The sequence below is a fragment of the Dermacentor andersoni genome, chromosome 10 (assembly GCF_023375885.2).
Source record: "Dermacentor andersoni chromosome 10, qqDerAnde1_hic_scaffold, whole genome shotgun sequence".
Lineage (NCBI taxonomy): Eukaryota > Metazoa > Arthropoda > Arachnida > Ixodida > Ixodidae > Dermacentor > Dermacentor andersoni.
In genome coordinates this window covers 85100510-85316909 of record NC_092823.1, presented here as the reverse complement: position 1 = coordinate 85316909, position 216400 = coordinate 85100510, and the positions used below count along the sequence as shown (strand labels likewise).

The 216400-nt window shown below is 47.9% G+C and overlaps 3 protein-coding genes, 2 long non-coding RNA genes and 2 other non-coding genes across 9 annotated transcripts; 3 read left to right on the top strand and 4 right to left on the bottom strand.

The window, feature by feature from the left end:
• Positions 1-6941: 6941 nt before the first annotated feature.
• On the bottom strand, positions 6942-12404 carry LOC129388347 (uncharacterized). Its single transcript, XR_008615317.2, has 3 exons — positions 12198-12404; positions 8639-8795; positions 6942-7756 (listed from the first exon to the last, which is right to left on the bottom strand). It is a non-coding gene; the product is annotated as an uncharacterized lncRNA (long non-coding RNA).
• Positions 12405-28008: 15604 nt separating this feature from the next.
• LOC140213540 (uncharacterized) lies at positions 28009-29406 on the bottom strand. Its single transcript, XM_072284782.1, has one exon. The coding sequence runs from the start codon at positions 29321-29323 to the stop codon at positions 28223-28225; it is 1101 nt and encodes a 366-aa protein (XP_072140883.1). The 5' UTR covers positions 29324-29406; the 3' UTR covers positions 28009-28222.
• Positions 29407-58796: 29390 nt separating this feature from the next.
• On the top strand, positions 58797-142885 carry LOC126544196 (uncharacterized). The gene is made up of 5 exons (XM_050191436.3): positions 58797-59082; positions 103015-103251; positions 107732-107890; positions 135122-135229; positions 137833-142885. The coding sequence occupies exons 2-5, from the start codon at positions 103117-103119 to the stop codon at positions 138001-138003; spliced, it is 573 nt and encodes a 190-aa protein (XP_050047393.1). The 5' UTR covers positions 58797-59082; positions 103015-103116; the 3' UTR covers positions 138004-142885.
• Positions 142886-153258: 10373 nt separating this feature from the next.
• Positions 153259-153330, top strand: TRNAG-UCC (transfer RNA glycine (anticodon UCC)). The gene has a single exon. It is a non-coding gene; the product is annotated as a tRNA-Gly (tRNA).
• A 7433-nt stretch (positions 153331-160763) lies between these two features.
• Positions 160764-160835, bottom strand: TRNAG-UCC (transfer RNA glycine (anticodon UCC)). Its single transcript has one exon. It is a non-coding gene; the product is annotated as a tRNA-Gly (tRNA).
• A 2177-nt stretch (positions 160836-163012) lies between these two features.
• LOC129380713 (uncharacterized) lies at positions 163013-171794 on the top strand. Of its 2 annotated transcripts, none has more exons than XR_008608900.2 (4): positions 163013-163951; positions 165372-165489; positions 165600-165697; positions 171674-171794. It is a non-coding gene; the product is annotated as an uncharacterized lncRNA (long non-coding RNA). The 2 variants fall into 2 exon arrangements; XR_011890399.1 differs by lacking the exon at positions 171674-171794 and adding an exon at positions 170651-170707.
• A 4827-nt stretch (positions 171795-176621) lies between these two features.
• On the bottom strand, positions 176622-195427 carry LOC126544195 (uncharacterized). 2 transcript variants are annotated; one of them, XM_050191433.3, is made up of 5 exons: positions 195181-195427; positions 188550-188714; positions 186952-187054; positions 179217-179343; positions 176622-176753 (listed from the first exon to the last, which is right to left on the bottom strand). In XM_050191433.3, the coding sequence occupies exons 1-5, from the start codon at positions 195323-195325 to the stop codon at positions 176661-176663; spliced, it is 633 nt and encodes a 210-aa protein (XP_050047390.1). In that variant the 5' UTR covers positions 195326-195427; the 3' UTR covers positions 176622-176660. The 2 variants fall into 2 exon arrangements, with proteins under 2 accessions (XP_050047390.1, XP_050047391.1); XM_050191434.3 differs by having other exon boundaries at positions 176622-176750; positions 195181-195424.
• Between the last annotated feature and the right edge of the window lie 20973 nt (positions 195428-216400).

Sequence of the window (216400 nt, the reverse complement as noted above, 5' to 3'; positions counted from 1 at the left end):
CTTCTGTATGGGCCGGAACCCAAATAAAAATTATATCCCTCCTAGGAGGGTCTTTGAGTAGAATTTGGGCGGCCTCTTCCGAGATTGCATATCATATTGACCGCAAATAAAGACGGGGACAGCGAAAGAGAACACATAAACAACACGGGGCCCATGTTGTTTATGTGTTCTCTTCCGCTGTCCCCGTATTTATTTGCGGTCAATATGATATGCAGTAAACACCAACTATAGGCCAAACTGACGTTCTTGTTCCGAGATTCTCCCTTTGCTAAAATTTTGGATAGCTAATTTGCTATCTCATAATATGACTCCGGCTTTTGTACCCTCACAAGCGAGCGCTACTTCAACCTCCTCGGCTGTACAGGCGTCTCTCGTGCACGTGGAGCACGATTCTTAACGCACCCGTCGCCATCCACCACCGTCGATACCGCAGCCCCGTTTCTGCCGCAAGCGGCGTCCACGTACGCTACTTTATGCGCCGGTGTGTTTTTAAGTTTATTTACTAGAGCCTTAGCCGTGTGAACTCTCTTCTCTTTGTTGTAGATATGATGCATATTTTTAGGAAGAGAGGCAATTGTGAAGCGTTTTCGCACGTCCAACGGACTGTCCTTCTTGTCAGTCGGGGCACACATGTCGCATTGTATTCCTACCCATTCCGCGATTTTTCTCCCTGTTTTGGACTGGCCTAATCTTTCCAACTGAAACACTCGTACTGCCTCAGTGAGCTCAACTAGCGTGTTGACGAAGGGACTACTTCGGTTTATGAAGGATACGGGCTTGGACAAGCGACTGTGACAGTGATGTCACGTACCACACAAGAGTGACAGACTGTAACCAACGATGTGTGTGCCGTGTTATGTGCCCTCTATCTCTTCTCCCCATCTTTCATCCCCCCCATCCCCCTCCCATGTGTAGGGTAGCAAACCGGTTAGGCAAAACTGGTTAACCTCCCTGCCTTCCTTCTCCACTTTTTCCTTCCTTCCTTCCCATTTTGAGAAGGAGGTCTGCTGAGGTCAAATCTGGAAGCCCTATAGGGCTCTCTTAACGCTCTTCCTAATGATCGCATCTATTTTCTCTTTTTATTCTTGTTTAAACTCAAGATACGATGCGGCATACGCTATTCGGCTGGTAATAAAGGCTTGCATATGAGTCTAAGGAGGCTGTTCTCTTTGAGGCCCCTGCTTTTCAGTGCAACTCTCCTAAAGATCCCCGTGACCTGCGCCGCGTATCCTTCTAACTTCTTGATTGTTGTGAGGCTGTATCCATTTCTTGGATATACATGCCCAGAATTCTGATTTCCTCCACCTTGGGAACCTCATTTCCGTTTACGAAAACATTGATGATGGGTCTGCTGCTCCAGCGTGTCCCCTTACGTGTGGTCTGCATATGACGTCAGTAGGGTGAGCTATCCGATTGGCTGCCCGTGACGCGTCATCGATATTTTTCACAAGATTGTAATAAACAAATGTTCGTAATAGTCGGAATGTTAGTTACTTGGTTTCTATGAAAAAGGAGGAGAGGTCGCATGAAAAAGAAAACAGAAAGAGAATGTACAAGGATAATTTCTCACTGCACTCAAGCACTCCCAACCCACAGCAAGTGTCGTCAGCTTGTGTTCCAACGTGCCCCGTGTTGACGCAAGCTGCGCGGTCTGTGTTGGTCTCGATCTGATCTTTTCGCGAGCACCATGGTTCGCCCTTGCGGTGTGGGCTGCGAACGTAGTGATCGGCGACATGTCAAGCGGCGACATCGCGTCCCTCTGCAATTGAGGCAACATGCCAGTTAAGGGTTACTAGCACCATAGAGTTTAGCATGTCCGGTATTCGGGTAAACGCAAGCGCAAGCGGACTGGGCCTGGGCGTTTTACGGGATGAGCGGACGTGCAAACGTGGATGATGATGATGATGATGATGATGATTTAACTGCGTACCCTTTGAAACGGGGCGGTGACAAATAGTCACCTAGCCTGCTTGATTTAATCAGGTATGTCATACATGTTTTTATCTAGCATTCTTGTATACATCTCCTTAATCTTTTTTTCCTTTCAAAATCTATCTCGTACCGCTAGCTATGACTGTAAGAGATCCGGTCGTATCAATCTCTTACCTGCTTTTGTTCTACCGATATTCTAAACGTCGCTTGCTTATCTCGACTGCCTACCAGTTATCGCTTCCGTTCACTTTAAACCCAAGCGCTTCTGGAAGGTGTACATTCCATATATACTGTTCTCACTGGGTCAATTCCTTCGCATGCCATTAGGATGTACAGAATGGTCTCCGGATTTTTGCTGCAGCAAACGCATTCCTCAACCTGTTGCGAATAATTCCTGCGGTATTTTATTTCATTGGGAATGTTTGCTCCAGTAGCTTCAAAGTGACACACACAGCAGTCCCTTGCGGACATCGCACCGTAATGTTCAGTCACAGAAACGGAAGAAAATGGCCAGTGGCGGTATGATGTCGCTGGGTTTGCACCTTCTCATGGGGTTAATTAACCATGGTCCATGGTTAATTGCCACAACTAGTACAGCTGTAACATATCCCCTATCATTATGTAACTTTTTGTGAAAACTACGAGCATGAACGACGGTGACGTCGGATTCAGGCAGGCGTCATCACGCGCCGTTTCAACTATTATTTCTGCAGCTTCTAAGACAAAAATATCCGTGTGCATTTTTTGTCGACGAACCTCACAGGCTCCAGCAGGAGTATTGTGTGATGGGAGGGGGGGGGGGGGCTATACAATATACTTCTTCATAAGTGGAAACATAGAAAGAATAGGTAACGAGTACATGAGACGTTACTAAGGTAAATAAAACGAGGGGATGTTACATTATAGTGGAACTCGATATACACTATCGGAATGAATGGCAACACACACAATGTAAGCGTGCATCTTTTAACACCGTCAAACTTTACAAAAGTAACGTAAGGGTATATCTATTGACATTGCCAAATACAGAAGTTAGCGAGAAGCGTGTACATAATTAATAGAAAAGTACTGAAACCAACTGGTCACGAAAAAATAGCGGTTACTTCATGACTAAACTTAACAGGGTCATGAATGTAGACAACGTTATCGTGGAATCTAGTCCATAGTTCAATTACTAGTGGTAACGCTGATGAATTGAAGGCGTTTGTGTACCCAAAGATGCGTTTTAAGGAGCGGTTGTTGTGCAAACGGTGATACATGCGTAACGATTGCGAGAGAGGGAGGGCGGTTTAGTGCTGACGGTTTGTTATTTTATGAAATAAGCAGATTAGAGTAATCGTTCTGCGTGATTCAGGATAAGGACAGAGAAGATTTAATATTAGTAACACTGGAATGACGGCTGTGGTCTTTGGCGATGAAACACGCGGCACGATTTTCTACACGTTCAAGAACGTTGATTAGATAGGTTTGATGAGGTGACCAAATTTATGGCGCGTATTCAAGTTGAGGACGGACGAACGTTAGATATGCTAGTGATTTGGTCGAAGTAGGAGCGTCGTGAAGGTCTCGTTTAAGGTAGCCGAGGGTGCGTGATGCCTATGCTGTGATTTTATCTATGTGAGTCGTCCAAGAAAGTTTGAGCGAAAGATGTCCGCCAAGGTCGTTACTTGTAAGACGTTATGCATGCAACGTCGCAGTTATTAAGAATGTAGTTAGATGCTGAAGCTGATTTCTTGCGGGTGAAGGTCATTAGTTTACATTTATTGGTATTAAGAGACGTTTGCCAGCGTGAGCGCCAATTAGTTACGAGATTCAGGTCCTGTTGGAGAGCAAGATGATCAGCTGAAGAAGAGATTTTACGGTAGATTACGCAGTCGTCTGCGAACAGTCTCATGTTAGAGGAAATACCCGCTGGCAGATCATTAACGCAAATTAAAAATAACAATGGGTCCAACACACTACCCTGGGGGACACCGGAAGTGACATCACTAAGAGGAGATAAGAAGGAATTAGTAACGATGTATTCTTTACGGAAGGAAAGAAAATTTCTCACTCAGAATAAAGTTAAGGAACATAAATTAAGGGACGAAAGTTTAGATATTAGACGGCAATGCGGAACGCGATCGAAAGCTTTATGAAAGTCGATGAATATGCAGTCGATGTCTAGGTTATTATCCATGTGCATGAGTAAATCCTTGGTAAATTCTAAGAGTTGTGTGTCACATGAGAAACCTTTTCTAAAACCGTATTGGTTCGGGTAAAAAAAAATTATTAGCTTGTATAGGTGCTGAGCGATGTTAGAAGCGATGACATGCTCAAGTAATTTGCATGGGACACTCGTTAAAGATATCGAATGATAATCACTAACATTAGATTTCTGGCGTGATTTGAATATTAGTATGATTTTCCCGATTTTTCATTTGTGCGGCATTTCACTCGTTGATAATTATTGTTGAAAGATGTGGGCAAATATGATACTAGATACTGCGACTGTGTATTTAAGGATTTTAGTATTAAGATCAAGTTGATACTTTGAGGTTCTTAATCAAGGCTGCAATTCCAGCAGTAGTTATGACTAAGGGATCCATGTACTTATAATGGACTTCTTCCGTAGATAGCATGCTGGAATAGTCTTCCTTTGTAAAAACACTCGTAAAGTAATTATTGAATAAAGCAACGTAATCCCCCAGTTTAAGGTTTGTCCCGTCACTATATCCACCAGTGAAATGATATCAATGGCAGTGTTGGTAGGAGAAATTGATTCCCAAAACGTTATAGGGTTATTTTTAACAATAGATTGAAGGTCACATGACATATATTTGTGTTTGGCGACAGCGCTCTTTTTATACAGCCTGGTGTTTCATCCAAGACTCGGGCGTGCTCTTAAGCTTCACCGTCTTAAAGAGCCGTTTCTTTTCATTTTTCACTGAGCGAAGCAATGTGTGGAACCACGGTTTAGATAAGTTCGTTCTAAACGAGATACGTGGTATGTGCGCCTCAACCGAGATTTTGTTGGAAAAGAGATCAGTTTTCCGTGACGGAGCGAGAGGAGAAAGATTGAAGGAAGGATTTGCAGAAGATTTCAAGGCCCTGGTTAATAGCATCGAAGTTTGCTTTGTTGTAGTTGAGAACATGTTTTTGCACAACGTTGCGTGAACAGGCAGGTATCTCGAATGCAGCAGACAGAAGCAAATGGTCACTAAACCCAGTGCTATACTGTAAAGAGGTTACGTCATTGGGCGCAGATGGTAAAATAAGATCTAAAGTGTTCGCTGAACGTGTGGCTTCGTAAACGAGTTGGGTAAGGGAGAACTCAAGGGTTCACTGAATGAAATCGCGAGTGGTACTTGAGCGTGACGTTCGGTCGATCCAATTCGCGTCAGGGTAATTGAAGTCGCCAAAAAAAAGTTGGTTGTAGTTTTGGGAAATTTATGTCGGATAGAGGCAAGGTTATTGTAAAGATCGGAAAGAAAGGAAACAGAATTATCTGGCGGTCGATAGCACACATCGAAGAGAGATTGAGAAGCTGATGATGCAATGCAGATCCATATAGAAAGAGAGAGAGAGAGAGAGAAGGAAGGAAGGAAAGACAGGGAGGTTAACCAGACTGAGTCCAGTTTGCTACCCTACCCGTGGGGAGGGGGAGTGAAAGAGAGATTGAGAGCAAACATGAGTCTATATCGCACTTTCGTATGCACTATGTTAGGTGCAGGATATCTATAGCCGGGCACTCAAGTCTGTTGCCTTCAGGTAGTGAAGAAGCGCTCGAATTGCTTTCTGGGCTAATGAACTGTGAGATCAAACTCCCAAGACCTTTGCTCCTAGCTGTGAATGGCCTATCATCCATAGAATTTCCAATAGGCTGCTGACATCAACAAGGAAACTAGAAAAGTGTTCTTTTTTTTTTTTACAGCGATGAGCAAGCCTCCACCTCTCCTATCTTGGTCTTTCCGATATATGATATATTCATCTGTGTACCCTAGTACTTCAGAGTTCGCAATATCTTTACGAAGCCAGGTTTCTGTTAGCAGCAGAATGTCGCAGTCACTATTATCTAAATAGGAACATAGTTCGATCCGCTTTGGAATTAGGCTTTGTACTTTAGTAAATGATACGGATAACTTTGTTACTGCGGCTTCGCGTGAGGTTAAGGGTTCAATAGGTGGACGTGGTTTAGAGGGCCGCGCTAGCTATCGGGGCAATTGCCTTACTGTATCGGTTGCAGCACCGCACATATACACCGAATTGTCCTTTCGCATTCAGTCAACAGTGAGCTTGTATGTGTCGTTTTTTGGTCTTGCAAACTCCAGTAGCTTCTTTCGAGCTACACGTGTTTCCAGAGCGAAATCCTCGTCTACGGCGTATGGGCTATCTTGTAGCTTGAAACCCTTTCCTATCATGTGCTGTTTATCTTTGAAAAATGCGAACCTGACGATGACAGGTCTGCATTTTTGGTCGTGGTATCGACCCACGCAGGCGGCGCGCTCCGTCGATTTCGGGTAACGCTAACGAGATGTCATTATATTTCGCGCATAAATCGATTACATGGCCCTCAGACGTGGACCAAGATTCCGACGGGCTATCGGGAATTCCAAAGAATGACAAATGTGAACGACGTAGTCTGTTTTCGGCATCGTCACAACATTGTACGGTAGATTTCAGTTTGCCAAAAAAGTTATTCGTATACTATCTGCTGATTCGACCGATGTAGTCACGGCGTTCGTGTTTAAGGCAACGACGTCGGCTTCGATGGCGCGTGCTGTCGCCGGTAGCTGTTGAAGTTCCACGTCAACGGAAGCTTGCAAGTGCTTAAGCGCTCCTAAGCCTTTTGAAATGGCGTTTTTACCGGCTTCAATCCATTGAACAGCGTCTAAAACTTCAGAAAGTGTTGAACTCGTGTCGGGTCCGGGGTTAGTTTCAACATCGCCTGAGAGGATTAGGAGTAGGTCACATAAATAAGACGTAAGGCGATATTTGGATCGATCGAAAACACAGCGCCAATCTTTGAAATCACCATTTATTGAAAGACAAAATAGGAATGACCGAGAACATATTTCTAGCACAGGAATATATGCAGCCGCCATTTTCATCAGGAGCGCCAAGAGTAGGCACAAATGCAGAAACGCCCGTGTCCCGTGCGTTGGCCGCACGTTAACGATCCCCTGGCGGCCAGAATTAATCCGGAGTTCCCCCACTATAGGGCGCGCATTCCTCATAAATAAATATCAGCATGTTTTCTTGTTCATGTGAAATTATTGCGAGGAGAAAGGTAAAGCAACAACACCGGTAACTAAACATTGCGGCTTTGGGAGCGTCGGCGGTTCTCTCTGAAGCACCGTCAGCTACAGGTTCGAAGCGAACCGAAAAGGCCTATAGCCACGGTTTCGGCGGCGAGCGATCAGCGGTAGCGAGGCTGCCGGCGACGCCATTCGTTAGCCGCACTACTCCTCCGTCGCTGAATGGCCGCGTCGCTGTGCCACAGGGGGATATCGCCTGATCCACGAACCGCAAACGGCATGCGGAGAGCAGCCGTGCTGCCAACGTGGACGCACCTTTAATTCCGGCGCCGTGGACCACCGTCGGAGTCGCCGTGATGTTCTGCATAAAGTCAAACTGCGATAACGTCATGGCGGCGCGCTGTGCTCGTACTCACATGTACGCTGCCATCTATCCGCAACGATGTCGCTCCGGGCGGCAAAGCCGAGCTATGCGCATGGTCGCGTCGCTAGATGCCTGTCCTTCTGACGGGGCATGACTGCGTCCGACGTCATCCGCTCCAGCCGGCTCGCCCCGAGGTCTCTCCCCAGCTTGCCGGATGCTGTCGCTGCCATCGAAATCAAAAGGGCCACTGTCGGTCACTGTTTGCAAGTCTAGACGGCGAAACAAGAACATGTCCGCGCTCGTCACTTAGCGTGTGCAGCAACGGCATTGTCGCTTTTCCTCCTGAGCTATAGTACAGCCATCTCAATAGGCGCTCTGTACTCGACAGGCTCGGTATTGTCGCTATCATCTCGGCATTCGCAGTCGTCCTGACTTCAAGCATCAAAGTGCCTCAACGAAGTCCTGTTTGCCTCATCATAGTCCCAATTCTGCTCATCAAGCAGGTGTTCTAAAACACACGCGACATTGCAAGGAAGCAACGGGATCAACCGCTGAGACCAGAGGTCCCGGTTGACACTTTCTTATTCGCATAATTTTTCAAAGCCCGCAAGAAAAGAAACAATATTCTCGCCTGCCTTGAAAATGGGGAGATGATATCGCGCTGTTTGCCACATCCATGCATGAATTTGTCGACCGAGCTCTCGTCTTGCCTTTTGCTCGGGGCTTTCGTGCTCCTTTGCTTCTAGCTCGCGGCTCTCACGTTTCGCGCGTTCATTTGCCTCCAGCTTTCGCTCAACAATCGTGTCCTCGAGCTTCCTCGACCACCACGTCATCTCCAGCATCACGTCGAGAATCGCTCTTCTTGCTTTTTCGGAGCCGGTGGAAATGCCAACATCCTCAAAAATGTGAAAGATATGTCTCCATCCCGATCTCGTACCTCGTCTTGTTTGTCCGCTAAATTTACGCTCACTTCAAACTAAAATCCACTGTTTAAAGGAGGTAAATTCTCAAGTCATAGTCTACAACAACAAAAAAAAATGACTCTCCTAACATCTGCTCGTGCTATAGAGAGGTCCCGTAAGATGAAAAGCAAACAGGCACTCACCCAGCCAAAGTGGTTGACGCCGGTCGGTCTCGTAGCGGCCGTCGAGAGGTATAGCAGGCGTCTTCGGGCCTCGTATTTCGCAGTCTGCCGTCTGCTGTTGAGATACTAGTTCGCCATCCACTGTTACGACTTCGAGGTGAAGGGCGAGAGACGGACTCTTGGAGCAGTCGAAGAGGACACGAAAAGCTTTATACAATATGTACACATATAGAAGAAAATAGCGTACAAGTAGCGGCCAGAGCGCACCAGACCGACCAGGCGGCTAATGGTGACTCGGTTTCCTAACAATGGGCCGGTTATGCCAAATCTCTTTGGCGACCCATCGTCGGCAGGAACGAGGCGGGGCGCTGGTGACGTCACCGGCGTCGCGTTCCTCTTTCGTCGCGGTAGGAGTCTTGGTGCGGCGCGACGTCGGACTCCTCAGCTGGACCCACGGAAAGGGGTCGGAAGCTTCGTGGAACTTTGAAGGTTGTCAGTGGATATTTGAAGCCCAGCACAAGGGCAAACACTTCAGAGGAACGAGGGGGAGGGGGGGTTAGCGCCCATTGCCTCGATGATAGGCACGCAGTGTGGCACGAGTCGTATCAGGTTGACTATCGTAGATGTGTGTGTGCAGTTGATAAACACCATTCTTCTCATCAAAAGCCACAAGAAAGGCACACGAAAAAGTGAAAAAAGAAATCGTTTTTTTTAACTCGCGGTGAGGTATTTTCGGCTAAATGCTAGGAACAATCACTCGGGACAGAAGCCACAGCTACAGACACCATACTAGCAAACGCAGTGGACGTACCGAGATATCGATGGCACGACGACAGCTCTAATTTAGTCTGCTGAAGTTCCTTCGAGACGAGTCACACACGCCAGTTTCGGAAGTAAGATACAGCTGTCACTTGGCGTAGGTGAGGGACGTTGGGGCAAAAGCCTTGCAAGCTAACGTGATTCACCAACCGGCATCGTGCGCTCGTGTAATGGGCACCTAACTCGCATCACCGCCGGTGGTTAGGTTTGCTTCAGCAAGATGAGGATGGCCTTCGCGGAGCATCCGGGAGCAACCGGCTCGCAACGGCGATGCTCGAAAAGCGAGACCATAAATGGAATCGCCTCCTCGCCAGGTTTGCGACGTCACCAGCTACGTCACGGATGCCTCTCCTCGGCTACGTCACCGAACAGCCGCTTCGCGACCGGTTCTCGGGCAGCCGCCATCCCCTGGGGGCACCACGAAGCGCGCGCGCTACCGCTACGTCGTGGCGCGTGGGAAGCTACGGAACGTCACGCGGCGGGTGCGGCGGGCAACGTCACGCGTTACGTCACTGGGCTGCCGCGCCGGCGGTGGTGTGGAGGAATGCGGAACGCCGCTGGTGATTCAGTCGAAGCAAACGTGTGCTGCTCTGAGTGTGTAGCAATGCGCAGATGGCGCGAAATGTTGCCGGGTCGGGTGTTGCAGAAAAGCCCCAGGGGCCTCTCCTACATGCGGCGAAGGGCAGGGCCTACACTAAGAATGATATGCGTGCGTTTGCTGTTAAGTTATTTAATACATACACTCGCATTGCGCGGCCTAGGCGTATAGCGCTGCAGCAGAGTAATTCATTCGAGGCACGGCCGGAAAGTCCGCATCCTGCATTAGGCTGTGGCGACGAATCGAAGGTCGACGGTCTGAAAACACTGCGTGCGATCCGAAGTCGACAGCGTTTGTGTGTTGTGAATAGAGTGCCTCCGCTGCACGCGAGGTTAGGCGTTCGCAGCTAACACGAGCAATTCATTAGCCATACTTGGCGCATCTCAACTTCTCACTGACATATTCTGGTGCGCAGTCACCGTAGTTGAGAACGTAGTGAACTGAACCGCGAACAGAACATCACAGCACAGTTCAACAGCCCAACATCATAGCCACTGAAACAACCGCTAGCTCCGTGTCTATGGTGACCTTGTAGACATGCATTTTAGAACAAAATTCGTGCAAGCGTAGGCTGCACAGAACGCCGGCATGATCGGCCTACAAGTTCAATTGATGATGTGCACGTCAACTACCACTCCTATATTAACACAAACAAAGGAATGTAGGGTCGAGCGAAGCAGATTAGGACGGCACGCACGTAGAAATAAGCCCGGTCAGGCACGGTCGCGGAGACTGCGAAGTAACGGAACACCAGTGCTAACGTCACTACGCCGTGGTTTCCGGTCTCCGCTCGCATCGTCAGCGTCAGCAGCAGCGCGCGGCACTCGTAGGGGGGGGGGCGGAGCTACAGCGCAATTTTAACGGACGATTGCGTCGCTCCTAAGCGAAAAATCCCCCCCAAAATTTTACCTGCATGGTTTATAAGGTTCCCGCATCCGTATATGAGCGTCTTATTGAATTCGACAGACTCTTCAGCTTCCCTTTAATGTATGTAGATTGGATTTCATACGCGAATGCGTCTTTATCAGAAAAAGACCCGTATGCCCCCTGCCGTAATCCTATATGGTCATATGCGTGTGGATTTCATACGCGAATGCGTCTTTATCAGAAAAAGACCCGTATGCCCCCTGCCGTAATCTTATATGGCCATATGCGTTTACAGAGTGCATTTGTCTTCATACAGGATCCTATATAACCAAATTGGATTATGGATATATAGGGCATATGAGGCATACAGCACATTTCAATAATTTTTTACATACTTATAGTCAGCCCGATATGAAACTTTCCCCATTCGAGCATCCCTACTTCACAATGTTCCGAGCGTTTGCCTGAAGGGTACAACAGCCTTCGTGCTGGAGGTTCCGATGTCCTTGTCGAATGGGTAAATAGGCTCTGGACTGACGTGAAGTGTACTTGCCCGAGTGCATGGAACAATGTAATACATTTGGTATAGCATATATGAAATGTGGGCCTATCAGGAATTAAAATGCTCGCTCAAGTCAATATCCTTTCTAAAGGACACCACGTAGGCGTGTTGCTTCCTTTTGCTTCCACTGTTTGCACGCAAGGTTAGAAAACCGGCGAATCCCCAAACGTACCAGGTCTATTATTGGAGTATGGTGGTATTCTCTCAAACATATGCGTGATAAAAAAAAGAAAAAAAAATCTGAAAAGGTTCAGAATAGAACAGCCAGATTCGTCATGGGCAGGTGTGGAAGGCAGCACAGTTGTACTACGATGAAAATAGAGTTGATTTGGAAACCACTTTCGTTTCGTCGAGAAAAAGAATAGGAATCAAAATTAATGTACGTAATATTTATTTTAAAGAAACGCAATTGACAGAGACAGTTGCCTAAAGTATACAAAAGTGTACAAAATCAGGGAATACGAGGCCAGAAGGAACTTGCATGCGAGTGCTTTTTTTTTTCGTAACAAAGCTACCGCTAAGTAGAACCAACTGCGCAAATGTGCAGTGCAAACGAGGATAAGATTTTTTTCCCCCTAGCTTGTAACTCCCCTGCCTCCTGACAGCCAGTGACTTCACCCTTCCGAAGTTGTCGGTCTCAGCCAGCGGATTTCCTGGCAAAGCCCCGATCCACTCGCGCCGGTACACCTCGCCGAACAAGCCAAAAGCTGCGTGCGTTACGTTAACTGACTCACCTCGCCGGCGCCGTTCCGGATTCCCGCCACGTCTTCGCAGCTGGCAGCTCGTGACGTAGCCGCGCTACGTAGCAGACGGCGCGCCAGACGTGACGTCAAGCTAGACTACACGCGGCGCCCACGCGTACGGGGCGCGGTCGACGCTAACGCGACGCGTCCTCAGCTGATGGTGACCTAAGCGAGCGTGCTCGGACGCGTACCACGTACTATGCGTGTAGCTGTTGTGGCACAGTCGTACGCACAAACCCGGATGTTGCCGGAACTTGGCCTTGCGATGCTCGTCGCGCCGGATACGAGACAAACGCCCGACGCAGACGTGGACCTAGCTCGCGTGTCGCGTCGACATGAAAATATTGCAGTGTCAACACGACGTAGAAGAAGAAAGGAGGCAAGCTAGCAGACGGACTTACAAATGTCACAGAAGAACTTGTTTTGCTTGTTTGCTTGCTTGTTTGTTTGCGGGCGACTAGCGCGTGCTGCCTTTTTATTTACCAATCTTAGCAGAGCAGTTGAGAACGATGAGCGAACTGTTGGGCAGCTTTCTCTTTTCGGAAATCACAACAGTCTCGATCAATTTCGTCTGCACTGTATAGGTTAAATCTTTCTGTCATCTCTGTATTCACCTAACATCATCTTATTCTTTGTCCATACAGCCCTCTACGCCGTTGGTTGCGTGGCTGACGCCGGCGATCTCTTTATTTCTTTGACGACACAGTAGTATCTGCATGGTGGAGTCAACGGTGCGTTGAGCAACTGTACTGGTGAACTCCAGGACTGAAGACCCCTGCTGGCTCCGTCATTGATTTAAACAACTGTTTATATCTGCCATCCCCCCCCCCCCCCCCACATACACTAACAGTACGTAGCAGTAACATTAGGTTCAGCTTACACCCCTGCATTTCCTTTTCTATTCTCTCTCTCTCTCTCTCCTTCTCCACAGCTCTAACGTCGTAAAACGCCATGGTTGGGCTTACTCACCTGCTACCTTTCTGTGCGTGAATGAAGTGACCTTACCGCTATGCTAAATGTATCCCTCGAAGCACTTGCATGAACCCGGAAAAAGCGGGTCGAGCGACTTGCCGGCACTCATGCGAGCGCTATCAGGCCGGATCTGAGTCAGCCCGCCTGCGCAGCGTAGGCTGACAGAAGACGACCACGCTCAATGAGGTGCCATGTAAACACGGACGTGTAAGGTCGGTGGCTCGATGCCAGCAACAAAGAACCAGACGATGCGCCCGCACAATTTGTAGCCACGCCTTGACGCGCACTTTGACTGAGGTCTCGTACGAGTAGTAGTATTTCTTTCGCGTAAACGCTGTCTGGTGGGGCTGTGTGAACCCTAACGTCATCGGCTAATGGCTCCACTCGCTCACGTCATAAACCTCTAAGATGCTCTAGCAGCACCATGGTGAGAGTAGAAGTCTCGGAGCTTTTTTCTCTTCACTTGGCTTCAAGGTAACATTGAAGGGAACGCCGAGGACAATGTTATTCTGAATTTTTCCAGTGAGTGTTAAAAGACTACCGATAGAAAAACTTCCGTCTTTCGCATGACCGATGCCTGAAATTTGTGACAGATGGTGGGATCCAACCGGTATCTTCCGGCAGAGCAGCGCAATGCTCAAAATCATTAGCCCATGATCTGGCGCATGCTTTTCTCGTGACAGCTAGCAGTTTGAGACGATGCCTTCGACAGCGCTGCCTTCGAGATCGACTTGCATTTTCCATTAGATACTGGATGCCTCCAAAGCGTGTGATGTCCGCCTGCATAGTGCTATCGCATTAGAAGTGAAGCCTACTTTCCCGGTGTGGTCTGTACGTGACGAAACATACGGTGGCTCACTAAGCAGTCCTGCTATCAGTCCTGCATTATTGAACATTTTATGAAGTAACAACGAATACATTCCTGCGTAAGGTACGGTTAGGAAACTGCGATGACACGTTCATGGATGACACACTTGAAAGCCGAGAATAATTGCACAAAATAAAGCGCCCACTGTTCGGTTCTGCACAGATTCAGTTTGATTAACAAGGTATTCATTACTTTTATCCCACACCACGAATGCATATCGTAACTCATGACGGTGTGTCGGTGTTGCAGCTCACATCCACGATTTCCTGCATCAACTGCCCTCGGGGGCTTCCTCGACTCGCACTTTATCCGGTGTTTGTTTCCACTACGTCCGGAACCAGCCAATTGTTATGAACCGGCGGGGATGACAATAGTACGCCGATCGCCGTGATTACTTTACTTTCGTTACTTTCGCTACATTAATTTTGTTATGACCCATGTATTCTGCAAGACAGTGAGCAGCAGCAACAACAGCAGGGTAGGTGCCACTGCGATCACTGGGTATGTGGCGCTGCCTACGTGCAGTGGATATATGTACTGGGGCTGCTGGGTACCTGCCACTGGTTATTGTCACTGGATGTGTGCTATTGTGTATATGCAAATGGGTGTGTACCACTACGTATGTGCAACTGGGGCCACTGGACATGTGCCCCTGGTAATATGCTTCTGGGAATACTGGGTACGTGCCATTGGGTATGTGACACTAGGTATGTGCCACTCTTCGTTTAACTCCTGACGCCATTGTTCGTGTGTGCAACTGGGTGTGTGCCACTGGTTACGTTCCACTGGGTCGACTGGGTATGTACCACTGGATATGTGCCTTTTTTCAATCAACCTCTTTGACGCCAATTAGAATGAGTAGGTATCACAACAACAAATAACACCTACGTAGGGACACCTAGATTACGTAGGTGTTATTTATGCAGGAAACTCATATTTGTACCTATTTAGTGACACCCACGTAATGCGAAGTATTACGTAGGTGTCACTAAACAGGTGACGTAGAAGCTTGCTCTAATGTCTCGTCGCGGAGTACAGCGATGGGAAGACCTTAGTCGTCGTCGTGGTCGACTCCAGCGGCAAGATTTCCAATAGCGCATCCATTCGCACTTCAGACCCCGGAGTCTCCGAGCAAGCCGCCCTCACACTGCTAGACGGTTGTGGGTCCGAGATCTATAGCGATTCCAAAACGGCAGTTAGGGCTTTTCAGAAGGGTTGCATCGCCAAGCAAGCTGCTCGTCTTCTTAGCAGCTCGAGTCCATATGTTCTCGCGCATCAGTCAATCCACTGGTTTCCAGCTCACGTAGGGTCGGTCGAGGGTGCTCCCCCGAACATCAATGGGTCTGCTCACGAGGCTGCGCGTGACCTCACTGACCGCGCTTCCTCTGTAAGGAGCGCCGACTCCCCTCTTCCCTACGGCCACAGGGACGCTCCCGCTACTCACAACGAGGTTATTAAATTCTTCTACATGTCTTGTAGAAGGGTCTTTCCACCCCCTCACCCCAAGTTGAATAGGGCGCAAGCCGTTATGCTTAAACTTCTACAGACCAGCATACATATCCGTTCTCCACGAGGCTTACCCCGACGTGTATCGTGACGACGCCTGACTGTCCTGCGGACATACCTACACTCTTGCGCAAGTGCTCTGGGAGTCGACATACCCCAAGTTCATCAAGGAGGGGTGGGACTCGTTTCTGCGTAGCCCCGCTCTAGAAAAGCAAATCCTGGCTGTCCGGCGTGCCCGCGACCTTGGCCGGTGGGCTGGTCTGCTGGTCCCGACGTGGGAATAGCCGGGTGCGCGACGGACCACGTTCGCGTCCACGCCGGACCTGTAATAATGTTTCTTCACTCACTCACTAAACAGGTGACAACTTGGGTCTCCTTGGCTTTTTATTACATTAGCAACAGAAGTGGCAAAGCAGAGAAAAGTGCCGGTGTGGGAAGTGTGAGAACCTAGTCACATGGTAGAGGAAGAGAGGGGAGAGCTTAGAATGACGTGTATGCAAATATATATATATATATATATATATATATATATATATATATATATAGTGCAACTGACGGTGGTCTGCTCCGGACTACCGTTAGTAGCACTTCGCTCCTCGAATAGGCAGGGCGTGTGTCGAGTGAGCTCCAGAAGAACACTCTGCAATGTGGTGAAAAAAATTAAAATTAATTATGGGGTTTTACGTGCCAAAACCACTTTCTGATTATGAGGCACGCCGTTGTGAAGGACTCCGGAAATTTCGACCACCTCGGGTTCTTTAACGTGCACCTAAATCTAAGTACCACGGGTGTTTTCGCATTTCGCCCCCATCGAAATGCGGCAGCCGTGGCCGGGATTCTATCCCGCGACCTCATGCTGAGCAGCCTAACACCATAGCCACTGAGCAACCACGGCGGGTTATGAGGTGAAGAAGTTGCGTTACTCTGGCATTTACCGCTGAATCGCCACTGAATTTCTTAATGTGTTGCCGTTCTTAGGGTACTTCTCGCACTTCGCGGGGTCTGTCTGTCTGTCTGTCTGTCTGTCTGTCTGTCTGTCTGTCTGTCTGTCTGTCTGTCTGTCTGTCTGTCTGTCTGTCTGTCTGTCTGTCTGTCTGTCCGTCCGTCCGTCCGTCCGTCCGTCCGTCCGTCCGTCCGTCCGTCCGTCCGTCCGTCTGTCTGTCTGTCTGTCTGTCTGTCTGTCTGTCTGTCTGTCTGTCTGTCTGTCTGTCTGTCTGTCTGTCTGTCTGTCTGTCTGTCTGTCTGTCTGTCTGTCTGTGTAACTATGTTTGCATCGAACCGTCTTTCCGCCTACGTGGATCACCGGGTAGTCAGTGGTCGAATGGGTAGCGTATAGGGCTGCTGTGTTGAGGTAACTGGGTTCGAAACCAACCATCGGACCAACTTGGGTCACTCAGCATGTGGCAATGTGTACATACGAGCCACTGTTGACGTAGTAGTTCTGCGGAAACCCGCAAGGTGGAGAGAAGTAAAGAATAAAGGGAAAATCAGACATCCACCCGTTCGTAGCAAATGCTACAAAGGAAACCCATACGGGTTCCTCGAAAGAAAAGCCTCATAGTTGAAGAACTGTTGAACTGTTGAAAGCCACTGTTGAACTAACTTCTTTCACACCGACATGGGCCACTGTAGAAGCAGGACTTGGTAGGAGATACCGCTGTTCGAAAAAAAAAACTATTTGACGCCGACTTGGAGTACTGGGTATGGGTCAACTATGTATGTGTTGGTCTCCAATTAACCTCTTTGATATCAACTTGAGTCACTGGGTATGTGCAGGCAGGTGTTTGGCAGTCTTCAATGAAAGTCTTTGACGCCAGCTTGGGTAACTAGCCACTGGGAATGTGTCGCTCTACAAAGACGATAATGACCCCTTAAATTTATCCGATGCTGAGCGGAATCAAATTCACGTCACAAGGGTTCCCCAAGGACAGCAACCCCATTCATTCGCAGGCTGTGCCACAAATGCACTGGGCATGTGCCGCTTTTCAGTGAATGACTTTCGCGCCAGCGCTTTAGCGAGCTGTGCCATTTATTTCACCGAGTATGTGCAGGTCTTCAACGACCCTCTCTCCAACTCAGCTTACTGAATATGTGCCACTAATTGTGCGGCCAAGCGAGGGAACAATTCTCAGCCTTCGCAGGCATCCGGCGCACCACTTTTCTCGTCTCGGAGGCCACGCACGGACACCCTGGCAGGATCACATGCAGCGTGTCCAGAAAGAATCGGGAGAGAGGAGCCCGATTGACGCATGGACGCGTTTCTCAACGTTCGTACGTACCGGCGCGCCCTACATCTCGGAGGCCAGGCGCAGACTTCGTGGTGACGGCACTAGATGGCGCCATGTGTTTATAGGGAAGCGCGAAAGAGGAGTCTCGCTTCATGCAGTACACGCCTCACACATCTATCTATCTATCTATCTATCTATCTATCTATCTATCTATCTATCTATCTATCTATCTATCTATCTATCTATCTATCTATCTATCTATCTATCTATCTATCTATCTATCTATCTATCTATCTATCTATCTATCTATCTATCTATCTATCTATCTATCTATCTATCTATCTATCTATCTATCTATCTTATTTACACCGCTATTCTCAGTGACCCAAGTTGTATAACAGCTGGTACAACATGGGCCACTCACTCCGCACGTGCTCTGCTTGCTGCTGGATGCAATTTCACCTAGTACACAACTTGGGTCATGAACCGCTGAATGGTGCCGAGCAGACAATGTACACTCCCAAATTACAAAACGTAAACATAATCATCAAAATATTTGCCAATAATGATCTTCCCATCATCTAATTACCTGTACGCAACCACTCGAATGCTGATTGCATTAACGTATGTATCATTCCCAATGGATGCGTTTTGCATCATTTTTCTATCGACGTTTGATGCCGACCACACCGTCACACACCGTCGCACGTCGGCGGTGTTACGTTTCGCCTACGACGCGCGGTATAGCCGGCGCGGATGCAACGGACGCCGGGGCTTCGTTCAAAGCGGCGGAAATTTTGGCCCGTTCAGCGCTGCCGCAACGCCTCCCCGCCCAGCGCGTCCAGGCATGTTTCAATGCCACGTGTCTTCGTGTGCGCGCGTGTGTGTGTGTGCATGTTGGTGCCCACGCTTGTCAAAGCGCGGCAGCCGTGGAGAGGAGCTTCTCCAACTCTGAAGCGAGGAGGTCTGACCGGCGCCGGCCCGGCGGATGCGTCACCTACTCGTCTCAACGTGCCCGAGCGGCGCCGTCACGTGCGCCTCTATCGAGGCGTTCCTTCTTGCCCTCAACTCTGAGAGTATAAAAGCAGCTGCCCCCGGACGCCAAGAGAGGCTCCGATTTCTTCCGTCAAATAAGGTGCTCTCCCGTCTCTCCACTTCGGTCGACCTAACCGGCCGCTCTCTTGCGATGCTAGAATAAACAAGTTGTTCTGTTAGCAGTCGACTCATGCTTTGCCAGGACCTTCGAATGCTTCCAGTTGTGCCCCAGTCCGCCAGGCCAACGCTACCCTTGGGGCTTGCGACCCATTTGCAACAGCGGCCTTGGCAGCCGTGCTCCATGAGAACTTTCCCAGAATTCTCCTCGAGGCTTCGCTGTGAAAGGATGACAGAGCGCGATCAGTAAGACAGCCCGCGATACAAACACAGGATGTACGCTGTTGTGTCACATGGACTATACACTGTGGCGCCTGTTTTTACGAGAACCCACGGCGGCTGACGCCCTCCCATCCACGCCTAAGTTGACAGGCATCAGAGATTTTACTGCCGTTCGAATTCTCACGAAGAGATTGCCTTTAACAGAAGCAACGTAACGCGAGGTCCTGGCACACGTGTTCTTGAGTCCATAGAACTTCCTATAAAGATTACTAGAGGGAACTCTAGCGCTGCCACCGTTCATTGATATCATTGATAGCTAGTAAATCGACTTGTCTAATCTTCGTGCTTGCGTCTTTAGATGTTCGCGAATGCCTTATTTATTACGTTTTACGCCTCTTAATTTCCAGGTTTATATATAGCTTTCTGAATACAGTGATGCCATAAATCTTTGCGCGCATGCTATACAACTGTGATTCTTTTTCATCTATAACGCAATATTTTGCTGCTGAAAATGATCGTTTTGGTAAGCACGAAATCCGCTTCAAGCCGGAAGGACAAAGTCTAGGCAAATACACGTCATTTCCGAACTGGTTGTAGCGCCATGTTTGCGGCTCCGGCAGAATCTAGAGCCAGAGATTGCTTTAATCATATCTGTAGAGAACTGAATGCTTAAATCTATCAACTTCTCATGCTGCTGCGATTTCGGGTTACAGTTATAAATCCATATTCGTAGTAGCAGCTTCCTTTTTTTTGTTCTTAGTTAGAGCATAGAAAAACCGCTATTTATTGGTTGTGGATTCAGGTCATGTAGAACGATTTGCAACTGGCTTTGTGAAGCTGGTCGGCGCCAGCGAAGTGCGAAATCCGGCAGTGACAAAGTGGTTCTGGCGCTCTGCTATTGCACACGAGGTCCCGGGTGCGATGCCCAGTTTGGAAAGTCGCGCTCCAAACTGAAGGCGCATTGCAAGAATGTCCGCGCGTGTCATTTCATTGCATGTTTTATTACCCAATGTGGCACGGTTATTAAACCGCAAAACCCCTGCTAAATAGCCCCTCTCATAGAATAGTGTGTTAGTCTATTCTGTGATAAAACCGTATTAGTCAATTCTGTTTCCATATACGTATGATGTAAACATTTTTATAGAGCAGTATAGTGAAGAAACCTTTGCGTCCGACTGTTACGACACGTTTGCACCTATAAGGGTTGCCGGCAACTTTAGCTTTTTCCTAGTAATGCGAATACGCAAAAAAAATAAGGTTCGATACTGGTCACCTGTTGAAGTTCACTTATCACTTGTGGGCATAATATTTATGGGGAGCGACGATTACGCCTCACCGAAAAAAAAAAGAGAGAGGTCACACACAAACATAACATTCAATTAGTGGGAAGTCACGAATGTGAACCAAGGTGCAGCGCGCAGCGATTCACACGCAGTATTCGAACCGCGTGGCAGCCCGCGCTTTTCGCGCCACCGGTGAGCGCGGGTTGATTGGTGGGGTAACAAATGCACTCACCGCGTGCGGCACAAGGACTCTCGCCCTCATTGCACGCAATTATGCAACAGCTCGGTGTCCCCAGCGCACAACGGCAGCGCAAAAAGCGACTGCAGGCATGCGCTCCGAGTTGTCGCGTTTGAATCGCCGAGCACTGCACACAATTAGACGAGGCGCCATGTCACCTAAAGGCACACATTAGTTAGCAGCTGTAGATGGGAAGGTAGCTTCGTTACAATGCCTGACGTACATAGATCTCAAACCGTAGTTGCGTATGCTTGGTGCTGTCAGCAGCCGATCGAAGGGAAATGTGAGATTCGTCGAACGTGCGCCGATCACTCGCGCAGCCTTCCACGCTGCTGTCATTGCACAGGAGGAAGAGCTTGCACTCGGTACGAAGTGCCGCCAGCAGTGGATCGGTCGTCCTCGCGTTTGACGGCTGTCGGCGACGTCACGGAAGATTGGCCGGCAGGGTCGCCCGGGTCACGTGCGTGTCTCGGCCGAGACGTGGCCTAGACTGCACCGCGAGACGTCTCCTAGACGTACTTTCTGAGAAGGTCGGCCGAGACCTTGTCTGCATTTCGGGCCTGTGCTCGGAGACTTCGGAACTAGAAGTATCGAAAAACAAAGGCGGTTGTGCTAATGAAAAACAAAGAAAAAATCAAATCGAATAACTAAATGATAACTACGCTGCACGGGCAAGGCCAATTGCGGTATGGGAAAATTAGGGGAACGTATGAAGTGATGAAGCTGGATTTGGAAATATTGCACATTTGGAACTGCAAACGATTCTCACTTGGGAACAACAGTTCTTCCGTGTTGCAGAAAGCGGCGGAAATGCGTGACGAGTGGCGACGTCACCTATATCTTTGTGCATCAGCTTCCTAGACAATTTGCATGCAGAGCCGTTCAATGCTTGTTCATTAGGAAGGGGCCGCCTCACCTTTCCAAAAGATAGCATTTCCTATGACATTTTTTCCTGTGATTATACGAATTCTTTGTTTCTCGTATGAACGCCAAATAACGAAGAGTTGGGCGCAGAGGAAGATGGAGGCGAAGTGATCAACAACAGTCCCGTAGTCATGTAGCCAGGAAAAGTGTTTCATCTTGAGGATACCTCCCCCTTTTCCAGAATAATATGAGCCTATTAATATCGTTGAAGAAATAATGATGGCGTTTTCTTATAATGACTTTCTTTATCGCAGAGAAGAACATCACGCGAAATCCATACTATGCGGTCAATTACTTTTGAAATGAAGTCCAGCGCGAGTTTCCAAGCGCTCCTCTCCCAGCTATCCGTGCTGGGCGTACTACCGCGTCGTCGCTTTCTATTTTACCCCTTTTTTGGGGACTTTGTTTTGTTTTCCATTGCATTGATTGCCTAACGTTTCCTGCCCGCTTTGCTATTCTTTTTGCGTTTTATTCTGCTTTTTATGCCTATTTCTTATGTATTATGTATGACCTTCTTACTCCGATGTCTCCCCCGCCCTTATGTAATGTTTCTGTTGGGATCTTTAAGGGGACAGTAAATGATGATGGTGATGATGATGATTATACGAATTCTTGAGTAAATGGTGATGATGATGATGATGATTTCTGTTGCGCGCTGATCAGAGCACTAAGGAATCGAAGCATGTGTGCGTCTGAGTGAAATTTGATTCCATTTTTTTTATGAGCTCGTGGGATTTCGCGACGATGAATATTACTCTGGGTGTAAGCACGTCGTGTGAGGCTAGTCATTTTGCTCCGTGGTTAGCCGCATGTCCACCTCAAAGTTGAATTTTACTAAGGCGAAATTCTTAAGTGGCTCGTTGCAAGGGTTCAAACCCAAAAAAACGCGGCGTCTAGTCGAGTGGTACAAAAAAGATCATCAGCAGCAATGGCTCATACCCCTGTAAGCAAGAAAAGATGCAATGGCTCATACGCCCGTAAGCAAGCAAAAGATGCAATGGCTCATACCTCCTCAAGGCAGCGGCTACAAGCGCTCAGCAAATAAAGCGAACAGTGCGTACACTAATTGAAATCACCCGCACAACACGAAGAGCAGCATACGTTTCAATAAAGAACAAGCTCAAAACAAGCATGCGAAGCATCAGTAAAGCATCGCATAAACCCCTCGGAAGTACGCTATGGCCGAGGGTGCTCGCCATGCGAGAAACGGGGTGAGACGCGGTAGGAGCAAGGCGTTCGACCACGAGTGCTGCTTTCCTCTGCTGGAAGGACGCAACGTAAAGTCTCGAAGAGAAACGTCGTTGGCAGAGTATGACCCCGCTTTATACGAACTTGCGAAGACGCAGCTAAACGTCGAAAACGAGCCGAAGAAGCTGAACTGCGAAGGCAGCAACGCGACAATGCGAGGCGGCAAGAGAGAGAGAGAATAAACATTTATTTCGTAAAGCAAGTAGAAAATTTCCTCCATGAGTGGGGCCCCCTCAGTCCAGGGCTCCATTGCCATGCGCGACTTCGCGAGCCCGCTGGATCAGCCGTTGCTGTTCCTGCTGGCTTGTGCTGAGCAGCGCAGACTCCCAAGAGGAAAGGGTAGAGTTGGGTATAGGAGGAACACCTGAAGGGTTAGGGCATTCCCATATGGAGTGATACACCGTGGGTTTGGCCCCACAGTGGGGACAATAGGAAGGGTACAGGGTGGGATGAAAGATATGTAGCATGTGGAGACAAGGAAATGAATTGGTCTGCAGTTGCCGCCAGACAGCGGCATCTGCCCTATTAAGCGAAGGATGAGGAGGGGGATAGTTATGGCGACTTTGTCGGTAGTACTGGAGCGTCTCGGAGTACTGTAGGGGCTCTGGCGGTGCGTCGTCTGGGTTGGACAGCTCTTCCGATGGTGCCCGGCCAGTCAGACCTCGGGCTACCGCATTAACGCGTTGATTACCATGGAGAGAGGAGTGTTCAGGAGTCCAGACGATACGCACCCTGTGTAACGTGGGAGGGGGAACAGAGGAGAGAATTCGATGTGTGTGTGCAGTCACGAGTCCTTGCGCTAAGGCCCGGCAGGGAGCCTGCGAGTCTGTCACTATGGTGATGGGGGTGTCTTGTGCGGAGAGGGTCGAGGCATGGACAATGGTCAGGGCTATTGCCCCTTCCTCTGCTGAGCAGCTGTGCGTTATTAGAACTGTGGCACACACCCTAAGCGCGTCTGTATTGTCAGTTACAGCTAAACACATGGCCCGCCTCTCTGGGTAGCGGGCCGCGTCAGTGTACAAAACCGGTGTAATTGTGGTGCGGTCTCCAAAAATACGTGCCAGGGCCTGAGTTCGGGCACGTCTACGGCCGGCGTGTGGCTCGGGATGCATATTGCGGGGAATCGGAGCTACTTGTATGCTAGCACGTAGAGGAGGAGCGAGGCGATATTGTGGGACGTGTGTGGGTGTCTCAGGGACAGGGTAGCCAAGGCGAGATGGTATAGCGCAGCCCTGACGGCTGCGTCTGAGACGTTGGAGCTGACCATTGCGATGAGCCTCCACAAGCTCGCCTACGGTGTTGTGGATACCAAGCTGAAGAATCCATTTTGTGGAAGCATGTGGAGGCAGCCCAAGAGCCGCTTTCACTGCCTTCCGCAGAAGGGCGTCCATCTTCTGAGTTTGAGTGAGGGTGAGATTGTGATAGGGGAGGTGATATTAGAGCCGGCTGATTATCAGAGCCTGTACTATGTGGAGGACGTCTTTCTTGCGAAGGCCTCTTCTACGATTAGTAATGCGGTTTATCAAATATGTGACTTGTGCTATCTGCTGACCGAAAAGGCGCGTATATAGTGTGCGAGGCTTTGCCATCCGACTGAATGTGGAGGCCCAAGATACGGAGTCTAGCTACCTGAGGGATGGGGCTGCCGTGTAAGAACAGGGAGATATTAGGGGATTCGTCGGTTCTGCGCCGCGCCCTGTGCATGAGGAGCAATTCAGACTTTTCGGCTGCACAGGAAAAGCCTCCCGTGGCTGCATAGTTCTGCACGACACGTACAGCTTCCTGGAGAGCATCCTGGATGGCCCCGTCGGATCCCTCGGTTGCCCAGATCGTAACGTCGTCGGCATAGAGAGCGTGCCGGATGGTGGGTATCTGGTCTAGTAAAGGGGGCAGCTTAGCCATAGCCACGTTGAAGAGGGTGGGCGATAAGATCGAGCCCTGTGGTGTTCCTCTACCTGTGAGTGCGATGACGTCCGACCGGAGCTCTCCTATGCTAATAGTGACTGTGCGGTCCGACCGGAAAGCTCTGACGTAGTTATAGGTACGTGTGCCGCATTGGGAAGAAGCCAATTCGTCAAGTCTGATCCCTCCGACCTTAAAGCTTAATGCATTGCCTAGTGTGCAGCAGGGTTTCGTCTTCACGTGTTACAGGAATGTAACATGCTGCCGAACTTTTATTTTACAGTCAATATGATGTCGGTGTGTTGAAGGCAGACAGCGCAGAAACTTAGAATCGCGTAAAAGTGTAACTATAGTGATGGTATTACTACATATCAGACCGACTGCAAACTTTATTACGCCATATTCGAGCAGATGCACAAAAAATAACGCAGAAGAGGAAACATGGTTTCTATGCCAAAGCAGGGAAAATCGTGGTGCTGTATCAGCCCGATTCAGGATGGCGCCCACTTACCCTATTTTCCCTGCATTTATTTATTTATTTATTTATTTATTTATTTATTTATTTATTTATTTATTTATTTATTTATTTATTTATTTTCTATTGTGTCAAGCATACTCCAACCAAGTACTGCGGTCTTGTTCGTTTCGCAAAGGCCTCCGAGGAAAGCGGATGGAAATATTTCACAGCATACCTTGGGGAGAGCTATATCTCGAACCAGAGAGGGATCTCGGAAATTTTTCTCAATGGGTTCAACATCAGTATCTCTTATAAGGCATGATTGTCTGCGCGAAAAAAAGAGAAAAAAAGACGACCACACAAGGATACATTGACAGCACACGCGCAAAATACAATACGAGTTTAATAGGGAGCTTTTTTAGCCTACTCAAGCGTCTTTGCGTATACCCATATGCCCCTGCTATAGTGTTCTCTCGAACTCATTTTGTGTTCACTTGTGTACGTTGTTATTTCTTGCATTCTTTCTTGCCCGCCCGGCGGTTTGCGTCCGTTCACTTTGGGTGCGCAAAACCTAGAACTCCCTATTGTCTTTTCGGGGTGCACATACATCGGATCACTTGGCAGTGCCCTTGCGCAGACAGAGGGCGAATGAACCGCGGGAAGAATTCCTCGGAGCTGCATACACAGCGTTATATTGGACCATGCCATTCTTTGTGTAAAGCAAGTACTCGGATTTTTCTTTTCTTTTTTTCTTTTTTTGTGACGTGAGAAGCAGGATGACGGCAACGATGATGTAGTATATGACGGCATGAGGACAGTATTTTCTTCTTTTTTTTTTCCAGGCATTCACAAGCTGTTATATATATATATATATACATATATACACATACCCACACATTTGTGAACCTCCTTGATAAGCTACCACGAGTTACCACACGCGCACCCGCTCTCGTCACTCGGGAAAGCCAGTCTGTGGCCGAATGGGAATTAGCGCGTTTCGGGAGTTCTATGTGGCTTCGCGGCGTTGGCACGACGGAAACATGCGTGCGACGGTGGCCCCCTCTACTCCGTGTCATACGTCAGGTGCAACACTGTGGAAGCTACGCAATAAGTGCGGTGCCCAAATTTCGTCACTCCGCGCGTTCCGTCTATGCTTCGCTGGGAGCCAGCGGCGTTTGCTCGCACGAGCATGCACGTGAGGCCCCTCGCGACGGGATGCACACACAAAAAAAAAAAACAATGAAAAGGAAATTGACGTAGAACAACGTGTTAACAACCCGAATGAGCGCATGGTTTGTCTGCTTCTTTGAATTTATTGAAATTTAGACAATACACATTTGTCCAGGCGGAGAGGGCTAAAGGTGACACACGTGCTCACCTTTAGCCACGTCTGAAGCCACGCTTAGAAGGGTATAAATTCTTGTTTTCGTTCAGAAGTGACCGTATAGATATATAGAAAATTTCCACAAAAATTCGTCAAAGGCACCGAACTGTTTCTAAGTGCGAACGCAGCCACCGCAAAAAGTATATCTAGCATCCACAGCGTTGCACCTGATGTTTGAAATGGAGTATAGATATGTTCAGGTTGTTGGGCTTGCGCAGCCTGTGGCGAACACATATGCGGCTGTCAGACACACAGACGTAGACGTACGCTACACTGGGGACAACGTTACAGGAAGTATCTCCTACAATAAAATAGTGTACAGTGAATATTCCGAGAAGCCAGAGTGGTTCACTTTGTCGAACGAGCTCTGCCGAATCTCAAGCGATGTTAATGGGACTGTGCAGGCCAAGTAGGGGCACGAATTTTTAGCATTAGTAAAGTGTCGTGTTTCTGTGTGCGATAAAAAACTATACAGGCAATGAGGAAAAGAGAAGTGATCTCGGCCTTAAAGGCTAGAGTATCGAGCGGCTGCACAGCTGGGAGGCTTGATCCCCCCTTCGCCCTCTCGAACTTTCTTTATATATCATGATCATGATCAGCCTGGTTACGCCCACTGCAGGGCAAAGGCCTCTCCCATACTTCTCCAACTATCCCGGTCATGTACCCTTTTGCCAACTGATGCAGCGGTGGCGTAGAGGTAGAGTACCCGCCTCGCGTGCAATAGGACCGTGGTTCGGATCCCGGTGCCGCGCAATTTTCCACCGGACTAAGAAACAAAATCCACGTGTTGATAAAATTGCACACACAGGCCTGGAGTGCCGACTTATCCCACTGACCAGAACCGGTAACGCACTCCCTCACCCGATCAGGATTGGCCACCCTGGTGCAGCACTTGGCCACAACCTCCTATATGAATACAACAATCTTTATATATTTACACAATGCTGTGGGGCTCCCGCACCGCGGGACGGCGCGCGCAACGGCTGGCGCCATGGAATACGACGAAGCGCGTACGCTTCACGCTCTTCTTCTGGCCCGCCATTAAAGAGAAGCGTATATTTTGTAAGACTCGTCTTCAATATACGTTACATTTTCCTGGTGGAGGTGCTGGGTACATGCTACCACGCCCAGATCGAACGCCGTCTACAATCGCAGTACGAAGTCCGGTCGAGCTGACTCCTGTTCACGTACGGACAAGCCGTCGACTTCAGGGACTGCCACCTGAGCACGAGCCTATACCCAATCGAGTCGGAAAGATGAGTACATCAGTTCCGTCTTCCTCACCCGCACCGGCCGAGGTCGTCCTTAACCAGCCGCTAATCTCCACATCCTTCCATGGGGACACTTTCGAGGATATTGAGGACTGGCTCGATCACTTTGAGCGTGTCGCAGATTTCAATGGATGGATGGATGAAAAACGTTTATTCAACGGATTGAGAGTTTGCAGGCCGAACATGGCCCTTTACATAGGTGGAGTCCTTAGTCTGGGACCCCACTGGACGAAGCTGCTACCCGCGCCCGTTGGACTAGAGCCCTTTGGGACTCCAGCGCCGAGCAATTGAGTAGGGCTGCCTCCCATGCCTCTCTAGTGGGGGAAGGGTTGGGGGGAAGGGACGGATTCATCTGACATGCTCACACCATGTGAAAGTTATCGGAGACTTCCCCACAGTGAGGGCATCGCCCATCAACTTTTGGGTCAAAATGTTTTGCTATTGCAGGACACAACAGGGTGTTTGTCTGCAGGCGCCGCAGTGTTCGTTCATCGGCCTTACTCAGGCCCTTAGCAGGGACCGGGAAAAGCCGATGACGTTCGCAATAGTCTGCCAGAATTTCCCTGAACCGCAGAAGCGGTTGTCTAATCTCTGAGCCGGAAGAGTCTGGTTGAGGTGCCCGGTGGGTAAGCGCTCGGGCGGCCGCGTCTGCAGCCTCGTTACCTCTAAGGCCCTGGTGGCCCGGAGTCCAAATAATGCGTTTGGGTGAGGGGTCCGATTCCCTCACGGCTCGCTGTAAAATGCGGTAGGCTAAAGGTGATACCTCGCCCGCCAGGTAGTGCTCACAGGCTCTGCGCGAATCTGTGATGATTACCTTCGAATTTGGGTCCGAGGCGGCAAGTGCTATAGCAACCTCCTCGGCCTGCGCGGAGTTGAAAGCGCGGTAGGAAAGTCCGTTAACTCGTTGGTCCTGGTGAACTACGGCAGCCGTGTAGAATCCAGTGGGCGACGGCCCTGCCACATCAACGTAGTATACACCCTGCTTTAATCCATATTGGTGTTCGAGAGCCCGAGCGCGCGCCTTTCGTGTGCCTTCTTGTGTCTGCGTGTCCATGTTGCGCGGGAGTGGAGGGACCCAGAGCTTGTGACGCCAGAGCTCCGGAAGCCTGCATGTCTCCTCTGGAATGCACTCGTGTTGTATGTGCAAGCGGTCTAGCAAGTGACGCCCGGACACCGTCTGCGAGAGTCGCGTGTATTGGTTCACAAGGTGGGCCTCCTTTAACTCCTGGTAGGAGTTAAGCACACCTAGAGCCAACAACTTAGCGTTGCAGGTAGCCACCGGGAGGTCCAAAGCTCGCTTTGTAACCTTCCTTATGATGGCGTCGATGCGTTCATCGTGTTTCTTTGTAGTTCGAAGGTAGGGTACGGAGTATAGGATCCTGCTGGTTACGAAGGCATGGGCGAGCCGAAGCGCGTCCCTGCCCCGCAACCCGCCGCGTTTGTTGGAAACGCGGTGGATCATACGTCCGACCTGTTCGCCTATGCGTTTGAGTTTGTCGATAGTGGATTCCGGGCTGAGTCTGTGATGGATGAACAGACCCAGGATCCGGATCTCCTCGACCGCTCTAATAGGACCTCCCATCAGAAAGAGACGCAAACTCGTGTTGTCTTTGGGATTGGTTTTAATGTGAAGAAGTTCCGATTTCGCAGGAGCGCATTGGAGACCACAGTGGATAGCATAGCTATCGACGATGGAGGCGGCCCGCTGGAGGCGGTCCTCCATTTCCCCAACGCTCCCTTCGGTAGTCCAAATTGTTATGTCATCCGCGTAAAGTGCGTGTTGGATGCCTTCCACCCGGGCCAATTGTTGTGGAAGCTGCATCATGGCAATGTTGAAAAGGAGTGGCGACAAGACCGCTCATTGGGGAGTGCCCCGTGTGCCCATGGTGTATGGGCCATATTCCTCGTCCTCGATCTTAAGGAGGGCCTGACGCTTCGAGAGGAAATCTCTGACGTAGGCGAATGCCTTGTGCCCGCAATCCGTGGTGCTCAGGTTTGCCAGGATGCTGCCGTGACGAACGTTGTCAAAGGCCCCCCTAAGATCGAGGGCAAGGATGGCCTTGTCGTTGTGTCGCATGGCTGTGGGTCGTATTATGTCGCGATGTAATTGGAGGAGGACGTCCTGTGCAGACATATGCGGGCGGAAACCAAACATAGTGTCTGCAAAGAGGCCCTTAGCCTCCATGTACGGAGAGAGGCGATCGCGAACCATCTTCTCCATAAGTTTGCCCACACACGAAGTCAGTGAGATGGGCCTTAAGTTGTCGGTATTTACGGTCTTGCCTGGCTTAGGGATGAAAGTGACCAAGGAGGTCTTCCAATCAGGAGGGAGTGGACGCCCGTCCCAGATCTGATTAATGTACTCTAGCAAGTGAAGGCAGGCCGAGTCCGGAAGATTCGCCAATAGTTTCACTGTTATGCGATCACGGCCCGGAGCCGTACCTCTGCGCATCTTAGCTAAAGCCGCCCTAAGGTCGTGGAATGTAAAAGGGGCATCAAGATCTGGATTAGGCTTGCCCGCGTACTCGTACTCGGGCCCAATCGGGTCCTCTATGCGACAGAGATACCTGTCGCATAGCGTGTCCGCGAGTTGAGCTGTCGTGCCTTGGTACCCGCGCAAAGCTCTCAGAAGTTGTCGTTGCGTCTCCCCTCTCGTCTGAGTGGGGTCAATGAGGCTGCGAAAGAGACGCCACGTCCCTCTCGAGCTCATTTGACGCGCTGCCAAATTGCACTTTTCGATCCAATTTGAGTCCGTGAGCTGGGCAGCATACGCTGCGGCTTGCTCCGTGAGTTCGGTAATGCGAGCCTTAAGCTTCCGATTCAGCTTTTGCTTCTTCCACCGTTTGGTAAGGCTTCGGCGCGCCTCCCACAGGTGCATTAGGTGATTGTCCACTGCGGGGATGTCTTCGGAAGTCTGAACTGTCGTAACGTGTTGTTGCTGTATTGTGTGTAATTGCTTTGCCCACTCAGCGTAACCGCTGGAAAAGAGCAAGGGAGGTACCTCCTGCATTCTGAACTTATTCCAATCGGTCAATTTGGCCTTGCTCCACTTTTTGCGAGCCGCCTTCGCCAGAAGAGTGATCCGGAGAAGGCAGTGATCGCTACCAAGACAGTCCCCCAGGTTCTCCGAGGCGGCATCTTTAGCGTTCTTAGCGAGAGATAGGTCAGGGCATGTGTCACGCGTTACCGAATTGCCCACGCGCGTGGGCCATGCCGGATCCGTGAGCAGCGTGAGACAAAGTGTGGATATTAACTCCGCCAGTTTGCGTCCTATGGCCTTCTCAAAGTGGTATCCCCAATGAAGGCTGGGAGCGTTGAAGTCCCCAACAATCACGAGAGGTTCCTTGTCAGCCAATTTGAGCGCGCGGTAGAAGATTTCGTTGAAAGTTACGCGCTGCTTGTGCGGGGGGCAGTAAATATTAAGAATATGTATTGACGGGTAATGGCGCTTAAGTGGCAGGACCTTGACCATGGTGTATTCCTGTTCAATCTCCAAGTCGAGATCGACCGGGACTGCGGTGTACGCCTTGTTCAGCAGGATGCACGTTGTAGGACATCCTTGAAACGAGCTATACCCAGTGAATTTAGCTTCCGCGCCGGGTTCCTGTAGAGCCAGGACCGCCGGCACGGAACCGAGGGACTGCAGGTAGAGCTGGAGGTGCGACCGTTTCTTCCAGCTCCGAAAACCCCTGCAGTTCCACTGTATGATCTCGAATTTCTCTTCTACGGCTTTATTATGGGCTTTCCGCTGGGGTCGGATAGCCATAGTGAAGGTTGTTTTTAATTGGGAAGGGCATGCCCACTCCCCGAAGGCGATGGCACCTCAGACAGAGGCACCACGATCTCCGGGGAGGCGGCAGCCGGACTGTGTTCCTGGGAGCCTATGGTCTGGCGAGTGACCACCTTTCGCCTACGCGAATCCGGTCGCGGGGAACGAGAGCGAGAGCGGCTGTTCCTAAATTGGACGCTAGCCCGTTCCTGTACTGTGGACAGGACAGTGTCACTCACGGCTGGAGTTATGCTCTGCACAATGTGCGGGAGCTGTTGTTCCCAGAGTTCCCGGAAGGAAGCCCTGATGTCTGCTAAAATTTTACCTGGCATGTCCGCAATTGTGCGTTCTAAATTTTCCAAACGGTGCTCTACAATGGGCATGCGCTCGACAGTTGTGCTGCCCGAGCACTGCGAGACGCTAGATAGTCCTGACGTGACCGAGGCCCTGTCATCTTGTTCACCTCAGCTTGCTGCATGGGCTCCGAAGGCCCGTCCTGTGCCCGAGGCTCCGTGAGCCTGGCCAATTTTTCCTCTAGCTCTTGTATTTTGTTAGCTAGAATTTCGGTCTGGCGCCTGAGTTCAGCATTTTGCCGCTGTAGGGCGGCTTCGGTTGGGAAGGGGGAGGGAGGCCCGGAGACAGCCCTTACCCAACCGCTCACCTTGGTTTGGGCGTTTTCCAGGGACGGGAAATCCCCAGCGTTGAAAGTCGGCGCCTTCGTCCTGGTCCCGTACTTCGCGTTCGTCTTGACTTGTCCGGACTTGCCCGTCGTAGTGGTAGACTTCCTGTTGTTGACATTGGAGGGCGGAGCCTGCTTGGGAGCCGACTTCCGCCTGGCGTTGGTCGGTGGAGTCCTCGGTTTGATAGGCTTCCGGTACTTTCCGATACAGCCGGCAGCACCGGTGAGGTGGTTGCCCCCGCAGATGAGGCAACGAGGGGTGCAATCATGTTCAGCAGGGCCCTCGGAAGTGGTAGCCACTTGAGAGCCACAGCGGCCGCAGCGTCCTGACTGTGGATTCGGGCAGACGTCAGCCCGGTGCCCCACCGTGCCACAGCAGTCACAGGCGGGGATCGCCTTCTTATAAAGTCTTACAGGGATGCCCTGGTCGCTGCAGTAGATTTGACGGGGCACCCTCTTCCCTTCGAAGGTGACCACTGCGACGTTAGAGTCGCCCAGTTTCCTCACGGAGAGAATCTCGCCGTGCCTCCACCTCAGCTTTTGCTTAAGGGAGACCGATGTATCGTTGGGGTCATTGTTGATGACCCCCTTGCAGACGTCACCCGAGGCTTTGGCGTGTCCACGGAATGGGAGCTGGCGGTCCCCTACCACCAGCATAACGTCCCCGAGGAGCCTCTCGGCGGCGGGCACTGAGTTCAGTCCACACACTAACACATTTTGATCCCACACAGGCCATACAGAGAGGTCCACCTCTCCACAGTCACGTATGAGGTTGCGCACCGCAACTCCGGCTTGGCCTGGAACGAAGGTCGCCTTCAGATCCAATGTTGTGCATGGCTTGAGCACCACGATGAGTTCGTCGCACCCAAAGCGCGGTGTTTGCTGCGGCCGCCATTGGGGCTTGCGGGCTCCGCCTTTCAAGGTCGCGCTAGCCGCGTCCCCGTGCGCAGCATGCGCGGAGCGAGCCGGCGTCTGTTGCTGCTTGGCGGCACCGGCGACTTTGGGAACGTGAGGCTTCTGCTTGCGCCGCCATATGCGGACCATGTCGTCCAAATATTCTTCTTCGGATGGTGGAAGGTCCTCGAGTTGAGCAGTATCCATGCGTACGACTTGCATAGAAGCAGGATCGTAGCCAGTCACAGTCTTCGGAGCCGCCATTGCCGGGCAGAGTCCGGCCGGGGCTGGCGGACGCCGCACCAGAAAGACGCCGCACCGCCGTTAGGCCTAGCGGTGCGGCGGTCGGCGAAATCTTCGAGCACTCGGGAATTCGTCAAGAATGGGCCCACCTTGATGAAAGTGGTGTCCACTTGTGCCGCTGATCTTCACGGAGACGATGGTACCAAAATTTGCGAGATCCGGGTTGAATGACCGCAATTAGAGACGATCATTGGCGGAGCCGAGGTTAAGCGCGTTCGTCGCCGCCGACGCGCCAACAGCTTTCCCCTTTCAATGGCGGGACTCCAGAGCGCAAGCGACGCAACGCCTACTTTGCCCTCGAGGACTACACGCGGACATGGTTTGAGAACCGTGAGGCGGCCTTATCGACATGGGATGAATTCCGACGCCAGCTAATCAGCGCATACGCCAGCCTTAGTCGCAAGGAGCGAGCTGAAGCTGCAATTCAGGCGAGAGTACAGCGGCCGGACGAAAGCGTCGCAATGTTTGTCGAAGATATGCGCCGACTTTTCCGACGCGCGGATCCATCCATGCCGGAAGAAAAGAAGGTCAGGAACCTGATGCGTGGTGTCAAGCAAGAGTTATTCGGTGGCTTAATACGCAACCCACCAAAGACCGTCGCATAGTTTCTCGCGGAAGCCATATCAATGGAAAAGGCACTGCAGCAACGAACAGGGCAGTACAACCGCGATGTGTCTTCCCTATCGCGTGAGCCTCTCGCTATACCCTTGGACAATACCGACGCCTTGCGGGAGCTCATTAGGCTTGTTGTCCGAGAGGAGCTCCAAAAGCTTCAGGTGGCTCCGGTATTGGTACCGCGATTCGCTCTGGCTGAGGTCGTCCGGGAAGAAATCAGGCAGGTAGTACAAGTCCCGGAGCGAAGCGAGGCACCACAGCACGAGGTACAGCAGCCACGGCCTCGCATGTTGTATGCGGAAGTTGCGCGAAGTTCGTTGTCTCCGGCTTTTCACGATGCGCGCGATGTCCCGGACTTTCATGGTGTGCGCGACGTTGAACAAGCAACTGCCGACTTCAGGACTCGCCGCACGCCATTCATGGCTGAAACACGACCACCCCGCAAGAGCGACGTATGGCGCACTGCAGACCGGAGACTCTTGTGTTTTCATTGCGATGAAGCCGATCACCTCTACAGGGCCTGTCCTTACCGCCGAGCTAGGCTCCGTGGACTTTCACTGAATGCGCCTTGCCCACGCAATGGTGAACGCCCCCTCGAGATTGAAGCCTACCTCGCGGACGCCAGGAGCTCGTTTGGCCCATGATTCCGTGACCCCCGGTCACCGTCACCTGCCCGATACAGGTCTTCCAGCCCCGTCTTCACGCCGAGCACAAAAAGGCGTCGCTCACCCAGCCCTGCCTCCCGGGAAAACTGAGTCCAGCGACCTGCGGAGGGGAGGTCGCTGACGTTGCGAACGCTGAAGATCCTCCATTACGACGACCGCGAAATGACGTAATTGAGACGCAGAGAAAGCAGTGCAGTTTGGTATCAGTATCTTGCGACGTACCAGTTACCATAGATGACCACGAAGTCACGGCGCTAATCGACACGGGTGCGGACACGTCTGTTATGAGCCAGAATCTTGGGCGCACACTGAACAAAGTTTCGACGCAATGGACCGGAACACAAATTCGTACTGCAGGAGGGCACCTCATAACTCCAATGGGCCGGTGCATGGCACGAGTCAACATTCGGGGCTTCACGTACATCGGCGACTTCGTCATTCTTCCTGAATGTTCAAAGGACCTTATACTTGGCATGGATTTCCTTCAGGCGAACTGTGCCATCATCGACCTGCAACAGTCCAGAGTTAGCTTCGCTACTACGCAAGCCATAGCGAACAGTAATGACAACGACAGTGACATCGCGCTTGGCGTAGCTGACGATCACGTCACGTTGCCACCCAAGAGCAGCGTGCTTACCTTTGTCCGATGCGACATGGAAGACGACGCCGAAGGAATTGCTGAGGCCAACATCCCCCTGCTTCTTGAGCGCCACATTTGCATAGCCAGAGGCCTTCTTCATGTGCGGAACAAATGTTCAGTCGTTTTGCTAACAAACTTTAGCAACGAGTATCGGCATGTACCGCGAGGAACGACAATCGCATTTCTTCGCGAAATCATTGATGTCACTGGCATTGCCACATTGGAAATCGCATCGTCTCAGCAATCTGAGTTACCCAGCCTAAAAGAACGGATTCACGTTAACGCTGCTCTGCCAGACCATCAGAAAGACCATCTACTGCGTCTCGTGAATGAATTTGCGGACTGTTTTTCAATGTCGTCCAAAGTACGGCGCACGTCCGTCACAAAGCACCGCATTATTACGGACGAGTCCGCACGTCCTGTTCGTCAGCATTCTTACAGAGTGTCTCCAGTGAAAAGGGAAGCGATCAAGCATCAGGTGAAAGAGATGCTCCAAGACGACATGATCCAGCTGTCCACAAGCCCGTGGGCCTCCCCTGCATGTAGTGTTAGAAAGAAAGATAACACACTACGGTTCTGTGTAGATCACAGGAAATTGAACAGTGTCACCAAGCGCGATGTTTTTCCATTGCCCCGCATCGACGACGCATTAAATCGTCTACAACATGCCAAGTTTTTTTCTTCGTTGGACCATAAATCAGGGTATTGGCAAATCGAAGTTGATGAACAGGATCGTGAAAAAACAGCGTTTGTGACACCTGACGGGCTTTATGAGTTCAAAGTTCTCCCCTTCGGTCTCTGTTCCGCACCTGCCACATTTCAGCGGATGATGGATACCGTGCTTGCTGAACTCAAATGGCAAACCTGCCTCGTATACTTAAAGAACGTCGTCGTGTTCTCGAGCACGTTTGACGAACATCTCGCACGACTCGAGAGTGTCCTCGCTGCGATCCGTACTGCCGTTCTCACCATCAAGCCTGAAAAGTGCTACTTCGGGTTCCAAGAGCTCAAATTTCTTGGCCATGTCGTTGGTCCTAAAGCCGTCCGACCAGACCCAGACAAGTTAGCTGCCATCGCCGAGTTTTCGCCACCCACAGACAAGAAGGCTGTCCAACGCTTCCTTGGTTTGTGCGCATATTATAGGCGCTTTGTCGAGGGATTCTCGAGAATCGCTGAGCCTCTGACACGGCTTACACGCGACGATGTGCCTTTCATTTGGGCGGACGAGCAGCAGCAGTCGTTCAATGAATTGCGCCAGCGTTTGCAGGCGGCCCCGATACTTGCTCATTTCGACGAAGACGCTGACACTGACATCCATACTGACGCCAGTAATACGGGTCTCGGTGCAGTTCTTGTGCAGTGGCAAGCTGCTGCGGAACGCCCCATTGCTTATGCAAGCCGCAGTCTCACCAAGGCTGAGAAGAACTACTCAACCACTGAAAAAGAATGCTTAGCGGTTGTGTGGGCAATTGGTAAATTCCGACCCTACTTGTACGGTAGACCCTTTAAGGCTGTCAGCGATCACCACGCCCTGTGCTGGCTTGCCAACCTCAAGGATCCTTCAGGGAGACTAGCCCGTCGGAGCCTGCGCTTACAAGAGTACGACATAACAGTTGTCTACCGATCATGGGAGGAAGCACAGCGACGCTGACTGTTTGTCACGTGCACCACTCCCTACGACGTCATCGGACCCTGACCATGACTTGCCATTTGTCGGCGTTATTGACGCCATAAAGATGGCTGAGCACCAGTGCGCTGACCCTGAGCTGCTGCCGCTGATCGGGCACGTTCAAGGAGTTGAAGGTGTTTTACCCCGCTCGCTCGTGCGCGGCTTATCATCGTACCGCTTGCACAACAACGTCCTTTACAGGAAAAACTGCGGAAGCGGTCCCAATACGTCCCTCCTTGTCGTGCCGTCGGCGCTGCGCTATATTGCAAGCATTTTGCAAAATTGCCATAATAGACATTTTGCAAGCCTGCCATGATGAGCCATGCGCGGGACACCTGGGATTCGCTAAAACATTAGCAAGGATACGACAGAGGTATTACTGGCCCCGGCTTTATTCTTCTGTGAAACGGTACGTGAAGATCTGCCGCGATTGTCAGCGCCGCAAGAAACCACCAGTTAAACCGGCTGGCTTTCTCCACCCTGTGGACCCTCCTCAAGCACCGTTCTAACAAATAGGAATGGATCTATTTGGGCCATTCCCAGTGACCTCTTCGCGCAACAAATGGATAGTCGTCGCTACCAACTACTTAACTCGGTACGCCAAAACCGAAGCTATTCCGCAAGCAAACTCGTATGAAATGGCCAAGTTCTTTGTACGCCACATCGTCCAACGACATGGTGCACCGTCTGTTGTCATCACCAACCGCGGTACAGCATTTACAGCCGACCTAATGCAGGACGTTCTACAGCTGACGCATTGCTCTCAGCGCAACAGCACTGCGTATCACCCTCAAACCAATGGATTAACTGAACGTCTGAACAGAACGCTGGCTGATATGCTCTCCATGTATATCGACGTAGAGCACAAGACATGGGACGAGATTTTACCCTACGTGACCTTCGCGTATAACACTGCTGTACAGGAGACTACGCAGTATACGCCGTTCGAGCTTGTATACGGCCGTCACGTCACGTCAACACTTGACGCCATGCTACCTCTGGCTGATAATAGCCCGACCAGCGAACACGTAGAAGAGTTCGTACAAAGAGCTGAAGAAGCCCGCCAGCTTGCTCGGCATCGTATCCGGAGCCAACAGCATGCCGACACCCTTCGGTACAATCAGGGTCGACGCGACGTCCATTACAATACCGGCGCCTTCGTGTGGGTCTGGACGCCCATCCGTCGCCGTGGACTCTCGGAAAAGTTGCTCCGCCGGTATTTTGGTGCCTACAAGGTTACACGCCGCCTCAGTGACGTGACCTACGAAGTCGTCCCCTGCAGTTCTGACCCCGGTTCGCCCCGTCGTCGTCCTCGCGCTGAAGTTGTTCATGTAGTGCGCATGAAACCCTACTATGCACATACGTGAACACCGAGCTGCACCTGAGGAGCCCCATTTGTTGTCGTCGCTGAAAGAACTTTTTCACGCGACCGAGGCGGTCGCTTTTCGCGTGGGGGGCAATTGACACAATGCTGTGGGGCTCCCGCACCGCGGGACGGCGCGCGCAACGGCCGGCGCCATAGAAGACGACGAAGCGCGTACGCTTCACGCTCTTCTTCTGGCCCGCCATTAAAGAGGAGCGTATATATTGTAAGACTCGTCTTCAGTCTACGTTACAATATAGAAATCCTGAAATGATGTCGATACCTGCCTGCCTATCCTACTGCAACGTGTCTTAGATCAGCCAAATAATGACACGCAGTAAGATAGAAAATAAAGGAAAGTTGTTACGTAACTAAACGAAGTGAACCGCCGTGTACATTAAGCCTGCCCTTTCGACAGCGACAGCACCAAAAGGTGGACCTGGCTCCTCACCACGGTTTCGCCGTCGTTGCGTGCTTCGAGACGCGCATTGCACGTTTTACTGCGCTTAGTCATCGCGTCTATGCGTTTTATTGACACGTTCTTGTCTGAACGCTGCGCTTTCCAGCTTCCATATTGGCTTACGTGGAACTTAAGAGCGCACAACTCAGCCCACACGTGACGTGTTACCTGCTCTGATTAGATTACTGCGATTACCGGATGATGAATAATTTCTGGTATTCACACAGAACTCATGACTAAGCTCTTTGTTCCTTTATCGCATTGATATGTTTCGCACTTCGGTGGACATCGCAACGCACGTGAATCGTCAATATGAGACCATATACAAAAAAAAAAAACGCTGCGCGTCTTCATTTCTATTCTGAGCTGCTGTTGGGTATCATACCCAACGTGGCGTCCTTTCTCCAAACACGCTAGACGAGTGTGGAGCGCGTTGCAGTTGTTCGTCGCGCATAGCTTTTGTTCAGGCGTCAATTCGAACGGACAAGCCATTTCTCACGGTCACGTATGGTAGGCAAGAGATAAAACGGTGGTGAACGTTATATATCAAGAAGCGATTTTTTTTTACTTTTGTAGCACTATTACCGCGAGGGTAATTAGACAACGCAAATCAAACGGATAATTTTTACAAGGATTCGGCAGCCCGCGCTGCTCGCAAGACCTTCCCTGCCACGTATCTTTGCGCTTATTGCAATTACGAAACGATCCCTTTTGCCACAACACGAGGATTGTCCTGACATCTAAAAAAATTAATCCGGTGGCAACGCCATCCTTAAGTTCGCACACCAACTCTCTGTGACGTCATAGTTTCTGTACCCGAATGAGGGTATCTGATTGTTTATAGGTAGTGGCTAAATTGCGCTTTAAAGGAAGCAACGACTGAGGCAAACAACTTTCTAGAACTTTTGCACAACAGCCCCAAGCACAATTTTAACTACTTGGAAATCTGTGGCGTCGCTGTGGCTCGGCGGAAATATTTAGGCGCGAAATTCACAATGAAGTTTTCCCTTCATTCTGACTAACAATAATGGATTAGGTGATTGAGTGATTGATTAAATAATTAATTAATTGAGCGATTGACCAATTTGTGGGGTTTAACTTCGCGTAGCAACAGTGCGGCTTTGTGATACGCTGTAGTGGACGGTTCCGGATTAATTTTGACCACTTGGTTTTTTTTTCTGTATATGTACATGGGCATTTTTTCCCATTTCGTCCCCCGTCAAGATGCGGTTGCAGCGGCCGTCAATCGAACCCACGACTTCAATCAATCAATCAATCAATCAATCAATCAATCAATCAATCAATCAATCAATCAATCAATCAATCAATCAATCAATCAATCAATCAATCAATCAATCAATCAATCAATCAAAGTACGCTCAATAGCCGAACACAATAACCACTGAGCTATGGATGGAAACAACTTTATTTTGAATCCGGCAAATTTGACGACCCGGGCTCAGGTCTCCCATGAGGGGACTTCGAGGCCTTGCCTGAACTACCGAACTGAGCTACCGCAGTGGGTATATCTTGTATAATCAAAGTTTAACCGCGAGAGAATTACAGTTTCGACTGAATATACTTAAACGTGAACTGTCTTAATGGCAAAAGGGTGCTAATTGGGGCGAGTTCAACTCTTAAATTTTCAGTACCGACTTTTAGGACTACACTGATACACACAGAACGACGTGTGCTGACGCTAGCTTCGGGCTAAATTTTAATGCCAGGCACGTGCAACAACTGTGCAGAAAAGCACAAAAAAAAAGAAAAAGAAAGAGGAATAGAAACAGAGCACCCAGTCGCAAGGTAGAGCTGACACGTGCGCATTGTCCACATATACTGAGATGTCACCTAGGGCGCAGGGCATTCCCCCTGCCACATTCTAAATTAAATAGGCCACAGGCGGTTACATTAAGGCTTCTGCAGACACGTACGTACCCTAACCCGGTCATCATGAACAAAATTAATCCGGACTGCGGGGTTTCACTCTATTTAGAACACATGCTTTGGCGCTGCTTGGCGTTGGCCGGTGATGGTTCTCGAGGTGAACAGTGGTGGCAGCGGATGCTGCACAGTGAAGTGCTGGCGGACCAACTCAGGGCTGTCCAGAGGGCCCGTGTGACGGCAGAGGGGCTCGGCCTCTCTGTACCGACGTGGGAGTGGCCCGCATCAGTCCCAGACTGATCCCTCAGGACCTAAATAAAGTTATTCATACCATACCATACCGGCTGCCATCGAGAAACCCGATTCCATTTTTTAGACAAGGACACTGATGGCGAGCTACCGCACTCATCATAGTCCCTCATCATTGCATTATGCCTCGGCCCTCTTGCATGTGCAGCGGCCTCGGTCCCCGAAGTGAAACACGGAATTGTCAAAATAAGGGGCACATCCACGATCGCGGCAATGAGTCGAAAGGTGACCTTCGCTTAGTGTAATTTTGTGCAACAGGCAAATTATAATTAGAATTTTTGTGTAATTCGCAATGAATGTTGTAAACTTGCCTAATGAAATTATTAGGTGATGTTGTTATCTCCGGAATGACGAATGCTCGCGTCTATGATCAACAAGTAATATTTGCTCTGCTTATTTCTACAGATGTGCCGTGAACAATTACGCGTATTATTGTTTTTCTTGTTTATTTTTTTCGCCAGCACGTGTTGTCGTTTGTCCGTGTGCAAGTACATATTTCGAATTTGCATAAAGCTGTACCTGCTCTAAATGTGTATGCATCTCCTGCCATATCACGAAGCCTGTGCCCTCGCCAAGCTACTATGCCAACTTTCTTTTGGCAAGTGTCCGGCCAATTTGCACGTAAAAAATTAATTAAATTGAAATTCTACGCATCACTCTTGCTCTCTTGGGCGTTCACTTAGACATCGGTCGATCTTCCCGACACACACTCTGCCACAGGATAGTGTAAATCTGTACACTACGCCTTCGACGCAGGTAACAAACCCGTTCCTCTGTTTGGCATTGCACTCTCTCTTCTACTTCGCTGTCAGTGACGTCATCTTGCAGAATTTGGCCCGCGTGGATTACCGGCTAGCCCGAACCAACGCTTCGCTATGTCGGTCTAGTTGGTCGATCGTCTATATCGCAAAGCGCAGACGGCAGGGGGGTATTCTGTTAGAGTCCACCTAGTGAACTGTCCATTTCGGCCGCTGCTGATTGGCTTGGGCCGCTCATCTCCTCCTCTCTCGTACAGCTGCATCCAATCAGCAGCGGCGGAAATGGACAGTCCACTAGGTGGACTCTAGGACTAGGCGAAGGAGCCCACGGTCTTATACCGCAGTCCTGTTGCATGCGCTGCTGTTCAGATTGTCTAAACGTTGCAATTTTGCTGTGTCTTTACTCGCGAGGAAGTATCCCTACGTTGCATTCAACGGCAGGCTGTGTGTTTGTGTGTGTGTTTTTTAAATAAAGTTCCTCGTGCCGATTTTTCCGCTCGAAGCGCGCGAAGGTGGCAGACGTACACAGCCGCACACCGAGTTGGCGGAGGAAGCGCGGCTCGAGGAGACGCGTCCAATTAGGCGTTCCTTATCGGCGCGCGCCGCATTACAAGATCGCTGGCCGCTGTCCCAGCGCCTTTTTTTTTTTTTCAACGTCGTTCTTGATTTACGGCCGTCGCCCCTCCCCCCGACTGTCCGGCTGTGCCGTCCGCGGCTTGGCTCGGCGACGCTGACGCGCCGGAAATCGACGCCATCGCGCCTCTTCGACGCGCGTGTGTGTACCCACATTTTGCTACTGCCGCACGATCAAGAGACCATTTGTCATCGAGGGGAAGGAGGGGGGCCCCCCTCCCGGTTAACTGCGCGGGTATACGGAGACAGCTTGGCGAGGCGGTGTGGGGCTTCCTGCCGTCGAAACGACGAGGTAACGAAGGTGGTCGTGGAGGCTTCGTGCGGGCACGCGACGAGGTGTCTATACGTGGGGAGAGTGTGATCTTGCCGATTCTTTTACTGCGACGACTGTTACGTGCTCACTTTTTTTCTAGTCGCTTTGATGTCCGCCGGCATCCATCGGCTCTAATACCAAAACGCATTAGGTTAGGAAGAAAGTCGCAGTGGCCCGCGAGGATTCCGACTCCAAAGAAAGAAATTGCGAATCGGAGAGGCTAAACTCTCAGCCGCTCCGCCGATGCCTCGGCAAATAATACCGCTCCCGACTTCTTGAGAGCTCGCTGAAAAGATTGGCGCAGTTCGTAAACCAGCGCTGATGTGAAACAATATAAACGTAGCCAGTGTCGAGAAGCGAAAGGCACGGAACAGACGCAAAAGAGAGTCGTGTCTGTTTTCTTCTCTAGAACCATGGAGAGTCACCTATACAAACCGGCATGGCTCCAATTATAGAGGCATGAACGTTTTCCTCCCAAAAAATAGATTGCTCGCCCGCACCTCCTAATGCTTACTCCAACCGCGAGAAGCACTGCGAGACTTCGCGTAATGTCGCGCCAGATATGACGTCGTGGCTTGGAATTGTGGCTTAAAGTGCAATTATACATCACCACATTGGATCTACTTAACACAGACGGGGGACTATAACGACGCCCTCTGCAAAATTTGTAAGCAAAAAGGTACGCTAGACCATATAATAACGGAGTGTGCTGGTTCCCCAGGGGCCAAGGAAAACATTGACAGTAGAAGCCTGGGAGGCCTTGCTCCAGAGCGAGGCTGAAGACAACCAGGGTTGAGCAATCCCCCTGGCCGTTGAGGCCATGAAGACTCACCGTCCTCAACGCGCGGGGACTGCTTCGTCCTCCTCCCTTACCTACGTGTAGGTTAAGAGGCGGGCACCCTAGCTCAGTAGAATCATAAAGTTTTCAATCAATCAATCAATCAATCAATCAATCAATCAATCAATCAATCAATCAATCAATCAATCAATCAATCAATCAATCAATCAATCAATCAATCAATCAATCAATCAATCATTATTTAATCGATTGTTAATTAATTAATTAATTGCTCGATCAATCAATCAAAGTGCAATTTATATTTCTTTCCACGTGTGCAAATGGTTCAAGTTTAGCGCGTGAAAAATTACTCCCAGAGTCCGCACTCGTACCTTACAACTGCCACCTAAGTTGGTGTATGACGACTATTGCGGCTCTAGGCCAGCCATACTGCTACGCAGCATAGGCGCGCGACCGCTCAGGAATTTACTGCGTCCGCAGTGTAGAAACACCGATAAATGCTTACACGAGGCGGCATAGGAGAGAGAACAGAATATTTCCTGCATGAGTGCGCAGTCTCCATTTCAAATGCACAAAGTGTGCTGAAGCACGGGACCGACGCAACGCTGGAGTCTTTTAATGGCCTCACGCTGAGAGTCCTCATATACATTCGACTTCGTTGCGCAATAAATTTTGATTTCTCATTTCCGAATAACAAACAAAGGAATACCGCAGGGGTCTCTACATGGCCCGCTACTATTCCTGCTCCACATAAACGACACACCATATAGTTGTCTTTCAGAAATTGAAGCCTTCCGTTACGCTGAAGACGCGACTGTATTTGCAACGCAACGATGGTTTACTTACCTCCTTACAAAGTTAAACATTGATTTGAAGAATATTTTATCCTTATGTCTAAATTCCTTTAAATTAAATCCTTCCAAATATTCACTTGTACATTTTCATTCCAGTCACAGGATACCAAATTCCTTCCGCTGTCAACTTGAACTCTTCATGTCATCCATGCAGTACGTGCATGCTCATGTGGTAGTGTAACTCTAGACTCAAACTTAAAATTCACAAGGCATATTGCCTATCTGAGGCGTTAAGTGGCTACTGGTATTAGAATTCTGCTTAAAGCTAGGTTTTGTTTCAACAAAGCAACGTTTTACCCATGTGTTATTATTTCATCCACAACCACATCAATTACTGCATTACAACATGGTGTAATACCTATCTGTCACATGTAACAGTGCTACATCATTTGCAGACCAAAGCCATCCGTATATTGTCGTTCAGCCTACTCTGCTGTAGTGCCTGCGCTGTACTTCACGAACACAAAATACTCTGAGTGCGTAGCCTCGCTAAATATTAACTAGCAGTTATGCTAGTCAATATAATCGATTCCCCCCCCCCTCATTAAGCATATTTTCTGGGCTCACTCTCATTAATTTAAATAGGACAAGATTCGATGCTCACAACGATTCGCCATTACCGCTAGTGCGTACCAATTATATAAAACAAACTGGTTACTTCGCAGTATTCTCTGTTTGGAACAGCCTTCCTCCATACGTCATCTTCATCATTAGGCCTCTTCAGAAAAGCACTGTTCACTGTTGTATTACATGCTCCGGGACCTCCGTTTGTATATCCATGTATGCATGCATATTTATGCAGAACAACTAAACTGCAACTGAACCCGCATTTCGCATATTTAAGGTGGATTGACATGTCGAGAGGGATTGCCAGTTCAGTCGGCAGACGACCGTGTTGTCGATGGGCTGCAACGAATCTCGCCACGAGTAGATCGCGCCCGCGGCGATATAAAAGGCGTCATTCGGTGGCACTGAGCTACGTCATGTTCACACTCTGGCTGAGCAGGCCATCCGTTCTGTCGTGTGAATACCGCTTAACCGTCTGGCCCTGCCTGTATAAGCTGCTGTTAGCGGTGCGTATACAAACAGTATTTAATATGTATGTATGTATGTATGTATGTATGTATGTATGTATGTATGTATGTATGTATGTATGTATGTATGTATGTATGTATGTATGTATGTATGTATGTAACCACATATGTAGACGCATGCAATATGGCATGCCCATCTCAACCGTTGAATAGTTATAGAACGTTTTATCATATAAAATACTGTTTTATTCGCGAATAAATTAAAGCGAAGCTTTACTTGCCACCCTCCTTGCGGTTTGAGGAGAGAAACCGACTTCTAGGCGGATATATCTGTGGATTTAAGTAAACGTGCTGCGAGTGCTAGTACCAGCTAAGGGCTTATATAAATCCCCTGCCCTTGACACCGAAATATTGCAAGTAAGCCCATCTTTCCGCTGCGTATGAAGGGATCAATTCCTACAAAAACAACAAAAACAAATCGGAACACATAAAGTCGGCTCATAGGCATCTCTCTAATGTGCGCCTACATCTTAATGAAACGGCGCTTTATATTAAGCGCCTTCTTTTAGGTACTCAATTTTTTAGGATTTATCCATTCGATATGTGCCGCACGGTGGGTTGCATATTTCAGGCTAATTATTCCTTCACAATGGTTATGTACCACTCCAGAATGGGCATGTTTCACAGTGAAACAACAAGCGGTATACATAAATATTCTCTCTGACAAATATACGCTTTCAACTGCATAATTCCGTTATTAAGGCGGAGATATTACGTCTTCTCTGCCGGGTTTTTTACAGCGTCTGCTCGTTTCATTTTTTCTCGAGTAACTTGGGCCGGTCCTGGAGATTGTGCAATTGTAAACTGGGCTTATCGAATTCAGATAACGGGATTAAAAGATGCATGGGCCGATCCCAGAGAAGGCGTGTTACGCGGTCGCCTCGGTCACGTGGGTCGCGTGGTGAGGGGTGTTTCCGCCTGTTGCTGATTTGCCCGGCAGGCAGTTAATCGCGATGCTGCCCTACCCGTTGCAGAAGATGAACAGTTTGGAGCTCAATTAACCAGTTCACTAAGGCGGCGCTTCAGATAAATGCTACCAAAAGTCGCAGTTTCGCCCGAAAGGCGAAGCATCGATTGCGATTGCAATGAGTGTACGGCTATACGAAGTAAAGATTTATCGGTTGTATAGACTTGAAAACATAGGCATGCTAAATAAATTAGCAAGCATGGTGTCACGCGCGGACACTCGCTGTCAAAACGCCGGAGTGAGTGAGGAAGCGCAGCAGCAGCAGCGAGCGAATTTACCTTCGTGTTGCATCTCGCATCGACGCGAACTGAGCCGTGAAAACACAGCGCGTGGGGGATTCTGTCCCCTTCACAAATGGCTTTCCAGATATAACGCCCCTTGCCCTCCCTCCGCCCGCCCGGGCCACCCGTAGCATAAAGCCCCCTGCCCCCCCCCCCCCCCCCCCCGGAGCTTTGAGCCCCCCGGAACATGGCACGCTTCCTCCCAACTTTCTTCCCTTGCGTGTGCGCGATTGAACCGTGGTCGCCGGCTCACCCTCGCACACTTTCACTCGTGCATACGGCATACAGAGCGTGCGACGACGATTTTATCGCCCTTAGACTTTACACAGAACCTCACGGCGACGGCGACGGTAACGGTGACGTCGACGGCAGAAATGAGCCTGGAGTGTCCACATAATTGCCATTGCAATAAAATGTGCGTTGAATGTGAAAATTTTTTTTTCTTATGTGCATCGTATACTGTGTTTCGGAGGCCACGGATAGGGTGATTTCTTTAGCTTTGTGGATGACGCTCGGGAATGCCGTTTTTCAGTTCGCGTCAAGCGAACGCGCCAAAGAAAGCTGCAGTGCGGTGAACGAAACAGCACACCATGCGTCAGTACTGTTCATAGAGCTTGCAACCTGTCCGAATAAATTGGTTCCAGAAACGCACACATGGGACGGTACGCCACTCAAACAATAAAAGTATGATTAAAACTTATTGACAGATATTGTCATCGGGAGGTGCGGATCGCAGTTATCGCTTTCGTCCGCCGCTCGCGCACTCAGTATAAGTGATAGCATCGCAAGCCTCACGCACTAGCAAATAAATACAGTATTGTGGCCGTTTGTTCCAGACTTTCACCCTTCTATACCACTGCACTGTGCCAACCACTGAAAAAGACAGCTTTCTAATGTTAAAGCCACGAATTTCCTTCATTTTCTCACCACAAGCGGATGTATACTAACAGCAATCAGCGACAGCTACTGCCGTACCTGGCTAAAAAAATTCGTGCGGCTAAACTATTCTTTGACACCGACCACTATACAGTGTCCCACACCCGCCGTGGTTCCTTAGTGGGAATGGTGTTGGGCTGCTAAGCACGTGGTCGCGGGATCGAATCCCGGCCACGGCGGCCGCATTTCGATGGGGGCGAAATGCGAAAACGCCCGTGTGCTTAAATTTAGGTTCACGTTAAAGAACCTCAAGCGGTCCAACTTTCTGGGGTCTCACACTAAGGCGCGCCTCGTAACCAGAAAGTGGTTTTGGCGCATAAAACACCGCAATTTAATTTTTTTTATGCAGTGTCCGTGCTCGACGACACCTGCTAATGTATGCAGCTTGCACGCGCAGGCGTACATGCCCGAGCAGGCGCTCATAAACACGCGAAAAGATTATCGCGCGCTCTCACTTCTGCGGCGCAAATTGCGGGCTACGAAACGCTCCGTCTTAATAACTTGAGAGCCTCGCGTAATACCATTTACCTGCCGCCTTCGCGGCATGCCAAGGACGCAAGTCCCATGGCGCCCGCGTGCTATACGGGCATGGCGCAGCACGCGCACAGCTCGTTTCGTTGAACGGAAGCAGCTGATTTTTTCTTTAGTCTCAAGCAGTGCTAAAGCGACGAAAATGGTCCGAGGAGCAACGTCCACGTCTATGTTCACTCGCTACGAAAAAAAGAAAGGAACAGTCAAATTCACGGGGTTTACGTGCCAAAATTAGCATGCATGCCTGTTGCGAGGGGCTCCGTAATATTTTTTGATCGCCTGCGCTTTCCTCACGCGTACCTAAATCTAAGTAAGATATTTTTTTTGTATTTAGTCCCCATCGAAATGCAGCCGCAGCGGCCGGGATTGATCCAGCGACTTCTGGCTCGGCAGCGCTACGCGTGGCCATTGGGTTACCGAGCCGAGTCCTCTTGTTACGCGCATCGTTGAGGTCAGGACTTTACACTTGGGTTTGTAACAGCGTCCTGGGCGGGCGGAGCGGACGCCGGGAAAGGAAACGCAGTGCTGATGTTCGCAATTCTTTTTTTTTATTATTATTAGCGAAGTGCAGCTCACGAAATATAGGGGTTGCTTTTTAGCTAAATTGTGCACCATGTGCGTTTCAAGAATATTCCGAACTTAATTATTATTGTTCGCTGTCCTCTCGAGGCAACTCAACGTATTTTCTCACTCCGAGCTTCATTGAATAACAACAATTAAATTGACTATTCTTACTGTAGCGCCTTATTAGGGCAAAACATTCGACGGAGAAGTTATTGAGCCTATTGAGAAATGTCAAAATAATTTATTTCCCTGATGATGTCGGCCGTAGTTTTACATTTTGTTTGGCTACTGAGAAACTGAGATTTGAAAAAAACGCAAGGTGACTAGGCACGTGCGCGTACACACGCACGCACACACACGAACACACATACACGCACAGTAGTTTGGTAGTTAGTACAATATCGTTTATTGCATTCTTAACTGCACGTGCAATACGTACGTTTGCTCTTAAGTCTGCATGCACTCGCAATACACTTGCACCCGTTACCCAGTATTTGTTTACCATAAATATATATTTCAACAGCACAAAACATGCAAATACTTCTTCCTTCTTTCTTGTTCCTTCTTTTTCCTTGTTCCTTGCCTGTTTTCTGGCACTGTTTAAGGCACAGCAATTTGCGCCTATAACGTCGAACGAAGTCTTAAAACCCTGAATTGAGATAAGAAACTTTATATTTTAGAGAAATTCATTTCTCTGCGCACACGACGTTCCAAAAGAAGAAAAAGAAAAGGAGACAGTGCGATGATTATCACGTATGAAAGTTCTGCGGGGAGCCTTGAGTAGAGACGCAAACATGCCTAATTATTCACTGCCAACTTGGCTCTAACGAGTCAGACGGTACTCAACGTGCTTAATTTACCGGACCTCACACGCGTAAGCAACTATCAGGCAAACAAGGATGGTTCAGCGGAGGACGAGGCTAGACTGCAAATCGGCGTTGCAAAAAAAAAAAAGAAAAAAAAAGAAAAAGGTCTAGCGGTGATGATCTGGCGCTTTGCCGGCAGTCGATGAGACAGCGCCTCTTGCCCACCAGAAAGTGCTGACCGTTGAAAGTGGAGGTCATGATTACTCGAGTAATTGCATCGCAGCAGACGTGTTGTTTCTTAAGCGGTTAGCTCCGATGGTCCTATAGCTTGATGAGAGCTGTTCGGGCGCCATCCCAAGCACCGCTGGAATTTTTTTCAAAATTAGCACTTCCATTTCGCGCCGACGCAAAGAACTGGGCGATTCGCACCTCGAGTCGTTCTTCTTGGCAACCACGGCGGACTGCCATTGTTGCTTGACCTGTTAGGGCCGGTCTTTGCGCTGCGCTTGAAGAGTCGCGAGTAGCGCGCTCTGTGTGCGGCCATCTCTCACCTGTTTGCACCGTTTGCATCTCCAAGCCAGCGTTGCCCATAGGTCCGTGTGTACTCGGTCAGGAAGCTTTATCCCGAACCTTCCGATCCGTGTCTGCTGGCTGGTTGGTTGCTGCTTTGTCGACTGACTCACACTTGACCAAAAAAAAGAAAAAGGCGCAGTTTTGTCCGAAAGACGAAGCATCAGTTTCGATAGCAAATTCGTGGATACCTTTAAGAAGTAAGGATAGTAGCTTTACCTGCCGTATAATCTTGTCAGCATAGACATACTAACTAAATTCACAAGCATGCTGTCAGGTGCGCAGAAGCAAACATGAACACATCTCACTCGATGACCGCGGAAGCTCGCTGTCAGAAAGCTCGAGCGAGGAAGAGCGGCAGCAGCAGCGAGCGAAGCGGCCTTCGTGCTGCGGCTCGCGTCAACGCGAACTAATCCGCGAAAACACAGCGCGCGGTGAGTTGTGTGCACGGTGTAAGAGTAGTTGTGTGCCCGTCGCAGGTGGCTTTCAAGATACAGCAGCACGGAATAGAACACGCCGCCCCCTCCGGAGCCTTGCGCGCGATGAAAGTCGGCGCGCTTCCTCCTCGCTTTCGTGCGCGATAGTGAGCCGCGATCGCCGGCTTCGCGCGCTTTCACTCGCACATAAAGCATACGGCGCACGGTGAAGATTTTGTCACCCTTGGACTTTATACGGAACCTCACGGCGACGCCGACGGAAGAAGTGCGCTGAGTGTCCATATAATTGTTACCGCAATAAAGGAACTCCATGCCTGATTATGGGATCGAACCTCGGCACGCAGCACAGCTAGCAGCCAGGTGCTCTAACCATTAGGCCGATATCTGTTTTCTTTATTTGCCGCATTTCAAACCAGAATACAAAAGCAAATGTTCTTCAAAATACAAGGCATGCAAGTCAAAATTTCTAATATAGCAGCTCTAAATCTTCAAGCAAAGAAGGCGCTCGAGCAACTTTACCCCCTCGCAGGGTTCGGGCCGGGCACTGTATGCATCAGGTAAGTACGCTATACTTTCAGTGAAATTTTGTCGCAAATAGATGTGTTAGTACTGGCGTGGTGCCCTTGCATTATTGTCTTCCATATACTGTGAATGATTAGAACTATGAAGAGATCATGCGGAATTCCTTGATGTGCAGCGTGTTTTTGATCGGCCAAAGTATGGTACGTTCTTCAGTGCTTGAGTACGTCGTCACCAAATGTACACAAAGTTTATGGAGTCTTCAGCGCATTCAATTGTAATTCCTGATGTGCCTGTACCAGTCGCGCTACTAAGCCACGCCAACGTCTGTTTTTTTCTTTTTTGCACATGGTATTTGTTACAATGAGTGAAATTGTAAATATTTCCTGTACATACATCATCTCAGTCATTGAGCCACGCAAACGCTTGCTAGATTGTCGTGGAAAAATGCCCTATAATACATAGATACATGCATACATACATACATACATACATACATACATACATACATACATACATACATACATACATACATACATACATGCATGCATGCATGCATGCATACATACATACATACATACATACATACATACATACATACATACATACATACATACATACATACATACATACATACATACATACATACACACACACATTTTATTCGATGAAAATACAAAGTAGTATTCGTTCCATGACCATATACTATAAAGGCCAGGGTCAATACCTTTTAAGAAAATTGAAAGAATGCGAGAAGGACTCTGATGCGAGTAAAGCCTACAGTCGAGTCTTTTTTTCATTGCAAGCCTGCATATTGCTACGGCACAATATGCGCGATCACGAAAGGCCAGCAGTGTGAAGACGACGACGACGATTAGAAGCTAGCGCGGGCTGTTGCCTCTTGGCCAAGCGCAGCGTATTTTCCTTGTAACTATATTTGTACATAGCTTTTCGTCTGCGTCTTCCTACGTAACATATCTGGTGGAGGTGGACGTTCCCTGTACCTCGTCACGGAGCTTCGCAGTGGACGGTACGTCGAGCCTTCCTTCATGGCTCCCGGCGACGACAACCCGACTCCGCCGGCTCCGACACCTGCTGCCACTTCGACGACCTACATCACTCTCCCCGCTCCCCGTGATCCTGGCGTATTCTCGGGCCAAGATGGGGAAGACGTCGATGACTGGATCAGCCTGTATGAACACGTCAGCCGCAATAACCGGTGGGACCCTACTATTATGCTCGCCAACGTAGTCTTTTACCTCGGTGGCACACCTCGAGTTTGGTATCGCACGCACGAAGATGAGCTCACCAGTTGGGATTCACTTAAGACACAGCTTCGAGACTTGTTCGGCAACCCCTACGGTCAACAACTTGCCGCGCAGAAGGCGCTTTCCGGCCGTGTGCAGACGTCAACAGAGTCCTATGTCACGTACATTCAGGACGTCTTGGCTCTGTGCCGCAAAGTTGACACCCACATGACTGAGTCAGACAAGGTTTCCCACATCCTCAAAGGCATTGCCGATGACGCCTTCAACTTGCTCGTTTGCAACAACGTAGCGACGGTGGATGCTGTTATAAGAGAGTGCCGCCGCCTGGAACTCGCCAAAAGCCGACGTATTGACCAGCAGTTTGCCCGTCTGCCCAACACCCCAGCGACATCTTCCTGTGCCGACGCTCCTCGTCCCAACAACACTGCCGATGTTACCAGGATCGTCCGGCGTGAGATCGAGGCCGCCTATCCGGCTGCCTTCGACTCCAGTCCCACCAACACATCTGCAGTCACGGTCTCACTGATCCAGGCAGTTGTCCGCCAGGAGTTTGAAAACATGGGTCTTCACACCATCTGCTCGGCCCATCGCCCTAATACCCGCCCGGCTTCTTCGATTTCGCCCCGTCCCGCATCTTCTTACCCACCACGTTTCCGCAACCCATCTGAATGGCGCACTGCTGACGACAAGCCTATTTGTTTCCACTGCCATCGAATCGGGCACATTTCTCGGCACTGTCGTAGTCGCTGGAGTTCCCCGAGCCGGCCTACTTATACTGCCTACTCTCGCCCCTCAGGTGGCCCTTCTCGTCCCTATGCCGCACGCTCCGATAATGCCGCCACTGATTCTCCTGCAACGAACCGCCCCTATTCTCGTTCGCCTTCGCCCCAACGACGACAATCTCGCTCTCCCCAGCCCCGTCGCTCCTATTCGCCGACTCCCTTCGGACGCCGCTCTATGCCGGAAAACTAGACGATGCAGCGCCTCGAGGTGACGCTGCATTGCTCCCTACGCCGCCAAATCCTCTACTGACTTTGCCCACTCATCTGAACCTTCTTGACGTGCAAGTCGACGGTGTTTCTGTGTCTGCTCTCATAGACACTGGGGCGCATTTGTCCGTAATGAGCGCTGACCTTCGTAACCGGCTCAAGAAAATTATCACGCCCGCCACGACGCCTGTTGTCCGTGTCGCCGATGGCGGAACAGCCCCCGTAATTGGTATGTGTACCGCCCGCGTCTCCTTCGCCGATCGCTCAACAATCGTGCTATTCACAGTCATCGCCCACTGTCCCCACGACATCATCCTCGGCTTAGACTTCCTTTCCGCACATTCTGCTCTCATCGATTGTTCCGCCAGTACTCTCCGCCTTGACCTGCCTGTTCTGGATCCTGCTGAACCACACCCCAGTCGCCTCAGTTCCGCCGACTTCGTTCGCTTGCCACCTTCGGCACTGACCTACGTTGACCTAGTGTCATCCCCACCAGTCCCCGACGGTCACTACATCGCGGCTCCTATGCAAGACGTCCTCCTTACACATGGGATCACAGTACCCCATACAGTTTTATCTATTACGGCGAATTGCGTCTGCCTGCCAGTGGTCAACTTTGGCTTGACGACACAAGTGCTGCCACGTGGGATGTCTTTGGCCCAGCTTTGTTCATTCGAGGATCACTCAGTAGCATCCATTGCAGTAGACGACACTTCATCCGATACTCCTCTACCATCGCAGTCGGCAAATTGTACCATCGCTGACTTACGGAAAATGATTGCCCCCGACTTGCCCTCCGAGCACGCTCGTGAACTCTACCGCGTTCTGCTTTCCTACCACGATATTTTTGACTTTAACGATCGTCCTTTAGCCCAAACTACAGCTGTCAAACATCGCATTAATACCGGCGATGCCCCTCCTATTCATCGCCGCCCGTATCGAGTGTCACCAGCTGAGCGTCAAGTTATTCACGCAGAAGTTCGCAAAATGCTTGCCAAGAACATTATTGAACCATCATATAGTCCATGGGCGTCACCTGTAGTACTGGTCAAAAAGAAGGATGGCTCATGGCGCTTTTGCGTGGATTATCGGCACCTTAACAGGGTTACCAAAAAGGACGTGTATCCCCTACCTCGGATTGATGACGCCCTTGACTGCCTCCACGGTGCTCGCTATTTCTCTTCTATTGACCTTCGCTCTGGCTACTGGCAGATTGCCGTGGACGATCTCGACCGCGAGAAGACTGCTTTTGTCACACCCGACGGTCTTTATCAATTCAAAGTGATGCCGTTCGGTCTATGTAACGCCCCTGCCACTTTTGAACGCATGATGGACTCCCTTCTTCACGGTTTCAAATGGTCCACGTGCCTGTGCTACTTGGACGACGTTATCGTATTCTCCCCAACGTTCGCTACGCACCTCGAGCGCCTCTCAGCAGTCCTGGACGTTTTTCGGCGAGCCGGTCTGCAACTCAACGCATCGAAGTGCCAATTCGGCCGTCGCCAGATTACCGTCCTTGGACATCTCGTTGACGCGAACGGAGTGCAACCGGACCCAGGCAAGATCCATGCTGTTACGCACTTCCCTGTTCCGAAGTGTGTCAAGGATGTGCGCAGCTTCATCGGCCTTTGTTCGTACTTCCGCCGTTTCGTGAGAAATTTCGCCGCCATAGCACGACCACTAACCGACCTTTTGAAAAAAGACGCTCCTTTCCAGTGGGGCGATAACGAGGCCTCTGCATTCTCTCATCTAATCGACATTCTCACAACGCCTCCCGTTTTGGCCCATTTCGATCCTTCTGCGCCTACCGAAGTCCGTACTGATGCCAGCGGTCACGGAATTGGAGCAGTACTGGCACAACGCCAGCGTGGCCACGACCGTGTTATCGCTTACGCCAGCAGGCTCCTCTCACCCGCGGAGCGCAACTATTCCATCACTGAGCGTGAGTGCCTGGCCCTAGTTTGGGCGGTTGCGAAATTCCGCCCATACTTATATGGCCGATCCTTTTCCGTTGTCACAGACCATCACGCGCTTTGCTGGTTATGCTCACTGAAAGATCCTACAGGAAGACTTGGTCGCTGGGCCTTACGCCTCCAAGAATATTCGTATACTGTCACCTATAAATCTGGCCGACTACACAAGGACGCTGACTGCCTGTCTCGCTACCCGGTCGACGAGCCTGACGACGCCGACAGTAGTAGCGCCAACGGCATTTTCTCCGTCTCTGCCTTCGGTAACATCGCCGATGAGCAGTACCGAGACCTATCGCTGCGAGCACTTATCGAGCGTCTGCGCTCTACACCTACCGACGCATCCGTTCGCCGATATGTCCTCCAGGGTGGCATTCTGTATCGAAGGAACTTCCTCCCTGACGGCTCTGACCTTCTTCTTGTCGTGCCAAAACAGCTACGACAGACTGTGCTCTTTGAGATGCATGACGCACCCACTTCAGGACATCTTGGGGTAACCCGCACGTACGACCGCGTCCGCCGCCGCTTCTATTGGCCTGGTCTCGCTCGCTCCGTTCGACGCTATGTTGCTGCCTGTGATCCCTGCCAGCGTCGGAAGACACCTCAGGTGCTACCTGCCGGTCATCTCCAGCCGATCACCGTCCCTGTGGAACCGTTCTTTCGTGTTGGATTAGACCTGCTCGGTCCCTTTCCCACGTCATCTTCTGGGAACAAATGGGTAGCCGTCGCGACTGATTACGCCACCCGATACGCTATCACTCGGGCTCTCCCTACCAGCTGCGCCACTGACGTCGCGGACTTTCTCTTGCGTGACATTATCTTGCTTCATGGCGCCCCGCGACAGCTGCTGACTGACCGTGGTCGAAACTTCCTCTCGAAAGTTATCGCTGACATTGTGCGTTCCTGCTCCATTCAACACAAACTGACTACTTCATACCATCCTCAAACCAATGGCCTGACAGAGCGGTTAAACCGTACTCTTACCGATATGCTGGCCAAGTACGTTTCCAAGGACCACCACGACTGGGACATTGCCCTTCCTTACGTAACATTTGCGTACAATTCTTCCCGGCACGACACCGCCGGATTTTCTCCCTTTTATCTACTGTACGGTCGCGAACCTACCTTGCCCCTAGACACGGCACTTCCTCCTGCTGCGGTCTCAACAAGCGAGTATGCGCGCGACGCCATCGCCCTCGCTGACCATGCACGCCAGCTTGCCCGTGCTCGACTGACGGCCTCACAGACCACTCAGCAGTGTCATTACAACGCCCGCCATCGTGACGTACAGTTTTCACCTGGTGCGCTCGTGCTCCTGTGGTCGCCCTCTCGTCACGTCGGACTTTCAGAGAAGCTCCTTTCGCGATACACAGGGCCCTACCGCGTACTGCGCCAGGTGACGCCTGTGACTTACGAAATTGCTCCTGTGGCCTCAACCTCGTCCTCTCCTGTGGCATCTAGTGATGTCGTACACGTCAGTAGGCTCAAGGCCTACTACACTGCTTCCGAGTCCGATCTTTAGTCGCTCCGGGACGGCGCTTTTGCAGCCGGGGGTAGTGCTACGGCACAATATGCGCGATCACGAAAGGCCAGCAGTGTGAAGACGACGACGACGATTAGAAGCTAGCGCGGGCTGTTGCCTCTTGGCCAAGCGCAGCGTATTTTCCTTGTAAATATATTTGTACATAGCTTTTCGTCTGCGTCTTCCTACGTAACAATATTACCAGTCAAAACATGGCTACAGGCAAAAGGTTTCTTTGTCCCGTGCGCGAGAAAACTGCATTCTCTACGAAAAAGCTCGACACAATAGAACACGTATTTCTAGATTTTTGGGTCTCAGCGTTCTACTGCGACATGCTACAAGGAACACTAAACAAAGAACCTACCGATAACGGCATATCGAATTCGCGTTTTAACTCTGGAGCCACTAGGCCACAATCGCACGTATACTTCTGTCTTGCCAACGTCAACTACCTCAATGAGATGATCGCGGCTTGCTGGTTATGACGATGATTTCCATACTGTGGCACATGCGGACAACGGCGGACTGGCCAAGAAGCGGGCGGGAGGTACACCTAAAATAAATAACAAGAAATGAAGACGTACAAGCCACTACGAGAATTGTCACATCCCGTAGCACGGGTGTGCGTGAGCACAAGCGAGCGCCAGCTTACTTTGAACCAAAGAGGTAGGAATGCATTGGGCAAATTTATAGCATTTCATTAGCCACATCACGAAAGTCTCACTTCACGTAGTTTCCAGCGTGTGCTTTGGCTCTAAATAACTATTTATGCTGGTATAAGCGAAGTATTTTAACTGTGGTTTTAGTCGGCACCCATCTACTGCTTATTGTTGGTTGTTCCATCTGGGAGACAGTAACAGAATGTGAAGTGGACCTCCGAAATTGTTGGCGCGTGGCGGGTAGCTATATACGGTGTTGCCCGCCGCTTCGATCCCGGCCGCGGCGGCCGTATTTCGATGGAGGCGAAATGAAACAACGCTCGCGTACTTTTATTTGGGTGCAGGTTATACAAAGAACCCCAGGTGGTAGAAATTCCGGAGGTCCCCCACTCCGGCGTGCCTCATAATCGTGTCCTGCTTTATGACACGCAAAAACTCGACCTTTACGGCGCGGTGCGTGGTGTGAAAAAAAAAAAAAACATACGCCGTCAAGGGAATCTCAAATATCACATAGCTATTAAAAAGAAGTCACAAACAGGCATACGCACGGCGCGCGTAGGGAGGGGATAAAGAAACGCGGATGTACGAACCAGAAATGAAAATCTCCATCTCCGTGGGGCGGTGTATTTTGACGTCCTCTTGTAGCCGGTGTAGCTCGCGCATCGTTCGTCACGTGCGACCCAAGGTTAGCTCTGTTAGTACAAGTCGAAATGAAGTGCGTCTCTTGCGACTATTCGACTAGCGCAGACAAGGCGAGGTGCTGTAACCAGCAGCGCTCTTTTACATAACGCCAAGCGTAACGCGGCGGTCGGCGATGGGGCGCAGTATCACGTCGTGCGTCCCGTCATACGGGCAACGCACGAAACATGCCAAATCACTTTTCCCTCGTTCCACGCGGCAGGGGGGGCGACCCGCGGAGTCGACGTCTCGTCTGCACTTGACTGACTATTCGCCTTTCACAGCTGCGAGTGATGCCGGCAGCCTGCGCCGCGCAAGCTCTTCGCAACCTGTCCTTAATTTCGTTTATGCTCACTGCGATGCGCCCCCGACCGAGAGAAAGCGAAAGCGCGCGCCGGCGTGTATGACGCGCGACTGCCGGTGGGCGGGGCGTCCCCGTCCGTCCGTCCGTCCGTCGCGATGACCGGAAGGACGCGTCGACCACGTGACCCCTCCTGCCCACGCGCGCGCCGCTGTGGTGAGGACGCGGCCCGACAGCGGCGGCGTGGTCTCGCGCGCCCGTGCGCGCGCTCGCGCGAGGGGATCGCATAATACATCGCGTGCACTCGGCGCGTGCCAGCAGTCGAGACAGCGTGGTGTGGCGCCCGGCTTCTCATTGTGCGCGGTGCCGCTGTGGTGTCGATACTCGCCGTTGCGTGTTGGGAGACAGTGCTGCCCTGCTACGACACTGCCAACGGTTCACTTCGCAGTCACTCTTGTCTCGCCGATTCCTGTGGGCTACCTACCGCAAGCCGGGCAGACTTCTACTATCACCGCCACCGAGGTAGGTCTCCCGATGGCCTTTCTTTCAACTTTTGTCTTATCCGGGGCTGAGGACGGCAGTTTACGAGTCCAACGGATCGGGGTCACAACACGGAAATCACTGAGGTGTAGTGCCATAGTGTGACGCTCCTCTGCTGCTAGCCTGTTTGGAACGACACTGCGTTGTCTTTGCGGCGGACTGACGCCGGTTTCAGTTGTCAACTCGACTCCCAACACTCTGCGGAGCTAGTTCGTACGTTGCAGCAACGGAAAACGTGAGAAGACATCAGGGTTTTCACCCCGTCACTCTCTGTGTGTCTCGATGGTGTGTACCTTTGCGCGGTCATTTCTGTAAGCGTTCATGTGTAATTTCAGCCACCACAGTGCTGAAGTGCGCGAATGATGAACTATTTCTCCGTTGTCGCTGCCACATTCCCATTCAGGCTGAATAGGAAGGTTCTGTACGCTACACGTTGATGCGTTCGCATAGCAACCCGAGTGATAAACGTTCACCTAGAAGTTTCCCGACAAATTTTTTATAATTTTCTGACCTCCTCTGTATTAAACTTCTTTTTTTTTTAGACACCGCGGTGAAGAAATCTGACAGAAACGTGTGCGACATATTGTTCTTGTTGTGTCGAGGTGCCGCATTCAAGCCAGCATTTAAATCGGTTTGTAGTTAGCCGGTAAGGAGACTACAGAACATTGATCAGAACAGGAAAGAGCAGTTGTAATGTTCGAATAATCACTAATATGTCAGTTCTGCGGTCGCCATACATATATCAGAGTGCGCCAGCGAGTGCGGGTTACTGAATGCTCCGCAAGTAAATATTGGCGCGTGCAGTGGCGCGCGACCTGAAAGATTCGTTATCGCTCGTCGCTTATCGTCGCGTACCTTGTGCCGGACGTTATCACATCAGCCGCGAACCGCGTTGGGCAACGCGGAAAAGAAATGTCACTGCGATTCGATGTCGTCCATACGCATCGCCGACTGTTCGGCTGATGAGGTGGGACCGGCGATGAGGTGCCACCGCTATAATGTAACGGTTCTTCTCGTTCGATTCCCAGTCCCTTTCTTACCATTAATCGCTCATGGCTGGCCGACCCGGGTGCTACCGGTAAATAAGTGGGCAGAGTGCCCTTGGCCATTCGATAGAATGGCAGTGAAAGGAATATCATCGAAATAAAATCGTTACAAGTATATCAACCTGCACTTTCGCCCTGAAGTTTCGCGCGTCATCGTACCAATTGAAATAGGGGATGATAAGGACGGGGCTCTTATACGAATGTCCCGAAATTCTCTTATTTAGTGCGCCGAAGAAATAGCCAAGTAATACCACTGTGCTGTTTATGTGGATACTCTCCGTTCATATTGTTTTGCGGCATAGTATAGTCAGACATTATAGGTTGAGCTCCGATAAGGCAAAGACCGCGAGAAGCTTGCTTCTTCTTCGCTTAGCTGGCACAGCCGTGAAAGAAAAAGTGACTTCTGTCTCGTTACTAAGTGATACCCATGAAGTGCGCTGTCCCGGTATTTTGTGAGCGAGAACTGCGTTTTCTTAAAATTTGAGGGAACGACTCCTGAGAAGCTGACTTCTGCCTCAGAAAAATGTGTGGTTCCAGTGATTGCGTTACAGTACCGTATGTTGGCGAGCAATATTTACGTGATGTCACTAATAAAACTTATATACAAAGGAGCTCGTTTTCATGCGAAAGGGACGGGGCGGGAGGTGGTCTGGGGTGGGGGGTTAAGAGGAGGGAGAGCGAGAGCGATGTATGTGGCTGGGACGGCCGGGTGTAAGTAGAATGCCTGCTGCGGGATACGGATAAGACAGGAGGAGGAACACGTAGAAAGTTCAAGTGTGGTCAAGGTTCCAGCGCGGTGTTTCCCCTTTTGTCTTGCACGCCCATTTTCCGTGTCGCACAACTAAGCAGTGCTAAAAAATGAAACGCCTAAAGCTTCCCGAAATTAGCCGCTGCCTGCGCTGAAACTTTTTTTTCTTCGTCACTGTCAATGGGCCGCTTTGGATTGCAAAGTTCGCACTATCAACACTAATAATAAAAAATCCTGAATTGTTTGAAGCTTGGCATTCGACAAAAAGACTATATGGCACTGACGTCTTACTTTGCACTTTGCCATCGCTTCTTAACTCACTGAAACACTGACATGCAACCCTGATTCCTTCATAATCACTTCCCGATATCTGCGATAGAGGCGTGTTTTCGCAAGCTTCCTACTGAAAACGTATATTTATACGTTTTCACTTGGAAGCTTGCGAAAACGCGCCTCTATGGCAGATAGTGAGCAGTAATTAAAGGAATCAGGATTAAATATTGGGCAATATTATGATTACAAAAAGGCGTTCCGTTGGGCTAGTTGGTTACAATCAGAAATAAACACCGAGTTGTTGTCCGTCTTCTTTGTGGTGTCCATTCTGGGCCCAACATGATTATTTATATTATGCTTGCGTTTCCTAAATATATTATTTCGAATTGATTGCCGAATCGCTTGTCTACTGTATGATATATATTTTTTGCACCGTTAAAGCTATGTAACGCTACCACTCTACAAAGACGATCGATTTGTGCTTATTACCCGTGTAACTGCGAATACCTTTTCTTGAGTAGCGCAGCTAGGAACCATTCAAAACAAGCGGTATTTGTCTTTGTTTCTGACATCATGTGCCCTGTGTGCTTGCGATGTCAAATGAAACCCGCCGTGGTTCCTCAGTGGCTATGGTGTTGGGCTGCTGAGCAACGGGGTCGCGGGATCGAATCCCGGCCGTGGTGGCCGCATTCGGATAAGGGCGAAATGCGAAAACACCCGTGGTGCTTAGATTTAGGTGCACGTTAAAGAACGCCAGGTGGTCGAAATTTCCGGATTCCTCCGCTACGGCGTGCCTCATAATCAGAAAGTAGTTTTCGCACGTGAAACCCCATAATTTCTATGTCAAATGAACTGCAACTTGCGCAACAATGTAGTGGGTAGGCACTTTTTATTTTCATTGCACATCTCGTACTGTCGTGGTGAGGCGGCTAGGACAGTGAACCGTTTGGACAATAAACTTAATCAGTCTCTCTCTCTCTCTCTCTCTCCCATGCGGCGAAACTGATCCAACGCTTTGCCGAATACCTGCATGAGTTGACTAAAGACTAACGAGCGGTCACGTGCGACCAGTTTTCGTAGCCTGATCACTGCAGTTCCCAGTCAAAGAAAAAGAAAACCTGCTTCCTGCTGTTGGCGGGACTAGCCGCGCTAGCCCAGTGGCTATGACTTTGCGCTGCTGGCCTCGAGGTCTCGGGTTCGATCCCTGCTGCGGCTGCCGCATTCCAATGGTGGTGACGTGTGAAAACGCTAATGTGCCGCGCATTGGGCCGCCACAATTAATCCAGAGTCCCACCCTACGGCGTGCCTTATAATCATATCGTGGTTTTGGCATGTAAAAATGCAGAATTTAATATTTTAGCAGTTAGGGGGCACTAACATTGTCTTTCCAATCTAATAAACCCTATAAAAATCCATAGGACGGATACCCAAAAAGATTAATTACGTTACATACACATATTTCTTTCATAAACAAAACGCCCTGTTGGGACACTCTGTCACGGCTTCATCAGAAAAGTATCTGCATTGAATCTGTTATTTCAGTTCTCTTGTTAACCTTGCACCGTGTCATTCGTAAAAATGTCATGTTATTATTGTTTTCTTTTTACCGTTCTGGCCTGTGTTGCTTCGTTGCCGTCAATTCCAAGGGGACCAAGATTTATTTCAAGCCGTAATGGAGCTGCTTTTATTCTTGGCCTCTTTCAGAATGTGTACGTCGTGTTGTGAACAACAAATAAAACGAATGAATGAATGAATGAATGAATGAATGAATGAATGAATGAATGAATGAATGAATGAATGAAATCGCACGAGGTAAAGCATTTTCTTAAGAATTTTGGTGATCTTATCAGCGTCAATCGTGCGCATGTTCTTCACAATGAAAGTTTATGGACACCAAGTGTCTATAAGGATTGAAGATGCCAAGTTTGATTCATAATAATACTCGTATGTTTGTGTTCCCGCTGTGGGTAATTTATGATTAAAGAGTAAGTAGATGAACAAGGAATAAAAGATGGCGAACAAACAAATCAACAAGGCAGCATCCCTAAGCAACACTGCAAGTAATGTTTTGCGTGACATAGAGCTCACTTTATGCGTGTTTTAAAATATTCGTCGACGTATACACATCGTCTGTTTACATTCTCTACACTCTAATGAGCAGTTTATTGAAATATCGCATCTAAGCGTGCATAGTTCCACGCGCGAACATTGCACCGTTCGGTGAGGAATCATCTTCATGTAAAACAAATGCACGAAGCTCGTGCTAATTGCATTAGCTTATTTCATCAGGATGGTGCTTAAGAAGCTGGTAATGAAATAAACTACTGTCTTTTTTACGTAGTAAACATGTGTCTAAGAGGCGTAGCCACCGTCGTGCTTGTGAGTAATGCGCGTTGATGTGCTTCGGCCCTAGCTTCCGGTTCTGTTTATGTTTATTGAATACTGCAAGCAAGGTCTATGTATAGGAGAAACAAGAAATACAGAACATGGCACAATAGCGCGCGCACAATAACAGTTAAATAATATAAAGGTACAATGATTCAATATACAAGAACAGTTCTAAATGTAAAGTAATGTGTAATGAAACAGTTTTGATACTTATGGGACATCGTTTTATTTCAGGAAAAAGAAAAAGGTCTAGCCAGTACCAAATAGCGGATTGTAAGCTTCCTAGAGAGTGAAGAATTGCACCAGGAAGCTCGCTTCATTATGCAACTGCTCTGAGCAACAAGGAAAGGTTTTACAGGTTAGTTATGGCAACGTATACTGAGTTAAGGCCAAAGGATGACCGTGGCGGCTTTGTGGGGTCAAGAACGAGTGTGCAATTGAACAGTACGTATAAGAATTCAGGCATATTTCGTCTTTGAATGTATTGTTTTGATACCGTTAGACTGTATTAATTCCGAGACAGAATCATCGAGGCTGTACATCGCTAATGAACACGATGAGAATGGAAATGATGGCTTCCTCGTCAGTTTAGGATCTTCCGTAACAGCACTATCAGCTCGAAACATGGCGCATTTGCTATGTGGCTGCGCACAGTTGTCTGCGCACAGTTGTCTGCGCGGCAGAGCCACCTCGCCCTATCTTGGACGTAATCCCCTGCGGGATTCAAACGCTGGGCCACTTAAGATGGCTGGCGGCTACATGTGCGCTGTCTTACGCACGCCTAGTGCCGAAAGTTGCGTAATCTCAAGTTTCGGAGTCGCGGTGAAGTGAGAGGCAGCGCGAAGCGGTCCCTGCTTTCTGTTTGCACTCTTCATCGTAGCAGCATTGCGACAGCGAATGTTCAAAGTCAATGTGTGGGATCTGCTCATGCTTGCCCGTGCGCGCGGGACACCATGCTCGGTAATTTATTTAGTGAGCGGATGGTTGCTGCAATTTATACGACCGATAAAACTACGAGCCCTACTTGGTGCGATTGCCTAATGGATTGCTATCGCTATCAATGTTTCGCCGAAATTGCGTCTTTCTTTTTCTTACAGAAATTGCAGAAACATACCGTACCGTACCACTTTGTCTGCAATTGTTGCAATGTATAGCAGAAGCGTTTCCTTTATTGAATAGACCCCAGAGGAGGCGGGCTTTCTGACGGCGCCTTTCCCCCTGTTCCGCGCTTCTCCCATATGCGCGAGCTACCACGAGCGAAGTGTGGCAGGGCAGTTAGTACATAGGTAAGGCATTAGGCAATATAGTAACAGGAGCTTGGTGGCGCAACCCACCGCCCCGTTCCAAAGGGGACGCTCATAGCATCCATCCATCCATCCATCCATCCACCCACTCATCCACCCATCCATCCACCCATCCATCCACCCATCCATCCATCCATCCATCCATCCATCCGTCCATCCATCCATCCATCCATCCATCCATCCATCCATCCATCCATCCATCCATCCATCCACCCACCCATCCATCCATCCATCCATCCATCCATCCATCCATCCATCCATCCATCCATCCATCCATCCACCCACCCACTCATCCACCCACCCATCCATCCATCCATCCATCCATCCATCCATCCATCCATCCATCCATCCATCCATCCATCCATCCATCCATCCATCCACCCACCCACTCATCCACCCACCCATCCATCCACCCATCCATCCATCCATCCATCCATCCATCCACCCACCCACTCATCCACCCACTCATCCACCCACCCATCCACCCATCCATCCACCCACCCATCCATCCATCCATCCATTCATCCATCCACCCACCCACTCATCCACCCATCCATCCATCCATCCATCCATCCATCCATCCATCCATCCATCCATCCATCCATCCATCCATCCATCCATCCACCTGGGGCAGCGGCGGCGGCAGCCGGGCAGGGGAGAGAAAGACTCGCAGCAAAACGTGCAGCCAAAGGTACCGGACGGTTGGCGCAGGACGCCGATCAGCGCGAGGCCAGACTTGCAGCAAAACGTGAGGCACAGCGTACCAGAACATTGGCGCAAGGACGCGCACACCGAAAGAACGAACCAGAGAAACACAAACTCGTGTTTCGACTCTTTATGCATTCACACACAGCCTCGCTGTATGTAGATCGCAACTCGTTGAATCTGCTGCCTTTTTTTCTCACTTATACTCAAACGTCTGTTGCTTATCTAGACTGCTGGGCGGTTAATGATTCCATCGCCTTCCCAGCGCTTACGAAATATGGACGCTCCCTACGGGTTTGACTGGGTGGATATCTTCGCAGTGCATAACATGCTGAGTTGTTTCCTGGCATTTGTTGCAGCACACGAATGCCTCATACTGTGGCGCACATTGGATGCCGTATGTTTTTGCCCTCAAGGAGCCAACTCGGGCCTGAAATAGCAAGGCATGGCCATCTGTGTTATCATACAGATTTTCGTTTCAAATTTAATTATTTCCATTCTTATTAATCTCCATGGCCTGTATTTTTTTTCATTCTTTGGATCCAATTTCCCGCCTCTATTTCTAACACTTTCAGTTACCCTGTACTTGGAAGTTGGCTGCCAACTTTCTTGACCTCTTCCTCCATTCTGTGTCGACGCTTTTCAGGCACAGATACTTGTGCACTTTAGCCGCCCATATATTTTCGCTATTGTTCCCGAGTGTTTCTTCAGCAGTACGCTTGCTCTGCCCTTCCCTTACTTTAAAGCTCTTCGAAAGTTATGGCCATGTCCCGTTTCATTGCGTCATTTGTGGTCTTACCATGGGCCCCCAAGGCGAACAGGCCTAGTAACTTTTAGCTAACTTAAAACCCCGACACAATGCCTGATTTATAGCACAGAAGGACATTTGCGATTGTTAACACTGGCACCATTATTGCTTTCAAGATTCCTGGAAAAGAGCAATGTATTCTAGGCCCAGAAAGCTGCACTACACTACTGACAATAATTGTACTGTAGCCCGAAAGTGCTCTATGTCTCATTACTGCTGCATTCAGCTTGCCTTTCGTTTTTGGATATCTTGGGGGACGCTTAAGTATGTCTTTGTTTCATTTATGCATACGCTCAGGTATTTATGCTGCTTGACTACAGGTATGGCTTCATCTTGAGTTGATATCACCATTACTCGGCTCTTAAAGATCATAATTTTCAATTTCTGTGTGCTAAAATTAAGGCCTATTTTCGTCGATTCATTGCCACTTATAATGGAAAGTCTCTGTAAATCTCTCGCATTGTCCGCTAGTAGCACTATGTCGTCCGCATACATCAGCTCATAGGCCTTCTGTGGTTCCTTTTGCCCAGTGTGGCTGTAAGATAAACTAGATCCTAATTCACTGTGTTCAATTCGTCTTTCTGTGCCCTTAAAATAAAGAGGAAATCCTTGTTTCCGTCCTCAGTGAATTTCTGCCAATTCATCGCATTTCTGGCCTTGCCATACAATTTGTACTGGCTTGTCCTTGTCCTCAGGAGCTCCACGAAATCGTGATCTATGTGTTCCTGCTTGAGAGTGTCCTATAGTGATCCCCTGTCCACATTGTCCTAAGTTCCCTTAATGCCTAGAAATGCTCTCCATAAAAGTCTATTCTGAGCTACTGAAATTTGTAACCTCTAAGCGTTTGCTAAGCCTGAATCCGCTTTGTATAGTTCCCCGATATATTATTTTCTCCACCCACATTGACAGTTCTAATTTTATAGCTTGCATTGCCATTGTGTATATCACCGACGTTACTGTATCTGGCCTATAGGAGCTGGTCTTATACTCATCACCTTTGCCTTTGTAAATGAGGTGCCAATTCTGATTGCAACGATGCAATCAGAATTTTCTTTGTTTTGATCACATGCCCTACGGCACTAGGCAGCTGCGCTTTGCTCTTGGGAACTAGGCACTTTATTAGGTCTATTGGCATTTCATCTGGTACTGCTGCCGTGTTATTAGGGACATTTTCTTCTGCTTTTTTTCTAATAAATGTTATCAATCTTAAATTTCTATTTCACAGGCTTCTCTGTTGTTGCTGGATCTACTGGAATCTTGACTAGGCTTTCTTTCTTGCCGAAGCTATTGCTTATGATGTCTCCCACGCACCGCATCGCGTCGTCTCCTTCGAATATGTTACCGTCTTCATCTCTTATAGCAGTTTGCGAATATTTAGTTGGTTCTCGTAGTGCTCTTATGTGCTCCCAGAATTCTTTTGGTGCGCCTTTGTCTCTTTTGCGAATGTCATGCACCTAACTTACGTTTTGTTGCACTTGTTCGCTCGCCACCGTTTTCTTTTGCCGGTGCTTGTTCCGTCTAAGCAGCATCTCTTTTTCGTGCAATCCCACCTTTATGGCTGCTCGATGAGCCCTAGACGCCTGCTAACTCTCTTCTAAGCTTGCTTTATTTCTTTGTTCCACCACTTACGTGTTTTTCTCTCTCCCCTCAAACGACGTTTTAGCCGTGCTTGTCTTATCTCCTGCTGCACAACGTCTACGAGTTCCCTGTAATCCCTGACTGCTGTAGGATAGGCCTCCATTTTCTTCTCTACGCATTTTACTACCTTGTCTATTACCTTTAATTTAGATGCTGCTGCTGTTGCTTCCTGTCTTGCGTCGGTGTCTCTCTCAAAAGTGAAGGTTACACATTGATGCCGCTGCCCAGGCTATTCGTTCCATGTTCATCCATCTCATTTGGTTTAGTCATTCGTAGACCGTTTCCGAGACTAAGGTGCAGTCGATACTTGACTGTATTTCCGCATCGCCACGGCACCTACCCCTGAGATTTGTTCTCCATGTTAACTACTATAAGGTTTTGTTTGTCGCACAGATCCAGCGCTATAGAAAACGCTTGTAATCACCGTGCTCCAGAGGGCATCGTGCCGACGGCCAGTGAGATCGCGTTGGAACGGTAAGCTTTAGCGAAAATTTGGCATACTGAACTGTAGTTGACGCCTACGTAATGCGAACAGTTATGTAGAGATTGTACACTGTAGTCCTTATAGTTATATTAAGTAAAACGAAATGTTTCTAATGGTCAGATATAATATTGAAATCAAACTAGAGTCTGTGGCACCCAGTTCCACCAAATGTGAGCTCGTTGTGACGCTCAGTACTCTCGGGAGAGTATAAAGTATAGCGCATAACGACTGCAACGTTTTCAAATACTTGCGTAAGTTTTTTTTAAGGACATCGTAACTGCAAAACGCCCGTGCATTGGATGCACGGTGAAGAACCTCCGGTGTTCAAAATTAATCCTGAGTCCCCCCCCCCCCCCCGAGTACGGCATGTCTAATAATCAGATTGTGTTTCTAACGGCGCACGCACACACACACACACACACACACACACACACACACACACACACACACACACACACACACACACACACGCACACGCACACGCATACACACGCACACACACGCACACGCACACACACGCACGCACGCACCCGCACGCACACGCACACACACGCACGCACACGCACACACACACACACGCGCGCGCACGCACTTCTGACGCGTGACGCCAGATCTGAACAGTGATCATCAGTGTCATTCTACTGGTCTAAATGAATACCAAGATACTCCGTAGACAGGGCTTACCAACACAAGCGATGAAAGTGCTCAGGCTTTGTGACGCATTTGGCATGATGTCAGGAACCAGAGCTCTTCCAATTTACGAAGAAACCCAAAGTTCAGGGCGTAGTTTCTTGTGGTTAAAGTCATTTGAATGCTGAATAGGACAAGTCCCTGAAACAACCAGCTTGCTGGCTGTGGGACGCGTTCGTCTCTGAAATCTGCAGCGCGTTTCTTGTCGTAATGCGCCATTTTGCCTTGCCGGCGCATGAAAACTTCGCCTATACACCGTTGCCACATTACGTGAGCTCTCCATAATCTCTTTATACTGATTTCTTCTTCCTAACAGCTTCGCGCTGTGAAAGCTCATAATGATGCTTATTGCAGCGGGCGTTAAACAGATAGCTGTAAAATATAATTTATTAAGCAGGCAATGAATATTACGCATCCCGCTATCTCACATCATACTAAGCAATACACACGCAGTGATTGGTCGCGACTGTTTGACAAGCACCGAATGAACCTTTCGCCAACCTTCAGCCATAATTTTAATAAAAGCAAGTATTTCGTCAGCTGTAAACCTCTCAACTGAGCGTTGCCTTGAAGGAGAAAAGCAATGTACAAAGCTGGATTTTGTACGTTGCCCCACGTGGTGCTATACGATGAGGCGGCAACTGCGGCGTTTTTTACAGCGGAGTTATGAGTGAGACCAGTGCTCGTACGCGTTATGCTATGCGTTTTCTCACGCGTCGTTCTGTGATAACTATGCCCCGTCTCGCGATCTCTTCGCAGCGCATCGAAAGCTGCGGGGCGCGTGAGTTCGCGAATATCGATACGCGCCTGTGCCACGCCGCTGTCGCTTCTTCACAAAAAAAAAAAAAAAATAGAGGAACGCACTGCGAGTAGTTAATAATGGCGATTAGTCTGCTTTGGCAACTTCACCCAGTTTGCTGTATGTCTGTCTGTACGCCCGTTTCTCGTCGGCTAACCTCTTTCACGCCAGCTCGGGTAAATGGGCAAGTCCATGGTTTTGATGGGTCGAGCGTCGGGCTCCATGTGCTTAGGGAACATGGTTCGAAAGCAGTCGCTGGACAATAGTGAGTCACTGGGAATGCGGCCCTGGCTATATGTGTCGTTCTTTAAGAGACTTCCTTGACTCCCAATTTGGGCCACTGGGCATGTCCCGCTGGGTATGTCGTTCTTCAATGAATCTCTTTCACGCCAACTTGCGTCGCTGGTTAAGCGGGTATGACCGTAGGGAAGCGCGAGAGCGGAGCCCAGCTGCAGTACGTGCCTCATTGTCTTGTTCACGGCGACGTAATCACGCTGACGGTATGGAATAGTTTATTGCATAATTTGTTAAAACAGAAGTAAACTCGGTTGCTTGCGCAAAGCGTTTTATTCATAGCTACGTTATAGGAGAGGGTGAGGGCGACAAGGGAGCGGGAGAGTGTGAGAGCCCGGCGAGTGCCGTGATAAAGCGCCCTATGCAGCAATCGCACGTAGGTGACGCACTTCGGCGTGGCAATAAGGTGTCGCCGCATATTGCCTCAATGCCGCCATCCTGAGATGCTTGCTGCCGTAATTTTTTTAAGGTGCTAGAATATAGACACACATTTACGTCGCGCTTCACCGTAAACTTATGTATTTGCAATTTAATCGGCGCCGAAGCATGGAGCCAATTCTATTGCGTACTATGCGCAGTGCTCGCGGTGCACGTGGTGGTGTCTTAGCACGATTGGTAGCTTTTGCTGCACTAGAAGTTGATTTGGAGGCAAAGTATAGATACAGTAGAGAAGAAAAAATGAGTGACATTTTGCATTTGAGTCATGTGAGCTGAACTGTGAGCCAAATTTCGATGCTACATTATGCCAGACCGCTAGCGTAAAGCAATAATGTCTTGAACATGCACTGCCTGTTTACTATATTCACACCTCATAGGCCACCCACTGTATACACAATCTGCGTATTCCAGAAAATCTATCACCAGAAAACCGTAATGTCAACCAGTGGTAAAAACACGCGTGCCCGGTTTAGATAAATATTAAATACAGGGGGGGGGGGGGGGGCAGCCGAGCAGGAGGTTTGGACTGCTACTACAAATTTAATATGTAACAAGGTATGAAATGGCGAGAGAAAAGAAAAGAGAACAAAAAAAACAAGATCACAAGCGTCCACTAGCACAAAAACGCATAAAGGGGCAGCAGGGAGCACGATGAAATGAACAATGTGGAAAGTGGAGCTTTATGGCACCGTCTATAACGAAATGGTATCCATCTCTGGTGATGCAGTCAAAATGACAGTAATGGATAACATTTTGTTATGACGTTCTTGAAGAGCAGGCAGGTAAAGCTCTTAATTGTTTAAAAAACATCCAGTACGTATTAGGTATAGTTTAAATGGTGCCGCCGTTTCTTTTGTAAATACTGTTTGTATGCAGATGAGAGAGGGAATTCTCGACTTCTCAGCGCGGTTAAGAAACGTTCAATACTGTCGAACACGAAATCGAGTAAAGAAAAAAAAACGCTATTAAGAGCGCACACAATAAACATATTCAATCATCATGTCCTTCGCTCGGTGCACAATATGGCGTTTCCTTGGCAAAAAGCAGGGTTGCTTGGAGTTAGAGACGCTGCACATCCTTTCTTTGAATTTCGTGCCAAATTTCAGTTACCTATGACGTCAGGCCAGCGTCAGCATTCCATACTATTTTCAGACACCTTGACCCTTTCTGAAAAAGAAAGTTTCAACAAATTATCAGCCTGATTGTTTGATTAATTCTGTATGCTGGCCGACAATGATCGAACTAGAGGCTAACGCCTACAAAATGCATGAGGTCGCTTAAGTGTCATGCGGGGCTTTGTATGGTATGTAACTCTTTTGCATTTGCGTCTTTCCCGGCTCACCAAGCGGTCTCTCAGTGAGCACGGTCTATTTGCAATGTCAGAGCCAATCGATCATTCGGAAGCAAGTTAATATCCGTATTTAGTGTCCCTTTAATGATGCTGAACGATGAACGATCGTCACTGCCAAGGTAAGCGCGTTGCATAGAGCTTGATATTATGATAGCTGGAGGGAATTATGGCTGTCCATTTATCCAGCCGCATTGGAAATCAAGGATAGTACGTGTTCTTTTTCTACGGTTTGTCACGGATTCGCCGTGAAGGTGCACTGTTGCTTCTCTAATAGCTCTTGTTGAATTGTTTACGTACAGAGTTTATGTGAAATGTGTACGGTCGAGCAATTATGTACGATTCCATCTACACTTGTACTTGTAGTACGTGAAGTAGTTATTTCGTAGAAATTGTCGCAAATCAAAAGCAGTTAACTGCACTTCTAAACGCGCTGATTGCGATTTCTATGGCCGCATTACTCGCGTACACTCTTAAAACAGTTGCACCCTTTGGACTGTATATTTGTCCCACGACAATAATTGTTCTCTGTCTTGCTTGCGTTTCTTTTCTTGAAGACCCTGCGCTCGCTACTTTCCTGTCGAGAATGCTACGTCACGCTGATAACGCGCATGCCGTTCGCGACTTGGACGTGCCTGGCTCGCAGCGTTAAAGAAAGGAAATGCGGACAAGACAGATGATGATTATCATTATGGGCGAAATATGGGCCCCAAAGGGTGGAAACGTTTTTAAAAGTGCAGCTTCTGCAGTGCTGCCTACATAGTATGTATGAGGTGGTGTATAGGGGGTTGTAAATTCACTATTCGCTTATTTCATTCCGTTATTTTCGCTGCATAAATAAATCACGTCTCTTTCGTGTATGCTTGTCGCTTAATCAAGACGATGACTCGAAAGGAAGAGTCGCTATGCGTAATTATTTATAAAGTTATTTTTTCTTTGCTGGGTATGTGTGTTCAACTTTCGAGAAGCCATGGTATTGTCGAAATTAGCGGCTAAATTAAACTAATTGCTGCGATACAACAAATTCCAGGCAAAAAGTGAGTTTCGTGACCAAATTATGTATGAATCCGTAAGCTTCTGCGCCAGCATAGTCTACCATGACGTACGAAATTTTTAATCGCATTATTATACCTGATCACTTGTCCCCGAATCTCTTTTTACTTTCCTAGCACCCGTTCTGTACGTCTTAGCACTATAATAGACCGTCTGTTGTCTGTTCTACGAGTTGTATACAACCTGTCCGACTCGACTTCATCATAATATACATTTCATAATTGTCGACACGTGCTTGATCTTTTATTCATAGAGATATCGTTCAACCTGTCACCTTGACTTTTATCGTTTTCCGTTACGTCGCTCGTTGCTGAGTGCTTATCTTGCTTCATCACTACCACGAAACAAAACTTTAGGTAGCAGCGTAATCCAACACCAGGAATGCATTTCATCTCAATTTGCCTTTAGATTTATGTCGTACTAACTATGGAAACATGGCTGCCTCTTTTCCTGCTTTAAAACTATAGTATTATTCCTTGTGCGTAATAGTGTACCTTGTTCGCTGAAGTCATTCTCATCTTTATATTAATTTAAATGCAATCTCAGGTATTATTTTCTACAAAACAGAATTAACCATTTTGGAGAGATCGTATTTCACTACTTTGTATGCAATCTTGTTATTGTTTGTTGTGTTTCGTACAGTATATTTTATACAGTACCTCATTCCACACAATATTCCCGTATGTTTATTTGTATTCATCTGTTTGTTTAGTTAACGGCTTTAGTATTATCTTATTTCTTTGTAACTGCTAACGAAGGGTCCTGGCGAACCTTGACTTTGGGACCGTTTTCTGTGTACTTGTATTTAACGAGTTGCAGCATGAATTAACAATTAACTTATATTAAAACACCAAAGGAGGCCTAGTTTCACATAGTTCAGATATATATCAGCATTCATGCAAGATCTTGCCCTTTGACCGCCGAGTGATTGCGTAACCAAAAGAAATCGCAAAAAAAAAAACAGAACACAGCAGATTCTAACGATCCCTTCAAATTTGAACACAGTTACTTAGACAGCAGCATTCTCCTACAGTGAAGAGTATCATGTTATTATTATTATTATTATTATTATTATTATTATTATTATTATTATTATTATTATTATTATTATTATTATTATTATTATTATTATTATTCAGGAAAGATAAGTTTGAAAACTATAGACCAATCTCCATATCGCCGGTACTTTCTCAGACACTATAAAAATTCCTGTACGAATGCATAACGGCTTTCTTAATGAAGTTTTCGATTTTATCGCCCAGGCAGTTCGGTTTCGTTGCGAATCGAGGTACCACAGTCCTATTAGAAGAATTCTCAGATGAAGTTTATTCTGCATTTGAAAACAACTTATTCACCTGTGCGCTATTTCTAGACATAGCAAAAGCTTTTGACACAGTAAATCATAACATTCTACTAGAGAAACCAACTTTAATGGGATTCGGCGGACCATTCCACAACGTACTGCGAAACTACATGTGTGGTAGGTCACAGATAGTTATGGCCGACAAGGAAACCGTCAGCAGCAAGCAATGGCTTACAGCCGGTGTTCCCCACGGTTCGATTTTATTACCTCGTTTATTTAACATATTCGTAAGTGATCTTCCTCTAGTAATTTCTAAAGGCACTATCTGTCAGTATGCTGACGATACGGGAATATTAACATAGCACATAAATTATGAAAATGCTGTGGGCGCCCTGCAAAATACAATACACAGTGTAATGCACTGGTTTGCGAAAAATTGTATTAATGTATATATCAGGAAGACACAGTTAATATTTTATACGTTGGTGTGTTTGTCGTGTAGTTTTAGAAACTTTTTGCAATGTAATGGCGAAAGAATATGTCTTGTCTAAGTTGGAGCTTCAGGACGGTCGAGTGAAATAATTACAATTAATAAATCTATAGTAGCTTTGGTAGTGACAAATGGTCATTCTGGCAGTCTTTTGTCAATATTTGGGACTGCCAAGAACATTTTTGCGCCCGAAGTGACAATAAGCGCCAGGAGAAGTCGTGCAAAGCAAAAACCCTAAAACAACCTTTTTTCAGTTCATTTTTCCCGCCGGATGACATTTCCCGTATTTGAGCGAACCCCGAAATCAGTTCACTTGGCAGAAACTTCTTTTGAGTAAAAACATACGAGAAAATTACTCTAAGCAAAGTAGCAAATAGCCAATTTTTTTTTTTTTGCTAGAAAGTCTGAGACGGTGGAACGACGCCCCCGGAATGCTTTGCGTGAAGTGACCCTTGACCAATTATTTCTCACTTGTCCAGTGCCAAGAAAACCTTCGCCAGCTTGCCTAACACTCAACCGCGAGCGTCAGCTGCATCGATCGGAAGGCCTAACGAATGCGCTATCTCGAGCAGCGAATCTCGGCGTGCTTCGTATTAAGAGGGGTTCCCCTATTCGCATTTCATCGCCTCCGTCGCGCATGCGCACTGGGTCGGTCCTTGTCGGCGCGCTAGGCGCGCGCTCATCGACGCGGAACAGATTCGCCGTGACGGGCCCAGCCTCCCTATCGACTCACGCATCAGTCAACGCTCGCCTGTGCTGCCCGGCATGAATCGGGCGCCCTTGAAACGCCACCGTCCCCGCGGATGTCTCTGTTTATTCGCACTGTCGCAATCTTTTTTTCGCTCAAATGCTTTCGAAAGGTGGCTGGACGTTGTGTAACTTTTTGTTTGTTTGTTTTGTTTCTCTCAATGCGCACGTTGTCGCGGGAATTGTGTGCACCACCGGAGGTACAAGGTATATGCGAAAGCCGATGCCGTGGTCGTGCGCGTCACGTTCTCTTTAGTTGCGTGCGCGGCGATGGACGAGTGCCTGCTGCAAAATGAGTGGCCGGAGAATTGCACTTTTCAGTGTACTAACAAGTACTCTGGCACCGAATTCGTTCAACGGCCATGGGCATAGGCGTGCGCACAGGCAGCGGGGCAGGAGGGCCATGCCTCCCCTTGGCCTGAATAGGGGGGCATTCGGTGACACCGTGTCCTGTGGGGCCTCCGATGGTTTGATTTTGCTGCCTGTTGAGCAGGACATTGCGCTATCGGGTGTACTTTGGCCATTCAGCAGTGGCCCAAAGTACGCAGGCTCAAATAGGTGAAGACGACAGGGTGTGTATGGTCTGTAAAATCATTGCTCGGATTGCAAAACGCACCTGATTGCAGCAAGTACTACTAAAATTAGGCTTGCCAGTACGTTTTCTTTCTTTTTTTTTTTGTTCTGGCGTTTAGAGATCCAAGAACTTCATTTAACTAGAAAGACAAGGATTCCAAATATCAGATCAGTGTGCCTTCAAAAAGATCGCTTTCTTTGTGCGTGTTCGGGATTGGCACGTAATGCCTCGAAGCTTATATAACGATTGAAAGTCGAGTATACTGACAAATATTGATGGTACTCGAAATCAAGCGGCCAAACACGTGCAGACAAGCATAAATACAAATACAGAAAGACGGACTCGTGTCCGTATACCATACGCCAACCCTTCAGTACCGTGAGCCTAACACAAGGTGTCTTTTTTTTTTTAGCTGTTCCGAAAATTTAAAAGTTGTCTATGGCAGATAGCACAACTCAAACAATCGAGCTAAATTACTCGATGAGGTGGCCATTTCTTTTAAGAGAAATCTAAATGCCTAATTGAATAAAAAACATAATTACACTAATTGACGTCTTAGTTATTTACCTTACGGCACATATTTAATGTCATCAGTTGTAGCCGGCGAGTTCCCACGGCGTATCCGCTTGGAACGAATTCGCAGAACTACACCAGTTTCGAGATATTAACTTTTAAAGGGTCCGACAAAATTTATTCACGTTCCAGTTACGTTCGCGCTTCAATGCATGACAGAGCATTTTCTTAAAAATGCAAGTGGAACAACAGTGCGAGTTTTTCTTCTTTTTTTTTTCTTTTTTACCGCAAGTCTGACGGCGCATATCTCGAAACCGGTACCATACTCCGAATTCTTTCCAAGTCGAGATCCCTTGCATACTAGCTGCAATTAGTAGATTGCGATAAGTACCGTAAAGTAATTTAATAAAACGTTAACTAGTGTACTTATGTCAATTGTTCAATTAAGCAATTTGATTTCTCGTAGAAATAACGTCGCCTCATCGAGTAATTTAGGGCAAGGGTCAGAATTGTTCTCTCTGCTACATGCAATTTTTAAACAGTTGGCGTAGCCCAAAAAAAAAAAAGAAAAAACACCCTATGCAGAAGGTTCACTGGAAAGAGCGCATAGTAGGCAGGTGGGAGGCTCTGACTTATGTGAGCCCACGTATTTTATTATTGTAATTGCCGTGCACTTTCGATTCACATAGTTTCCGAATCTGAGACTCTTTATATTGAAGCCTGACACTTGGCCGCTGTTATGACATGTACAGTCAACCGCAAAAGTTTACGGGACGCAGGATCTGCCAAGAAGCTGAATCCTCGCGAAGCGTGGTCACACAGCCTCGAATTAAATATTGCAGCATGTAGTAGCCTTCGCCCCCTACACAGTGATTCCGTAAATACGAAGTGTCATTCCTTAACAGTGCAGGAATTCACATATGAAGGGGAAACGGCATCCCGTAAACTTTTGCTGTTGACTGTACATATAACAAGTTTACCCTCTTCAGCAAATGTTCTATTAGAGTACGTTACAAAGGTTCTGGAATGACTCACTTATCGGCATTACTATTGCGCCTCTTAATTTCAATATAACACTGTTATTTCCTATTTATATTTGTTACAGGCTTTTTGTCATTTTTCTTATCTTGATATTACTGGTACTACAATTTTGATTACCGCATCATCGAATTTTTATACATGGGTACCAAAGTAATGTCAATCATGGTTCTGTACAGTATGTGCGGCGCCGAGCTTGTGTTATCACGGCTCTCGGGGCCTGTTCCGAGTCTTCGCATAGCACGTGTATACAGCACTGTGACAGTCATCACAGGTGCGCCTTATCATGGCCTTCTTTTGAAATGGTCACTGTCGCCGAGCGTAAAAGTATGATACCGTGATACTGATGAACGAATGAATAAATGAAATATTCAACTAATTAATAATTCATTACAAGCAGCTATTTATAAGAAGGGAACAGCTATCACTGTGCGAATTCGTGTCCACCGCGTGATGTTAAAAAAAAGGACAAATAAAGATCTCCTCGTAGCTCGTGTGCATACATCCACACAGGTAAAACGTAAACGTGCGAGCCAGCACTGACTCGATAGACTCCTTATTACGCGCGTTGGTTTTTAGACTACGCTGTTCTTTTAAGTTGAAGGTTGTTGTTGTGTGCCGTCGAATCGCGGTCGACTCAGAAGCACTGAATGAATGCAGGGTGCGTTTGTATTCCATATTCAAGAAAGGAAGGCGCCAAGACACTGCGCTCGTTCGCGTTTTTCTTTCTCGTTCCCCGTGCTTTTGTGCCATTCTTTCTTGAGTGGTCGACTCCTGGTGACACCATGCATATGAACGCCGGTAAGGGCTGCTTAACACAAGTTCTTTATCACCGAGACGCTTCCCCGTTGGGTCCTGAACGACGCCATCCAACTATCTCGTGCACTGGCGACCCCGTTTCCGTAGATACCTGTAATCGAGCTTAACTGCCGTGTTGTGCTAACACACACAGGCCGCATAGCGCTATGGCGACGTTGTGCCGCTCTTGAAAGATACCGTGCACCAGCGGTCTCGGCTATTCTCACGTACACCAACTGCTTGTTTTCCGGCACTTTGGCGCATCTTCCCTCAACAGGAAGGACTCCGTGAGTGTTCATATAGCTGGCGTCGCCGGTTTTCGATCAGGACGGTGAACACAGCAGACGACAGCATAGGAGATGCGCCGGCAGGAAAGATACACGACTCTAGGTGCCTTGTCCATCTCGCGCTTGCGTATCTCCTGTACAACCTGGAGGTGAAAGACTAGCTAAAAACGCAGCGTGCGCAAGAAAGAACAAAAGAGGACGTTCGTCTTCTTGCGTGTGTGTGCATGTTGTTGTTTTTCCCTGACCTTGTTGCTCCTATCCAGTCGTCTGCCTTCTTTACCACGTTGAACTAAAAGAAACTATATAACACAGCTTCGAGCTCTCGCGCAGGTGGCTTCTCCGTCATGATATAGGACTCAATGCTCATTTTCCGGTACGCTGCATCTGTCGTATTCACATACCCTCATGTGCCGTCCTATGCACTGTCTGTCATGTTCAAGAAAGTCACCATCAGATACACGGGTATCATACGATGTAGTCCTTTATTCTGGGAAGAGACGCTGTCTCGCAGAACTGTGTCATGCTTGTTAGGTCGTTATTGAACTGGAAGTGGCAGGAAAGGAAATCAGGTGGCGCAGACACCTGAATGACCAAAAAGAAAATAATATTGACCCGTGACAAATCATGTCATCAGCAAAAAAAAATAAAAAAGCTGCACAGCTGCGGTATATCACATAACGCGAAGCCCTTGTTATCATCCGAGTCTTCATCATCGGTACTAGCAGCATCCACTCTATCTGGTGATTAGCCACATGTGCTTTCTGTGCTTTAGTCCATCGTTGTCTGTGCCGTGAGCAAACTTATTCTCGCACTGTGCACAGCCTGTCGCTCGACAGAATGGGACCCTTATTCATAAGAAGCTCTGATGCTAGAATCGCTCGGAAAAGAAAGTTTCAGGATCACAGTATGATGAGGATCACAGTGTTAGAGAGGGCGGGCAGCCAATGGTGAGAAGCGCCTACGAACGACGATCTTTGTGAATTCGACCCCTGTCCTTTGCCACGAAACCGACCGCACGAATATCTGAGCTACTTCCTTCCTTCCTTCATATTATTTTTCAAGCGAAGCTTGCATACGCTAGTCTGCGTCGGCGATGTAAGGCTAAAGAAAAATCCAGCTGCTCTCAGAGCTGCAAACGTGCACGGTTTGCTATAAAAAAAGAACAAGCAAATAGACCCGTTGAACGGAGAACCCTGCTGCGCCGCCGCACCACTCACGCCATTCTCTCCGACAATAGGACTCGTGTGGCTAGGTAACGTGAGAGGAACGAGTGCTTCTCGCGTCAAAACACTGTCGGAGTTGCGATGGGTCGGCCGCGCGTCGTGCGTTCGGCCGAATAACAGGCGGCGCTTGATGAGCACCGCCGGGAACTCGCTCGAGAAGTGGCTCGTCGTCGACGTGGCGACCTCGCCGTGTGGCAGTGGGAAACCGAGGCGTCACGACAACGAATAGCTGCGGATGCGGAGCTTCGCTTGCACCCCTCTTCACAGTAGTGGAAGGGAAGTCAATTTCGTAGCTCGAACGCGTATCTTTCTCGTCCTTCTGCTTCCTTCTATATTTCTAAACCATTTTTTTGTCCCTCGTTGAGGGTAGCAAACAGTTATTCACGCGCACTTTACCTGCAACCCATTTATTTATTTCTGTCTTGTTCCTTCGTTCATCGGTCCAGACGTCCCAATTCTCAATTTTAATTTGCTTCCACTTGGCGCAGTCCGCACCCCGTTACCGCTGTCTCGAAGCGGCATTCCGATACGCGGTGTGCTTGCTGGTCCACTTTCCCGCCATGCGCATCATCCAGGGTGCGCTTATGCCAATCGGACACATGCACGCGCTGATCGAGGTATATACTGTATATGCACGTTCGAGGCGACGCCGCTTCACACCGAGGGGCGCAGCACGCGAATCGCCGATATGTGGCCGCGCGTCGCACGCCGCGTGCAACGTTCCGAGCGTCCGGTGATGCTCGATCGAGACGCTCATCCCGTATTCCGCACCACGCTCGCCACCTCGCGTATCCCACCGAGAGCAATATGACGCCGCCCACGCCGCCATTCTCTGGCCGCGGCCCCCGTAGATCACACGCGGCCGTCACCTTCAGCCAGCGGCGAGACCCAAGGACGCCAGTGCGAGGGGTTCTTTGTGCAAGCAAGATTGGCCTCCCGCGCTTCGCCGGTGGATGCTCGTCGCGAGCTATTAAATATATATATATGTGCGAACGAATCAGCTGGCTCTGTGTGTGAGTGGGTGGCGCGGCTCTCTCCGCGTCTGCGGATGATGGAAAACGCACTCTTCTTATGCGGGCGAGCGCTAAAAGTGACCGGAATGCAATAACGAGTGTGTTCGTTAGTATAGATCCGAATGATTCTAGGCTTGCTGTGATCGCACTAAGCAGTGTTATGCGTCCGTTTGTGGGCCCTCCACGTAGCATTCACTGGCATCAGTAAGTTACTTCTAAGGGAAATGCAGTTTCGCAATTCCTTTTTAGAGCGCAGCTCTTTGGCGTCCGTTCCTGGGTTTCGCGTCGTCGTCGGCGTTGTCGTCGGCCTCGTAACCAGCTCCGCCCCCCTTTCATCCCCCCAGCGCTAGCAGCGACCGACTGATACCGCTGGATGCCGCTGACTCCGCTAGAGAGTCAAGATAACGTGACTGCATAGAACACCGTCGCCGCCATGCAGAAAGAGGAGGAAAGGGTCCCCCCCCCCCTGTTCTTGTGTGGCGGATAGGGTGCTCTTCAATTGCCGACGCGCCGGTTATTTCACGTAGGCCCCGGCATGTCGACGAATACGTGACCACCTTCCCACGGCTAGACCTGGTTCTTAGCGCTGCGGAAGCGAGGGTATCATATTGTTTGTGTCGGCATCGGCGGCGTTGTCCCTGAAACCAACTCCGCAGCTGGGGTTGACTCACTATCGGCGTCAGCGGCATCAGTCAGTCGCTACTATCTCTTCCCTCCTCCCTTTATCGTGTTGTCCGCTTGCTGCGCGCGCTTCTGCCCCCATCGTTTGCCGCTGGGTGTACACGCCGCCCCCCTCCCCCCTCTTCCTGCGAGTCTCCGGTTTCATAGATTTCCTATACTGCTGTGGTGCTCGCAGAGACCACAACAGAGCGGCGGGAGTCGCTATCTACTTGCGCACAGGTCTCTCTGCAATACCAGTCGAAATGTTTGGCACGTCACATGAAGTTGGCGAACTGTGCGCCGCAAAGTTGCCCAACGGCTTGCTGGTAGTAGCTGCCTACTTCGCCCCTACCGCACTCACGAAAGACGTCGTGCACTTCCTGCAACTCGCATTAACCGTCCATCGATCCACACCGATGTTAGTAGTGGGGGACTTTAATGTTGACATAAAGACAAACAGCAATTTCCTAACACTTATGCGGGAGAACATCCCGTTCCTCTCGCTCGTAACGCGTCCCACGGCTGTGACAACCTCGCGAGGCACTTGTATAGATCTCGTCTTTGAGAATCAAGCATTGGTGTACCAAGTCGAACATATATCAGTCTATTTCTCCGACCACAAAGCTTCCTTCATGACTGTCAAGAACTGTTAGTGGAGTCTTTGTTAAAGGAATACGTGTGAAAAATAAAAAAAAAAATTCTGTGATAGCGCATACATGTGTTGCTCGATTTCTTTGCCTCAATCTATCGAAAAGGTGAAACAGCTTATTTGCTGCGCTCAAATTTCGCATTAGGAAGTAACGTAATCGTCGGTAATTTTTTTCTTAATTCTTTTGGAGGGGGGGGGGGGGGGGTACTGTGCCGCTTTTTAGCCCGGGCACGTACATTCGTCTTACAGCGTGCGGAAGAGGCGGAAGAGGAAGGGGCGATTATTTTTTGCGCGGCGCAGGATTCGTACCGGCACATATCGAAAGCTGTCACATCATCATCATCAGCATCATCATCAGCATCATCAGCATCATCATCATCAGCCTGGTTACGCCCACTGCAGGGCGAAGGCCTCTCCCATACTTCTCCAACTACCCCGGTCGTGTACTAATTGTGGCCGTGTTGTCCCTGAAAACTTCTTAATCTCATCCGCCCAACTCACTTTCTGCCGTCCCCTGCTACGCTTCCCTTCCCTTGTAATCCAGCTCGTAACCCTTAATGACCATCGGTTATCTTCCCTCCTCATTACATGTCCGGCCCATGCCCATTTCTTTTTCTTGATTTCAAATAGGATGTCATTAACTCGCGTTTGTTCCCTCACCCAATCTGCTCTTTTCTTATCCCTTAACGTTACACCTATCATTCTTCTTTCCATAGCTCGTTGCGTCGTCCTCAATTTAAGTAGAACCCTCTTAGTAAGCCTCCAGGTTTCTGCCCCGTACGTGAGTACTGGTAAGACGGAGCTGTTATACACTTTTCTCTTGCTGCTGCTCATGATCTGAGAATGCCGGCCAAACGCACCCCAGCCCATTGTTATTCTTCTGATTATTTCAGTCTCATGATACGGATCCGCGGTCACTACCTGTCCTAAGTAGATGTATTCTTTACCATTTCCAGTGCCTCGCTATCTATCGTAAACTGCTGTTTACGATAGGTAGCTGTCCTAATCGCTACGTAAAATTTCAACTGAAGCTCAGTACGTATCATTTAGCCTATACTTAAGTTATGGGACATGTTGCCCTTGCGGAATTTGAGTTACAATTATGGTTTGATTGATTTGTAGGGGCTTAGCGTCTAAAAGAAACACGTGGGCTATATGAGATACGTCGTAATGGGAGGCTTCAGGTTAATTCTGACCACCTGGAGTTCTTTAAAGGCGCACCTAATCTACAGACACGAATGTTTTCTTTCCACCCCAACCCCGCCGAAATGCGGTCGCCACGGTAGGAAATAGAACACTTGACCTCGTGGCCGCAGAATGCCGTAGGCAATTCTGTGAACACTCTTCTGCGTAGAACTGACCCCCATCTGCAGTTTGCGCTCGCTGCTGGCGGTGGCCGTGATACAGACTCACCCGTCTTCATCCTATCAGGCTGGAAGTGTCCTTACAAGTAGCTCTTTTTGTATGGTTTATGTCGTTCTGCTATGCCTTGTTTTGCACGTGCGGACATTCATGGGTGCATATAGAACGCGCCCTATTAAGCTGTACTAAGCTTGAACATGATTTATGGGTTTTGAGAACAATAGTGATGATCCTTGATGATCGTTCTTTCAACATAGAAAGGCTTCTTGGGCCGTGGAATGGTGCATCATTACAGTGGTCAGCTGTGAAAGATTTTCATGACCGTATTTACTGAAAGTGCAATTGTTTACCACGCTATCATCCTTTCATGTTTGAATGTGGTGTAAAGGCTATAAACAGGCAATAGACACCTTATCCCTGTTAATAACCTTTATACCATAGTGTGCTATTCAATGTGTCAGCCCCTGTCTTGATTTGAGATTTCATGCTTGAACAATTTATGGTTTGTGGAGAAGTCGGCGACGCAACAGTTGGAAATATTCCCAATTTCACCCAAATAAGTCGCTCACTCGCAAAAGCCAGGACGCCACGCCGGATGCGCCGATTGCTTAAGACATGACCACTTAGTAAAATATCCCATTACTGCACTTTCACCGCTTCCGACATCCCTGCTCATTGGAACGTGCGTGAACGTCATTTCGTACGGCACCGCTTTTATCTTTTTTTTTTAATTATGGGGTTTAACGTGCCAAAACCACTTTCTGATTATGAGGCACGCCGTAGTGGAGGACTCCGGAAATTTCGACCACCTGGGGTTCTTTAACGTGCACCTAAATCTAAGTACACGGGTGTTTTCGCATTTCGCCCCCATCGAAATGCGGCCGCCGTGGCCGGGATTCGATCCCGCGACCTCGTGCTCAGCAGCCCAACACCATAGCCACTGAGCAACCACGGCGGGTCGCTTTTATCTGGACTAATAGACGTGCCTCCATGCCGATCTCCCCAGTGTCTACTGCAGTGTCCCTCTGTTCCGTTGCATGAGCAGGATGGAAATTGGACGAATGGATTCGTCAAACTGAATGAGCGAAAACGACGGGGAAATGTACAGGGGTAAGCCCCATGAGGGTGTGGTTTGCTACCCAACGCGGGGAAAAAAGAGAAAAGAGTTAAGTAAGCCATACTCTCGCCTCGGACTCACTGCTGCACATGATACTTGTACAGGGAGAGACAAACTGTTGCCGACCACGGGAGCGCGTGGCAAATTGCCAGCCAAACACCTGACGAGAGACGGAGTACTGGAAAATGTTTGTCTGGCCGTACGGAGGCGCCTAGTGTCGAGACTGACGTTCGCGTCACAACTAACATGCAGCATGGCAGTTCTCGAACTTCAGAAAACCGTCTTTCGAGCCTCGAAAAATTGCCGCGAGCCGTTCTCCTGCCAAACCAGGGTCTTTAGAGCAAAAAGAAATTGAGGAATGCTAAAGTGATGCTATCGCTTGTCACGGCGCACGCATTCAGATGCAGTCAAAATTTCTTCCTGTATTCAGCCAAAAATGTTCTGCAACGAGCGCAATGTTCCATTGTGACATTTGGGCACTCGCTCCGGCTCTTCTAAAAGGGTGCAACACCCTCTGTCAGGGTGTGACAGTGCGCCTCTCAACGAGTAGCTTTATACACTCTAAAAACAGTTGCGCCATTTGGGGTGTATATTTGCCGCGCAACAATAATTGTCTTCTATCTTACCCGCATTTCCTTTCTTTAACGCTGCGATCCCGGTACTTCCAAGTCACGAACGGCATGCGCGTTATCAGCATGAAAGAGCATTCTAGACAGGAAAGTAGCGAGCGCCAAGTTTTCAAGAAACGAAACGCAATCAAGGCAGATGACAATTATTGTTGTGGGAAAAATATACACGCCAAAGGGTGCAGTCATTTTAGGAGTCTAGCAGCCGACCAAGCAAGTGGCAGAACGTCACGATGTTCCGTCCCACGTCACCACCTCCTGCGTGATGACGTCACGACACGTACCGCCTCCTGAGAAACGAAACCAAAACTGGTTAGTAGAAAGGCTTCAGTAATAAGTTATTCAGGGTGCTCTGAATTGAATTCTGGGGTTTTACGTGCCAAAAGCACGATTTGATTATAAGGCACCCCGTAGTGGGGGACTCCGGACTAATTTTGACCACCGGGGAATCTTTAACGGGCCCCCCAGTGCCCGGGACACGGGCGCTTATTGCATTTCGCCCCCATCGAGACACGGCCGCCGCGGCGGCGATTTGAGCCCGGGACGTCGTTCTTAGCAGTGCAACACCACAGCCGCTAAGCCACCGCGATGGGTAGGGCGCCCCGAGGCACGTGAGTATCTTTTCGGAAGATTCGAGTTCCATGACCTTCATTTAACGCAAAAAATATGAAAACGCGGAAAATATAGTATGAGTACTCCCTTTAGGCTCAGCAGAATAATTACCCTTTGGCAGCGTCAGAATCGTTAGCAACAGGGAGTGCATTTTTTTTTTTTTTTGTCTACGCTAGCAAAGACCCAAACGTTATGGACCGGCTTGAAGATTCTGCCCTAAGTATCCGTAACGCTATGAGACTTGTAGAGCGCTTGTTCCGGACCAGTGAACAGTTTAATAAATGAAATGAATACCATATGGGATTTTATGTGCTAACACCACGATATGATATTGAGGGACGCCGTAGTGGGGGACGTTGGATTACATTGGACCACCTCGGTTTAGTTAACGCGGACCCAATCTACGGCACATGAGGGTTTTTGTATTTCGCTGCCATGGAAATGCGGCTGCTGCGGGCGGGAGTCGAACCCTCGACCTCGTGCTCAGTGCCATGAACAGTTTATTGGTAAACAAGGACGGCATTGTATTCTGTAGGAGCGTAGGACCCACAGTAGTGATATTGCTAAACTTTCTCTTTAAAAAAAATGGACTCCAGCTTGGGAGAACTCTGGAATTTGGCGTTATGCCCAGCGTGCCGGTGTTATCAATCGGTTGCGAAAATTTTCTTCATGATTACTATATTGCTGAGCAACGATTAAAAAATTTATTCCGAATTATTCGAACCTGTTAACTGATTAATCAGTCGCATTTGCCCATTTACTCGCGTAGCTGAAAATGAAAATCAGTAAGTTTTGCCCCTATACATTCATAAAAATGCGCTATGGTATATATATATATGAGGTGTTTTGTTCTCTTCGAAAATACCTATTTTATGTAAAAACGCTATAACCGTAAGACACCTATAATCTCCGCATACGAGCTCTACGGCGAGGCGGGAATGCTTTGTCGTTGCGTACGTTACCTTGAAAAGTCCAATTAACAAAAAAAATTGACTCGCCATCCCAAGGATCAAATAAAGTTCGTTGTCTGTCTGTCTGTAGCCATCCCAACTATGCGAAAGTGACGTCCAGCTAAGATGTTGAAAACCACCAGTACAACTGCTGTTGGGGGGGTGTACGCAATGCTTTATTCCTCGGTTCCTTCTACGAAACATTATTCGGCCACAGGATAATGTGGACGTGCGGTCTTCCCCTGCGCTGGAATTCAACGGCAACCCGACCGGCGGCAGCCCGTCGCCGCTGTCCGCATTGTCGTTTCGTTTTCCCTTTACCGCTCCTCGCATTCGCGCTGATCCTCGGGAGTGCTAACTGCGCGTTGCCTACCCATAGCGGTCCTGCAACAACAATGAAATCAGTTGCAAGGCTGGTTCGTTCACATATGACAGGCTAGTGGCGTCACTCTCCACGTCGCAAGCTGCCGTCGCCGAGCCAGCTCGCGTAACGGTAATCATTACCGGGAAAATGTGCGACGTCCTTCGCATTGTTATCAGGAACGCCTTATCATCGAGGATGTGCTTTGGGTGGCTGTTTCGTGCTTGCTCTTTATTGAAACGAATGCTGTGCTGTATATTGCATGCGTGATAACAAAGGCGCACTTCTCGCTTCAATCGCTGAAGGGTCTTTTTTTTTTCTTCCGCGAGGATGACGCCGAGAAATATTCCGACGAACAGACTAATAGCTTCGCTCTCCAATTATTATTTAACCTTTTCATTATTGCCTTAGGAGCAGTCGTATAAATGGCGAATTTGAAGCCAGTCATATTTTAATGCAGCCTCATTTTTAAGATATTTTGAAGATCGCTCCTAATTCGAGATATTTATCATCGAATTTCAACGGTAAATCCAGTCAATAGACAATTTTATAAGGGCGTTTGTCGTCTGGACGTTAAACTTAAGCACCTTTGCCGGATGTGATGGTACACGTCATTTCAAGACTTTTAGTTTACCGCACGGATACGCAAACGTAAGGCAGATAGATGGATGGATGGATGGATGGATGGATGGATGGATGGATTGATGGATGGATGGCTATGAGCGTCCCCTTTGGAACGGGGTGGTGGGTTGCGCTACCAAGCTCTTGTTATTATATTGTGAAATCACCCACGTGCGTTAAAGAACAAAGAAAGAAAAGAAAACACGACGAACTCTCAGAACAAAACTTTCTCAACTCCTATTGGGAATTCTGTTTTTGTACGCCTCCGTTGTTTGACGTTTCCTTACTTCCGCCAATCTTCCCACGGCCCCTTACTAATCTCTACTGTGGACATGCTTACTTTCCCCCTGCTCTCGCTGAACCCAAGGGCTTCAAGGAGACCAGAAGTGCCTAAATTGACCGCTGGGCAGATATGTTCACATTCTAATAAAAGGTGCTCCATCGTTTCCCTAGCTTTACCGCAGCAAGCACATGCTGCTTTTGCTTCTTATATCTCGCTTTATAAGTGCGCGTTCTAAGGCATCCTGATTCCGCTTCGAAAAGTAATGAGCTAAATAAACTAATGTTTATTTCCTGATTTCGTTTTTTTCCTCAAGTAGTTGCTCATAGCAGGTTTATTTTCAATTACCGCCACACATGAGATTATCTAAGCCTTCCTGGCTTTCCGCTTGACGTTCTTTGTTGCCATGTTGCTCACCATACCGGCCGCATACTTGCTGGCAAGCTTCCTAGTTCCTTTCCTCCACTGCGAATCAATGATTTTCCTGTACAAATATCTGAACACTCTCCCAGCCCATTTACGTTAGATAAAAAAGGCGCCGTTATAAAAAAGGGCGCCGTCTGGCGTCTCGTGCCAAACATATCCAAGCCAAGACACTCCTTTAGCAGCCATTCTGTCGTTGCTATGCGGACGCGTCTCGTTGGGCCTACGGGCGCTCATCTCAGAAATTGGACTCACCTCAAACGATCTCAGAAATTGGACGCGCTATGCGCTCATAACTGACGTTTCAGGTGAGATTAGAGAAAGCGAAGGCTCATTTCAATAGTCCCTGGCGATCAACGCGAGAGAGAGAGCGAATCCATCACGAGAATTCATGCTGAAGCGGAAGCCATGGGCGCCGCCATGTTGCACAGCGCCATTTCTTAGCGTGCGTAAAATGTTACGAACGTCAGACTCGCCAAACAACGTGCGTTATCATCGCGCACGTAAACCACAGAAACGCAATAACATTCGGAGCATGCGCAGTGAGGGCGACGCTATTTCTTTATACGTACGTAATGCGTTTGCGCTTGGTTGCAAACGCTATTCTGGTACCTACTGGTATACGGTGCGCTTTGCCTGGCAAGAATCTCTCGCTGTGAGTCGGGTCGGGATTTGCCGCCGGCATGGCTATCCTTCAAACTTTGACCATCATTCCTTTGCGGGACGTTGCCATATGACGCGCAGCGAGGCGCGCCCAGTCCCGATAGCGCCTGGATTTGGCCTTCGATTTCGATGATGGATATCTCGAATCACGTGCGACTTTTTTTTTTCAGTTCCGAAAGAAAAGATGGGTATGCCATAAATGGTGACGGCCTACAAGTTTTCAATATAAACAACTTCCCTCAAGTCAATAATTATCAGTTAACATATTTTAGGTAATTAGTCTCTTCAGAGTAACTCCAGCAGCGGCAAAGTATTTGCGCCTCTACTCGTAGAGCTCGTATGCGAAGGCGACAAGTGTGTCATGGTGATAGCACTTTTATAAAAAATCCGTATTGCTTTAAAAAAGGGCCCTGTACATAAATATTAAAAGACAAAGAGTTCATTTTAGAGCTCTTTAGAACATAGAGTTGCGGCAGTGACCGTGGATCACATGGGAGAGCTGATAAGCAGCGCAACCCTAAGGAGCTGCACGGTAACAGAGGGGGAAGAAGCAGCTGTGGCTCTAGCAGCGGCGGAGGGTTACCGTAGAAACAGATTCTTGATTATACTCACAGACTCCAAAGAAGGATGCAGAAATTGCACGGCAGGTAGAATCAACAAAGGGGCGCTGCGAATCCTCCTCGAGGCTGGGCTTCCGAACGAAAATATACTGCATACGATTTTCTGGGTGCCGGGTCACACCGGAATAGAGGGTAACCAGAGCGCCGACAGTCTAGCTCGCGAGCTCACGTACCGAGTGGGACAGTCAATGGACCCGGATACCACTATGACGGTGGAACCAACGTACGCGGAAATACTAAACCATCACCGAGGCAAAAGGATAATATATCCACCACCCTACCCATCTTTAACACAACACGAAGCAGTCGGCTGGCGAAGGCTGCAGACAGGAACATTCTCCAATCTACACATCCTACATAAAATGTTTCCCAGTCAATACTGGGACACATGCCCATGGTGTGGGGCCGTCCCAACACTATATCACATCACATGAGAGTGCAGAAATAACTTCTCTTTCCACGAAGAAAAAAAAACCCAGTGCGGGACAGTGGGAGGGCCTGCTCACCAGCGGCGTGCTCACAGTCCAAAAAGGATTGGTGCAACACGCTCTCAAAGTGGCCAGGCTCAGCGGTGCTCTGGAATAGGGGCGCCGACCACTCAAGACGACGGAGACTTCAGTAAATCATGAAGACCTCTGTTAGCAGCTGAAAGCTGTAAATAGAGCATTGAAGTTTTTCCTTCCTTCCTTTCTTCCTTCATTTTAGCTTTTAGTATTTCAACTGAATGTCTTTTGTATCACGCGAGCCACACCAAGGCTCAGTGCGCGCCCACATTTGCACGCACTCACGCAATCACTTTCTCGTAGACAGACAGAGAGAAAGCAAGAAGACAGCCAATGATTCGCAGGCTGCAGGGCTGGAGCTAGCCTAAACCTCATATTTATTCCAAGAATATACCTACCACGAAACTACAAAGTCCTAAGCGGCCCGACGCGCGCAGCCGCCACAACTTTCACTTCCACGCTGACTGCTTCTTACCTCGTTTCCTTGTCACACTGCAAACGTTCTTTCTACGTTTTGCGTGCCTTTCCGTTCGCAGGAAACATTGCGAACGGCGACGAAAGGTCGATAGACGTGACAGCCGCAGTAGCGGCTCCCGGTCTGTCCGTGCCAAGGCCGCAGGTCAAAGCCCCCCGGTGCCGCGTCTCGTATGCGCTTAAGCAGGGCTGCCGCTGGCCCCATTTATCCAGCGCCGAGGCGTGTGCGTGATCTCGCCCCAGTCGTGCCCGGCCGCCTCTTAGCCGTGACATCACTGTCGCACACTCAGTCAAAGCGCGGTTCCGTTTCTTATGTCGCGGAGCGACAGGCATGCGGGTGCCTGATAGGGGGACCCCGCAGGTTGGGAGGTTGTCGCAGTCGGGCGGGCTCTCTCGAGCGTAACCTATGTGTGTCAGAAGCGCAGCCTGATTGATTCATGGATTGAATTATAGATAGATAGATAACTTGATTGATTGATTGATTGATTGATTGATTGATTGATTGATTGATTGATTGGAAGTATTAGAAACAAGTAAAGTATGTCACCGATTTCTCCGCAATGTGGAAGTGTCGCGTGGATGACGAGCGATGATTGGTGAAGTGAAACATTTCGCCTGTTCAGTAGCTCGCGACCTCCCATTCTCCGGAAGAGAGAGAGTAAATCTCTCTCTCTCTCTCTCGTCTTTCCCGGTCGCGATTTGGTATAGGCTCAGCGGCGTCGGCGTTGCCGTGCTGAACGCGAAGTCGTGCGTTCGTTTCCTGGTCGCGGCTGCCGCATTCGGATCAAGGCAAAACGCGAAAGCGCTTATGTACTGTGCGTTGCGCGGGCGTTGAGGGACCACAGGTTTGGTCACGATTATTCCGAAGCTTCCCTAACTACAACGCCCCTCGTATTGCACAGTGCAGTTTTGATGCCGTTGATCCCCAGAATTGAGGAGGAGGAGGAGGAGGAGGAGGAGGAAAGAAATTTATTGTGTGCCCTGCGAGTTGGTGGGGAGGGTCGAAGGCCCCGCCTAGGTGACGGCCAGGAGTTCGTGGGTCCTGGCGGCATCCTCGGCCCGCTGGACGGCCCATAGTTGATCCTCGAGGGCGGGGCTGAGCAGCGCGGCTTCCCAGCGCGTGCGAAGGCTGCTGCTAGAGGCCGCGTTTTCTTTATTGTTGTTTATCCCTCGGCATTTCCATAATATATGCTCCAGAGTGGCTCTGGATTCACATGTTTTGCATTGTATACCCCAGAATTGAAGAAAAAAAATTACGTGCGTTCCTCTTTCACCCTTCCCCACATTGCTCTGCGATGTTCAAGTGTCGGACGCGAGCTTTAGGCAATTACAGATTAGTGAGCAGGTGTTTCTTTCATTCAGTCAATCTCTCTCTCTCTCTCGTCACTAAACGTGTAATGCATAAGTGCGTCCACATCTTTTGAAATGTTTCTTTTTTCGAAAGTATGTTCCCTTAGCTTCGATCTTCCCGAAGGGTTCGGTGGTACTGAAAATTGTGCTTGCGCGCACATTAGTGTTTTTATATTGCACAGCGGACATGAACGTCCATTAACGTTAGCACATATAGTAGGCTTTTTTATAGTTAGTCTTCTTTTGTGTGTACGGCTTGTAATTACGTTTGTTTTCTTCTTTATTTTTATAGACAGCACGATTATGTGGATGCGTGCTATAGGGTGAAATACGTAGCTTCAATTTGTTAACTGTGTGTTGCGATAGCTGGCTGTGCTATCCTGCCTTCCCGCTCGTTTGCATTCACTAAACTATGCAGCAACAACGTTCGGTAGTAACCTGGCTTTAGAAAGCACATTCAGCTTGTGGTTAAGTAATGTTGCTTACGAATGTACAAGATGCGTTATTGGAGTCCGAACAGTAACACGTTACTACAACTAAACGAAAAGAAAAAAAAATGGCCTGCCCTGTGTGCCGCAATCTTCAGTGCATTCTTCACATCGACAGCTTCATTCTGCGAACGGCCGGGATCGCGTGTCTGCGCCCTCTGACACACCCTCGCTCTCTTCCTTCTCGTCTTTGCACACGCCCCAGTTCCGCAGTGTAGGGTAGCGAACCGTTCTTTTTATTCAGTTAGCCTCCCTGAATTTTTCCCCCCCGTTCATCCCTTTCTCTATAGTGTTATCGGCCCGAACATTTGCCCTTTCGCATTGACTGAATCGCTTTCACTTGCCAATAGTTTTGGAGAGTGGGAGGAAAGATCAGGTTTTGCGAACACTTGCTCGTCGACTTCTCCAGCGCGCATGCGCAGCTGAAGCCAGTATTATGTCGCGTGTTAGAGAAACGCCTCACATTTCTTTCTGTCTTCTCGCTTCTTTTAAAGTGAACCAACAGGGCTTTATAAGCATGCTGGGACACGCCACCCACGCAGCGAGCTCTCGAAGACGGGGTATCGTTACTTTTGTTGCACTGGGCAGCTCCTGGGACAGCGAGTAAACACGGTAAACGTTGAGACAGGTTTAAGAGAGAGGCCGCCGCGCTTCCGTCCAGCCCGGAGCAAATGGCGTGGAGCGCTGGGGCCTTAGCCAATAGACGCCGAGAGAACAAAGAAAAGCTGCTTGCTTCATTGCCCAGCGTCGCCTTTGTCGACACACGGCCGAGCCGGCCCAGCTGTCGTGAGCTGGCAGCGGAAGTGCAGCTGTTCACGCCGCTTGCGATCTTCGTAGCGTAACCGCGACTAAACGCATTGCATCGTGAAACGAAAAGGGAGCGGAGGAAGAAACAGTGACTGCGACGTGAGACCGCGACCGTGCTGCGGCGGACGTTTTCTTCCAAAACGTATATTTCGCGGTGCGTGCGATTGTGTTAGTACCGTGCCGATCGCTTGGGCTCCCGTGTAACGGTCGGTCGCTCCCCAAGGCCGCTCGATCAAGGCCGCTGCTTTTCAGCTCATCGGGCGGCGCCGATTAGCGGCACTCAGTCTGATGCGCACGGAACTCCCTTCTCCACCTCCAACCGGGTCTCCCTTTCCCCAAACCTACCTCGTCTCCACCTCCTGTTAGGCTTTGACCAAGAGGTGGAAGTCGCCCTCCCGTTCGGCGACGCGGATTTCCTCTCGCAACCGCTTTCCTCTCTGCAGCCCCTCTACGTCTTTCGGGCTCGGAGCCCGCGCTCCTGGAACGAGCCCAAAAAGCGGCCCGCGTCCCATTAAACTGGCGCGTTGCGCCCAAACTGTCGGTGTCGCCGTGACCGAACGCGCTCTTTCACGGCTGCGGCGACCGGAGGTATGGAGAAGGAGTCTTTGTTGCCTGCGTGCGCAGCGATCGAGTTGACAAATGGACGGCGGCGAAGTGCTAATGCCAAGGGGGGGGGCGGACGTGAAATCAAGCGTTCGGATGAAGCTCGTCGCGTTTTTATAGTGTGTACTCGGTGTGTGCCAAAATTCGGCGCGACGTTTTGCGAAAGCGAAGCTTCTTGATAGCGCGCCTTTAATAATGTGTACGTTTGAGCGCTGTGCACCCGAAAGGCATTGCTGGAGGAAGACGCCCGGCGCCTGTTGAATGAATATTCAGCGCCACCCTCGGCTCCTTGGCGGTTCCAGGGAGGAGGATTCATTGGAACAGGAACGCCACCACCTACGTCTCTGTGTACACGCTAACCACGCGGCAAATGTATCGCACATCTAGTTAACATCCATCTGGCATCTAAAATCTTTCTTATGTACCTTGAAACACGTGGTGTACAAAATCTTATGAGATTTTATAAAATAAACAAATAAAATAAAATAAATATATAAAATCTTATAATCTTATAAGGTAAGAATAGACATGTTTCGTGACCTTATCTTTCAAGAAAATCTATTTAGAAGGAAGTCTGTTCTACGCTGCTCTCCTTACACAGACAGAGAGAAAGAGAGAGAGAAGGGAAGAAGGAAAGACAGGGAGGTTAACCAGACTGAGTCCAGTTTGCTACCCTACACGTGGGAAGGGGAATGGGGAGTGAAAGAGAGAGAGAACTTAGGTGTAGGATGTCTATAGTCGGGCACTCAAGTCTTACACGTTAATGCCGTGTGGCGATGTAGATAAAACGTAATAAAACCTGCCACCAGCGATATTCTAAAGCTGTCCTTGCAACAGCCTTGACCATTGCAGGTAACGATGGGCGTGCATCATCCGTCTATGCAGTGCATAGCACGAAACAGCAGTAAAAGTTCATTTGTCATACAGCGGCGCCCTCAAACGCCAGTACGCCTCGCCTGCGCAGCTGCAATCTTCGAGCACGCATATATATCACGCTGAAGACAGGATCCATCCTTTGCGCCGCAATTAACTATTCTTCTGGCCATCCGGTCAGCAGCGCATCTCTCCGCCAACTACGAAATGTGCGGCTCGTAATTTTCTTTGAGGAGAACTTGAAATTTTGTCCACGCTTTGGGCTGTAGCACTTCTGCGCCAAACGCTGCGAGCGTGAAACCCCGCATGTTTCGGCGCGCCACATTAATCAGAACCGTGTCTTACCTTGTGCGGTCTCCTGCTTGTAACGGTGCTCACGTACGTATTCGAGGTACTGACACTCATGAATATATATGTGCGTCTTACTCGAGTGAGTCGCTCTCTGGTTAATATTTATTCACTTCCGGCCATTGTTTCACACAAAACCATTGTTCGACCCTCTCTAATACGATCTTGTAGGGACGCCTTCGTAGCGTTTATTGGATGTAAATATGAACGAGACATGCATAAACGACTAATCCCATTAGCGCTTCTGACAACACGGTGGACTCTTGTGTACAGGCGGATCTGTTGCGACGTTTGATAAACTACCTAAACGTTGCGCCTGTCACCCCGCGTTGCGCCGCTTACTGCTTGCAGAACTCTCTCTTCACGCTTCACTCGTGCAAACATCCCAACCTGCCATCTTTACACCGAGCAGAGCTAGACCGGTCCACCGCAATAGCTACGCCCTACTCTATACCGTCGCTGCTGGTGTACAAGATAGAACACGTCACGTGGTGTAGACATACTGACACAGGAACGATACCGCTGGCCCGGCTGCACTACGATGGCGGCGGCTCGGAACAAGAGTGGTTCATGAATAAAGTTTCGCTATCTCTCTGACGGCGCAGTGCTCAGTTTCAGAACAAGGAATATTAAAATGTTGGGAAGGTACCCCGATCAAACGTATTCGCCACGCGCAGGGGATTAAAGGTGGTACTATGCAACCGGCCCAAAAGTTACGAGTTAAAATATCGCCGAAAAAGTCCGGCTCAGGCTAAGCACCCTGCCAGAAAGGATTAAAAAAAGAGAAACACTCGCTTCTTACTGTGGAAAAGGGTACGGTGCAATAATTGCTCGCTCCGTTCCAGTTGGCGCTTCGCATTTTCGTTGCCGATTTCGCGTGACGTGCGCGAGTCAATTGAAAATAAGGAGCAGCTATTTGGAGCCGACGCCGGAGCTGATAGCCTCGTTGCCTGCACATAGTCGGCTGGTAGCTATACTGGGTTTGAAATGTGCAGTGTTTAGTCGTCGGCTCGATCACTGCTGCGTGTATTTGTACGACTTCCCGAGCCTAGTAAATAAGACTAGAAAACTGGCAAGGCGCTAAAGTGGCCGCCATGTACTCTCGTGGATATGTGAGGCCGTAAGAGTTCTATCATACTCTTTCAGAGCTCAAGTTGTTTTATTTGAAGGAGGGCAATTGCCTTCAAGCACGGTACAAGAAAACATTTTTCGACGAAGAGCGACTCAGTATCGTGCAAGTACTTCAACAAGGCTCGACAGTGAGAGTGCTCTTGAGACTTGAATACGCGTGCTCAAGCCAGCAGGCCACGGTCACTGCGGAGGATAGACCTTGCGAGCTAGCGCCCCGTATACAAAGCAATGTGCTTAGATCAATTAAAGCCATATTTACGCCGCGATACAGCACGTAACGCTTAGGAACGCGACCACTGTTCCATAGCGTCGTCCACCGAGAAGCCGGTGGACAGATCCCGAGTTCATGCCACGCGGTGTCGCAAGCTGCGGGCTCAGATGAAACAAGAGACGCCCGCACGCCAGCTCTCGCTGACGTCATTGGTTGCACAAGTTAAGTCGAACAGACCAGCGGGAGCGATTCGAGCGAGCAAAAAAATAAATAAAAAGATTTGCCGCAGCTCATGTCGTGCTTCTCTCCTACACGACAAGCCGCCCGCTGCGGCGACCGCGGCACGGCGCGTCGGACCGACGGACGGACGGTGCGGCACGATTGCGTCCCGCCGTGCGTACGCTTCGCGCGGCGACGAGGCTCGCCTTGGCCCCCGGCGGGGGGCTGGCCCGTGCGCGAGGCGCCCCCGCGGAGGACCTGCCACCGGCAGTCAAAACTCGCGCGCACAACGGGCGTGCGCCGAGCGGTGCGACCGAGAAGCGAGGCGGCGGAGGTGGTGGCTTACTCGGGCCCGGTTGTCTTCGGGCGTCGTTAGTCCGGTGCAGTGCTCGAGGAGCATTTCTCGCGGTTCGGGATTGAATTGAAAGTATTTCGTTAACGCTCCAGCGGCAAAACAAAACAGTCCACACCGAAGAAAATTAGAGCAATTTATTACCTTTTATTTATCTGGCCTTGCAGAGAATACTTGTAACAGAAAAAAAACACAATGAAATGTTATTTCAGTTTAATTTAATTAGGGCATTAATTAGCTGCTTCTGGTCCGAACTTTCTCCATGAAGTGAAAAGTTCATCTTCCGTGCATCGGGGCGCCAAAGGCGGAAAATAGCAAAAAAAAAAAAAAAAAATACCCAATCTGGTTTTGGGCGATGAACGGAAGGTAGCGTATCGAAAATGCTACTATAAGCTGTGCATTAACACTTCCGCGATTAAATAAGGATTTTGAGGCATCAAACGCCACGTAGCATGTATTATGATAGGTTCCGCATTACAGGGTTAGTAAAGCGGGCGGCACAATCCTCTGCGGAAAGATATAAGGGTGTCGCCCGGCTGCATTTAGTCCACTGAAACCGCCGAGGTCGACTTCCGTCGAGGCTCCAATTACAGTTGACGAGCAGCAAGATTGTGATTCGGGGTAGTCGGTCGATGTCCATGCTGAATTTTGTCACGAGCTTGTCCTGCGATTTTCTCGTTTTTTAAACTCTATTGTCTCCGTGCTTGCGCTTCAAACAAAACTCAAGTACGAGTAGACGAGTGATCAGTCGCGTTCAAGCTGTACCCGGTGAAGAGGCTGGTTGATCGGTCCCTCTAATCCACCGTGAGCAGGCTACTCTGCCTATCATATGTCGCTACTAAAAGCTGCGCGTTACAGTCTGTGAGCAATGCTTTACGGTATAGTCGGTGCTTTGTAATGCCTCTACAGGTCATTCTCCCGGTTTTTAAACTATAGCAGTGCCAGAATAAACACACACACACACACACACACACACACACACACGCACACACACAGACACACACACACGCACGCACGCACACACACACACACAGACACACACACACACACACGCGCGCACACGCACGCGCGCACACACACACACACACACACACGCACGCACGCACGCACGCACACACACACACACACACACGAGATGTCTACATGTAGCCGTGGTTGCGCTATCTGGCATTCATCGTTTGTTCCGTATGCTGGCGAAATTGTTACACGGGAGATAGCCCATTCGGAAGCTGTAAGAGTCGTGGGCGGGTTGGTTAAACATATCTGCGTGGGAATGTTGATCGATGAAGTAGGCATTTTATTAATGAAAAATAATATCCTTTCGGGGGCCTGTTTCGTGGAAATACCTTCATCGTCGTCGTAGTCGTCATGATCTGCCTATATTTATGTACACTTCAGGACGGCGGCCTATTCCAGCGACCTCCAATTACTCCGGTGTTGCGTCGATTGACTCTATGCTCTTCGAGCAAATTGCCTGTTGCACCAGCTAATCCTAGGCCATCCTCGACTGCACTTTCCTTCCCTCCTCACCTATCTTGTCACTACATCTATCACTACCTATCCTGGCATTTCAGAACCAAGTACATTGTAAGTTCAACTCCGGTTCTTGGTCCTAAATTCAACCACAGTAAAAAAAGAACCAAGCATGATAATTGCTACACCCATGTTTGCTATATGGGGTGTTCCAGCTAACGTTGAAATTATTTAAAAAGAAGAAACGCCGAGCAGGCTACGATTCTAAGACCTTCTTTGTTCGGCTGCCAGAGCGCTGATGACCGAACACGGTTAGTCTTATTATTGTACCTTGCACCGTTTTTTAAACACATTTTTTGTCGTTGTTGAACAGCTTGGCTAACGTTAGCTGAGGCACGCAGTATAATTTACGCCCCTATCAGCGCCCTTAGTGCCACACAAACAGTGGCAGCTGACGCGGCAACAATGACGACAACGTATTGCGGCACGACGTCAAGACGATGACAATCCCAGGACAACGCCACGAAGGCGATGACGGATCGCACGTCATCGATGACGGATCCATGACGGATCGCACGTCAACGATGGGGATGGAATTATAACTGTGGAGAAATAGGTGTTCAGTAGGTGAAACGGGATGATAGACACGCTGGTGACTTTCGACAGACTCCATGAAACGAACCGCGGCTGAGTTTCTTGCGGGGCAAATCGGTGCATACATGTGAATGAATAGGAAAACAGCGAAACATACACAAGGGAAGAAGGGGCTAGGTCGAGTGATGGATTTGGAATAGAAATGGAGGGGACGGAAGGCTGTGCTTCAAATAGAAGTGACGAGTACAGACAGTTTCACTCGCGCGATAACAGCAGCGAGAGAGCGGCCCAAGAAACTTCTGGTCACGGGCCTTCATCAGTCTTCTGCGCCGGAACACAAAGCGGGTTTTTTAGTTCTTCCATTGCGCGGAAAATCCGTTTTTAAGTTCTGAGATAGAAGACATGGCCATTACGCCTTAATACTTAATATTTTCGTTACGCACAGAGGAAAAGTGTTGAAAACCTGCGGGCTTAGATTTTAACGAACTCCTGCTACTCGATACAGCCGTCCAATGCTTTTCTTGCTCGCTGTATTTAGTGGGCTGACAAGGAAATTTATTCACCCGTAGGCACGCTTACAACTGTGGTATGAACGAAAAGTACAATATAAGGTACTGCACATGTAATACATCATACTTGATGTAAACAAAACAGACTAGCAAATGAAATAATAAATGGTGTCTGCTTGACACTGGCTTTGTCAGCGAGCAAAAGGGTAAAAAAGCGTATATTTAAAATTGCAGTGCTAAGCCCAGCGCCGTCTTGTCTATTTCTGCACATGCGTACCCATTGCTTTCGCTTGTTTCCTGTTCATTCAGGAGCATGATATGAAGCCTTATGGTGGTCGTCGCTGTAAAAAGGGCATTCGCGCGTAGCGCAGATTTTATGGGCGCGTGTAGGTTTTAGTTCAGTGGACTTCCAATAATTAGACGTTCCCCGATCGCGCATGAACATGGCGCATGAACATGGCTCATGAGCCCGTGAACATTTCTGCACAACCGCATTATTGAAAGCGAACTTGTTCGCGGTGCACAATTGCCGGAAGAGAAGAACTTGTTCCCTCCTGTGGAGCATTTGTTATATACCGACCACATGAAGACAGCTTTTGTCCTGAGAACATGAACAGACATCGGTACTGCACTTGCTTACTTCATTCACCACGCCTTCTTTCTCTGCTTAGATCTACCAGAGCCATCACGTCGTCTTCGTTTTTCTTTCCTTTTATATATATATATATATATATATATATATACATATATAGCTACGTTCATACTAGACACATTGGCAACTGTGGCAGGATGTTATTTTTACAGTGCTTCTGACAGCGGTAGCTGAAATTCTATTATCTGCCATGTTTTTTGCACGCGGATAATGGTAAAACGCAATTTATGCTCCTGATAACGAAAAGATGAGGACCACGCGAGTCATTAGAAAAGCGAGTTGCCTTCCTCAGAAAGATTTTCTTACAGCCTGTTAAATTTACGGACGTTCTGACACACGCAAGCAATGCGATGCCTTGAACGCAAAATTCCTGATAAACACTCGCTTCTTAAAAGTGAGCTGCAAGTATCACCAATGTATTAAGACATAACAAGAGGGCTAATATGTAACCTATAGCAATAACGAAACATTTGCTCGTATTTGACTGTATTTGTTTACTTATGAGAAGGCTGTGCGTATTCGTATTTTTTATGGTACCTCTCTCTCTTTACCAATGTACCTCAGTTGTGCTGTTCATATCTGTCTGTTAATAGTCGGTTCCACCGTTGTCGAGGAAGCATTCGCATCGTGCAGCTACCCAATGCAGTATCCTTTAATGATTGCACCTGCCTGTCATGTAAAAAGAAAAAGAAAACATCAAGGAAATCGCAATTGAAACAGAAATATGAAGTTGTGCATGCTACATATAGCGTAGAGTAAACAACTGCTATTTTGTTACGATATCGGGGCGAGTGCCGTTGGCAAGACGTAAAGCAGAATTCAAAAGAGATGCAGGCAAAGGTCAGCTGACGCACAACAGGGGTGAGGGGAGACGTCTACGCGAGCCTTTCGCATCAATGGTGACCACAAATATACGCTGCTGGTAATGACGGTTGGAAAACTCTGCCGGCACGGTTGAGGTACACCCTCCGCTGTGGTGGGTCAGTGGATGTGGCGCTCGTCTTCCGAGTATACGAAGCGGCGAGTTCAATCCGCGACCTTGGCGGCCGCATCCTGACGAGGGCGAAACGCAAGAAATGCTCTCGTACTTAGGTTGCACGTTAGAGAGCCCCTGGTGATCCAAATTAAACTGGAGTCATTGAGCGCGGCGTCCGTCTTAGCCTGCTGGGCATCCTCTGGACGCTGAAATGCAGAATTTCAAAGCGACCGATTTATTTGCCTGCCTCCCCACAATTTGGCGTGTCGTCGTAGGCTATCTCCCCGAGTAGACGCTGTCGCTATAGGGGGATACAATCTCCGTGGCGACGTCTCGCGTGACTCGGTACCAGAAGCGTGGCGTATCCGACTGACTGTTTGAGGCGCTGTGCAACGCTCGCTATCTTCGCGCAGTGCCAGCAACGCTTTTCGGCCGTCTACTTCGATTGTGCCTGGCGTCGAGCCACGCGAAATTGTTATCGAAGTTTTGCTGTGTTTCTGTTGACTTTCTCTTGAAATACAATTAGCTGCCACCCATGGTTTTACCGCGACAGCGTTAAGGAGCTTGTGTCGCAGAAAAGCCGGTGTCGTCGGCGTCGGCATTGGCGGCGTTGGCCGTGAGCGAAAAATCCCGGAAGGCAATTTATAAATAAAAACAACTTGCAAGATGGGCTGGGTGGGAATCGAATCAGGGTCTTCGAAGTGTGAGACGGAGACGCTAAGCCATGAGTTCGATGGTTCAAAGCGGTACAAAAGCGCCTCTAGTGAATGCGGTGTTGCCTTAGAAACGTGTCGTAGAAAGTTATACTTCGGTGTATATCGGCAGTTATGAGCACGTAAATTACAGAAGTCGCAGTTAAACGAGTAGCGAAGTACGTTTCCGCTACATTTCTTCTGCGCTTGGAGCGCACGCATACCATCTTGCGGCAAACACAGAAGACCCCCTCCTCGCAATGTACGGGGCTGCCCCGACAGGTGGCGCGCCACTCGCCCGCTTCTCCCCTTCGTCTCGTCAAGAGCATGCCGAGCGAATGAGTGGGCGGTGCGAACGAGGTGCGATAACGCTATCGCGTTCCACTCTTGAAGGCGAAGCTTAAGCGTCCTCCATTTTTTTTTACACGGGAATGTCAAAAAGAAATATCGCCCCTGAAGAAAACATAGCTTTGTTCTGTAAGTATTCGCCTCCGCGCCTGATGACCATTGCGAGACGCGTTGGTCATCGAAATCCGCTGCGCGTTTATTATCGTATAATGCGCCGTTTGGTCTTGCTGGCTCATGAAAAGAACCTTCGCTTCTTCCCAAGCACGTGGCATTTGCATGATCTTTTTTAGCGGTGGAGGTACAGCCATCGCAAAGCTAATCTACTTATGGGCAACCCACGAATCGAATGTCCGTTTTCTTCGCAGTGCCGCAGCCTCTTCGGGGCCCAATCGGCGTGGCCCTGGCATCGGCCGACCCGCTGGAGCAGTGCGGGCGCATCGTCGCCGTCTGCCACCGGAGGTCGCGCCATGTACGGCTCGCGGCAGGAACCCCTGCACCGGGACGCCATGATGGCGCTGGCCACCACGGGAGCCGAGTGGAGGCCCCAGGAGGAGGACGAGGCGCACAGCCAGGCGTCCTGGGCGCCCTGCGACGCCTCCTGGGTAGGGATATACATGGCTCTCGCTTGAACTACAGTAGTCTTATATTCACAGCGGTGGCTCGTGCGGGGAACCCAGGAGCAGTGGTTCCGCAAGGGGCTGACGAGACATTTGATACGCACAGACTCTACACGCTCTTTGCTTGTGATGTGCCCAATGCAACGGCTCTAAACGGGGCGTTGCGCAGAAATTGCTGCGCCGATGTCCGTATGAGAATGATGATCCCGAACCACGCTTACTGATCCACGCAGGCCCTCAGCGTGGCACAGAGGCACTACTGAACTTATTGGATTTCTCAATGTAAAGTGCGTCAGAAAAATCGTAACGTACGACTTACACACAGCTTACAGATATGATAGCGTCGGATTGTAATATTAATATACGGGAAAACACAATTATGTTACACGGAAACTAAAACACAAACCCCTTTTCCAGCTGCTGTTTGAGGTCCCTCTTAGTAGGAGCGGCGCGCCCCGCTACGTTTCTTGCAACGCCATCCAGATGGCGCTCGCCTCCGCGCATCCGGAGCAGCGGCGGCGCCTTACCAATGGCAGTGGTCCGTGGATGGAGTGGCCTTAGTCTCAAGCACCACTCACTGAAGCGGGACGCCTGCAACGTCGCTTTTGGTGCTCATCACGCCACCGTTGTGAGACGCCCGGTAGCTGCTAGGGGGCAGTATCTACTGCGTAGCAGCAGTTGCCTCGCATGCCGCGTAACGTCAACATGGAGCATCGCGTATTGTCAAAACACCTTCCGGGGAGCTAGAGCGCAACGCCAAACTTCCATATCGCTTTCTGTGTTCGCCATTAGAGCGAAATATGCATTTATCTATATATATATATATATATATAGATAAATGCATATATATATATATATATATATATATATATATATATATATATATATATATATCTATATACATATATATATATATAGATATATTATAGCATAATATTACACTTGGTGCAGCCGTCAGACAACGTTGTTACTTATGTAAGTTTTACTCGGATTGGCCAAAATTATCGGCATACTATCAGGAAAGGCGTCATGTTAGCCTTACTTAGGACCAATAAGCTATATTTGAGACATACAATGTTTTTTTTTCATTCGGAAAGGGCAGATTACTCATAAATATGTCCAAATGTGTAACTTTGTAACAGTTAGTGTTTACAGTGCAGGATCACAGCGATTGCCACTAGGTGCGCCACGTTTTCCAACAGAAGGGAAACGTGGCACTTAAAGAAAAACATAACCTGATGAGGCTATTGGGCAAGAAAATTTAGTTTCATAAAGTAGGAATGCTTGCCGAAGCACGGAAAATTCGAAAGCATACATCATGCAGTGTGCGGCTTACTAGATTCTAATGCTTTGATGATCAGGACGGCATCTTAGTAGCACTAGATTCTGCTGCTTCGGGGATCTGGGGACGTATTGTCGGACGATTTCAGGAGGTCATATTTCAGTTTATAACTACGGGACCTCCTTCTGTATATACTTGCCATGTAAATATCCCAATTTTTGTCATGAATAAAAGTAATTTTGATTCTGATCACTTTCCGCGATACTACCGCCTTAGCGGGACGTACTGCTCAACTAGCCAATCAGCTCATCCGGTTTTGCTCAGTCAGCCAATAAGTGCGCACTGAAATTAATATCGCCGAAAGCGATCGTCCGAGAATACGTCCCCAGGACGGAATCTCAGCAGCACAAAATTCTAATTCTTTGATGAACAGTACGGCATCTTAGCAGCGTACCTTGGTGGGCGAGCAGGTAGCTGCTGTACTTAAAGTCCAGCGCAAAGTGAACTCGGTTTGACTTCAGACAAGATGCATGACTACGCTTGATCGTCGCCGTCTTTACACCACAAGCCTTGCACCGACAGAACTTGTAAGGAATAACCAGTACAGTGACAGCAAAACCAAAGGTCGAGAGCAGCCGGTGAAAGTTGCGGTGGTGTGCGGTAGAATGCTCGGAGCACTCACCCATTGCTACGGAGGCGAAAAGACTTAAAAACGAAATGACCTACAGAACTCATCTCACGATGCATCCGGCACTAAGGACACTAATGCGATTAGCATTCAAGCAATGTAGCGACGTACCTTCCGGCCGAAGACACCTAAAATTCCCCTCTGTAGTGGCCATTGCGAGATTTCTATTGCTTCGAGTTCGTCACCAACTGCACGGATCCCACGCTTATGTGGGAATCGGTGTTAAGCAATTTTTTAGAGCGCAGCTCTTAAGCGCCCGCTTGTGCCGACCGTCGGCGTCGGTGGCGGCGTTACCGAGGGAACGAGCAAAGCATGAAAGGGCCAGCGCGGAGCGCAGCGGGAGATGAAAGACGCGAGGACGAAAACGGCGGAGGAGGGTGCATCGGGACCATGAGGTGGAAAGCGGAGGAGGGTATGGCGAAAGCGTGAGAGGAAAAGCGTAGGGCGGCGACGATGGTTACGAGATAGCGCCAGAGTAGCGCGCATCGTCTGGGAGGTCTGCCGGCGGTGGCTGCTGTGAATCGCGCCCACGCGTCACCCACGCGCTGGATCTGGCGATCTACAGATTAGCGAGGCAGTAGCGCCGCACTACGCTCGATTTGCAACGTGCCGCACGAGACAGACTGTCCGGGCTAGCTAATATATCGCGAAATGAAAACACGTGTAGAGCTACGCTGAATTTTCGCATTAGGGAGTGCCGTAATCGTCGGTGAATTTCTTGAAATGCGAAAATGTTGAATATATATATCATGCAAAACTAAACGCTCATTGCGAAAATGTTTGTGCACTATGACGGAAATGAAATTCATTTTTACACACTTTCTTGTAGCCGACATCATTTATCAATAGGTCAACGCTCCTATAGCGCAGTGAACTCTGAAGCAGGACAAGCAGGCAAGAGGCCAAGAAAACCCAACCTCCCTCAACGCACGCTCAAGTCCCAGTTTCCTCCAGTTCTTTTAAATGTGTAAGCATTTCTACGCTTACCCAACGAGAAAAACGGTCCGTCCGTCCGTCCCGTAAGACGATCGCTTTCAACATAGTGCCCGCAGCAGCGAGCGAATTCGCCTTCGTGCTGCCTCTCGCTTCAGCGCGCGAGGTGCGCGGCGAGAATACAGAGCACACGAAGCTGTCAACACTTGCCACACTGAGCCCCCATCGCAGATCTCTTTCAAGACAGGGGCCCATGCCTCTCCATTCAACGCCAACTCAGCGGCGAAAACACAGTGCACACGAAGCTGTCAGCAGTCGGCGCTCTCTCTCGCCATCGCAGATCGCTTTCTAGATATGGCCCTCGCGACCACGTCAGACGCAACCGCCGCCGGAGTGCGGTTGATCACGGTTCATACTGGTTCGACGCGGGTGGATAAGGCCCTGAAGGGCAATAACGGCTTATAATGGTCTCAATGTCATCAGGGCGCGTGGCACAGCCACCTGCAGTAGTTTGCTTGCGTCATCAGTTCACCTTACGCCGCCGTCGGCAGCAGTCCGCATCGCCGCAGCGCTGTCGTTTGTACTGGCCGGATCAAGTTTCATAACGTTGATAATGACGCCGGTCTGCGTGGAGATGAGCAAGTGGCGCAGTGCTTACATGTGCTTAGACAACTACCAGAGGAGTTTCTGCGTAAATTTTTTCCACACTCGGCTTCTATGTCCCGACTTTTGCACTTCTTGCCTATTGCACTTTTTTGTCTAGTTTGGTACATTCTGGGGTATCAGCCAAAAATTGGCATATACCCAGTTACTCAAGTTTTCAAGCGATAGCGGTTAGCTAGCAGCACACCAAGCTGGAGTTAGTATCAAAAGAATGCTAATCGCAATAATAACCTGTAATTTTCGAAAACAGATATGAGAACTCAAGTGTGTACTTCGCCTAGAAAAAGCGCCTTTGAGGCACTCATGTGGCTCACCAACAATATTTCGAAGTTGCAACAAATGGAGGCACATTTATTCCACTCGGAATAAATTGGTGGCAAGGCACTTGGCGAAAGCGCGGCGCGAAATTCAACCAGGGCAATGTATTGGTATTGGTGTCACCATAAAAGTCACAAAATAAGTTGCTAGGACAAAAAAAGACAAAGTTAAGGTTAAGGTGACTAAAGACTCGCTAAATCTTGCGACTTTCTCACAAAGTTACCAACCGCTCACTGGCATACATTGACACGCCGCGGTGTCGCAGTGACTATAGGTTGCTAGGCTGACTAGGCGTTAGGTTGCTGAGCACGGCGTCGCCAGTTTGACTCCTAGCCGAGGTATTTCGACGAGGGTGATCGAAACGCAAGAAACGCTCCTGTACATTGAAGAAGAGGAAGCTCGCATATGCATATAGATGTTTTCTTCTGCAACCTGTATTTGGAGTTTGTTAAAGAACCCTAGGTGGTCAAAAAATTTATCCACACCCCTCCAACTGATAGTCTCATAGTCTCTCATAGTCTCAGCGTTCCTTTGGTGCGTTAAGCTTCATGTGTCGCTCAACCAAATCGGTGGCATCGCAGGCTACGCCGCGATTCCTGGAGGACGAGACCCTCCAGTGCATCCCGCGAGAGAGGTCGGTGCTGATCAAGAACTGCCTCAAGCTCACCATCAAGCAGCGGAGGGAGGCGCTAGGCCTCGGCGACATAGAACCGGAGTACAAGGCGCCCGGACCGGATCAGGTGAGTCTTTGCCTCTGTCTAGTGTGCGTGTGTGTGACTTTGAAATTTGGAAAGCAAGAGAAAGGTGTAGCGCCATAACTGCCTCTCTCGAGAGGGCACCTCATCAGCGCTGCGCGGGGTAGGGATGAGGGAGATATAGAGAAAGAGAGAGAGAGAGAAAAGGCGAGCGGTAATGCGTGAAGGGAGGGAACGTTGGACCCCAGGCGTGACTTGGTTGCTGGACGTTCTCAGACCATGGCAGCATCTTGCCTCTGGTCTGCACACCACTAAAGAAAGAGCTTGTAGTGTTTTTTTGCGGGATCCACGCTTCACTTGGAATTTGGAAAATTCATTTATGGTAGTGCATTATGAGCGCGTGCGCGTATCGATGTGCTCGCTTAGTCTTACAGCGAAGCTGTTAGCGTCTAGTCGGTCGACATTTGTAGTGTCCGCATCTGTCACCAAACATGTGGGCCGATCCCGGCGGCAGTGCAGGGCCAGGAGCCGTGACTCGTACGCCCGTAAGACACAGGAGGCCTCAAGCAGTCAGCAAAGTGAAGCGAAGCGAACAGTGCATACATTCTTTGGAATCACGCATGCAACATGCAGAACGGCATACGTTTCAATGAAGAACAAGCACGAAAAAATCGTCTGGACCGCATGTTTGATGATGAGGCGCTCCTGGCAACAACGCGAAACACGTAGCGCTCCCCACGTAAGTCCTTCGGCAAATATTAGTGTTGCGCAGGCTGCCTCGGCGACGGCAGCTTGCGACGTGGGGAGTGACGTCACTAGCCTTCCGCATATAAGAGAACCAGCCTAGCAACCGATTTCAATGTTGTTGGAGCACCGCTATATGGGCGGAGGCATGCTGTCGAAATTAGCATTACTCCCATCACTGCCATTACGCTAAATTACCATGACTGCATTAGTCTAAAGCAGTAAAGCAGTGCATGCCCCTCTAAGCAGTTGTAATGGTGGTTTCGAACAGCTTCGCTGGACATCCGCTTTCGCAGGGCCCGGATGACGAGTGAATTTTTCTTTTTACCTCACTTACTTTCTTTCGTCCCTCGTCATTTCGCTTGTAGTGTCATGTTGTCGCTAGGCTAGCCTTTCAAGATACTTGTTAAACCTTCTCCCTCTCTATTTCTCTTTCGCTGTGCAGCATAGAAGCAGTAATGGTCGCCCGTACGCGGTACACGAATGTTAGACATTGGTGATGTACAGTCGGGGGCAATAGTTACTTGACCGTGGGTCCCGCGAGGAAATTCTTCCTTGTACTTCTTGCCGCCCATATATCTATGACGCAAAATGGTTTATCAAAATTAAATATCAAACTCAGAGTACATAAATGACAACCTGGACATTACAGTTAAAAAGGCACGCATCAAAAATGGGAAATTTCAACGACCGCTCAAGGAAAACCTCTTGAATAGCTTGTCGAGTTACATGATTGATGCGCTAGTTCTAGGCGATGCTTTATGTAAGCGCACAATCTAATCTATTTTAAATATTCCACCTGATGCAAAGAACAAAACTGCAAAAAAAGAGGTATTTGATATTAAATCACGGCATCAAGCAATAAAGATTTCGCGTTTTCTTCGTAGTGGGGATTAACGTTCTTTGCGGTTGAGAACATACTTTACAGCGGTGAACGTGGATCCCCGGCTCATGAATAAAGTTAAGTGATGAAATTAGACGCGTGGCAGGTTTCCTTTTGGCTTCCGAACGCAATTTTTTCGCTTTCTTCTCGCGAGAGACTGGGCAAGAATCTGTAAGGTGGGGAGAAGCAGTTTGCCAGAAGACGCAAAGACGATCCATCTGCCCGAATATAACGCTTATTATCCTAACCACTGCGGAAGGCAAAAAAAAAAGAAAGAGAAAGATTGAAAAAAAAAAACACAGAAAGGTAAAGGCGTTTGATTCCAGCGTTCAGGGTCGGCCGAGAAGCAGTGTTTCTCGAGAGAACCTCTTCACACAGGCAGCAGCGGCTCGTCGTAATTGTAATTTATGTTCGATAATGCAAGACGGTGCCAGAATTCTCAGCATGGCGATAATTAGGCGCGGGAAGGAAAAGCATAAATAATTACAACCCCCTCCTCTTTTGTCCACCCCCCCTGGTCATCGTCGAAGGGTTAGGCACTGCTGTCCGTGCCAAGAGGAACGGAGCAGTACACACCGCAGTCAACGCCGTCGTATTCTGGCGGCTGGCGCGTTCGCCAGTGCGGGGTGAAAAGCCAAGGACCACGGCCACGCCGACGCTGCAGAGACTTACGCTAAGCTCGACGGCGAGCGGTCCTTGAGTTGCGTGTCCGTCGTGAGGCGCACGCGAGGTTGTAAGGCGCCGTTTTTGTTCGTGCGCGGACGACGCATTTGCGAACTGTCAAAAGGGCGGAGGCTGTATGTACCGATTCTTTAAAAAGGAAAAAAAAGAAAAACACGAGTGCCCGTGACAGGTCGTGTCTTATCTCATTTCATACCCTGGACGTGTTGTTACGGGAGCACCGCACCCACGCGTATATAGAGGTATTGAATCAGGAAGTTGGTACTGTGGAAACCCGCAAAATCCGAAGGTGAAGTTGGAGCGGGTCGTAAGTGTAATAAACTTTCAGGAAAGTTTGTCGCTAGGGGATGCATAGTATAGAAGGACGGTAGCAGCTCAAATAACGAGCAGTGTGTCTGCCTTTCTTATCCCGTCGTTCACGCCGTTGCCGTAATAAAGCGGCAGATCTGTGGGTCATCTCGATAGTGGCGTTTAGTGCTAATTACTTGGTCTTTCAATTTGTTGCTCACCATGTTCTAAATGTTGCTTGAGGAGTCGCTCCTGCCTTTATGCTTACGTGTGGACTAGACGGTTAATTGGGTTTAGTTTGATTATGTAGGAAATGGAGCACTGTGGCGCGGATGCACGAAGACGGTGAAGAACACACGAGTGGGCGTGGCTGGCTGCTATATGAGCGACGGCTCTCGCCCACGATGATGCGTTGCAGCACCAGGCCGTCAGCTTTCACCGTCGCGGCAGCACAAACTCCTGGTTGAGCTTCAGCGCATATGACCTCTATAACGCGACGCCAGAAAGAAAAGTTACAGACTTGTAGCAAAAAAAAAAAAAAAAAAAATGGAGGACGCTTAATCTTTGCTACTAAGAGTGGAACACGATAGCATTCAAAGATCCCCGAGTGCTTATCCCGCTTCCCGGCAATAACTGCAGCTTATGTAGCCGTAATGTTCAACGGGAAACGCGTGCGGCGATCGTTACGCACGAAGGCGAGCTTTGTGGTTCTTTTTTTTTTTTTTATGCTGTGCAAGGAACCGAGGGGGCCGCGTCGCTCCTACTGAGACAGACCTCAAATGGCAGCTGGAAAACGCTATCGCGTTAAAAGGGTTTTGTATTTGAGTTTCCGCGTAACAGGATTGCGTTTTCTCGTATATTCAAATTACAATCTGACGCTATCACGCCTGAAGGTTGCGTGTAAGCCGTACTTTACGATTTTTCTTCGTATTCTACTTTGAGAAATTCAATCGCTTCAGGAAAACACGAATTAAAAGAAGGAAAAGGTTTATAACCCTCTAGGCCATTTTTTTTTCTTTCTTTTTTAGAAGCCCACGTGTTCAAGTTCACTCACGTTACTTCGTGAAGCGCGCGGGATCAAAGTTCACGAGAGGAAGAACAGTGATAGAAACATGCGTATAGATGGACATAGCGCGACTACGAAGCGAGGGGGCTTGCAGACCTTCCCTTCGTATCTGCCGTCGCGCCAGCAGCATATGAAGAAATCGGGACAGCTCCAGGGCGAAGTCGGCGTTTTCAGTCGGTTAATTGTCACGTTGTCGTAATGGTTAAGAACGAAACATCGCCAAAGGCGCTATACTTAAGAAGTTAAGTAGTTTGCCCATTTTGTATCGGGCGAGCTTGCGCCCAGAAAAACAAGTGACACTCGGAGCAGGACGCAGCGGGGAGCTGCGACCGTCGGAATCCGATCCACGCGTCAGATGCGTCGGCTATTTTATTCATCGCTGATCGTACATTCCGGCGTTATCGCTGGCGCTCGTGCGCGTTCTGGAATGTACGCCAATATTCGCGTCGCGCAAACAATCTAATTACAGACAAGGTCCTATCGATATAGATAAGGCGACAACATTCGGGAATGTTTCCGATACCCGAAGGCGCGTCTTGCGCCGAGCCATAATTAAAACAGTTCTTAGTAGGCGAGAGAGGGGGGGGGAACAGTCCCCAGAACGAAGGATAAACAAGATACGCGTGTTAATACTAAGAACGAGGGACAGCAGTCCGAATTTGAGCATTGAATCACCGTAACTGAGCAGACCGTTAAATCGCTTGCCTGCTTACGGCGCAGTCTAGAATGTGCTGGAGTCGTGTATTTTTTTTTTTTTTCCCGAGGGTACGGTAAGCCCGATATGTGAACAAGTGCCCAATCACTTCTACCAAAGCTGGCAGTCGTGTCGTTTTCATTTAGCCCATGAAAAACAAGGCGCTAGAAGTGGAGTTGCGCTTTTCCTGTGCCGACAAGAAGATGCGCGTGCGGGCATCGAGCCAACGACCTTTCACCCCCATTACGGCCGGCTTGTCCCTTCCAACGTCCGAGCGCGTTCGCCACACTTTCCGTTTTTCTCGTTCGAGTGTGTGCGATATTGCTTTAACAAGGTATTTTCGGAAAGCGCGCGAGTAACGGACAATAAACCGGTGTTTGGCATTGCCGCTCGTAAATAATCTGCGACTTCTCCGCACTTTTCATTTGTGGTTTCTCGTGGAAGGAATCATCTTTCAGCCTTTGTTTCGTCGCTTCTTCGACTAGCTGTTGTCGAGAATAATTAGTAGCGCCGCATTTTGATGAAACCGTTGATTTCAGTGAGCAGTAGCATACTTGGTGAATCTGCTGTCTCTTAGGCGGGGTGCTATCTGTTGCTTGCTACTGTTTACTGAAAATTTAGTAGTTTAATTAATTTCTGCTACCATCATTTAGGCGAGCGGCTTGTTTGCTATTCGGGCGATGATGGCAACATGAACGGGCGCAATGAGAGCCCGCCATGCACTATCGCTCGCTCGCTCGCTCACTCACTCACTCGCTCACTCACTCACTCACTCACTCACTCACTCACTCACTCACTCACTCACTCACTCACTCACTCACTCGCTCGCTCACTCACTCGCTCACTCACTCACTCACTCACTCACTCACTCACTCACTCACTCACTCACTCACTCAAGCACTCAATCACTCACTCACTGTCTTATTCACTCACTTATTCAGTCTCTCACTGTCTTACTCACTCACTTATTCAGTCTCTCACTGTCTCACTCATTCATTGTATCACTCACTTATTCACTCATTCACTTACACCTCATCCACCTTCTCATGTCTGAGAAGAAGGCTGAGGTGTTTATTTAATTTGTTGGAATCCTCGGGATCCTCTATCAGAAAAGGATCTTTTGAGGTTACCCATCTTTTTCCTACATTATATCTTGCGATTGGCGCATGATAGCCTTAGTTGCTTATGCACCATTAAACTCAACATCAACATCAACATCACTCATTCACTTATCGCTCGCTTATGTAGTCACTCTTACTCCATTCCTCACTCAATTATTTATACTCTCTCACCGCCTCACTCATTCACTTATTCGCTCACTCACTTATCCATTGTCTCACTCACTCACTTATCGCTCACTCATTTAGTCACTCTCACTCCCTCATTCTCTCAATTATTCACTCCTCGCTGTCACTCATTCATTGTATCACTAATTCACTTATTCACGCACTCACTTATCCGCTTTACACTCACTCACTTATAGCTCGCTCATGTAGTCACTCTCACTGCATCCCTCACTCACTTATTTGCTCTCTCACCGCCTCACTCATTCACTGTATCGCTCATTCACTTCTTCGCTCACTCGCTTATCACTCACTCATTTAGTCACTCTCACTCTCTCACTCCATCAGTTATTCCCTGACTCGCTCGCTCAGACACACGCGCCACGCGTGCCCCTTCATTTCGTGTTGGCGTCGTGTCCTGTGCGCCGCCTCGTCAATTCACGGTCAGATGTGTCTATTACTCAGATATCAGCTCGCCCGATCGACAACGCCAGAGATGGCACTGCGCACGCAACATGCGGAATTCCGCTAACTTTAATCCGGCTGCATACAGCGGCGTCGTTAAGCCGGAATGAAGATATGCGTCCTTGAAGAGGCGCGCCTCGCGCGAATCCCGTTAATGTATGCGCGCTGCTCGGGCCCGGAGACGAAACCAAGAAAAGCAAGATTCCTTCAGTCCAAAAGCCACGCCGAGTGTAACGTCCTTGACTGACACACCTCTCGGGTCTTTCGCGAGCGGCGGCGGCGACGCTCCGAGCTTAGTCTGGGCTTGGCTTGGCTTTGGAAAGAGCGGTGTGCCACTCAACGTTCCCGCAACGACTTTCGAAGCAGGCGACGAACTTTGAACTCGCCGGCGTTTTTTTTCTCCCACCTGGCTGCCTGCGGAAGGAAGGCGGAAAAAAGACAGAAAGCTTAAGGCTCGCGAGCACCTGACCTTCTCAGCAGGAAAGTGGGCATGTTTCTGGCCGGAGGAACCGCTCAAGAGTAAACAGTTTTAGAGTCAGTATGCTCCTTCATAACACGTGTCAGTTCCCAGCAAATGGTGTGGCGCACGCAATAGTCAAAGTTGGCTCAGTCGAATCTGCGGGGGTGTACGCGCGTGCAGCAAATCGAAGATACGTGAAGAGGAAGGCAATCCTTGCGTTGCCCGTTCCCTGTTCTGCGATTTGTGGTAACCTTAAAGAGTGTCGAGGTCCTTACAGTTAGTGCCTTTCAATATAGCGGGTTCGCAGTGACCTCTATGCAACATATTGCTACGTCGCGACACAGAGAAATAAAATGAGGAAGTATATTTTGAAGGGTCTTTAGTTGAGAGTATAAGGTGACGCAAGAGCTATCGTTCAGCAAAACCAGCTTATGCATAAGCTGGTTATGCATGAGCATATGCATAAGTTCAGCCGTAATAGCATCCGCTGGTGCGAGATGGACTTTGTCTGCCCCCAGGAACTACTCTGGCAGAGACGAACGCTGTCTTTATCTTTCAAAGTGAACCTTTCTTGGCGAACCATGCATTCTGGGCTTTACTGACACAGCCTTGCCGAATAGCTCAACATAGGACGCCCGTACGTAACGCATCAGCTTATGTAGCGATCTGCAGTTGTGCCGATTACCGGCGCTGTTCTCCGCGGAATTTCGCAATGGAACATCAAACAGTGCTTAATTATCTGCAAGGCAGCGCGTACAGGTATTTAAGCGCACAATCCATTTATTAAAGCAAAGATGTCCAATTCCTTCTTTCGCGGGGTTTGGCGCTTCCTTGTCGGTTTCTCGTCACTGAGAGTAGTGGGGAACCCGCCGTGGTTGAAAACGATATGGGGTATTGCGTGCGAAAACCACTTTCTGATAATCAGGCACGTCGTAGCGGGGAATCCGGAATAATTTGGACCACCTGGGGTTCTTTAACGTGCACCTAAATCTAAGTACACGGGTGTTTTCGCATTTCGCCCCATCAAAATGCGGCCGCCGCAGGCGGGATTCGATCCTGCGACGTCACGCTTAGTAGGCCGACACCATGGTCACTAAGCAACCACGGCGGCTGTGGTTGCTTAGTGGCTATGGTCGCGGACTGCTCGATGGTTGGTTCGGTGATTGCTGGTGTTGATGGGTGGTTCCCACGCTCCCATGCCATTCAAAAATACAAAAGAAGAGAGAACATAACCAGACGTGTACTGAGGCCTGAATAGCAAAACTTTCTTCGGCGCTGTCGAGCCTTTAAAATCATTGTAGAGTCCAGCGTTTCTCACTTATCACACATGAACTATCCGTTCGTACTTTAATACAAACACGTTCGCTCAGGCTGCGCGTCCCGCTTGCCGAGATGTCGACATTGCCCTAAGTTGCGGCAGTCACGATCTCAAGCTTGAACCGCTGACAGGGAGCCGGATACCTTGGCCATGCAGCGCCGTCTTTTAAATGCGTAAGCTTTTCTAGGCCTGTCCAAGGAGAATCCTGTCCGTTCGTCACGTAATACGAATGCAGTGGCTCATCATCATCATCATCACCATCATCAGCCTGGTTATGCCCACTGCAGGGCAAAGGCCTCTCCCATACTTCTCCAACTACTCCGGTCATGTACTAATTGTGGCCATGTTGTCCCTGCAAGCTTCTTAATCTCGTCAGCCCACCTAACTTTCTGCCGCCCTCTGCTACGCTTCCGTTCCCTTGGAATCCATTCTGTAACTCTTAATGACCATCGGTTATCTTCTCTCCTCATTACGTGTCCTGCCCATGCCCATTTCTTTTTCTCGATTTCAACTAAGATATCATTAACTCGTGTTTGTTCCCTCACCCAATCTGCTCTTTTCTTATCCCTTAACGTTACACCTATCATTCCTCTTTCCATAGCTCGTTGCGTCGTCCTCAATTTAAGTAGAACCCTTTTCGTAAGCCTCCAGGTTTCTGCCCCGTACGTGAGTACCGGTAAGACACAGCTGTTATAAACTTTTCTCTTGAGGGATAATGGCAACCTGCTGTTCATGATCTGAGAATGCCTGCCAAACGCACCCCAGCCCATTCTTATTCTTCTGATTATTTCAGTCTCATGATCCGGATACTAAGGTATTCTCCATTAATTTTTATCCCCAATTCTTCCCAATTCAGAGACCTGGATTGGGAAGAATTGGGGATAAAAATTAATGGAGAATACCTTAGTAACTTGCGATTCGCTGATGATATTGCCTTGCTTAGTAACTCAGGGGACCAATTGCAATGCATGCTCACTGACCTGGAGAGGCAAAGCAGAAGAGTGGGTCTAAAAATTAATCTGCAGAAAACTAAAGTAATGTTTAACAGTCTCGGAAGAGAACAGCAATTTACAATAGGCAGCGAGGCACTGGAAGTCGTAAGGGAATACATCTACTTAGGGCAGGTAGTGACGGCGGATCCGGATCATGAGACGGAAATAATCAGAAGAATAAGAATGGGCTGGGGTGCGTTTGGCAGGCATTCTCAGATCATGAACAGCAGGTTGCCATTATCCCTCAAGAGAAAAGTGTATAATAGCTGTGTCTTACCAGTACTCACCTACGGGGCAGAAACCTGGAGGCTTACGAAAAGGGTTCTACTCAAATTGAGGACGACGCAACGAGCTATGGAAAGAAGAATGATAGGTGTAACGTTAAGGGATAAGAAAAGAGCAGATTGGGTGAGGGAACAAACGCGAGTTAATGACATCTTAGTTGAAATCAAGAAAAAGAAATGGGCATGGGCAGGACATGTAATGAGGAGGGAAGATAACCGATGGTCATTAAGGGTTACGGACTGGATCCCAAGGGAAGGGAAGCGTAGCAGGGGGCGGCAGAAAGTTAGGTGGGCGGATGAGATTAAGAAGTTTGCAGGGACGGCATGGCCGCAATTAGTACATGACCGGGGTTGTTGGAGAAGTATGGGAGAGGCCTTTGCCCTGCAGTGGGCGTAACCAGGCTGATGATGATGATGATGATGATGATGATCCGGATCCGCAGTCACTACCTGTCTTAAGTAGATGTATTCCCTTACCACTTCCAGTGCCTCACTACCTATTGTAAACTGCTGTTCTCTTCCGAGACTGTTAAACATTACTTTAGTTTTCTGCAGATTAATTTTTAGACCCACCCTTCGGCTTTGCCTCTCCAGGTCAGTGAGCATGCATTGCAGTTGGTCCCCTGAGTTACTAAGCAAGGCAATATCATCAGCGAATCGCAAGTTACTAAGGTATTCTCCCTTAACTCTTATCCCCAATTCTTCCCAATCCAGGTCTCTGAATACCTCCTGTAAACACACTGTGAATAGCATTGGAGAGATCGTATCTCCCTGCCTGACGCCTTTCTTTATTGGGATTTTGTTGCTTTCTTTATGGAGGACTACGGTGGCTGTGGAGCCGCTATAGAAATCTTTCAGTATTTTTACATACGACTCGTCTACACCCTGATTCCGCAATGCCTCCATGACTGCTGAGGTTTCGACTGAATCAAACGCTTTCTCGTAATCAATGAAAGCTACATATAAAGGTTGGTTATATTCCGCACATTTTTCTATCACCTGATTGATAGTGTGAATATGGTCTATTGTTGAGTAGCCTTTACGGAATCCTGCCTGGTTCTTTGGTTGACGGAAGTCTAAGGTGTTCCTGATTCTATTTGCAATTACCTTAGCAAATACTTTTTAGGCAACGGACAGTAAACTGATCGGTCTATAATTTTTCAAGTCTTTGGCGTCCCCTTTCTTATGGATTATGATTATGTTTGCGTTCTTCCAAGATTCGGGTACGCTCGAAGTCATGAGGCATTGCGTATACAGGGTGGCCAGTTTCTCTAGTACAATCTGCCCACCATCCTTCAATAAGTCTGCTGTTAGCTGATCCTCCCGAGCTGCCTTCCCCCTTTGCATAGTTCCCAAGGCTTTCTTTACTTCTTCCGGCGTTACCTGTGGGATTTCGAATTCCTCTAGACTATTCTCTCTTCCATTATCGTCGTGGGTGCCACTGGTACTGTATAAATCTCTATAGAACTCCTCAGCCACTTGAACTATCTCATCCATATTAGTAATGATATTGCCCGGCTTTGTCTCTTAACGCATACATCTGATTCTTGCCAATTCCTCGTTTCTTCTTCACTGCTTTTAGGCTTTCTCCGTTCCTGAGAGCCTGTTCAATTCTATCCATGGCTCATACCCCGCTAAACGATGCCTCATACCACCCTAAGCAATGGCTCATATACCCCCGTAAGCAAGCAAAAAATTTAATGGCCCATACCCACGTAAAGCAGAGGCTGCAAGCGCTCAGCAAAATGAAGCGAACAGTGCATACGTTCATTGAAATCACCCATAAAACACACAGAACAGCATAATAACAATAACGAGCTCAAAACAAGCACACGAACCATCAGTAAAGCATTGCATACCCCCCTCAGCAAATGTAGTGGTAGTTTTGCGATAGCTTCGCTGGACATCCAGGTGATAAGGACCGATATGAGTTTATAAGGGTCGGATCATGTTCGATAAGGTTGATAACAATTGATGAGGATTGATAAGGGTTTATATGGGTTGGATCAAGTATAATAACATTGATAATGACAGGGGGCTGCGTAGAGATGAGCAAATGGCACTATGCTTCCGCCTACTTAGACAACTGCCAGAGGAGTTTCTGCGTGGGAATAATGCGTGCGTGGAGTATTTCCTTTGATGCGCCTTGCGTTACATGCCAGATGTAGGCCCTCCGGGCAGCTCAAGCAAGCAAGTTTTGTTCTCCCAGGCTTCCAACAGATTTTGTCCTCACAGTACATCGAAATCTTTGTTTCAAGCGGTTTTTATAGATATTGTCGCATTTTGCACCTGCGACTATACGCTCGTCTCTTTTAGAGGCTTGCATTATGCTGTGCTTCGGCGAGGTACAACAGGCGGATCATGCATGCAAACAGGTACGTGTGACGACTAAAACTAATCGCGACGTTGCTTTTAACGTCAGCGTGCTGCTTCATGCTGGAAGGGGTCTAGAGACGCGCGTGTGTTTTGTGCGTAGTGGTTCCTACAAAAGTTAATAAAAATAACTTTGGCGCTAGTCTCTACGGAAGCTGCAAGCATGGCGGTTCTGCTAATGTGGTAATCATCAATGAGGCTATAATGATGGACTGTTAGTAGGACGGTTGCATCATGACTTACAATGACTATTGCATTAATGACTATTGCATCATGACTATTCGTCTACATCACAGGCTGTAGAAGGTGTATTGCGTGAAGGAGGGGGGGGGGGGGGGCGGTACACAATAACAAAGAAGGAGCGAAGAAGTTATACAATGTTATGAATATAACAGCGACACGAAATCAAGATAGAAAGTGACAAAAAAATTGGCAGCGTGTTACACTCTTGTAACACGTGAATGCAGAAGCTTGCTGCACACGTGGTATTGCATTAAGTTAGCCTATGGGAGGGGCCAGACTTGTTCCAAGACATAACGAGCTGCAGTGTGAAGTAAACGTATTGCGCTGTAGGCCGATTTCCTCAGGGAGACATGCGAGCACCCAGTGCCCTATGTAAACGTTATTTCGTTCTTTCTTTTTCCTTTCTTTCTTTCACTCTTTCTTTCTTTGTTTTCGTCTTATGTGTTCCACCGTTCGTTCTTAGTTTTTCTTTTTTTGTCCTCATTCATGTTCACCCATTCCACCTTTGCTTGCTTAAGGGGGTATGAGTAATTCCAGGTTATTTATTTACATACCTACTTCGCCCATTGGGCATTACAGCAGGGAGGACAGATAATCAATATAAAATACAAGAGGTTACGTTATACTTTTTCGGGTATGAGCTAGTTTACTGATGATGGTATTTTTTGCATCACACGTCAACTTATTTTGAACCACTCGACTAGATGATATTTTTTTTAACCACTCGACTATACGCCGCTTTTTTTGAGGTATTACCCATTGCAACAAGCCACTAAAGGCTTTCGCCGTAATAAGTAAAATATTTTCAAGGGAACTGAAATTATACATTCGTAAGGTAAAATTCCACCGGTGCAGAACAAGGTTACACACTTAATATTAATATACATATAGTAGTATTCATTGATTCGCCTTAATTTCTACCTTTTCTCTTCGCACGACTTGCTGACATCGATAATTTTCAGCAAACTATTTCATTGCAAATGCAGCTATTTGCAACGATTACGCGTGTGGGCAACTACTAATCGTCTTGCTCTGCTTAGATAACTATTGAGTGCTGCTCGCAAACTTATATATAGACGAAGCGTAATACGTAGCATGGCAAGAACGCTTGAAGCCACAAGCAACAAGATTAGACAAATCCGTGCACTAACCATCATTCACATTGTAGCTGAACGAAGACAGCGCCGGAGTAACTTATGAGAATTTTCGTAGGAAACTTTTACGTTTCGGTGCTGTGCGGAACCGTCGACTTCTTACGCAAACGGCGACTGGCGCTGGGCGCCAGTGGGGAGCCGTCCACGTCAAGCGAAGCCCAGCCCACGGCTGCGGGATCGTTCCGCAACAGCAGGACAGGAAGAATGCGCGTCTCTCGTTCCTCAGTTGCTTCGGCACAGCGGTCGCGAAGCGTCTTGGGGGGGGGGGGGGGGAGCGGGGGAGGTGACCTAAAAGCTACCTGCCCGATGAAAAGTATTCTGTTTACTTTGCCGCCCTTTTACGGTGTGCGCTGCGTGAATATTGAAACGAAGGGTGTATGACTTGAAGAAACCGGTAAAAAAAAAGAAGAAAACGAACAAAACAAAAAGTGCCGTACGTTTTGCTTCACTGACCTCTCCGTATCGAGAGTGAAGACCGTGTGCCTCACTGATCACTTCCGTGCGTTGCGTCATTGAAGTTGTTCACAACGGTCATGAATTCAAATGAGTGCCGTCACTCAGAGGCCGGATGAGGTTTGTGATGTAGTGCGCTCTAGATGAAATCATTGAAGTCCCGAATAAGGGCATTCTATTCTTAATGATGAGCGTCTAAGCACCTAATTACTGTTAGCATGTATATTTATTGGTCTCTGTGTTTACCCTTTCTTTCTCACTGTGAAGAAACCAGTTGTCATTTGATATGCCGTCAGTTTACTTATGCTGAAAAGCATGAACTTTCTGAAAGAGGCAGACGGCTATGGCTCTTGCAGTTGTCTTCTTGATTTTTACATTTTAATGTTTCGTTTGAAGTTCCTCTATATTGGACATAACTAAAGCTCACGTTTCATTTGGCGCAGCTGCTAAACGAATGATTAGTGAGTTTCCGGAGACTGTTTCTTGCACTGCATGTTATGTCATGTAATGGCTCGACTCTGACTGCATGTCAGAGTCGAGCCATTATGAGCAACAATTTACGCAGCTGTATAAAACGGACAGATGGAGGAGCTAATTATGTTTACGCAGCTGCAAGCTCTACAGTGCGAATACATTCCTAAGAAATCGGTCGGACAAAATTTGGACAGAAGAAGATTGGTCGTATAACTGCCAGCAGTACAGAGCGAACCATACCACAAGCCGCGGGTGGAGGTCGTCCTCTGGGCGTACAGGTAGATATGACAGCAGAAAAAGAACGTAACGAACAAAACCAACTGCAATCACTTGAGTTAGCAAAGAATGCTTTTCCATTTTGGAAACCAAATGGTGCAGTGTTATGCCTTTACGAAAGTGTTGTGCTGGCCAAATTTTTACGAGTGGTATAGACAGGCTAGTAGAACGCAAGGAAGCTCTAAAGGACCCACCCGCCACATGAATAACTTTTATTCATGAAGCCACCAGTCTGGAAACATCAGGAAGGCTTTGTCTTATTTGGAGGATAGTTCCCATAGCGTTGAACGCTGCTACGAAAACGAAGCCTGTATGAATGTTGCTGACTGCCTGCATCAAGAGTGCTTTGCGTGTGCTACATCTGAATAAGCCTAATGCCACTCTAATGGTGTTTTTCACTCGTCGATCTAGAGCAGGATTTTCCACTCCGCTGTGATGAATCCGGATTTCGCTGGTCGATCTGGAGCGGGTACCCGCTTTGGACTGGTCGTTTAGGTTCAACTCACTCCGCGCCGGATCGTTTTCACTTGCTCCGCTGCCGAGGCGCGCATCCGCGCGCAAACAGGACGAGAAGCATACGCCACTTCCGCTTGTTGTGGGACAGCGATTTGTAAAGGTACAGAGCGGAAGTCGGTTTGTGTCATGTGTGCGCACAGACTTCGGGTATGATCCACCGCGGAGCATTTTTGTACTCGCTCCAGGATTTCGGCGGCCACTCCAGATCGACCAGTGAAAAACAACACAAGAAAAAGATGGAAGGGTTGCCTTCAGAAGTGACGTTATACTTCTCTTTGTTGTCTGCCTTCGTGAGAAAGTCATCAAAGAAACTGAACGCCTCAACACTTGTAGACTGGATCCGTACCATTCTGCGCCGCCCACTTCCATGCTTGCGTCGCATTCGCATGGCATCCCAGTGAGACACGAAAATCAGTATAACATTAACGAAGTTTCATATAATTGCGCGCTCTTACTTCAGTCTGTAATTTTACGAAAACGCGTGTCCGTCCAGCCCATACAACCTTCTACGAGACCAGGTCGATTCCACCAACCGGAAGTGAATCAGCAGGGCGCGGCTCAGAATCCAATATGACTCCTACGGAAGATAGACTATGGCCTGATGTGTCTTGCGCAGGGGCAGCAAGGTGTAAAAAAAAAACAAAACAAAAAAAAAAAAAAACAGGCAGATAACTTTCGATCTTCCTGTGTGTGCACGTGCTGTGAAGAGCGTTCTCGTTTCCTGGAGCCACGAAACCGGCGGGTTCCCGATTCACCGAGAGCCGAACGGTTTTTTGTTGCTCCATTTTCGTGACAGTCTCAGCACGTGGGCGCGCTCGGCAGGTGATGAGCTCTCGCAAGCATTGGCATCTCTTTCAAGACGGCGGCTGTTTCACCAAACTCACGTTTTCTAGCTTTACCGCCAATATCGCACAGTCGCGACCCGTGGAGAGGCCAAGCGGCCGAAGATACCTGAGGACCTGCATCTCAAATTTTGCCTAGAGCTGCTCTGTTCATTCTTGACGGAGAAAAAAAAAACGAAGCAGGAGAAAAACGTTACGATCATCTGCCGTCAAGGAGTTATGGGCTCAAGCGTATGCACGTGCTTCCGGTTCGCGATATTTGATCTCTTTAATGTATTCGTTCGTTACCCCTGGAAGTGCCTGTTCGTCAATCACGTGGTCAGATGCCACCGCGCAAGGCCAATCTGCGAGCAACAGGAAGAAATGAAGCCTCTGCTGGAAGCAGTAGAGCTCCATTGTTACGGTATTTAGAACTTGGTAATGACGGCTGTGGTTGGCCTTTAGAAGGGAAGGGAAAGTCAATAAAAGGAGATAATCTTAAGAAAAGTCGGCATCATGTGTGTTCAGCTTGGCAATGCGTTATGCCACATGTCTGAGTTAAGTATTACTATCTGCAGCAGTCCTTGTTTGTGACACAAGCCTGCGCTGCGTTCAACAAATCGGATGCGAGACATTTGTGAGAAACCAGTCTGGTATCAGCAAAACGCCCACTGCACGAAATCGTTGAGCACCACGATGGTGCTGAATACTTCATGTATCAGAGAATAACTGCGAGGACGCAAATAGAAATTGTAATATCTGTGGTTTGACGGAAGGACAGGGCCCAAATCGTTGTTCTTGTGTCGTGGGCTATTGGCACAACGAAAATAGATTTTGAATAGGTTATAATGAGCGAAACTACGCACCAATGAGAATCGGCGGGGTCTGCGTGATGCCTTTTCTTTTTAAAATTTTTTTTCGGGAAAATCACTTTTGACACCTGCGTATACGTAGTGCGTGCACTCAAAGATTTTTTACTGCCTGCTTGTCTGACGTTTTTTTGTTTTGTTTATTCTCACTGCTCTAGTTACCTGCGCGTCGACAGTACCTTCCTCCTCTTCTTTTCATTATTTTTTCTGTAGTATTTAGATATACACTTCCCACTGAAGAAGCTGCTGAGACATCTACTCCTCTCCGACACTTGGATTTTTCCTTGCACTTTTGAACAGTAACCAATAATGGTCTCTGGTGAAAACCAATTCCGCTTGTCACAGTGCGGCACAAGTATGCTTTGCATGTTTGTGCCACACACTGCCTTGCATTTGAACAACGCGTTTGCATTGTTCGTATTTCTGATTAGCGATAAGTCTTTGTAATTGCAGCTCTTTGGTCATAGAAGACAATGGTACGAAGTTTTCCAACTGCAAGAAAGGTGCATAGTCAAATGCTCCGACTTTTTTTTTTGTTATGATCGTATATATTACAGTTGATTTCAATGTTTGCTGCGTCTGAGAATTCCAGGGGTGCCAGAATGACGTACTGACCTTTATGATTATCTACACCTGATAATTTTTAAGTTACTTTGCCCTAACAGTGGTGTGGGAGACCACGTCCGGAAACTTCTCATTGCCTTCTCTGCTCATGTATCGATTTTTTCCGCGCTCAGCTGAGTTTAAGGCTATTGTACAGTTAGATTCATAGGAAGTTTGGGCGGCGGGGAGGGGAGGGGGAGTCAGTGTTCAGAGAACTGAACCTTCAGAGCATGTTCGTGTGGGGTGCAGTATATCACGGTGTAGACAACGAAGATGTTATGTAACGCAATAACGTATTGCCGCAAAATAAGGATGACCTGTGTAAAAAAAAAAAAAACAGTTCTTCGGGTTAGAACTTTCCCAAGTCACAGTGTAAGCTCTGAGGGATCCCTTAGCGGAGGACACGGGATTTTTTTATTTAGATCATCTGCGTTCTTTAACGTGCACCTAAAATACGCCTTGGAGTTTTTTGTATGCTTGCGTCACACCGATCAGCTCAACAGTGCTGCCACGGAACCACCGTATTGGCTGTCTGTTAGAAGTGACGTAGTACGAACGATGTGAATCACCCGAAATTGGCTGAGCGCATATTTTGTACGCAAGTTCTTGTCAGCGCACTCTGTACATGCGTCAAGGGTAGGTTGGGCGTTCCTTGGACGTCGTACAATCGTGAACTAAAGCTTGTGGACCGCATCCACAGAGAGAAAATGCGCAATTACACCATGACCTACCAATGCGACTTGAAACAGAGAAAGACCCAACTACATTTCTTTCAGTAGGATGAAAAGTCAAGCGAGTTGGCGTAGATTCATTTTCGTGTGGATCTTTTCGCTCTCGTCGATTGCGCGAGTTGGATTCCACAAGGTGAACACACTTCGTCCCTAAATAATGATAGCGCTCAGTTCCTGTTTGTGCATGTGCATTGGACTGAACTCAACGTTTTCTTTTTTTTTTTCTGTTGGTGCGATCCGAAAGCTTTTGTCCCTCACTGTACAAATTGCGAACGAAATAGCATTCACTCGAGGCGAAGAACGCTTCCTAATCCTAAGTTTCTCTGCATGGCATAGTGCTGTAGTCACGATTGCGACTATAAAGCACCACATTTATTTCGCCTTATTTCGCAACCGTATACAGGGATATTGGTTTTCCATTTTCATTACGCGAATGCTTTCCTGTCTTTTACAGCCGAGCCATGTGCCTGTTCTAAGGCATAACTGTGTCCCACAAGGTATTTTGTAGATATAGTCATCGTCGTAATTACGTAACGCCGTGTCTGTCATTCAGCCGCACTGAGTATCCGCAGCGTTGCTTTCTCCCCTGTAATCCGTGTTAAATTACCCCTGCTTTCGAGGAGATGTTTATTTGCGACATTCGCACAGTGACTACCAGTGGGGTTTTCTCGTGGCTGAATAAAGGCGGCCGTTATTAAGGACGCGCATATACTCGCTCCACGCCCGATTAGCGTCGTTACACGGGGCGAGCGTCGTAAGACACGGGGGACGCGGGCGAGACCCGTGTCGTAAGACAGAAAAGAACGCATTGTGTTATCGCGTGTCATTGCCTCGCCCGCTGGCCTTCGGATTGTGCGCGCGCGTCCTCCTTGCGATTCCGGAGTCGCCGCGACCCTGCCGAATCTCGACGCTTATGCCAGCCGTATAATGACACGCAGGGACCTTAGCCTTCCATCCGAGCTCTGGCGGTGGGAGATCGACGCGTGTCACTGCGGGTCGCGCGTGCGCGCGTTTTTTTGTAAGCACGCAGCGGTCACGTCGCGTCTCGCAATTTCTCTCTTCGCGAGGCAGAGTTGCCAGACCCCTCGCTGTGCGGTGAATGCTGCCACCGCGCTCACTGTTAACCCTCCGCCATTCGTCGTGCTCCTCCCCCTTGCCTTTCCTTTCTCATTTTTCTTCTTTTCTCTACTAAGCGAAAGCAACGTGTACGGCCTCGGGCAACCGTGAAGCGTGGATGAAGTAGGTCTCGGTGAAGAAGCTGAAAGAAATGCGCCAGAGGGCATTGAGTTAGTGTTTCGGGCGCAGTGGGGCGCCGGTTGTGGAATATACCGCACTATAGGGCGACATTATAGAGTTTTAGTTTAGGGGACGCAAGCGGCTTACGTACGCAAGAACTAGAGGCAGCGGTACTGCGCATGCGCGGACCTCTACGTCTGGGTCTGCGCATGTGCAATACCGTCGTCCCTAGTTCTTGCGTACGCAAGCCGCTTGCGTCCCCTAAACTAAACCTCTCTATTTATGGGGCTTCCTGGCGATCTTTTTTGATAAGCGTAATACATTCACTGCTGAAAAGTTGCACATCGCTGAAATAGGACAGGCGTTGGAAAATCTGGAGTGCGTACTTTCGCACGCAGTATCGTTTCTCATTTAAAACAAAAATGTGCACATTAGGCAAGCGATGTACGAGGGAAAGAAACAAGGCTAAATAAAAGATGAGGATCAGGGCATTCTGCAGGAAGAGACGTCCCAGAACCGGGTCCGGTGTGGACTGATGGTGTCAGGTTGAGCAGAGTCATGGGTCTTGCAGTCGGTGAAGTGAATACGCAAGGGTGAGGGCGAAGGATGACACCCACACACACACATAAAAAAAGCATGGCTCCGACAGAGTTGCACGAAGGGCCGGACACGAAATTTATCAGACTTAAGGGATTGGACATGAATGGTACCACGGACGGTACATATACGAGTACGAGGCAATGCGTCACCTCCAATGCTTTTCTAAGGCCTCCTTTTTCGCTCTAGATCTAATATCAGCATGTCAAAAAAGTAAATGCAACATCAGTTATGACAATTAGCGCGCACATTCCCAAGTTATCGTATCCCAAAAAACTTTCAAGCGCAAGCAAAATGGGAGCCACTTTCGAGTTGGATTCTCGCTGCTCCGGGTACCACGTTTCACTCTCCTATGACGTAGAACTGAGGCTCCCAATTGCAACAGGACATTGATGTACCCTATCAGAAGTTGGCCCACCATGGTTGCCAAGCCTGTTCAGCTTGTTTCTCCAGCTTATCCAGCTTGCGGCGTCGTTTCTATGGCCACAACAGCTTCTGGGTGTCAGTCGTTAATTACACGATAATTAAAATGGCTGTAAAATGGAATCTAACGTTTTTTTTTTTCGCAGAACTCACAATACTGTGCGAATGTGAATCGCACATTACGTATTTAACCAATCATCATTTTGCTGCATATGAATGTCACGTCCTCTGGAAGGAAGTGCAGGATATCACCGCATCCTGATGATGCTGTCGGTATAGCCCAGCATGCGTTTTCGGGCGCATTGCAGCGCCTGCTTAAGTGTGCGCTAGTGCAAGAGACTGTCATGATACAGCACCACCGCTGCTATTGACGTTATTGTTATTATGACTGAGTGCGCTTGCGTGAAAATACATGGCAAACTTGTTCTAGTTTCTCGTTAGAACAAATTGTCTGTGTATGAAAGTTTATTTTGTAATATAGTGGGTAACATGTGTCAACTTTCTTGTCTTCTAATACGGTCACGCAAGCGGACGCTAGGTAACTATGGAGTCAGTTATACTCGCCTTAACACGGTAGTTCGCGTCGTGCCGTCAAGGGTACAGGGAGCGGCCGGTCGACGCCGCAGCGACGTATGGAAATCGCTTCTCGACGCTGTGCGTTCCCGTGACGACGTTAACTCGGGTCACACGTCGAGTCTCGAGCTTTTGAAAGCTTCCCGCACAGTCGGCTCCTGGATGACTGTGCTGGTGCTTTGGCACTTGCGCAATAATTTGAAAAAGAAAATGAATAAATGTAAGGAAATGTAGAAGTGTGTTTTGATTACAGCAGCGCCTGTCTCGCCCTCGTCATTTCCACAAGGACGCGATGAGACCCCGTCGGTGCTCAGTGGGCATCGCGTGGCCGCCTCGCGACCCCTCGCTGCTTGTCACGATGAAAGCGCATTGTGCGAAATTCCCGCTGTAGCGAAGCGGGCTGGAACCAAATACTCGGCGTTCCGTTTCTGTCACACCGTGTCTCCACATGGAGACGCGCCTTTTGAATAGTCCCGACTAGTGATAAAAATAAACGATGTTGAACATGGTGTTCAATGGGAACTTAAACCTGCCTAACTGAAGGCAATATCACGGGACACTTTTGTAAAGAGAGGGATGCAAGACAGTTGTACTTTAAGAGATGCACTGCCAGGTTTCACGAGAAGCTCCGCGTGTTTATTTTTTTTTATGTGCTGTCAGTGTTCTTTTGTACATTAGAAAACGTTAAACTTAATAATGACCATCGCCATATACTTTGTATTAACTATTGCACTTCTTTCCATGATTTCGCGTATGACGTAGGAGGCCAATCCGTAATCAACTCACTTTCTTTGTAATTATGACTTCTGGCCTTCTCTAAAAAGATGATATTTGGGACATGTTCGTGCCTTTAGGGGACACCGGCCACTCTTTTTTCTCATAGAACAAGCATATACTAAATGTGACATAATAAGCTGGCATTGAACGCAAGAAAGGTCACATAGAAAAAGTCAGATATTCAGGTGACGTAAATGCACTGAAACAATGCACCACACGATCATGTTAAACAACAAGTCAGAACACAAACTCACCTCGCATAAATATAGAAGACAGAAATTGTATGTGGCCTGACTGTCCGTGCTCTGACGGTTCGTGCACGAACAGTCAGCCCACATACAATAAATGCAAATTACAACAGTTGTCATATAAAACACATAAGAACGAATGTGACCTAAATATTTAGGCTACATGTTTTATTTATTTTCTGCAAGTTTTACAGCGAATTTCCAGTAAAATATAAATATATTTCGAGGCCTTTAGAACACTCAGCGATAATGTGAGACTAAAGGGATTAGATAAGAACCGTATTTTTCTATGACCATTGCATAGCTTCCAAAATAACGCAAATATTACATACGGTAGGGACCTTAACGTTGCTTTGCTGTTCATTTAAATGCATATAGCAGTGCAACAACGCCTTATTTCTGTTCTGTAACGTGTAACAAGAGAAGATTGCCGTATCTTAGACTTGAAATTGAAGAAGTTTATCATCGACAGACGGTACGGCCATATCTGACTTAAAATATCTTAAAAGACAGAAGTTCACAGGAACATAGAGGCTTGAAGTGCTGAGCAGTGGTCGAACAAGAAATGTCGCTGTAGCCAGAGTTCCGCCGAGGGGAATTGTCCCTTGGTCAATCAGACAAACACAGAGCTAATAATATAGCAGTAACCAAGTGTATTCTACTTTGCTGCTGGCGTAAATTTTCGGCAAGAACGTAATCGTGAACACATTGTCTTTTTAAATGTTTAAAATGTCTTGCACTTCGTTAAAGCTCTGTGTTTGTCTGGTTAAGCTCTGCGCCACCAGGTGGCTGCACCGTGCAGGCTGCCGACGTTCACGTGTACGGGGAGGCTTCATAGTTTACGCCTCCGCTCATCCTTCAAAACGCCCAGCTTGCATGCGGTTACCGGAGTACCGGACACGCTCGGTGCTGCGACAGAACGTCGCAACGCACACTGCTTGGATAGCTCTCGCGGTCAGGCGGCTAGCGGAGAGGTTGGAGAGGCTTCGCGTGCTGGCTCCAAGACAACCGAAAGTAGACGACACGACGTCATGCCGTGACGCAAAGCCCGTGAATGCGAAACTTAGCCCCGATCACTCACTCGGCGAACGAGTTGAGAAGAAAAAGCATGGCTAGGGAGGAGGCTAACTTGTAATCGACCGCAACTCTTTTAATAGGAGACGCTTCACTTAAATTGTGGCACTAATGTTTTACTGTACCTGTACCCTACGCGTCTACAAAATTTGCCCGAACCGTTGCAGGGACCCTTTAAGTTTCATGGTGATGAACGTTAGGAATTAGCAACTATTGTGTATTTTCTTTATTCAATGATGGCGCGCTCAGCGTCCGGGCTCGCTTGCTAGAGCAGCTGTGTTGCCATCTATTGACGACGTCCTATACTTTGATACTACCTTAATGGCCTCGGAGATTTCAGCTTGTGCGATCTCGGAGTCCATGTGTCAGCTATGAGCTTCGCCGTGTCGCGTTCACTGCAGCCACTAGCAACATTGAATGCGATAATTTGGTAGGGCAGGGTGCTACAAGCTTTGACAGTGTAAACGGCACTCGCATGTTATTCCACTGTTTTTATTTTGTATACCTATGAGTATGATACTTTGTGTTAAGTCAATGATGGCTGCTCTTCTGAAGCAGTTTCCAGCAAGAATTACCAGTTTGAACTATGGCGCATGGTGTCTGCGAAAGCTGCAAGTGTGCCCGTTTAGCAAGCGTGGGAATGATGAAAAATACTTGAATTTCCGTAATGTTCGTCTTTCTATCTTTAAACGGCTTTGCGATATCGCAAATAAAAAAAATTCTCAATACAGTATTGCGTTATAAATGCAACAAACACATGTTCCTGGCGTACGAAAAAATGAAAATAGGGGCAAAGACAGAACGATGGCAGAAAAAGTAGAGCGCCCTAAATAAATGGAACATTTATTTAGGGCGACGTAAGTAATATTAACATGTTTGCTACCCCTCCTATAGCGTACACCCTTGCTTTTAACCGATTTTTGTAGGAAACTATGTTCTTACGGGTCAGGGTAACACGAATGATTGCGAAGAGCATGGCTAATTCAAGAGTCAGGACAAAACATCTGACATACCATGCCATTTCTTGGTAAATGATCAATCCACGGGTCGAGCGGGCAAGGCTGCCATTAGGCTTTGCGTAAAATATTGTTGAAGTTAAAAAAAGGCATAATAAAAATGTCAACTTTTTTCTACCACTCTCTCTTTCTACCATTTTAGTTAATTTACTCTCTTCCCCCACACTCAAGTGCACGGTAACAAACCGGAAACTGTTGTCTAGTTATCTTCCTTACCTGTCTTATTTCTACGTTTCTCTCTGTCTCAAATAATTTGTTTGAAGTAACAAAAGAAAAGACACCTGGTATACGTTCCCACTAGGCTGTCTTTAGGTGGTGGTCATCATCGTGCTGCACTTGTTGCGGATGGGGCGTACATAAGCCACATAGAGAACAGGTTGAAATACTAGCACCTTGTTTCATAAATTTATTAGCGGTTTTTTGCGGCAGGGGTGAAGAAAGACAACGCACACATTGTTGTGTGCGTTGCGGGCTCCAAGTCGTCAGAACTTCTCGATCCGATAGCAGTACAAGTTTCGACGACTCTTTCTTCGGTTCTTTTTTTACTATTGTTTTTGCATTTAGCGCTCGCACCCCAGAGGCATCGTGGGCAGCGAATGTTTTAGGCGTCCATCAGTAATTTCATTTCGTCTTCGTCGTGGCTGATTACTATATCGACCCTCAGTATTTTTCATCTGCATGGACACTCGCATGAATAGCCACTAGTAAAAGTCAGGGCGCATTTACGAAACCACTGGACCACATTTTTTGACAAGGGAACACATATTGTTGTAACTTGTACTACGGTTTCTTTTTACATCATTGAATACTGTGTAAATATTAAACTTGTAAGTTTTCCTCGTTGTTTGTCTTTTATTCTAGAATAATTCTAACTAGCGTATATTTTGCTTGACAATTACAGTATGTTACTCCGAGATATACCGGGTGTCCCAGCTAACTTGAACCAAGGGTTTAAAAATGAAATATTGGAGTCAGGAGAGTGAAACTAACTGCATATTGGTGATAGGCATTTGGCGCACCACGGGAAATTTTTTGTATCGCAATTACTTAACTAGTAATTAAGATAATTTTTTTAAATTTTTTAATATTGACTTTAGACACTAAATGTGATTCGCAAAGTTGGAGAGCACTTTCAGAAACCCGCATTCCATTATTCGCCATAAAGAAAACCTTACGTGTACCTCTTTTTCCGAGCTCGAAAGAAAGCCCGCGAAATACAAAAAAAATCACGTGACGAGCACATTTGCGCGTCGCGATCGTGCTGCTCTCAACCGTGCTTTCAGTGAACGAAATCAGCTCCGGCCTTTATTCGACGGCCCCGTTGCAGCGGCAGGCCGATATCTTGGCGGGGGTTTTTCGTCCGCGTCAGCTAGTTGGCACCCGGCGACGACGACTTAGTCCCAATCTGATAAGATACTGAGATGGCGAGTCTGCTTTGTCACTCAGAAGCAAAAGAGAAATACAGGGAATAATGTTTCGCCGCGAGGTGTTGGCGGCTGTGTGTTGCAGTTTCCTAATGAGGATTTTGAAAGCTGGAAGCAGCGGTGAAGCACAGTTTGTCGTGTGCTCTTCTTATGCCACTCTCATGCGAGACTGAATCTTTGGTGTAGTGATTACTAGCACTGCAGACATGCCGTTTACAAATGAAGAGAAAGCAGACATGGTTCTGGCTCTAGGTGCATGTCATGGGAACAGAAGGCGCGCTGCAGACCTTATGCAACAATGGCACCCAGGCAGGCGGCCAAGTTCAGTAACGATCCTGCGTGCCTTCGAGACGCTGCGACGGATGGGCAGTTTTACGTCCACACGACACAGAGCACCTGTTTTTGACGAGGACTTCGAGACGCATATTTTATCGCTGTTCGCTCTGGAACCCCAAGCAAGCGTGCGCAGCGTGAGCGAGGATACCGGAGTCTCCAGGTCATCAGTTTGGCGAATACTGCGCAAACACCGCCTGCATCCGTACCACGTACAGCTTCATCAAAATCTGTTGCCACGGGACTTCCAAAACAGGACCGATTTTGCTAATTGGATTCTGATAAAGATGCAGGACGACCCGGATTTTTTGAACAAAGTGATATGGAGTGACGAAGCTAGTTTTTCGCGCAATTCACAGGTGAACCTGCACAATGCTCATTACTGGAGCGATTCAAATCCCTACTGGGTTTTACAGACGCAGCACCAGTACCAGTGGTCATTTAGTGTTTGGTGTGGACTTTTCGACGGTAGTTTGATCGGGCCTGTGTTTTTCGACCAGACGCTGACAGCAGATCGCTACACCAATGATATCCTCAGAGGACCCGTTGACGACTTCCTTTCGGATCTACCGCTCGCCAGGGCCACAAATGTGTGGTTTCAACACGATGGCGCCCCCGCGCACAGCAGCGCCAAGGCTCGGACCTGGCTCGACGCAGCGTTCCCGCAGAAATGGATAGGACGACTAGGTCCCGTGAACTGGCCAGCCAGGTCTCCTGATATGACACCTCTGGACTACTTTTTGTGGGGTCATATCAAGGACAAGGTGTACAGCACACCAACTTCCACACCGCAAGACCTTAAAGACAAAATAACGGAAGTCTGTTTAAACATGCCTGAGGCTGTCATACGAAATGCAACGGCTGATTTGGTTACAAGATGCCATAGCTGTATCGTCGCACAAGGTGACCTATTCGAGCACTTTTTATAATTGGTAAGAAACCGAAATGAAATGGAGTCAGGACAACCGCATGCCACGGCTGTCATCGCCGCACAGCCAAGCCATAAACCGCCACTTTTATTTTCTTTGCAACTGGCAAATAAAACTCCTCTCATTTGAAAACTTCGAGCTTGGCAGTCTTTATCGCGACTGCAAAGCGCAGCGCACTCGCTGCAATTTACACCGTCACGCGCGAACTGGCTGACACGGCCGAAGAAACCACCACCAAGATATCGGCCTGCCTCTGAAACGGGGCCGCCGAATGAATACCGGAGCTGATTTCGTTCACTGAAAGCACGGTTGAGAGCAGCACGATCGCGGCGCGCGAATGCGCTCGTCACGTGGTTTTTTTTGTATTTCGCGGGCTTTCTTTCGAGCTCGAAAAAAGAGGTACACGTAAGGTTTTCTTTATGGCGAATAATGGAATGGGGGTTTCTGAAAGTGCTCTCCAACTTTGCGAATCACACTTAGTGTCTAAAGTCAATATTAAAAATTTTAAAAAAATTATTTTAATTACTAGTTAAGTAATTGCAATACAAAAAATTTCCTGTGGTGCGCCAAATGCCTGTCACCAATATGCAGGTAGTTTCACTCTCCTGACCCCAATATTTCATTTTTAAACCCTTGGTTCAAGTTAGCTGGGACACCCGGTATAGTGTAAGGACGGGATTATGTAACATCTCTTGAAATTGAGGATAGATAGATAGATAGATAGATAGATAGATAGATAGATAGATAGATAGATAGATATATAGATAGATAGATAGATAGATAGATAGATAGATAGATAGATAGATAGATAGATAGATAGATAGATAGATAGATAGATAGATAGATATCATCCCTTAGCAGTCTTTGTGATGCATTATTCGCGGCAAGTTTTGATGTGTAAAACTATGCGACCTAATACGTGCTTGCCCGGTATCCATGTTTACGAAGTATTCGTCCATCACGTGGCCTGTGCAGCTGACGAAGGAGGACGAGGAGAAGCGGAGGCGGCGCCGCGAACGGAACAAGATCGCCGCCTCCAAGTGCCGGAACCGGAAGAAGGAGCGGACCGTGCGTCTGTGCGAGGTGAGGGCTTCCGTTACGTCACCTCACGCACAACTGACACAGAAATGGATGCCGCATCGCGAAATGAAAATAAACCGTATAAGAAACATATAACTGGCCAGTTTTGTGCGACGCATAAGTAGCCCGATTATGAGGTTACAACGTGACAAAGATAAACCGACTGAGGTAGCGCTAAAGGGAGGACAGATGTCCGTGAACACATTTTACTACTAACATTTTATTCGCCAGTTTTAACGCATACACACAGATTATATATATATATATATATATATATATATATATATATATAACCTGTAGAAATAGGAGGCCCAACTCTACATGACCTTTCCAGCTAAACCACTGGCTCCACTCAAATTACGCACGGAAGAAGCCTTTTGTGGTGTTTCCGCTTACTAACAAGTTTGCGGAAATTACTCGGCCTGTTTTGTTCACAATAAAAGTAAAGCCGAAGTGCGCATCGTCTGCGGCGACACCGCGCCACAATTTGTCGCTTTCACTGCAAAGTAATGGTAGCGCCATCTGTCACCCCTATGGTGACACACATCCTTCGTTGTAGCAGAGGCAGATTGGTGGTACCGCGGCACAAATATAGACGATGTTATTTTGTCGACGGCTTTGTTGTTAACGAGAAAAGAACGAGTAATGCTCTCAAACGCGGTGTTAACGCGAACCCTTCTGTAAAATGCTGCCTTTGTGTGGAACATTAGCGGAAACAGGCGGTGGTATAATTGGAAAGGTTGTGCCCACCTTGCACTCCTACTTATGCAGACCTTCAATGCCCTGCAAACGTGTTTCAGCTTCAAGGAAGCACTAAAGCTTTCATATTGAGACTGTATAGGCGTGTTTAACATTTTACTTCGAAAAATCTTCTTTCCTCACGGTGCATTAGCCCTTACGGAAGTGCAGTGAAGAAGCAGTATGCAAATGCTTCCCACCTCTTTGCATCTGATACCCCGGCCAAACGTACCGGTTTCGTTGATGTGCATGTTTCTGCAATAACTATAGCCTTAAAACTCCTGCGTTAAATTATTTCATGTCCAGATATAATTACCGTATCACTTGCATAACCATTCTAGGAATAAATAGAAGATTTCGGAAGGTCGCTGTGCTATAGTCCGCATGAGAAATTAAATTATGGCCCTAATGCTCTTCCCGTATTAGTTTATGTAGAGAGATGAGCACCATTTTCTTTTTTTTTAATATATAAATTCTTTAGAAATCGCTTGGGGCAGATAGCGCAATTTTAGTTCTTACGATGGATTACTAGAAAAGGCAGATATATATGATGTAAAGTAATTAGTTTGAAGTATAATTACCGATTTTCCGTTCACAGAAAAGTATGCGTTCGTACTGCTGACATAATGTGCGCCTTTTCGAGTAATTCGTCTCACGGACTAGAATAGTGCTACTAACCGCAGGTGATCTTTCAAATTCTGTACAGTCTAAAAAAATAAAAAAAACAACATCGGGTATAACAAAATGGGAGGGCATTCAGAAAATAATTAGGTTGTTTCGGTTTTACGTCCGGCAAGATTGCAAACATTGCTTCTTAATAATTTTGTGATATCAGGAAAATTACAGTAGCTTTATTTCCTTTGTCATACAAATAACCTTAACACTGAGAGCAGCACATTAATAACAAATTTAGCCGCGGTCCTGCAGCCCAACTATCTCTCCAAAAGCTACGAGAATTCTTCGTTCGAACATTTACACAAATTCTGGCGAGTTGTCTTTAAAAATGTCAGGTATAACGATTCTTTATTGTTCCGCTACTACGGTCACTTTTGTAATTTCTTTGTAACTCCACAAATCCCGAGGTATCATTTTTATACTTTGCTTTGATATACCTCAAAATACTGATTTAGGAGCGGGAAACTTAACGCAATGGTCATACTAGCGTTTATGATACAATGGAGCGAAGCTTTAGTTGCGAATGGTTCATAAAACGAATTAATATTTAATTATATCCTATACTAATAATTTTAATGGGAACAACATTTTATGATTTCGAATAATCATGAACAGTCTTTTGATGTGGATTAATAAAGTAGATATATAATGAGAAATGTATTACTTAAGAGAGCCACACTAAAGCTGCTTAGCCGCACTAGGCCTTCTCTCAAAACTATTATTTTTTTTTTTTTTAATTCGTGGTAAACGGTGAATTATGGCAAGCAAGAATGGTCAAAATTTCTCGCCGAAATCCCAGCGCCAATACGTCAGTGTGATGTCACGAATATTTTCTTTCGTATTTGGGCCGTAGTGGGTGCGCACTAAAAGCTCTTCAAGTTTGCCGAGTTCACTTTTTTCGCTCTTGCAGAATACAATATAGTCCGTTTTTGCCAACAGGAAATTAACTACGCCCGCGCAGTTACCGCCAAAATCTCTGACGTCACTGCCAGCTGGTGCGGGAACATCAAGTTGGCGTCACCAGCTATCTTGCTTTCTTGAGTCTCTTCTGGTTTGCTTAACCTCCTCTAACGCTTAGAGTTGCTCTTTTGGTATCTTACAACGGTAATGCACTCATATGGCTACACATTTTTTTTTTTCAGCGTCCCTTTATTAGACGCATTGCTGATATCCCTTGTGTTGTCGGTTCGCAGGAATCGGAAGGCTTGCAGAGGGGCAACGCCGAGCTGCGCCGGGAGCTGCAGAGGCTACGTCTGGAGGTTCAGCATCTGACGTCACTCCTGCGACTACACGTCTGCATCGCCTCACCGGCAGTGTCGTCGGCGACAGAGGCCTTCCTCGGAGGTGGAGCAACCTGCCGTTGACGTCACCGAAAGTTTCTCTTCGCCTCTGCTGCTTCCGCACCAATCAGCGTAGCGCGTTCGACTCTGAATTCTCCAGGAATTTTGCTTACACTGGAAGATCGTTGTAAACGGTGCCGTGGGCGGTCTGCCAGATGAGGTGCTTCATTGACAGTGTACCGAGGCGGACTTCCAAAGGAACTGTTTCCGCATTATTAAGAGACCATACGTTTTCTTTTTTTTTCTTTTTTGTATGGCATGTCGGAGAACACTGTGAAAAACAACGTCTGACTTTTTCGAGAAGGCTTGACGGCAGCTTTTGTCCTACAGCTCAGCCCTGCACCAATATTCTGCAAGTGAAGACGCCATGGAGAGCAAGAGTTCGCTTTTGATAGCGTTGGCAACAAGTCGAACAGGAACTTTTGGTATTGCTCCGGTTTTACTCGTCAGGGTAACAGCTGCATGTGAGCTATGGTGGAACTCGCATAAGGGTGACTGTGTAATTGAAGTGGAGTAGGGCGCCGCATACAGTGCCGCAACATCAGAAATGCCGGCATTGTCACATGTGTTTACTGTGCGATTTCGTAATGTTGTAGTGGGAATAACTTTGTCGACGAATCCGCCTGGCTGCGGACTCCAAAGCAAGTTTGCCACTTGCCCCCACTTGAGGTCCTGCCCTGTACTTTGAAAAGATAATCTGACCCCTTGGAATGTCATTGCTCGGCTTTACGTGTGCATTGCTGTCAACGCAAGGCTTCGCCTAGGCCTTACATTCCGTTTGAAGGATGTTCATCTGTGCACTGAGCAAACAAAACTGAAAGTGAGCTTGCGGGACCTAGTCCTTAGCTAGAATGCAATCCTGTCACCATCATCATTATAGTGCCCTCACGTGCCATCGCCATTATGGTTGGCCATTCTGGCTGTGCTACTAGCGCTACTCGCTTTTACAGGGGAGATCAAGGAATGAATGCGTGACAGTGCCGATGATATTTCACCAAATAGAATGAGTATGCGAACTAATTTCTACAGCTACGTCGTCAAAAAGTGTACTTTTTCGGTCAGAGACTGTTCAAGGGTGCAGGGTGACGATAACATACACGTGCCAGAATCAGTATCTCGCCAATTGTGCTTCAGCAGAAGCCTACATACGGAGCACACCCTCTTTAGTGTCATCACTGACACTGTAGTGCCACTCCCGAGCTTTTGATTGTTATCTGTATTTTAGACTTTCGGTTTAAGAAACGAGCAGAAAGATATGAAGGAAAAAATGCTGAGGGGAAGTTCGTACTCATTTGTGTACTATATACGAGTCTATATGGGTGTGAAACGCAATGAACCAATTAAAATTGGATGACGGTATACGACTTCGTACACCAGATTTTCCTGATCATCATTTGCATTGGCCGCTATCAGTAATCCGGGCCTCTGAAGTTGATAGATTGATTATACTGAATATCCGCTTCACTAGAGGTGGTTCACGCCAAGCTTTCGCTTGGCCATTCTAGGCGACGTCTGTTGGCTTGAATAAACACAGTGAAAATGATTGATTTGAAACCTAGCAGATCAAGTATATTAGTGCAAATGAGAATGTCTCAGTTTCTTTGATATTCGAACCAGATTATGCAGCACGTGAAATATAGCAAATATAGCCTAACGCCTAACACGTGCTACAGAAAAGTTCTGCAACTTCATAACCAGACAAGCCGATGACACCTTGTCTTAAAATAGCATGAATCTCTTTTTCACTCACAGCCACATATCACTCAAAATCATAAAGACATAATTTGGAACGAGATTGGTTGTGTAAGTGCTAAGTAAAAGCTGTTCGCTCATACTGCTTTAGGGGTTGCAGTTATTGAACGCTTAAACCTGTGCGTACAGGCTTCACAGTTAGCACAGTAGTAGGATACTTGCAGTATCGCGAACACTAAAGTGAACTTATACCTGTGAATGAAACCGAACACACGCTATTCGATGCCATTTTAATTGCGTTCTACAGGGCGTGGACAGAACCTACCACGCTATCTCATAGCGCACAAAAAGGCATAAAATGCGGCTTGCTAAATACAATAATTTAATTTCGAGCAAGTAGCGAAGTTTGGAACTCTGGTACTGAATTCGGTATGCATAGTTTCGAAGTTTCAACACAGAAGGTCAATTAGTAACTATCGTTAAATTTACCACATGAAACAAACATTTTGAGATACCACGTTAACACACAACATTCTTACCACGATGCGAGTCATCGGCACGCAAGTTTTGCCCTAAAAGTGATCGGGGATAAGGGCATTATGGCAGGAAGAGGGGAGGGGGCTCAATAATTTCAGAGGATACTTGGAATACACATTTCAATGCACGAAAAGAGTTGAAATGCTGTTTCGCATATTTCTCTGGCTGCTGAATATGCTGTTACTCGGTGGGGATTCAATTAGAGCGAAACGGGGACAGAACCTTGACATTAACTAAGTGCAGCAGACGTCCACGATCCTAATTTGCCCAAGTTGGATATCTTATTCTGTGTATGTGAAATAACGTTTAGTCACGTGGAAATCTTCACCTTCCTCCAATTTGACAGGAAGAAATGTGGAGACGTTGTTGCGTCAGGAACTGCAACTGTGGATCCTCCAGCGTTCTTGTAAAGCGAGGCAGCCGCAGTGGCATGCTGTGAAACACTGTCACCTATAACCTGGAAAATGCTCGTGCTTTCTTTCTCAAGCACAAATTCTAGAAACGTGAAGAAGGGTAAAGACAGGTTTTTTCCGATCATGTGTACTAAGAAAATGGCCATATCGTACCGTTGGCATGTCGTATCGCTAGTAGTTGCAAGGCGCATAAAGAAACATAGCGGAGGTGGTCGTTTGCATTGTTCGTATTAGGAAACTGAAAACACAATGTGCCAGTGTTTTGGGTTTTTACAGAAGTGCCTTAAAGCTGTGGTATGGTTATTAAATAATCTGGCTCAAGCGGGGTGCGTTTTACACCCCAAGCATTTACCTTTCAAGTTCATGCGCATGCGTGAACATTCATCACCTGTTACAGAGGCGAATAATTTTGTGATTGTTTGCTAAGCTTATGCCATTGACAATGTTGTTACAATGGAAAGCCACCTTTCTCCTGTTTCTTATGTTTCTTATTGAAAGATGCCTTTGCGCGCTATATGGACCGTTGTAGCCGTTACCTGTTCCTGTCAGTTGTAGTCAATACTTATGTGTCTCTACAACGAAATGCTCAAATCACTGTTCAGTGCATGCGCATGCTTAAGATTTCCGGTGGCAAAACAGATATGCTCAATATCACAAAAGTTCTTGCATTATACTTTTCAGATATGCAGAAGGCCACTGCGTTTCACGCACCATCCTTTGACTACTTGTCCTTATTGCTCAAAACGCTGTCATAGTTTTCGACAAGGGCACTTGTATAAAAAGCCTATTTCGTCATAAGCTAGCACAAGAAAAACATATTTAGTCATAATGGGCACTGCCACCCTGACTGTAAAGCAGGATCCGAGACATGAGTAGACCAAGAAGTTGTATGTGATGCGGGTGTTGACATTTGGTTACCCCTTCCCTAAATTGTGTCTTGCTGGGCTACGAGAAACAATAAGTTGCGCACTTTTGGCACATAAATAGGTTGATGCTAAAGCTAAGGTGTGTTTACTGCATTCTACTTAAATGCGTGTCTGTGAATCTTCTTTTCGAATCTCTCAGGACGTGATAATAACTTGCCGTGTTTCCATTTCACTCCTCTTGTGTCCTCGAATCTCGTGCTAACGTTTTTCGCGCCTGAATTTATGTCGCCACTTATTATTTTGTGCAGCTCAAGAATCCGCTTGTTACATGAAATGAAGGCATCTTGCGTAACTAGCGCGTGCAGCGCATCACAAGGTCTAGCAAGGTTTCAAGAGTAATTGCTCTTTTTTATATTCATGAATTTCGGGATGTGCGTCGGACGCGCGCTGTACGAAGACCTCAATTTGTCTTACGCGCATGGCAGGATGTCACTTGTTATTATGTCAAAGTATGCACTCCTTGTGCTTGTTATGTTTCGAATGTACAACGTGATGAAAAGCTGCGAATGGGTGAGAGTGTCTGTAGAATGAGCGGCATTCACACACAGTTGCTGAGATTTGCATCTGCAATGTTACTGTGATTTTTTAGCCCGAGGACTGTAGAGTGTGAATAGTTCTGTGAACTGAAGTTTTGATGAGAAATCAACATTCCAAAAGCCACTTTGTGATACAATGCCACATGATGAAATATGTAAGAATTTAACAAGTATTTATTTTTTGTGCTGTGTGCTATGTCCAGGCGTGTTTCCTTACATTGATGTTGAAGATGAAAGCCACGCACAGAACATGTTAGAGACATGATTTGGTGGTTCAAGTCGGGCTGCTCAGTTTACACAAGGACACTGACAACATAATACGAAATGGCTGGCTGACCACCTTCATCACTTTTGACGTGATGCTTGCACCTAGGTCACAATTTCTTTTGGTAAGCCTAAGAACGTTTCGATTCTCTCAGCCACCAACTTTTGGTGAACTCTTTCAGAAGTACTTCGAATCAGAAGTCTGTGTGAGCTTTTTGTTTATGTGTCTGCGTGTGTTATTGAGCTGCGAAACGTGTCACTTTTAAACGTCAAGAAACAAGAATGCAAGCATCAAAGTGTGCTCATGTAAGCGTGATAACCTCTCAGTATAGATGATAGTTTCAAGATGTGCGGTCCGTGAGAAAGGTGAAGGAGCATGCAGGTAGCTTAAAACTGGTTGAAGATCCCGTTATGTTAGGGCAAAAAGCGGTTCTCCCAGCCCAATGTTGATCCCTCTCTCCGGCTTTCCTTTTCAAAATGTTATCCTTGTTTTATTGTGCTACACTCGGAAGTCATGTGAATAAAGCTGTCGCTTGTGGTTTTGTGTATTAATTGGTACGCTCGCTTTCAACTTATATATATATATATATATATATATATATATATTGTACTTGCTGAGTAGTTAACCAAGACCTATAAAGTTATTAATGTGGCTGTCGTGTTCTCCTACTTTGTGCAGCCACTTTGGAGCTCATTTTGAAGCGAAGCTTTAGGTTGTTAAACGTAGTCATATAAATGCCCACCATGATACTTATTATCAAGGCGGGAATTTTTCGCTACTAAGATTGACAACCTATAGCTTCACTTTGAAACGGCTTAGAACAATACATCTACGACACACTATGTACATTCAGTATCAATGACCTGTGCTCTACTTTACCATGAAAGTGGCCGTCAACAAACAAAGAACGTCCTTCACTGGCTATCGTAAAAATATTTGTCATGGGGAAAATAATTGCATTTCAGAAATCGGCTGGTAAAACTAAAATAACTGCAAATTTTGTTCAAATTGTTTAGGAAAATAAAAAAGTAATTTTTAGTGTGTCGTCTCCCCTTAAAAGAAACCCGGCGAAATAACTTTATTAATAATGGCACCTTTTCAGTGCCCAGCATGGCTGGGATCGGTTGTCCGGGTCACCAATTTGTGGGAGGCGGCGTGAAGAGGTAGCTGCGGTATTCACGGTTTATTTAGGCAGGCCAACCGTGGTGCAGCGGGTTCTCAGGAACGGCCGACACCACGGCCGCTCAGGTTGAGCGTGCAAGCATGTTCTAGGCCCAAACAGCGAAACACTCCTTTCCTTCAACCGCTTCCGAACCTTACGCGAGGCCTCCTTACAGCGAAGGACCTATGGAGGAAGTAAGCGTACTCTGAAAGCTTCGTTCGCCTTTCCTCACGTTAGGAACGGTTGCCGTACACCTGGGTTCGAGAGCATCTCTTATAAGCTTTGCGCGAACACTTTTAATCAATAAAAAAAAAAAGAAGCTGGATGGTCACATAATCGTTAAATTGAATTGCTAATATGGATACGCGTGGGCGCTTTCTTCCAGTTTTGTTTACGTGAGAAACCACCGCAGTCGAGCGCAAAGCTTGATATGTTACCGCAAGACTAGCACGGCGGCATTGCGAGACGCCACTCATGCCGAAAGTGCGACTGAAACGAACGCTGACGTCTGGCATCGTGCTCGCGCTTCTCCGCAGGCGGGCGAGAGCGCGCATGCGCAAGCAAACACCACGTGGGCCAGCTGTGAAGTGTTCATTTAGGGCTAAGAGCAGCGTAAGGACGCATGAAGGTAGCTTCTGAGCAACCTTCGGCTGAAGAAGCGCCAAGGAAGCCTTCTCCGAGGGCCCCTTAGTAAGGAAGCTTTCAGAATGACATAAGGTGGCCTCACAGCAATGAAGGTTTCCTCACTGAGGTAAGGAGGATTTCATTATTTGGGCCCTAGCACGTGAGCTCACCTACTTCTTCGCCTACATCGGAGGCGATAGTTGCGCCACTACACTTCTATCCGCATTGAGTAAGAGTCTACAGAAGAAATAAGTCGGAGCCACCCTTCATGGCGATGACATGGACTCGCTGCCATACACGAGTTAGCTAAGTCCATGGATGCAGTGGTCCTGATTCCTTTGCAGGCGTGGTCGTTTTACACACTTTGGCGGACAATGGCTTCAATGTCCTTGTCAGTCAACGGCCTTCAAACAAAGACTTCGCGAGCATCTTCATTCTTTGCATTCCTGGGCGCCCTTCCTGCAGCAATATTAGCACTGCTTCTCGAAGTTCATCCGGGATGACTCGCGGGCCGCACGTGACGCAGCCTTGCCCGTATGATGGTTCGTTTCGACGAACGAAATCGCTCATCGTAGTGCGTCGGCCAGCTAGATACGGTGAACTGCACGACTTTGGAAATAATGTTGTCCCTTTTATTCGCACCAGTCATCTGGCTTTCGGTGAGAAGCGTTGAATCAAAAGCTGCAAAGCATTCTACAGTGTCGTCATTATGCTCGACTAGAAGTGGCAGCCCTGAAAGTACATCGGCAACTTTCATGTTCTTACCGTTTCTGTACAGCAGTGCATTCTGATATGCTGCTAACGTGATGGTCCAACGCTAAATCCTTGCTACAGCCCGAGAAGGAATTGGTTTATCCGATACCAAGATGACCAATAGTGGTTGGCGGTCTGTATGCATCGTGAATTTCTACCTATGAAGCCTGCTTAGACCGAAAGTTATGGCCAGGGCTTCCTTCTCGCCTTGCGCGTGGTTGCTCTCCGCTGTGTTCAATCTTCTGGAGGCGAAGGCGATGGGTCTTTCTGAACTATCGGGATGACTGGAAAAACTCACGGCACCGAGACCGTAGGCGGACGACTCGCAGCTTGAGCCGATTGGCTTTTTTACGTCGGAAAAAACTCGGGACTTGACCGTTGATGAGGGGCTGCTTGGATTCCACGAAAGTTCTTGAACATGCGTCCGTCCACACCCAACTACTGCCCCTCTTGAGCAGGTTGTAGATTTGTGCAGCAACTGTAGCCAAGTCTTTGATCAGTACCCACCGTAGTTGCTTAGCGGCTTTGGTGTTGCGCTGTTAACCACGAGGTTGCGGGACGAAAACCCGGCCACGGTGGTCGCATTTCCATGGGGGGCGAAACGCAAAAGACGCCCGTGTACTGTACATTGGGCGCACGTTAAAAAACCACAAGTGTTCAAAATTAATCTGGAGCCCTCAACTACCGCGTGCCTCCTAATCAGATCGTGGTATTGGCACGCGAAACCCCCTAATTCAATTAAGGCTTCGATGGATTTTGAGTAGAAATTCAAGAGGCTCAAGAAGCCTCGCAATTCAGTTAAGTTGCTTGGCTGAGGTGCTTCCATGATAGCGTTTACCTTTGTCGCGGTTAGAAAAAATTCCATCGGCTGTCACTTGGTGCCCAAGATACATGGCATAGCTTGAAGATTTCACGCTTCTGTTCTTTTACGGTGATATTGTTATTTGCAAGTTGTTGAAGCAATTATTCCACGGTTTCTTTACAGTCGTCTACATATAGTCACCTACGACGATGCCGTCACCAATATATGAACCTAGTTTCGGAATCGTTTTTAAGACTTCGTTTATTAATGACTGAAAGAAAGGGGGAGCGCTAGAGATACCGTAAGGAAGCCGCTGAAAGTGAAATAATCGGAAATGCATATTATATCACCGTTAACAACGATTTGCTTTCCTCAGCAAGTGGAACCTGTTGATAGGCCCCAGGTGAAAATATCCCAAGTGCTCCCACTTAGTTCCAAACTCGTCCCTGTTGAACTGGCTTAGGGTGAAACTCCCAGTTGGTTGTGGTTCCAGCTGGAACCAGTTCAGCTGGGACCACAACCAATGTTCAGCTGGGACCACTTGGTAGTGGTCCTAGCCCCCACTGGGACCAGATGGAACTAGTATAGCTGAGACCAGTTGGTAGTGGGATACAGCAGCTCCATACATTCAAGGTGCCCGTTGGCAGCCATACATGCAGAGCTGCTACTAAACAACGGCAATTAGGCCAATTCATTAGACAAGTTCATTTATTAACGTCCTGCGGATGGAGCTTGTTTTCCATTCCTTTGGATAGCACCAGTGGGTTGTGAGACTTCCTCACGTCTTGGATTTTCTCCGACAGGACTTTTGGTATTTAGGTCACAGTTGCGGTGATGTCTTCTTTGGCCTTCTTTGATGTCTTCAAATCGCCCCAGTGGTGCACTGTGGCTGCAAAAAAACAAAAAAAAAAAAAACAAATGGCACATCAGTGCATATGGTTCAATAATGTTGGAAAGATGTCAAGCGAATTAAGATTTTTATAGAGACAAACCCAAAATCTAGACACATGATGTGCCATTTTAGAAATTTCATGTTTACAGGAATCTCTATATAAGCAGATATTTCCATTACACCTGTCACAACGTGCACTTCTTTAGGGGTAAGTGGCTGCTTCGGCAGCTCCCCAGCTGCTATTTGCTTGGGTGCGGCAATGACACTCGCTCTCCTCTATGCAAGGCCATCCGTGCCCCATATTGCTTGACCAGTATCTTTTCAAACAAGCGTTGGTTTCTTGTTATTTTAAATTTTCGCCGTTTGGCTTGCAGAAATGATCACACCTTCTGCCAGGTGAAACTGAAAGGAACAAATAACATCCATACTCGCATTCTTGGAATAGAAGGTCCTACCTAAATTAATTGTGCAACCAGTTGTCTTATCTGAATTGGTTCAGTTAGGTAGCTTTTAACGCACTGAGAGAACAGAAATAGAAATTCTGAAAGGAAGTATGTGAAATGCAGCTGGTTTTTGTGTCCTTTCATTGCCTGAAAAAAAGAAAGCAGGGTTTTATCAGAAATTATGTTCTTCCACATGCCCAGCAACCTTCAGCTTCAGTGAGTAAAAAAAAAATTATGGGGTTTTACGTTTCCAACCACGATTTGATTACGAGGCACGCCGTAGCGGTGGACTCCGAAGTAATTTTGACCACCTGGAGTTTTTTAACGTGCAGTTAAATCTAAGTACACGGGTGGTTTCGCATTTCGCCCCCACTGAGATGCCGCCGCGATTGCCGGGATTCGATCCCACGACCTCCTACTTAACAGCCCAACACCATAGCCACTAAGTAACGCGGCGGGTCGTTCCAGTGTCTGAAACTTCAGGGAATAAAAGTAAGTATAATCATAAGTGAAATGAAAACTACTGCCATACAAAATGGGCAAATACGGTTTGGGCAGCATCCATTTTTCACATCTCGTTATGACAGTGACAACTTTGGGGGCGGGTTGAAAGGCTAGCATGCCATTATTACCTTTTGAACCACTAAACATGAAAATCATTATGAAAATAGTGTGAAATGATACTCACTGATTCATTAGAGAGATGTACAAAGTCTTTATCAGGCACTAGATATGAATAATAACAATCAAATCGTTGTGACGCTTTTAATGCCGCTGTATGTGTGCAAATATATGTTTTATAATAAGCTTAGCACTCAGATAATGCTAACTAGACACAGTTATTAAATTACGTTCACCACATCACGGCTGCCATAAGAAACAAGCTGGGCTATACAAGATTTAGAGAGCATAGAACGAAATTCTGGTAATTACCTCGGCATAAATAATGAAAAATTTGATCACTTGCTTTATGAATGGCGGCATGGGGGCTCAAGAGATTTACATTCATTTGTTATACAGAGTTCATGTGAGCACTCAGGTAAGAGTAAAGCAAATGTACTCGTCCCACAGCAAACAGCAGCAGAATCAGGATTAAATTAGCCTGATGGAGCCAGCTAGAACTGCCTAAAGCATACTAATATTTTCGCATTCACGAATGCGTTGTTAGCAGAAAATGGGAATAAAAGAGAACGTACTCAGTGAGCCAGGTGTGTCACACGACTGGGTGTTGCCGTGATCAGAACGCCAGTAGTCATCCCGCCGGTAGATAACGCTGTTAAACTTATACATTCAAACATGTTTAAAATTGCATGGTTTAACAGAAAGTTTTAGATTTGGGGGACGCAAGAGTTGGGGACCCCTAATCTAAAATTATCTGTGTCCGAAAAATGTGGAGTCGGTCATGACGGATGCTGTAGTAGTGGAGGGCTCCGAATTAATTTTGGCCACATGACCGTTATTTAGTGTGCACAAGCATTTTTGTGGCCCGAATCGGAATGCGACCGCTACGGCAGGGAGTCAAACCTGTGACCTCGTGCACAGCAGCCGAATCCCATAGCAACTGAGCCTCTGCAAGCGGTATTGTGTTTAAAAGCATGTTCTGTGCCTTACTTCAGAGTCATTTCTCGAAGGCTTTTGGCTCAGTAGTGCTAAAAGTGCCCAGAATACAGGTACAAATCTCTGCAGAGTTTGCTGAAAATTTGTTTGCCTAAAATGCTTTTAGCTGAATGTGAGAAGAACTGAAAGCACTTGCCTCCTTTCAGGAGACTTGGCACTCTGTGATCCGGTTCTGCAGAAAAATAGTCTAAAATATTGTGGTTAGAACTTAGAACATTAGGTCATTGTAAAAAGTTTATCTGCCCAGTAATTAGGCTATAGCAACATAAAGAGAAGCAAAAAGATCCCTTCTGCCAAACCGCAGCTCTCCATATACTAACCTTGCCTGGTACAAATGATTTGTTCTGGAATGAAGTACAGTAAAAGTCTTAGTAAAACACTTTAAAGAAAACACAGTTGCTTAGAAATAATATAAGTACTCCATAAATGGCTCCAGAAGTATAGAGGAAATCAAACAGCTCATCCATTCTGCCATGGCCTTTGGCATCACGACCTAGCTTAGCGTGAATGCCTTCCACAATAACACATGAGTTTAACTATTAACATAACATGTAACACACAGTTGGTCATTAAAACTACTAAAATATGTCAGCAATATGGCGCGTATCTGATAAGGAATGTAGGCTTCAGCCTTTCAGCTTGTTTGGTAGATGGAAGAACTTATCCTCTATGCTATGGCCTCGTCTGTAAGGGGAAGCTTCCACTGAAACAATATATGCATGCCAATTACGCCTATATACTTAATGCACAGCCGATATTTAACACACTATGAGTGCGCTTGTGACAAAGTATATACATTACAATTCCTGTAGCGCATGTCTGTTCACACTCCTGGCAGTACGTATTGTTCAGTGTATTCAAGCCAAGGTGATTACACTTACCTTGAAATATTTTGCTTTCGAGGCAACGCTGGAGTGATGCCACTTGCTCCAGCAAAATTTCATTTTCTTTTTCTAGTTTCTGCGATTTTTCCTTCCACATATTTTAACCCATTTCTTCACGTAGCTCTGATGCAGATATGAAAGATTCATCGAAGGAAGATGAGCTATTGCACTCACAAGGGGGTTTTCCGGCGCTCTGAAAAATTTAATCAATTCGAAGATTATCAATTGGAAATATGTACAATGTACAGACGACACACTTAAACAGCTTTGCTGATTGGGCTGGCTGCATGGCTCACCCCTGACTTCTTTTTTGCGTCTTGGAAATGCCTTGCACGAATTCTGCAATTATTTGCAATACTTGCGATCTTTTGCACAAAGTTGAGCTTTTGTGACGCCTAATAAAAGGCAGTAAAAATACTAAGTTGTTAAAACTTTAGGTCACGCGATAATAGGAAACTGCACGCTAAGTTCAAGACAGAACGCCTGCATACCTGCTTGTCTTTCTTTTTGGTGCGCCTTTCATTATCAGAGGCCTCTTTAATGCGTATTTTTGGCATGGAAACTCTCTTGTCCCACTTCTTGTTCTCCAGCTCCTCCCAGGATTCTGATTACGGCATACAAAGGGGATGGCATAAATAAAAGTAAAATGAAAGTAGTAGTATTTAAATGCAGGCACACGTAGTAGTATATTTGAAGAATCAAGCTGCCTGCCAAGGACAGTGCGACTTTAGAGCAAGCATTACTGTTCATTTAATCGTGAAAAATTTAGTGTAATTGTGCAACGTCACGATGTTAACGTGTTCGTGCATTAACATAATACCTCAACTTGTTTCTAACGTGCGTTTTGACCACAACCCAGAAAAATAAATGATCTTACTTAATTAAGACGTCGGTTGCACGTGTGGGAGCAGTCAAATTAATTGCCTTAATATTTTGATAATGATTAGTCTCGAAAACACATAAGCGCTTGTGGCCGGCCGAACCGCTCGCCGTACGTTTCATGTACTGCAAGAAGTCGTCAGTACACGATTACTCCTTCGAAATCGCCTACTACAGTAAAAATTCTTTCGTATTTTTCAAATGATATCTGCATTATATGCCAGTACTTCATGACCTACGATTTAAACAAATATTAACGCTTAGCTTGAGTAAAGTGTGAGCACGTGCACGCGAGCTCCACGTGTGCGAAACTTACCAGCCGGCAGCGGAACTTGAGCCTTGTACGGCCGCGTATTCTCGTTTTTCTATTCGTCAACCCAGAACACTGAGTAAACAGCTCTATTGTCAATATCCTCTGTGTCTTGAGAGTAAAAGTCCAAGAACTGGCAGTCACAACATACAGCCGGTTCTTGTCAAATTCTTTCAAGAACTTCACTAACTTTACGGTGGATCGGGTTGGATTTTCATACATCAGAGTTGGATTAGATACGTAATGACCGGCCGCAGCCATTGTACCAAATAGCAATGAGCAAACATGACTACACTTTCTGTCTTAATTTTATTCTACAATTTCATAACTGTGAATTTCGGCGCGCGCAACCATTTTGGAAAAGTTGGTTGACGAAGAAAAAGAAGATGCTATATATCACCGTATTTTAGATCAACTAGCCAAGCCTAACCGCAAATTTCCCGGTGGCCTAAGCGCGTTTGGTGCTCGTTTTACCACTTGAACATCTTGAAAGAGCAGCGCAAGAAAACTGAGACAGAAAGCAGGAAATACACAGGACACGTTTTGACTCTTTGGCGTGTGTGGTAGTGTGTGCGCGACGTTGTGTGTATTCAAATGAGGCCTCGGAAACGATATCTCGATACTGAAGATGTCGCACACCTTCCCTACACTACAAGAAAAAGCTTACTTGAAATTTCTGTGCCGCAGACTGCAGACACAGCGACGCAGCCGGTAGAGTTCAAGATCACGCATGTTCCATGTCTTCAGCGACTTGCAACCCCACGCCTCCGGAGTCTGACGAAGATTCTGACGTGCCTTCAGCATCGCCTCCGCGCGAAGAGAATGAACCAAGTTCTTGTGGCGTACTGCCGTCTGATAGTGATCTCACGCTGCAGCCAGAACGAGCCCAGGAGGAAGAGCCAAAACTAAATCCTGACGACTTCTTAGCACTGCCTGTGAACTTCGCGATCAAATTCCGTGGATTCCATGGAAAGCGGTGGAAGCACTGCAGAGGTTACTTGCATATGTTCTGCGAAGACGTGATTTACCGGTGACAAAGTTTCTGTCCGGCAAAAAAACGCTGGCATCAGCATCGACGCAGGCAAGTTTCATTATTATTGCAATGATTGTAAGTCTCTCGTAGCTGAGACGTCGGGACTCCTGGCTGAGCGAAATGGAACTCGGGGCAGCTGCAGTGTCTGCACTAAAGGTACTGCGAGCGAGAGATGATGCGTGACGGGCATTTCTTTGTCAGCCTCCCGATGCGCCGACAGTTGGCGTCCCTACTTGCATAAAAAGACATTGCAGTTGCCCTCCGAGAAAGGCTGGACCACATTGAAGACTACTGCATAGTAGCGAAACAAATGAAATGCCGGACATAACGGACCACAAAACATACCGAGCCATGTGCCAGAAACTAAACAAATATGACCTCAGTCTGACCGTTAACTCCGATGGAAGCCCACTGTTTGAGTCTCCAAAGTATCTTATTCGGCCAGTTCAGGAGACAGTCAACGAACTACCACCCTGTATCCGCAGCAAACATATTTTCGCCACCATGCTTTGGTATGGGCAACCGCATCCTGGGGCGCTACAACGTAAAACTATTCCAAACTTTTCTATTCCAATTTTGCAATCAGCCCACCGCGATCGGTCAGAAACTTTTTTTGGACCACACCCACTTCAGCTGTCTGTCACGCGACGTCACGAAAACCGCGATAGCTCACCATTTGGTATGACGTGTACAGACTGATTATGCATGATTTGACCGAACCAAAGAAAAATAGTTCTTTCTGATTCGACGCCTTTTCCCCATTACCCCTCGGTTATTGGTCAAAAGTTTTCGGGCTGCACCCACTTCACCTGCGTGTCACGCGACGTCACAAAACCGCGAAGATCACCGCGTCAAAGTGACGTGTACGCGTTAAAGATGCATTAATGTGCCGAATAAAACTGAATTTCTTTATAAATAGCCGCAGGCTGCCCCGTTCCGAAAGGAATAAAAGATGGCTGCCACCAATCGCTCCGGCACCGGCTACTCGCACTTGCCGGAGAGCGTGGGTTTATTTGCGTGTAATAAAGCTTTTTGCGTGACCGTGTAACGTTTTCGAGCACTTTGATTTTTTGATTGCCTGCGTTTTTCTAACGTGAACCTAAGTTTAAGTGCAGGAGGGTGTCTGGATTTTCATTCCATTAAAATGCAGCCGCCGCGGCCGGTATGAAACCTGCTAAATCGAGTACAGCAGCGCAACGCGACAGGCAGCTGGCTACCGCCGCGCGTAGAAAAAAAATTAAAATAAAGAAGGAAAGGAACCAGAAATGGACAAGCAATGCATTACAGAATCAATGCCTTCACAATACCACAGAATAGCAAGTGTGTTTCACAGCCACACAATGTATGCGGAATAGAAACCTTTTATATGGCCGGCGCTTCGACGTCTAGGCCACAGGAGCCGGTGCACGCATGGTCAGTGACCAGGCTACATCTCGCTCTCCTGCTTCCTTCCACGGCGTCGATGTACTCACGTGGACAAAAGACTTTGTGGTAAGCGTCTCGAGCACCTCGCGTCGGTGGTATAGTGGTTAGCATAGCTGCCTTCCAAGCAGTTGACCCGGGTTCGATTCCCGGCCGACGCAGAATCTTTTTTCTCGTTTTTCTTTTGTTATGAACATTTATTGGATGCGCGTTTAAAGCGATCGTGGGCCCGAAGATTGATCATTAGGATTTTATTCAATGCCAGCGTAGCATTTCTCTTTACGGTGCTGCTGCTCTTATGGAAGCCCAGAGGTGGGTTTGTATTTTTGTCCGCGCCAGGGAATGCGTACTGCTCGCCGATTGCAGCAGCACATCGCAGCAGTTCTTTGACAGTGCTTGCGACGCTACAGTGCTGTAAACTGTAATTCGTGGACAACGCACTTCGCGTAACTTTTCGTTGTACGCGTGGGGTAATGATGTCCCGAAGAATTGTTCAATAGCTCACTCTGTAAACATCTCCTGTTTCTCCCACCCAATTACCTCTGCTAGGCCGATGAGCCAACATTATTTTATTTAACCTTTACCATCACCGCAACCAAGCCAGTAGCACTGTCCCCATCTCCATCCTCCTCCTCATCATTGTAATAATATGGGAAGAGCAAAAACAGAAAACAAATTAGCATTCTTATAATGATTCACGCACTTCCCGGTGTCTGTCTGCATCTAACTGTTCTCCCGCCAACTTGGGTTAGTGGGTATTCCACGGTCATATGGCTAGAGTATCGGGCCCTCGTGCTGAGGGAACAGGGTTCAAAACCATTCATCGGGTAAGCACTTAACAAGCACTTAACAGAATACAGATTTCACAACGACATATTCAGGTACTCCTTTTTTCCACATGCAATCCGTGAATGGAGCATGTTGCCTGATGACGTTGTCACCTGCACATCACTCGAAACTTTTATCGCAAATTATCAAACAATGCTCTGTAGCTACGATCTGCACGTAGGCGAGCTGCGTCGTACAATGGCATTATGATTCACTTCTCAGTGTCTTGTATTCTGCCCTGATATAAATACCTGCTGAATCTTGTCTCTTGCGCATTGCACATCCAAAATATTTACATTTCTTTCTTTGTTCTTCTGTGTGCTAAACCTTCCAACATGGCGTTTACTACCATTTTTCCCCGCTCCTGTTATATAAATCGTATAATGATTATAGAGTGCATAAGTACTGCCTTGTTGACCCAAACTTATCTATGTCCCCGCCTACTTGAACTGTGTTCTCTTGAACATGTATCCTGGCCCTTTCCTGCAACAGCCTCAAATGTGAGGCTAGCAGTATGTTCTAATAAATAAATAAACTCGGGCCAGTGAATATGCACAGCGTTGACACCAAGCTGGGTGTGTGCCTCTGGGTGTGTTCCGCTTTTCAGGGAACCTGCTTGACAGCAACATGGGTCATGGGTATGTGCCACTGAGTATGCCATTAGTATTAACCTCGATACTTATCTTGAGATGGGTTCTCTCAGAATTTCCAAGCCTCTAACGGTTTTCCCGCCCACCTGGGTCACTGAGTAGTCCAGGGTCCAATAGGTCTAACATCTGACTGCTGTGCCGAGGGAACGAGGCACAAAACCAACCGTCGGGCATGCTAGGCTTACCTGTATATGACATTGGGTCTGTCATTAGGCATGTGTAGCTTGGCCATGTGTCTCTTTTAGAATAATTTCTTCCACCCCAGCTTGGGTCACTGGATATGCGCGATCAGATATGTGCCACACGTCAATGAACGTCTTTCACAACAACTTGGGATTACTGAGTTTGTACCGCTATTCAATGAAACGCTTTGACGCCAACTTCGGTCACTGCGTACAGGCCACTATGTGCCACCGGGTGTGCACTGCTCTTCAATGAACCTGTTTGATACTAACTTTGGTCACTGGTTGTGTTCCACTCTTCGAAATGAACTGCTTTGGCACCGAAATGGCTCATTGTCTATGCGCCGTACTTCAATGAACCTCTTTGACGCCAACTTGAGCAACTGGGTATGTGCCGCTGCGTACGTTCACCTCTTGAATAGCAAAAAATAATTACAGATTTACCCTGTAATAGACAGAAATGAACCCGTGGCATATACATTCAGACAATCTGGTCAGAATATATATTCACACATGCTCCACGCCACAGAGACGCCTAGTTGCATTCAAGCGCCAAACACGGCGCGTTTTGGCGGGAACACGGTGTTTCGCAACATTGTTAAGATGCTAGTCGCATCAACATCGACATTAATCGTGTGACGTCCTACCGGAATTCTTTCAGTCTAGAAATAAAGCCTCATACACTTGCTTTGTAGACAAAAAAAATGTCTTCAAACATTCGAATGAAATATATTGTCAAATTGAAGCTTATTGTGTCAGCGTTTGGGACCACTGAGATCAGTGCTCGGCAGACTGACTGGCAGTTCAGAAAGAAGAGTACCTTACGACACTCTCTAAACACATCCTCTCATCACGCCATCCTTCCAATCTTATGCTACGATGTCAGTGCTCCTCAAGCAAGGACAAGTGCTCGTAAATAATCTGCAGCCGTCCACTGCAGCTCGTCGAGAGTTTGGGTGTTGCCCGTTATTCGAAAGTTAGCTTGAAAGACTGCACCTATCTTGGGGTCCTGTTGCATACTTGTACGGTTCTAATATATATAGCTATGTTGCGCGTATATTCTTTACTGTAGTTAAATTATTCCTTCTTTGCAATGATTAAAGGCCAATTATGACTCAATTTGGCTACGACTCCAACACCCTAGTTTCCGATAGTTTATAAGCGTATCATCTCCCATGCAATTTTTTCTAATAAAGGACGAGTAGATTCGATACGAGACGCTCTCAAAAGTCAAATAAAACTGAAAACAAGAAGGAAAGCCGATGCTATCGCCTATCACTGAAAATGACGCCGTACACAGAACTTTGAGAATCAGCGCAGCACTTCGGCATGACCACCAAGATACGGCGGTGCCCGCATTGCGCTAAATATCTCAGAGGCAGCATTGCTGGGATTTGCGTCACATCTTCTGAACTACTAGGTGCGTAGGTCGTCGCTGAAGCTCTATTTAAAGCTCTTTAAGTGCCGTTAATAATCAAATTAGATTATCATCTAGCCTCACTATGTCTTATACTACTGATCCCTAGCAATTTAGCTGAACTAAAATTTTGTCGCAGTTGGCGTGTATGCCACAAAGTTAATTTTTTTCACATAACATCACCTTCAGCACATACCATAGTTCTACACTTCAGTGTCTCGGCCAAGCTTCTTTACACAATCTGTGAATATACAAATTAAGAAAATTGCAGCTGATAACTTGGCAGTTAGAACATCCTTATGTTGAATAACTAAAACACATTGAAGGTGAAAAAGAAGGAAATGATGCCTTGGAATATCCCTCTCATTTGATTCAATGTGCCGTTTCCTTGCTTTTCTAGCTCATATTTTTGCATCGATGGCGATAGCAAATTATTAGACAGGTATATCAAGTAAGTATACTAGTCTTATCTGCCATATAAGCTTGTAAACATTCGCTTTCTAACTAAATTAATGAACATGGTGTCAGGAACGCACAGGCAAATATGAACACATTTCATTCGATGAGCGCCGACACTCGCTGTCAGAACGCTGGCATGAAGAAGTGCGGCAGGAGCAGCGAGCGAATTTACCTTCGCGCTGCCTCTCGCTTCAACGCGAATTAAGCGGCGAGAACACAACGCACATGAAGCTACCAGAACTCTGCGCACTCTGTCGCCATCCCAGATCGCTTTCAAGATGCACTGTCTCATGATGAATGTCGATGTTGATGCGATTAGTATTCAAGAGGTGTGGCGAAACACCGTGTTGCCCCGCCAAAACGCGTCATGCTTGAGGCGTGAATGCAACTAGGCTCCTCTGTCGCGCTTCCCTCAGGACACGCTGTGCCATCTAGCGACGCCGCCATGAAGTCTGTGGGTGGTGTGTATGTGAATATATATTCTGAGCAGATTGTATGAACTTATGTGCATTGCGTTTGATTCCGTCCAGCATATAATAAATCTTAAATTATTTCTTGTTATTCAAGAGGTGAACATATGCAGCAGCACATGCCTATAGTTAGCCAAGTTTGCGTCAAGGAGGTTCATTTAAGAACGCTACATATCCGGGGGAACATATGCAGGGACCAAATTTGGTGTCAACGAGGTTCGAAGATACCTTGATTTGGGCGAGTTGGCTCATTTTGACAGTTTTCATAAAAAAGCGCTAAAGACGAAGTCGAAGGAACACATACGATAGAACTGGCGCTACTTCCAACTGGCGTTTATTACAAACGGTTATCTATTTATGCTCTGCGCGTAATATATCTAGATGCGCATATATCTAGGCACTTGAACTGATTGACCATACAATCGTGTCTATGATACGATCCATTTCAATCTTTGTGTGTATGATAATGAGTGCATGATGTACCTGATGCGCAGGAATAAATGGATGACCGTTTGTAATAAGCGCCAGTTGGAAGTAGCGCCAGTCCTGTCGTATGTGTTCCTTCGTCTTCGTCTTTAGCGCTTTTTTATGAAAACTGTCAGGCTCAAAGAATGTTAATCGCAATAAAGGCTGTAAACGTTATGCAAATTAGTTTTGTTTTTGCTTCTCACATATGATTATTATGATGTTGATGATGTTGGCGGTACTGGCAGTGCTGATGACGGCGGTGTGGATTGGTTGTGGTAGTGGTAAAGGGTAGATAAAATGTGATTGGCTCATCGGCCTAGCAGGAATGATTCGGTAGGAGAAACAAGAGATGTTGACAGTGCGACCTATCGGGAAATGCTTCTGTAAACGATTACCGCATGCGCGTAACGAAAATTAACGCAAACTGCATTGACAACCAATCAGACTTGATAGCCCCGTAACGTCGCAAGCACTAACAAAGAAGTGCCGCGATGTACTGCTGCAATCGGCGAGCAGTGTGCATTCCCTCGTGCACCGCAAAAGACATTGCTACTGTGACAGCGAATAAAATCCTAATGATAGGTATTCGGGCCCACGGTCATTTTATAGGGGGATCAAATAAGTGTTCGCAATTCAGTCTTCAGTCCCCAGCACGCTTTAAGAGGAAGCTTTAACTCGGGTGCTCCTATATAAATACATGTAAAAGGAGAATTCGTCTTTCTCGGCAACCACAGCACCAAATTTGACGAGGTTTGTTGCACATAGAAGAAAAGTTTAAAATCTAGTGACTGTTGGCTTCGAATTCTTTATTTAGGTGGTCAATTTCTTATTAAAAAATGGGAAACATAGGAAATTTTCAGAAAACAAGACTATCGAGTTTACAACTCTAACTCAACAAGGAAAAATGATTTCACAATTCTGTGAATTGCATGTGATAGTTCATCTAAAGCGGGCAAAATTGATTTGTTACATATGAATGTAAAAAAATCATTTTCCTATGGGTGGGCAGCGCAACCCGGAATAAGGACGAGATAAAGTACACAATACGAGCGCAGATTAACAACTGGTTTATTTCAAGCAAGGAACTATAATATACAGAAGATGTAAGCACGTGTAAAGTGACGTTTACAAGGGTGTTAGCCTATCTTGCCCTTAAAAAAAATCAGTTTCTTTATCCGGCCTAGAGCTGGCAGACCAGCTCTGGGCCGTCCGGCAAGCCAAAGATGCCGCTCGAGTCCAAGAACTTCGAGCCGTCACCTGAGGCCACCACATCAAGAACTGCCGGACTATTCTTTACTGAAGTTTCTTCTTCTTCTTTATCCTACAGAGTGATAGAAGTTTGGCTGACGTATGCGCCTGAGTTCACACGCATGAAGTAGGCCTCCACAATCTCGCGGTTAATTTGATTCATATTTTTATGCAATATTTCCGTTGTTCAAACATGGGTTTGCATGAGCAAACTCTACAATGCGCGGCCAGATTAGAACCTGTTTCATTCCGTCTTGGCAGGAACATTGTTGAAGTGCTTCAGGTTTGTTGACGACTACCTGGTAGTTATCCACTCTCAAAACAGTTCCAAAGATATTGGAGATATCCTCGCAGCCTTTGATAAAGAAGGAATGGGTCTCAGACTTACTCATGAACTGCCCAGCAATAATGAAATTGCAGTTGGATTTGCAGTTAAGATTAACAGCGCAACATATTTGTTGGCAATATAACCCCAGGACAAGTAAACCAATTCTAAACTACGCCTCGGCACACTCCAAACTTGTGAAAAGAGGAATTGCTATGACGTGTTTGGGTTCCGCACTTAGAAAGTCATGCCACCACCTCGCCAATTCGAGCTTTTCGCAACAACTCAATCGTCTAGAGAAGGCCGGTTTTCCTAAATATATTATCGTGTCAGTATGTGAAGGGCTAGTGAAGAAAATAAAAAAAAGGGGAAGCACCCCCAACAGAGATAGAAAAAGTTAAAAAGTACGCTGTCACCCATTATGTACATCAGATGGGGCATGGGTTAAAAAAGACAGCCATGAAATAAGGTGTTCAAGTAGTCTTTTCAGCAAATAACTCCTTAAACAAGATTTGCAATCTTGTCAATAGACCTAAACAGGCGTGCAAAGCTACATGCAGCGTCAAACACTTAGAGAAGCTCGTGCCATGCTCGGTGCGAGTGGTCTACGTCATTCCACTTTCGTGCGGCAAAATGTGCTTTGGGCAGACGGGACGCTGCCTTAACATCTGCCTTAGGGAGCACCAAGATTCGATCAGGAATGAAACAGGTTCTAATCTGGCCGCGCATTGTAGAGTTTGCTCATGCAAACCCATGTTTGAACAACGGAAATACTGTATAAAAATATGAATCAAGTTAACCACGAGATTGTAGAGGCCCATTTCATGCATGTGAACTCAGGCGAATGCGTCAGCCAAACTTCTATCACTCTGCAGGATAAAGAAACTGATTTCTTGAATGGCAAAGATAGGCTAACACCCTTGTAAATGTCACTTTACACATGTTTGCATTTTCTGTATATTATAGTCCGTTGCTTGAAATAATAAACCAGCTGTTAGTCTGCGCTCGTATTGTGTACTTCCTCTCGTCCTTCGTCCGGGTTGCAATGTTCACCCATAGGAACATGTTCAATGACCAACTCGCCCAGCTTGCCGTGTTAATAAAAAATCAGTAATATAGAAATACAACTTTTGCCGAACCCTTGTAGACGACGTAACAAATTCACATAAGATAGGAATTAACATATCGATCGAATTAGTCCGCTTTAAATAATCTAATGGATGCCGTTTACAGAACGGCGATATCTGTTCTTGGTGCAGAGCTATTAGTGTATAAACTTCGTGCGTCTATATATTTAAAACTTTCGAATTTTTGAAATTTTTGTTTACAAAATTCAGACCATAAATAGAAATTCCGCTTCATATAGTCACTAGAATTTAAATTTCTCTCACAAATGCAACAAATTTTATTAAAATCGGTCCAGGGGTTATCTCAGAAAAGCATTTCTGCGTTTTACATGTATTTGAATAGGCCGCGTCGGAATCTGGCCTGAGCTAAGGCTATCTTTAAAGCGGGAATCAAATAAATGTCACAAGAAAAAAAAAACCTGCGTCGGCCGGGAATCGAACCCGGGTCAACTGCTTGGAAGGCAGCTATGCTAACCACTATACCACCGACGCGAGATGCTCCAGAAACTCACCGCAAAGCCTTTTGTCCGCGTCAGTACATCGACTCCGTGGATGGGAGGGAAACCTAAATGTAGCCTGGTCACTCACCGTGCACGGACCGGCTCCCGTGGCGTAGACGTTGAAGCACCGGTCATAAAAATAATTTCCTTTTCGCATACATTCTGTGGCTTCTGAAACAGATTTGCAACTATGCGCTATTGTGAGGGCTTTGATTTTGTTTATACACTGCTTGTCCGTTCCCAACTTCTGCTTTCTTTTTTTTTTTACCCGCGACGGTAGCCCATTGTCTATCGCGTTGCGCAGTCATACTCGAGGTCGCAGGTTTCGCAGCTGCCGCGACGGCTGCATTTCAATAGGTTCGAAATCCCAAAACGCTCGTTCACTTAGGTTTAGGTTAACGGTAAAGGGCCCCGAGCAATCAAAAGTATTCCTGCATTCCCCACGAAGGCAAGTCTCAAATTCACATTGTGGTTTTGCACATAAAACTCCCAAATATAATTTTAGCTCTTCTTGGCTTAATCGCACAACCATGCAGCTCTCCAAATTGCAATCTTCTTTGTTTTCTCTTTCTTTTTCCTAACAACCTTAATCCTAAAAAAAGTTTATAGCATTTGGCAGCGACTTTATTGCGGCCTGCCTCTGTTAGTTATTGTCATGGTAAACGCCAAAGAGGGTCGAATCGTTACAGGTTGTGTGGCCCAGCAAGCAAGGCGCAATCAGTACTGTTTATGGGAAAATGCGATGTGTGGTGAGCAGGAAGCAAACGTAATCTGTATATAATCTTGCGGCAGATAAGCTTCGTAGAGTAGCGAGAAGTTAATTACGCGTAAGTGGGGAGCACGTTTCATAACTTTACTTTAGTGCAGCAGGAATTGTTCTGAAAGACAGCAACATGCTCTCGCAGCTTTAACACTGCAACATTCTTCAATGGCGCAGGAGTCGCCGTAACCACAAACGTTTAAGACGTCCACAGTTTGTTTTTTTAGATTTAAGGAATTAAGGCCGTCGAAACCTGCGCTGCGTATATATAGGAAAAGCCAATCAAGCCGTACGATATTATAGTATGGGCTCGATTACTGACACCTACATTCTTACAATTTTCCAGGTTTTGCGTTCAAAATTCGCGAACGCCACCAGCGTTCCCTAACATTTGCACCTCGCCTATTTGCGGTGTCATGTTGACAACACTGAATGCGTTGATTTGGTAATTTGGGGTATTAGAGGTCTATTCTGGACACGGCGGCTACCATATAGTTTCTCACTATATTACCTAGAGGGAAATCAGGTGCTGCTGCGTTGTTGTATGCATGGGAATGCCGGTATATTGCGACTTCGGATTGGCATCGTTCTCGGATAGCCAGGCCAACACCATTCCGTCTGTCACAATGATTCATTTTCTACTAAAACATCATGTAAATAGTTGTTTTAGCTTTATTATTACACGAAAACATGTTTTGTTTAAATATGAGAACTTGTTATTCATGTACAATTATATGATACATAAAAAGTATCAGCGGGTCGCTAAAGTTGGAGGACAGACCACAAGATTCGCGCTCGCTTTGAAACAGTTTGTCGTCTGTTGTTGCTTTTCTTCCCTTCGTCATGCATTGTAAGTGAGTAAAGATGCAATTTGCGTGAATGGAAACATTTTATGAAGAATTTACTTTAAGAACGCGTTATTTGTGTAGCCATATCCACGTTTTAGACGAAGCCTCTTACAACACCAGCCAACACAACCTCGCACACATGTATACCGTCATTCCCATGACGACACAAACTCCCATAGACGGTGGCGCCAGATTTCCCTCTAGGTGTTATAGTGAGAAACTCTATGGTAGCTGCACGGCCACCATTATCCGCCTTATTGACTCTGATGGCCTGTCGCTAGCTCACGTGCGTTGAAATTTGTGCCGGAAAACAGAAGTTTTGCAAAATGCCATTTTGCGTTTTTATCAAGATGACGAAACGTGACGTGGGACTGTAAATGTTATCGACTAATGCATCTTTCTCGTCCTTGGCAGCTATGTTGCGACGTTAGCGCTTCAAAAAGAACGTGAGCGGTAGCGTGCAGAAGCCAGCGCAATGTATCTGCAATTTCGCGAATATGTAGTGGCGATCCAAGATAGCCGCCATGTCAGCTTGCTGATTGGCTGAAGGAATATGCCGTGAGTAGCTTTACAGGAAGTGTCGTTTCGTAAACATCAATTTGACGTCGCGTGACGTTGCGCTAGATCACCATTGAAGAAATTTACCGCCAGAATTTATGGTGCGACGAGCCACGCGAATTATGCTAACGAGCGATCATATGCAATTGAGTTCGAGAGGGATGCATATCGCTGAATTTTCCCCGTCATCTTGGGTCATAATTTTTTTTTTTCATAACGCGTACTTATTGCATTTGCATCGCTCTCGGGAGGTGATGGCATTTGTGCTTTTGGGCCATCATTTTTTTAAAGACGCGTGTATTTGTAATAATATCGGTTGAACATTACAATCATTCTGCAAGTTTATTGCACCTTTCTTTGCTGTAGTCGTATCGTAGTTAAAATTAATGACTTTTCAGATCATCAGAGGTTATGACAATGGCGACATTTAATTTATAAAATAAAGTGGCAGTTTCGCGCCAAAGGCAAAAGATCGATTGCGATAGCCAATTATAGTGGAAAGCTATACAAAATAAAAATAGTAGTTTTATCTGTTTTATAAACTTGTAAACATACACATACTAACTAAATTAACAAGTATGGTGTCACGCGCGCACAAGCCAACATCAACTCATCTCACTCGATCACCGCGGAAACTGGCTGTCAAAACGCTGGCGTGAGGATATGCGGCAGCAGCAGCGGGTGAAGTGACATTCGTGCTGTCCATCGCTTGAACGCAATGTAAACGTCGAGAACACACAGCACGCACAATGCTACAAGCCACCGACGCACCTAGACTCTGCCCCCAAAGCAGATCGCTCTCAAGATGCCGCCACGTGACCACGTGCAGCCGCCACATGCGCAGCTGCAGCCGGTGTAGAACCAGGCCCCGCGCACTCTCGAATTCCAGCGATCGCCACAGAGGGCGAAAAATCAACCGCGGCTCGTTACAGCATCAAGCACGTAAGTGGAGCTACTGCAATTTGGTCGTATACTTTAATTCGTAAGTTGTCTGCTAGGGGCGTTCAACGCCGCTAAATATTCGCTCTATAAATGTACAGTCGACCAAAAAAGTTTACGGACCACGGCATCTCAGAAAATTCAAAATATACGAGCAGCCTTTAAAAGCAGCCAGTAAAATTGGGCATCACAATGTTGTTCGCATATGCCACAAAAGGCTGGAAATGGGAATAACAGGCTGTGTTTTGAAGCTGAGGATATATTCAGCTTTTTGTCAGATCTCTTGCTCCGTAAACTTTTTTGGTCGACTGTACATATAGTAACCGACAAACATAGTTAACACGTCATTGTTTTACAAAATAAGCAGTGCATTATTTTATTGGACTTGTTTTATTAAAGTAGGCGCTTTATTATTGAATAAAGGTTTTGAGACCGCACTGGTGTGTGATAAGCAGCAGCCCACTAGTATCGATTGCAGTCCGTACCGTTTATCGATTCAAATTGTACGCCGGTACTATTTGCGAACGGAGTAGTCATTTCCTTTGAGAAGCGTCACGTAGGTTTGTTTTAATTAGATAACAACACTATATCAGCCAGTTGATACGTCCAACTTTCGATAGCCGAACCTGCTTAAAGGCACTGAACTTCATCAGCTGCGGCGTTTTACTGGCATAACGGCTGCACGGCTTCCGTCGTTAGTGAGCCGCCTTGTCTGGCCGCGTAATGACGTGTTACTTTAAAGAATGCTCTAGCTAACGCGAAAATTCATCGCTGGAACCAAGTACAGTCTGCTTGGAGACTATACCCACGAATGCGGATTAACCTTTCAGCCTTTGGGCTTGTGCACCGATGAGTAAAAAAGCATTGCTTCACATTCTCAACTTTGAATTTCTTTGCGTGCGAGGCTGATAAAACAGATTACTGTAGTCATTTTGTAAAAGTTGAAAATAATAATTATTGTGAGATTATCGCTCTTCAAAGGCAATTCAAACGAGGCTCTTCTTCTTTTGTCACGTTGCTAAAATTCCTAACACGGAGTGCAGCATAAATAATAAATAGCTTTGGCTGTTTCTGCATAAATGATACATTGCGATAAATTCACTGCACATTAGTGGCAAACGTGCTTCCTGTCATACAGTTAGATTAATTGCATTTGAGACATAATAAAATGTCTAGTGTATCTGGCAGAAAAAAAGATGTCATCTAGTCGAGGCTTCACTAAGCACAGCCCACACAAAGACACCATTGAAAGAAATGCTCACACAAAGACATCACTGAAAGAACTACACACGCAAAACAGTGCAGTGTGTGTTTGCTTTCCTGTCGTGGAGCGTTTTGTGCACTGTTCTTACTCACACATAAACCACAAGCTCACTCATACTTACGCCATAGTAATTGAGGGTCTTTTTTCTTTCGACTCTAGCCTCCAAGACGCTGCTCACACTTGTTCACGCCTTTGGACTCTATTGTCTCTTGACGGACATGTCAACAGTGAATCTGTCACCAGTGGCAGTAACATCAAGGGCCAAAATCCTCACAAGGTAAGTTTCGGAACACCAACTAGAACCGTGATTTGTTCTATTGGACTAACGTTTGTCTCACCATTTTTTTTTTTGCATGTTTGTCATGGCTTCATAATTTCTTTTTTCAGGAAGACGGACAAAAGAGAGATTATTGGTCTGCAAGATGCCCACGCCAAACCATAGGAAGCTCAATGGTCACTATAATGACAACAGGTCCTCTTGACAGGTGCCTTACCATTAAATGTTTGCAAGTCTATCAGCAAGCCCTATCAGGAAAGCAACAGTCAACAGTTTTGTATCGTACCGAGCGGGAACGCTGAAGTTTTGTTTGCAAGCTTACTTGCTTTTAAGGGCGTTTTATGACAAACGGGGAAGTAACATGTTCAGTCCCAAGTTGTTCCTTTTCTAGTCATTATAGTCATGACGACGAGAACAAAAACAATATAGCAAGCTCGTACTTGCTTGTGCACAAACTCTGTCATCTGCTCTTTGCAAATAAGCTTGATGGGCGTTATCACCAAGTATCACATGCTCCCTCACAACAATAATTTGTTACATGCAAATGCAAGGAATTTTAGAACGGTCTAACGCGCTCAATGAAATTTTGAGGAAGTGATACTTCATGCTGACTGAAACTCTGGCAGTCACTGTTCATTTTATAATTTTATTTTTATTTAATATACCCTCTTGGCCATATGGCATTAAAGAGGCAAGTGGTTACAAAGTAGTAAAGCCAACAAACAAACAAGTGCGGCCAGTTCTGGTAATTTAATAATTCTCTTGATTATGTTTTGCGAAAAAGTTTGTTATCGGTGATGGCACCGATACTTGAGAAAAGGTAGTTTCATTCTTGAGATGTACGGGGGATTAAAGGTTGAACGAAAGACGTCTTGGGGGGGGGGGGGGGGGGTAACATGAATCAATTCCTACCTTACTGCGATGATTGACACGTTTTGAAATGTACTGAGGCCGCCGTATGAAGTCGTCGTAAAGTATGGTGTGGTGTAAAATTTAATGAAATAGCGAAAGACGGGTGACATTGTGGAGGTTAGCTAGTAGGATAAGTGCTAGGCTAGTTTTAATTGAGGTTATACTCGCAGTACGGTTATTGTGTCGGCAGCGGCAGGCAAGCGGGGGGCCCCGACGGGCGAACGCGCGGCTAGCGCCGGCGCAGTGAAGGAGACACGGAGCTAACTGCTCCCGATGAAAACCAGAACGAAGGCTCAGCCGACCCGCGGCCGTTTATTATTAAAAAGGACTCGCACGCCAGATGATACCTCCCGATTGGTCCAAGCTCGTCACATGACAGAAGGGGGGTGCGCCATCTAGCTAAACAACTACAAAACATACATGTACGATGACACAGAGATCTGACAGGGGGCGATGCTATACTACATCATCCCCCCCCTGGAAACAAAGTAAGCATACAGTGAAACGCGCACACATGACGCGCACTTAAGTCCAAAGGCAATTTCAGTTCGTTCCCCCCCAAGTTCACACACGCGCACCAGTCGCACACAAAGCACGCACTTAAGTCCACAACAATTTCAGTCCGTCCCTGCCCAAGTTCACATACACGTGCACCAGTCTTGGGCACCAAAACACAGGCAGTCACTCAAACAAAGTCTGACAAGGAACACGCCACAAAACTCACTGCACCGCAACAAGGAGCACATTTTATACCTGTGTTAATGAAACATGTGGACTGTCTGCTAAATGTCACAACGAGGCCCTTAGCCGTGGCATTTCGAAGACGGAAATACACTCTACACTACAGAAACAAAATCATCGAGCCACGGAGGCCGTTTTCTGTCACGATGAGGACGCGTGCGTACCTCAGAAGAACTTTGGGGGTTGCGATGCGTATCGGTCGACTTTGAAGACCCAGTCGTCCCACTACTATTTCCCTCCCCCTGGTTGGACAATTGAATGTGGTTATCGCTCAAAGCTGGAGAGGGTTGCCCAGGAAGCTCCTCTCGACGTCCCAACAAGTCCTGGGAGGCTACCAATTCCCCAACGGAATCAGAGAAGACTGCTGACTGTGTAGACTCTGAAGTGATACAGTCAGACGCACAACTTAACTGCCTATGAAAGGACGATGTCACGACAGACGAGTCATCGGAATGACTATCCAAGTTTGAATACGAGCACAAAAAGTTTCTATCACTTGTACACAATGTACTACCTGCTGGATCCTTCATCACTACGGTTAACTTAGACACATGCCACGTCTTCCCATCACTGAGTAGAAAAGTAGATGGTCCTATCTGGGTCATGACTTTACGAGGTTTACTGTACTTAAAAAATCCTTTCCTGTTAAATCTTATTCCGACGGTGTCTCCCACCTTGATACGAGTTGCCTGAGCACCTCTACGTTTGTCTACGTACTGTTTAGTCTGCCACTGTTTCTGCAAGACCCTTTCTTGAACTTGAGACACAAGACTGTCCTGTTCCCGTAGATCTACACAGAGCCGCATGGTTCCATCCTTCTTGCGCACCACCACGAGTGGAGACACCCACTCAGTAGCCTCGACGCGCTCGATGACGTCGCAGTCCTCGAGACGTCGCAATTCATGTGTGACCTGGTCACGGAAGGCCAGGGGTAGTCGGCGCAACTTTGAAGATACTGGTTTCGCATCTTGCTGCCGATGAATTCGGTGCACAAAGTTGTTGACGAGGCCCAACTCGTCACTGGAAAGGTGATCAAAATCCGGAGGCACACCTGTGGGGCTCTGTACTGAAGGAAGCGATGGTAGACGACATGTCAGCGACGTACCGTCGATCTGTATGCCCAAGTGTTGGATGGCGTCTAAACCCAGCAGCGATGTTCCTGTAGTCGTTACGTGGAACGTGACGGAGCATGACCTTTGGAAAAACTGGACAGTGGCTTGAAACAGGCCTTGAATGTCGATGCGTTGCTTGGAGAAATTTTTCAAGTCCACTGTTTGCGACAGTCTGTGCTGTCGACCAAAGTGCTTTCCAAAATCTTCGGCCGTCATCAATGAGACAGACGCTCCCGTATCCACCGGCAGTCGCATGGAGACGCCGTTCACTACGACCGGAACTTCCAAATCTTTTTTAGTTTCGAAAGCGCTTACCGTCAAGACAGACGCGGACGGCTGCCCTGCGGAAGTTGAAGACAGCGTCTCTGCGGAAGAGACGTGTTGAACAGTACGGGTTTTTCGGCATACTGATGCAAAATGGCCCAACGTGTGGCAGGCGTTGCACCGCCGGTTTCTTGCGGGGCAATTCCTGTACGTTGCAATATGCTTCGTGCTGCCACACCGGTCGCATGCACCACGGTTCCCGGAGGAGCCATGTGCGAAATGTCGGCCCTCTTGGCGGCTTCTCGGAAGAAGTCGGTCGTCTTGGCGGCTTCTCGGAAGAAGTCGGTCGTCTCGGCGGCTTCTCGGATGAAGTCGGTCGTCTCGGCGGCTTCTCGGATGAAGTCGGTCGTCTCGGCGGCTTCTCGGATGAAGACGGTCGTCTCGGCCCGTCGACGGAACGCCAAGTTGAGTTGCCTCGATTCTTCGAACATTTTCGGAGCCGAACGCGCGGTTCGCTCGATGCAAGGCTACTAACGAGCGTCCAATTTCTTCTGCCTTGTCCAGGGACAGGGTTTCGCCATGAGCCAGCAACTTTTCGCGAACGCTGACGTTCGCTACCCCATGTATAATTTGGTCTCGGACGCGCTCGTTGTAGGCTGTGCCGAAGTTGCACTGTACCGCCTTCTCCTTCAATGCGGTCACGAATTCCAGGAATCCTTCTCCCTCGAACTGCCTTCGACTGGTGAATTCGTGCCTCTCCGCCAGAACATTTGTTGACGCGGCGAACAGCCGGTCAAGCCGCTGCAAGAGTTTCTGGAACTCTGACGCTGGCGGGACCGCATCACTTGACGATGACGCTGCGCCGGTTAACTGCCTTGCTGCTTCCTGCTCCTCGTCTGCAAAGTACTTCCGTTGTCCCTCACGCCCGAGAGCGCTGACGAGCGCGGACGCTCGTCGTGCGTCCGTCCAGTCGCCACCGCCGGCCGCTTCGAGGTGGGCCTGAAAAATTTTTTTCCATCGATACCATGGAATTAACGGTGGCCCGGGCACTTCAAGAAAGACTGGAAGGTTCGCCGTAAAAGAAGCCATGCCCGGTAGCGTGCAGGAGACAGTGCAGGAGGCAAGCCGGAGCTCGCAGCAGGAATGGGCCAGGAAGAACAAAGGGGGCGAGAAGGCCTAGGCTCGGAAGCCTCGCGACGCCAAGTGCGTTGGCGGCGTTTGCCTGCCGTGCGGACACGGGAAGGGTCGCTTCACTTACGAAGCTCGTTGGTTTCCCGGGGCTTCGGTCGGAACCGCTGCGGGAATCCCATCTTCGTCGCCAAAAGATGTTGTGTCGGCAGCGGCAGGCAAGCGGGGGGCCCCGACGGGCGAACGCGCGGCTAGCGCCGGCGCAGTGAAGGAGACACGGAGCTAACTGCTCCCGATGAAAACCGGAACGAAGACTCAGCCGACCCGCGGCCGTTTATTATTAAAAAGGACTCACACGCCAGATGATACCTCCCGATTGGTCCAAGCTCGTCACATGACAGAAGGGGGGTGCGCCATCTAGCTAAACAACTACAAAACATACATGTACGATGACACAGAGATCTGACAGGGGGCGATGCTATACTACAGTTATAGCTAGAAAAAATGAAAAGAGTAGAGTTATTTTTTACTAACTCAAGTGAAGTAATAAGATAAACGCCGCTGGGATCGCATATTGCAGATGCATATTCATGTTTTGAGCTTATTGGAGTCGTGTGAAGCTGTACTTTTAACGAAGACGGTGCTCTACAAAAGTTGCACCGTAAGTTCCTGAGCATATGATTGGCGTCATTCGTGACGTGCTTTATATTAATGGTCCACTTTTAGTTATTTGTAATGCGTACAAAAATATCTATATGATATGACGAAATCTAAGGGAATGTTGTTAACACAACAGATGCTATTACTGAAATTAGATATGAATACGCGCATTATTTTACCTTTGTTAATTACAAATGGTTCATGTACAGTTTGCATGAAATCAATAAATAGGCTAGCCCTGCACCATAAGAGATAGCTAGAAAAGGTATGTTCACACAATCGGCCCACTTCACAATTCTCAAACAGACAAATCACTCAAACAATTTTTGTTTTTCTTCAAACAGCAAATGACAAACCTGAGCAGAGTGTCTTCCCAAGAAGTTTTTTGAAATATGCTCGGAGTAAGTTTGACTTAACATTCAGCCAATCAACAGCGGACGAGCAAGGGACGCCTCAACGTGGGAACTTGTCTTCGTCACGGCTCTCACAAATATGTTTGCTTGTTGAAACGTGTGATCCAGGCTGAGGCTTCCCTTGCTCACCTCTGTTACTCACTTGAAGTGTTCATCTCCTTGCAAGCTCTTTGCCTTGTTTGAATACATGAAACCGTAAATTGCATTTCCCAAGGATCCATGAGCATATTTATATGTTTATTTAGTGCCCCTGTTAATTCCCACAATATTCGCTCTTGAGGCAGAACCGACTATGTGTTTTGCCAGCGGACAAGGAAGGTGGCTTTGTAGTCCTCAAGGAAGGTGATTTTAATAAGAAAGCCTGCTCTGCGATTGTGTCTGTGTTCGACCAGTGTCGTAATGTATCTATTCGAAAGATCAAGCTAGAAACAAAGCGTCTTTGCAAGAAGGCAGACCTTGGTCAATTGGTTCGTGAAATTGACAACGCGAAGGCTGTTTGCCTTCGAATCATGTTTAGTGCGAAGACGCACAAACCCGAGTGCCCATTAAGGGTAATAGTTTCAGAAACCGGGTCATGGCAAGAAAGTTCGCTCTTTTCTTGCATAAAAAATTCGGGATTCTTAATATTGACGACCAATTTTTGGTTAAGGGATCTGTGCAGCATGGATTGACGAAATGTTTATTCAAAAGCTGAGTGTCTGTATCGGTTCATGTTTGGCGCCTATACTAAGCGACATTTTTCTCGCCCACCATAACAAAAACCTGTCGCGCACCTTGTCGGAGCACAGGGTGGGTAAAGTTGTCAGGTAAGTTGATGACTATCTAGTCCTTTTTGAACCAGACACATGTTCTACTGTAGGCAAGCTTTACGAAGTTTTTTCTTCCGACCTTAGCCCCCTTACTCTCACGCTTGAAGAGCCGACTGATAACGTGCTGCGTTTCTTACATATTCAGCTCCAGTTCATGGAAAGGCACACGTATTGGGAGTACAAACCTAGGGCTAATAAGCCCCTGTTGCCGTATCGGTGCGCCCACTCGAAGCTTGTCAAGAGGAGCATTGCCGACTTGTGCTTTGGAAATGCAATAAATTAATCTGGCTACCATGAGATGTATGCGAGTCATATGGATCAGTCGGGAAGGTTATCAGCAGCAGGGTTTCCGGAGTCAGTGCAGGTTTCGGTCGTAGAGGGGCTGCTAGAAAGATGCGGGTCAGACAGCACTACTCGGGCGACAGATCAACGGACGGAACACAGAGGGAAGGTAGCGGTAGTGCCCTATCCGCATAGAGTGGCACACAGTCTTAAGAAAATGGCTTGCCTGGTGGACACAAAAGTGGTCTTTTCAGCACCAGAAAAACTTGCGAAAATATGTCGGTTAACGGACCCGTATAGTGGGTTGCGTAGAAGCTGTTGTTTATGAGCTTCCGCTGTCCTGAGCGAAAAAATTCATTCGACAGACCGGAAGGTGTCATAATGACAGGTTACGAGAACACAGAATAAACGTGGGAAATAAGCAATACGGTCATCTGTGAACTCACTGTCAGGAATGCGGTTGTGCGCCGGTGTATGGGTCCTGCCGGGTTCTTGCGAAGCACAAAGATAAAGATGTGCGAGAGATTATTGAGGCTCAGGCTATCTGTCGGAATAGCGATACATGTGTTAGTGCCTCTTCGGTTGACTTGTTAGATAAGGAAACGGCTTTCGTGGTGTTTAAAATTTGGATGAGGTGGCGCCACTACGCCATTATTTAGGTTTCGTGTTAATTTGAGAATTTGAACTTTTTTTTTCATCAGAACCTACACCACAGAAGGCGGAGGATTCGCTCGAGTTGCTCACACTGTGCGGCGGTAATCGTGGCCGCGTGTAGCGGCGGCGAGGTTCCGTGCGACTAAAGAACGTGTACTGCAAGGACAAAAAAAAATTACCGACGATTACGTTACTTCCTAATGCGAAATTTGAGCGCAGCAAATAAGCTGTTTCACCTTTTCGATAGATTGAGGCAAAGAAATCGAGCAACACATGTATGCGCTATCACAGAATTTTTTTTTTATTTTTCACACGTATTCCTTTAACAAAGACTCCACTAACAGTTCTTGACAGTCATGAAGGAAGCTTTGTGGTCGTAGAAATAGACTGATATATGTTCGACTTGGTACACCAGCGGCAATTTCGGCTCGGGCGGTGCACATATACAGATCCGCCGCCACCGATCTGGCTCTCTGATTGCCACCGCACAGGGCGAACGGCAGCAGCAATTTCGGCTCGGGCGGTGCACATATACAGATCCGCCGCCACCGATCTGGCTCTCTGATTGCCACCGCACAGGGGTTGCATTGGAGGAGGAGCGAAGAAAGGAATTAAGTTCGAGCCGGCGCTTTGACAACCGGAGACTCGCAGGAAGAGGGGGGAGGGGGGCGGCGTGTACACCCAGCGGCAAACGATGGGGGCAGAAGCGCGCGCAGCAAGCGGACAACACGATAAAGGGAGGAGGGAAGAGATAGCAGCGACTGACTGATGCCGCTGACGCCGATAGTGAGTCAACCCCAGCTGCGGAGTTGGTTTCAGGGACAACGCCGCCGATGCCGACACAAACAATATGATACTCTCGCTTCCGCAGCGCTAAGAACCAGGTCTAGCCGTGGGAAGGTGGTCACGTATTCGTCGACGTGCCGGGGCCTACGTGAAATAACCGGCGCGTCGGCAACTGAAGAGCACCCTATCCGCCACACAAGAACAGGGGGGGGGGGACCCTTTCCTCCTCTTTCTGCATGGCGGCGACGGTGTTCTATGCAGTCACGTTATCTTGACTCTCTAGCGGCGTCAGCGGCATCCAGCGGTATCAGTCGGTCGCTGCTAGCGCTGGGGGGATGAAAGGGGGGCGGAGCTGGTTACGAGGCCGACGACAACGCCGACGACGACGCGAAACCCAGGAACGGACGCCAAAGAGCTGCGCTCTAAAAAAGTGTAGAAGCATCAGAGCGACTGTTATTATTCTGTTATCATACCCGACGCGCGCAGCTTTCCTGGCCATACTAATTTTACGGCTAGGCGTGCCAAATTTTGGCGACCGGAAGTCGGATGCTGTCGAACCCTGACTGGTCTGCGCTGCCCGCCTGCGTTCGCCGCTTCTGGCGGGCGACTGGCCGCCGTAGGGTTGGTGATATCGATGAATGATTAACCGATAAAAGGTATCCCACAAAACGATTTATCGTCATCGATGTCCGGTTTTCATTTAATCGACTTAATCAAAAAATTGGAGGACGCTTAAGCTTCGCCTTCAAGAGTGGAACGCGACAGCGTTCCCGTCTACGCCCAGGGGTGTAAGACAATGCGCTACGGCGCAGCGATCACTTACGAGGCGCCCCGCAACGGACTTTGCACCCACCAGTCACGCGGTGAGCGTCGAGCAACGCAGCGTTCGGTGCGGCAACGAAACGTGCGCCTGAGCAAGCGGAACGAACCAAAGAACTCGGTGTCTCGGAAGGGGAAACGATGTACGCCAGCCAAACGTCGTGATCGGCACGGGCAGAGAGATAGACAGATCGTGATCTAAAGAAAGGAAGGACGCTTGATTGTGCAACCCGTGAGGGAGCACAGCGAAGCGTCGTCAGGGGAGAGGGAGTCCGGGCCGCGATGCGCCTCGCACCGGTCCCCCCACAGCCCCAATGCGCGCGTGGCGCGCCATCTGTTGGGGCAGCGCCGTACATTGAGAGGAGGGGGTCTTCAGTGTTTGCCGCAAGATGGCTCTGCGTTAGCGGTAAGCGCAGAAGAAATGTAGCGGAAACGCACTTCGCTACTCGTGTAACTGCGACTTCTGTAAGTTATGTGTTCATAATTACCGATATACACCGTATATACACCGCAGTATAACTTTCTACGGCTCGTTTCTAAGGCAACACCACATTCACTAGAGGCGCTTTTGTACCGCTTTGAAGCATGGAACTCGTGGCAGAGTGGTAGCGTCTCCGTCTGACACTCCGGAGACCCTGGTTCGATTCCCACCCAGGCCATCTTGCAAGTTGCTTTTATTCATGAAGTGCCTCCCGGCATTTATTGCTCACGGCCAACGCCGCCGACGCCGACGCGACACGGCTTTTCTGCGACACGAGCTCCTTAACGCTGTCGCGTTAATAGACACGCTCGATTGATCGTTTCCTAGAGTGTGACAGGATTGGATTGGAAAAACTAATAGAAGTCCTGCAGGACGCACGTCAGCGCGCAGTGGGCGTCTCCCACGCAGGGACCGACAGGGAGTACCTGGCGGCCGCTGCGCGAGCCTGCTGGACGGCCCATTGCTGATCTTCTAGGAGCGGACTTCGTATCGTCCTCTCCCACTTGTCGGAGGTAGAGTCGGGCGGAGCGTTTCTGCACTCCCAGAGCACGTGTGCGAGTGTCGCCGTGACCCCGCACGAGGGGCACGCATTGTCTGGGTAGACGTCCGGGTAGATGATGTGTAAGGTGGCGGGGTTCGGATAGGTATCTGTCTGTAATAAGCGTAGCGTTAGTGCCTGTGGCCTGTTTAGTTTGGGGTGCGGGGGCGGAAAGAGACGTCGTCCCAAGTAAAAGTGTTTGGTTATTTCATTGTAGGTTACTGGGGCGTCCCTGTTCGCCTCCAACTCATCGAGACGTGGTTGCCCGGGGGTGACGGCGCGGCCGGTAAGCGCGCGCGCAGCGTCGTGGGCTGTCTCGTTGAGGTTGGGCGGGGCGCCCGGGATCCGACCCAGGTGGGCGGGAAACCAGACGACGGTGTGGTGTTTGAGGGTGCTTGGATCAGCGCCGCGGAGAATGCGTAACGCCTTGACGGAGACGACTCCTCTCTCGAACGCCTTGATGGCCGGTCTCGAGTCGCTGAATATTGTCGTTCGCTTATCGTCGAGCATTGCCAGGGCTATGGCCACTTGCTCCGCCACCTCGGGATCACGTGTGCGTACCGTTGCGGCGTTTAAAGTCCGTTGCGAGGACGAGACGGCTACCGCGGCGTAGGCTCGGTTGCACCGGTAGGCGGCGGCGTCCACGAAAGCGACGTCGTCCGCTTTCTCGTTTATTCGTTTGAGGAACGCGGTGGCCTTCTTCTGGCTGCCTAACTCTGGGCTGTCCTGCAGGCACACGATGCGGCCGAGAGGCTCGGCCTTCCGGTTCCCACGTGGGAGCGGCCCGCTTAGTGAAGTCTCACGATCTGCAGGACTTCAATAATAAAGTTTTACCATACCATGCCATACCGCGCCGCCCCAAGCCGGAGGCTTGAAATGTCCTCGGAATCCGTGGCATGCTATAGAAACCCAGTCACTTGTTGACGTTTCCCTCTCATTCAACTAAAGACGTGGCACAGTATATCCGCAGCTTTAAAGCACATCAAGCGGCGACTGGCCCCCACTTTTTCGCCTGAAAATCGCTCCATGTCGGCCAGCCTTAACTTCGGTAACCGTCTGCGAATTTCTGGCTTAACTTCGCCTAACAGTTGCTTCTTAATGAGCACAATACGTTTACTTTTATTCTTGTGGTGACTTGTCGACTGTGAGCGCAACAGTCAAGAGCGGGTGCAAGAGAATGCATGTATTGCAATGGCAGCGAAGGAATGGTCTCTGAAATCGAGCGGCGCGCGGTAGCACGCATCACAACACTAGAGTGACCGTTGGTGTCACTCACGCGGTGCGCAGCCGCGCCCTCACTAGGCGTTGCGTGGTCTTCTGTTCACACTGTATTCTGACTCTTTGCCTCCCTGTATGTGCGCCGTCTTACCCACGTGACAACAACACCCACGTGCTTCCTCAAGCCAGTTTCGACAGACGCAGGTCAAGAAGCAGGGCTATATTGTGGCTGGGATGGCGTCGCCCTTCTTCCCACATGCTACCAGAAGACCATCTGACCCGCTTCGTAGCAAAGTCCGGGAGTTTAAACGCGCATTGATATATTATGACGTGGATATTTATTGGAGATTGCAGTTAGGTGATGTCGACGACGTAAGCTGGGTTTGTCCGTGGCAGGGTGTTCAGAGGGCGTCTCATGGCTTCCACATAAGAAGGCAGCTCCTCCTGCTGGAACGAGCAATCAACACAACAAATTCGTAGCATTATAATCATGAAGTAGTTACTCCATACATGCATGAAAGATGCAGCACAAATAAACAAAAGTCCCAGTTTCTCCCGAAAGACGAAGCATCGAATGCGAAAGCAAATTAGTAGACAGCTATACGAAGTAAGGATAGTAGTTTTATCGGCCTATGACCTTGCAAATATTCGCAATTACTAACTGAATTTAGAAGCATGGTGTCAGCGCGCACAGGCAAACATGAACACACCACACTCGATTGACTGCGGACACTCGCTGTCAAAACGCTCGCGTGAGCAAGCGTGGCAGCAGCAGCGAGCGAATCGCCCTTCGTGCTGCCTCTCACTTCAACGCGAACGAAGCGGTGAGAACGATCGAATTTTAACCCAAGAGGCCACCTCGCGTCTGCCATGCTTATGTTCGCACCGCCCTCTCTTTGTCAGCGTTCCAAGCACTTGCGTATCTAGTTTCCTTTCCTTCCACTATCCCGTGGTGGCGGTGCCATCGAATTGTCACGCCTGTCTAATTTCCTCCGGTTCCCCGGGGCGGCGAGTGTATTCACGCCTTTGTTTCTGCCGTCGCTCTTCGTAGGCGCGCTGCTCCTCGGGAGTCCGTACTATACGCGAATATGATTGAATTATTATAATCATAACAGAGTTCATACGAGAAGGTGTGCGTACCTATCGTCACTTTGACCACCGATCAGGACAATAAATGTGTTCGTACCTTTGTTCAAAATTCTGTGTCGCCTCTTTGTCGTGTGCTAAACAGCTTCGTTGGTCATTCACTTTAACGGAGTGGAATGGCTTATGATTTTTTATTTTAATTTATTTAACATATCCTGCAGTAATAGGACCAAACAGGCGGCCGTGCAATAAGACACAAAAGAACATAGTGCAAAACAAAATTCTGACATGTGAAAAAAAAAAAGGATAGCCCTACAGAAAACACAACTTTGGCAAGACGTTAAAATACAACATCAATGTAAAGGAAAATAGTTTGACAAGACCCTTTCAAAGGCTTTCTCATCATCAATCCTTAGCAGACTTTCAGGCTGCAGCGCCTTCCATTGTGTTATAGTGCGAGGGAAATAGGAATGCTGAAAAAGAGCAGTGCGAACAAAATATTGGGATAGCTGAAGAATATGAGCGTGCCGCGTTTGTCGTGATAGATAAGGGTGTAAGTATGAGTCTGGGCTAATATAAATTGATTAGAGAGCAATAAAAACAAAAATTTCAGTATAGCGACGGCTGTCTTCTTATCTAAACACAAATGTTATTGTTATTTATGAGATGAGTCGGTTAATCCATGCGAGGATTGCTGTTAAGAGGAAGCTTTAGCTCGGGTGCTTCTATCTAAATACATGTAAAAGGAGAATTCATTTTTCTCGGCAACCACTGCACCAAATTTGACGGGCTTTGCTGCATTTAAAAGAAAAGCTTAAAATCTAGTGACTGTTGGTTTCGAATTTTCGATTTAGGTCGTCCAATTTTTATAAGATTTGGCAAAAATCGGAAATTTTCAGAAAACGAAACTATCAAGTTTACAACTCCGTAACTCAGCAAGAAAAAATGATATCGCAATTCTGTGAATTGTACCTGATAGCACATCTAAAGCGGACAAAATTGATATGTTACACATGAACCTCAAAAAATGGAGTAATGTGTAACTACAACTTTTGCAGAACCTTTGTAAACAACGTAACAAATTCACGTAAGATGTAAACTGACATATCAAATTTGTCCGCTTTGAATGGTCTAATGGATGCCGTTTACAGAATGGCGATATCTGTTCTTGATGCAGAGCTATTAGCTTGTAAACTTCGTGCTTCTATTTTTCTCAAACGTCTGAATTATTGAAAATCCTTTTGACAAAATTCAAGCCCTAAATCAAAATTCCGCTTCCAACAGTCACTAGAATTTAACTTTCTCTCTCAAATGCAACAACTTTCATTAAAATCGGTCCAGGGGTTATCTCAGAAAAACGTTTTTGCGTTTTTACATGTATTTGAACAGGCCGCGTCGGAGTTGGGCCCGAGCTAAAGCTTCCTCTTAAAGGTAAAACGTACTGGCGCTCCAGTGAACCATTTCAGGTTTACCAATGTCTTCTTTAAAGTACGGATCCCAAGCTGTGCTCGCGATTCTAGTTGGGACTTCGCGAGTGTATTATACGCGAGGCTTTTTATATAATCACTTTTTCGATTAGAATCACTTGTATTACTACTGAAAATTTCTTGCAACAATATGCTATTGTTTACCCGCTATTAAGCGAAAAGGAGTATTCATAGATATTGTAAGGTGCCTAAACCTGTTTTCGTTATTTTCATTGAAAAGTGCACCAAAAGCAATGAGGACTCTCGGTTGCCATAACAATAATGCAATTATTCGAAAGAACCAGCGCAAAGCAACCCACGCAGCAGTGGCTATAGTGAGTGAAAAAAAACACAGCACCTGCGCTCGTAGAACGTCGGTGTAGGCAGGCGGCCTCTCCGCCAGGACCCTTGGCTCAGGCTCAGGCGTCGCCGGTGATGATGCAAATGCGATGCTTTCCTCGTGGTCCGACCGACCCAGGAAAGCCCTGCGCGTGCCACATCGTTTGCGAAGAAATAGAAAACCTGTTCACAGAGAAAGTACCCATCCTCGATGGGAGGCGCACGCGGAGACACCCCAGAAAAATCGAGAAATTGACTACTCGGTACATTTTTGGAAGACTAGAAACAGCGCACAATGGACGAGTGACAGCCGAGATATCTGTGAACTTCGCGAGCCTGGACAATGAACAGTTGACGTCTCATGCATTCAGCGAATTTCCTTCCCTGTGCATTTTTCTTTCAATTAGCCACCATCTCTAGTGCTTTGGCACCTCCTTCGGCCACACATTTTTCTTGACCCTGATTTCGCTATTGTTTTTCCTAAAGGAGTGCACGACGTGAGATTTTCGACTGTTCTTTTCAGTTCTTTTCAGGACAATGTCTTCCTAGCTGGCTTCAGACGGTTTGGTGTGTCTGGGATCTGGCTCTTTTAGTAAAAAAATGGTCGGATAGGTGATTTGAAGATGCCGTATATGATTTCTCTCCACGTCGAGAACACGTAGCAATAGTCATCAACCAAGGATGTAATCAAAAGTTGTATAATTAGCAGTAAATGGCATGGGATGCGAGTGCCTCTAACGATGTCATCCTCTGCCGTACCACCGCCAAGTGCACTCTAACTTAACTGTCGCGCACTCTACGAGATGGCGGGAAATGCCTGATTTGGTGAATGTTCCAGTGACCTTAAAGTTCGGGACTGAAGAGAGTTGGGTCGGAGAAGCCGAGAGAGCGGAGTCACAGGCCGCGCGACTGCGTCTCCCAAATCTTGGGCGTCTGTTCGGAAGAAGTTGTAAACACTCTGGTCTAATACGTCCGTACAGGTCAGTAGCGTGAAAGAGCAACAAGAAAGCCGAAGCGATGGGTCAGCCAATTATCGACGTTAAATAAGACAATGTCGATGTAATTGCACGTGATATACGATACGAATAAGACAACAAAATTAATAATGAATGTGAAAAATTGACAGAGACATAATCGGGGGATATAATCAACATTTATTCACCGAATCATTTGAGCCACCATGTTCGTCGAGCTTGTCTTCTTTAGCGTCGACACTTTGTTTACCCTTTCTTTTTTTGCGTTATGAAGTTCTGCCAAAAGAGTACTAGAAAGCCTCATAGCACCCGAAACTGAGCATACCTAACGTCTTTTCTGCGAACCAGTTTTGGTTTCGTTGCCCGTTATGTCGGTGTTTGTGTCGTGACGTCACTACACTGACGGCGATCGCGTCCGACCAGAACATCACGATGTTTTAACATCATAGTGACAGAAAATCTGGCGCACGCCAGATTTTCTCTCACTGATGTTCTGGTAGAACATCGTGATGTTCTACCAGAACATCACGATGTTTTAACATGATAGTGACAAGAAAATCTGGCGTCGGCGTGCTGCGTCCAGCATCGCATCGGGCGTCGTTTTGGCAAAACGAATTTCGAACCACCCATACCCAGGCACTCCATGTGGCGCAAGGAATTTACTGAACTAATTGAATTTCTCAAGATAAAATACGTGGAAAAATCGTAAACTATGACTTACAACCTACAGACATGATAGCGTTGGATTGTAATTTGATTATACAAGAAAAGATAATTCTCTTACGCGAAAACTCAAACAAACCCCTTTTCCAGCCTTTCTATCATACATAGACCGGCCACGGCGTCAGCCATTTGCGCGCGCCGCCAAGCGAATATCTGAGGTAAAGCTTGAAGCAGCGCGAAGAAAACGAGGAGATGAAGAACCAACTTGCCCAAATCAAGTTGTCGCGACTAAAGAATACCTTGGAGGTCATGGAGCGGCGCGCCTGGTTCCTTGCAACACCTCTAGATGGCGCTCGCCTTCGTCCCATCATGGCCCACGCAAAAGGCCGCATTTCTACCAGAAAGCCCGCCTTCCTGCATAGCGTTTGCCGCCAGCGCTTCCCGGTAAGCATTAAAGGGACCCTGAAACGCTTTTGACGATTTTCTACAAACGTACTGAGTCGTTAGAGTAGGTCCTTCTGATCATTAATTGACACATCTAAGTGCTCCGCGCAAAGCGTATAATTTATTACAAGGTTTTAAAAATGAACAATCGCTGCCGATCGCAGCACACTGCTCGGCGGAATTTTAAGCCGCCCCTACCCATACGACGGAAATCACCCATTTGACGTCAATGGGGCGAGCTATCCGACTGGCTGACCAGGGCGCGTGATCGATAATTTTTCCAACCTTATGGTAAACAAATCATCTTCGTAATAGTTGGAATGTTAGTTCATTTGTTTTTATAAAAAGAAAGTAACATAAAGGGAATGCACAAGAACAATTTTTCAGTACACTTAATCACTTCCGGCACACAGCAAGTGTCGTCTGCTTGTGTTACAACGTACTACATTTTGACGAGAGCTCCGCGGTCAGAGTCGGTCTCAGTCTTTTCGCGAGCACTATGATTCGACTTTGTTGCCTTGTGGACTGCAAACGTAGCGACTGGCAATAGTCAAGTTGCGACGTCGTGTCCCTCTGCAAGGCAGCATACAAGTGAACTGGCTGCTGCGCATCGGACTGCCGCTATCCGATCGGCGCCAGGAGTTGCGCGTTTGTGGCCGTCACTTTACACCGGAAGATTACTAACGCAATAGCGTTTCGCGATTCCGGTATTAGGGCAAACGCAAGCGCAAGGAGACAGGGTCTACCCGCTTGACTGTGCCGTAACGGGATGAACCATGAGATGAGCAGACGGGCAAATGTGAATGGTCTGCACGGTGCAGCCACGTGGTGGCCCAGAGCTCAACCATACACAGTAGCAGCAACAAAGTGTATTCTTCTTTGCTGCTGGTGTGTATTTTTCGCAGGAGTGTAATCATCAACATGTTGTTTTTTATTAATGTTTAAAATGTTTTACACTTGGTTAGAGCAATATTAGCGCTTTGTTTGGCTGGTTAAGCGCTGCGCCAACAAGTGCCTGGACCGTGCAGACCGATCAGACAGCTCACGTATGTCTACGCTAAAGTTCCTTCATCAGCTTGAGTTTATGCTTCCAGTCATTTGCCGAAATGACCAGCTTGCCTGTGGTTACCGGAATACCAGACACGTTCGGCGCTACGACAGAATGCTCGCTACGCACGCTGCTTCGATAGCTCTCGCTTGGGGTCGAAGGCCAAGCGGCTAGCGGATAGGTCTCGCGCGGGCGGGGCGGGCTCTAAAACAAACGGAAGTGGGCAATGTGACGTCGCATCGTGCCGCAGAACCAGTGAAGGCGAAGCTTAGCCCCGCTCGCTCGGCGAACGAGTTGAGGAGGAAAAGCATGGCTAGGAGGGAGGGTAACATCTAATCGCTTGTAGCTCCATTAATACGTAACGCTTCACTTAAATTGTGGTGCGAATGTTCTACGTAAGCTGTACCCTACGCGTCTAGAAAATTTGTCCGAACCGTTTCAAGGGCCCTTTAAGGTTACATACGCTGCAGTTGCCGGGAAGTGTGAGTCAGGGATATTTGAATGCTATCGCGTTCCAACCTTAAAGGCGAAGCTTAAGCGCCCTCCAAATTTTTTGCACTCACTCCACTCTCGCTAGGTGGTCTGGTATGCTGCTACCTTGGGCTGCGTAATTAGTAGCAGCACAGCAGGCATCCGAGCGAGCCTACTGCTTCGCTGTCGTTCTTCCATCCGACTTACTGGTTTATGACGTCACGATACATACGCCTTCTTCGGTAACGAAACGGAAGCTGGTTTGTCGAAACACTTTACTAAATGAGGGTGTTCTGGGGTCTAGTTATAAACTCTACCATGGCATCCTCCTCTATGTATTTACACCTTAAAGGAGACAGAGCGGCAGAGAACAGCAACATACAGAGATAGGCCAGAGGCCAACTACTTTAAACAGTTGCATTGCACGGGGGAAGAAGTAGACACAAAATTACGTTTTTCAAATGACAACGACGGCATATCGGAGGAGAGAAAATCGCTGAGCACGAGTATGATCGGTTAGTTGGTACGCCATATTAAGGAAGAAACGCAGGGAAGACGACAACACAAGAAGCGTAAAGAACATATGCCCATCGCAATTGGGAATCGATGTAAGCGAAGCTTCAGATGCTGTTTGCTTTGATTAACGATAATTAGGGATGATGCTGGCGGCGAATGCGTTACTTCTTCAGCGTTTAGTGAGATACGAGAGCGGCGGGTTGATGTTAAACGTTACCTTGCGTGCACCATGACAGTCTGCGTAGTACACAGAACCTACAGGCATCGGTGTTTGCTTGAGTCGTTGTAACGTGCCATTGTTCAGAGGGTTGAGCATTATCACTGGCTCACATGACACATCGAATCGTGGCAGAAGTGTTTATAGTGCTGTACGTGCCAACACCACGATCGGATTGGCGGACTCCGTATTAATTTTGACACACTGGTGTTCTATAACGTGCTCCTAGGCCCAAGTGCACTAGCGTTCTTGTATCTCGTTCCCATCGAAATGAGGCGGTAGTGAACCTGCGAGCTCGAGCAATGCCACAGCCGTCAAGCTACCGCGACGACCACAGACGTGTTGATTTGACGTGCGACCACATCCGTAGTGTCGCTAGACCGTATACGATATTTTGATGCGGCTTTGCGTCCGCACACCCGGCGTCATTTGTCTTGACGAAATTTGTATGGCGTTTATTTTTTCACAAATAGCAGAAGTGTACTGTACTGCAACCGCTGTTTCATTGCCTTCTCATGTCATTCTTTTTTTTCTCTCCCGCCCTCTCCCCCTGTATGGGAACCGCGAGAGGAGAGGAGAGTGGCAAGGCTGTTTTGCACTCGCCTCGCGTCTGCCTTCGGCTTTAGCCATTCTCTGCGTCCTCTCTCCCTCATCTCTACCATTCTATCTAGCTTCTCTCTGGACGTGCATGTTAGTAGAAAAGTAAGCGCTGCAGCTTCTGCGATGGTTTTCACAGGGGTAACGGATAAGTGCAGCTGTCAAGAGGCTAATGTGGCGACCCTCTGGGAGCTCCAGAGGGTATTGTGCACGTGCCGCGCGATGGAAAGGTCCAAACGAGTTTCTTGCGTTGACTTTCCTCTCTGCCACGCTCCTGTCATGTATATACACGCTCTGAATCAACCCCCGATGCGACGTGCAAGGACACAGCTGCAGCGCAAAAGTCGGCGAAAGAGGCATAGAAAGCTTCCCTTTGAAAGGCAGCGATATGGAGTTGTTGGGGCCAGTCACATTATAATGCAACCCGAGTTGCTATTTAGACAACTCTATATTGTTAGTGTCATGAAATTTTAATATATATATATATTACCGCAACACCTGGCACGGAGAGTCCCTGCCAAGGCGAGCCGAGTAACCCGACGCTAAGCGCAGGGGGAGTTTGCGGACTCTTAATAATGACCCGTTCTTTTACTTATTGTGTTAATGACGCGCCCACGTATTGTAAGATATTCATTTTGAGGTTATACTGAAGTTCATTTTCATGACATCACGGAGCATTTGGCAAGTGGACGCAGGTGGTACGTACTGTAAAGATCGCCTCCGCCTCAACGGGGCGTGGATTTGGACATAACCTAGTGGAGCGCCAGCAGAACATCTGACCAGTTCGTCAACACCGTATCCCGGGGCCGTAATATTTAATGCCTATGTTTATGTTTTAATATTTTCTTTGCTTTCGTAAACGCTCTCCCGAAACTGCCCATCCGCTATGGCAGAGATAGGTGACTCGTCAGAACATGCGATACGAAACGGAGATGCAAATGGCTAGAAAATACATGCCCTGTTCGTTGCTCAGTATCAGCTATGTCTTGCGGCTTTTTAGTACTTCCACTATCCGCAAAAAAGGCGGAAATCGCGTCATTGGCGTAAGAGTACATTGCCTTGTTCGCACCCGACATCACAATACTATCACGTTTAGCGGTCACACGTTGGGAAATATCGCGACATACGGCCCCTCTTGCTTGTGCCTTGTATTTTTACCCTTGATAAACGGAGTAACTCCGGCTGCCCATTTGTGCAGGAGCGCTGTAGTTTGTTGAATAATAACATATGTAGAGAAGAACCCCCGGTAATCATAACTGATTCGGAGTCCCACACTACGGTGTGCTTCACTATCAGGCTTAGATTGGGGACGTAGAATTTCAGAAGCTCTATATGTATATATATATATATATATATATATATATATATATGTGTGTGTGTGTGTGTGTGTGTGTGTGTGTGTGTATGGATTGCGAGAAAATAGCCCATTGAAAGGCTGCATACGCAGATCATAACAAAATAGACGCCAGCGACAAATGAATGCAAGTAAGAACAAAACAAACAAAAAGAAAAACATCGGAACGAACTAAGGCGTCACTTAACTAACGCTTAGCTTGCCACAGAATTACATAAGCAAAGCGCGCTGTATCAGGGACAAGCTAACGTCGAGTCACAGTGTGCTTAAAGATACACTAAAGCGAAACAATAAATCAGTTGAGACTAATAAAGAATTGTTTGAGAACCCTGCAGGTAGTCATTTCAAAATAATAGTTTGATTATTAATTGAGCAAGTGAAGGTCGAAGTATCAGTATTTGAATTTCGCGCCAAAACGCCGACGCCGGTACGTTAGTGTGACGTCAGGGATTGCAAAGTGCGTTTTCGCATTGGGGCCGCGTTGGCGGAGTAAAGGTTCCCGAAACTCACTATGTTTAATATTTAGTTCCTGTAGAACACAATGTAGTCAGTGTGTACCGCTATTTAATTAAGGAGGTCCTAGAAGATGCCATCAAAATCCTTGACATCACAGCGACCAGGTGCGGAAACTTGAAGGAGGCGTCGCCACCCGTCTTTTGTTCTTGCGCTTTTTCTGGTTTACCAAGCATCTTATCGCGGTAAGAGTGGTGTTTTTGGCGTCATAGAAAGGCAATTTACTGATGCAGAAGAAATAATTTTTCTCTTTAGTGTCCCTTTAACCAGAAACATTCTTTAACTGTACAGTCACGGCATGAACTAGAACACAAAAAGAAGAAAAAAGCACATGATAAATTCGTACAAGTTCACGTAAACTTGCATGAAGTCTGATACTGAGCCCGTTCTCAAAGCATCATCTGTCAAAAACACTGCATAATGTCACTGTTTATCAGAAAGCCACGAAGTAACAGCAATGCAGACGTTTCTGTGGCTACCGTTGCTTCCGCTCATGAGGCTTTTCGGGGAATGATTAGAACCAAATCGCCGGCACTTTTTTGCTCGTATTTGAGTACCCCACCGGGAAACAATTGCTCTTCGACATTCCTTGAAGCTTTGGCCACGACACCCATGGGAAGGGTGTTCCTTATTTTGCTCTGAAAACGTGAATAAGACGGATGATCCCGATCAACGACGCAGAAAACTACGGCGTGCGGCTGCCTCCTTTCCCGACCGCACTTCGCAAGGCCGCCACCAGTGGCGCGTCCATCGGCGTGCACTGTGCGTATAAATACGCCAGATTACTCGACATCGAGCGCGCGCATGGGCTCACCGTCGGGGACTATTGCTTAGTCGGAATGGTAGATAGCAGGCAGAAGCTGCTTCTCGGGTGTTGGTATCTACAACACGGCAATGCTTCTGTGCAGACAAGACAAAGCGGAGGTTCTCGAGGGACAATGGGGAAGGTTCGCTCACCTGGTGATGACGCATGCGATGAAGAAGCCGAGCAGTGAGGCGATAACACTGGCTGATATTATCATTACTGTCCGGAACACATGAAGAGAATTGCGCTTACGATCTGCAAGAAGAAAAAAAAAAGCACAATACAAAGGGTCGACATTACAAAAAGTAAGCGCAGCGAAAAAAAAAAAGATAAAATATGAAGAATCAACCCCAGTTGCTATCCAAGAATGTTTTTAGCATGCCTTCAGAGGTGGTCACATTTCGGCACTATGTTGGACCATGTGTTATGGCTGGTACTCCCTATACCACCGTCCCTTACCCGTGCATGGGAGTCAAGGGGTACTTCGAGCGCAAATTTCTTAAGAGCTAGTTGAAATATCCGTGCAGTGTCTGCGAACACCTGCAGGCGCCACAAACGACAGTGCCTACATCTTCCACCAGCGTCGCAGTGTGTCAAAGACAATCTCAGAACGCTCGCTGCCACGAGGGAAGAATGCGAGAATGCCTCCCTTACCGCTGGTACCAGTAGTACCGGCCCACGAAAACGTTCAGGCACTCAAAAAATTGTGTTTAGTTCCAAATGAAAGCTAAATGCTTTAAAGCCATACGAATTACTACTCGCTTTCTTTTTCCACCAGTACGAATTATATAAAATCGAGGCGATGTAAGTCCTCTTAAACTGAGCGAACCAGGAACTTCGAAAACAGATTATGCTCGGCCTGTATCTTTCAGCCACTGGTTTTAGAATGAAAGCCAAATGACTCGGCAAATTTGATGAAACTTCGGTGTCAGTATTCAGCCATAAGTTACATATTCTAGCCAGAAATGGCGAGCGTTTATTTTCCAGGTAGCCTAGCTACACTGACAGAGTAAAAGCACTGAAGCTATGCGTGGACTCCTGCTGGCGCGGCTCTCTTTCGTAGTTGAAGGTCTAGCGTGAAGAGGTGAAAGGTATAGGCGCTATAACTTCACCCCTACAAGTAAGGAGCTGAGTGGTAAGAAAGAGAGAGAAATTGGTTGACAGAGAAAGGAAAGCTTGGCTGACTGCACCCTAACACGTGAGCATCGCTCAGCAGTGTGGGAAAGAAGGAACGATAATAGTAACGATAAAACACTCGGAGACATAACAAGCGCAAACATGTTAATACATTCGCGTTCGAACGGGAGCGCTGAACCCCAAGCAACACAGAGAAGCGGTACCGGTACCACGAAATAAGTGCTCCCTGTTGCGTCAGTGTTATGCGCTGACGTTCAAATATCCATTTCAACCAACTAGCCCAAGTATTGGTTTTGTCATCTCACTCAAAATGTTCAACTATGTGGTGTTTGTCTTTGTTGTCCACTGTGCGCCAACAAATGGTGAGTACAGTCGGGAGCACAAGTCTAGAGACGAGGACGCTAGGGAGGAAAAAAAAAAGGTTAATATTTTCCTAGGCCTGCCGTACAACGTGGAATAGTCTCAATGCACCGCTCTGGCCGAACAGGCGAATGCAGACTATAGGCTACTCGATTTCAACTCCCATGCGTTACTTCAAATAAATCATTTTTTCCCTCATCATCTGCGGTCTCCAGAATTTTGATCGCGACTGCACACTGTGTAAAGCACGCACCTTTCCAAAAGGCACACGGGCCGCCGTCAGTGTTGCCGTTTATCTTGCAGCGCCTGCAGCGTCCCTGGACGCAGGCGCTGCGCGGTGGACACTGGGAACTCCATTGGCAGGCTCCGCCCAGCCGGACCGGACGCCCGTGCCTACCGCCTCGCGGGACGCAGCACTCTGTACTCAGTGGGGAGAGAAAGAAGTGGGAGAGTAAGGCGCGTTTAATAAGGAGCAGAAATTTTGGCTAGGCCTCCCTCTCATCAAGTGTAATAACGCGCCGGATGCCTGCGGCAAAAAAAAAAAAAAAAATATCACAATGCGTCACGTTCGTAAGAACTGTTTGTCATGTGCTAACTACTTTCAAGAACAGCATGTTCGTTATCAGTATTGGCCGGCACTTCCTTTTGCTATCCCTTCCAACGTACTTCAGCGTGAATCGCACTTGTCTACCGCAAAAAAAAAAAAAAAAAGGAGGCAAAGAAAGTAAGAAAAACATTGGCTGTCGTCGCATATAGGAGATGAGAGCATGCATGAACATATCCGGAACCTCGAAGCTACCGCGAAGTGGCAGCTTCGAAGTGGGAGTCAGACACTGCGCAAATTGCCTTAAGGATGACAATTTCCCGAGAGCTTTCAATTTTGAAAATAATATTGATGAAGGCGAGGCACACATCTCCCTACACCCACCAGGCTTCATCATTCCAGTAATTGAGGTAACACTACGAGCCCACCAGACTTCAACTGCTTTCGGTGCTGCTTCTTTATTTTATTTTTTATCTACGCTATCGCTCGCAGACAGTACGCGGGAAGCGCTAAAACCAACTGAGAGATTACCTACCAGTCGCATGTTCTCTTCCGTTAAATAATATAGTTTCACAAAAGTTTTCTCCCTTAATAAAGTTATCACAGAAGCCAAAAGTGCTGAAACAGTGACACCTATAGGATACGAGTACAACTCCCAACGCTGCGTCTTTAGAGAGCGCATCGAAAAGCACAGAGTTGCCGCCGTTGCTGAAGGATACTGCTTGCGAAACGGTTCCAGCGTGGTAGTAATTGTAGCGCTTTCACTGCATCTTCATATAACGCAAGCCATACTTCCGAAAGGGTTTTTGTAAGATATGAATTTATAAATTTCGCTTACAACCCCAGGTATCTCGAGGTCAAAGTGCAGCGGTTTTGCAAGGTTCAACTAATCACAAAAGCAGCAGGTACTGAAGTAGTAATAAAGCATTTACGCTTGAACAAGAACAATGTGGGCAAAAACCAGCATTCCAAACGAAAGTGCGAACAATACGTTTATGAAGGTCCGCTCCTAGAAAGATTCGCTCAAGTCACGCACAACATCGACGAGTGCCCAATAGACAGGAATATATATCTGCTAAACGCACACGAAGCGCTACTATCTGCACGACGGCAGCACTTTTATAAGCTCGCATTTCGAAGTAGAATGCGGACGTAGGCCAGTTGGTGATTCATGATTTTGGGCAGTTACCACAAGCAAAACACGACACTTGAAAGGGACAACACGAAGCGGTTCTCCCTTTCGTGTCTTTTCGTGTTGTCCCTTTCTTCAAGTCTCGTGTTTTGCTTGCGGTAACTTTCCAAAATCTTGCATTTCGATTACCCTTGCCGTGACCTCGGTAGACGATAACGTAAGAAGAGTGGTGACTCGACAGATAAAAAAATACACTCAACGAAAAGGATAAAAAAGACCATCAGGCTTCGACTTCAGTAATCCGTGCCTACACAATGTAAATTCCACGCTGAAGCACCAGCACATGTTTCCTTGACGCGCACTTCTGCTGGCTTTATAAAGTGCTCCTCAAAAGCTATAGCTCCAATAAGGAATCGATTACTCATTCAACCAATCAATCAACAAACCGACGATCGTATAATCAACCAATTCGACCAAGCTAACTTTACAGAAACTATAGTTATAGCTATGGCTTGGCGTGACAACTTCCGCCACGGTTTGGTACAAGGCGTTCAGTTTTGGCAGCGGAAGCTTCTAATTCGCGAAAGTCGAGTGCTCTCTCCAAGATTCTAAGGAGCTGAGTTCAGAATGCTATTCATTCGGTGTTGTTTGCCACTGTCGGGCGGCCTTAGCTATGCGTCCAGCGTCGTGATGGGCTGAAAATTTCTTGAAGAACAACTCTATCGTAAAAGCGTTTCGCAAACACCGGTCCAGGCCACCAGTAGACCACCGGTCCAGGCCACCGGTCCAGGCCACCGGCCCTGCGGCAAGCAATGCACTCGCTCTCATGAGATTAGATCAAAGAAACTAGGCAACATTTGGCTCCGTCAAGCCTCGAAAAATAAGGCCACCTGGCTGGTAACGTCGAAGTTCTAATGCGTTCTCTTCTGCAGCCAGGAGCCCAGGGCCCGCATCAATAAGGAACTACAACCTACACCAGGGCACGTAGCTCGGCATGCGCACTCGTGAATACACTGACTGGTATTCTCTCAACACTTTTAAGAGGTGTGAGATAGAGCGCAAATGAGTTATGAATTGTGCGAGCAAAAGCGAATGTGCACGGAAGTTAGTGTCGGCGAGTGTGAGCGAACATCATTGAAAGTCTGAGGGGGTGCTGTAGAATGGGAGCGGGCACCAGCAGGAGCGTCAGTGGGTAAGTGTTAATGAAAGCGACTATGAGCGGGAGTGAGTGTTGGTGAGGGTGCGTGGCAACGGGAGTGAGTGCGCACGAGTGTGAGTGAATACATGGCCTACCAAAACATTGGTGAGTAAGCACGGTGATTATTCGTGAGTGCGTGAGGTGAGTATGAATGAGTACTCTTGATTCGGTCCCTGGGATAAGATGGCAGAATTACCGACCTACGCCAGGCACCGAATTCACAAAGCATTTAGGGCCAAATTCACAAAGCTTTTCGTGCGTAGGTGCTTTGCCCATGACCCACCGCCTTCGCTAATATGTCCAGCATTAGAATTGACTGAAATGCCCGCTCTCCCCCCCCCCCTTCCTTAAGCAATTGTATCGTGCGAGGATTTTGTGAATATGGGCCCAGTTCATAGAAATGTGAAAAGTATAGTGAGTGGCTTTTTCGCAGCTTCTACAGTAAAAAAATTTAAAGCCATGAAGATATGCGACGAACTCTATATAGTGTCCCAGGAACAGCGCTAGTAACACTTCACAAGGGATCGGAGACGTTCGTTCCATTTACTTTTCGCAAATTGAATGCGCAAAAAGTATGTAGGCTGTGGTTCGCTCTTCAATAGGTCGGTATAGTATGCTAGAACTGCTCTTAAAGGAACCCTAGACCACCTCTGTTAATTCAAAGCAAAAGATTCATGAGCCATTCCACTCTGTGAAGGTGGATGACCAGCGAGGCTGTTTAGCGCATGACAAAGAGGTGATAGAATTTTGAACAAAGGCACGGACATACGCATTGTCCCGATCTGTAGTCATTGTGACGATGTAGGTACGCACGTACATTCGCGTTGTTGTTGTTGTTGTTGTAGCCTGTGACGCATGTGACTCCTACCCACTTTGGGGGACTGGCCAAGAAATGGGTGGATTATTCCAAATTAATATGGAGCATAAATTTCCTAATATCTATGGGAATAGCATTGAATAGCGTAGAATTACCTGTTAAAATAAAATCAGGAAGGTCATATTGAACGAGTAATAATTTGAAAGTAAAATAAAAAAGAATATTACCTCTGTTATTAAATGTGTCCGTCATGCAAGATAATGAATGGCTCATACCTCCTAAAGCAATGGCTCATACCCCCGTAAACGCAAACCTCTCCATTAAGACGAAATCGCATACTCCAATGACGTGATTTCGTTTTAATAGAGAGGCTGCGTTTACGGGGGTATGAGCCATTGCTTTAGGGGGCATGAGCCATTCATTACCTTGCATGACGGACACATTTAATAACAGAGGTGATATTCATTTCTTATTTTACATTTAAGTTAATTATTACTCATTCAATATGACCTTCCTGATTTTATTTTAACAGGCAATTCTACGCTATTCAATGCTATTCCCCCACCTCTTACCTGCCCCGCTACCCTACCCCATTCCTCATCCACTCTTACCGAGCGATGGGAGACCTTGCTAACCAGCCCCGCCCAGGAAGACCAGCTCGTCCTGATCTCCAGGGGCCAGGCGGCTAGGGAAGCATATGGGTCCCGTGAAGAGGAAGCCACTTCCATCGACGGCGTCTAAGAAGATGTCGAGCTCGGCTCAATAAAGTTTTCTCTCTCTCTCTCTCTCCATTAAGACGAGAGAATTCCAATTCTACGCTGGAATGATGAGTGTCAAGGGAAGCCATCTGGGGAAGAAGACGACGACGACAAACGCGGGAGCAGTGGCACGAGCGCGTTCGCGCGGCTGGCGCCGATAATTTTTTAACAGTCCTTTTCGAAAAAGTTGTACAAAAATTTTGTTTCGAAAACATCTGTTCTTACCCTTGTGCCTGGGACCTCTTTGGGTGCCAGGTGTGAGAAGGAAATCCAAAATCAAGAAAGGGGCTGACAGATGGAATAGCACACGGTGGTATAAAGGTTATAAACAGGGATAAGGTGCCTGAGAAAGGCTGCCCAACGTTTCGATAGGAGGACGTATCTTCGTCAAAAGCGGCCTCGTCATCCTCGGCACGTTAGTTTTAAAGGGTTAGTAGAGTGACGTCACGTGCGGTTGTTGTCAACCACACTTACAGGAATCATGGTTGCAGACGTCAGGCGACAGCGCTCATTCTCTTTGAAGTCTCTTCCTTTACAACCAGCCGCCACCGACAACAATCGCATGTGACGTCACTCTCCTAACCCTTTAAAACCAACATACCGAGGATGATGAGGACGCCTTTGACGAAGATAGGTGCTCCTATCGAAACGTTGGCCAGCCTTTCTGAGGCACCTTATCCATGTTTATACGCTTTATACCACAGGTGTGACAAGGGTAGTTCAAGGGCGCGTTACAGGTCCTCGAGCCCACAGGGGTATGTGCCATTGAGTTGGACTCTTTATGCCCTATCACCAGGCGCGCCCTTAACACCATATATCATGACATTTACCATAATTGTTATTGCGTGGCCTGTGGTGAGACTGCTACTTTGTCTCGCATGCTCTTGTAGTGCGGTTCGTTGGGCTCGAAGTTCACCAAGGAAGAGTGGCACGCGCTCCTGCGAAGTCCCGTCGTTGAAGAGCAAATCCTGGCCGTCCAGCGCGCCCGCGATCGGGCGGACAGGCTAGACCTGTCAGTCCCGTCGTGGGATTAGCAGGGTGCGCATCTTATCGCGTTTTGCTGGACCCAATAAAAGTTTTCACTCACTCACTCACTCACTCACTCACTCACTCACTCACTCACTCACTCACTCACTCACTCTTCCCACATGATGATAGTTTCTGCAAACAGACGTCACGAAACCCCGGATCTGAGCTATGTATAGCTTCGCTGCGAAAAATTGCATGCTACTCGCGGACCTTTTCCGTTCATCGGATGCCGTGACGCCAACAGGGCCACACACGTAACGTCAACAGGCTAGAAGTGGTCTGTTAGCCCATAAATACGGGGTACGTCAGTTTCAATCGACCTGCTAGCCTGTCTTGGCAGTGCAGTCGGGTTCCCACTTCTTACGCGTCGTCTAGCTTTTCCATCGCGCGCCATCTCCCGATTTCAACAAGTATACAGTGTTTCGACAGCGTGTGCCGCTGAAGCAAAGTCGATAATTGTGGACTCGAGGTAAGCGTAAGTTTACGGCGTTATCAAACATGAAAGGACTACCAGGGCGACGTTCGGTACTGACGGTCCGTGCGTCAGATAGGCTTCGAAGACGATCTATAGGCTGCGAAAATGACAGAGCGCCTGTGTGAAGGGTAGCGAAAGGCCAGAGGCAAGCCACTCGCTCGCCTTCTAGCTCAGAGCGCTTTACGGGCCATTCAAAAGCGCATGGCAATCGGTCGGAGTGACGGACATCGTATTTGCATACCTGCCAGCTCTCCTGAGTTTTCGGTAACGTTTACGCATTTTGCTTTGTCTGCGATTTTACGAAAGCGCCGTCAAGTTTTACAAAAGAATAAGTTCTCGACAAAGTATTGCTCGTCAGACTTCGGCCATACCCTTTGAAGTCGGTGAAAGGACATTAGAGGGTCACTTTCTTCGTTCATTTGGATGAGTTCGTGAGCAAGGTGAAATCGGCAATATCGAAGTCGCTGAAAAAGTCACCTTCACCTAAAAACAAAGTATTGCGCTTCAATCTCTGTTGTTCTAAGTTTGCTGGTGCTTGTGGGTAGCGTCTCGAGGTAAGTCATTGTTAGTAAAGTGAGCGCGTTCCCTGCAAAATGTTTTTTAATGATAAATATCTTCAAAAATGTATGGTATTAAAATTTTACCCGCCTTTCTTGCCTTGTGTGCGGTATCTTTAGAAATTTGGATGCCCACAGGTTGGCAGGTAAGTGTTAGCGAAAGTGGCCCGCTAGCAATAAAACGGCACTTAACGAAAGAAAAACTTTCGGGCCCAGGTGTTGGCCGAATATATGCTGTATCTCCGCGCTCCGCCCTTTTTGCCACCTCTCGAGCGAACGTCTCGCTAGCTCCTTCCACGGCTACCGGCGGTATTTCTTATCGGCGCCTCACTTCCGCACTTGGAGATTTCTAACAAAGCAAATCGGTTTCTCACCTTCTGCGGGAAGAGCTGGCGTCGGCGACGTTCCAGATACCTCCTCCAGAGCGTTTTCTACTGTTGTCGAGTTGGCTCGGACGGCGACCGCGAGTAGAGGCGGCAAGATCAAGACGAGACCCCTGACTTCCGGGGAGAGGAACATGTTTGCCGATCATTCGGAAGCTTCGCGCGTACGCGCACACGCTAGGGAGGTGTGACGGGCCCCGACGTCTGGAGTGATCTGTCGGCTGCTCTGCTTATCGGCCCGGTGCGCGCTATAGATAGCGTGCGGAGAGGAACAATGCCCGGTAATCTCGAAAAACGAAGATGGCGTGCAGGCCGTAGCGGGAGCTGTGCCTTTTTCTTTTCTCGGTCAAAAACAGCGCAGTGCTGCAGAAGCTGGAGAGCGAATTTGTCGAACCTGGGCGAGTTGAACTATAGCTCCGCTATTCGTGCTTAGTATAGTTTGCCCGTAGGATTTCCTTCATCCAGTGACTCGCTTTAGTGACTGGCGGAAAGATAACCGAAGGCCAGTGAAAAACATAGCTTACGTGCGGGCCGTATTCTGAGCTGGACTCTGCGTATCAGCAGACACATGCTTTCACAGTGCTGTGTGTTATGACTGGGAGGAAGGGAAAGAAAAGGTATATTCATTTTCTTTTTTAATTGTGATGTTCCCGCCTCCTTGCGAAATGAATTGCGGAAAATGAGGCAGCTGTGTTGCTGACATCGTACTGGCTACTTATTTCTGATTTTGCATGTTTTGTGCGGGTGAACAGCCTTAAAGAGACCTCGAAGTGAACAGGTAACTTATGCCAGATGGTAGCGAGGTGACACGTAGGGAATGTCAAATATCTCTGCGTCAGGAAAAAATCAGCGCTGATATTTTTTTTTTCGCTGATATTCAAACGCGAGAACCACAGGGTATTGAGTCAATTCGTATCTGCTAAGAATAGACATACCCGTAGCCTCAGAATGTTTTCTATGCACACTCCCTTGGCGGCAGAGCTGTGCTTAACAGCGAAGTGCTCATCATATTGGTCGTTCAGCTGGACGTTGCACTAGTCGCGGAATGTACACAAATTTTGAGCATATAATTAGCTTTAACTTCTGCGTTAGACTAGGGAAAACCTTCAGTGAAACATGAAACATGACTCATCAAGTACATGGCGACGAAGAATTATCTAGAGGTCTAGAGGCCGTGTTTTTGAATGGAACCAATGGTTTCTGGTGGGCGGCAATTCGATAGCAGACGAGGCCATAGTCTACCGCTCGTCAGAGTCACATACCGCTGCAAACGTGAAGTGTGCGAGGCTGTTACTGCATGCAACTAGTCATGCTACTGCTGGCATTATTATATCAGGCCTGAAATCGAACGCGGGTGGTGCGACACCAGATATTACGCAACGGGTTAAAGAAACGGGAACTGCATGCGAAACGTCGTGGGATTAGCCGGGTGCGCGTTGTATCGTGTTTTGCTGGACCCACTAAAAGCTTATTTACTCACTCAATCTAATCAAGCGGTACAAAAATATCATCACCAGCAACGGCTTATACCCCCGTAAGCAAGCAAAAAGCCGGCAGATCCCACGCCCTGCGGGAATCGATGTTATTCGAAGCAGTGTGCCGGGAGCTTATCAAGTTAACGAAACGACCATGAGAGCACCGAGACGTAGGCGGCTGTATCATGACCTACATGACACGCATGTCATGACATTCAATTCGTGACCTATCATTTATGTTCGTCATACACTCTTGTCAGAGTATGCCTATGTTAACGCCTCTGACTCGCTGCGTGCGCGAACTCACCACGGATTCGCTCCCCAACCCCTTCCTCTCTATATCTCATCTTTCTATTCCCTGTTTGCCGCCCCCCCCCCCCCCCCCCCCAGAGTAGAGTAGCCAACCAGACGAATTTCTGGCCAGCATCCTTTCCTTCTCTCTTTATTTCCTCCTCTTCCTTTTCCAACACGTAGGCGGCTGCTTCTTGACCTACGTGACACCCATTTCATGGCATTCATATCATGGCCTATCATTCATGTTCGTCATTCACTCTTGTTATACTATGCCAGTTTCGGTACACACCAAGTTAACGAAACGAGAATGAGAGCACTAAGACGTGGGCGGCTGTTCCATGACCTACATGAGACATGTCCTGATACTGATGTTATGACCGATCATTTATGTTCGTCACACACTTTTGTCATACTGTGCCAGTTTGGGTACATACCAAGACGTAGCAGGCTGTTTCATGACCAGCATGATACACATGTCGTGATATTGATGTGATAGCACATTATTTATGTTTGACACACACTCTTGTCATACTAGGCCAATTTTGGCGCACGCCAAGTAAACGAAACGATCATGAGATCACCAAGACGTAGATAGATAGATAGATAGATAGATAGATAGATAGATAGATAGATAGATAGATAGATAGATAGATAGATAGATAGATAGATAGATAGATAGATAGATAGATAGATAGATAGATAGATAGATAGATAGATAGATAGATAGATAGATAGATAGATAGATAGATAGATAGATAGATAGATAGATAGATAGATAGATAGATAGATAGATAGATAGATAGATAGATAGATAGATAGATAGATAGATAGATAGATAGATAGATAGATAGATAGATAGATAGATAGATAGATAGATAGATAGATAGATAGATATAGATAGATAGATTCTTGATGTACATTAATGATACTTCTGCCGGAATTTCATCTTCTATACGGTTGTTTGCGGATGACTTTGTTGTGTACACAAAAAATTACCCATCACAATGATACAATTGAACTTCAGAACGACTTATCACTTATTCATGATTGGTGTACTAAATGGAAAATGACTTTGAACATAACAAAGTGTGTACATCTCTCATTTACTAAAAAGAAGAAACCAATTCAGTCACGGTATCATCTGAACAATGTACTGAATGCCCTAATGTACTGAACATGCCCCACATCACACTCACCCTCGACGACAAAGAAATACCCACAGTAAACCGCGTGCGCATTCTCGGACTCCACATACAACAGGACGGCGGAGGCGCATACACCATCCAACGTCTCAAGCAGACCACCTTCCAAATCATACGAATGGTCAGCCGTGTCACCACCAAACAATACGGACTGAAAGAAGACGACATAATACAGCTCGTCCAGGCCCTGATAATCAGCCGTATTGCCTACGCTGCCCCGTACTTGCCCCTCACTCCCAAGGAGATAGATCAGTTAGACGTACTTCTTCGGAAAGCCTTCAAGCAAGCGCTCGGCCTACCACCGGGAACAGCGACACTCAAGCTTGAAGCCCTAGGAGTCCATAATACTATAAGAGAAATTATAGACGCCTACCTCGGAAGCCAACGAGAACGACTAGCCCTCACACCAACAGGAAGAACAGTCCTAGCGCGCCTAGGCTACCCCACACGGCAAAGGCCACGAACAAGCAATTCATTTGGCCCCCAACTTCCGGGAGCACATCAAGGTAGCCCCTATCCCCAGAAGCATGCACCCGGAACATCATGCCGATAGTCACCAGGCTCGCGCAAAAACTCTACATACAAAATATGGCAGTCTCCCCACCACACTATACACAGATGCCGCGCAGTACCCCAAAAACGCCGCCATGACGGCCAGCGTTGTCGACTATAACCTACATGAGGTGGTCTCGATGACGGTCCGTACTGCCAGCGCCCTCGTAGCGGAGGAGACAGCCATCGCCTTGGCCATCACCTCTAGTCTGACCAACGAGTACGTCACAATTATTACTGACTCCCAGGCAGCTTGCCGTAGCTACGCGAGAGGCAGAATATCTTCAATCGCCCACCGACTCCTCAAACAAGCCTCCCAATTCCCGGACGTTGAAATAGTGTGGACTCCAGGACACGAGTACCTCTGTGGAAATCAGCGTGCGCACGCTGTAGCCCGAGCTCATGCCTCCCGGACGCCACAAGAGAGGGATACGGCCGCATCCATGGAGCCCGTACCTTTACAATACAACGCCATACTACCACACCACAGAATGAACAGACAATACCCACCTCCACACAAGACCCTCTCACGTGAAGACGCCGTAACATGGCGACAACTACAAACCAAGACATACCCCAATTTAAGCAGACTGCACGCAATACACCCTTCACTATATTCATACAAATGTCCTCTTTGTAATGATTACGCCTCCCTATATCACACCACATGGGCGTGCCCCAACGTGAAGGTGGCCCCGCAAATACCCAACCCCACACCCGAACAGTGGGAGGCCGCGCTGACTAGTTCGGACCCTCGTAACCAGCAGCAACTGGTGCGGCGGGCCCGGGAGACAGCAAGAGCCGCAGGAGCCCTGGACTAAGGGCGCCTCCCGCACGAGCAGAAAGACACCTGCTTGTCCTTTCTTTTTTTTTTAAATATTAGTTTCTCCTCCTCCTCCTCCTCCTCCTTTTGCGGCGCTTCGCGCCCCGGCGGTTAGGCCTCATGCCGTATACTATAGGTCTCGCGTCCGGCCGCCCCGTCGAAGCTACTACACCGACGTCAAATGATACAGTCATTACCTTGAACCAAGTTAATTATAGAATGGCATGCATCGTACGTAACGGATTTAAAGCGCGAGTATGATCTTTGCGTCTATGATCTTTGCGTTCACAAAGTATCAAAGTTATTCCCAACTCGCTGATATACAAGACAACAAGCTGCGGTTTCGGTCGGTTTAAGACGAGGTCTTTTATTCAATTTGACTATTTCTCCGAGCCAGGGCGATCGGCTAACATGTCCCCAAGCAGCATGTGCGCTGAGCCAATGCCGCACTCTGCGGACAACCAAAAACAGGGCGAAATGCCGGCGAGTTTCTCAGGACCACGTTCACATCCACGGACTTCCCCATTATCGGAAGCGGGTCGCACTTGTCGTACGCCCACATGAGGTAAACCAAACGTCCCACCGACATTTCCGCCTCGTTGACACTGCTCACGACGTTCCAGTCAATCGCCATCATGTCGTCGATAGCTGACACGACACCTAATGCGGTAGTCGCTGTGTTCGGAAAGTCCCCACTATCTGTACCATTGAAGCATGTTTTGTAAGCCTCTATGCTGTGGCTCGTCTCTGCAGACCACGACTGTTCAAGCAAGTAAGACCATAGGTGAGATGCCATGTCCACACCCAGGAGAGCAACGTCTAGCGCGACGACTCGCTTGACATGTTTCTGTAGGAGGGCATATAGGTTTATGGGGACGTAGGCGGCATCGCCCCTCCTTACCATGGCGGGAAAGAAAAGGCTGGCGATGCTGGGTATATTGCGTGCTATTTTTGCTCTTCTAGCTTCGAATACATATGAACGCGCAGCGATCAAGTTGGCCGCAAAGCTCTCAGACACGGTCGGAATGGGTATATCGGAGACGACGATTTGCTCCGGAAGCACCAGTCTGAGTCTTTGCAGCTTCAAGGAGATCTCTTCTTCCGACAGTCCGCCAAACGAGGCATGAGCCTGCCGGATCACATTATCTCGTATTTTAGCGAAGAGGGCTGTGACGTATTCGTTCTTGCGGTGAGTGCTCACTACGTCGGCCAAATACGCCTGCTCGATTTCGCAAATGTCCAGCGCCTGACACGAAGTGCTTAGCGACTGTGCGTCATGCCTAAGCGCGGCTGCTTCAACCACGTCATGCGTCTTCAGGGCTGAGCATACAACTGCGTAGGCAACCGTGGCTGGCTGAAGAGAAGCGTTAGCAAGGATCTTCATGAGGCTATTTAGGCTGTCGCCTTCTTGAGTCTCAACAGTGGTCACGTTTGGATGCAACGGAAGCAGCAGATCATTTAATATCGCTGTCCAGTCACCTTCTGACAAGCCGAAAAATGGGGAGTTATTTATGTTCTGAGACAGGATTTTCGAGCTATTTTCACGGAGTGCGGCCACGTTCTCTTCAATCTGGTGCAGCTCATCGATCGTAACGGTCGTGTTGAGTGCGTTGTTAAAAGATACCAAGGCGAACCGCAGCATGTCCTCATACGCCTTCTGTGAGATGCAGCGGCCGTTTCTCCGAACGATCAAAACTGTACCTGCCTCGGACATCTCGAACGAAACCACGGAGGGCAAGCCATACCTGAGCGACAGCTGCGCCAAGAAGCGAGCCATGCGAAGGAAGTCCATTCGCGGCGCCGGAGTCCCGGCCTCTACGATTGCCGTCACGTAGTCGGTGATGTCTTCGGGACTTCGCGCTTCGTCCCACAGTCCTCGCCTCAGAGCAGCGAGCATCTCGCTGGCACCACTGGTGGTCTCCGCAGGACCAGCCACTTCCACGAGGTTCAGCTGCTGAATGACCCGGAAAAGTGGAGACAGGTGTTCAACCTCGCCGGCGTCTATCCTGGAACAGACGTGCCCGTAGAAATCTTCGCAAGGATCGACGCTAGAATTAATGCCACGGAGCACCGTCTGAAGCTCGTTGGGGCAGCAGAACTGCTCTGTCGCGTGGTTTGTCAGGTAGGCCTTATTGGAGCCTCCCAGCAATTGGGAGAGGAGTATGACGAAGAGGAAGGGCGCTACAACCACGACCAGGCATACCGCCAGTCTGAGTAACTTGACGGAGGTCGGCTCGTTAAGCAAAGACTTGTCTCGAGACATGACTTCTGGCTCAGGTGTGGGCGGTGGGACTCGTGGTGCCTTCTGAGAAACTTCCACTTCTGTCGTTGTGTCATCGTAGCTGTTGCTCTTACGCAGGGTTGTGCTTGGTGTGTCCATTGTTGATGGCGTTCGAACGCGTCGCTTTCTTTTTCTTCTACCGCCTGCTGCTGTGACATTAAGTCAGTTCGCACGCGCTCAAGAGAAAGGGCTGGATCGTGCGCAAAATATACATGCAGGACCGATAGAAAGCTCAGAACCCGCATCTACACGAGAAAAACATTTAAAAAAGAACACTCACAAGTAAAACATTCCAATATGAGAAAATAATAAGTGTAAGTCAAAGGATATAGAAGAAATAGTCAGCGTAAGAAGTTGAGCAAGGATACCTTTTTTATGGATTCTACATTGGTCTTTGGCTTAATTTTCCGTTACTAATGTAGCCTGCACCCACTGTCGGGGATAGGTCAAGGGTCGGATGGCATTGGGAAAGATGTTGATTTATTACAAAAGAACAACAGAAATTTTGAGGGCAGAATCAAAAGAAGGAAAAAGAATGTGCTAAGAATGTTTCGAGAAAATCGCTTTAAAACAAGAAGTCATTTCTCCACGGCTGGGCAAGCTAAACCTGTGACGGGGTCCAAGAAAGGAGGCTCCCAGAGAAACGTTTGGAATTAGCGCAGGCGCGCGCATACATATTTGTTAACTTCATCCGCGATGTTCCAGCCAAAGAGAAGGACCCGGAGAACGGAAGCTGAGCATGAGGAGGATTTCAAGCTTGCTCTTTGTGGTGGAGGAAGGAAATGAACTAGGAGCGAGCATTACCTCACACAGCCAGCCTGTACCGATCTCATCTACAACCATCTCCTCGCGGTAACGATGAGAGATTGCACATTTGCTTGTTTGTTCTTTTGCGAAGGTACTGTAGTTCGATATGTGACCAATATGTTGGACATCGCAAAATACAAAAGCCAGTCAGAAATGCTAATGCATTCGGCGCTTAAGTATTAGTGTCTACATGTTTTTTCAATCATCACGAGCGATATGAAATACCTTAGAACACAAAGAGAGACCTCGATTTTGCCTGCATGGTGAATGCCCCATCATGCACACCATGCGTGCATCAGCACCTTCACGCCGGGATACAGTGCGAGGGTACTATAGCCGACAATTCGTGTCGCTTTTTGTGTTGTTTTGCAAAAACGAAAGGAGTTACGTACAGCGCTCAGCAAATTAAACGCGATACTCGAAGCGCGTCGCCCTCGGTACCTGTGTCACCGTCGGTGAGCGCTCGTGGAGGCGAGCTGGTGCATTGTGGTATACGCTGAGGGCGAGAGGATTTGCGACGCATGAAGGTTGCTTCCGGCCGACAGTCGTTCGGTCTCTCTCTCTCTCTCTCTCTCTCTCTCTCTCGCACGCGGGTGCGGTGGCGCCGCCGGAGCGCTGCAGGCCGATAAACAAAAGTAGGAAGGAGGCAACAACCAGACGGGATCTTTTTTTTTTTTACTCGGAAGAGGAGCTGGAAATAGCAATTGAACAAACTGAGGAAGTAATTTCTGAGGATATTAAAACAGAATGAACATATGCAGATTTCACGGCGCTAATTTGAGCTAGAGCTTGCTAAGGTACGAGCCAGGCGCCCAAAGGAAGAGAAGGTGCAAACCGAAGAACCGGTGGGATAAGGAGGTTATAAGAAGGCCATAGAGAAACGTCAGGAAGCCACCAGGGAACACAAATAGCCTAAACATAGGGGTGAACCAGAAGCTGATGTAGACAGAAAATTGGATAACTTCTTAAACGCTAGAGGAGAAGCATCCCATGTGATAATTGAGAAGATTAGAAGAAAGGCGACCCAATGGTTGTCAGAAGTAAACAAAAGGGATAGAAAAACCGCTAAGAAATTTTGTAAACATCTCAACTTCTTGAGTAATAAGACTAACCTAAAGCAGAGGTTCACAGTTACAGATCGAGGTGTTCGGCTAAGAGGAGATGAGGCAATGGAACATATAAGAACAATGATGACAGAAAAATTTAAAGAACGAAGCGTTGCCTGTATTCTATCAGACGAGGATAGACCGGTTAGTGCAGTGGCTCCAGTTGAACAAAGTGAATGGGAAAGGGTAGAAAAGAGAGTTGCTAGTAGCACGTCGACAGATCCGGATGGCATCCCAGTTGTGTTAATAAAGACATTGGGCCCAAAATCTAAGCAAGCATTAAGAGAGGTAGTGAGAAAAACGATAATGGACGGTAAAGCCCCTGATGAGTGGAGACTATATAAGCAGGATTGAATACTTAGTGCAGGTACAAAAATATTGATATTTAGTACAGAAAAAGTCCCATAGTGTAAACACCGTAGGGGATCTTTTATAAAGTAAAAAAAAAACTAGTACTAATTGACAGCAAAAAGGCAGCGAATTATAGAAATACAAAAATGCAAATACAAATGCAAATACATAATGAGGCAGAAGAATAATACAATGGGAAATATAAAACGATAAGGATGAGGCTTAAGCTGAAGTAAGAAATGAAGCAAGCAGTATTAAAAACGACAGAATTAAAGTTGTGTTTTAAAAAGACATATGCAATTAACGGAGCTATAGGTTAAACGTAAAATTGCGAAGCTGATGTTTGAATGACGATGTAGAAAAGGCCAATTTAATGTTAAAAGGCAATGAATTCCAAAGTTTGATTAAAACAAATGCTACTCTTTTTGAACCATAATTGGTTCGTACCTTAGGGAGTATAAAATTGTTATTGGAGGCAAAGCGCTTAATATTTGCGTTAGTAAGGTACCCGATAAGAACAAATTTGAGAAGGTTATGGTCTTTAACTGCTTGATAAGCAAATGTGCAGACATTAAATTTGATTAGATTGTCAATATTCAGTATGTGCAGTTCCCGGTACAGATCAGTAACACGTGAACGTCGGTTGCTCCAGGTGAGAATGCGAATGGCTTGATTCTGTATATGTTGGAGGGAAGAAAGGTGGCAATGATATGTTTGACCCCAGGAAGCAATACAATAATTTAGATGACTGTGAATGAATGCATAATATAAGGTGACCAAAGTAGTCAAGTCAAAGTAACATCTAGCTTTTAGTAATACCCTAATACCATAGGAAGTTTTCCACTGTAGCTCATTAATATGCAAATTAAATTTTAAGCGGGAATCAAGTTTGACACCAAGCAAGGAACAATTATCTGGTAGATGAATAGGATGTGTGTTTATAAAGAGGGGCATACTTGCGCGTTATTTATTGACCTGGAAGAGAAAATTAAGAACTTACTTTTCGAGGGACTTATCAAAAGCTTATTTTTAGCACACCATGCACTAACGTTAATAAGTTCAGCATTAAGGGTTGTTGTAATGTTGCTTAGAGAATTACTCGAACATAAGACAGTCGTGTCGTCAGCATATATATAAGATGTATTCTGATAATGTGGTTAGACACTGCGGAAGGTCATTAATGTATAGTAGAAATAAAAGTCGGCCCAGAATTGAGCCTTGCGGAACGCCGATGGTAATTATTTTTTAGTGGAATAGATGCCGGAGATTGATACTAATTGCTCACGATCAGATAAGTAACTACGGAAAAGATTGAGAGAGTTGCCAATAATGCCATAAGATGCAAGTTTAGAAAAAAGAATGTCATGATTTTGCGTATCGAAAGCTTTAGTAAAGTCGAGAAAAACAGCACCAATGAAGTTACCATTGTCAATTTCTAGTTTACATTTTTCTGTGAAGTAAATGAGAGCTAGGATAGTCGAATACCCTTGTCTAAACCCAAATTGTTTTGAATGAAATAGGTTAAATTTCGTTAGGTAGCTAGACAGGCGAACACGTATTATTTTTTCAATTGCTTTGCTAAAAGAGGAGAGAATGAATATCGGCCTATAATTAGAAATTAAGCATCTGTCACCTTTTTTAAATACCGGGATAACCTTACTCATCTTTAACTCACGGGGAAATACGCCGGTTTCAAAAATTAGATTGATTTTGTAGGTGAGCACATCCGCAATATGATCAGCAATCATTTTCACGTGGTCAGCAGAAATATTATCGATACCTGCGCTAGAGGACTTAATACTAGTAATTGCTCTTCTTACCTCATACGGGGTAACAGGAAAAAGAAAGAATGAGTGATCACAATGATCAAGTTCGTCATGCGTACTGGCTGGAACGGGTATGGGAGAGGAGTAATAGTCACTAAATGCATTAGTGATATCTAATAGGTTAGACATAACAGATCCTTCATGATGAATGTTGGCTATAGGCGGGTTAATGGTTTTATTGAGAAAGGAATTGATCAAGCGCCATTGTTCTTTTATATCTGAACCAGTACAATTAATTTCGTTTTGATAATAGCGCTTTTTCGCATCCTTCATTAGAGCATTAAGTGTGTTACAATATTGCTTGTAACGATCCAGTAGATGCACATTAAATGGCTGTCTTCTTGTTTTTTATATAAGTTATCTGTCTTACGCAGGCTGTTAGGTGCACGTTAAAGAGCTCCAGGTGGTGGAAATTTCCGGAGTCCTCCACTACGGCGTGCCTCATAATCAGAAAGTGGTTTTGGCACGTAAAACCCCATAACTTTTTTTAAAGAATGTCAAGAATAGTGTCAAGTGCTTCACAAAAAGCAGGAATTGGCGAATGTGGTGATCGATGGATGGTACCAAAGACAATATTACTATCAATGCTTATTACAGACTGATCAACCTCAATCCACACCGACTCACAATCACAGATATCTAAGTGAAGATCAAGCCTACGCTTGTATCTAATGTCGGACCGAATAAACATAGCTGAGCCACCATGTTGTGATGAAATGCGATTGCAATATTACGAATTGTATGATAGAAAACCATACAGATTTTTGTCAAAATCACTCAGCCATGTCTCAGAAACACATATAATTGAGAAAGAATGACGACAAGAAGACAATAGACTCTGATAATCGCGAAAATGTTTGCGAAGACTACGTGAATTGAAATGGATCGCTGAATGATAGTTATCCGAAAAATAGGATTGAATATCGTTAACGGAAATGTACGACATGCAATCAGATCAGAATGAGCGTAATCGAGGGGAAAGAAAAGAGAAAGATCAGTCAGTTTAATTGAATATCGCAAGGTTCGTGTCAGTCATTATGCGAAAAACTTTGGTATCAGTAGATTGCCTCGCCTTCATGACGCAGTCAGCGGTCCACAAAAAAAGCCACTTTTTTCTTTCTTCAGTTGCAAGGCCTTGCTGAATAATTGCCTATTCTATGGAGTGAGGTGGTCATTTACGAAAACAGCTTTACCTCGTGCTTTGCTGAATCCAATGTCACTAGTGTTAAGGCGTGCCTTTCGGGCTTTGCCGACGAACTCGGTTTTCAAGGCTCGAGAGTGAAATCAGACAAGCAAGTGCTTTGTCTCAGAAGCAGACGGAACACGATGAATGACATCAATATCATTAACAGAAATAGGGCATTCTATTTTAGAGACAATAGTTTGAAGAATCGTCATGCAGTCTTCACCCTTGGTAACCGGAACGCCTTTGATTTCTAGGTTCTTTTTTCGTGAGTACTGTTCCAGATCACCAATTCGTCTTTCCAAAGACTCGTTATGCGCAATCAGGGATTTGTTCATTGCAGTTAGTTCTTCCTTTTCAGATTTGAGGGATTCAACAGTCCTGTTCAGAAAATTGAGACTGCTTGTTAGTCCCTCTATCTCGTCCTTAAGGCCTTTAATGATCAAGGAAGGCTGGGAATCTAGCTTAGATACTACAGTTGTCGTTATCTTGTCAAGCAGGTTGTAAAGTTTCTCTTTAAAGGTATTTTCTAGCTGTTCCACGTGTTTGGACAGTTCGGCGACATTTGGCATGGTTAAATGATAACACCGGAAGCAGCAGCAGCAGCAGTGGCACTAAATTATGAACTAAATGAATACCAATATATGGACAGGGGAAAATGTGCACGAACCTGTGAAGTCGAGACGAAAGAGTCAAGCATGCATGCATACACTGCTACACCGCCACTGCTGCTGCTGCTGAATGAAGTTGAGTGGTCCATAGGACGTTTATATAGGCAAGCTGCTGGCGACCAGGCGCGGGCGCCGATCCGAGAGCCGCAGTGAGCTGTCAGAATCACGCCGGGAGCCCGATGACGCACGCTGCTGGCTATTGGGCCGGTTACTTGCACGAGCAGGGTCGCGAGTATGTGCTGACGATTTCTTTAGGCAGGCCGATAGCGTAAACCTGTGAAGTCGAGACGAAAGAGTCAAGCATGCATGCATACACTGCTACACCGCCACTGCTGCTGCTGCTGAATGAAGTTGAGTGGTCCATAGGACGTTTATATAGGCAAGCTGCTGGCGACCAGGCGCGGGCGCCGATCCGAGGGCCGCAGTGAGCTGTCAGAATCACGCCGGGAGCCCGATGACGCACGCTGCTGGCTATTGGGCCGGTTACTTGCACGAGCAGGGTCGCGAGTATGTGCTGACGATTTCTTTAGGCAGGCCGATAGCGTAAACCTGTGAAGTCGAGACGAAAGAGTCAAGCATGCATGCATACACTGCTACACCGCCACTGCTGCTGCTGCTGAATGAAGTTGAGTGGTCCATAGGACGTTTATATAGGCAAGCTGCTGGCGACCAGGCGCGGGCGCCGATCCGAGAGCCGCAGTGAGCTGTCAGAATCACGCCGGGAGCCCGATGACGCACGCTGCTGGCTATTGGGCCGGTTACTTGCACGAGCAGGGTCGCGAGTATGTGCTGACGATTTCTTTAGGCAGGCCGATAGCGTAAACCTGTGAAGTCGAGACGAAAGAGCCAAGCATGCATGCATACACTGCTACACCGCCACTGCTGCTGCTGCTGAATGAAGTTGAGTGGTCCATAGGACGTTTATATAGGCAAGCTGCTGGCGACCAGGCGCGGGCGCCGATCCGAGGGCCGCAGTGAGCTGTCAGAATCACGCCGGGAGCCCGATGACGCACGCTGCTGGCTATTGGGCCGGTTACTTGCACGAGCAGGGTCGCGAGTATGTGCTGACGATTTCTTTAGGCAGGCCGATAGCGTAAACCTGTGAAGTCGAGACGAAAGAGTCAAGCATGCATGCATACACTGCTACACCGCCACTGCTGCTGCTGCTGAATGAAGTTGAGTGGTCCATAGGACGTTTATATAGGCAAGCTGCTGGCGACCAGGCGCGGGCGCCGATCCGAGGGCCGCAGTGAGCTGTCAGAATCACGCCGGGAGCCCGATGACGCACGCTGCTGGCTATTGGGCCGGTTACTTGCACGAGCAGGGTCGCGAGTATGTGCTGACGATTTCTTTAGGCAGGCCGATAGCGTAAACCTGTGAAGTCGAGACGAAAGAGTCAAGCATGCATGCATACACTGCTACACCGCCACTGCTGCTGCTGCTGAATGAAGTTGAGTGGTCCATAGGACGTTTATATAGGCAAGCTGCTGGCGACCAGGCGCGGGCGCCGATCCGAGAGCCGCAGTGAGCTGTCAGAATCACGCCGGGAGCCCGATGACGCACGCTGCTGGCTATTGGGCCGGTTACTTGCACGAGCAGGGTCGCGAGTATGTGCTGACGATTTCTTTAGGCAGGCCGATAGCGTAAACCTGTGAAGTCGAGACGAAAGAGTCAAGCATGCATGCATACACTGCTACACCGCCACTGCTGCTGCTGCTGAATGAAGTTGAGTGGTCCATAGGACGTTTATATAGGCAAGCTGCTGGCGACCAGGCGCGGGCGCCGATCCGAGGGCCGCAGTGAGCTGTCAGAATCACGCCGGGAGCCCGATGACGCACGCTGCTGGCTATTGGGCCGGTTACTTGCACGAGCAGGGTCGCGAGTATGTGCTGACGATTTCTTTAGGCAGGCCGATAGCGTAAACCTGTGAAGTCGAGACGAAAGAGTCAAGCATGCATGCATACACTGCTACACCGCCACTGCTGCTGCTGCTGAATGAAGTTGAGTGGTCCATAGGACGTTTATATAGGCAAGCTGCTGGCGACCAGGCGCGGGCGCCGATCCGAGGGCCGCAGTGAGCTGTCAGAATCACGCCGGGAGCCCGATGACGCACGCTGCTGGCTATTGGGCCGGTTACTTGCACGAGCAGGGTCGCGAGTATGTGCTGACGATTTCTTTAGGCAGGCCGATAGCGTAAACCTGTGAAGTCGAGACGAAAGAGCCAAGCATGCATGCATACACTGCTACACCGCCACTGCTGCTGCTGCTGAATGAAGTTGAGTGGTCCATAGGACGTTTATATAGGCAAGCTGCTGGCGACCAGGCGCGGGCGCCGATCCGAGAGCCGCAGTGAGCTGTCAGAATCACGCCGGGAGCCCGATGACGCACGCTGCTGGCTATTGGGCCGGTTACTTGCACGAGCAGGGTCGCGAGTATGTGCTGACGATTTCTTTAGGCAGGCCGATAGCGTAAACCTGTGAAGTCGAGACGAAAGAGTCAAGCATGCATGCATACACTGCTACACCGCCACTGCTGCTGCTGCTGAATGAAGTTGAGTGGTCCATAGGACGTTTATATAGGCAAGCTGCTGGCGACCAGGCGCGGGCGCCGATCCGAGAGCCGCAGTGAGCTGTCAGAATCACGCCGGGAGCCCGATGACGCACGCTGCTGGCTATTGGGCCGGTTACTTGCACGAGCAGGGTCGCGAGTATGTGCTGACGATTTCTTTAGGCAGGCCGATAGCGTAAACCTGTGAAGTCGAGACGAAAGAGCCAAGCATGCATGCATACACTGCTACACCGCCACTGCTGCTGCTGCTGAATGAAGTTGAGTGGTCCATAGGACGTTTATATAGGCAAGCTGCTGGCGACCAGGCGCGGGCGCCGATCCGAGAGCCGCAGTGAGCTGTCAGAATCACGCCGGGAGCCCGATGACGCACGCTGCTGGCTATTGGGCCGGTTACTTGCACGAGCAGGGTCGCGAGTATGTGCTGACGATTTCTTTAGGCAGGCCGATAGCGTAAACCTGTGAAGTCGAGACGAAAGAGTCAAGCATGCATGCATACACTGCTACACCGCCACTGCTGCTGCTGCTGAATGAAGTTGAGTGGTCCATAGGACGTTTATATAGGCAAGCTGCTGGCGACCAGGCGCGGGCGCCGATCCGAGGGCCGCAGTGAGCTGTCAGAATCACGCCGGGAGCCCGATGACGCACGCTGCTGGCTATTGGGCCGGTTACTTGCACGAGCAGGGTCGCGAGTATGTGCTGACGATTTCTTTAGGCAGGCCGATAGCGTAAACCTGTGAAGTCGAGACGAAAGAGCCAAGCATGCATGCATACACTGCTACACCGCCACTGCTGCTGCTGCTGAATGAAGTTGAGTGGTCCATAGGACGTTTATATAGGCAAGCTGCTGGCGACCAGGCGCGGGCGCCGATCCGAGAGCCGCAGTGAGCTGTCAGAATCACGCCGGGAGCCCGATGACGCACGCTGCTGGCTATTGGGCCGGTTACTTGCACGAGCAGGGTCGCGAGTATGTGCTGACGATTTCTTTAGGCAGGCCGATAGCGTAAACCTGTGAAGTCGAGACGAAAGAGTCAAGCATGCATGCATACACTGCTACACCGCCACTGCTGCTGCTGCTGAATGAAGTTGAGTGGTCCATAGGACGTTTATATAGGCAAGCTGCTGGCGACCAGGCGCGGGCGCCGATCCGAGGGCCGCAGTGAGCTGTCAGAATCACGCCGGGAGCCCGATGACGCACGCTGCTGGCTATTGGGCCGGTTACTTGCACGAGCAGGGTCGCGAGTATGTGCTGACGATTTCTTTAGGCAGGCCGATAGCGTAAACCTGTGAAGTCGAGACGAAAGAGCCAAGCATGCATGCATACACTGCTACACCGCCACTGCTGCTGCTGCTGAATGAAGTTGAGTGGTCCATAGGACGTTTATATAGGCAAGCTGCTGGCGACCAGGCGCGGGCGCCGATCCGAGGGCCGCAGTGAGCTGTCAGAATCACGCCGGGAGCCCGATGACGCACGCTGCTGGCTATTGGGCCGGTTACTTGCACGAGCAGGGTCGCGAGTATGTGCTGACGATTTCTTTAGGCAGGCCGATAGCGTAAACCTGTGAAGTCGAGACGAAAGAGCCAAGCATGCATGCATACACTGCTACACCGCCACTGCTGCTGCTGCTGAATGAAGTTGAGTGGTCCATAGGACGTTTATATAGGCAAGCTGCTGGCGACCAGGCGCGGGCGCCGATCCGAGGGCCGCAGTGAGCTGTCAGAATCACGCCGGGAGCCCGATGACGCACGCTGCTGGCTATTGGGCCGGTTACTTGCACGAGCAGGGTCGCGAGTATGTGCTGACGATTTCTTTAGGCAGGCCGATAGCGTAAACCTGTGAAGTCGAGACGAAAGAGCCAAGCATGCATGCATACACTGCTACACCGCCACTGCTGCTGCTGCTGAATGAAGTTGAGTGGTCCATAGGACGTTTATATAGGCAAGCTGCTGGCGACCAGGCGCGGGCGCCGATCCGAGGGCCGCAGTGAGCTGTCAGAATCACGCCGGGAGCCCGATGACGCACGCTGCTGGCTATTGGGCCGGTTACTTGCACGAGCAGGGTCGCGAGTATGTGCTGACGATTTCTTTAGGCAGGCCGATAGCGTAAACCTGTGAAGTCGAGACGAAAGAGTCAAGCATGCATGCATACACTGCTACACCGCCACTGCTGCTGCTGCTGAATGAAGTTGAGTGGTCCATAGGACGTTTATATAGGCAAGCTGCTGGCGACCAGGCGCGGGCGCCGATCCGAGGGCCGCAGTGAGCTGTCAGAAACATGCCGGGAGCCCGATGACGCACGCTGCTGGCTATTGGGCCGGTTACTTGCACGAGCAGGGTCGCGAGTATGTGCTGACGATTTCTTTAGGCAGGCCGATAGCGTAAACCTGTGAAGTCGAGACGAAAGAGTCAAGCATGCATGCATACACTGCTACACCGCCACTGCTGCTGCTGCTGAATGAAGTTGAGTGGTCCATAGGACGTTTATATAGGCAAGCTGCTGGCGACCAGGCGCGGGCGCCGATCCGAGGGCCGCAGTGAGCTGTCAGAAACATGCCGGGAGCCCGATGACGCACGCTGCTGGCTATTGGGCCGGTTACTTGCACGAGCAGGGTCGCGAGTATGTGCTGACGATTTCTTTAGGCAGGCCGATAGCGTAAACCTGTGAAGTCGAGACGAAAGAGCCAAGCATGCATGCATACACTGCTACACCGCCACTGCTGCTGCTGCTGAATGAAGTTGAGTGGTCCATAGGACGTTTATATAGGCAAGCTGCTGGCGACCAGGCGCGGGCGCCGATCCGAGGGCCGCAGTGAGCTGTCAGAATCACGCCGGGAGCCCGATGACGCACGCTGCTGGCTATTGGGCCGGTTACTTGCACGAGCAGGGTCGCGAGTATGTGCTGACGATTTCTTTAGGCAGGCCGATAGCGTAAACCTGTGAAGTCGAGACGAAAGAGCCAAGCATGCACGCATACACTGCTACACCGCCACTGCTGCTGCTGCTGCTGAAATTATATATAAGGGAAACGGGGGGGGGGGGGGGGGGGGGGGCACAACGCCGACATAAACTGCCGTCCGATAACAGTGACGTCAGTGGTTTACAGGGTGGTGATGCCAATTATAAAAGACAGACTGCAGGCATGGGTGGAAAGCAAGGAGGTGCAGGGGGAACTACAAAATGGGTTCCGAAAACAAAGGAGGTTAGATGAAAATCTCTTCTCATTGACGCAGTGTGTCGAAATAGCAGAAAAGAAACACAGGTCCCTCTGGCTGGCATTTCTGGATATCAAGGGAGCCTATGTCAGTGTTGAACATACCGGGCACACTAGGTGCGGAAGATGGAGTAGCTAATCTTTTAAGAGAGAGAGAGAGAGAGAAAGGCAAAGGAAAGACAGGGAGGTTAACCAGAGATTATCTCCGGTTGGCTACCCTGTACTGGGGGAGGGGAAAGGGGATGTGATAGGTGAGAGAGAGAAGGATAAAAAATAAAAAAACGTACACACACGCACGTTTATTTCTGCGGGCACTGTCACGCAGCCCGCAAAGGCGTTCCTAGTGTTACGCAGTGTCACCGTACAATCATACGTCACACAGTGTAGTCACAATTTGTCAGTATGTCCAGTGTCTTTTAGGTACCGCAGCAGCATCTTCATAGCAGATCGCGCTGATGTACGCGTAGGCCAGTTTCCAAGGATCTTGTTTTCTGTCATTGGGCGCTTGTCCAATGTGTCTAGGGTGGCTGGGATGACTGCTCTTTGCAGATTGAGACGAGAGCGCTGACAAAGAAGGTACGCGATTGTTTCATTGCACCCGCAGAAATCACAAAATTGGCTGTTGGCCATTCCGATAAGGAAAGAGTGCGCATTTGAAAATGCTGCTCCAAGTCATAGACGGACTAGAAGGGTGCAGTCACGTCGTGGAAGCTCGGGCGGAATACGGAGCTGTAAATTAGGGTCCAGGGTATGAAGGCGTGCACTTGTTAAATCGGATTAATCCCACTGAGCTAATGTCAGGTCACGTGCAAGTACGGAAAGTTTTTTCGCTGCGTCGGCTCTCGAAAGAGGAATGGCAACGCAGTTGACGCCGTCATGGGCAGATCGGGCAGCTGCGTCTGCTCGATCATTGTCATGTATGCCACAGTGACTAGGCAATCACTGATATATTATATCGTGTCCTTCGTCAACGATGCAATGGTGGACTTCTCTTATCTCTGAGCTGCTCATGTATGCAGTGGCGCAGTGCTTCGAGTACACTCTGTAGGGCTGCCTTAAAATCACAGAAGACTGACCATGCATGGGGTGGTTTCTCCTGAATGAAATGAAGAGCCGCACGCAGGGCTACCAGTTCAGCAGCTGTCGTTGATGATACATGTGACGTTTTTAACTGTGTTTTGACGGATCTTGGTATCACCACAGCAGCCGATCTTGCAGATGTGACTGAGCCATCGATGTAAACGTGTACGCGGCCACTGTGCACCTCATGTAAAAGTTCTAATGTGGCCTAGCTGCTTCAGGGCAAACGACGGCATGTTAGCCTTCTTCGTGATACCTGGGATGGTGAGGCGTATTTCAGGTCTGTGCAGGCACCATAGAAGGTGAGGATGGTCTTGCTGCAGGCATGTAGTTCGATGGCAGTAATGTACGATTGGCAACAATTATGCGATTGAAAGTTGCGTGTAGCCTTTCTGCGGGTAGAGCGGCAAGATGGTGAGAAGGTAGTCGTGCAACGTGCCGAATATGCGCCCTGAGAGCGTCGGTTGCCAAGTACGTTGATATTAGGTGATCTCGAGTTATGACAATCGTTGCCGCTGTTGACGCACCCCTCGGAAGACCGAGACACGTCCTTATGGGCTTGAGCTTGTAATCCCTGGAGTACACGCAGGTTTGTTTTGCAGGTGTTAGGTTGCAGGTGTTAGGCTGTATCTTGCGAAACCGAGGAACAAGGCGTTATAAGGCGCTGCAGCATTGACCGCACCGATGTGCCCCATGACTTTCGCCGAGAAATTTGAGATGTATTATTGTCATTAACCTCTTCTTTAGGTAGGAAACGTGTGGGCTCCGTGATTGGTCGCGGTCGATAATTACCCCTAAAAAGTGGTGTTTCCGTGCATTTGCAACTGTTTGCCCATTGACACTTACAGAGTAACGCTTCATTGCCTTCTGAGTGAATGTAACAAGGCATTATTTCTCTGAAGACAGCTCTAAGTTCTGTTTTCGCAAGTACAGTGATATTAAGCTAGCTGCCTTTAGTAGCCATGCGCGTACCTGCAGTCGTGTTACAGCAGACGCCCAAATGCAGATGTCGTCGGCATGTGTTGGGCAAGCATCTGACTAGGCCAACGAGCACTAGGTTGAATAGCGTCGGGTTCAACACTCCGCCTTGCGGTACTCCACGGCACGTTTGGTGTTGAGTCGTGGCGCCATCCTCGGTCATCACGAAGAAATGCCTGTCGGTCAAATAACTGCAGAGCCACTGAGAAGTGCGGCCACCGATTCCGGCTTCAATCAGAGCCTCTATAATGGCATAATGTGCTATATTATCATAGGCGCCTTTTATGTCAAAGAATAATGCCGCAGTGAGTCGTTTCAGACGTTTTTGACGTTGGACAAACGTGACCAAATCGATGACATTATCTATGGATGAGCGCCCACGCCGGAAGCCAGCCATAGCATCTGAGTACACGGTGTAATTTTTAGGTACCATTCCAGACACGTCAAAATCATTCTTTCCATTATTTTCCCTATGTAACTAGCCAGAGCGATGAGGCGGTACGATGACAAATCTAATGGTGATCTACCAGGTTTGAGAAGTGGAACCAAGCGGCTGCATTTGCACTCACATGGAACCAAGCCGTTGCGCCAAGACTCATTGTAATGGTTTAGCAGCATGAGTCGTGCTTTCTGCCCAAGATTGGCGAGCGCCGCATAGGTAACGCCGTCCGGCCCAGGTGACGAAGAGCGCCTGTAAGACCCCAGTGCCGCTTCAAGCTCCTCCACCGAAAACATTACATCCATGCGAGAATCTCGTGGCACAGGAGTGGCACATAGTGTAAGTGCTCTTTGGAGCTGCAAGATGG

Bases quoted from the DNA above. Each gene is read 5' to 3' on its own strand.
- LOC126544195 (XM_050191433.3), bottom strand. From the start codon at position 195,325: ATGTTCCTCTCCCCGGAAGTCAGGGGTCTCGTCTTGATCTTGCCGCCT. The intron at 188,715-195,180 runs GTGAGAAACCGA...CACTGAGTACAG, and splicing joins GCCAGCTCTTCCCGCAGAAG to AGTGCTGCGTCCCGCGAGGC. The intron at 179,344-186,951 runs GTGAGCGAACCT...TGGCACGCGCAG, and splicing joins ATCGCATGCGTCATCACCAG to GGCTTTCCTGGGTCGGTCGG.
- LOC126544196 (XM_050191436.3), top strand. From the start codon at position 103,117: ATGTACGGCTCGCGGCAGGAACCCCTGCACCGGGACGCCATGATGGCG. The intron at 103,252-107,731 runs GTAGGGATATAC...GTGGCATCGCAG, and splicing joins CGCCCTGCGACGCCTCCTGG to GCTACGCCGCGATTCCTGGA. The intron at 107,891-135,121 runs GTGAGTCTTTGC...TGGCCTGTGCAG, and splicing joins AGGCGCCCGGACCGGATCAG to CTGACGAAGGAGGACGAGGA.
- LOC140213540 (XM_072284782.1), bottom strand. From the start codon at position 29,323: ATGATCCACCGCGTTTCCAACAAACGCGGCGGGTTGCGGGGCAGGGAC.